This window comes from Cygnus atratus, chromosome 1 (genome assembly GCF_013377495.2).
Source record: "Cygnus atratus isolate AKBS03 ecotype Queensland, Australia chromosome 1, CAtr_DNAZoo_HiC_assembly, whole genome shotgun sequence".
Classification (NCBI taxonomy): Eukaryota; Metazoa; Chordata; class Aves; order Anseriformes; family Anatidae; genus Cygnus; species Cygnus atratus.
Window position 1 is genome coordinate 23,537,762 of NC_066362.1, and position 243,793 is coordinate 23,781,554.

The following is a 243,793-nucleotide window of genomic DNA, read 5'->3' on the forward strand; positions in this document are numbered from 1 at the left end:
CAGCTGCCATCGTACAGAGCTTCCAAGGACACTGCCTAATGGTAAATATTTTGTTCTAAAAAAAAAAAAGGGGGGGGGGCTTTAACTAGCTGAAATACAAAAAGTCTATATAATTACATTCACTTAAATGCATGGTTCCATCAAAAAATACCATGGAGCCCAGGCCAAATTCTGGTTTTGGTTATACCCAGGGAACTCTGCTGAAGACAACGTGGTGATGAGGATGAAAATTGGGCTTGCAGTTCTACATGGAAATATATGAGTGATACAAAATCCAAAGATCTTTGTATCTGGGATCCTTTGTATCTACTACCACAGACCTCATACACTCCTCCTTGTGAAATGATAACCTAGACTGAGGAAGAGCCATTGGGCAAATTTACAACTGACATAAACTGACAGAACCCTATGGACTCGGTAAGTCAGTCAACTCTGATAGCGTATATACATCTCAGACTGACCTGGGATTATTTCCAATTCACCCACAGCGTTTTTACTGTTTGTATAAACACCCTAGTTTCAGTCTGAAGCCACAGTTAACAACTTTCACTTTTCCTAAACTTTAATTCTAATCCCTCTTCTCTCACAGAAAAACGGGGAAGCTTTTTACCTTCATTTTTCTGTCATCTATTGCTATGGCATGCTGCAAAGTAAAAGATCAGTGGCAAATCTCTCCTGTAGTTTCTCAGCACAAGTCATTACAGAGTCATTACTCAAACACTATAGCTAACAATAAGTCTCTATTTAACTGAAGTCAGTCCCATTTCAGTGTCTGGATTTAAGGGGATCATTGTGGCCTTAAAATATCCACTGCAGGTCTGTTATGAGCTGGGTGAGTCTGAGCATCTGTTATGAGGCTGGAGTGAGTCAGACCATCGTAGTTCACACCAGCTGTGAAACTGGTCTTGGCAAACCAAATAAAGGGTTTTATATTGTTATGTTTTTTGAATGTATTTTATTTTTTTGAGGGCTTACCATGAAGAAATGTTTAGAGATAACAGAAGATTACAAAGAACATGAAACAGCATGGCAAATTGTAATCCATAGAGACATCACAGAAGCATACAATATCTTGAGTTGAAAGGAACCCCCAAGGATCATTGAGTCCAACTCCTGGCTCCACACAGGGTCACCTCAAAATCAGACCATGTGTCTGAGAGCACTGTCCAAATGCTTCTTGAACTCCAGCAGGGCTGGTGCTGTGACCGCTGCCCTGGGGAGCCTGTCCCAGTGCCCGACCACCCTCTGAGTGCAGAACCTTTCCCTAACACCCAGCCTGACCCTCCCCTGTCCCAGCTCCATGCCGTTCCCTCGGGTCCTGTCACTGTCCCCAGAGAGCAGAGCTCAGCGCCTGCCCCTCCGCTCCCCTCGTGAGGGAGCTGCAGGCCGCCATGAGGCCTCCCCTCAGTATATGTGAAGTATCCTCTTCACATAGCCCTGCTGACTTTAAGGAAATTGCTACAGAGTAGGATACTGTGTGATGGAAACAGTGACATCTTGCCACAACTAATCAATACAGTCACTATTCATGGTAAAAAAAAAAAAAAAAAAAAAAAAAAGGTCTTAGACCTACATATGTATTTCTCCTTTATTAATGCATACCATGCTCTGGAGCAGCACTCAGCTGAACCCACCATATGACAGCCTCAAAAGAAATTTCAGTATCTTTTCTAAGTCACAGAGAGATGTAGGGAATTTCTTGGTTTTGACACCAATTTAATGAGGGCATTCATTGTTTGTTACACAGAAAGGCTGTGTAGAAGGTAGACATGTTTTCGGTGAAATATACTTGTTCACACATGAGCATGGACCAGTGAATACCTAATAACAAATTAACATGCTACAACCTGACTGTGACAGGATGACATTTTGTATATGCTATATTATCCAATAATGAGGGACTCTTTAAACTACAGAGCCTCCAAAGGGGTCCCCTTCTAAATCTGAATGAAGGTTGCAAGCCAAAATGTTGTCAGTAAAGTCCTTCAATTTCTCCCTCTCCTGCATAAGGGAGACACATGCTAACAGTGGGATCAGTCAGCCTGCTTCTGTTTTCCAGCCACTGACCAGCTTTGTTGGGTCACTGAACAACAGCTGTACAAGAGCAGAGCTGCCAGACCCATGCTGCTAGCAGAGCAGAAAGCAGCCCCAAAGGGACCAGTGACACCAAGCAGTGAGGCAGAGGAAGTACGAGACTACCTGCTTCCCAAGGGCTCAGAGGAAAGGAGAAGTATTCTCCCTTTGTATTCCTTCACAGGAACGCTGCAAAGTGCCAGCACAAATCTCCAAGCTCAGGAGCCCCTAACCTAAACACATACATTCTGCTGGTTGACTGGCGCTTGTGGCAAAATGAACATTTGACCCAGTTACTGGTAATTGCAAAGATTTTCAGCCAAACTACCTTTGAACCTGATGGCACAAAACTACCACTGGAAATACTGATAACACTAGGAGTAACAAGACACAAATTAGGCCTCGAAGTACTGAAATACACATTTTTTAAAAGTATGCACTGATACATAACCATCTATGCTCTTTACATGCTCCATGCAGAAGCATTGGAATCAGTGAGTTGTGGTGGCTGTGGATCCAGGGACCATGCTGCTGCTCATGCAAAATGCCATTTGACTTCAACAAGATCTGCAGTGAATGGTTTGGGATCCCTCGTCTACATTAATATTTTTCCTCATCAACATATGCTAAATCATCCAGCCCTGGAATAAAGAGACTCTGGGTCCCTTTTTCAGCTTCTACGTGGATGAATCTTTATACAGGCTTAATCAACACTTTTACTCAGATTAATTTTCCACTGTAGCAGCAAAAGCTTTATCTGCTTAAAACATGAGTAAAGGAGCTGGTCAAAAAGGAGCTGCCTGAAAAATGTTTAATGTCTGGAGATATTGCAGAAGGCCTGGGACATGAACAAAACAGCATAAACCTATTTAATCAACAATGTCTCCTCCCTTTGTAATAAAAACTTGCTAAAAAAATGGAATTCCTAGTGGCACCGTTTCTTATTTCCTTGCACTGCCTCAGAAGAGTTTAGTATGCAGTATAAAGCAGAAGAAGCTGCATGGCTCCTAAGAGGAAGACATAAAGCTTTTGTTTTCTCGATCTACTCAACACAATGTGAGCCCAGTGCTCCTTTAGCCTTTGGTCAGGCAACTCACAAAATATTCCCGTCCATCCTTGGTAACACTGGCACATGAACCTCTGCCTCATGGCTTCTATATTCTCCAGGCTCGGTTTACCAGTCACCTGCAATCTTGGGCCTCTCCCTGAGTGACGGACTCGAATCTTAAAGTTAGTGGGTGGCAAATGGAGGTAAGCGGAAGAGTCGCTGTTTTTGCGGATACATCTTCCGTTCTTCTTGCACAGGACTTTGCTACAGAGTTTGGCTGCTGAGGTCACATTAATGACATAATGTCCCAAGGGTCCATCAATATATCGTTTCACAGTTGAACAGCTCTCCTATAGGAAGTAGAAGACCATGACACATTAATCAGTATCTAGCATTATGTCCAAATTTCATATAATTAAGAAGATACTCGTACAAAACTGTTCTTGGCTGCAGTAACTTCTTGAGATAAATATGTTGGATTTACATACTGGAGTAATTGATTGTTTTAAGTGAGATTACTTCCACAGGTAAGATTAGCAAAATATTGACCTTTACTGTTTTCGCTGCTTGGGTGCTTGGTAGCGACATACTGTGCTTGACTGGAGATGTATCGATATGACACTGATCTCTCTGATCTGAGACTAACTTGTTCCTTAAGTGGAGATTTCTGGCAACTGCTGACAAGGAGCAACGTGTGTGATTAATAGGTTTTAAAGCACATATTGAGTCACTGCTTTGGTCCTGTTTTCTCCAACTCCTTCAGCTTACTGGGAGCTACATCATTCTCAGAAATCAGCACAGAAGTTGCAGCTAGAAAGCTCTAGATGGTTTCCCTACACCTCTGCTGAAGTCAGTGGTGCTTTCCTAGAGACTTCAGGAGCAGGACAGCGAATTGCATGAAAAGCAGAGAGGGAACAGAACCAAAGCCCAGCCTGGGTTCAGGATGGAAGAGGAGGGGGATCTAGCCTGCCATGCCCCCTACAAAACCCCAGTGCAGTTTCCTGCTCCCTCCATCACTGCAGGAAGGATTTGTGAATGCCCGAGGAACCTGGGAGGGCTAAGTAAGCCATTTCCTTTCTAGCAGCTTTCTTTTCTATCTGTCATTTCAACACAAATTCCACTAGTGACCAGAGAAAACTCCCCCTCTAGACCCCATTCCTTCCCTGGGTCTGTACAAACTGCCATAGCTATGAAGAAGAACGCTGTAACAAGCTGTGTTTACATTTGTATGCTATTGCTTCAAAACATGTCTATTTTCTAATCTAGACTCACTATTGCATGCTGGCACAAATGGCCTGCTTGGATCAATGTGCTCTGAAGCAATGGGACCTCTCAGTCTAACTAAAACACAGAACTAATAAAACCTTAAAGTAATTCCGAGCCTTCAGCCTCAACTGTAGGCTGGTGACTATGATAATGATACATAGGTACTATGAAGGGTGTGGTGGCAGAGAAAAGGTATTGAAGTGATTTCGAAGTGCTAATAAACCAATAGGACCTACCTTTGAGCTGGCGTATTGCATACTGCCCCAGAGAACAACTCCAGCTGCTCCCAAAGCTGCACTTTCACCAATGGTGTTGACCAGATCAGTCTGCAAAAGAAGGCCAAAAAAAGTCAGAAAACAAGGACACAAACCTAAAACTAAAAATAATAATAATTTTAAAAAGCATTAGGATATGGGCATCATTTTTTTCCCCCAGAGGAGACAACGATCCTGTAGTATATTCTTCCCAATAAAACCACTGTTTGGGCAGGGTTTTATTCACAAGTGGGAATAGTAAATAAAAACGTCTTTAGAATGTATTCACAAAGGGTCCTCCAACCAAACTGGTGGCATATGAGTTGAATGATAGGTTTTATCTACCAGTCTTTGAATGATTACCATATGCAGACACCATTTAGGCAAGTGATGTTGAGTATGAGCATGTCATTGGACTGCTCCTACAGTGCTTCGTTGCAACTGATAGGCTTTAAGCAGGTGCCTAACTTGTGCTGCATTAGCCACACCAGTTACAGTGCTGCTGTTCAGACCAGCACGAATACTGCTATTCCAGGAAACACACTGTTGAAACACAAGCAGCTCCCTGTGCTTCTTTATGCCAAATGGGAAGAAAGCACACATTTAATGACTTAACCATGTCCACTTTTAGACCTGTACGAATATGCAGTCAAATCATCACAACTAGCAGTAATGCAGCTTTACCAGAACATAGACTGTGTGTAGCACAGGAGTCACTGGTGCCTTTCCAACAATATAGCAATGAACCATCCATGGATCTTGAAACCATTCCCTGAAACTGAATACTGTGTCAAGAGAAATGCGATTAAATCTTACAAAGTAGGGAGGAAGGTTCTTCTTACATCCCCGTATCTCTAGGCATGACCAATTACATTTAAAACCGTTTCTACCTACAGTAATTGATTACTGAGTAATTCCTGATCAGTGTTTGCAAGGACAGATCCTACAATCTTTCTTGTTTCTGTTAAAAAAAAAAAAAAAAGGAACAAATTCCTTTAAAAAGTTACTGATGGTCTTCAATACAGTCTTTTAATCTCTTCTTAAGAGAAAACAGTACAAGAAAACAGCCAAATTATCACAGTGTGGTCATGGGACCTTAGAAATACAAACTCACAGAGTGTAAGACCTGTGTTATTATTGCAAATTGCTACTAAATAATTTATTTCACTCTTTAAGTGGGCCTGTTGATCTACCAGAGCATAGCAAGGAGTTCCCATTCCTGAAACATGGATGGCCCAAGAGATATACAAGGAGGCATAAACAAATACACTGGAAAAAGGAGATTCTGCTGAAGAGTTCAAGACTATGACAGAGAGTTGTAGTGAGCAGTAGTTTTGAGCCTTAGCTGGAGGTCAGACAAAACAGTGCAGGAAAACCTGCAAAATTTGAAAGAGCAGAGCTTCCCTACTGCAGGGCTCAGAGTGATATAGCGTATAGTTGGTCTTGCCTGAAGATCATGTTGTTGCTGATCATGCAAACAATCTTTTAGAGAAAGGCAGTACTCTTAAAAGTATATAGTCTGGTGATACTTTTATAAAATTAAAGTAATGTGTGCTGCAGGTGTTATTTTCTAGTGGTTTTCTTCCTGCAGGAATTAATTTATCTGTTAAAAAAAAAAAAAAAAGTATGTGAATTAAAAGTCAAGATATCAAATGTGAAAAGAATGTGAAATATAGCCTGACCTCTTGGTAATGAGGGCTCCTAAGCTCTTATTATCTACAAAGCATTTTATAAAGACTACCCAGATACAAAGGCTGGACGTTAGCCAAACAATGGTTCAGTGATTTAGCACTAACGCATTAACAAATCAATGAAACATTTTCATTCATCCAAAATAAATAATCAATAGACAGTTAGCATTGCTGGATGGACTAAGATCTGAGCAAAACCCAAAATAGAGATTTTGTAAGTAATATGCTTTGGGATTTAGGTTGCTTGATTACAAGTCAGTAAATCCAGATTTGATTCTCTCATATTCCACACCTTTCTTTTGTTAATTGTCAAAATAGTTTATGTTTTTAAACACAAAAGTGTTTCAGCATTTTGTGTATGATTCATATGGATATAAAATAGCAAAATTCAAGAGCATGACCCTTGAAGTTCACCTCTGGATGTGTGAAGTCTATTGGCACAGGTAATTTCACAAATGAAGTTCCCAAAGCACCTAAGCTTCCACCTTTGTGCACACCTAGAATCACCACCTTGCCAATGCTGAGAAACTAAGCACTTTTCTCAGACTAAGGCCAAAATGTGACATTTGATTGGAAGGCACATTCCCCTAGGGATGCTTGAAGGATACTAACAACACCTGCACAGGTATTAGATGCTGTAAAAATCAGTAGGGATTTCATTCAAACAATCTCCTTCTTCCTTATACTTCCTCCCTCTTCTGGTATTCCTTAAAAGGCCAAGTGGTAGAAGTCCTCCACAGGAAGAAAGAGAATTAGAAAGGCATAACATGATTTTTTCTGTCTTGTTCATGCTTAAAAGGTACATTATCTCCAGGTACGTGAGGGTTATCTTCACTGTGAGGTTACAGACAACACTTAGAGGGGAGCATTTCTCTTTCATTCATTTCACTTTGCCATTTCACTTTGCACCAATTAAATAAAGGTTCAAAGGAGAGCAAGAGAAACAAGCGTGAATCTGACTACAGCTTATGATTAATTCAGTTTAATAATTACACAGCTTGCCCACAAGGAAGGAAGGAAGGTTTCTGACTGTCATTTCTAGGCATAGCTATGTCTTTCACTGAATGACTGATTCATGTTAAGTACCTCAAAAACCTTTAGCACAGAAGGGCTTTTCTCTGAATAATCTATGAGCACTAGATAGTATCATCTTTTCTCTTTCTTTCTTAAACACTTGTTCTTTTTGGTCTAGTGATTCCCTAACTCTTTCCTGGTGTCTGACAGAGACTGAGAAGGTCCTGGATTCAGTCTGAGCAGGCTGGGAAGAGACCTGAAGAGAGAGACGACAGCTTCGTGCTCTGACCACGAGCCAGCTGCACTGAGATGGCACCACCACCACCCTCCCCTGCCACAAAACTGATTAGAAAATAAGGCTCTCATCCCCCATCATTCCCCATTTGGATATTTGGGGGGGGAAAGGGGAGTCATAAATGACTCTCGTAACTGCTGAGAGTGGCAAATTAGAGGCACAGATAGGGAGGTGCCTCCCTGAAGCTCTGAGCAAGGCACACCAGCTCCAAGAGAGGCAGACACGTGTCCATCCTACAGCCATTCCGCTTTCAGGACTGAAGCTGGTGTTGTTCCTAGCACAATACAGCCTGACATTAGTGGGGCTCACTGGCATGGCTTTTCCATGTGAGTGTAAGGAGACAAATGAACTGGTAAGAAGGTTTTCTGGCCTCTGTTTCTAATCTTTCTAATCTTCTTTCTCATGAGGAATAAAACATGCAAGTTTAAAAATTTTTTGTCATCATTTTAAATATGACCATCATGGCATGTGTCTAGATGGGGAATCTTGTTTCACTCTTTGTATCAGTTCCTCATCCATCCACGGTAAAGGGCTGTCCTGAAGACACAACTTTACAGATCAGCTTCACTCAGGTATTTCTCCAAGTGATAAACAAGTCAACAAAGCCCCTTTCCTTCTGATAGCATAGTTCTGATGCTTGTTCTTGTTCAAGCTACTAAAGGCAGTGTGCAACAACCAAAGATCCTTAGGATTATGCTGGACTATCTCCTAGCAGAGAGCTGATTTGGCATAGAGGAGAAAACTCCAGATCCTATCAATGCTTCTTCATATTTTGGTCAGCCAACTCACCACGTTGCCCACTAAAAAAGTAGGAGGTGAGCTGTTTCACTTCGGGAGCCTGAGAGGAAGCTGGACTGTCAGTCCTTGTTACATGTTGAGAAAAGACAAAGAAGTAATCTTTCTTTTAAATTTTGAATGGTGTCAGTTTCAGACATGCTTTTTCTGTATTCAGGAACGGTATTGCAAACCTAGCATGGCAATGGCCTCTGTACACATGCACACCTTGGCATCAGAGACTATCATCAAGACTATCTGTAGGTGAATGAGAGAAATTGCTATCCATTTTTTCATCATTTGTTGGTTTATTTATAATTCTGCTTTATTCATGACTCCAGTCTTCTAGGCAGGAAGCACAGATGCTACTGTGCAACTCCTCTCTCCCACACCGTTAGTAGTGAATTGTCAAGACGAAATTTCTAAATGCCCTGCAGATGGCAAATTGCTTGTAGGCATTTCTAGCAAATACAGAAACCTTTCATAATGACTGGGATCCCAAATCACAATTTATAAATTGCTTCCAAGGAAAAAAGCAGGATGAGTTTCACAGATACCTTCTGCACAGCTCACCTGATTTCCAAGTACAGTCAAGGTGAAAGGCACAGCAGACACAGGCACAGCATCAGCTTCGGAACTGTGCCTTGTGTCTTTCTGAAGGTCTGCTAGACTTGTACCTCTTCCCTAGTGACTCTGACCCACAACCATTGTTCCTGTTTTCTCCCACTGTAATGTTTACTGTATTTATCGTACTGTGTACAGAAGGCATTACACGCAAAGCTTGAATGTGTCCCCCATTATTCCTTTTGGACCACAATGTCACTACTCTTGTCCAGCTTAGTGGGGCAGGGCAGTGGTTCTCCTGGCCCCTTCCCTGTCAGAGTTGAGGTCCCCATTAGCCTGCTATCCCCATTTCTCATCATACTACACTGGCTCCATTTCTTGTTGCACTCACACCCACTGTTGCTGGCACTCGGGGGTTTAATGCCTTGTTTATAGATTTGTGAGCTTCACTTTGGGGCATGTCATGGGTCAAATGAGAAACTCCAGTCCAGTCTAAAATCTAGAAAAAAAAAAACATTTAAAATATCTTAACATGGAGTGGAACGCAACCCAAAGATGTTTCTGAGTCTATGCATGGATCTTTCATGGCTGCTGGTTTATAAAGTGATCTTTAAATCACCTAATAAAAAATGTCTGTATGCAATTGAAGAAACAGAAACTGAGTTAAAGAGTATAACTTACGAGGAGCATCACAGTACCACTGTACTATTCAGAAAGCAGTTTAAGGTAAAACAGTAACTTTATATTTTGAACAAATTTTGAACTCGTGCATAATTGGTAACAGCATGTTCGTTTTCATAGCTTTCAGTAACATTTGTGGTATTTTTATATCTATCAAGAGACTGGTTTATTTTATAAAATGTATTATTACGGCCACCATTTGTAGATTATTCATTTATTTCATGGCCTGTTTTAAGCTCTTCAGTGAAGGCATTCTGGGTGAAATCCTGCCTGTACTGACCCCAGAGGCTTCTTGTCTTCAGTGGGATCTGGCTTTGCCTGTTTGTACATGATTTCCAAGACACCTAGGACCTGAAGTTTCCACACCACACAGAAAATAGCTGCAAAGAGCCACCTGTTGCTAAAAATGGGGCAGGCTGAATTCACAGTTGCTTGAATGTGCCATCTGCTTCCTAGGAGCACGCTGAAAGACTTCTCAGGCTGCTGAGGCTCCACCACCCCTGCCCAGCTCCCAGCTGCAGCCACACGCAGCTTGTGGCCTGCTGGTCTGACTGCTGCTTTTCCCCTTGCCCCTTCTTGTGGTGGTAGCTGTATATTTATTGCACTTTATCGCTGGTTGAAGGAACATTGCATGACTCAAAAACTCAGTTTCTTTCTTAGAAAGACTTCACAGCGTTAGCACTAAATGTTGGATCAAGAAGACATTTGAACATGTTGTACCTCTGAAAAGCGATATGGCCAGTGCTCATCATGCAGGAGTTAGGAACTTCAGGCCGGACCAGTTTACTTGACTGGTTTATTTCTGTACTGAATGAATTTCCACTTGGATAATGGAACAAAAAAGCCCCGAGGTTCCTTTCTTATGAAATTTTACCTTTCTATTATACTAATAAGTTTTAAACTTCACAAAAATTTGTCAAGTTCATTTCACAAGCTGTCCTGAAGAATTAAAATAACAGGATGAGTTACTTCCTTAAGGGAATGATTTCTTTGCACTTTCTTTCTAAATTACCCTAATTAAAAATACACAATGTTATCCTACAGAAATATACCAAAACACTGCAGGATTAACTATTGAATGGTGGAACGTTTTGTACGGTGACTACAGTGCTTTCTTATGGAGTGGTATATTTTCATTAAATATGAAAAACTTACATAAATGCTTATATATAAGGATAACTTTTAGAAAGTACCTTTTCTAAAAGGCTGTTTCTAATCTCTACATTTCTAAAAAAGTCTGTGTGCTTACCTCTGTTAAAACATGAAAAGTATAGGCATAAAATGGTCTAGAATAAACAAAAACGGGCAAAACATAGTCCTTTCTAGCAATTGAGGCAATACGTATTGCCTCCTTAACCCGATAGTGAACAAATTTTAGTGCGTTTGGACTTGACTTCAGTACATAATCCAGGTATACTGAAGGGTAGAGAGCAGTACTTTCCTTCCACAGCCACAGCAGGAGATCATTGCGGGAAGACTCAATGGCTGGGCATTTTCCTGTGTATGTTTGCGGATGCTCTTTGTAATCGTAATTGTAGCAGTCTGGGTAAAGATAGAAACCCCACAAACCGTTTGGCCTCATGTGTTCAGCCAGAAGGATGGTGTTGTTCATGAAACTTTTGCCAGCATTTTCAAATTCCTCTTTAGCTACTTTCCTAATTTTGTCCTCTGACCACTGAGGATGCTGTCGCCTTACCATCTCAAGAGATTTATTTCTGTAAATGCTTTTACTGCCCCAGTTCCTGTCCCACTGGGGTCTCCAGTTTTCCCAGTCAATGACTGCAAGGCCCTGAAATTTCTTCATGGGTATGCAATAGTCAATGTCAGACTTTGCTTTATTAAGGTGCTTGATAATACTTTCATTTTGAGGCACCCCTCCGTTCACAGGATCTCCATTATCTGAGTAGTATGGATAGTATCCCAAATGAGTGTGGTAGAAGATTGTGACATTTGATCCACTCAGAGTCTCGTTGGTGTTGGACGTAATGTCAAAAATGCTGAGATCCAGGTCCACCTTGTAGCGCAGCCTGCACTGCTCGGTGGGCGCGTTCCACACCACGATGAAGGGCTTGTGCAGGAGCAGGGGGGCCTGCGCCTGCTTCCGCAGCTGAGCACCAGCCACTGCAAGCAGTGCTGTGACTGCCAGCCATTTGATCCAAAGAACCATGGTGTGCTGTTTTCTGGGAAATTGTTATGGTGTGTCCCTGAATACAAAAATGAGAGAAGACATTTTACGTCAGTAGCCACCCTGGAGACAGATGGGATGTCTTTGGGTTTGATTTGCTTTTGTTAATGTTATACTTGGTGCAAACAGAGGAAAATGCAAAACTGTGTCTTGGAAAAATGAAGACTAATTTCAAGTGCTTTGAAAGACTTTTCGACAGACTTCACTTTCTGGAAGTGTGTGCTGATGTTTGGCTTTTCTTGCTTTCCTCTTCACCCAGACACTTAACACACTCAATTCATACCTTTCCTTAATACTTATATGCTACAAGAAATTAGTTAATAAGAGAATAACTTGCAACAGTATAGAAAAGATCATGTTGCTCATTTCAAATATCAGCTTCCAAGTAAGTTCTTCTACAGCCAGTCTGACTTTCTTAGAGCATCATCACAATGCAGCTGAGGCCTTCTTTATTATTTGTGTATGATATTGTCCACATTAAGGGTAATTTAAACAAAAGATAGGCACATCTACTTCACATGGATTAACCAAGAGATTTCAGAAATGCTGCAATTTTCAGCACATCTGAAAAACGGTATATTGTTACCTACCCCTGAATTAGCTTTCATTTTCTAAATGAATGGATGCCAGAACAATAATCAATCTGCAGTCTAGAAGGGTGAAGCTATTAATGACTTAAAGGCTTAAGCTAGTTATTATACTGAAAGTAAATTAAATATCAATATGTGAAAGAAAATAAATTATGTCAAGCAGATCTGAACTAGCCAGAAAAGCATGCTACAGCTTGGAAAAAAAATTTAAAAGGGGGAACCAGTGTGTAGAAGTGGGGGCTTATTAATATTAATTCTTCCTTTCAGGGTTTGTTGCTTCCTCTGGCTGTAAAGCACACTGGTTTAGGGATTACCAGTACTTTGAGAGCTGTCAGTGCTGCAGGGCTGCTGGTACCCAGGGCACCCACGTCCACACTTGGCACCCCATGGGGCAGATGTTCACGGGCTGCTCACAGCTGGCTGCTCCAGAATCTACCCCTGCTCCTGTCTCTTCCCCAAGAGGCACAGCCCAGCTCTGTGTTGGGTTTGTGATCCAGGTTCCTTTGCACAGTACATATTGTCTGATGTCCAAACACTTCATGGTTGGGTCCAGCTGATATATCAGCTTCAATCCAGAGATCATAAAAATGGTTTCTCCGTATGAACATTACTGAATCTATACTACAATGTGGTTCATCCTCTCAGTTATCATCTGTCATTCACCTGTTTATCCATTTTCTTCACATTAAATACAATCAAGATGCAATCACTGTCTACATTGCAGGTTCAATTCATGTAATAGCCTTGTGAGTTTGAAGTGACCTGAACCTGGATATTTCCATATTTTCATGTTCATTTTTAATGACTTCTTTCCTTGACTGTAAATTCAGACTCCCAGTTATCCCACGGTAATTAGCTTGGCTTCACCTGCCCCTACTATTTTCTCACTCAGTTATAATCAGTTAATCACTTAACTCCTGGATAATGAGCACTCTTCACACCTACCCATCCTTTAATAAACCATTAGGTTACAGCTGAGGAGTCTAGGTTTCTTACTTTCCAAACCACCACTTGAAATTTCCAAATTAACAAATGTACCACCCTAAATGCTAGATTTGGTTGTATTCTTTGGATATTGACTTTTAATCTGTAGTGGGACACCAAATCTACAGGAAGTCTGCAAGTACCCTATCCGAGTCTGCCAGCAGACTTATTAAAGAAAAAACTTTTTTCCATTTTCTGAAAAATTGTTGGCTCTCAGAAGAGATATAATACAGGATTTCTCTCCCTGTCATTTGTCCTTTCTTCGCAATTCTATCCTGCACATTTAATACTTCTTTTTCTATATACCACTCCTCTCCTGATATTCTGCCTTTCTCTTAGGTCTCTACTTTGTCCTTTTACCTCCTACAGAACAATCTGTCTCTCCTCTGTCCCTACCCTTGAGTTTTTCCATCCTTATTCCTAGAAGGGGTTTGAGTCCCTCTGCCCAGTGCTCAAGAGCACCTTCATAAGGGGTGGACAAAGGCAATTTGCATTAAGTGATAGCTCGAGGCAGCACACAAAGAGCAGGACTGCAACAAGCCACAACACAGTTCTCAGGAGCAAACCCTCATTAGCAAGCATGAGATTTATACTCCCTTTATTTTCTCACTCAGTCTCCAGCTGATGGCTTTGCAAGCCTAAATACAGATTCAGCACCCAAGTTTTAAAACTTTGCTCACAATCCTTTAGATCCTATTAATGATAACGTCCTTGAGTGAAATTGGCCATTGCTACAGGCCATCAAGCTGGTACGATATACAAGTGTACCTGTTGGAACAAACAAGTTCCAGCTGCTGGAAAGAACTCTTGCAACTGGTATCTTTTTCTCTGTTTTTTCTGCACAGTCCTACATAATCATCTAAATAATGTCACAGGCTAAAAACAAAACACACACAAAACAAAAACAACAACAACTAACAAACAAGCAATCAAACAGAAAAGATTCTCTCTGTTTTTGTACAAATTGTTGAATTCATCACAGTACTTCGCACTCCTTCTTTGATGCAGCAAACTGACATCAGTTTGGATGCGAACTGGATTGCTTTGAGAACAAGCCCATAATATGAACAAGGATTTGTTTTTTTGAGAAGTGATACCTCAGATGAGAGAGAAAGAACAACAAGAAAGAAAAAAAAATAGACCTTTAGTGAATTTCTGTGTAAGAAGAGATCCAGGAAAATACCACAGCTGCTTTATCCCACAGTCCAAATGCTGATTTTGTTCAGTCTTATGTTAAGTACATATAATTGGGTAATTTTGTCATATACTAATGACTAACACAGTACAGTTTTTGTCTAGATATGATACCCATAGGCATTACAACATTGTAGATAACAAAGCAGAACAGAGATAGGCCAGGAAATATATAATAGTGCAAGATAATTTCAAGTTACATTTTTAATTCTGTGCCAATTCATGTCACTGTCCTTGATAGCACTTTAAATCTCAGAACCACAGAATGGTTGAGATTGGAAAGGACCTTTGGAGGTTACCTGGTCCAGACCCCCCTGCTCAAGCAGGGTCACCTATAGCAGGTTGCCTAAGACCATGTCCAGAACACGCCAGGTGATAAAATGATAAAATGAATGTGTTTATCTCAGGATGTATCGAACAATTCTCAAGGGTCTGTTGCCTATATTGACCAAATCTTCACTGCAGTTGTGAAGGAGCCTGGACACCTTGCTCAAATGCAGACATGCAGGTGTCTGCATCTGCAAGCTGAATCCCATGATAAGGGCAGGTAGGGAAATCTGTGTAATCCTGTTGAAGCTGTTTAGAAGTCAGGGATCTGGTCAAGGACAGTCATTCATGCTCCCCCAGTGAATAATTAACACCTCCCAAGGTTACTATGAGTTCTTTATTTAGAGCTGTATGGAATTAGTTACACAGCTATCTCTGTTAGCCTAGAAAGAGAGGTGAAAAAAAAATGGAGATAATTCCTAAAAAATTGTCCTGTGAAAAAATTCCAATCCAGTTGCATTAATCTATGATTAATTCAAATATTATCAGAACATTGGAATTTAATTACAAGTGCTTACTTTTGCTTCTAAAAGTCATCTGAAATAAAGTGAAGCAAGTTTTCAAATAAAAAGGTAAGCCTTTAATTCCAGAAAAGAGGGGAAAATAAATTATTTGTTGTTTCATAAATGCAAGAAAGAACCTCTAAAGAAGAACAAAACATCTTTTATTATATTTTTTTCTGCTGATTTTTTGGACTATGACCTTTTCAGTCTCATGCAAGAGCACTAATTGGACTGCTTTAATCCCTGTTTTTAATGAGTGCAGACACTAGTGATTCCATCTTGAAGCTCATTATCAACTTTTTTTTTCAAATCATCCCATTTTTCTGATTTAATGACATATTGTCATGGTTAATTTAACTTCCCAAAGATGCACATAACTTTCTGATGCACTGTAGTATTTTCAGAGCAGATTCTGTTCCCAGTGTTTCTGCTCTATATTCTAAAAACAAAATGAATTCCTCATAAGTGAAAGAATTGAGGGTTTGATCACCAAGCCATTGAAGTTGATGAGATTTTGTATCACGGTCAGGACAGTCTGGATCATGCTCTCACTGTACAAAATAACATAGAGTTTTCTATTTGCTTCAGCTTCCTCTATACAGTTCAGGAAGAGGCAGGTTATAGTTGGTTTTCAATATATCCCTCATTAAGTGCGGTGAAATTTTCTGTGTCTTGACTAGAAAAAGAAAGTACGTTTCTGCATACTCTTTTCCACATTTTTGTAAAAAGAAACAAGAAAACATTTTATTTTCCCAAGCAAATGCTCTTAATTTAGCCCAATCCTTATTTCCACTGTGTTTATTGGCCAGAATTCCACTGTATTTCCATTTCCACACAGCTGATAACAGCCAAACTGGAAATCTTAATTGTACACTTTGTTTTCAAAAAAAAATCTTAAAAATAGTAAAAAACATAGACCTGCACCCTAAAGAAACCCATCTGCACAAGGTGAGTCCCAATACAGCCCAATGGCGGTGTCCAAGTGACAAGTTCTGCTTCTCTGACATTTTTTATTAATTATCCCAAGGTTCTTTGAACTATAACACACTATGTTACAGCTGGCACTTTAGATTATGATTCATATGTTGGTCATATGATAGCTAGCCAGCACAACTTTGTAGGAGTCGGCAAACACATCCTCTCACTTTATACTCCTCCATATGATGACTTTTCAAAAAATTATAATCCATACATTTAACTATAATACCATTCTGCTTTCATCTTCTACAGGTTTAAACTGGTCTTGAAGCCCAGTATTTTTGATAGCTTCTGGATGAACAGCTCATTTTTATGGACACATTCACTATTCATGTTTATTTTGCAGGAGCGGGACATTTGTAGTGTTTTGACTGCCTATGGAGTTGAATGTCAATGGACAAAAAAAAATGAGAATCTTTCTTCCATTAAATAAGCATTTAGTAAAGCTTCATAATCTTACTGTACACCTTCATTAACAGCTGATGTTCCAGAGATCTCCTTTCCTTATCATTCTTCACCTGTCAGGTGAGAAACTCTAATGGGAGATCTACATCAGTTGTTCTACTATTTCTGAAGAAACAAGTGTAACTTCTCCAGAGCTATAATGACAAAATATGACAAAAGAGGAAAGAGATTTTAAGCAGAAGTTGCAGTGAAGCAGAGAGAGTATGTAGATTTAGACCTAATTTCATCTACGATTTAAAGGTGGTTTAGTTGACATTTCAGTACTCAATAGTGCATGTGAGAGGGTGAAAGCAAGCTTGGTAAAATGCTGTAAATCTAGTTTAAGCCACAAAGTCTAACTCTTTTCTACTAAAGTTTCTGCTAAGTTGGAAAAAACACCTTTCTTTTATGATATAACTGTATATCTTTGATAAGTAATAAAACGCAATCTGCTTTTCCTATTCTGGATTTTAAATTATACTAGCCAGATACTGGTTAATGAGGAAATCTGAAATAACTGTTACTGTAAGAACCTCTGATTTTTTTCCTTTTTTTTTTTTTCCCCAAAATGTGTAGCAACACATTCCTCCTTGTCTTTCAAATACTAAGTGTAGCACTATACTTTCCTTCACTGTAGACACACACATACATTTTAACTAATATTTCTCATATCTGTGGGGAAACATTTTGCTTGAATTATTTATTTATTTATTTTTAATATAGCAGCACCTTAAAAAGGTAATTAAAGCAACTGGATTCTTTGTATTCCACTGAGGAATGTGCAAAATTGAGAGGTAAAAGAAATGTCCTTTTTTTGAACACAGGCTGATCACATTTGGAGTAGAAATTATTATTGTGGCTAAGAAATATGGACAATTCAACTGCATTTGAAAAAAAATTGCATTTAAATGTAGCTTTTGAATAACTTAAAAAATCAGTTATTGGGCATTAATACAGTATTCTCTGTGAGATATGATTTATATGCACAAAATGTCCCTTTACAAGATATCATGTATTTATCTATACAATTATTTCTGTCTCTTCTTAGGATGTAAGGGAGAGACCAAATCCGTCCATCCTATCCCTGTCTTACTCCCTCTCTACTGTTATTTCTTTGACTCAACATTGTCTCAAAAGTCTTTCTTTTCTTTGTTTTATGGCAAAATGGCTTGCACTGACAAGATGGTAAGGTGGACATAGACTGCATACCTATTGTGAATGGTATTATGGTCCAAAAGTGTAAAACTGCAGTGTTTAAATGTCATTTCTCTTAAATTTTCATTACCATAATTTTTTAGAGAAATTAAGTGTTGACTTCATCCTCACACCTACCAGTCTCTCGATTCACATCATCTTAATTCTTCAGCTTCTCTCAAGCAAGATTCAAAGTTGAAAAGTGAACAGAAGAAAAAGTAAAACTAAAATGCTTGCAGTCTTCCTCACAGAGCAATAAAAATACAGAAAGGGATGTATTACTGACTTTTTCCTTTGGAATTCATGTTAAAATCCACTTATAATAGGTGAACAGAGAGACTGGGCTGCAAGGTGTGAAGTAGCATCCCTTGATTTTTGTACAAAATATATGAAAAGAAATTCAGAGAACAAGGAGATGGAGATCCATGCCTACGCTTTCACTGTTATCACTGCTGACCTTTTGTAAACTGTGGATTATTCATCTTAAAGCAAATGGAAAACTGCAGAGGACTTTCTTGGGTGCATATCACAGTTTTACAGTTAATAACACTTGGGCCAAAGATCTGCTTAGGCATTTCCTGTTTAGTTTTATTGTTTCTGTTATGTGCAGCTCATGTCATGCCTTAAATAGAGAGAAAAGACTGTAAGGAAGCATAGGAATGAAGATAAAAGAGTCGGTATTGGAAAGATATTTTTTTCCTGGAACCCATCATCCTTCTGTTCTAACAAAAATAACCATTTTTTGTACTTCATGTGTCCTAGTCTACCTGTAATGTTTTTGTAGGACAGTTGTTAGAAGCCAGACATACATCTTCACTCACTCTTTTTCATATGCCAAGTCATTGCATTCATACCAACAAGTCTGAGGGCTACGTGGAGTGATAAACGATGGCAACATTTTACCTTAGCCTTCACTGTAGGACAGGTTTCATAGGAGTACAAATCACTCCTTAAACTACTTTCACATCACAATAAACCTCAGTAAAACCAGGAGACTCATAACTTTTCATTTCTGGTTGCAATGTTTGGTGTGTGAAATGACTGAGGTTTGGGTCGTGTTTACAAGCAAGAAAAACAGCATAAGTTAGCAAAGAGCAGAAAAGTCAGGTTTTCCCTGTTTTCTAGTGTCTGTGCCAAACCCTTGGTGAAGCCTGCCACAAGCTGCATTCGTTCCTTTAGGTTTTGCCATCAAATACACTCTTGTCTCTGAAGTTAAGGCTTGGGCTCTTGATCAAAGGAAGGTTTAGAGGCTAATTTCAGAAGGCAGAATTAGGCCTCTGAGTTGGAGAGCTGTAGCTCCAGGCCCCACTGCTGACAGCTGTGTCCCTCCAGATGATGAGGCCCTCAGGAGCAGAAGACCAAGGGGCCACAAGGACACTCTGTGGCTCCATCCCGCTTCTCATGTCTGAGTTTTCTCCTCAGGGCATGGACAGTCTCATCTTGACATGAAGCCAGGATGAAGACGAGTCACACACTCAGGCCCTGGATGCTAGGTAGCCTGGTGACTTGCAGATCTCAAGGATACTGAGGATGCCTGCATCTATGTGTTGTCACCAAAATCCCACTGGTAAAATGTCCAAATTTTCCTCTTCCCTGTGTGTAGAGCTTAGGCACCCTGAATACCTACTGATCCAGCACTCAGTGCTGCCACATCATCCCTCTGGAAACTCACAAATGACTTTCTGGTCATTTTTTTGTAGCCTGCATCATTATTTATTTATTTGTTTGTTTTTCAACACAGGGACTCCACATTGGTTCTCAAATTCTTAGCTTCCTGCTGGAAAGGAAAACATCCCATGTCACACTCATACAAATGTCCACATACAGAAACTTTTGTGATTTGCTAGCAAATGGTGGCAGTGGGAAAAATAAGATACAGGTCATGGTTCCCAGTCCTGTGTTTGAGTTAAAAAACTGTCATGTCATTTTAAATCACTGAGATTATGGATGACACTTTGAATACCAGGGAAAGATAAATTAATATGGTTCAAATTTCTCCATGCAGTAGAGGGAGATTAAATATATATGTGCCACAAACAACTTTTCAATTGCTTAAGGATTGAGCAAAATGAAGAAATATTTTTGAGTAGATGAAACTATATAAAATCTAGAGTATTTTACCATTTTACATGTCTAATACTTGAAGTTAGATGGTATGTAACATATGAGGCACCTATATGATTTAAGAAAAAGTTTAATGTATTGTCTTTGTTATTTTCAATTCCAGCTGCTTCTATTGCATTATAAACTGGACGCAAGCATATTTTAGAAAAAAGTATTCTCAGTGTTTAAAGTTGGCAACTTGTAAAAGTAGCATTAAAAGCGTAACCTTTTATATGCAATTTTAGGATTTTTTTTTCCTTCTCCATTAAAATATCTTGCAAATAAAAGGGAAAAATAAATTGTACTTTTTTTGCCTTCTTCAGAAGCCATATTGATTGTAAGAGCTGTTAAAGTCTTAATTCCCTGAAAAAATTAAGACTAATGTCCTCAGCAATGCTCAGTAGACTGTTCTGGCTGTGGCTTGTGATGGGTGAAAACAAAAGTGCATACGAACAGTATTCTGAACAAGAGTGCTTACTGGTTTATAGATTTTCCTTTTAATTTATTACTAAGCACTTTTAGCTGGAGATTATGGGCATTAATTGGCACTAACAGAATACACCCTACCTTCTGGAACATAATTTTAATGGCTTTTAAGACTGTATGAATGGGCAATATCATACAATAAATAATACATGAGTTTACATTCTTGTAAAGCATTTAAACTAGTTCAGCTTCTTTCACACCATCTGCTTAAATCAAACATTCATTTTTTGAAGAGTTTATTGTTATTAGAGTCACTAATAAAAGAGAAAATTAAGTCCAACTGATAACACAGAGAATTCCTACAATCAGGCCTTGTCTTAATCCTGAGAAAATGCTGTAAGCTAAATTAACTTTTGCTCTCTCAGAGATAAATTCTGCTTTCAGATGGTGTAATTCAAGAAAATTCAATTGAAATTAATTGAAGGGTATAAATCTGGAAATATTCCAGTTGAATTAATGGAATTTTAAGCATTTATAATCTTGTGCAAGGAAAAATGTGTTCTTCAGTCAGCTAAAAAAAACTAATATGTTGGCAAATGCTTAAAACATTTGTGTATTTCCACTGTAAATCTCTGATTGCAGTAAATAATTCCTATTCTTTGGATAACACAAAAGGAAACATTACACTTTGCCAAAGAGAAACTCAGGACAATTTGGAAAATATGTGTAAAGCGTTTGAACTGAAATTAAATTCAGACTTTATTTGCATGCCAATACCCAGCTTGTCCGGTGTCTCCATTTTCTCAAAATAAAAATAATAATTAAAAAAAAAAAAAAGAGTTGAAAATCTCTCTCTCTCTCTGCAAATACCTAGCACAACACCTTAAAGCAAACCATTAATGAACATAAGTCATTGTCAAGCAACTACCTGCATCCTCTTTTGGGCTACTTTTGAGATTATTTTAAAATACACTGCTTATAGGTGATGGAATGTCTAATGTAAATCTATGTGTCATCTTGAAACAATTACCTCTGATGTTTTGTTTCTAATGAAAAAAGTACTTTTTTAATTTTTCATATGGAATTAAATATGTGCCAACATACAATTAGTTGCTTTGTTGGTCTGTAGTGTTGTATGCAAAACATTAAATTGGTTAATTATTATTCTAAAATATATTTCAAGTCAAAGCATTACTCCTGTTTTTCAAATATGAATCTTACTCACAGACAGCTTTTCAAGTTCAGTTCTCTCATCTAAAGTAGCTGTTGTACATTCCAGAGTATAACTCACCAAATAGCTGTTTGACAGGAAAAAAATAATAAAAAATATATGGTCCAGAATTGGCGTGCTACAGAAAAAAACACAGAAAGACTTCCTAACTGGTAGACTATAAGCAGAAGAGAAAACTTTATCTTTACTGAGTATTAATTGAGTAAATAACATGGCACTTACCTCTGTAAAATCAGTGAACAGCAGAAAACTTTGGCAGAATGATTTACAACAGCTGATGTGTTTGTCCAGACAATTTGCTCTTCCTAATGAGTGGGCTTTTAACTAATGAGAAACTGAGGGGATCTGAAGGTATGCACAGATATTTATTTAAACACTCATCATGTTATTGTAAAATAGGTAAACGAATGCACAAAATATTTGGTCATCGGCTCTTGCTATAATAATTTTGTACAACCAACTTTTATGGCCCGATAGGGAAGGACCCAATTGCTGTTTGAGCAGAACGAAGTTGTGTTTTGGGAGCTGCACGCTCAGTAGTGACGAGCATTGACAGCAGAGACCGTGGGGCAGGGAAGAGCAGGGCCACTTGCAAAGCAGAGCCAACAAAACAGTTCAGGAAAAGCTGTTTCACAGAGATCATTTGGCCATAAACCAAATAAAGCTTATCCCAAGGTGTTCAGTCTTCAATATTCCCTGACCATGACAACTACAACTGAGGACCGCTGGCATGAATGCTGACCACAACAGGGCAGGAAAGAGCAGAACCCTTGCAGCACCCATGTGTGCTCCTGAAAGAGGCTTTTAAAATGCCCGGTCTGACACCAGCTCTAGGCACCTGACTGAGCAGTGGAAAGCCTATCAGATGTGTAGGGATTTACAGAGGGATACCCTACGTATGGAAGTATGATGGTCAAAGGCATTTATTTGTGTACTGTTACACTGCAGACAAGGAGCTCAGAAAGGTCCGCATCCCCATGTGGGAACTGTGAAGTGTAAAAGAAGGAAACTCTGCATTTCCTAATCTTGTCAAGCATGGCTCTTGCTATTTAAGTATTAAATGTGAAATAAATACAGGAAACCAGTACAGAGAACTATTGGAACAACTACAGACGATGTTGTTGTTGCCGCACTTGGCCCCGACTTTCCACAACTATTTGAATTCAATAGGAAACAAGTAGCTCCCTGAGCCCTGGAAATAATAAAGGCAAGTTTCCTATGGACCTGTGTCTCATCGCTGACTGAGCTCATAACTAAGCTTTCTCAAGGTCGAGGCATTTACTGATCTCTGCCGCGCTGGACCTCTGACTTGCAGGATGATCACAGCACACGCTGCAGACTTTCCCTGCAGATAGGCTGCTTTCTTGTCTTTTACTCAGCAGGTTGTTTCCATTGATGATGTGATAATGTGATGATCTCCGAGACCTGACTCCCTCCTACATGTTTGGCAGATATTTGCTGTTGGGGGAAGACATCCAGTTACTCAGACAGAGGCAGTCCATATCTACACACAGTGAGGGCTGTAGCAACCCTTCTGCAACAGGAGAGGCTGGAATACCCTGTAGGCACTGCCCATTGCCCAGCACCTCCAGTGGGTATGTCAGACGGTGCGTTTCACAGCTCTCCCACCTGTGCCATGCATGATGGTAGCCCTCCCAGGCCACCTGCACCCCCAGCAGGAGGTCATGAGCAGCTTCCTGGTATCAGACACAGCATATTCAAAACAAAATGCAATTTATTCGCCTAGAACAGAACATAGGACAGAGGGTAAAATCAAACAAATAGCATTATTATTATTATTATTATTATTATTATTATTATTATTATTTAGCCTGGCCTAACTACCCATCTTCCTTTTCAAGCAACTGTAAAGGTCTCTTCAGCCCAATTACCTCAGGCTGGAGGCTCAGGGCACAGACCAACCTGACACGTGCAAAATGCCTCTTTCTCAATGTGTTGGGTGGTGTCTGCTAACCCAGGTGCTCCCCACCTGCCCTATGCTACAAAGCCTTTGCAAGGGTTAGCAGCCTCAGCATTGCCAGCCCTGCAGCAACTCTGCCTTGTTACTCAACTAACAGATTTTTCATTTTCTTATCACGTACTCAGGTAGAGCAACACAAATCAAACTGACTCATAATTTACAACCAATTTATTTTGATGATCCTCTTTGCTCTATCAGTTCAAATAAATGATGTGAAGAATAACTCTCCAATTAAATGTTATGAAATATATCAGTATGTAAGCTTCAAATATTTACATGCTGTGCACACGTACTTGGTCTATATAGATATGTGCATAAAATCTTTGGTATAGATAAAAAATAGACCTGAACACACTTCAAATAGAGAGTCAAGGTGGAAAAAAACATCTCAGGTTAACCACTAAAAACTATGACATTTCTTTGATTACAGTGGAAAAGAACAACAAATTTCATATAAATGATTGGCAGCCTACCAAAGTACCACCCACTCTGGGGTTTTCCTCAGAAGCGCAATCAAAAGTGAATCCTGAAGGATAAACAGGAGATAAAGAGAATTCAAGAACTTGCCTCTTCAAGGCATTTGGGCTGTGCTCTGAACTTGCAAAGAGAAATCCCTCCTACCATGGGGGGAAAAAGACCGGCAAGGGTAAAAAATATGTGTTCAGGGTGATGAAAAAACTCCAAACAACCCAGAATAGAAGAACCAGATTTGATAACAAGTACTTTCTGTTTTACAGTACTACTTGATAGTAATATCAACACTTAACAAAAATCAGTGTAATAATACAATCTCCAGAGGTTTTTTTACTTCTGTTTTCCTTTACCTTTCTTTCTACCTGCACTTGTGTGGGCACTAAGAACTCAGTGCTTTCTTTGCTGTTGTTATTTTTACTTGGTATTACAGTTACATTTGATATTTGAGAAATGGAGACCACAAGGGTGCTGTAACAATGACTATGAGCCAGTAGCTATTGATTACTGCCATTTGACAATGGGAGATGTATGTGTGTATATATATATAATTCTGGCAGAGAATGATACTAGGATTTGCAGTCTAGCTCCTGCCAGCCTCTCTGTGCACCGTACAAAGCCTTTGCTAAATCTGAAAGCCTGGTGTAGCTTGAGACATTTTTTTGTGGAGAGCCCAGCTCCGTCTGGATCTCCCCAGACTCAGGTGCTGGGCATCTCAGTTGGGATCCATCACAAAGTCTGCTCCTTGCTCCTGCAGATGGACCTCAGCCCTGCCATGCTGTAGGAGAAACAGAACGTGTTCTCTGAGACAGAAGAGGTGGTGGTGGGCTGAATCAGGAGAGAGAAAACTGTAGGGACAGGCTGCTGGGGGAGTAATGCAGGGTGAGACTCGTGCTTTGCTTTTATTTGAATTACAAATGGAACTGAGATCTTTAATGGATGAAATCTGAGGAAATCTGTACTTTATGGAGAACAGTATTTGTTTAGAGCTGAATAGAAAGCTCAGCTGTTTCCAGCCTCTTATTAGGCATCTAAAAATAATGGTATTTTTATTTTAAATATCCTATATACATCCTACATATCCTATAAATATAATCTGGCTTCTTATGCATCAAGAAATAAATGCCTCAGGAAAACATGGGTTGTCACTTGAATAATGTAATCTATTTTCAAATACAGGACTTGGGTGGGTTGTGTTTTTTTTTTCTATTATTATTATTCCAGATAACTGACAAAATAATTAGAATGTATGCTTCAGAATTAATTAACTATGTAGTTATTGATACTGGTGTTTAAAGACTATAAGAAAAATATGAAGTCCTGTTGTATATTAAAAACCGGGTTCTACCCTATGTCACAAATGCCTTATGAACAGTAAATGTTTCTAAAACACTCACAGCTCATTAAACAACTGGACTAACATAGCAATTCTATGAAGAATACACATTTAATGTTTAAATTACTTTGAAGAGTTTCAGACAAAATTAAAATCAACATGGCCTGCAGAATAACTCCTCATGCTCCACAGCTAGGAAAAAGAAGGTTGAGAAGAGAGGTTGGAATAGTCCAGTATTAGACTGGACTTAATATTGATTTTTCCAATAAATTTTGTCAAGGTCATTAGACCTGTGGGTATGGACATCATTTCAAGCCTGTACATGTTCCTTGAGCTGAATTCCATTCCTAAGAGTTTATTTTATTTAAAGCTAATAGGAAGTAAGAGGGCTTTGTGTCCCTGTGGTCAGATTTCCAAGTCACATCATTGCCTAAAGTTGCAAACAGGCACTTACTGATGTTGTTAAAAGCAGTTGAATTGATTGAGCCTCATAGGACTGGAGGCTTGTATCTGCAAACTTGTTAAATACTTAATTCCTGGTTATTACTGATTTCAGTGCATTCAGACATCTAACTGTCTTAGAGCATAAGACTGATAACATTGAGGCAGTTTTGTTACTTTGGAAATATTATTAGATGGTTGTCTGCACTTGAAGCCCGTGTATAATTTTATAAATCTATCCCTTCAAGGGTCAGAGGGTTAAAGGGTTAGGTCCCTCTCTTGCATTTCTGAATATATTTCATCATAAATGCTGAACATTTGGTTTCATTGCTAGATAAACTGCAAATAAAGCACACTCTAAAATATCTAGATAACCATGGAACAGAATAAATTGTCTCTCCCAGCTTTCCATTTGCACAGGGACAAGCTTGCCTTGGGGTGCTTGTGCCTTCTGCTAGCTACCTTTCGGCCAACACTCATCTGTGACTTGTTTTGAGGGAACACCAACCTGTTGTGACAGGGCTTCCAAGAGGCACTGGTGACATTGAGGATGTTCAGATCGCCTCTGCCAGGGAAGAGCTGGGCTCCTGTTGCAGTGCCCACACTCAGCCCCCCACCCTGCGCCACATCCACTTCCCTCAAGCTGCAGGACCACATCCAGCCTGCTCTTTGACTCCTTGTGTCAGCTGTGAAAATCATGCTCAAGTCTCACCTGGACTGCCTGCTGATGCATTGCCAATGCGATCCATGGATGCCAAACCATATGAAAACTCTTCCAGGTAGGATTGTCTACAATAAAATATATAATAACCTGCTAAATAATAATATATATAATAAATATATATATTATATATATTATATATATAATAAAGTATATAATAACCTGTTTGTGAGTGGCAATTCTGCCACACAGGAAAGGGCAGCAAGTGCACACAGCCTTAGGGCAAAATAAAGCCCAGGCCTGTGAATATCAAGGCAATTACAAATCAGGCAACACCAATGCAAATTTTGGGCTGGTTATCTGATTTCATCAGGAGCAAGGTAAGAATTTAACAGTGTTACAAGGAAATTTTGCAACCAGGTTAGAGGTTCTGGCCAAGGAATACCAAATATTCCCTCTTAGCCAAACACAGAACATAAGAAAACACAGATAAAAAGCCGTTCAGTTTCCTTATGTTTTCTAAAGAACATAAAAATCGATTTAAGACAAAACTATTTATAGAAATGCCTCGGTATTTCTGTAAATATTTAGTTCTGTGGGTAGATGCAAAATGATGCACTTTACTAACATTCTCTGAACGTATCCGGTGGGTTGATTGGTCTTAGGTTTTAGGTATCCTTGCAAGAAGCTCCTGAGAATATGTCAAGCATACCAAGCCTCTGCATTTAGATAGCAGAGATCTTGCTCTGCTGATGGTTATGTTGACAATACCAAGAGAGAAAATATGTTCAAACCTTAATGCCTGCAAACATTTATAAGCTTATCATACTCAGAATATAATTTTGGAGGAGAACTTTAGTAACAGCTCTCACAAAATCCAATCTGCAGCTCCCCTGCTTTTAGTATAGCTATCAAATAGAGGCAAGTAAGGCTGGCTTGCTGAGCACATTTCTCTGAAGATAAGAGTCTCCAGGTCTGAGATACTTTACTCAAAGACTTTTCTCTATTTTTTTCCTGTGATAAAGCAATTATTTCAGCACTCCTTTGGAAAAAAAAAAATAAAATGTTGTGCCTCCACTTTTTTCTGAGCTTAGATGAGTTTTCATTGTCACACCAGAGGGAGTTGGTAATCTCATCACACAAGGGGAGAATAACTAACAGACCTCTTTCCTAGCTGAACAGGGTAATGAAGTTATATTTAAAGTGTAAGGAGGAAGAAATGGAATTTATTGTTCAGCTTCATGCAGGGAGGGTGCTGACTCACAGGCCTGCACGGCTGACAGTACTTTCAAACAACAGCAGGAGATAAATGAATAAGGCAAAAAAAATGTCAATGTATGTTTACTGAAGAGGAAGCTAAAGAACAGCCATGACTTCCCACATACTTCTGCAAGGCAACTCTCTCTGCAAGCCTGAAAGCAGAGGCTGTGTCCTGTGGATAAATTACATCTCCATCATTTCCTTACAATATGTGAAAACAAGGAGGATCGTAGAAAACTCATGAGATACCTACCTGTTCTACCTATGAGGTAGAATTGAGGAATTTCAGATTCTGGAAAAAGATTTTTCACTTCCACCATAAACACTTATTTTCTGGATGCTAAACAAAAATGAGGCAGCGATTGAGAAAATACGTTTTGTGGGAAATAAGTCTTTGCTTATCTAAAAGCTATCTTACTATATACAGAAATCACAGCCAGAAACTTCCTGTTCCCAAAAAGCCCTTCATGTGTGACACTCACTGTCTAAAGCTAGTGCTGTAAAACAGAATTTGGATAAGTGGGGAGGGTATGAACAAGCTACTGATGAAGCAAAGAGATTTGCTTTTTCTGAAATTATTCATCCTTCTTCTTTGCCAACACTCAGGTTCATGAAATTTTGTCCAGAAGTTGTTGATGTCACTGCCAGAACAGGAAAAATGTTTTTAGAACAGCTCCCAGAAGTCACCATTGCTGCACACCTTGATGACACCACACAAAAACACAGAGCAAACCAGCGATGTTCAGAGTTGGTGGTGCCCCAGGGCTGCTGCGTCTGCAGGGGATACAATGCTCTCAGCAGCCCTGGAAGTTGCCATCAGTCATGGTGGGACAGCCATCCCCAGCCTCTGACACAAGCCCTTGCTAATAACCATCCTCCTAATGTATGAACTTCCTTACAGCTTCCCTCCCTTCTTTGCATCATTTTTTTTTCATTCATTTCTGCCCACTGTCTGCGTAAGAACCCAGCCTAGCCAGGTGGAGTGTCTTAACCCTGCTACATTTAGCTTAGCACAGCAAGCTAAAAAATGGTCCCAAACAATCAGATCTGGTTCTAAAAAAAAGTTTTCCATGAATTGTAGAGAGGAAAATAAGAGCAAAAAGGTGAATGTTTTTCCTGGCCAGAAGAACACAGTCAGGATCATGTGCTCCAAAAGCTACCCAGATACAGAAGCTATATTTTCCTACTTTTGCTATTCCTTCCTCCTTCCCCTTCCTAGCAGAGTGCTTTGTTTTGCTTTACAAGGAAATATGACTCAATTTTAACTTTGAAACACAAAAGCCACTGTCTGAAATCAACACCTTTTTTTTTTTTTCACAGAAGATACATTAATTATGACTTTAAAGACTACCAAATGGGAGCGTTTTTCCTCTAAAAATGTATACGATCTAATAGAGGGGCAACAATTTAGGAATATAATGTACTGAGTTTTTCATAAGATTTAACTCAAATTGTATCCACTTCTTTAAAAAATATTACTCTTAATTCTGAAGCTTTTTTTTCCCTTTCTCCCTTCTCTCTATTCCTCTTCATTTTTTTGGCATTTAATAAAAATGAAATGTAATTTTGCTTCTTATATAACCAGTAAAAAAACAAGGGCCTTGCAACATAACTTCAAATTCAGATTTTGTGTGCAAATCAAGGAAGTAAAAAAGTCATTTTTCATGAGTGTTTGTGACTGATGTCTAAACTAATTTTCATTTTTCAAGCACAGGCTGCAAATGCATATGGGGAACTCTTATAAGAAACTTGATTACTTAAGCTTCTGAGAAACACAGTGGTTGACTTAGGCTGGGAGACATCCTCAGGCTTGCAGCTAACCTAAACAAATCAGGTATGGAGCTGTCACACCTCCATGAGTCACACAAAATCTCACACCTATGCAATTTGAAGCTATCCCTTCTGATAACCATAGGGATGATGATGTGCTTCAGTTGGCAAATAAGCTGTTTTCTCTGGTACTAGACATTACGATACCGATGACACTGTGTCACCTGGTCCAGAAGTTGGGACCTGGGAGAAGTTGGAAGCCAGGGAGTTGAGTGGGGAATTACACTGAGACAATGACTTGCTTCATGGTTTGGAGGCGTGTTCATGCACTGTCATCCAGCTACCTGTAGTAGGGTTTCTACATTTAAGAGTTCATTGGGCAATAAAAAGACTGAAACCATTTTAGTCATTCACACTGCTGTTCCTTACCATGTGATTAAAAGCATTTTTGGATTATAGAATCACAGAACCAGAGGATGGTTTGGATTGGAAGGGACCCTAAAGACCACCCAGTTCCAACCCCCTGCCATGGGCAGGGACACCTCCCACCAGACCAGGTTGCCCAAAGCCCCATCCAGCCTGGCCTTGAACACCTCCAGGGATGGATCATATACTTTCAAATAAAACTGTCAAGATTGTCTGAAAGATATAGCAACCCGTGATTTTCAACTTTCAGCAAGTCATTTTAATAAAAGGTTGATTTTTCTTCCTCTTGGTTTAAATGCAGATTGGGATTTCCTTGATAAAACACAAAAACTCTCCTCTACGCTTAATAAGAAACATATGCTTATCACGTGTTGGAGTGGGAGTGATGCACACAATCTACTTTTTGCAATGTTTTCCAATTAGACACTATTTTGGGGGTATTTAAACCCTAACTAAATGCAGGGAGCCTCTCCATGCTATTTTGCTCCCCTGCACTTCTTTGGGTGCCCCACAGAGGAAACAGCTACAAAATGAGTGACGGGGAAGCAGAGCGGAGGCAGGCAGGAGCCACTGCAGTGTGGATGGGAGGGTGTCCAGAGGCACCGGAGCGGGGCAAGCAAAGGATGGAGACACAAAGCTGCCAAGGGGCTGCCTCATTTGCCATCTCCTACCCCTTGGGTATTTGACTGGGAGATATTTTTACAGATGAGATCTTGTACAAAATCGTACATAGGTTTCTTAAGCTTTCAGGTTTTCAACTTTAATGACGTGAAAATAATAATAAGCAGCAGTCATCATCCCAAAAGATCTTCTGAAATGGCTATATATAAATGATATCGTGAGTGTTCTGTTTTTATGCATTTGGTTTAAAAGAAAAATGAGTTTTTTCTTTTCTTTTTAATTTCCAGCTTGACAAATCTGACAGCAACCTAAAGGAAAGCTGGTAGCTTTCCACCCAATTAATCATCCCCAGCAACGAAGGCTCTCAGATGTGTTCTCAGCCACACATTGGCAACCCCATTCTTTTCACATCGTGCTCTTGGATCTGTGCAGATTGTCCATCTTCGGTACATTTCCTTAGACATAACGCGTTCAAATTTGGTAAATTTTTATTTTTATGGTGCACCGAAAGGAACAAAAACCCACTCAGACCAAGCCCTGTGACTCTGAAGAACTAGCAGCAGGGACAATATGCACTAAAAGGTTATTGCTGTCACCCAGATTAGGAGACAGATCCCTGAATTCATGCAGGACGAAACTTATGCAGAGAGCCAGCGCAAGGACTATATTTCATTTACATCCCACTGAAACCCTATTTTAAAGACACTAGTAGGATTTCTGCACTTCTCATTCTTTTAATGGGGACTAATTTCATAAGTGTAATTTTTTAATAGTTTTCAAAGGAAAAATTCACTTTAAATTGAGGAAGTGGCACCATCTTGTGGGTCAAAACGAAAGTGTTTTTCTTTAGTAAAGTTAGTTCTGTTTTGTTTTTTTTTTTTACCTTTCTCTCTTTTTTTTTTTTTTAGTTCTCATAATCCTCCAGAGTAGCCTCTTGAGTCCAAAAAATAATGACTGTTTCAGAAGACAGTAGAGCAGAGCCCTGCTCCCTTATGCAACAAGTGCATCACATTTTGATAACTCACTGCTACACAGATTTCTGAGACACCAGCTAATATCTGTGAATGATTTTTTAAAATCCATTTTGAGGTCAGTCCCAGACTTCCCAGAAATAAAACTCAATAAATGTTTTTAAAAAGCTAAAATACATCTATCAATAAAATATATCTACATGTACATGGGCAATGTCTTACTCCCAGAAGTGACTCGAAATTGTTCAAGTCCACATAGAGAGGATTTTGGTTGGTTTTAACAACTGAGCACAGTGTCTAAACTCTGAGAACATCAAGACCTGGTGCACTATGTGGTCTTCTGTGGATTGGGACTGTGGTTAGAACCAATGCCTTCAGGGAAGAGCCTGACCCTTGTATTATGTCCACCTGGAAATGACCAGACAGACTCTGCAGTTGGGAATTACAGGTCAGACCTGAGGCAGGACAAGCCCAGTGTGGGTGCAGCTCCAGCCATGCTGCATTCTCATTTTTCTCAGTCCTTTCCTTCTCCTAAATACCTTCATTTCTTCTGGTTTTAAAGAACAGGTCAGACTTGTCAGCAACTTACTGTGGAGAAGAAAAAAAAAAAAAAAGAACAACAAAAAAAGAGAAGACCAAGAAGGTTGTTGATGATAGAGCATTACAAGCTATATGCTTGGGTTTAATACACAAATAGCTGTAGGGCTAAGAGTAAGATGTGTAGTGTTTGGGCTAATTTATTTAAAGTAATGCCCATAATTACAGTCAGTCACCTCAGTGGGGTTGACCTCTCACCAGTATAAGTGTTTATGCTTGAACTAGTCACCAAAGGTCCTTTTGAAGTCACTGGGGAGAAATAGTTGCTTTTAAAGTGCAGGTCAACACATGGTAAACCAAATATCTGAAATAGATCAGCTGACTCACACTCATAAAGTGCTTATTTCTCTTCTTTGGTTATAAAGAGAACATGATGTGATTAACATAGATGTAGATAGCTCCTGGAGCGATTTGCACGCAGTCAAATGAATCCCACCCCTTGTGCCTAATATAAGCGACATTATCAAGGTTTTTTGAGCCCTGTGGATGGTATTTAATTCAGCACTACAAATGACTTAATACAGCCTATTTTAAATATGGATTTCAAGAACAAGCTCTAAAGATCAAAACTGCATTAAGACCCATTGAAATAGGGCTGCACATGCTGCATCAAGAGGTTGGCATGATCCTTTGTGGTGAACCTATGAGAGAAACTATGTATTATAGCACTCTTTTGTCATTCAGAGGTGTTTGCAGGCCTTCTTGCCATTGGTAAGTACATGTACAAACTGTCATTAACAGTGTGCGAAGTAACAATAATTGCTCTTTTTAATCACTGAAATACAAGTTAACCTTAGGATGTTTGTTGTTAGCTGCAGCTATTTTCCCAAACTAAAGTGCCAGAATATGAGCTGGGCTGTAAAGCAAGACCTAGCACAACGGCATTCCAAAATCAGACACTCATGCAAAAAACGGCACTGTCCCTTGCAAGGACAGCTCAGAGACAATGTCCTCATTGTGGAACAGAAGGCTGAATTTTTCAGTTGGAAACAGCTCTTCTCTCTGACCCTGTCCCAGGAGTGGCCACTCCATGAAACACAGGCATAAAATGGGATGGCTGGATGGTTTTGCTGTCCAACAGGTCCCCTGCATCTGCAAGGTGTGGAGATCTGCTCTGGTGAGATGAAGAGGTGGAGCAGGCCTTGCCCACCCTTCCTGGTGTGACACAGGACAGCGGCTGAGAGCTTTCTGGTGCCCAAAACTCACATGGGAAAACTGACAGTGTCCTTGTGTTTCCAACTTCACCCCTCCAGGCCCATTCTTGGTGGTTAAACTGCTAGGGATGTCCGTGTATCCATCTGGCTTTATGCTGTGCCTCATCCTCAAGGAGATTAAGATCTCCATTTCAGAACTGCTGACTCAGGAGATATCTACAGGGATTCCAGATAGGATGCATCCTATTTAAGATCTTCTTCCCATAATCTTCTCTGGAGAGGTGTTATTCCGGTGCGCCGAATAGATGTACGTTGTAAAATTATGGCATCATAATAATATAAAGATATCTACCAAAAATATAAATACATAAAAAGTTGTGAAGGCAAATGCTTCCCCAAAATGTTACTTAGCAAGGCAGTAATTAGCTACCTGTAAATTTCTAGAGATTAAGCAAGATGGATTAAAAGTGCATACTGTAAAGCAGCCTAATTATTCACCCAATGTGGAAAGACACCAGTATCTTGTGAAAGAACGTCCATAGGAAAACTGAAAAGTTACAGAAACACAATATAGAGGTAATTTGGTTCAGACACACTGTCTAGAAGTTAAATGTCCAGGGTTTAAGGAAAGAAGACAATCCCTTCTCCAACACAAAGCTCTTGGCAAATTTAGGAGTTTGCCTAAGCTCTCTGGCTCTGCATTTGTAGGAAGCATTTGAATAGACCAAAATCATTATGGAAATACTGCCTTAGGTAAAGCAAGAATCTGCTTGACCCTTTGGCCAGTTCTTGAACTGAACCTCTTTTGATGTGAGAGACAGTTTGGCTCATTCAGGTGCACCCAGCTTTTCATCTCCTGCCATGTTTCTGGGTTGAAAGCAACACTGGGAGTGGAAGCTGCTCTTGTGGCACCCCAGGGAGCATTAGAAACACTGTAAGTAAATTTATTGTTGTGAAAAGGAAAAAGTCAAAGGATTTATCCAGATTTATCGTCATCAAGAATTATCAATCAAAAAAGACTTATTTAACATTCAGATAATAATATAAGAAACCACCAAAGCAAGAGAATTTGGAATTTCTCCATTCAAAAATCATATATTTTTAAATCTTGCTACTTCTAATCAGGACTTTATACTTTCATTGACTGCTGTTCAGTTCAATATGGACGGGGTCTTTTCAGTACTGTATCAAAAATGTTTTTGGTGAAACAGTTTAGGATTTTGAATCTTAAAACAGGCAGTGGCTGAAAATTGTGGTAAAGAGAATAAACATGCATTGGGCACCGACCCATAACAGCTGTTTGGGCATCCAAGAGCATTCCCACACCTTTCTTTAGTAAAAATAGCATTTGAAGATATCACTGCAGATAAGACTGCTTACTGGTGAACCGGTCAGGTTCTCAGTGCATTTCAATTTTCATAGCTCTACTAAATTCAACTTGCACCCACTATAGAGCTATTTAATTATTTGTAAATGTTTACCATAGGAAGAGTTTAACATTTACACGCCAGCTTCTTACAAAACTGTCAAACACATCAGCACTTTGAGAGCAGGAGGTTTTTTTCCATGTGATTTTGGATTCAACTTACCTGGGATGACGAGTAATGACTTCAAAAATCCGTGTGAGAAAGCAGAGCTATCCAAAGTTTTTAAGAAAAAGCTATACCTCCTTGGGACTCCTGTCTGTCCTCAGGCTCTTGGCAATAAGGCTGCATCCAGACGGAACAGCCCCATTAAAAGTTCTGCTATAGTCTTAGCTGGTGCAAAAGCTCCTGTATAATACGCATTTGAAAGGCCAAAGACAAATGATACTCTTCAAAACTGTTGAAGGCAAATGATGTAATGATTCTTCCCTGGTGAGAGTTTTGCTTTAATCACATGGCCAGGATGCATCCCTGTTGGAATATCAGTGCAGGACAAGAGAAACTAGCGATGATTTATATGTGCTAATACATAGAGATATATACACACACAAGTGCTCCCATCTATGCAATAATACATGGCAATTGTAATGAAACCAATTGTAAATGCGAATGCTGCTCGCCAGATTGTGCACTACCACGAGACACGATGTACTGACGTGTTACAGATTCATAAAGTGCCACTTTTACCAGGGAAGGGGGGGTTACCTCCCGGTGTGGAAGTACTGCCAATCTCTCTATTACGGCCGATTAATTTTATGGTCTACATGGGCTAACGGTCCATGATTCTGTTTCCAAATATTTTAAATCTCTGAGTGCTTGCTCAGAGGCATGTGTTGAAATACAATTCAATTTTGTAGATTGTTTACTGGGTTTTGTTTGTTTGTTGTTATAACTTTTGGCATAATTTTAGCTATTCGGTTTCATCCAGTGCACAAGGAGTACAGCAAAACACAAACTTTGAACTTTTGTTAGTGGCTGTGCCTCTGAGGGAGAAGGGAAAGTTAGACCAGCCGACAACCCACAGCAAGCGTTGCTCTAAACTAGCCAAGAGGGAATAACTTGTAGAAATGGAGACTGAACAAAATTATTGCTAATGTCAATATCAGTAAGTAATCAGATATCAGTAACTATTGACATTAGCAAATTCTGACAGCAGTATTTGCTAACAGCAGCAGGGCCACTGCTCATTTCTCTTTTTGCTCTCCTCTCCTGACAAGCGCCAATCCTAGCACCACAGGGTTTGTGTCCACACGTCCTGCTTGCCATCACCTTGAGATGCCCTTTCCCAGGAAGCTAACATAGTGTTGTATCTGAAGCAATCTAGAGGTTGTGATAGTGGAAGGGTGAAAACAAGAAAGGACTTGCACAGCATCTTGCGCACAACCAGCCCTGGGCAGAAGGGGTTACACCGTGAGGGGCGTTTGGTGCTCACACCTCTGTGTGCTTTGAGAGATGCACTGAGAATTGCCCACCACCGAGGAGGGCTTGGTCCAGTTACTTCACCACGAACCCAGCAGCATCGGCACAGGAGCGTGAACAAGCACTGGGATTCGTGAGTGCTGGGACATAACCAGAGCAGGAACCTCATGCAGCCCCAGACGGCTGGTGCCCTGTTCTCTGCTGTTCCACAAACCTGTCCAACATCTTCACATTTCCTTTTTTTCAGCATTCTTCCTTTGCATCATTACAACATCATCGGTGATCTCCCTTAGTTTTCTCCTGTCTACATGCCCAGCATCCTGAGTGGGTTGACTGGCCTTTATGCTTCCCAAACTATTGTTTCTAACATTGGAAAAATTAACTTCCCCTACATGTATCCTATTTTCCTGTGACAAGAGAGTTGTCTGCATTTCTTTAAATCATTTTAGTACATTTACCGTTTTCACTTATAAGTTAGCCAGAGATTATAAGGGTAAAGCCTGTGGCCAAACTCTGCAGTTACATGAGAGCGAATGCAGAATAAAGCTGAATTCAGCTACAGGAGATACAGCAAATTCTGAGGAATCCACAAAGTAAATTTAGAGGAAATGAGTTTTCTAACTTTTGTATGTTTATAATATACACCGAGAGGTACTGTGATAGTTATTTGCATTTTACTGATATGCTAGATTCAAATGAAGCTTGCAAGAAAAATATCCTGCTCTAATGGGATATTGAAAGAAAAAAAAAAACAACAACAACAACAATAACAACACCCACCATTTTTTAATTTACGTAGCTGTTGCTCTATTCCTGCGGGCAAACACCTCTTCAATAATTGCTGCTGACTGGTGGGTTCTGTACCATTAGATATCCCAACTTTCTGATGAGATGCTGGAGGTGTCCTAGCCTGGCAATTCCCAGCCTTATACCGTTTGCACAGCTACACAGATTCTCTACAAGCTGTCCTCTGAGATACTGCAGCTTACTGCCCCCGCATCCAGTAGAAGAAATTTATCCTTCAGCATTTATAGAAGCATATTGTTTAATAGGATTACGTTCAGGTTTCTATAAAGGCTGTCAATCCAACGCTTATGACTCAGAATGGAAACTTCCTCTCAGAGAGGCTTCATTTAACCACTGACTCGTAGGTGCAGAGTGTGAGCAGAACACTGTAAAGAGAAGCTATAAACTTTTTTTGTTTTAAGCTAACCAGGCTTCAATTCTGGCTGCAACACTTTTGATACTTTCTATGAAATGGGGTAGAGACTGCCTATTACTGGAAAGTGCTAAATAGAATGAAACAACTTTCTGACAGGACCTGTTAGACATATTTTATCATGTATTTTCTATTCAGAGCAATTTCACCACTGCAGACTAAACAAGACTTAAATCAAGATTTGACAGACTTGTTTAAAAGCTACTGCTCTCCACCAGACCCCAAATCATTTATTATTTTTATGCAATTTAAGACAGAGGATTCTGAATTCCTTCAGTAACAGTGACTGGTTTTACAGTACTTTTTAGATGCATGAAAAACAAATATGAACCGAAAACATAAAGTGAATTTCTGAATCATTGACTACTGTCCTTTGGTGTTAAAAGCAACACTTTATAGAATCCCTTTGATAAATATCTCAAGCTCCAGCTTAAAAAGAGTTTGATTTTTATTGTCCCCTCTTAATCTTGCTGGAGGAATGCTACAGACTATCCTCATGATTAGGAGTCTGTGAATTTCTGTCTAAATATGTTTATTAATAATTTCTAATCACTTTTCTTGAACCAATGTTACCCTTTTAAGAATTTATATTGTATCATGTATAACATGATGTATTTCTCATAAATTCTATTATGACCTGATATACCAGGGTGCAAGCATTGTGGATTGTTTAGAAATTACATGTAGCCCCAGAAATTATATGTCTTCAACAGAAATTATATATATTCAACAATCAGGAAGTACGCTATGTTTAAACAGCTATATCTTTTCTCAGGTCTTCTGTTTTTTGTTTTGCCATGATACCTCATCTTCTCTTCCCTGTTCTCCTAAGCATCTTTCTTCTGAAGTGGTTCCAATCCAAATTCACCTGCTTGCAAACAGGCAGACAGAATCATACACATTATTTCCAATTTAATTATTAATTCCATACACAATATTTCCAGGTGCATTAGGCCATTATAATGGTACTAACAGCTCCCTGGCTTTAGCAGGAATCTCTCTCCCTGAAGCCCCAGGACTTGCATTCAGCTTCCTAAGGCTACATTGCCATGGCAGCTCCCCACCACGCTCAGTTGTTCTCAGCTGAGACACTTAACCACAGCACTTTTTCCTACTGAATTTCATCTTGCTCCTGTGACTCATCCTCAAAGCCACCGTGTTCCTTCTGTCTGATGTTCTGATCCTCCTCATATTCAAAGACAATAAATAATGGATAAAGACAGCTCATGTTGCAAAATTAAGCAGGCTGCAGGTTATGGATTGCAGCACTTCTGAAGTAAAACACACATGATTATAGGGACTTTGGCAAACAGTCTGTATATTCAGGAACAATATTAAAAACTGGGCGGGTTATCCTGTCAAAAACAGTTTTCAGTGTAAATACGGATTGATTTTGTCTTCTCCTTTTAAAGTTTAGAGTTCACGCATTTATTCTAGTCAATCTGCTTTATACCATACCTTAGCCACACCGCTAACAAGGGATTAGTTCAGCGGAAAGGAAGTCTCCATATGACAGAGATCTGTGTAATGCTCTCTTTCAGTCTTGACCTTGGACACGGAGATAGCCAAAGAAAGAAATACGGACACAGTGCAGCAGCTGAATGCACCTACGTCTGCTTCGGACGTTTGAAGTGCGGTTCAGTTATACCTGGTTAGACATTTTGGGTGACAGAGCACCATAAAACCGACCCATCTGAGTTATGCTGCAGTTGTAACCATGAACCTAGAAAAGAAAATATATTTATTTCCTATGATCATATGCTGGCAATCGAGATGGCATTCACAAGCAGGAGAATGTAGTGACTAAAGGCTGTATCTTCTCACACTAAGGGTAAAATTTCTCATATTTTCTAGTTTTGAGACATTTTAGAAATGATCGCTGTAGCTAATAGAAATGAAAACACTTCCCTAACCAAAATAATTGTCATAATGTATCATTACAGGAATGATCCCATATTGCCTATAAATATTGAAATATCCTACCTCATCCTACTGCAATGCGATATTATTAAAAACCACATTGCCCCTTATTTCATCTGATTTCAACAAATGACTTTCTGCCACAGCTTAAAACGACTTAGCTGCTAGGGAGTTTAGTGAAAAATTAAACCCCTCTTAAGCAAACACCGTGCAGGCTACGCTTATGGAAAATTATTCTCACAGTAATCAGCTGTACATGCTGACAAACTTGTTCTTTCCTGGTTGCCTAGCTGTCTACCAACCTCCCCTGGCTCCACGCCATGACCTCTGTGAAAGAGCTGCTCCAGCAGTAGCAAGTATTTTCCCAGAAAGCCTTATTAACTGTGCTGTAGGTTTCGAGTCCTCAAACTGCTACCCATCTTATTGCAATTATTGTGAAAGTATTTTAAATGAAGATATTTGGTTTCATTTTTAAATAGATATGAGAAAATTCAAGGCCAAAAAAACCAACTGGACAAAGCTGGTCAGCACTGCATGTATGCAGTTACAGCAAACACTGAAAACAAAGTCTACAGTTATGAGTTCAAATAAATTCAGTTCTAGCCCTCTTAAAATGCACAAAAATATCCTATCAGCTGAAAAATAGTAGGTCTGAAGCTGAGATACATAATTTTTATCAAATTTGATGGCGGGCTGGAAGTACTCTGGTACCTTCAAAAAAAGTGGTACACACACATCCTCCAATATTGCAAACAAGTATAGAAAGAAAATGGATTAGAGAAACTCAAATAAATGTCTCTACTTCAGGTTGTAACCTACAGAGTCAATATTTATGCAATGATGATTAGTTTTAAGAGGCAGGATGCGGATGTGCTGCTCCAAGTTTAATGTCTCCTCCCTGGACAGGAGCTCCTGGGTTCTTGTACATATTTGCAAGGTACCGAGGCACCAAACCAGGGCAGGGCTTCAGGCACTACTGTGCTGCACATACGGCAGTATTTTGACTAAATACTACCTAAAAGAAAAACAACAACTAGATTCGTTCTCATAGAAGAAATCAGCAACTTCTTCTGGTTCTTTGCGGGGAGCGTGACTTTGTTGACAAGCATGAATAAAGTGGTAGATATCCACATGACGCACTGATACCATTTATTTGTGCCACCTTAACATACCATGGGAAGAGTCCTTAATTGAATGTAATAATAGGGTAGCCAGGAAAATACCAATTAGAATAACTTGGCTGTCTGTGCTAAATTCTAGATATTCCTAAGATCTTACAGAAATTTATCTTTACTTACTAGGATGGATTCAAAAATTAAGATTTATTTTTAGACTTGTCTCTGAGGTGAAACAACTAGACAGGCTGCAGATTGCCTTGTTGATGCATTATACACACAAGCAGTACTCATTTCCACATACAGTTTTGAAAAACAATCTGATGGTTTTCATCCGTCTTCTCACGAGCTTGCTATGTGTTCCATTTCATTTTGCTTATCTGTTTGTTAGGGTTCTGTATTTGTTAAGCATATTCTCTTTTTCCTATAAAAACAATATAGGTCACCACGCCAGTGGCTCTAGTTGGCCTGAAGCAGATATAAATAATCCTGAACACAAAAATCAGGCTGATCAAGATACGCACGTTCTCAATCTTGCTTTATGAGGTGGAGCAACAAGCCTTCAGGAATGCTGATGCATAAAGTCTGCCCCCCCCCCCCCTTTTTTTTTTAACTATCAACTAGCAAAACCACACAGAAGCAAGACAATTAAAGAAGCACTAACATGCCAGAGACAGTTTGAAGCAACAGTGAAGCCCTGGGTCTGAAAACATCTGCCAGATGAAGGCTGACCTTTGATGGGACGTGGCTCTTTGACCCTACGGGAGGGCAGCAGCAGAACAAGTGGCACGCCCCGGAGCTGCAGCAAGGATCTGGTCGAGTGAGTCCCAGCACAACCCCAACAGGAACCAAAGTGCAGTTCATGCCTATTCCTTAAGGCTGTTCAGTGCTGGACGGGGTGGGGGGGGGAGGGTGGGGGGGGGCAGGAGAGAAAGAGAGGAAGAGAGAAAGAAAAACTGCAGAGAAGTTATTAAGCCATCCACCAGGATCCAAGTTGCAATTGTTGCCGAGCTGCATTACGTATCTGACAGTTGCTCACTGGGAGTTGCTCATCTCCTGCTATTGGGAGCAGATGACTGATCTCAGGCTAGCTCTCAGAGTGCAGATCTGAACATCATCCTTAGCTCTGCCAGTAAAAAGGGTGGATTTCGCATGCACTTGCCTTGCACTACCCTCAGCTCAGTAAGGGTCAGGCTTCCTGGCCACAAGCATGCTGATCAGGGTGGGGGGCAGTGGCTGCAAACAAGAGCTGATGTTTCAAAGCCAGAGACTTCTGCTTGCTAAAGCAATGTGCTACAACAAAGTATGAGCAGATCACAGTAAAGAAAGAATGTTTTTCTTTTCTTTTTTTTTTTTTTTAGCCAGTGAAGTCCTTGAGCTTTATGGTGGCTGATTAATGGCTGGAGGGAGATTTCATTACACTGAATTTAAAAGCTGTCAGGAAACTTGGAGGAAGGAGTGAAAGTTCCTTTTAATACCTGCAGGTAAATCAAAATCAACTCATATACTCCGCTCATGTTTATTGCTGTGTGTAAAACTCAGGAATCACACTAAGGTATAAGCCAGGCAAGGAGAATAAAAAGAGTGTTTCAACAAACCCTGTGGTATACAATTTTGAAGATGAGCTATGATGATAGCTGGACTGGGGAAAGAAAACGTTTTCTTCTAATTTGCAGAGCAGCTACAGAATTGTTCCACTGTTACTGCAGACAATGATCAACATACTTGCATAATAAAGAAGTATTAAGAGGAGAGAGAAGATGCCTCACATTCCAGTTTGGTCTCTCTTCCACACAGTCCTGGAAAGGAGAGTAATACAGTCCAACGCTTCAGGCGTTTAAAGAATTGTAGAGGAGCCCGTGAAGAGAATCCTATAACTGATTTCAAAGTTAAAAACAAAACAAAACAAAAAAACACATCAGTATCTTATATCAATATATTCAAAATACAATTCTACATCCAAAGCAAAATCAATGTTATCCTCTGCTGAGCAAAACAGAAGGGCGCAAATTGCATTCCTTCATTCTCAAGTAAACAGTCTGAGGTTGAAAACAAGGGCTAGAGAAGATACAGCAAACAAAGACGAGTAACAGGCACTACAGGGAAAGAAAAAGTTCTAGCTGGCACCCAAGACAGCATTCGTGCAAGAAATGAAAGAACTTATTGTCCTACTGCATTGGTTCTCAGGCTTCAGTCTGCTCACTCTAGCAGCGAGGACGCTCTTCTGCCAGCCAGCCCACAAAGGGAGAGGATTCTTCCTACTGACACTACAGTTCCATATTCATAAGGAGTCAGCAGAGGCTTTACTAATTAATTGTCTACTTCGCAACATCTGTGGCTACTTCATGTCCTTCTGTGTCTGAAAATTATAGGATATAAATACAATATAGAGGAAAAAAAAAAAAAACACACAGATTCCAGATCCTCTTTATTCCAGGCTGTTATCCGCCTAAAACAGATCATACGAAATCTCTGTGAGAAAGGAAATACAGCAACTGAACCTGAACTGAGCTGTAACTTAACAGATGATTCAGTTACCTCCACAGAAGGCTGCGATTCCTAAACTTTTAAAAGTTCGGTGCACAGGGAGTAGAAGTGAATGAACTTGTGAGTAAAATAGTTAATATGCTATTTGTCATTGGTTCAGCAATGATTTATACCCAGTTCTCTTAAATGAGATCTATGAAGAGAAAAACGATGCGGTTTACTTAAAAAAAGAGAACTTGTATCTTCACAGCTCAAAAACCATTTTCAACCACAAAGAGAGTTCCTCTTTTTTGGTTACCGCAAGCGGTTTTGTAGTAAACGAACTGGTGTTTTCTACAGGCCCAACCAAAAAGGGTGTTGAGGGAAACGAGCCTTTCCTTTTTTTTGTCCGTTCTTCTGCTGCCCTGTTGACATACCCCTTCAGTGTGGTGACACTAATCATACATTCACAACTTTGATCTCCCCCAGCCATGCTTTTGTGGTTGCTGCAGCGATGTTTGCACTTGTACCATGCTGTTCCACTTGCCATTGATTATGAGATTGAAGAGGGAAGGTTGGAGATTTTTTCTGTTGAGATCTGCGTTCCCCTTTAAGCCTGCTTGTTCTTCAGTGTAATGAGCTGTTTCTTCACCTTATGGATAGGATAATAAGACAACAGTGCTGTATGACCTAAATTCAGTACTGGGACAAAAATCAAGATTTGAGAAACACAGTGCTGCTATTTAAAAAATAACAATAATAAAAAATCCTTGGAAAACTAACTTCTTGCATTGAGAAAATTCAGAACTTCAAAAAAACTTTGAAATATACTCTGATTCGTAGCTCTAGAAAAATCAACTTTAAGCAGAAAGTCTTGCTCAGCTTTTTACTTTATTTTCAATTGCAGAATGCTATTTCTGAAATTGGGTGAATATTTAAACTCTGAAACTCAAAGTGTGTAACTTCAGCCTAGTTATGGAATTCAATTTGCAGCTGGCAAAAAAAAATACTGAGAAAAATAGAGGTCCCCATTTAAAGATGAACTTCAGAGACACATAATTTCTGTCAAAGGTAAGTCTGACAAGGGTAATAAAATCTGTTTATTAAATACATATTTATAATATAACACTTTAAAATCATTACAGGTGCTTATACTGACATAAGAATGTCACTTTTGATGTACTCCAGTACCTCGGCTTTATGAGCTGGTATCCTAAATAAATAGAATAAATGCAAATGAATAGCAGCTTCCCACAGTTTATTGGCATCAGGAGTGGACAATGCAGCTCGAAGCTTCTTACTACAGTACTTACAGACATTCAGAGGAAAGCTTAGGATAAAAAATGACAGCAATTTTCCTAAGAGAGGTCAGAAAGAACAATGTGATTTCTTCAAAATATAGACAGGTAGTTCTGGTTGGTGGCTTTGCTTAGCAGAATTTTGCTCGAGGCTGGATGTTTTATGCAGGAATGGCAGCTCAGCTGAAATTACTGCAAATGTAAACACCAAAGGCAAAAATCTATTTTTCTTTGGTCCCTTGTACTCATCAGCAGATACTGATATTTCCATTTCACTTCAGGACTCACTGCTTTGCCATGATACAAAAACAGAAACAGCTTTTGCATTATTAATGAAACACAAGATCTGAAAATAGCCCTTTTTTCTTCCCTTTCCTGTCTACCCCTATTAAAAAAGCATACAAAATCCTAACAATAGAGCCTGAAGGTTAAAAGGCCCTTAAGAATAGCCACCAGCCAGCTGGTCTGAGAGGAACAGTGTGAAGCAAGAAGTATCACCCGGAACTGTTTGAATGGAAGGATCCATGCAGTAAGGAACAAACAGTAAAAGTTAACAGAAGTGAGTGGGGGAAAAAAAGCAGTGAACATAACAAATCAGAGAAGTGAGGAAAGTACCAGCATTTACCTGTGAAAGGTGTATCATATTTTTAGCTATTTACACTATGACCACCAGGACACGTACGAAATTTTCTTGAAACAGGCTCTGGCTGCAAAATAATTGTGAAAAAAAGGAAAGAAAGAAAAAAGAAGTGCCTTGTAAAGTGCTTCCATGTGTTTTATCTCTTTACATACATTTTCAACAAACTGAATGCTGCCAATATTCTTTAGCTAAAATATTTCCCCTTTCACTAAAATATAAACATACTTACACAAGAAAGGAATGAAAGCTGAAGTACCTATGACTGCTGAAAAATACTTTGAAAGAACTGTTTCCTACTGTTTGCTGTTCCTTTATAGCAAAGACCCAAGCCACTTCTGTGAGATCTGCACACTGAGGAGTCCTGTATGCGTGTATTTTAAATTCTTTTTATGCTGAAAGTTCAGGATTTTCCACTATGTTCTGTCTTCTGTATGTTTTCAGACACAGCTACAGGCTCTTTTAAGTACAGTGAAAAAGGCCTGTAAGCAGAGCAGAAGGGGTCGCCATCTGTTCCTGCCCAATCTTTTGGAAGATAGGAAAGAGAACTCAGCACAGCTTCATATAAGATTTGTGTTCATAGGTTTTCCTCCTGCGCTCCCCTAGCTCCTTTCCTCCTGTGCTTCATCGGTTCTTCCCTTTAATACAAAGTAAAACATCACGGGGAAATTGCTTTAGCATCTTCCAGATGGGCAATGAATTGATCAGAGGAGGTGAAGCTGACATATACGACACTTAAAAACACCGAGAAGACTAGGAAGGTGCTCACCTAGCCATCTCTTTTTCACCTTTGTCTTCACAAGTATTTCTTCTGTGCAGCTGGAAGTCAGACTGAGCAGATGGCAGCTGTGCCAAGGATCTCCAAGCTTCGAAAGGCCTTCGGCCTCCATCTCTGCTACTGTCATGTGGAGAGAAGCGGGGAGGATGAGAAATCCGCTGACAAAGTGTACTGACTGTATATAGGAGGTGTCCTCTGCAGCTGGCCCCTCAGAGAACTCAAAATACCTGCTACAATTTTTAGTTATTTCACCTCCAGCTGTAGAAGGCTGTGCCAGGCGGGGTACCGGCTCTGACACCCGCTGCTCCCTGCCTGGGCGACCGTGCCGAGGGAACTGCTTCTGCACCGCATAAACCGCCCACCCTACACAACGCAGAAGAACACCATCCGCTCGGTAATCTGCACGGTGAAATTATTCAAGGAAACGTTCTTCTTTCAAAGAGAAAAGGTCAAAAAAGGATTCTGGAGTTACTCATTGAATGGCTTTTGACTTAAAAACCTGACAGGAGCTCGGTGCCGGGCTCCAGCCGCGCTCTGCCTGCCCCCATCCCGGCACCGGCGGCGCTAAGCCCCGCTTATAAAAGCGCTGTGCCCGCTCCTTCCTCTTCTCCTCGTCCTTCTTCCTCCTCCTCCTCCTCCTCCTCCTCCTCCCGGCAGGTATTTAGGGGGAGGGCGCCGGGGAGAGGCCCTGGGCGAGGCGAGGCCGCGACGGGGCGGGAGCGGAAGGGAAAGGGAGGGAAGGAAGAAGGGAAAAGGCGGCGGCGCTCTCGCTCCGTCTCTCGCCGGCCTCCCCTCCGCCTGCCGTGGTCTCGCCCGCCCCCGCTGCCATGTTGGATCGTGCGGCCGCCGGAGCCGGGCCGAAGTTGGAAGTTTAGCCCGGCGCCCGGGGCGGGCGGCCATCGGCCGGGCTGCCCGCCGCCCTCCCTCCCTCCGTCCCCCCGGCCCCCAGCGGGAGGCTCCGCCATGCGGCTGCCGTGAGGCGGCGGCTGGACGAGGACGAGGAGGAGGAGGAGGAGGAGGAAGGGGCCGAGAGCGCCAGCGGTTGCAGGGCGGCGAGGGAGGGCAGCGCCGCCGGGCCGGCCCCGGCCATGAGCGGCGCCCCGCAGCAGCAGCCCCCGCAGCCGCGGCGGGTCACCAACGTGGGCTCCCTGCTGCTCACCCCGCAGGAGAACGACAGCCTCTTCGGCTTCCTCGGCAAGAAATGCGTGGTGAGTCCCGGCCCCGGCCCCGGAGGGGACCGGGGCGGGGGGGGGGGGTGTGCTGCGGCCGGCGGCTCCCCCCGCCCGGTGCCCACCGTGCCCGGGCGGTGCGGGTGGCCCCGGAGCTCGGGGGGGAACGGAGCGGGCCGGGGGGCTCGGCCGCTGCCCCCGGGAGAGAAGCGGGCAGAGCCGGCTGGGGAAGTTTGGCCGCCCCGCCAGGCCGGGAGGAGCCGCGGCAAGGCCCGGGTCGGTGCTAGGCCTGCCTCGGCTGGGCTGGGGGGGCCCCGGCGCGGCATCCTCCAGGGTCTGCTTGGGGGAGAGCACAGAGCTGCTCGGAGGGGCGGGCAGGACGCCGGTTAGAAGGACAAGCCGTGTAGCAAACGTGTTCCCGAGTATATCGGTAAGTTCTTCGTTTTCAGAGTACCTTCTTGTATGTTAACGTAAAGCTGTACCCATCTGTGTTTAAAAAAAGAAGCCACTTGATAGCTTCAAAAGTCAGCTTTTAAGTTCCTCATTTTCAGAATACCTCCTCGTATGTTTATTTTAAACTTATATTTATCCGTATTTAAAAAGAAAACACCCCTTCATAGCTTCAAAAGTCAGCTTTTAAGTTCTTCATCTTCAGAATATCTTCTCGTATGTTAGTGTAAAACTGCTCATCTGTATTTAACAAACAACAGCCACTTGACAGCTTCAAAAGTCAGTTTTTAAGTTCTTCATTTTCAAATACCTTCTTGTATACTTATGTAAATCTCCATTAATCTATTTTTTAACACAAAGCAACCACTTGATAGCTTCAAAAGTGAGTCGTCTTTTGAAAAAAATACAGTGCTTTGAGAAAAACAAACCACTGTATTTCTGAAAAAATTAAACAAAACCTGCCCCTCTTGTCCAAACGACCACTTGGAAGCCATTTCAAATGGGTACCTGGTGTCCTGTGATGCTTTGTGCCCAGCACGAGAGTGCTGCTGTCAGGCAACTCGCCTCTCGCTGCGGTGCCGTGGGGAATGTTTTATGGGCTTTAAGTTGTGGCTTGGAGCGGGGTATCGGTGCGACCGCAGTGCTTCCACATACCTCTGGACTTTGAAATGGTATTGTTGATCAGCCCGTCTCATGCAAGGGAAGCGTGAGATGTAGTGACCGAACAGGAAGTACGTGATATTTACGTTGGGGTGAGTTAAATTGAAGATGCTGTCACAGTAATTAGGTTAAAATTGGTCGGAAGGTGCGATCACAAAACATGTACAGAGGAGACATTTCGAAGTAATACGTTTATAAGAAATTTTTCATTGAAATATTTTCGGGCACGCATTTCACATGTTTAGCTTTTTGGGAAAAAAAATAAGTAAAACTTCTCCAAATTAAAAAATAGTGGATAAATTTGCGTGTTTAAATTTGTTTTCCTTCAATTCAGATTTTTCTTGTCAAATGAACACTTTGTTACGCTCGGCTGTAACACTCACCTACTCAAGTTCTCAACTTCTCTGCATAAATAACATGTAAGGCAGACTTTGGAGGTAAATATCTCTGTAGTATCTGGGTGATGTGATCTGTGGCAGGTTCATAGCTTTGTAGACATAACTCACTTCATGTTTTTTTGAAATCATACATTCTTGTGGTTCACGCTGAATTTTGGATGACTTTCCAGTTGAGGATTTCCCAATTGTGGCCCATTCCCTTCCCCTTTTCCCCCTGCCCTATATGGTCTCCAGGCTAAGCTTAGGCTTGTCTGACTGTAGTGGAGGGCCTCTGCCATATACTTGAGGGCTCAAGTCCAGAAGACCATCAGAGTTCTAGAGACACTAAATATGAGTTTTTAGGATGAGCCAAAAACGGTGGCAGTTTGGAAACTAATTCCTGAACAGATTAAACATCTCTGTCTCAGGGATGGCAGCCTCCATGAGGAGTGGAGCAGGCACCTGGGGATGGATGGTAACTACCTCAGCTGTCCGATTTGAGTCCAAAATGCTCATCAGAGCCTGATGGTGTGCCTGATACTATTGACCTTCTGGCTCAACTGTAACTCAGTGGCAGCATGCTGTGCTGGTGAATGCCCTTTTGCTGTAATATGCGTGATATTTGATCTCTTAATATCCACATTTGAATTATTCATTGGTGATACTTCAGGCAATAAACGATGCTTTTTAGGAAAGGAAAATCTTGCAAGTTTCACACGATGCTGCAGGCTGGCTTTCATACAAGTTGAGCTGACTGCTACAGGTGGCCTTTCTGCCAGGTTAGGGCATGGGTTTGCTGCTGGACGTGCTGTGTGCCTGCCATGTCAACATCGCTTCAGGTTAGGTTTTACCTAACCTTCTTTTTACGTGACTAGGGAAGCGAACGCAAAAGGAACTGATGAAATATTCAGCTACAAACCTAGGTACTCTTTTTGTAGTAATAACTTGTAGTGCTCTTGTGGAGGGCATAGTGCTGGTATCAGTCCTGAGGGTCTTGGTTAAGAAAGCGTCTGGCACCGCAGAGCTGATTTATTTCAGCAGTCTTTCTTGTGACTGTGCATTTGTTTACAAGGCAGCTACATTGAAATAACATAGAGGATTCCACTAGCCAATTTTTGTTCTATGGGAATTAAGTAGCTTAATATTGATCGAGTACTCGCAACCTCTGATCTTCAGCATTGACATATTTTCAATGGCATTTTAAGTCATTATGACTGATAAACACGGAAATTACCTGGGAGTGGTGGAAGTGGTGAAGAGCCATAATTCTGTTTGTGTTGCTGGGGCTGATATCATTTTATGGAGAGCTACTGATACTTTGGGGATCTCATTGCCTAGTAGACAATTGTACTGATTTTTGACTCCTGATTTTTTTTTTTTTTTTAACTTGCTGAGCTGTAAAATACTTGTCTGAATCTGTAAGCAATCAAAATGTCTTTGAAACCTGAATTTGTCAGGGGCAAAAAAACCAAGCCATTGGCTCATAGCTAAAGCTGCAGCTACAGCTAATTGAGTTAAAACTTGGATCCAGATGTAGAACTACTTACAGTGGGTATCCAGCACATAGCCCTTCAGGACTTGCCTGGTTGCACAGATATATGAAAAGCATTTAACTAGCTTTCATTCAGATTTGACACTTGTTACCTGTCAGGTATAAAACCTACCATCCGTAGAAGTCTTTCAATAACTAGTTTTTATTATAATGTAAAAATAAGTGTATTCAAACTTATCTTAATATGAGCGAGTAGATTACTTTTGTATATATTACTGAAATATTTTCATGGTTGTGCTGAACTTGGAAGTTTTTCCTTAAATCCCTGTATGTCATCCATTTCAATTTCATCATAAGGAACGAGTTTTTTTAAGGAAAAGATGCTAGGTGTCCAAGTAATCCATTCTAACAAAGATATTTTATTAATCTGCGTGACTTACAGTGGTCAATAATGTCAGTGATAAAGAATTAGTTTATTGCTGTAGAAATAGCTTTATACATGTAACAGACCTCAGGAAAGCAAACATGAGGAGTGTGTAACACTTGATAACATTAGAAGCAGGTAATGGAGTATGGATATTTTATACTGCTTAGAAGTGGGACTCTTCACTTGGTCAAGGGAGTAAGGCTTGTTTGTAAGATCACTCAGTAGTGATGTGGTAAACAGGAACTGGTAAAGAATGCAAGAAGAGAAGTGACACAGCAGTAAATTAAGAAAACTATTTTGGCTGCTTTTAAAATGCATGTGACCAGAATAAGGTTGTATGTCAGAGCCAAAGGAGAAGTTGCAGTAATAGTTGAGATAAAACAGAATAAAAACCTAAATGGGGGGGGGGGGGGTTAGTTCTTGATTGGTAAGAATTAAAGATTTTGTCCATCTTGTAAGATTACTTGTGCCTGGGAAAACAGCATGAACTAGGACTCGATGGCTGGCCACAGGCCTGAGAAATGGGCAGCCATGTGGCAGGGAGGTGTTAGGCCTCTGCCCCTTGGAGTTTGTGCTGCAGGCTGCACATCCACGAAGGTATCAGAAGAGCTGAGATTGTCACTTGAAAAGGAGTTATCCCTTGAAAAGATAGGAAGAACTTAGTCATCTGTTTAGACAGTGGCGGTGACTTCATCTTTCCTTATGTTCTTGAATGAGATGTGGGGGAGAAGACAAAGGGTGCTGTAGGGCACTGAGGAGCAAGGATATTGAGTTGTGCCTTGGTTTCTTTTCTGAATGTCTGTCTTGTTTTGTCAAAAGCCATATAACATCTTCAGATGCCTCAATAGTATCCAGTGGAGTTATTTCCCTAAACGACATGTCAGGAATAACCTTCCATTCTAGAGAGAATTCCACTGGTTTTCAACAGCTCCTCTGAACCAAATTTGTGCCTACAAATGGATTTTCACAGGAACAGGTCAGACCGGACCCTTCAGAGCAAGCCATCCTCCTCACACTGCCTCCATGTGCGTACAGCAGGGTTACTTACCGGAAGGTGTTTCTCGTTCTTACTTTCCTTACAGCGTGCTATTAATCTAAGGTAGTGAACTATGCAGCAAACAAATAATTTACTCATGGATGAGAAATGTTTTGAGACTACACATGAATACTCTACTAGGCATTGTGTCTCATTACTGAAACGCATTTGAGAGAAAGTCATAAAAAGGTGGGATTTAGTTCCAGATTAAGAGACAAATTCAGATGTTGGAGTTCCACTAATGTCAGTAGATAACTCCGGCTCTTATCTAAATCTCCTATTCAGTTTACCTTAAGATAAAAATTTACAAGTACAGGTTGAATTTGTATATCTGCTTGAGTGACCGTAGAGGCTGCATGTCTCCTGACTATGCTTGTCAGCTCATGTGTTACATGCCTAAACTTCGGTGTCTTGATGTGCAAGGTGAGTCCTACTACCCAGTTCAGTCACTGCGTGTCTTTGTGAGGAAGTGTTATGTGCTTCTAAGCGTAGAGGAGGTGATCTAGTAAGATCTGGCTGGAACAAGTGCCTCGGTCCATTAAGGCTTCAGAGCTCTCACAGTCTCTTCTGAGCTACTTCATAGACCTTTCCTCTGTTTTGCAGGTAGTTGAGTGCTGAAAGTCTCTGTGGTTAATGAGCCGGTTGCGAATCCCACTTGCGCTCCTGATAATGCGCTCTGGAATCTTGCAGTGCGCAGGCCCAACAGGATGAGAGCAATTTGTAGTCACAAGCTGCTGTGTTGCAGCTCGGCAGCTCTCCACAGCTAAGAACCAGGTGGAGGAATTCAGAAGAGCCCAAAGATGGAGCACAAGTTTTAGTGTAGGATGCAGGTGAACATTTGTAAGATGCCTTGACTACGGGGTTTCCACCGAGATGTCCAGATCCCACGTGTTTAGGAGAACACGTAAGGATGAGGTAGTTTCTTGTGAGAAGATGAAGACTGAGTTTGCTTTTTCATGCAAATACGTAAATGGAAAGACTCTGCTTTGGTGCTCCTTTGATGTAGAATTTGTGATTTCTCTGCTTTACCTGGTTGTAAATATTGATTTGAATCTTGTTGCTAGAATGTTTGCCCTGGGACTATTTCTTCTGGAGTTTTAAAGGGTCTGGTATAAGCCTGATCTGTAGTAAGCAGAGTGTAGAAGACCCCTTTTCTACCACCTGTTTTCAGAGTAGAAAAGGTAATTGTGGAGATTACTGAGAGTTCAGATCTCAAATCTCCTTTAGTGGAGTTCTGATATGTCTGTCCAAAGAAACGTCCCAGCCTTTTCTGTAGAGCTCCTTCTGGCCTTTATTGCTCTGTTCGTGGTGTCTCTAGTAGCACAGAAATTCAAAACTTGTTTACCACTGCAGTTGAGTAGTAGCAGCTGCAGGTACAGCAACAGCAGTGTTTCCTACCAACAGCTCCTATCTCTGCACTGGAACATACCAAAGAGTTGAAGTGGTCTGCATGTGATGAGTGATTGTTGTCAAGAAACTTTGTAGTAGCTCAGTTACCGACATGACAAAAGGCTTTTTTTGTTGTTATTTCTTTCCTTGACCTTCTATAGGCAGAGCTGTCTGCAGCGGAGATGGTTTCGGTGAGCTTTTCAGTGTCCTGTTAGGATGCTTGCTGTTCACTTAAAGCAGTGTGGTAAGATTTACGATGTCCTCTCTTCCACTGAACGCGTTTCGTAGGCTTGTCTCTTGAGCAATCTTTGTAGTACAGAAATAAAACTGAGTGTAGTGCAGAACACAAGGTTTCATGACCTAATACCTTGATACTAAAATACAGGAAGCAGTGAAACTGTGTCATGGGCACTAGGCAGAGTTGCTTTTCGATAGGTTAGGGTACAACTTCCTCAAGAACAGTTGACATCACATGTTACTTGGGCACAGAGGTATTATTTTAATTGCCAGCTTTTCCTTGTAACAGTAAATCATACAAAGTGGATTTAGCAGAATTTGGAGTGTATCTTCATGGGTGGTTTTAAACAACCCCCTCGCTCTACCAGGACGTGACTTGGTCAGATGCTGTAGATACAGTCTTGTTTCCCAATATATTTGCTTTAAATTCTGTGGCTTCCAGACGTGTTGTTTATGCCTGGATAACCACTAAAATGGGCAAAGTAGCTATGCAATTACATTCCTGGAGTTTTCCAGTTACACTCTAAAATTCTAGTGTGCTATGATCTTTGTGCGGCAGGAGCAGTGTGCTAGGAGGGCCAAACAGAAAGATGTAATGCAAACAGTTATGGGGACACTCCTGCAGAAAACTGCTCACTTGCTAAGTTCTTCAAATTCAGTAAGGTATTTTCAACTACCCTAGAGTTGGGGTTAGATAATTCTCCTGACACCTCTTCGTGTTTATGCAGTGCATGATGTTTTAGGCATCTCAAATTAGTGTTCTGAGGTTGAAAATAATATGGTTCTGGTAGAAATTCATTAAAGCATCTTACAGATTACTCAGTTCCTGTAGACTTGATGTTTTGAGGAAGAGCTCGTTGCTGGCAAGGGAACTGTTGCAGCAGAGCTCCCCAGTACGCTGGCAGATTGCATCTCACCTTTGTTAGGCACGTGCCTTCATGCATGCATCCACAGCTTGGTGAGGTCGTTTCCCTATAATGTTTAATCAGCTGCCCTTAAAATCCTTACTCTAGGCAGCTTTTTTTTCCTTTTAAGTTTTCTGAGGAACGGTGTTAATGGATTTTCCAGTGTGTCTAGCTTAAAGCTGAAAGATCACATTAAAGCTTGCAAGGTCGTAAGTGTTTCCATTTCTGGAAGATGATTTCGCACACAGTTTTCCCCGTCAGAACTTCACGTGTAATTCAGAATTTCCCACATTCATCTCATTTGCCTTCAAAGTGAATGTGTTACTTTGCCTTTATCTCCCCTTGTTAATTAGCCACTATGCAGCATAAGAGCAGTATAGTTAGGAATCTATTTGTGCTCTATAAGCATATTTTATATGCTGGGGTATTGCATCTGCAGCATGAGTAGCACCGACCTACCAAAAGAAAATGCAGTTTTCTCCTCTTTAAAGCTAAGAAAACTGTATTCTATTACTTGAACTCTTAGCTACGGAAAGATAACTGCTTGCTTCTGAGTTTGCAAACACTTCAAAAATGCATTTGCTTTTAGTATTGTTGATGATGGCTTCCCCAAAGTTAGCCAAGACACTTGGGAATACCTTACCAGAAAGGTTAAGATAGAATATGGGATTCCTGAATGACATCTCTGAGCGTTAAGTAGCGAAACATAATAGTTGTCTTGCTGTTCTGCAGGCTGTAAAGAAAGAATATTTGAATATTGGAATTTGGTGCTAAATAGTAAATGGTTTCTCCCTCCTTGAAGTGACAGCCAAAGATTTATTTATACATACGTGACATGTGGATAAGAAAAGAAATGAATAGCAGTTTCTGTGTTAATGTCTTTCTAAGCTAGGGGTGAAGACGAGTATAAAATGGTTTACCACTTAAACTGCTTCTGTTGTAAAATATACTATTAATTGCCTTCTTAAAAAGAATCCACTTTCTTTGTAGAAAATAGAACTCTGTTAAGATTTCGTACAGCAGATTACTGTGAAGTTGGTAATGATATTTTAGGAATCAATTTAGCTTCTATTGCTCTTCTAAGTCCCATTCAGCTGATGTAGTTCAAAGCCCTCTGCTATGACCTCTGTCTCCTGAATTTTGCATCTCGGTTTCTATCGGGCTTCTTCTATTCCCTCATTGCATCCCTTTCTTTAAAGGGTTTTCTGCCCTTCTTTACCAGCAAAATGATCTCTTCCCCTTATTTCCTCTCTTCCCTTTGTCCCTCAGCTGCCTCCAAAACCTCCCTTTCTCCCTCTAGCCCTTGCATCCGCGATGTGGAGGTAGAAAAGTCTCTCTTCCTCACTGTTCTTCCCTCTGCTCCCTTATCTCCCTGTTTCTTGGTTCCTCAACTTTGTTCTCGCTGATGAAGCTGGTGTCTCACCTGGCACATCGCCCTAACCATCCACACTTCACATTCTCTGAACTCATCAGAGCATCGCACGAGGAGAGGCAGTCCGTGCCAGCCAGCTGTTGGCCGCTGCTTTACGATGCGCTTCAGCCTGAGGTATGCCCGTCAGACATCTCTCCCCTATTTCACCTTCGCTGGCCCAAGGTCATTGCCAGCGTTGCTATAGAAAAGAGAACTTGTGGATGAGAGAGGGGGAGAAGCACAACCCAAGTGGGATATTCCTCAGGCTTCTCGTGCTGTCCCACCCTCCGCTGCGCTTTCTCCAGGGAGGACCAGACTCTCCAGTTTGGAAGCCGCTATATTAAGAAGCTGTATACGGGAAGATACAGCTTCAGCAACTCTACAGGCCGAGATTTGAAACCACAGAATTGCTTAGTAGTGCTTTGAGTGAACTGTAAGTTATTTCCTGCTCCCCTAGCCATGTGACGGCTCTCTCTGAGCACAGCTAAGATGTGGTCATTCTCTGTAAGGAGACATTTTTTTCTTACTCCATCTCAGTCAGCCAAAGCAAATAGAAACATCACTTGGCTGGTGACACTAAATATACACAAAGGCATCCAAATAGGCTCCTCTCTTTAAAACTGTACTTGATTTTTGTGGTTAACTGAAAAGAGAGGAAGAGAACTATGAACATCCTGTAGTGGTATGTGTTCTGTGCAATACCGCAGGCGAAAGCTTCCCCTTGCGTTTGCAAAGAAGGAAGCAGTAGTTTCTAATAAATAAAACGCAGGGCTGTTTTTTCTTTATCTGCCTTTAGCCTGTACCTAATGGTATCTCAGGTATGAAACTTGTTTTGTAACTGGGCGCGCAGGATTATTAGCGCTAGACTCTGTTGATACAGTTAACTGCCGGGTTACTGAAAAGTATAGGTTTGGCGCTTAATTTTACACAGCTTTTTATCAACCGGTATTTTTTAGCCTTATGTGTATTATAACTTTCACCTTTCTTAACCAGCAATGTTGGCCTCTGCGTTTTCCTGATAGTACTGCTCTCAGTTTATGTAGCTGGAACTTTTCGTTTGAATCTACGTAAGGTCTTAAAGTGTCATTGCAACAGAAAATGCTGATTGCTCTTAATCTCTGGATCTCAGTAGTGATTCAACAAACATTTATCTATTCTTGGAGGAAGTAAGTGTTCTGAGAGATCGGTTCTGTTTGGGTGCCAATATCTACCTGCTCGAGAGACTTAATACCTTTGTATCTCTGCATGGATCCTGCCCTCCTTGCCTCAGTTCAAGGTCATACAAGGTGCAACACACCTAGAGGTGTTTCAGTTCTGTTTGATAAGATGGATTGCGATGGATTTTAGTGCCAAATACTTCTCTAAAAATACGTCACTCTTGCATCATGGTTTTCATTTTGTCTTTTTATGTCATGTCGGAGGTATCTCAGTGCTACATTTCTTCATTGAGATTTTTCCTTTATGGTCTGTGGCAGCATCTCTGGCCTTTGCTGACTGTAAACAAGAAGTCTGGTCTCTTCCTCTGCCCTCTGTTTGTATTACTTAGCTGAGGGTTGCTTAGAGAGCAGGTAGGTGTTCCTGCTGCTGCTTCAGGCTTTGCCCTGTGTAACCAAGGGGTCTGGCCCTCACACTGACCATACCTTTCTGTCCCCAATAACCAGAATCGGTGTGTTCAGAAGACAAGATACCTACCCAGAGTGTGTAGAAGCCTTGTGCCGGCGGGACACATTCTGTCCTTTCCCTCACCTCTGGTACATCAGCTGTGCTACTTCTGCTGATGCTAACAAACCTAAGCAGGGCAGCAGCATGAGCTCAGGCACTGTCCTGTGGTTTTCCATGGTGTTAAACTTGCTGGCATGCTTCCTGGCATGGGTTTGGGTAATGCTAGCTAGTACTCACCTACTCACCCCAATTTAATGAGCATGGTTTTGGGACTAGAATGGTGTAAGCACAGTTCCTAATGGGTGGTATGGGCAGGGCCATCCTTACCCATTTGTGTTGTGTGGGAGGACAATGAGTTCCTCTGTGTAGATGCAAATTCTCCCATACCATTTGTCATCAGATCCAGAAAGTGGGCAGAGTCCTAGTTTGTGTAACCTGTAAAAAAAAAAATACCAGGAGACAAAAGTGACTGCAGTGGTGGGATTTGGTAGGCCCGAGTGAGCCATCTGTTCCAAAATTTCTATTCACGTGTGCATTGGAGAGCAAGGGGCAGCTCCGCTGTTGTTCTCATGCCTGTCCTCTTTGACATCAAGTCAGAGTCAAAGTCCTGCCAGCAGCAAAATTCAGTCTTGTCTCTCTGCTCTCTGAAACGGCTTTTGGAAACCTGAGAAAATTTGGGTGACTGGAAGTTTCCAGTAGGTGAAAGCGTGCCTTTGCATGTAGCAACCTACTGCAGCCGGCAGACTATCAGGTGCATCTGACATGCTGTGGACACAAGCTCGTAAGGCTCTTGATCCTCTTCTCTGATTTCGGGGGGGGGGGGGGAATAAGTATTTCTCCTTGTGGTAAGGAGATCAGGCTAACTTGGAGCCGTTCTACACACTAGGTGCAGCGGGGATGACCTCAAGGGCTGCTGCATTTCACTTACTGCACTTCTTGATTACAGAGCACAGGCCTATGAAGAAAACACATTCCCGGCCAAAGCTTTCTCTTCTGATGGGTAGCTTTTAAGTAATTCAAGAACAAAGTTCTGTGTGTCTTCAGAGACTCTGGAGATCTGTGCTGAGGTCTCTAAGTCTCCACCAGAGCTGCATTTCAGAGAGGTCCAGCAGTTTGCTGTCAGTTCAGACCCAACGTTTTCCCACTTGAGATCCAGAGATGGTGCTAGGGAGCGAGGTAGCATAACTAATGACAGTTTAATCATCGTGTGCTCTGTTTTGGTGTTCCAACTTAATCATTTGTTTCTGTCAGAGATGTGAAAGTGTGTCTTTTGCGTGCACTGGGTCTCATATTAGATAATGTCTACAGAGCTGAAGCATCTAAATGTTTGAAGCTTTACATTTTTTTTCTGTCCTGTGATCTCCTCTTCCTCCTCCCCACCTCCAAAACGCCTGCTTGTACAAGGCAGCACTGGCAGGACTGGCCCCCTGGTGATGCTTGGTGCGCTACCAGCAGCTCCGCCACAGCAGGCCATTCTTCCTTTCAGAGTGGAAGGGAGGTAATAATCCAGCGTGGATTTAGAAGCTGAGTGCTTTTAGCCTTAATGTCAGGGCGGAGACTTGCATGGCAGCTCTGGCTGCAGTAATTCTTCTAGAAATGAAGTGGCACAGTGCCAATACATGCACGTTGTTGTACCATGTTGGAAGCAACTTCTCCAAGGTCACCACGTGCGGACAATCGCTACGATGCACCTTGGAAATAGCAAAAGGCCTTATGTGGTTGGTGTGTGCTAAACAAACATCCCAGCTGTCAGCAAGGGTGCCTGCTCTGTGTCACTAAAGCTGTTTCTTATGCCAGATGCACTACGCGCTTTGTTGAAACGCAACATGGAGGCCTGTTACGGTCGCATAACCTGGTCCAAAAGTGAAGTAACTGGCATCACTTTGACTCTGGAGTTCCTCAGAGGACCATGATGTCCGCTGCAGACCTGAGGCTTGTATGTGGGGGCCAGCAGAGGTAGTGATCCACATTCCAGATCAGCTCACGGAAAGCTCTGAAGTTCTGCACCGTGCTGCATGTCTCACAGGGGGTGGCAGAGGCCTTCTTCTGAAGGATGCTCCTTTGAGTAACAAGTGTTCTGCAGGCCACATTCATTGGTAAAGCTGGCTGGCTTTTCAGTTTACTCTTTAAATCTGTCTTCTATAAATAGTCTGTGTGTCCAGGAGTGGAGTCTAGGCTAGCAAGAAGTGTTTGGTTTTTTTTCTCCCACTTGGTCAAGCTTTAGCTTGTGTCACTGATACAGCCCCATTGCCATCTTCCTGTAGGAAGATCACTGGTGTTTGCACCACAGTGTTGAAGCTTCTGGCAAATAACTTCCTGGGTCCTTTTTTAGGACCCGGTTATACAGACTTCAATCTGATGTTCATAATGCTGAATATCTAGCAATCGATTTTGCGTAGATCCCACTCCTGTAATTACTTCTTCCAGCAGGCTGGAAGAGATTCTATTTCTATACCCATATTAAGTGTTTTGGGTAGGGTGTCATTTTTCCTGAGCTCTGTCTTAATCGGATAATCAACTTGTTTTCTCTAAACTGTATACACCTGGGGCTGATATTATCTTTCATACAGTCAACAACAAGAGCACTCAGTTTCTGTGCTAATAGACTGAGGCTGTGCAAGTGCTCAGAGCAATGGGTGCAGTTAGCTGGACACGAGGAAAGGAATACTCATGCAAAAACTGGCAGCCCAGTGGCTGCTTTGGCAAAGGGGAGCTTCTTTCAGTCACTGGAGCTTAAGTTGCATAAGAGCGATTATGGAAGATTATCTCACTTGCAAATGTGTTACACTGCTGGAAAAATGCATCACTGTCATTAGTAATGTTTTTTTCTGTTTAATAGTTACAATTGCTATTAAATTAACACTTTTATTCTGTTAGCAAGTGTGTCATTGCACTACACTGTCTCTACGCCATCACAAAATCACCGTAACTTAGTGCACAAAAGGAGGTTTTTAGAAGAGTGACAAACATCTGACCTGACCGAAAAGCTGCTGCCAGCCCTTTCAGGCAGCAAGAAGCAGTGGCACTGAGCGTGTTCACCTCGCTGTCAGAAGTTCCAGACCGGGCAGAAAGGCCTCTGGAAAGTAGTTCAGGAACTGAGGTATGTAACACTTCCAGTCTGCTGCCTGGTTAGGTTCCTGATATTGGCTGATGGGACTGCCAATTCGATACGGACTGATTGTCTTCAGTATTTCATTTTCACTATTTCATTTCACATTTTCATCAAAAGCAAAGCTGTGTAAAGATCTTCATTAAAAATATTGTTTTGGTTCAGCAGGTTGTATTTCATTAATTCAGGCAACACTCACCAAAAGAGTAAAGGTCAGATTCAGTCCTGCTAACGATTCTTCTAAATGTTCTTCAAAACAAATATTTTCTATCCTAAGTGCTTTTAAAATATCTTAAACTATTGTATTCATCTTAATTACATTGATGGCTATAGATTCTAAGTTCTTGCATTATTTAGCCTAATATTGATTTTCTTTACCATACGCTTTGCTTATGGTAACACACACAAGATGTAGTGTTGAAGGTAGAGTAAAAACACTTTTGTGTTATCTGTAAATTCAGAGTGGTACGTGCTTCTAGCACCTTGCACAGCATGTTTGTTATTGCTGCTGAACAGTGTTCACAAGTTACCATTGTGAACGGGGACACAGCGATACTGAAGGGAGAAGTAACTTCAGCTTCTGTGGAGATGCTGTTCCGGCCCATTCAAACATAAATATTTAAGAATAAAAGATTAAGAACAGTACCGCTGCCTCCGTTCCTCAATTCTGCCTGTGGTTGCTCATTATAGCTGCTGTGTAAAGGTGTACTACCAGCGCTGTACTGAAGTGTCCTGTGATTAAACTGGGAACTGGTAGGTTTTCTTCATGGACAGTACTTACATACAGACACCGAAGTGCAGGAGAAATGCATCCTGCTGCCCTTTCTACAAAGCTTTTGCTGTATAAAGAAATGCTGCATCTCATTAATGGTAAATTAGCAGATTCTTTACAGTTTTTGCTGTTCTAGTTTTGCCTAGCAGAGCAGGCAGCCCTGTGATAAGTGAGTCTGGCACCCTAAGGAATTGCAGAGGAAGAATTGAGGCTTCTGGGAAGGAGCTTTCCCGTTCAGCCGTCCTCTGTGCATTTATTTTTGGGTAGTAGGCAGTAAGTTTAGAAAAGAAACTGTCGACTCCATTGTTAGCATGTTTTGACTTGCAACTGTTTTTGAAGTCCTGACTTGGCAGAGGACGCTTCTACCCATTTCTTCCCTTGTCCCTGAAAATTGAGTATCGCAAACCCAGTGGTTTGTCTTCAGTTTTTTTTTCAAGCAATAAACTGCACCCAGACGTTACCTTTATACTGTTCCTTTGGATGGTCCAAAGGGAGCATGTACCAAAAACACAAATGGCACAGGGGAGCCTTTTATATGGTAGAAATTTACCATTTATAGTACTTGATGTGAGAATTGTAACAAATCTTTGAGCTACAGAGCCTGTGCCATAGCAGATGGCTGAGGGTAAGCTCTTAATGCAGTTTCTAAGAGGCATAAATAGTAATACCAAAATCCAGCCTAAAATATCCCTAGTGTGTTTCATGTAGCTTTCTTTAGAGGAAAAACCTAGATATATGGAGAAAATAATTTTATCGAATGGCTGTATTGGAATTTGGCTGCAGTGCCTAATTTTCAAAACTGCTTCTGTCAGGTGAATGTCTGGTTCCCCTGGTATTGACATCAGATTTTTTTGTGTGTACTTGATCTCATGATTTTTCTCAGTCTTTTTCATAAGACTTCCGGGATTCTTGTTCTTCCTCCTGGAAGAGACCCCTAAAAATGCTGAGAAGGTGGGAAATGACTTGCTTTATTTAAAAAAAAAAAAATAATAATTCCTTTTACTGTCAAGTTTCGGGACACTTGCTTTGTGCTCTTTATTCTTCCATCTTAAAAAGAAAACGTTTAATATACTGAGTATAAAGTGTGATGACTTACAAAAGCATTAGTATGTGTTGTTATTCGCAAAGCTTAGAGCTGTGGTTTGTCTAAAATGGAAATAGGTGGCCTACATTCAGGCCAGGGTTTATGTAGAGTTGGCCATATAAGACCACTGTTCTGTGACACCGATTCCAAATTACTAAAATTTGTTTACAAATATTTAAGTTAATATTGCACTCCACGGTGTGTTAGCAAAGTCATTGCTTTGGACCTACAAAGAAGGAACGAGCAGTGACATTTGTAACTGTTAGCTGTAATAAATGTCAATTTAATCAAGGCTCATCCCTTGTGGTGAAAGAATATCTCTGTTCCCTTATCTTCATGGTTGTAGCGTGTCTGAGACTAAAACAGTCAACAGTAAACAGGCTGTGAAGTAGTAATTGATGTTCACGCATTGTGGAGAAAACTGAGGCAGTTCCACGCTGCTTGTGTTAGCCCTTGCTGTTAACAGATGAGGTAAGGTAGCCCTCGTCCTCCAGCCCCCAAACCCCAAGAAATGGATTCCTGCCTGTGGCAGCCTAATGCTGTTTTCTTCATCAGTAGTTCTTAAAGCACTGTACAGAGGTAGAGGTCACCATCTCCTCCGTGGCACAGATGAAGAAAACGAGGCACGGGGGGGAGATGAAGATGAGCATCATGCTACAGGCTGTTGGCAAGACCGCATTTAAAATAGCATTCTCCCAAACATTTAATGCTTTCGCTATTAGGTATGTCTTCTGCTCTCAAGGAGCTTTTAGCATTATATCCCCTGACTGAGCTTTGAATTTGGCCAGGTGTCATGTAGCCACTAAATCTTTGTGCTCTTTTTCTCCTAGTAGCACACCTACATTTGAGGACTTATAACTGGGAATAACTTTTTTCATAGCAGACTCAGTTATTGGCATAAAAAAATAATCTTATGTACAATTAAGAGTTTCCTTCTCTGACTTGAATTATAATGGTTCTCTTCAAACAGGGACTGCTGCAGGAGGAATTAAAACATGTTTCTGTGGCACAGGGAAAGTGGAAGGGGAGCTGCTTCTCTAAGTACCCTTATATAAGTGGATTGAGGCTGCTTTATGGGGCAGGCCTCCAGTTGTATACACAATAGCGAGACCAGTTGCTGGCTATTATTCAAAGAGGTTTTACTTCTAATAGCCTTTTCTCAAATTTGTTCATATTTTGAAGGGAGTTCTTTGTTTTGTGTTGGCATGAAGTTAATGTTTTCTTATAAAAGAGCCTTTCTTTTACAATAGTTTAAGCTGGTTTATTTCAGTGTTCTAGAAGTATTTGAAGTCAGAATTCCTTATGTTATGCCCTCGGTTCTAAAGATCATAGGAAAAGTTCACCTGAATCTTAGCTCTGTAAAGCAAATATATATTTTAAATCTGGAAATGAGACTAGAAGTAGTTGATAAATAACATTTTCAAAGGAGTCATTGATGAGTATTCCAGAGCTAGAATAAGTCAGAAATTCCTGAGGCTTATGCTTTGCATCCTTTCTTTAATCAATGTAACTGTTGGTGTGAAGACTTTCATTGTGGAAGACTTTCATTGTGGATGTGGTGATGCATATGCCACTGAGTGGGTCTCTAAAGAACTTCAGTGGATCAGTGGATCTAGCACTTTTTTTAAACTGCCTGTTTTCCTCTTATGAACAAGGGTCTGAATTCTGACTCACTTTCTGAAGGCATTCTCATCTTTTCAAAGTAGATGTGAAGATCTGTTTATAATAGTCTGCATTAAATACAGAACTAAGTGTGTAGCACCTGAAAAAATGTTACGTAGGAAATGAAGTAGCTGGTCAATGCTGGAGAAAGAGGACCTTGGTGCATGAAAGCAATGAGTAGATGGTAGAGGAGAAGAAAACATTGAGTCAGAAGAACAAGTTTCCCTTGTAGCCGAGTTAGCAGTGGTAAACGGCAAAACAGATTTGAGCTCCAATTGTATCCTATAAGTCGCTTGAAACTCTTGATTCTTGAACTGTATTTGTATGGCTTAAAACCAACCTGCGATTTCTGTGCAAGGCTATGAAATGTTGTTTTGGGAAGCACATAATGTCCAGATCTGTACAATGCTTTATTTGTGTGAGTATGATCCTAGTCTTTAAAGTCCTGGTTAATTTACAATGGCTCACAAGGTAGACTTAAACATTTAATCTAAAAATTCTCTTGAGCTTTGAAAAAGAACAATCCTATAAATGGCTTGTTTTTTTGGAGGAAAAATTGCAAGATCAAGTGTGTGTCTTCTGCAGTGAGACTTCTTGCTCCAGGGCAGTGGGGCAGCGAGAAACTTGTGTACAGTTGTGTGTACAGCACGCTTTTATTTGTTCTGAGAGTAACTGGATGCGTAACTTTAACAACAGAGCACAAATAACTGCTTTGTCACGTGTTTGCTGTTTTCTGGCCAGCCAAGATTTCAGCAGAGCTAAGGCGTGAGACACAGCTGAGTGAGGTAATAACACTGTGCAGGTAAGCAGGAAGCGTCCGTGTTTAGTTCGCTCACAGGCGGAAGCTCCAGGTTGAATGTTACCTCCCACGTTAGTTGCTAACCCGAGACGGGCCAGCTCGGGGTACTGTAATGCTGTAATCGCCAGCCTGCTCGGGGCTGTGGCTACGTGACTGCTCTGGAGAGCCGAGGTCTTGAGCCGAGGTTGTAGGCTTTAAGAATATCTTTGATGAATGCATTTTTTTTCCCTCTGTTAGATTAAGATCCTTGTTTGTCCAAAATAATAAAGAATGCCTGAAGTGGCTTTGTGCTGTTCCATAAAAACTTCTTCTCTTCCTTCTCCCTTCAAATAAGCAAAAAGCAGTGCCCTTTATGCTATGGCTTTATTTTTAATATGGTCCAAGTTTGCGTGTAGGTGGGGAAAAAAGATATTTGCTTCTATGCATAGTACACTTCTAAATCTGTAGGTGATCTTGGGAAATTAAGCAATGAAAAGAAAGCTTGAAGCTTAAAACTGAACATTGTTGGTGACTGCAATAAACAATTCCACAGGCAGTGGAACTGATGAGGCCTCCGTGTCTGGCAGCTGAGGAACTTTTCGATTTGCACCAAATAAAGCTTTTCTCGTGTGCCTGGGTATTTACAAAAGGCTGTAATGTCAATTCTGTCAAATAAGGTAAAATCTCTCTTCAGTTCTCTTGTCTGTGGAGCAATCGGTCTGTCTCCTGAAAATAATGTCCTGCAAATTGTATTTAAATTAGAAGATTGTTTCCAGCTGCTTAACTTGTTGAAATCTGCCAGCAAACTCCAGTTCTGTATTTCTTGCTTCTGTGGGAAATGGGTATACAACCATGTCTGTAGCATCTGAAGTTGACTTTTTTGCAATAAACAATTGTCTTCGGAGATAAGTTTATAAATAATTAAGTATAACTTTAATAGCTGTGAAAGTTGAAGTAATTGCCGTTTACCCAAATCGCAAATAAAGAAATATCCAAATAGCCAGTGAATGAACACTCAAGTGTAGGACTTGTCTCCTGAATCTCCACAGACAACCTGGTGCGAAGAAGTAAATTGTGAGGCTCTGAGTTGCATAACTTGGCTTACCAAATTTCAGGTGCGTAGTCAAGGTATGGAAGAGTCCTTGAAAGGTATTTTTATCTACAGAGAAGTCTCCGTGTGTGGACTATCAAGCCAAGGGCATCATACACTGTACAAGAGGCAGGAACCTTAAATAATGTGACCCACATCTCTTAAGGGAAAAAGACTAGAAAGGTGGTTGAACGCACGAACACATCTACTTTACCTATCCCATCGTGTTTCTCCTATCATCATTATGGAGTGGGGCCCCAATCCTTGTGTTCTTCAGATAAAGGTGTCAGCAGGAAGCAAAGCCGGTCTCCTTAGTGTTACTTGTCTCTTCTCTCTCCTGTGCCATTTCTTCCCATCTCCGTCCCTTCCCTTTCTAAAACTGCAAAAGGAGGTGGCGCTTACTTGCAACGTAAGCACACTTGTGCATATTTGAGACCTCTAAAATTTGATGAAGGCTTTGATATTTCTTTGTATTTCTTGCCATGATCCCTGAAGTGGACCTAAACCTTCGCAACAGGCACATGCTTAAGAGAGGTGGATCATGTACTGTCCAGGGCTGATAAACATTGCAGGCTCCTGAACTTAACCAAGCTCAAGTTTTCCAAGTTTCTGTGGAAGTGCTAGGAAATTTTTGTCTACTGTAGGAAATGCCTCTGCTACTTACAATGTAAAAATTGCATACTTGCGTGTCATTTAAGTGGCCTAATTAGTTTAGGGCTCATCTGAACAGAGACAGGCTCAGTTAGAAGCACATTTGGAGGAGACTGCAGCATGTGCCGTCTGTAGGATTGCTCAGTGCTGAGAACACTCACCCTGGAGGTGGGATATCAGCCCTTCCTAGCAGGATGGGAACGCACTGTTCCCACGTGGCAGGAGACAGCCTCAGCGCCAAGAAACAGCACCATTTCTCTTGAAACTGGACCACTGTGCAGAAGGGAAATGCAACTGCTGGGGCGTGGAGCTGCGATGTGCGTGCCACCACCAACGGCCTTCCCATGAGAAGGGGGAGGAGGTTCCAGCCTCTGGTCCACGCAGCAGCTTCTGTTGATGCTCTCTGTGTTAAGAGTGATGGGTTACAGCGCATAGGCTGCGTTGAGCACTGCAGAAGCGTTTTTGGAAGCTCTATCTACTTATGACAGCAGAGATAAGCTAATTGCTGAACAACATGAAGGCATTACCACTGTCTGACTCCAGTTTAGTTCACTTTGAATAACATGGGCTTATTAAGGTGTTGACACTTAAATGTGTAATTATTTAAACAGTAGGTTTTTGAGGTAACCTAAGACTTCAAGCAGTGCTTCTGCTCGATTGAGCAGTGTGATTTTTTTTCTTCTGCAAAATACTTGTGTTCTAGAGAAAGAAATGTCAGCCACCGAGTTCTGTCTAATTGGCTAATTTTCTGTCAACTAGTCTGATTTCTTACAGTTAGCTACCCAGTGTTCTTGCTGCTGCTGCTTTCCCTTTCATCACCCTTAGTGAGTTTCCATCTCCTTTTTCATGGCTTAAATAATGCTTGGCTAGTAGAGGTTTCCTCTGTACCAAAGCTTCCCATCCTTGCCGTGGTCAAGGTTAGAGTTACACCTCAGTAAGCGTTCTCCACAGCGAAGTGGTGCTTGACTTTAGCACACCTCTGTTCTGGAGCCCGGCCATCTGAGGCCGCCTGTGACTTCCTCCTGGTTTAATGACACTCAATGGCAACAGCCCTTTATTCTTGAACCCTTGTAGAAGCAAACTGCAAGCTGTCCTCCTGATCTTCTATCAAAGAAGAACCGAGTGGCATGGGAGCATCCAGCATCATCACCTGGTCAGGCTTCAGGGTGTCAGCTTAGGATAATGGGGATTGCAGCAGGTCTTACAATGCCTTCCTCCAGTACCTGCTCACCAGTAGTAGTATTGGTCAGGACAGCTTTTTCCAGATACCTACTTTAAGGAAATAAAAATAGAAGTATTGGTGTGTATCCTGGTAGGATGGGGATTGTATACAGCTAGGCAGTTCTGAATTGCAAAGTAGCATCATAGCATTTTTCATAGAAGCATTAAAGTAGCTAACTGTGTGCCCTGAGAGTTTCAAGCTGAAAGTCTTTTGACGGACTTCCTGAAGAAGCTACGGGCATTATATCAATATCAGCATGCTTCTTCAAGAAGTTGCTTTGCCTGGAAACAAACTGCAGCTAGTTGTAGTCTTGTATTGTAGGGCAAGGTTTTCCTTCAGTTTTCGTTGTAAGATTCTTCCCAGGGCTGGGAGGGGTAACTAGGAAAAAGAAATCTCCCATGTGGGATTTAATTGCCTCTGTATACACGGGTCTGCACCTTTCTTGGAAAAATCTGGAGTTTTAAAATTGGAAAGACTGAGAGTCACTGTCTTCAGAAGTATTGTCAACATGTAACACAACAATACCGAACCATTAGAAGAATACATTATACTTAGTTGTATTTTTACAAGCACTAAACTGGGAGTGATTAAGCACTGGAACAGGCTTCCCAGAGGTAATTTGGGGCCTTTAAACTTAACTGGTCAAGACCTTGAGCAACCTGACCTTGCTTAGCAATTGCTTAGCAATTACCCTTGCCGTGAGCCAGAGGATGGACTGGATGCCTTCGGGAGGTCACAGCCGACCCGAGGTATCTGAGGTTCTTTGATGGTGGCACTGCGAGCAGCTGGCAGCTGTACGTGGAGACCTGTATGCTGGCAAGGATTCTGCTGAGCTGTCCGGTGTGCCTCTTGCAGTCGGGCGTGCTGCTGTCTGTGCTGGCTTGCTTTACTGTTTTTGAGACACGCTGAGTTACTCTAAGTAATTAATTAGGTGTCTGCAGCAAGCGTTCATGCCAGAAGCTGATCAAAGTACTCGGGTACCTGCTGCCCAGCTGGAAGCTATCAGCACGGGTGTGAGCCACCCCACAAACGTGTGGTGACTCGTTGTGGCCACCTTTTGCAGGCAGAGGGTGTTTCATGAGCCCTGCGCTGATAGCGCATATCCTGCAGCCTGCGTGTCCAAGGATGAGACCAGCCCTGCCAGTGAGCTGATGACACTAGGCTTACTGCTTCACAGCTCATTAGTGTGAGGGGTGTGACGAGTCCCTGGAATCAGTGGCATGTCCTCCTGCAGGATGCTGGCTGTGGGAACGAGAAAAGGAAGCAAGCAGGTTGGTTTTCCTCTCGTACCCTGCTGGCTTCTTTCTTTTTCCCATGCACCTTTTCCAGATACAAAGGTATATAAAAAGGACAAAGACCTCAACAGAAGAGTTAAGCACAGCAGTAGGATCAACTTCAAAATCTTCGTACTGAAACCACAGCAATAACTTTTAAGTGTTAAGTAACACAGAATCTTACTGAAACTCAGAAAAACCACCCTAATTACTTGGAGGATTTAATGGCACTCCTGTTCAATTCTGCCTCTGAAGTCAGGGGCAGGACTTCTTGTGAAGAAATATTTGCATACATCTTTAAAGAAACGCTTCTAAATGTAACATTCGTTTCAAGAATGGTGTGAGAAACTGAGCAGTGTATATTAATTGGCTTCAAAAGACAAACTGAATGCAAATTCAGAAAAATAACATTGAACGTTTAAGTTACGGTATTTGTGTAAGTGTTCCCAAATGCTGCAGTTCTGCAATTAAAGTTGAAAAATGTCAGTTAGCATGGCTAAGATTGATAATGAATAGCAGTGGATGAAGTTTATGGTTCATAAGTTCATACATTTTTACAAGCTGTGTGTGTACATTTCCAAAGGTTGTGGATGATTAAATATTACTGTCAACTGTCTTCCAGAAGCTGAACAACATAAAGCATTGTAAAACATCATTCTTGTGTATGATGAAAACAAACAGAGGCTGAAGTAAAAGGAGATGGATTTTATTGTCCTTCTCCTGCCGAAATACATCTTGTATTTTTTACTGTGTTGTCCCTTAATTTTTTTTTAAAAAGTGGTGTAATAGTGGAATTCGTAATTAATGTACTAACATGTGAGAACCTCATTGTAGTCTGTCAACACTAGGAATTTGCACAATGCTAATTAGTAAGTTAAAATGTAACTGAACTCTAGGCTTGGTAAGTCTCAGAACAACACCTACTTTAACACCACCTACTTTAGATGCAGTGAAATTGTTCTCTAACTTGCAAATTGAGCTCTGTGCTTAGAGTATCCACGTGTAAATTAAACCTATTGTGATTACACAGAATGAGGACACTGTTTTTGCGTAATATTCTGTCTGCTCGTGGGGTAGGTGTTGATTCTAGGTTATATGCAGTCGTCATGGAGTTACGACAACTAGGGTTTGCCCGGATAATCCGGTTGGTGTTTTTGCTGCTAGATACAATAGGAAGCAATACATAGTGAACCAGTTCTTGATGCAGATCATTCTTCTGGACCTTGAATGTAAGGCGCATAAATTGCTGCCAAAGCCACCTTTTTCTTTGGGTAGCCCTACTGGGAGGATGCTGGTGGAGTTGGACTTGTTTCAGAGGGTTGAGAAGGCTTCTTGTATGGACAGTGGGGTTTGGTTGAATGCAATGTTGTCTTGGTTTCAACTGTAGAGTGGCACACCTGTGCTCCTTTTTGTTGTGGTGTCTACAAGGTTATCAGTTTAAAAAGGAGATGAAATGGCAGAAATGAGAGAGAAGGCTGTTAGAAGTTCTGAACAAAATATGGGCAGTTGTACCCCAAATCAAGTCTTTGCCTATTGCAGCATAAGGGAAAAGTAACACCTCTTACACCTGTGACGTCTGTCAGCAAACTGTTCTGGTGTGGTTAATTCAAGGTTCCCTTTTCATCACCTGATGAGTCCAGTTATGACTAAATTAGTTGTATTACCCTGTAGGTTATAGGGAGGGAAGTCTTGCTTTGCATTTAGTTGTAGAGCATCTGAGGAGATGACTGCAAAGCTCTTTGAGTCAGCTGTAACTTCTTCCTGGTGGATACCACAGTGGTGAGAAGTCGGTCTTACTACCTCTGAAGAAATGGTTGCGAAGAGGAACGTGTGAAAATTGCATCACAGGTCTTTGCCAAAGGTTATAAAGCTTCCCTAGGGAGTAGCTGTCAGTCCAACTAATTACTTTGCCTCTATTTTAACAAAACTAGAAGCTTTTTGATAAAACTCCGAGAAGCTCAAGTGATTCTTTCAGTCACTGTAAACCAATTGAAAAGCGTGACATGGGTGACAGTGATACTTAGCAGATACCAATAGATGTTGATGTGATGCACCAAGGTGTGCATTCTGGATAAGCCACCTGTTTAGGTAAGCAGTTAGTGTTGATGAAGGCGCAGCAATGCTTGTAGGGTGCCTGGGGAAACCTAGTATGGAGCCCATTGCTCGGACAATGTTTGAGATGTGATGAGGGTAATGAAAGCATAGATGCATTATTTTTATTTATTTCTGTATTTTTTGGTACAAGGATGGCTTAAAACTAGTATCATGTCTCTAAACAGTAGAGAAATTATGGGTAAAGAACTATGACAGAATATCTCTAAAAGCATGTGCAGCGTGGAGGGGCAACCAAGGAGCCATTCCTGCTGTCTCCTAGCATAAGAACTAGCAGGGATGGTGAACTGAAACTACCAGGTGGCACATTTTTAAATCAAAGGAGTTCTTGGCACAGTGTTTAAGTGAACAGTGAAATACGTTCCTGTACGCTGTTGTGGTGCTCAGAAATTCACATGGATTCAAGGAGAGATGAGATAAATTCGTGGAGGAAAAATACATGCCGTAAAACACACGTGTCGGCTTAGGAGGGCTTTGAGCTCCAGCCTGCCCATGCTGGGGGTCTGTTCCCATGGCAGAGAGGTGTCCTGCTGTGTTCCCTAGGCATCTGCCAATGTTACAGCAAGGATCCTGAGCTAGATAGCCTCTGGTTTGTGCAGTGACCGGCTTTTTAAGCTATATATCTTTGTGACTTGGCTACAAGATGAAAATTGGAGCCTTTGAAGAGTATTTATTCCCTCGTGGGACTTTTACAGTAGAACGCAAATTATGTATATACTAGAAAATATGTTCAGGTACATTTCCAGGCACGGAAGTAATCTGGTTTAGAATAATATTTTAATAAAATCTCTCCATTTGAAAACAGGACAACTTCACATTGCCAACTGGGAGCGATCCTTGTTCATGTGAATTCCCAAACCATGCCAAAGAATTTTAGGGGTTTGTTAGTTGGCATAGGTTAAAATCGTGCCAGAGACCATTTTTAACAATTAAGCAATATAGGCAGTTGCATTCCAATACCCGGGAGTGTTTCCAGGCCCTGTAATTTACAGCCTGAATATTGCATTTCTATTCAGTTTGAAGTAACGAACAGAAAAACGTAGTAGCACAGTAGGGCTTCTCTGTGTGACTGCCATAGTTACTGGTCCGCCTCTTACAGGCGAAGTCTTCTTGCTGATTTTAGAGCCAAGAACAAAATGTTCTATTAGGTTCTTAAGCAATTTAAATCTTGCACAAAAAAAGGGCATGGAATTGATGTGCGGTCATTTGAACTTGCCTGTATTACCACCTGGCAAATAGTCTAAAGTTGCTGTTTAGAATGAAGATCAGTAAGAGTTGCTTTGCAAAAATGTAAAATGTGTTAGTTTTACCTTAAAAGTAATCACTACTTTTCCTTTCTAGACGATGTCTTCAGCAGTTGTTCAAATATATGCAGCAGATCGCAATGCCATGTGGTCAAAGAAATGCTGTGGTGTAGCTTGCCTTGTAAAGGACAATCCGCAGAGGTCATATTTTATTAGAATATATGACATTAAGGTAAGTGTCTGTTCTTCTTCAGACTGACTTTGTTATATTTATTCTCCATTTTGAATTGAATCAGTTTAGGTGATTGTAGTTACACGCTTCACAGAAATTCTGAAGTAAATAGTCGTGCACTGAGCAGTTCAATGACAGTGCTTATTAATAGGCATGTGCAACTTTCTCAGGTGTTCTAAATTTAAATTATTTCAATATGTCAGCTCTTACAGATGAAATAAAGATGTGTGATTTTCTTGCAGCTCGCAGAAGCTGTCCTCCACTAATCAGATTAGTGAAACCAGTGAAAGCTAGCATAGTGTCAGTGATACGGATAGCTGTCAGAACTCCAGCAGGTGTTAGTACTTTGGCTGGTAGTAATAAAACAGATGCTGTGTTCTTTAGGGATGAAAACCAGAGTCTTCTTTTTTATGATCAGTGTGTTCATGCATGTGAAAACTGTAGGATAAACATTTTTTTTCCACAGTATATATATATATATATATTCATATCCATCCGATTCTAATATTTCACTCATGGCAGTGTGAACTAAGAGCTTATGTGTTCCAAGATGTTTTTACGACAAAAAAATGATACCTGGAAGTATAAGTCCTGACTTTCACTGAGACTTTGGAAAGCTTCCTGTTCCATCTATAGTTAGGAATAGCTCACTGTCTGTCAACATTAATTCCTTGAAGTCTCTCAGATTGATTCAGAAATGCTAGTGGGCATTTACATTTGTGATTTGGTACTTCATTATTAGGCTTAGAAACCTGTTCCTTGTGTGCTGAACAGTAATGCCATTTAAATATATAAAACTAATTAAACAGGTGAGATTTTTCTTCCCTTCAAGTTAAGTGTTTTCAGGTGAACCCTGAGCTGATAACATGCTGGTGTAAGCCTCCCTTATTGTTATTACTATTAACACTGTATTATTACTATCACTGCTGACTATTAGTGCTACCAACATAACTATTGTGGGATTATAGAAATTGAGGCATGTTTTTTAAAACATCCAGGAATCTGAACAGAAAGTAGAATGACGGAATTAGTCTGATTTCGTCTGGTTTCTCCACGTGTTCTAGTATACTTGGATTGAGCTCGTTCTTTGGGTGAATGACAGATGCTTAGCAATATGCAGCTTCAAACTCTTGTTTGGTTCTATTATGAAAGATGACCTGCAATTTGTCTTCAGGTGTTTCAAATCTTTTTTTTTTTTTTCAGGATGGGAAATTATTGTGGGAGCAGGAGCTGTACAATAACTTTGTATATAATAGTCCTAGAGGATATTTTCATACCTTTGCTGGAGATGTGAGTCTCAACATCTTTGAATACCTATTTTAGAATGTCTTTTAATAAAATGGTAACTTCTAATGTAACTGAGGTTTTCATTTCATTCTGTAAATTATTTATGAAAGTACAATATTGCTTGTTTTCTTTGAAGTTTTTTATGCTTATTTATTGAAATAACTTTGGCTTTCAACTAGAAAACTTAAGCCATGGAACAGAAACATAAAATGCACTTCTTTATTTTTGACTCCCATTAATAATGAAATTCTTTTGACTTACAGATGATGCTTGTGAAGTATCATCTATTTCTTAAAATAATTGTTTCCTCCCCCAACTTTGATTTCAGGCCCCAAGATTTTGCTCAAATTTGTTAGTATGAGCTCCAGATACTTGATTAATAGACAGACATTCCTAAGTTAGATTATGTTTCACTGAGATTTGTTTCCAAATTTACAGTGGTGGTCTTTTTTTTTTTTTTACTGATTATATCTTCAGAAGGTATAAGAACTTGTAAGACTTTGAAACATTCTCTTAGTCATGGGTGGGGGAATATTAATGTTTTTCAGACATGTCAAGTTGGTCTTAATTTTGCTAATGAAGAAGAAGCTAAACTATTCCGCAAAACAATAACAGATTTACTTGGACGACGGCAGAGAAAATCTGGTAAATATTTAAATTAATCTTAAATTCAGGCTTGTTTATGTTGTTCTGGGGGGAAGCAGGAAATTAATTATACGTCTGAAAGCAACTGGAGGCTTTGCTGCCATATTTATATTTAGAAGTCGTGTTATGAAGGTGCTTCATCTCTCTATTTTACAAAAATAATATTTTTTTTCTGAAATAACTTGGTGCTCCTTGCTATAAAGTCTCAGCTTGTAAGCTCCAAGATTGTGGTGTTTGAAAATATAGACCAGAAAGAAGCAAAAAGGGTAAGCTGTCAGTGGGAAAAAGGAGAAATCTTCCCGTAAGCTGTTTTCACATTTGATTAAACCCTATTTTAGCTCTGGGCTGTTTATAATGAATTTGTTTAAATTCAGCCCAAGTGGGTTGTAACAAAGATTTTACCATCTGGTATGTTCAGTAGTTCATGTGAATGAATTATTGGCATTGGTCCAGTGTTTAGTAGAGAAATATCTTCTATTCAAAACTAGTAATCTTGGCAGGGGCCGAGAACAGGAGACATAATGTGCCTATACTGTCCTTAGCAGCACAGGACGGTCTGAAGCACGGCATGCGTTTTGTCAGCTGCAGGATGCCTTAGGAACATGGTCAGTGTTTTAAAGGGAGCTCAGGCTTTCTCCAGATCTTGTCTTGGTCCTTTTCTCATAAACATCTCATTAACAACTTGCCTGTCTGACAGCCATATGACCATGGAGAGTAAGGTGATACAAAACGTAGGTTGGATACACATGGATGTGCTTAGGCTTGCTGTAAGCCGTAGTGTGGACTTGTGTCTAAGCTGTAAGATGCGTTTCTGTAGTCTGGCTTGGAATTGAATTGCACTAGCAATGCATGCAGCTAAGGCTGATGTAAAGGGCGGATGCCCTTGGAGTACCAGGGGCTTGCAAGTGTTCTCAGGAAGCTACAGGATCCATGTGTGTTTCATTCAGGGATGGTGGCTTAGGCACAGAGCATTTGTTCCAAAGCTTGGTTGGTTTCTTGAAGATGGTCTCTGCTTGAAACCAGAATATGTGCATTCTTGTGTGTCATTCTTCGTTATCGTGTGTCTAAAACACTGTGCTGCAGTGCACAGATGTGACTTGGAAGAAAGGAAATAAGTATCTGCATAGCTGGCCATAGCAAACTTTAGTTGAAAATAGTGGTTCAGTCAAGCCCCCTGTTCACAGGATGTTCAGCATAGTTTTTCTTGTTTAATCTTTGAGTAAATGTATTGGCTTGTGTGCTCAAATCCATGCTGTAGGATGAGCTTATTCCAGACATTTTGAAACGTCTTAAAAGACAAACAACTCTGCCCCAAAATGCTTACAATTTGAAGAAAACTTTAGTTAAAAAAGGAAAGCTAAAATACTCCACACTTGTTCTTACTAAGAGCTGGAAAACAAGAATTAAAAACAGTTATGAGATTTTTTTTTTTAGTCAAGCCACCAGGTGGAATTTCCTATTTGTCATTCATAGGGACTGTTTCTAATTATTCTCATATAACAACGGGCTTTGCATTTGTCAAAGGTAAAATGGATTTTCTGTTGGTACGTGTACATAGATTTTTATATAAATGCTTTATAAAAACATAATATGTGTAGGCTAAATTATGTTGTACACATAAGTTTATATATAATATTATATTAAAGCTTCATGTATTATTTATATTAGATAATAAATCGTGTGTGTATTCTAACACATCTTAACTTCTAAAGCTGCAGTAATGGTTTGGCTTTCTTAATACTTTTTCTGTTTAATGGGATCTTTACTCCCATGCTGTCCAAAATATATTTCATTTCCTAGCAGTGCCACCTGATGTGCTTTTACTGAAATGAGTACTCTCTGTGATCACTTGGCAGCCTGTTAGGCCATTCAGGGCTTGCTAGGAGACTTTACCAGGAGTCTTCTGGAAAGTTCAGGTTACAGGAAGGCAGCAAGAACAGCAGTTCTGGCTCAGAAAATTGTCTTGGTGCTGAGACTAGTATATGAAATATCATACAGCTGCAAGAAGAGGCAACAGTATTCTGCTCTTCCTCACTTGGCATGAAGTGTGTTCCAGTCAGTATACAGACAACTCCTGAGTAAGTGCATCTGGAGTTCAGCAGAGGTGAAAGTAGGGCTCCAAACAGAGAATGTATGAGAGTTTACAAATGTACAAAATATTCAGTAGAGAATAGAATGAGAGAGAGAGATTTTAATACCAGGCTGTTTTTTCATCTAGTTAAATTTTGATTTTAAAAAACTCATTAAATCCTTAACCATAGGTTAGAAAGAAATTACCATACTTAGTTAATTTCTCTGGTAGACTCACTTAAATAATCGCTCCATTTACTTCCTAAACGGATCCCAGATAGTTCCCCCAGTAAGCAGGGTGAACACAGCGTTTCTCCTCTGGGCCTGTCAGTATAGTCCATTCACATTTTGGGTATACTTGCATGTAGGTACCATTTGTTCTTATTTTTTTATCATCTTGCCTCAGAAATGTTAATGTGTGTGTTCCACGCTGTGAGAGAATTTAGCTTTATTTTTAACTGCCTTTCAGAAGTAGGAGGTTTCAGTTTTTGTCTGATTCTTTGGCACCTTGTAGCTCAGGGGTGGGAGCTCTTTTAGCCCTCTCTGAAGCTCTCTGCTTCCTCCACAAGCTTTTAGCTCCTGCTGCCCTTCCTAATGCACTTCATGCTGGGTATTGAATATGTACTAAATGGTACTGTTACTGCCTGGGAGGCAAGGGCATCTCTGCTGAGACTTGAATCCGATGCAAGCTGAGCACTTCAGAGATCTCTTTTCAGGAATGCATGCTGATGAGAACAGGGTTTCTCAGACACAGGCAGCTGGTGAAGTTGATCTTTTGGATCAGTAGGCTTCTCCATCTTCTGTCAGACCTCTGGTGAGGTCATCGGCACTTCAGAACAGGAGTTTTTGTTTCCTAGTCTGCAGTGGAAACCACAGAAAAACAGATCTAGTATCTTTTGGCCACAAATCATTATTCTTATCTAGACCCAGCAAAAATTGCGGGAAGTGTTTAAAGTGTCTTGCTTTGTTCTCCACTATTTTATCTCTTGACCTTTCTCCTAATGAAAATTTTAGTAGGTTGCCATGATTTGGCACAAGGCCACTTAACATTTCCTGTGAATGCCTACTGCTTTGCCCGCTTCCCCTCCTGTGCCAAATGGCTTGCCCTAAGTCCTGCACTTTCCTTTTCAGTTTCAGAGCTGATGCTTCCTAGGTAGGACTGCAGTTATACTCCAAAAGTTGAGCAGGTTCTTTTGGAGTCCAACATGAGTGGATTCTTAACCTAAATATTCCAGGAAGAGAAAACACAATATTTGGCCAAAAAGCCCCTTTTTTGTCCCCCAGCCTTTCACCTCTAAAACTAATTTTCTTTGAACTGAGAGACAAGTATCTTCTGAAGGCTTGCTCAGCAAAAGAAGATTCTCAAAGGGTTTTGGTCATCTTCTTTTGGAGGTTCTCTGTTCCCAGCTGAAGATCATCAGCATGTGAGGCTGACTTGTGTTGCTCACCTGTAATTTTAGATTTTGTTTTTTAAACATTGATAGGACAAGGTCAAGAATATCTCTGTAAGCACTGTCTCCCTTCCCCTTATGCTTGTGTCTGAAAAACACAACGGGTTAGCAGTTTTTCCAGGACTTGTTGAAGATGAAAATGTCTGTTTAAAAATTCTTCTTCAGCTCTTAGGAGGCCCTGTTACATTTCAGATACTCCAGTACATTCGTCTATATAGAGCCATGGTTTTTTGTGTGGTGAGATGATAGACCATGCTTGCATGTATGGTACTGCTAAATCAGAAGCCTTCTGAATATCTGTGTAGGTACACAAGTGGTGTAAGTTTAACTGGACTGTTTTTGTTCAAAACTGTGTTTTGAAGGAAGGCTGCAGGTTGGGTAAACGTTGAGGTGTATAGGAACAAATAGTAAGAGGGAAGTCTCCTTCAAAGGAGGATTAACCATTACAGGCTGAGATTAATGAGGTATGAAATGCTTACAACTACATTTTAAGCTGTCAAACCAAATTCTTCATGATCTGTGAAACAGTTTGGCTTTGTGAATAAAATATCATAAGGAGGTCTGAGTTCTGTTCGATGTTGTTCAGTTAGCTGCTGGGTAACAGGTGAAGTGTCTTGTGCTTCTGTGTCCCAGTTTCTTCACATAAAACCAAAAATAATTACAAAGTACATCTGGCTTTGTGGGAGAACATTACTGTATGAAAGTATTTCCAATTAAATTGAAGGAACAATCTCATTTAGGAAATCAGAAACCATAATACTTTGAAAATCTTGCTTTGATAGGTTGTACCAAAACAGCTGCTTTTTGAATGTTTCATCTTACTTTGTAGTCAAAATGTCTGAAATCGACTCACTAGCTATTTCTTTATGCTCCAAGTTGGCTTGCTTCAAATCAGTGCTAATTATCTAAAATGTGTTTTCATAATTCTATAGTGCTTAACTTCTTTCAACTGTTCAACAAGTAGGTTTTAAAAACGGGTTGTTAGGTCTCAGCTCAAGATCACTGAAAGTGCCACAAGAAAGTAAAGTTTAGAATGAATTTGCCCTGTGATACCTATGAATAAATAGTTCTTTTTCTTTTTCAACAGAAAAAAGAAGAGACCCACCAAATGGTAAGCTTTTTGCATGAACACTGCATTTTATTTTTTCCTACTGCTGTCACTTACGGTTTATGTATAGCTTTGTTTTGGACTTGTTCAGGATAGTCCTGTGGTAGCAAAAGCAGTAAACTCATATTCTGGAGGTTAGTATGTTTGTTTTGTTTCTGTTCTTTGGTATTTGTTTAGTTGTAGCTTGGAAGATTTGTGGCTGCTTAGCTGGCATTTGTAAAGGATGTTTTTGGAGAGGGGTATGTTTTCCTGTAAATAGGACAGAGGCCCTTCAGCTTAAGCTGTGAAGAAGGCTTTGTGTCTTTCATTTGCTGCTTGGTCTTCAGAATATACCTATAAAGGGTTGCTCTACAAAACATTGCTGAAATTCAAAGCTAATGTATTTGTCTAAAGGTGGGCATAATCGTAATTGATTTCATAAAATATGCATGACGTTTTAATTTGTTTATCTGACTAACCCTGTAACTTAGCCTTTTAGTAATGTGTCATACGTTTGTAAGAGTAAACTTCTTTTTCCCACAAGAGAATATTTGAATTTATTTGTCTTGGGAGTACATCTTACTGACATGAATATCTTTCTGGTTTTAAAATAAAAGATGGTTTGAAACTAAAAGAGGGGAGATTTAGAGTAGAGGTTAGGAGGAAAGTCTTTTCTCTGAGGGTGGTGAGGCACTGGAAAAGGTTGCCCAGAGAAGTTGTGGATGCCCCATCCCCGGAGGTGTTCAAGGCCAGGCTGGATGATGCCCTGGGCAACCTGATCTTGTGGATGGCATCCCTGCCCATGGCACGGGGGTTGGAACTGGGTGATCTGTAAGGTCTCTTCCAACCCAAGCTGTTCTATGATTTCTCAGAACATCATCATTAAATTCAAGGAAGAAGTCAAAACTATGTATCAGTTTTATCCAAAATTTTACCATTTATTCTTAGATCAAGTGAAAAATGCACATCAGTGAATATCAAGTTTGGAGTCTTTGATCTAATTATGACTCCACACAAGCTAAAAAGTGATTTCTCCGCTGGTATTTCTGTTGATGCCTGTTTTTCGCTTGAGCAGGAATATCACCATCTGATCGTCTAGGGGTCCCTGAACCCCTATTGTCTGAGGAGGTGGTCTTAAGTTTATTCTAACCAAGACATCCAAGTGTCGCAGTAGGTCACCAAAATACTTAGTCCTTAACTAATGCTGAATTATGGGAACCACAGATATCCTTTCTCCATGCAATACACTTCTCAAAAAATTAATACACCTCTTTCATAAACATTAATTTTGAGGAAGCTCAGGCAATCATCAGCTTAACCCAGGCATTTTTAGTATCCTTTCATTCAATGGTGACTAGGTTGCTTAGTTTTGAAACAATCATATTATTATCGGTCTGGTCTTATCTACTAGGTTTTCTGAGCTTTGGGAGCTCAGAATTAATTGTTGACCATCTTGAGCAACATTTGCTTTCCATCACCTAGAAGTTCATTCCTGGTAGCGATGTCTGCAGAGCAAAAAGAAAAGCGGTGATGACCACGCAGTGCCACCAACCAGACCTCAGGCAAAAAAAAAAAAAATTGAGAAAAATAGTGAAGTACTGAACTTGCATTAATTGATCCCATCCACTTAGCCTGAATATTCGGTGGAAAACACAGGCTGATGCTCAGTGTTTCAGGTTTATAATCACTAGCCAGAACTCTGGTTTTTAGTAAACTGTTCTGCTGGGACATCTGTGGCTCTTCCATGATCTGTATACATTCCTTTTCTGGTTCTTTGGAATGCTGTGATGCCTGCCTTCTCTGCTGACAGGTGTGGTCATGCTCGCTGTAGTCTCAGGTGAGACATGCTGAGGGCATAGGTTAGAGCCTCCGTTGGCTGTGACCTCCAGGCTGCAGCATTTGGAGTTCAGTCTAGAGCTGGTCTATACTATACATACCACCAGTGTGTAACAGGAGAGGAGTTACAAAAAAAAAAAACAAACAAACTGTTGTAGGGTCATCTGGCTTTTGTTATACTCCCCATATAAGTAAAATTGTCTTATTTTGGGGAAAAAAGGGAACACCTTTTTTGTATGTACTATGTATCAATACATAATTATCTTTAAATCTGAAAAACAAGAACAGGCACACTTCCATACTCAAAATCCATGCTTTGAAGTATTGTGGGGAATTTTGTTTTAGTGGTGCTTGATTGTCTGGATTTTCTACATGTGTTGAAATAAATGGGGAGTTGCACAGAAAAAGTGCTCTTACTTTTTGTATGACGTTTACAATGGTACAGATTTAAGGGTTTTTTTTTTTTTTTAGAATTGCAGGATTAAAATCAAATTGGCATTAAGAGTTATGTAAAATGTATTACCCTGTAATTTCCTGGGATTTGTGTTCTACTGGCTTGTTATAGCTAGGTCTTTGTGCAAATCGAGGAGTTACTGTGGTCGAATTCATCTCTTAGTGAAGTTCTGGATGAAATAAGGATTTGTCAGAATTAGGTTTTGAGGGAATCTTTAAGAACCATGTGACAGAATTGTTTCATCTGTTAACTAGAACAGTTTGCATTTATTGTAGAGCTGTCAGTAGTCAGGGACAGATGTCTACAGTGGCTCTAAAATACAGAGAATTTCATAGAATTTATATTTCAAGATGTTCTGTACTACATTTTCTGGACCCCCTTCTGAAGATGTCACAGATGCTGATACCAGTGGATGCCTATGGCCACTGTATTGTCAAGTGCTTCCTAACGATGAGCTGTATATGCCTCTCTCATCTTCACTTATTGAGCTGTCTGTACCTGATGGGGAAGGTGCTTGTGTTTTGATGGGAAAAATTTTACTGGATATAAATATGGCAGTTCTGGAAGAATACAGTTCTTTCCAAGGTACTTTTATCCCTCGTGGACATCTGAGGTGTAAACCTGATGGTAAGAATAACTTTCGTCGTGAAGAGTTTGCTGTGGTCTCTGGTGCGAATATTATTAGACTCAAGGAATTAGGCAATCAGTCCTTAATTTGAGCTCAGCTGAACAAAACTTTATTTTGCAAATGGCTGCTTCTTTATACTTGTTAAGACCAGTTACAGTCAGTTTAAGACTTTAGTCCTTGCAAATACGCCTTTTTGCATTTAAAGAGTTGAGACTCTTGAGAAGAATATCAGGAACTCACTATCAGTTCTCAGTGCAAAGGTACATATTTATTCTTGAATGTCAGTATAGCTTTTGAAACTACGAATATCACTGTAATATTGAGAAGGTATAATATTGGTGACTGAAGTGAGAATCAACTCCTACAGTATTTTTTCTTCTACAATCTAGTGAAACTGTAGTTTTCAATTCATCCTGAAGGTTGGTTTAACACCACATTGTTAAGTTCTGGGTTGATTAAATTCACCAACTGTTGAATATTATGTGAACTTCAAGTGCACTTTTAACAACACAAATTGCGCATAGTTCTACGTGGTCAGTCTGTGTTTTGTATTCTCAAAGGATAGCTGTCTAGGTCATAGCACCTCTAGATCAAAGCATTTCTTTGTAGTAGAAAAAACTTTAGAAATTCTTGGTCCTGCAGTTTACATTCAGTTTTAAAAACTTGTCCTCTAAGACTGTCACAGGAGTGTAGGAGTTGTCGTGTTTTTAGATGAGTTTTGCCTAGCCCTGTGTCTTGTTTCTGTTCATGTTTCTTGTTCTGGTCAGTACTAGATGCTTCCCACCGAAGTGTTATGCTGCAAACGTCAGATAATTTATCTTTCATTGTCTGCTTCTCCTTTTTAATTCAGAGCTTGGACTGTGAAAACAGCTCGTTGGCGCTTTCAGAATGCGTAGGATAATTCTGAATAATCAATATAAAAAAAAATATAAAAAATATCAGTTATCAAAAAATCAAAATAAGGTTCTGATTCACTTAACTTAGTCAACATTTTTATCGTACACCCAGTAAAGTTGGATGCGAGAATCTTATTTTAATTGCTAACCATTAAATAGTAACTCAGAGTATGCTTTTCAAACTACTTCTGGACAAACTGGTCTTAAGTAGACCTGCTTAATTTCAGTTTTGGAAGAATGAGATTGCTTATTCTTTTAGCAGGATTCTTTAAAACTACACATATACGTATGTGTGCAAATACACACATGAAAAATGCATGAATTGCCTCATAGTATTTAAATAGCATTATCACTTGCCTTATGTCAAGAGTTACTTGCCATCAAAACTAAAAAATCTGAGTGGAAAATATTCTAGGTATGTTTATTTGCTATAATATTACAAAGGTAACATAATACTAGAATGCTAAAATCGGCAGGAGTGTAATTCAGATACATTTTAAATAACAAGTTTAGTAATTCAGAGTTCTTTATAACAAAGAGCAAGGCTTGAGAACATAATTCACAGAGTGTTTACTTTGTTTCTAGTATTGCTTTTACTGTCACAAGCTCTGTTTTTCATCTGGGACTTGGATTGTTTTCCAAACCTGTCAAAAAGAAATAAGAACTCCTGAATAGCTCTATAAATGCTGTCATATCTTTGAAGACAACAATATTCCCACCTGATGCTTATTAAGCAAAGGTTCCCTCTCCTTTAAGATGCATTTATTGTACTGCCAAACGTAGTGGCATGCTGGGTGTTGCTGTTCATGGCACTCAATTTTAAGTCTCATCTAGGATGGTAGTTATACCGGTATTGTGTACAAGTGCATATATTAATGTCTCATTTCATGTATTCTATGCACATGAAAACCCTTTAATTTAGAATTAATTTCTTTGCCAATTTTGCGGAAACAGAATTCTAGCTTTTTTTTTTGCCGTTTCTCTGCTCTAGCAATGCCTCTTTTTCTTCAGTAAATAACTTATAATTATGCATCTGACATCCAGGACCCAGTCAGATGCATGTGGTACATAAAGCTGTGGCTACAGTACAAGCATTTTGCCACGTGCGCACGCACACACAAGAAGTTGTTGGTTAAATATTGTTTAAATACAGCTTTGTTGAAACATGTTATTAAAAGTTCTGTTCTTTTATCTTCACAGGCCCAAACCTACCAATGGCAACTGTTGATATCAAAAACCCAGAAATTACAACTAACAGATTTTATACTCCACAAGTCAACAATATTTCATATACCAAAGAAAAGAAGAAAGGAAAAACTAAAAAGAGAAGATTGACAAAGGCAGATATTGGAACACCATCTAACTTCCAGTAAGGACTGACTTTCTTTTAGTTTTGTCAATTACACATGGGTTTTAAATGTGTTACCATTGTGTGTAAACTGACCTACCATGAATGCTAGTTGGCATGTTGCTGGGTTTAAAAATTTAGATACAGGTGAGAGTTTACTGAATCTGTACGTAAAATGTAACCTGCTGTCCTAAAATAAATTAATTTAGCTGTATAAATATGCCTCGCTTAAGCTGTCAGCTCAGCGTAGACTCCTCTTAAATTCATCCTCAATGGTCAACTCTTAAACTCCGTTATTCTTACAGCTATACATGCTTAACTGTGCATTGTCAAACAGGTCCTGACTTGTCATAACAGCAGCAATGACATAGCCATATTATCTCTGACTTTGTAAACTTAATTATTCTGGTATGCGGGCTCGTACCCGTACCTTGTGATGAAAGTACAACATGCATGTATATACCTTTTAGGAACAGGTTGTTTTTTCGAGTATTTCTTAGATGTCTTTGTTCTTTTAGTTATCTGTAATTTTAAGCTTCACTTTGATGAAAGTTGCTTTTGGTCAGCTTACTGAATTAACTATTGTTTTTCCTGAATTATAATTTGGCAACTTAATTTTCTGCCTTTTAAAATCAGTGTACTTTATTTGCTAAAGTAACATTAAAGAGCTCTAGTTAGTTATGGGAAAGATCAGCTTCTGTGAAGTGTTGGAAAACCAGCATGAGATTTACATGCCAAATGAAAGTCTTGTTCTTTCAAACCATTATTTTGCATCGCTTCCACTGACATGCTTTTCCAGAATAAAATTCAGTAAAAGTAATGCCAGTATTACTAGTTACGATAATGTTGTTGCAGTGTTTTGAGTCTTCTGTACAGAGTGCACAGGGAACAAAAGGAGAGGTGGGTTAAAATGCATCCCTGTTCAGACTGTGCTTAGACAGGTCAGACCTCAAACATGTTTCTTCTGACATGAGTATTGGTGAAGGGACATCTATTAATGTCACTTAATACCAAACAATGAAGAAAAGGATGAAGAGAGACATAAGGAAACTTGTATACTGATTCGTAGCTGGTCACTGCTGTAGCTCTGCTGATGCAGACGTCAGTGTAGGTGGACAGTACTGCAAATAAAGATTTGCATTCGTATAACTTACCTCTGATCAATACTTGTGGAAGGGTGTGCAGTGGTGCAGATATAAACAAAATTTGTTGCACTTGTCTTTTCGGTTCTGATAATTGTGGGACGCTTTATGTGCATTCACAGAATATTAAAACAGTTCTAGAAAAGCTGAGAATAAGATAAAGTATTTAATGAAGTTCAGACAAAAGATGTATTCTAGGCTATGTCAAGATTTGTACATAGACTAGCTTTAAATGTAATTTCAAATTGTAAATGGTAAACCTTTGGAAAAGAAGCTTGAAAGTCTCTGTTGGTCCAATTAAGGTCTAGTTAAGTTTCCTGTAGAGTACAGCAGAGTATCATCTTACTATATAAAATAGTTGTAGTTGCTCTTTTTGTACAAACATATGGAAATTACTGTTTGGTGATGTTTAGCAAACATGCCATTAGGAAAAGCTGTATGCAGCTTGATCTGTGATACCGGTGAAGACCAACATTTGCTACTACTTATGCCAGAACAAAGTTGCAATCGGAAGTAGAATTATGGAATTGCTTCTGCTAGTCAGATGTTGACTTCTAGTGCTTTTAGGAAAAATAAAATAAAAATCAAACTACGCTTAATGTGACATTGCATATGCTCTTCTAAATAACATAAGAATTGCAGTTTTCCTAATAAATACACATTTTATTTTAAAAGACCTGTGAAAATATGTTAGTCAATGTATCCAAGTAACTTATTTCCCTCTGTTTGAGGGTTGAAAAATAAATGAGAAGTAATACTAACATTGATTATAAGATATATAATCTTTAATACCAATTAAGTGCAATAATCTCTGAATCACATACAATCTCTTGAAAGAGCACTGTGAAATTAATATAGGTATGCAGAGATGTATATGTAAAATTTTATTTGCTGTTAAATTTCTATTAACTTGCCAAAAACAGTTAATCCATTGTAACTAAATGTCTAATTTATGTGAAGCCAGCTTATCATCCAGAATAATACATTAATTGACAAATCATCCCATATTTTGCTAATAAAAAACGTTTAAATATTTAGGCAAAACAGAGGGCTTTCCTTTTTTCTGTAGCAGACCATTTACTTTCCTTCTTGCCCTTTGAACTAAGTAATCAACTAACTGCAGTTATAACAAGACCAAAAACTGAATGTGGGGCCTCCTCAATAAAAAAACCTAGTGCTTAGTGTTGGTACTAACAGTAGCTTCAGGTCTGCCTATGAAGACTAAACTCCACCCTTGATCTATGTGCAGTCCTTCCATCTCCATAAGTACGTACCACAGGGTGGCACGGAGCCTTAAGGTTTTGCCACAGGCTATATGTACCCTAACGGGGGAAACTACTTCGCCACTTGGTCTTTTTGATATGATAGAACATAGGAATAATTGGAGGTTTTGTTATTCCTTTCTCAAGTGGAGCACTGAGGAGTAAGAATTGCTTAGTGTCTTACTGGGCTGAAGGTAGAATCTGGTATTAATCCAGTTAGCTGGGTGTCCAGTTATTTTAGTTGACAAGGTCCCTTTTACGCTGATTAAATGGACTTTTCTGCTTTTTTAGACACATTGGACATGTTGGTTGGGATCCAAACACAGGTTTCGATGTAAGTAATTTAATGTTTTTCAAGATACCAGATGATTAAAGCTTTAGCGGCTTTTTAATGTAAATTTTGAAGATTGGAATCAAATAAGTTAACTGTACATCAGACTAGTTACAAATTGTGTGATCCTGTTATGGGATTCAAACAGACATTGGAGTAGAAGGGAATAAGAGGGATTTGGGATTGGGGGCAAAATATTTAAAACTTAAGTTGATATGCAAGGTACTTTACTTTCTTAAAACAGACCTTGCTGACTGAAAAGTCAACTCAGAGACATATAGTTGTTTTAGCTGTCCCACTAAACTGTATCATTTTTTTTCCCCATTACAAGTTATATTTTAAAAACTTCTATGTCAAGCTGCTTAAAACTAATGTATGTGACTTGCAGGTGAATAACTTGGACCCAGAACTGAAAAACCTGTTTGATTTGTGTGGAATTTCAGAGGCTCAACTAAAAGACAAAGAAACTTCAAAGGTCATATATGATTTCATTGAAAAAACAGGAGGTGTGGAAGCAGTTAAAAATGAACTGCGCAGACAAGGTAGGTGTCCTTTTATTTCCGCACAGAATTTTGAAAGGTGTTTTTTGTCTTAAGGATTGGAATAGAAACTGTTGGTGAGCAATTCTTGATATATCATCTTCTTAATCTGGATTTCATACCACCACAGATGCATTGAATTTCATGTTTCTGTACACCATACACCTTGTAAAAATGCCCACGCATGAGTACTTTCTCATTAAGGATAGGATTGGACCCATGTCAGTTAAATAATTGCCAGTAACACTTAGTCTAACTGCAAAGCTATGCATGTATTCCATACAGATTTTTCAGACTGCAAATGTTGCATATTTATTTATAATCTTGGTCTTATAAATAAATTAAAACCTTAGAAGCAATATTGCTGTTGTCAGATATGGTAGTAGTACATGGCTGACAGATGTGTGTGGTGTCTCTCTACCCTGCCAACACTGTAATGTGTGCCTTGAAAAAAGCTAGAGACCTGCAGATTTTATGTAAATATTATTTAAAACAAAGGAAAGCTTTTCTAGTTTAAAGGAAAAAGTACTAGTTTTGATGAGGAAGATCTGATTTAGGTTTCTGCTGCAAGATAATTCTCAAATAAGCTATTTCCTGCCTAACCTTTGAATGTGATCTCAGCTGATGTGTTAGATGCATTTGCTGCAGTATCGCAAGTCAATCTGAAAATTAGGCTGCCAATATGAAAGTTCTAAAAATTTACCTAGACCACTTCTCAGGAGAAACAAGAAATAAATTGTGTTGGAATTACAGCAGTTTGAAACTGGTGAATAAATTGTTTGAGAGGCTGAATAGATGTAAGTTCAGAGTACAATGACTTGTTACATTTATTCCTAGGTCCCCCACGTTGGAATGGTATGTATTTGAGCTGTCATCTGAGCGTATGCTGCTGTGTGATTTTCTTCCTAGACAAAAAAAACTTAGTTGACATCTGTTTGACTGCAATACTAAAAATTATAGTCAAATTTCGTAGATAAATTGAAAGCAAAATTTCAGTTGCTTTTTTCTCAGCAACAAGTCTGTCATTTTTTTATATAATCTTAACTCTGTTAAAATGTGTACAGAGTTGTTGATCTAAAACTGTTGATCTTTAAGTTAGACTAAGATTTGCCTTGGAGCCTGAAGACTGGCTTAAAATACTTTAAAAATGCCATTTTCCTGTTATGTGTCTATTAACTTCAAGTTGTGTCCACTTGCATGTATACAACTGAAAGAAAAGCTGCCTCGTCTTTAATGTGCATGATAATAATCTACCTCTATGCTTTTTGGTAGAGGTAGACACAAATATTAACAGTATTTCAGTGGTTTTGTCCACAGTTATGTGATTTGTAGGTTTTACTGCTGTTTGAAGTGTTTTTTTCTCAACTGAAACACATTTTCCTGTTTTATTGCAAGAATTTCTGTGCTTAAGTGTTCAGAGAGTTACAGACACTTTGTTTTGTTGTGATAGTTTTTTTTTTCCTGCCCTTTCCCTAGCTTTGGTACTGTTGGTTGTTTTTTAGTGACAATACCATCAACAGAAGGTTGTACAAATTTTTATGTTAATAGCTGTGTAGCACTTATAAAAAATAAATTATTTTCTTGTTTTGCTGCTTTTTTGTTTGGGGGGAAGGGAGAGAGGATGAGGTAATGGTTCTCCATCCTTGCTGCTCCTCCTTCTTTTCACTTCAGTCCAGATAAGTGTGTAAAAAAAGAAAAACAAACATCCAACTTCCTGAACTGTATTTCCACAGTTTGGAGGTGCCATATTGCTCTAGATGTGATGCAAATAAAAATCCTTCCCCCCAGGAAAACTTAAGCCTTGTGTTCAAAATCTACAGGCACCACAAACTCTGGAGTAGGATCACGTTGCATCTTTTCAGTAATGCAGGAAAACTCTAGTGCTTGCAGAGTAAGACTTGAAAATACTGGCCTCCAATGGCCAGGAAGGAAATAACACCCTTATCAACCAATAAGGGGAGGTACATTTTTTGTGGTTGTTCTTGATTTTCTTTTAATCAAGAATGTTGGCAGTATTTCTCCTGTAAATATATGAAGTTTGAGAGGAGATGAAGGGGTACGTCTCAGATGAGTAGGGAAAGAGGTACGGTGTCTCTCCTTCTGCCTCAAAATCGCTCTTCTAGGGCTTTCCAGCACAGACAGACTGTTTTCTCAGCTTGTAACAGGATAGAAGAGGTAAAGAAGCATCATCTTAAGGGTAATACCCTTTTTGTTATCAAAGCACATGAAATCAAATGTGAACTTTCTTAATAATCCGGGTGCTGTCATATAACTGAGTAGTGATGGGCAGCAGCCACACCACTTACATTACCACAAGCCATTAGGTGCTTGATGGCAGAGGAAATGAAACTGTGTTATTTAAAATGCCATTAGCAAAGCAAGTACGTTTCAAGGCCAAATCATATGGAAGTGATCCTGTGCTGAACAAACCCTGAAGGTGTTCTCTTCCTATAGTCCTTCCCATAAATGTTGTTGGAACAAATTTTCAGTAAATTCTGATCTACAGAATTTTTTCTACTGGGTGGGACAGAATTTTGTATATATGTTCACTCAGATTTTTCAAGCCTATCTCAGAGCAGCTGCTGTTGGCAAATAAAGATTGAGCAAAGGTATGTTTGCTAATGACTGCCACTTTTTTCAAGCTCAATTTGTCTGTATACCTAGAATAAGGTACAGAACTATAAGATCATCCTCATGTTTTTATGGCATAAAACAGGTTTTTATGACAGGTTTAGAAACACCATGATGAGTTCTTTCATTGCAACAAAGTAAAAGAAACATTCACATTGTTTAGAAGGACAGTATTCCTAAATGAGTATTAGATAATGTTTGTTTGTTTTGCTCTTAAAAATAGGCTTATTTGCCAACGCACAGAGGAAGTCAACTCTGCTACACTGAAGCAATAGTTGATGAAGAGAGATGAGGTTTTGCTTCTCTTTTGTGTTGTCTATGGAGGAAACTGCTTCATTAGATTGAAGCTTTTCCCTGGTCTGTCACTATTAACTTGAAATGCTGTTACCAACAATGCCACTTCACTGTTTGGCTTCGCAGTTGCTGCTAGGCTGTGTTTTAAGGAGGCAAAGGCATAGAGTTAAACACAGTGAGAGAGTATGTTCAGCATTGTATCCCACCTATTCCTAATTCTAATGCATTAGTATTTTTTGAAGCATCATCTTCCAGTAACAAAACAAACAAAAAGCACCTTGCCTTTACTCCCTAATCAAATAATAGATAGCCTATGAAGTGGAAATTCTGTATTTCATTTTAAGTGTGTTTTTAAAGCCTCTTTCACTTTTCTTCTGGCCTAGTTCAGCAAAATTTCAGTGTTTTGAATATTTTTCTGCATTTTGTCACGGGAAATTGAAATGCTGACTTAAGATACACTTGTATTATGAAGGACATTAACCACACTAAAATTAATGACCCAGCCAGTGTTGTGACTTCAGTCGTCTTACGTACTGCACTTGCTTCCTGCAGCGTTGCAGCTTTTACGAGAGTTTCCAAAATACATGACATATATAGGGGCTATATTCAGCTTACTTTGTATTCATGTAAGCATAGCTTATGTCCAGCTATCTTCAGCTTAATTCAGAGTTGGTAAAACTTGTACATGCACAGAGATCCTTGCAAAAGTCAATGCAGACCCTTTTTTTCTTCTTCTGCCAGACTCTGAAAGACTTGTGAGTATTGAATATCATGTAACTGTAAATTATTTTGCTGTTTCAGCTCCACCTCCACCACCGCCATGCAGAGGAGGACCCCCGCCACCTCCACCACCACCTCCCCATAGTTCAGGCCCCCCTCCTCCCCCTGCTAGGGGCCGAGGGGCGCCACCTCCACCTCCCTCAAGAGCTCCAACAGCAGCACCTCCACCCCCACCTCCATCTAGACCAGGTGCGGCAGTGCCCCCACCTCCTCCCAACAGGATGTATCCTCCTCCACCACCAGTGCATTCATCATCTGCGCCATCCGGCCCTCCTCCACCGCCGCCACCACCAAGTGGGTCGTCTGCTCCTCCGCCGCCGCCTCCTCCTCCACCTCCTCCCGGTCCTCCCCCGCCACCCGGCCTTCCTTCAGAGGTCGATCACCCGCTTCCAGTTCCTGCAGGAAACAAAGCAGCACTCTTAGATCAAATCAGAGAAGGAGCCCAGTTAAAGAAAGTAGAACAGAACAGTCGACCAGTGTCCTGCTCAGGAAGAGATGCGTTGTTAGACCAGATACGACAGGGTATACAGCTGAAATCTGTGAGTAAAACTTTCTCATCTAAGTCCTTTGGGAGTTGCAAATGGCTGCAGTACTCCAATATCAGTAGTAACTTGTGGCTTTGTTTTGGGCTCTATCATAATTCACTGAGTTTTCGAAATAATACTCTAAACAATACTATTGGAAAAATGCTCAGTATGTGTACTGGCTATGGATGAGTATTGATGAACGAAATTATTCTTGTTTCAAAATCATTTCTCGCTTTTCAGTCAAGCTTTAAGCATAAATCCTACAGTACTGATACCACAGTATCACAGCTGTAAAGAACTTTTGCAAGAACTACGATGAAAGATTGCTGATGTCATGAATGCTTCAGTAAAATCTTCTAAACAACTGCAGGGGATGAGTTCAGCAGTAATGGTACTTGAAGGCAAACACTAGAATTACTTAACTTTTTAAAAAGTTAATCTAACAAACTAAAGTTGTACTATATGACAAAAGAGAATAGTTCAGCTTTTTATAAGTAAAAGCTTAGCTTGGGCTAAAGAAACTGTAGTTTCTCTCTTCTTTCTGGCTGAACATAAACTCATCAATTTTACGTTTTTCTTCTAGAAATACATATGTTCTGTTTTTTTAATTGTACCATCATAACTTTTGTTGTATCATCATAACTTTTTTTTTCCAAGGTATCTGATGGCCAGGAGAGTGCACCACCTACACCTGCACCCACCTCAGGAATTGTGGGTGCATTAATGGAAGTTATGCAGAAAAGGAGCAAAGCCATTCATTCTTCAGGTAAGTCTGGAATTTTTCTGATTTCAAGGCATCAGATTTTCAAGTGTTAACATTTCTATTGACATAAAACGTTGGGGGAAAAAGCATGGCTTTCAGCATGTAGTCAAATACAGAATGCTCTAGGCAGATCTCTAGTGATGATTCAAGTGGGTGCTTTGTGCCACTTTGAATTACTGGTGTATAGTAGTTTGCAGTGATAATGAATTTAAAATTACTAATCAAGGTTAGTATCGTCTATAAAAAGTTTTTACAACTTATTTTGCCCATGAGAGATGTGATTAATTTTTTTCCTCATAATATTTTGAAAAGAAGGGTTTTAATACTATGTTTCTAGAAGCCAGGGCTCTTGCAGAGGCTCATGTGCTTAAAATTTAACTGTAGCTTCCAAGTGTGCTTTGGATGCCACCTGCTGGATGATAAACAGATAACTAGTGTTACTTGACAAGTCCCATACTAGTACTGAACTGCTTCTTCAGTCTTGAGTGCTTGGAAGAAGTAAGGATGGAAGATTTGCGTCTCTCCTTGTAATAACAGCTTAAAAAATAAAATAAATGCAGTGCAGTAGCCACAGTGCAGCTGTTGAATTACACCTCTTCTGCTTTGATAGATTATTTTTTTCCTTCCAGAGCTTACATTAGTATCAGACCTGCATTTGCAGTCTGCAGACCATTTGACCATTAAACGCAGTTTGATTTGTGTCCCTATGTGGTAATCTCCAGTTTTGGTGCTTTATGCAAATTAAACATCGGAAGTGTGCTAAATACACCATTTTCTGGAGGGGGGAGTGCTCTTGCCTAACAAATCAGTAGTTTATATGTATCGTAACTTAAAAATTGTAGCATGCTAAAATTAAAAACAGTGGAAGGCTGGATAAAGTTAACAACAAAATTGATGTTAAAGTTGATGTGCACTGTGCAGTTCAGAATATTCCAGTAACCACAACAGTCTTTAGCTCACAAAAATATTTATCTGTTTGTACAGTAAACCAAAATCCTGTTAGAGAATAAACATGGGGAAACAGTTCTTATGTTTTAGAAATTAATCCATCTTAAGTTTAAAATTCAATCTGGAACAAGCTAGCCTTTCTCACATCTCACATTCTCTAAAAAAAGAGTAATAGTAAGTATGACATGAGAATTTGATTATTTCTTTCAGCAGAAAACAAGATAAAAATTTCCTACCTGGGGAAGGGAATGAGAAAGGAAACGTAATTTTCAACCAGTATCAATCTAAACTGAACATCACGCCTAGCAATCTTAAAATATAATATTACCAGGTGCCTTGTCCTGACCTCCTTCAACTGATTGTTCTTTTTCAGAATGTTGTGGGCGAAATTGGTAGCACTTTTGTCATATTAGTTTGGTGCATGCAATGACTTGCTTTTCCTGTTTTTTAGATGAAGATGAGGATGAAGATGATGAAGAAGACTTTGAAGATGACGACGAATGGGATGATTGATCATATATTATATTATATATATATATTTTTTAAGGTGAATGATATACTAAACACTACTTTCTGTCTATGGATTCTGTAAAATTATCATGTAAATGTTCTACCAATTTGCTGTATATTTTTGTTGCCTTTTGCTTTTTTATTAATCTGTGCAATACCTCATTTAATCTGTAAAGGTTTGTCATAATCCTCTACAAAGCTACTCCCTGTTAATGTGTGCAAGTTTACACCTGGATGATCATGTACATGTGAATACTTTCCATTCCATCAATAAGGGAGTTTAAATGTAATATGTGAGACTGACGAAAACCTTAATGTAATTTAGTTGTAATGCAAGAAGGAAAACACTATTTTCATACCCTACTTTTTCTGTATCTAAATTTTCTTATTAAAACCTAGTATAGCACTATGTTCTTTAAGTGATGCAGCTCTTAGTTTATTTAGCCCCTTCATTTCAAATGCAGTGCTACATGAATGTTGAGGCTGGTTTATACTATTGCATGGTTTCAAATACATCACAACATTGCAGTTCAAATCTTAGCAGTATGCTTTACGTAAAACAAAATCACAACAGAAATGCACAGCTAGTTGTGAAGATTACCTTGCCCTAACTGTAGCAATACTGACTGCTATCAAACGGCAGTAGTAATTGAATACTATAATTAGGGAACTGTGTATCTGAGGTTAAACAGGGTGGCTTTACGTTGTAAGTGATAAAGGCATATTTGATGCAGACCAGTTCAGTCCTATTTTTTTCCAACTCTTGTCTTTCAGAATGAAGAAATGTAAATTACTGGGGGCTATACTGGAGACTGGCAATTGCTACAGTTTGATTTATTTTTTAAATCATTTTTATGTGGTTTTCAGGCTGAAGGGCTGCGTTTAATGCTTGCTTCAATAATGTTTAATTACTTTTTTTTAAATTTGTAGGGCATTGGTGTACTAATAAAGTAAACATAAGTGGGATTACTTTGCAGTCTTTGCGTTATGGTACATAACAAATGCTAAAGCACCAATCCTACATCCAAAAAGTTGGAAAGCCATTAACTCACAATGTACAGTTTGACTACATACTGAACTTTATGGCAATATTCTGTTTTCATACGTTGGCTTTAAGACCAAGGGTTGTGATGAAGATCAAGAACCCTATTCACAAGAGTACTATTTGAATAAGTGGACAGAAAATGGAATTCTCATTTCACAGCTCACACGTTTATATGTTGTACTTTATAGTGCAGTAAATCTTGGCATATCTGCCTATTACAAAATACTAATCTGTGCTGTGCAGGTATTTAATATCTGCAGCATAAATTACTGTACTTACTGTAATTTTCAGGTAGAAAATCTTTCTAAAAACACTGACACAGAATGTTTAGTTAAGTCAGTTATATTTGGAGCATAGTTAATGCATAGTGTCCTGGGCCATGGACTGTAGTCAAGGTATCAAACTCAATTTAAGTTATCGGAATTGTATCGACTGAAACCCAGCGATGACCTGATCTTGACAGGCTGGACCTGCATGATACGGCTTGGATTTCTAACCCAGTTATAACCTAGTCTTTAGCAAATTAATTTAGTTATGTGAGAAGAAAGGAAAGTTGCTGAAAAGTAGTGGGAGGGGTAAGGTTGTAGTTACATTTTTCAGAGGATGCTAACTTCCTTCCGAGAGTAATTTAAGCACATAACACTAGGAAAAACTATTTCCAAGTGATGTAATTTCCTTGCGGTAACTCTTACTGCACTCTGCTGCTGGAAACACTTCCTACGAGCTTTGCTGCTGTAACGGCTTGAGCATTGGATCAAGCGCAAGTGCAGCCAGGGGTAGCTAATGGCAGCGGAGTTAAGAACTCCTGTAGAAGGAAAATATTTGTATGGCTTTCATATAAGTTCTGGTACTGCTCCCTCTTTTTTATTGCATATAGGGCATTTTAAAATTAAGCAGATGAGGCCTAGAGGTTTTCCTAACATGCTACTTACTAGATATGTTTAGCTGTTATGTTCCCCGAGTTGGAGTTTCTGTAATATAGTTAATAATTAAGCATCACAGTTCATTAATCAAATTTCTGTTCCAGGTTTTGGGAGCTCTGAAGTTATGTTATTGAGTAAAACTTTAATTTGTAGATACTGGCCAAAGAAAGCTTCTGGTTTTTCATTTTCTTTTTTCTTCATGCAGAAAGTACACTCATATTCTGTGGTGTCCAGGTTAATATTTACTTTAAAATAGTGTATGTACATGATAAATTTGGGGCATAAGGACTGCAACGGCAGTTAAGTTAGTCATAACTGCATGCTTCAGCACTCCGCCACTTGCACTACGAGCAGAAGATAGCATTTCATGATACTGGTGCATTGTTGCTAAACATTGTAATGAAGGCCTCTCGTATATTCTGGTTAAATGAGTGTCCAGATAGCCTTAGCAATTAACAAACTAGCATGAGGCTTTTGTATTTCAACACTCTATGTGCATAGACAATATCAGCTAGCCACTTGTACGTATGAAATCCGTAAGAACTTCTCAATCATTCAGTTTTCCATTTATCAAACTGAAATTTTTAGTATGTGAATTTTTGAAATGTACAGTGAATAGGATGTTGCACTGGTGGCAATTCATCATGGAGCATAATAAAATTAATTTGACCCAACTAGTGTAAAACTGTGTGGTTTTTAAGTGCTAATTGTGGCGCAGCTTTTAAAATAGATGTACATCTTGCTTACACGCTTCAAAAGTCATTTTGGTTGCCTAGCCAAGTTCACAAAGCAGTAAATAGCGACTGTCAAATCACAGCAGTTTTGATGTCTGGAAAGTTGGATTGTGCTAGTGAATAAACACAATGAGTAAGAATGTGACACCCTGTGCTCCTGGCACATCTGACAGCTGCTCAGCAGCTTCTCTGGAAACAGCTACTGCTGCAGGCAAGTGCAATAATACGGCAACATTTCAAGGTCAAACAAACAAGGCTTCGCTAATCCAGAATGAATACTAACTAGTTAACTCTTCGCAATGAATGCTGCGACTTAGGAGGTTTTTACAGATGTAGGTCCTTGTCTTGTATGCTGCAGTGCTTGGGCTTAGGATGCTTCAGCCTGGTTTCCTCTAAAGCACACGAAGTCTGGCATTTTGAAATATTTATCTAGTGTGTGCTTTCTTCTGAAGCTTATTACTGCTCTGATGTGTAGGCTGTAAGTGGAAGACAAAGTTGAAATTGTTGCTTAGAGGGTATGCTGATTAAGTGTATAAAGTTTTCTCTGCTCCATGAACAGAAGCTTAAAAAATATGTTTGAAAAGAGCTTTTTTCTTTTTTTTATTTGTCAGTGGTTACTTTTCTAAGTAAGATGTATGTAAAGAGGAAAAAGGAGATGTTCTTTTGTTTATAAGACTTACTAATCCATTGCAACAGCCTCTATCTAATCATTAGAGGAATTCCTGGTCTAATTAAAGCTCCTGAAGCTCAAGTACAGTGATAAGCAGCTTTATTTATAGAAAAGTGTAAATGGGTTAGGGAAGCTTAGAAGATACTAAACCTCTCTCAAGGGCCAGAGCTATCCTCTAGCACAGCAGTAGGGATGCCTGTTGCTCTGTATTTGTTTGCTGCTTGAAGTTTTCTTCTGAGCAAAAAAGGGACAGGGCAATGTGAATTGGAACAGAAGCTGTGGAGGTTTAATGTGCAGGTTTGAGATGGGTTCTGAGTGACACCAGCCCAGCCCCATTCTCTAAGGTGGTGTTCAAAAGCGTGAGGATGTCTGCACAGTTACAGGGGAGACTTTATATCTACAAACTATTACAGTACATCTATTTTTTGCTTGAAGAAATAAAACATGAGTTTGAAATGACTGGTTTAAAAGGGTGAACGTGTTGAAGAGAGAAATAGAATCATTCCATTGCTATTGAAATATAAATAGGGTTTTTTTTTGGATAAATTTTATTTTGTGCTGGATTTTACAGTATTTGCAGAGCAACCTGCTCAGATGAGCCAGAATAGTGATATATCAGTTATTCGAGTTTTTATTCTAGTGGGGTTTTGGGTAATGCCTGCTGGAATTGCCCAGCTTTGAACAGCTTAATGTGTACTTGCAATGGAGAATCTTGATATTTTGCATTTATTGTGTTCTATCTGTTAGTACTGACAAACACAGTCTGTTTTGCTAGTGCTCTGAAAAGTTTTTAGGGTCTTTTTGGAGCAAACTTCTTAAGCCGTTATTTTGTTTGCGTTTTTCCCTCTCTGAATGTTAATTGTCTCTTCTGAGTTTTGTTATTCAAGCAGTATGAATTTTATACTTGCTACTTCAGGATTGGTGGTGTGTAAGGTTTTCTGAGAAAAAGCTTCAGAAGCTATAAAAAACAGAGGAAGTTCTAAAAAAGCAATAACCAATGTTATGTTTTTGTATGCCCCAGCTGGGGGGCACAATAGAATCTGGAGTTTAAAGCTTGAGAATAAGAAATACAATGCTTGTATCATATATCAGACACAAAGTATTTGCTTAAATGCCATCGGCAGGCACTCAGAATCAGCAGTTGGCTCTTCCAAATGTTGATGCCAAAAACCAGGCAACTACCAGAGCAGCTGAGCTGGATTTGGAGCCCTCTGTTGTGAGGTGGGGCTATCCTGGATGCTCAGGGTACACAGACTGCTCAGAAGCTTGTGTCTTTTTCTCAGCCCCCACCTCATTTTTACTGGATGCTACTATACAATTAACACCCTAATCCTTACCGAATAGATTACTGAAACTTACCTGCTGTTCCCAAGATGTGTAAGAATAAGAGTACTTCTGGAGAGCAAGCACACCACTCTTGTATCAGTTATGTTAAACAGTGGTCAGGCCCAGATTTGGTATTTTTAACTATGCTAATAGTGGATTATCTGGTACAAAAGCAAATAGCAAGGTCTTTGTACCATAATTGGTGTCCAGATCACATAAAAGAGAAAGTATAGACTGTGATACTGCTGTTGGGTATTCTTTTGAAATGGGCATGCTATTGATTAGTACCCAGCATCGCATCCAAGTCCTAGCTATGCAACATGTTGCCCTTTTCATATGTGAAATCAATATAATTCTGGGATGAAAAGTGTAGTAAATGGTGCTTGGACCTTTTTGTTTCTCCCCCATGCCTACATTTTGCCAAACAAATAATACGTTTTAGACATATTTCTAGATGACCTTTCTAACACTTGTGTCTGAAAGGCAGACATACTGTGGTTTAGAGAGGGAACTACTGATTTTCTTGGCAGGAGGTCTCCCTGCAGACTCCGTGTTCTTAGAAAAGTATTTGAATATAGCACATTACGTTGGTGATGTGTTCCTCAGCCAGATGACCTGTCACATGTGGGTTACTGCTTATGGAGAGAATAGTTCTTATGATTTTATTAATTATAATTTACCATAGTTCTTTATGAATTACCCCTATTCTAATGCAAGCTATCAGATAAAGCAGAATTCTTATCAGGCTAGGAAGAAAGGAAAGTTACAACAGAATTAAGGCCTCAGCAAGATGCTTGGGAAGCAGGCACATCCCTACTGGGATTAGTGGCTAAAACTGAGATAAATACATACCAAGAGTGTTCACAGATCTGAAAAAAAAAAAAAAAAAAAAAAAGTTGAGCAGAGCAAGACAAAGAAAAACATTGTATAAAATCATTCTGTAGTGTTTAAAATGATTTCTTTTGTGCTATAATGTTCTCTCTGCTGGCCTTGCAGAAGCTGGGATGGTTTTCTGGCTCTTGCTAGACAAATGACCTACCCAGATAATTTACGTATCTTTTCCTCACAGGTGTGCTGTCCTATCTCAGCCCTCACTACTCTCAGGCATTCTGGTCTTCACTACAAACGTCTTACTCCTGAACATCTTTCCAAACTTCACCTCAAAGATAGTAGTACACTTGCCTGAAAAATACTTTCAGCAGCCTCCACAGCATGCGGCTGCTGCTGTAATACATGAGCTGTTTCAAAGTGAACAGAAGTTGTGCTGTTGTGGACACCTCGTGGGTGAAAAATGGTCTTATCTACGTATTTATCTGAAGGATGCTCAGAGGTGTTCAATGATTAGTCAGGAGAGCTGTGTTGTTACTGTAATGGGCAGCACGAGAGATGGGTGGCTGGTAAAAGGGCAGCTGTAATCCAGGCTGCATTTTTCAGGGAGTCAACCCAACACAGATCTCCGCACAGAAAACAAAAAGAGCAAATATTGCTCGCTCTTTGCCTTTTTTTCTGGTAGGCTGGTTCATCACATATGCTGACTCTCTGGGCTGCGGAGCTCAGGAAGTCACAGGGACCATGGGCAGTGACTGGCCAGGGTGGTGATCACTTCTGTGCGAGGAGTCTGCCTCCTCAATCTGCCTGTCCAGTCTGGAGGTGATAACCTGGATCTCAGATCTGTTTAGAGCAGCATTCCTTGTACTTCACACCGCAGATGCTAGCTAACCAAGAAATCTTCAGTTACACTGCGGTGCAAGGTATTTCGTGAGACCTGTGTATTCTGCCAACTTGAATCACTGCACTGTTGCCTGCAGACAAGGGATCTGCCTCCTGACAGGCTGTAGCTGTGGCCTTCTGACTGGAATCACGTGCTGCGGTCATTGAATTTGTTAGTCAGGTTCCTTGTGTTTCCACTGTCAGAACAGCCTTTCTGCTAGACCTGAAATTGAGGAGAATGAGGTACAAGATGAGATCATCATAGACCTTCATAGTTCGTGACCATCCAATGCAACCAGACTCCTTTAAAACTCCCTTATGTCCTTCCCCAGACTGTTTTCAGCACTAAGCCTCCTGCCTTCAGCCCGCTCCTCACATGTCCTGTCTCTGCACAGACAGAAGCGCTTGGTCTAACCTCAAGCAGATCATCTCTTGGTGCTCTTTTGGAGGCAACTCCAAAGAGCAGTGCCCACCATGGAGGACTCGTCAAGGGACAGCAGAGCATACAGAAGCCCCTAAGGAGCATGCTATGGGCCCTGTCCCCGTGCAGCAGGCCCTACAGCTCAGATTCAGAAGCACCACAGCATAGTTTGGAGGAAGAATGATCCATGGTTTATGGTGTTGGTTATGAATTCGAGATTTGGCTGCATTGTCCCTCAGAAACAGATAATGTTTTACTGGGGAAGCAGGGTGGGATTCATCCCACAATAGGCACCCCCACTGGTCCCACTTGGTTACCCTTCAGACACTGATCACAATAACTAATCTCCACTGACCGTAGCGTGTAGACACCCACTGAGCAGGTGTGTATGCTTTAAACACTTAGATATAGGTGTCTTACCTGAAACCAAATCTCTCCTCAGCTTGCTCTGACTCAGTAACCCACCTGTATAATGGTGGTACCAGCAGAGCGAAGTTAATGCAGATAAATACGTATCGCAGAGTGGTTGAGGTTGGAAGGCACCATGGAGGTCGTCTGGTCCAGCCCCCTGCTCAAGCAGGGCAATTACAGACCAAGGTACTGCAATCCAAAAATGCTGGATTTAGTTATCTTGATTCCCAGATTGAAAATACTGGGTAAGTTTTTATTATTATTTCCATTAGGCCTGATTTTCAGAAGTGGCAGATCGGGTCATGCTCTGGTGTTGCCTTAAAGTGTGCTTTTGAATTTAATCTCTTGTGCGATCAGAATGCAGCATGCAGTTCCCCACGGGTTTAGTTTTAATAAACTACCTACAAAAGATGTGACCTGCAAACAGCATTTGGGACTGGGAGCTGCAGAGCAGCTGCTAACCCTGTGGTTTACAAGCAACATGTCCTCCCCGGGTTCAGCAGCACATCCTGTTGCGGCAGAAGGACCTCGCTCTGATGGACGGGGTCAGCAGCTTAACTGATCCTGAACACCGAGTGCTCCCTGGGGCAAGGCGCCCGCGTTCGTGATGACTGCAGGCAGCGTTTGTACGCCCCGCAGCAGCTCTTCCCCTATCATATGGCCGCAGAGCTCTGCCTGTGTAGTGCAGCAGACTTCACTGCTGATCGGCCACAAGCAGTCACATTTCTTCCTAAAGATGCAAAGAACATTAATTTTGCAGGTGTGAATTGTTATAAATTCACAGGAATCGGTCGCTATTCTGAATTCCTACACGTCTGCGAGATCAAGGGGTGCAGTAGTGCAATTGCCACACTTTTTGAAAGCTGAGGGGCCTCGGAAGATTTTAAGCATAGAAGGCATTCTGTTTATGGCCTGGATTTATTGCAGCTCTGCGTTTGCTGGCTCCTGGTGGTTTCGTCTTACTGCCTCATCTGCCTCTATCATCCTGGTTTGAAAGGGGCCATCCTGTTTTCATCAGGGTGCACATTAAAGCTCTGACTTTATTTGAGGAAAGGCAGCCAATAGCTTTGAAGTGTGTGATAATATTTTTGCTGCAGGGTGACAGTCACACTCTGGACGTCCCAGCCTCTCACACCATGAGGGGACATTAGGAGAAACTGTCACTGGATGCAGCTGAAATCAGATTGATTTATTTTTCTCTTTTAAATTTTGTTTTTACTACTTTTACTAAATTAAATACTACAGCCATGTGGTAACAACGTCAGTTCCCTATTTCAGCTGAAGGACGTGATCCATGCTTACTTCAAACTGTTGCACTTGCCGTATATTTAGAGATTCTAACTAATAATTTATTAATCTTTCTACATAATTTTCAGTGAACAGCTGCACTCTCAGCTCACAGACAGAGAGGTCTTCCAAGAAACACAAGGGCAAATGTAGCTCTTTGAATCTGACCTCCTGTTTTTATTACTATGAAGACAGTTGGGTTCTAATTTAATAGCATCTATATTGCAGTATTAAAGAAGGATAAAAGAAACAAAAACATTGTGTTTTGTTTTGCTAATTTGACCAAGACTGGCAAAATGTTCCTGCCCGAGGCAACTTCTGAAGGTCTTGCTCAGCAAAAACTCAGACACATAGTAACTCCAAAGTTTTTCATTCGGTTAAAGTATTGGTTATTCTGTGCACACGTATATGACAGCATCTTGTTCAGGTCCTCCAAGCATTTTTACAAGGTTCTGTAAAGGTCCAGTCGATAAAATGATACTGCTTAAGTTACAAATTGGATTTCACCAAGACTTTTACAGAAGTTTGTGATAGAGGTACACCTCCTGTCTATTGCTCCTTATTGCCAGCATTATATTTTATCCCATCATGAAATCTTTCCACCATGCCACATTTAGAAGTATTAAACTGGAGTGAAATCCTGGTATGGAATCAATCAGTTAAATTGTTGGCATGTCCTGGGAATAGTCAGGATGGGGGGTTTGCAGCAAGAAACAAAGTGGTATGGCACATTTGCTAGCAATAACCTCAGTCTCAGAGAAGAATATGTGTTTAATTGGTGTGATACTTCAGCCACTGGTGTGGAGAGGAAAGGAGATGCCAGACTGTGGAGAGTGAGAGTTATTATCTGCACTGAGCAGCTCTCGTGCGTCATAGCTACCTGCGGAGGCCATGTTGTATGAGGTTGTCTCTGTATTTCATCCCTGGTTCCTCTTAAACATATGCTGTTTTAGAGGAGAACATACCAGGTGTGCAAAATACAAAGTTACATTGGAGATAGGAGCATCTGAAGCAATCTGCACAGTATGATCAAAGCCCCAAAACATCTCTAGGGCACACGAGCTTTTGGCAGAATTCATAGACCAGAAACAAAGATTGGAATAGCAGGCTTGAGAAGGGATTTGTCAGGCTATCTGAGGCAGCGACCCATTCCACAGAAAGATATCAGTGTGTACAAGAATATATCAAGGGATCCACAAGTTCATATTACAGTTTTGGCAATTCTTGCAAACTGCAAAACATTTGGCCATCTGGCAGTAACTGGCAGTTCAGAGACTTAAGTTCGAGAAAGGACAGGCCCCTGTAGTACTGGAGAAGTCCTTTGAAACAAAATCAGGCTGATCAGTGCTCTCGGACACATGGTCTGATTTTTGGGTGGTCCTGTGTGGAGCCAGGACTTGGATTCGATGATCCTTGTGGGTCCCTTCCAACATGGGATATTCTATGAATCTGTAATTCGATGATTCTAATCCACTTGGAGAGAGGGTTAAGTATTTTATCAGCTCCGAAAGAGGCTGATTTGGAAACCAGATGTTTAAACATCCATCAAAATACAAAGAAATGAAGTCCTGGAGTATGTTTTAGGCAGTTCATGGCATGGGAGTCCCACCACAGAAACAGCAAGCAAGACCTGGATGGTCAGGCTGCTTCTCTCACTCTAATGAGAAATTCCACCCTTGATGAATTGGCCCTTTCCTGAGAAAACAGCCACCCGTGACTTCATTATCACTTTATCCCAGGCATCACTACTAGCATCAACACAATGGGACAATGCCTGAAAACTGATGGACAAGGTGAGAGTTGGGGAGAGAAAGCTTGGGTTACTCAGACGTGCAGATCTGGTAACAACTCCACATCCCCAAGTGCTCACCACCGCGTCTCCTCTTCTGCTGCTGCCTGAGTATGCTGTTGGGGAGTACATCTGAGGGGCTGCAGAGTGGCACGCTGCAGGGGGAATAGCTGGCTGCTTCACGGTTAAGCTGTGATTCATTAGCTGTGGTCTTGGTTAGATCACAGCTGGTTAACATGTGCAATGAGCTGTGGCTCTGTTAGATTTGAACGAATGAATGTCAAAGGGCCTTGTGTCTGAGAGCACTGCCCAAACGCTTCTTGAGGTCTGGCAGGCTCAGTGCTGTGACCACTGCCCTGGGGAGCCTGTCCCAGTGCCCGACCACCCTCTGGGTGCAGAACCTTTCCCTAACACCCAGCCTGACCCTCCCCTGTCCCAGCTCCATGCCGTTCCCTCGGGTCCTGTCGCTGTCCCCAGAGAGCAGAGCTCAGCGCCTGCCCCTCCGCTCCCCTCGTGAGGGAGCTGCAGGCCGCCATGAGGCCTCCCCTCAGCCTGCTCTGCTCTGGGCTGAACAAACCAAGGGACCTCAGCTGCTCCTCATATATCTTGCGCTCTAGACCCTTCACCATCTTTGTAGTCCTCCTTTGGAGACTCTTTCACACAAAACTATTGTTTTATGCCCTTCTTATACTGTGGTGTCCAGAACTACACACAGTGCTCACAGTGAGGCTGCACAGCACAGAGCAGAGCAGGACAATCCCTTCCCTCGCCCGGCTGGCAGTGCTGGGCCTGATGCACCCCAGGGCATGGTTGGCCCTCCTGGCTGCCAGGGCACACTGCTGGCTCATGGCCAACTTGCCTTCAACCAGAATCCCCAGATGCCTTTCTCTGGGACTGCTCTGCAGCCTCTTGTTCCCCAGTCTGTACTTATAGCCAGGGTTGCCCCATCCCAGGAGCAATGAAGCCATGCATTGCCACGCTGAATTATCCATTTTAAATGGTTCTATGTGTCCAGTGCAAATGGTACAATAAGTAATGTGTTTGACTTTCCAGACAAGAAGACTAAGCACTAAGGAAAACTTTCCAGTGATAAATATAATGGAGGATTGTTTAGGGATGGATTGTTTAGGGGCACTAGGATTTCCATCTACAGAGTGTTTTTAATGATTGAATTATGTTTGGTCTTTTCTTGGAGCAATGGCAGCTCTGGAAACACTTTCTAGAACTAACTTATGTGTTCTGCAGAGATACAGAGCTGACACAACTTGCTCAATGCCCTTGAGACACGCTGTGTCTGATAGCAGCGAGCCAGCAGAGAGGGATTAGAGCCCAGGATTGTCTGACACCCAGCTGTGAGCTCAGTTCTCCATGTGATCCATGGGATTCGTCTCAGTGGGAATTCGAGAGCAGGAGCCAGCGGCATGGCAGGGTGATGCAGGCTGCTCAGCTGTGCCGGGCTGTCAACATCCACAGTTCTGTTGTCACAAGGGTCACAAAGAGCCTAGGGTACGGGTCCAGAACAACTTAGGCCACGCTAAAGGCATGATGCCCAGGCACCATCCTCCCTCTGTTCCTGGCCAGAGGTTCTCCTCACCTCCCTGCACCAGCAGCACAGCACCAAGCCTGTAGAGAGAGATCTGTGGAAACAACTAGCAGAACAGTGTTTATTTCTGTTTGATTTTATTTATTTTTTTGTTTGTTTGTTTTGCCAGGTTAGTTTTGCGGTGGTTTAGCTCCCCTAATTCACAGCCAGGCAGGCAAACAGAGGGTAACAGGGACCACCACCGTGCTGATTCAGAACTGCAAAATTCTCCTGGGGCTGCTCTGCCTCATACTGCACCTAAAACCCAACAGTTAGGATGTTTGCAGTAACTGGAACTTAGACTATTTTTGATCACGGTAAAGAAACCGAAGTTGGGATTATGAATGATCAGACAGAAGATAAGCCTGTCATGAGATGCAGTCTACGTGAGATGAAGTCTACAGAGCCCACTGGGGACAAATGGGAGTTGACTGAAAGTCAAGTAACATTGCCCAGCGAGGCACCCAAGCCTGTGTGATAAACCCAGATGAAAGGCAGAAAAATTTGCACTGGCTGAGTGCAGCCAGTGCAGTCACACAGCTTTTGACCCAGGGTGGGTGTCTGTCTGACTGGCTCGCAATATGGGCAGCATTGGCTTGTATCTGCCTGCCCTGTACAGCCTAGACCAACCTGCTGTGGTAAGTAAAGATGAAAATGAAAAGCTGGAGGTTGGCGAAAGTGTTCAAGAGCATTTGAAACATGAGCACTGTTGCCTTCCTGCTTGTTTGTGAAACAGAGGAACACGTGTGTATCACAAACTTAAAGAGCAGTAAACTGAGACCTAGCAGAAGAAGTGACCTGACTTTGTGTACACATAAACACTTCCTTCAGGTGCCTGTGAAATTCACAGTTAGACGTGTAGCTCATTTACAGCCCTGAAGAACATACATGAGTATGTTAATGAACAAAATAAAGTGACAGCTCTAAATGTTTCTCAGAAAAAGTCCTGGAAAGAAAAAAACAAGAAATATTTAACACTTTACAGGTGGATTGACAGAATGCTCTCATGAGAATGGCATAATGGGTGTAGAAGGGAAGAATTTCTTGTCTATGGAATTGAAACTTCAGATATCTCCGGCACAATAAATGTAGTCTGATAAGTTCCTTCCTACGAGCCACAAGGAGGTTACTCTTCGTGAATCTTGTGAAATGATCTCCTAGGCCTCTCCTGGGAAACAGCCAGTGTATTCTCCTCGGGGTGGATAAGCAATTCTTTCTGCCCTCTCAGGTGCCTCTATATTTGCTTATTAGGTGGCTAAATCACAGAAATTGCATGTATTCTTTCTGATGGCATTCTCATACAGCTGCATCAACCTTGGGGTTCCTATCCTCATGGCTTGTGTCACCTTCATTTACAAAACTTACTGCACTTGGCCATGGGCTGTGCTTCTCTGACAGTTTAGAATTACACTGACACTAATCATATGCGCTCAGATATTCAGCCAAACAACTCCCACTAGCAATAATAATAATAATAATAATAATAATAATAAATTTTATACCTCCTGATATCTGAAGATTTTTGAGTGCATTTTAATTGGTGTGACCATGACCTTGAAGGACTGTGAGGCAAAACAGTATTGATATCTCCAGTTAAGCAATTTACCTGAGAGCACACAAATAGCAGAAGTCCATCCCAGGACATAACCCTCAGTCTTGGCTTTGAGATACATGTTCTGGCTGTTACCAAAATCCCACTGAGAAATTTTACTCTGACAATTTTTTTAAGATAAATAAGTTTACTTGTGTTAAAGTTCTGTAGAAAAACATTCACTTCTGCCATTAAAAAGGCTTTTTAAAATTCATATTGACTTTAAACTGAAAAAGTAAAATGTTACAGACAGAAATAAATACACCTGACAGGCAGGCTGTTGCCATGGTTTTTAAAAAGGGCAGAATTTTTCTGTTTCCATTTTTTTGTTTGGACTGATCCTTCCTTTCTGGTAGCAACAGACATGGAGGAGGCTGACAACTTCTTTGCCTTAGTCTTCAATGCCAGTCAGGCTTCCCACATCTTTACAGTCCCTGAACCTCTAGGCAGGGGCTGGGGGAGCAAAGACCCTCCCACTGTAAGCAAAGAGCACGTTCGAAAACACCTGATGAAACTGAACAGGTTCAAGTCTCTGCGGCCTGATGACATGCATCCCAGGGTCCTGAGGGACCTGGCTGATGGAGTTGCCAAGCCTCTCTCCATCATAATGGGACTGAGTGCACCCTCAGCAAGTTTGCAGATGACACCAAGCTGATTGGTGCCGTTGATACAACAGAAGGAAGGGATGCCATCCAAAGGGACCTGGAAGAGCTTGAGAAGTTGGTCCACATGAACCTAATGATGTTCAACAAGTCTAAGTGCAAGGTGCTGCACCTGAGTCAGGGCAATCCCAGAGATGAGCACAGACTGGGAGAAAAACTCATTGAGAGCAGCTCTGCTGAGAAGGACTTGGCAGTTCTGGTGGACAAAAAGCTCGACATGAGCCTGCAGTGCGCGCTTTTAGCCCAGAAGGGCAACTGCATCCTGGGCTGCACCAAAAGAGGGGTGGCCAGCAGGTCAAGGGAGGTGATTGTCCCCCTCTGCTCTGCCCTTGTGAGGCCTCACTTGGAGTGCTGCATCCAGGTCTGGGGCCCCACACACAAGGATGTGGAGCTGTTAGAGCCAATCCAGAGGAGGGCCACGAAGTTGGTCAGAAGGCTGGCTGGAGCAACTCTCCTATGAAGAAAGGCTGAGAGAGCTAGGGCTGTTCAGCCTGGAGAGAAGAAGGCTCTGGGGAGACCTCATTGTGGCCTTTCAGTACTTAAGTGGACTTAAAAGAAAGAAGGAGAACAAGTTTTTATTCGGGCAGATAGTGATAGGGCAAGGGGGAACGGTTCTAAACTAAAAGAGGGGAGATTTAGATTCGATGTTAGGAGGAAATTCTTCCGTCAGAGGATGGTGATGCACTAGAAAAGGTTGCCCAGAGAAGTTATGGATGCCCCATCCCTGGAACTGTTCAAGGCCAGGTTGGACAAGGCCCCGGGCAACCTGATCCATGGCAAGGGGGTTGGAACTAGGTAATCTTTCAGGTCCCTTCCAACCCAAGCCATTCTATGATTTTCACACAGAACAGTTACATCTGAGACTGGTGATGCACCAGCTGCTGCAGTTGGTTGGTAACGTTTGCTGGTTGGTGATGTTTGTCCTATTTTTCTACCACCTTTATGAAAATAAAGTAAGCCCCTTAACTTTTGTGCCCTAGCTGCAGTTTACTCCTTCTCCATCACATTTCAGTGCAAGGTTGCTTTCACCCTGGCTGTGCTGAACTTTTATGCCCATCAGCCTGTGTCCTCCTTTCAGGACATCCATGGCAAGCTGGGGCACAGTGTGGACATGGCAGAACCTGTCAGTCCATGCTGACAGCTCTGTTGCCACAGCTAACCATTACGGTAGATCACTGACATCATCCAAACTCATACCTTCAGCTCGCATGTGTGAGGTGATCACTCCCCTTGCTTGCAGCATTGCCAGCCTATAATCCTCTTCCTTTGTGGTTCTGGGTCTTGGCAGCTCGGGGAGACAGGACTGGGAAGTCCAAGTCCCACCCAAGATTGTGAGAGGTCCCCCTCAGACGCTGAAGGTCTTGTCTGGCTGGCAGCTACTGAACATGATTCCTCTGTACTTCCAAGAGCAAGACAATCATCTGATAAAATAAAATTACCAAAATATTGTAAAAATCACATCTGAGTTCAGAAATTTCATTTAGAATTGTCTAACATGAACACCATTAAGTAGGCTGATGTTTTGCACATCTGACATTGAGCTAGCAAATCAACAAAAGCTTTTGTTGTATCTTTAGATGAGTGCATCTAAAAGTGAATTCTGTCTTAAATGCAGGGTTTTGTAAAGGGAGATCGGTCAGACCAAGACAGTGTATGCACAGTGCTGGACTCACCAATATGTGAACCAAATTTTGCTCCCTCTTGTATTTGGTTCCTGATAGTATCAAGTGTAGGTGGTACTAAATCACCATCTAGCAAAAGATTTTGGCTTCTGGGTCATAATCTTTCTCTGAAGTTGCATCTGACTTGCATAGATTTCAAAATAAAGCATCTTAGTACAAACTGTAGGAGTTTTTTACAACTTCCAATACTGTCCTGGCTTGCAGACCTTGTGGAGTTATCACTTCTAACAGCATTAAAATAATAATGGCAGGGCCTTCTGTTACAAGCTTCAAGCTTCTGTTACTTAAAGTACCATACCATACTATCCTTTTCATAAGCCTCTTGCATTATTTTAACAGCAAACTGGTGCATTTGTCCATTTATTTATTTATTTATTTAACAAGAAAGATGTTTTAACAACCTTCATGTTCTGTTAGGAAATTTCTTCTAATTTCTGATCCAAACGTAGCCATGCACATTTTATGTCCATTGTTTTTCAACTGCTAACACCATCCTGTGGCTGAATAGCTCTTTCCCCTTTGCATTATTTATAGACATGAGCCGAAATCCTTTTGAGCCTTTGTTTGGCTAGACTGATCCCACCACCTGTTCTCATTTCTTCTTGTAGGATGGTCTCCTCAGCTTCCCAATTATCCTAGCCATTTTCTGCCCTGCTTCCAACTCAAAACAATTTGTCATGACTCTTAGTTACCAGAATTGTACACAACCTCCCAGATGATGTTTCACTTGGGCTTACACCCAGGAATAGTTCTTGGATCTACCTCTCCCATTACATCCACTGACTAGAGGTACCTTAAGGTAGTTAGGAGTCATTTGCTCATAAACCAAAGAAAAGTTTCTCTATGTTGGCTGCGGAGCTGCTCTACATTAATTATTACTTCCATATATCTGATGAACTTCTGAGGAAACCGTGCGAGTGGAGGAGTGGCGTCTTGAATACTCACAGCTTCTCTTCTATGCTGGGGTGGCTGGTGTGCAGGTGAGGAAGGGTCTTTGGCCATAACCTCCTACTCCCCTCCACCTTGCAGCCTCCCGGGCCCCAGAACATCCATCCTCCAACCAATTCTTGCTGGAACAGCACTGCATACGCTCCTCTGGCTTCCCATCTGCACGTAGCACAGGCTCAGCTTCCAGAAATGTAGGTGGCTTCACCTGGATGGAGCCTTGTTGGCCACCTGCCCTGTTGAGTGGGAAGGAGGCACCTCCATGGTGCCAGGGAGTTGGATGGAGCCTGTTGTCAGACCAGCACACTTATCTCTAGCTAAATCCCCAAGCTGCACAGGTCACCACCCAAAACTTTTAAGAAGGGGCTCAGCAGGAGGGAAGAAACTTTCGGAAGACATGGAAACAAAATCTCTTGAGCTTTTACAAGCTTATTTTCTTTTTATAAGCTCAAACGCTTCCCCAGGTGATTAGGCACAAACTAAAGGACAAGTACTGCAATTACAGGTAACAAATGAAGCTCTGATTTTTCTGGTGCTTTGGTAGGTCTGTTCTTTCACACAGGGTTTTACAGCATGGATGCTCACATGGAAACAGGTTACAGGGAAGGGCCACAGCATGAGGCTGCAGCTGAGGCAGTGACTCCTGGTTGGACTATCCAGAGCACGAGGCCTTGCGGGGCGGCACGGCTCCGACCACCACACAGTGCTGCCTGCCCCACATGCCCAGGGCAGCCCAGTTGCAGGTCAGCACTGCAACAGCACCCTTGTAGCACACAGCACAGAGCAGCTGTGGGGTGCCAGGAGGACCCTGTGTCCGTCTCAACCACCGCATGAAGCTGCTGTGATCTGCAGAGTCCCACTCCCCAGGCTGAATTTGGGGGAACACTTGCAGGAGAGATTTGGCTCAGTGCAAACAGGGGAGACAGGTTTTGCTTTTTTTCTTCGTCAGAAAGCTACAGTATTTCTGCTCTTCAGTGGGCTGGTCACTTCTGCAATTCATTATGAGACAAATAATGTTCTAAGGACATGTAGGCTGTTTCTAAAGACACTATAACCTGCTGTCCTGCCCTGCCTCTTTGCCTCTTCAGTGACAGCAAGTACTTGGTTATTCTCTGCAGCTCTCCTATTGCTGACCAATTCATTTTGGGAGGTTTTTGTGTGTGTGCATTCTCTGACTGGTCTTTGACAGCGAGTGGACAGCCGCTAGCTGCAGGGAATCCTTTCAGTTCAGTTGAGGAACATCCTGCATCCTGGGGCCTCCTTGTCAGCTCTGGTGAGGACATAGGAATGTGCAGGAGCTGGCCTAGGAGACATCCTCCGTACAGGCCAAACAAGAGGCTGCCAGGCCTTCAAAGGAGGTTATTTGCCTCCCTGTGACTCAAGGGAAGGGGATAGAGAGTGAAGTGAGCCCAGTAGCAGAATCTGGGCCCCAGGGGAGATACACAAGCGCAGGGGTGTTTGCACCCAGGGGAGCTGAAGCTTGGCAGGAGGACAACTTGGCAGCCCTCCACTCCTGGCTCGTGCTAAGCTGGGAGGTGGCACAGTACCTCCCAGAGCGGTTTCGTTTGCTTGTCATATGGTGCTCACTTGCCTACTTGAAAGGAAAACAAATGGCTTCTTGGAAGCTGCTCGTGCATCCGGGAGGAATGGGACACTGACCACGGCAGGACTGACGTGCGCCTAAGGAGGGAAGGGGCTGCCTTCTCCTTCAACAGGGCATCAAAATCTTAACAAGGTGTTTTCAGGGGCCCTGTCTCACAGCTCTGCAAATAGGAGACAGGCTTTGAAATGCCTCCAAGTCAAACTGCTGTGAAGTTTATGTAGGCAGAAGGTTTTAATTACCCAGATTAGAATTTGGCTAGGACACAGGACTGACACTTCGTGAAGGAGTATGCCACAGGAGCTTAAATAACCACAAGTGATTGGCGCTTCCATGACTTTACATTTTAGCAGAAACACTAATCTCCATCAGTGGAGTGGTGATGGAGAGACAGGACTGATGAGGAAGGTGTCAACAACTGCACGCTGCAGCGCAGGTTCAATCTTCATAAGGTCTGCAACCATTTGCCTTCCCTTTCTTGAATATATGAGCTATAAAGAAGTAACTCAAACAGCTGTTATTGACCTGAAAGTTGAATTCTACCTTCCTTTTTCTTCTTTTTTCTACCTTTTCTTCTTCTTCCACATTTTCTTTCCTCATCTGCCACTTGTCAGTATTCCTTTCTCCTGTACCATCTACCTTTTTGATACCAGTTTTCATCTCCTGTACAATTACTTCTCACTTCTTACTCTCCATCTTTCCTTAAAGCTTTTTTCTCTCCTTTTTCTTTTTTTTTAATTTTTTTTCTTTTTCTCATTTTCTCATCATCCTCCAAATCCTCTCCATTGTGCTTTCCTGGGATTCTGTCCCTAGCTTTCATTCTCCCTTCCAACTTCTTATCTGCTTCTGTCATTTGATTAAACTTCTTCTCATCCTTCACAAAGCTGTCTGGGGTTGTGGGCCTCCTCCTGAGCATGGCTGCATTCCAGTACTGCTTATATCCTCAAAAGATCCCAAGCTCCAGCTTCTATGTGGTCATGAGTAACTGACCACAGATTCATTTTTATGCTATGGGATTCTATGCTGTCATAAAGGTAGCTGAAGACTATCTGTATGTAGCATATTTCCTGTGATAACAGGTCTAGAAATACTCATGAATTGTTGTGAACCTGAGACAAGAGGAAAAACATTTGGAAGTGTTTCAGTTAGTTGTAAATTGCTTTTAGTTGGTTCTACTCAGTAACTACCAAAGCAAATAAATTAAAAATAGAAAATGTATCTTTACCATTTTCTTACCATAACAGTAACTTTCCTGGCAATTCACTAACACATCCCTTTTCTGTTATGCTTCACTGCCCTCAAGTAATTTGTTCCTCTTTCTGGGGAAATCTGGTGAATATTTCCTGATATAAGCTTACCTGTAGTTTTTCAGTACCACTGCAATGTTGGGTGACCATAAATACTTTTCTTTCGTGTGGTTTTATGTAAAAGAAATACTAATTCTGTTACTTATTGCTGAAATAAGTAAACTAATTAATAATAAGTTGTTTTTCAAAAAACCTTTACCTCTCCTTGACCTTCAACATCTTCACTACTGCTTGTTTTTCTTCTTGCTATTGCTGCCTTCACACTATCTGATGCACCGAGAACCATGACTAATCAGACAGAGCTAGACTGTCTAGTACTACACGAAGAAGAGCTGCTCATGCCATTGCCTGTGATGTGATACCTCCAGCTGCACATCTCCAAATCACGTTGGCTCTGCCTCCACCATATCATGTTGACGATTCACACTCAGCTCAACTGGTATCGTATGAAAGTCCTTTTCCACCTGAATGCAAGTCTGCTCTTCAAGTTTCTCTGTCTGACCTGGTCTCGGCACTAGGGTTAGTTCTGCCTAGATACAGTGGTTTGCACTTGTACAAAATGGATGTCAGTTGAATAATTCTGCTGCACCTTAAAATATCCGTTTTAATTTTAACGCCTAAGTCAACATGAACTGCAGCTCTGGCCATCACCCACTTTTCCCTTCTGTTAGATCAAGGTTTAGGACCTGGTATGCAATACCAGTGGCCTGACAGAGCCCACAGCTTTATTTGACTTGTATATAGCCTGACGAGCCATTTTCTTTTTCTCTGTTGGTATGGAACTGTACTAACACAGACTCAGGTACAATCCTCCAAACAAGCCTGATCCATGTAGCTGAGAAAGGTTTCATTTTCTCTCCTGGGAGATGTTCCTAATGTTCACACAAACATCTGGCAGGATTTCACTCACAAAAACCCAAGACTATGTTTCTGTTTAAAAGCTTCAAACTGCATTTATTGTAAATTCATGGAAAAAAATAATGAAGAAACCACAGGTTGGTAAACTATTACATCTCAGTGTGAAGAAGTTGTCTAGTGATTTGCAATCAGATATCGAAAAGAATATCTAAAGAAGCAGCAATTTTTCAATAGAAATCTTATTAAATAAAAAAGAGAATTATTTCCATATTTACAGATTATAAGGCAAATGTATCCTTAAAGCATTGTTTAGTAGTTAGTGGGTTTATTTCTTTGAAAGGAAAAGGGAAACGGTTCAAATCTAAGAGGGTACTTTGGAAGCAGCTTGCTACAGAGTCTATTTTACCACTGGTGAACAGCCCAACAGCCTCCCCTTGACCACTGCCGTGCTCTGCTTCTTCTGTCATCCAGGCTTTCACCGAAGGGCTTCTGGTACCTCCACCTACAAAACAGGGAGTGGGGGAATCTCAATACATTTGATGTACAGTCTAGATGTCAAAATTCCTTCCTGAGTTGTAGGCATTCTCCCAAGATCCCTCTGCTAATCACCACCTCCCGTAGCAACCCTGAACCTAGGAAAGTACCTCGCTTTCTGTCACAATCTCAGTTAAATAGAAGTCAGTGTGCTGAGAAAAGCCTAATCAGAGGAAAACCTCCTCCCAAGTATTTTATGTTCACATTTCTAAGAATGTTTTTATTAAATATCTATGTACTAAAATTAATTGAGCTCGTGCTATATCTGAGCCACGATCAGTTACTGAAATATGATCTCTTACTTACCCGCCTTAATTGTTTTATGCTGCTTGCTCGAATTGCTTCCATAAGGTTGTCATGGAGAGACCTCTGTGGGGTGGAGGGTCGGGTGGAGGGTTGGGAGCCTTCTTCTGATCTTCTGTCTGAGACCGATTTTAGAGAATCTTTAATTTCTTTCAATATGCTGTTCTCATGTTTTTTGCTTTTTTTGCCTTTTTTCTTTTTCTGTCCATTCTGTAAGGCTTTTCTTGAGCTTTCTTGCTGCTTGATGACTTCAGCTATGTTCCTGGTTGGTGCCTTCTTCTCTGGAATAACTGGGGGAGGCAGAGGGGGAGGAGGGGGAGGAGGGGGTGGGGGTGGAGGTGGGGGTGCAGGAGCTGGTGGCTGACTTTTTGCTGGCGGTGCTTTCTTAGGGAGCTTTGGAGAGGACCAAGGTGAGCTCTTGGGTGACGTATAAGGTGAGGAACGAGGAGTCCCCTTCTGCAAGACTTTGGTCTTTGGGCTGATGGCTCCATCACAACCAGACTCTTGCTGCCGTTGCTCCTGCATACGCTTTTGCCTTTGTTTATCCATATTTCTTGTCAGAATACTTGTCATGCTCATTCTTGGGCCAGCAAGGTCAAAGTGGTATCCGAGCTTGACCAGAGTGGTGTTCTCTTTCAACAGTTTAACTATGTCCATTTCCACCTGGCTGCCCATGATATGCCTTTGGTTGTGGAACCGTAACTCTGTTAGAACCTTGTTATGCTGCAAAGCTCTCATGATGGCCAGCACTCCTTTGCCTGTGATAAAATTTGACTCAATATTCAGACTAGTTATATGCTGATTTACCTTTAACATACCAGCAATTGCTATTGCGACATTGTCATCAGCGTGTGTGTTAGCCAAGCTGAATGACTTGACTACAGTGTTGTCCCTCAGGGCTTGAGAAAACTGTATAAGCATCTGTGAAGTGATGTTTTCAATGTTATTTAGATTCACTTCTGTGGTGTCTGGGTCATTGCTCCGAACTTTTTCCAAAGCATCCTCAATAACAGTTGGGTTTCCACAGGGGTGGATGGCACTGCTTTTAAAGCTCAGATTGTCGGTGTCTTTCCCATCGTGGCCATTGAGCAAATTTTCACTGTCCTTCGCACTGTTACTCTTCTTGTGTCTCGTATGGTCAGAACTCCTGCCATCCTCACAATTCACAGGTGTTTCACCAGCTGCAGCATTTTGCTTTTCATCATCCTCATCATCACTGTCATCTTCATCTTCCTCCTCCTCTTCTTCTTCCTCTTCATCATCCTCTTCAGTATATGCCTCCTCAGACACTTCACTGTTGCTTTCTGTGAAATATTCTTCTTGAATGTCTTCTGAATTGTCATCTTCTTGCTCTGATTCCTGAACAGGAATGCAGGTGTGGGTGTTAAACACGATTGCAGTAACGTAGCTACTGCCTCTTTGCACAAAAACAATTATCTTGAAACTATAGAATTTAATGCTGATAGCTAAAAATAAATCCCCAGAAACAAAGACAATTAAGGGAACAGAAAAACTGTTTCGGCACCTTACACCTTTTTATCATTATTTCTTTCATTTTCTTTAGAAGACAAATGCTTATTGTAAATTGGATTAGCTTCCCTGATGTCAAAGATTTCTACCAAGACAAAACTTAATACAAGATATCATAACATGGATAAACTTCATACTCTTTGTTTGTTGGCATGTCTACAAGGGGCTATTAAATGGATCTGTATGGGTCCCTGCCAGCAGAAACACAAGACTGCAGTTCCAGAATGGACATGATATGTGAGCAACAAGTTTCTTTACTTCGTAAAGATTAGACAGCTGCGTCAATGCTCAGTCTCCCTTGTATACATTAGCACATCCAAAAAGGCTAAAGAATGCCATGACTTAGAATACAAACAGTGTCTGCATATGTAAACAGGCACAGAGATGTGGAAGATAATATAGTATTATGGGAGTCCTGCAGAAAGGACTCTGGATGCACTAAAGGTGTTATACACACTTAGGAGCAATTTGTGAAGAAAAGATTATAACACATTCCCACAGGTAATAAGTAATCATATCATTAAACACCAAATCTCTTCATGTTTGCCAACAGCCGAGACTCTGCTCCTGAACAGTTGACACAGGCCAGCTGCCATACTGTAACGGGTTATAACTCATTGCCTATGCAACGAGTGTTTTTCTAAACCCCGAGGTTATTTCAGTCTGTTTGATGGGCACCAAAATAGCAGCTTTGGATCCACTTCTCAAAGTTCTGCCAGGTGTCCTTAGCAGTTCTGGTGGCAGTAGACAATTCTCCACGTGCAGGAGCAGCAAAAGGTCTGTACCCCTCGAAAACCTCACTCTCCATTTGGAGAGCTCCAGAAGCATGGCAGCATTGTGCAGGCCACGTACATTCACATTCATATTTTAGTCTTTGTAAAATACTAACTGTGTACTTTGTGGAGACACAGTGATTCGGTTCTCTGCTCCTGGAAAACAGAATTGTTACTAACTTGGCAGCTTATTTTTAGAAAACCTGTGTAGCTTTAGGTTTTCTTAAGTATCTGGTTCTAAAAACGCAGTGAAAGGTTAAAATAATAGTAATTACAGATTGCATGGTACCATTTCACAGTCTTGAGCAGTTTGCTGTGTTGGGACACATGCAAAGGAGACAGAATTTGCAGTGTTCACACAAGCCTGACTCTAATGAAACAGGTAATCGAACTGGTCCAGCCTTCCACTGCTGAGAGTTCAGCACATGCAGGGTTTGCAGGATCCAGCTCCATCACCCTGTGCATGGAGGGCTTGTAGGGTCCGGCCCCTGCTTCTCCTGCAGAGTCTGTGAAAGAAGTCCCTTAACACAGAAAGGCGCTGTGCTGCATATAGAAACAGGGATGTGTTTATGCCAGGTTTATTATGGGACTGAGATTTGTATCTGCAGCTTCTGCGCATGTATGCAGCTTTTAAAAGCTGAAAACATCGGTTATCCAGGAAAGCATCTTGATTGCTCTGCTTTTATCTACCCAAGCATATACCCTACAGCCTTCAACACAGCTGCATATGAGCAGAAGCTTGTGCCTTTGAATGGACTGCTAATATGTTTTGATGACTCTAGATTAATATAAATAAATAGACAAACTTGATTTTTCTCAGAGGCACTTCTGAGGGTAAAGGCGGAATTTATTTTCCCATCAAATACATCGTTAGATGTCATATCTCCATACATCGTTAGGTGTCATATCTCATAGCCATCTGAATGATAATTGTGCAGTGGAGTACTCTGCAGATCTATAGAGGCATGCCCTGGTATTGTGGCACCATTTCAGTACAGGACTGCTGCCGGCAGCCTGCAGGGCTTCATCTTACCTCATGGTAGCAACTTGATGAAAAGTTAGGCCGGAGATAGTCAACACAGCGAGATAAATACCTCTGGAGGGCATGGCATTCACCCTAAAAGGCTATCTACAGGATGTGTGCCTTCTGAAGAGGCTGATGTCTTGCCACTAACTATAGAAATAGCACAAATAACTATCTTAAATAAGGTGCCTAACTTTCAGACAGTTGAGTGCAAAGAGATTGTTTTCAAGAAACACAGAAAACATTTTCTTACTGCCTTCATTTGTGCCTTCGATATCAGCAAGTGAACACTTTCCTATTTATGGACACTTTTAGAAATTTTCTTCTCAGATCTAAAAGAACAAAGGCTTTTGCAAGCACTGTAATGTTGAGTTATTAACACCTTGTTAATACTATACAGGCATGGGAAACCATTATATGACACAGAATGAGCCCTGTTCAGAAGGTTTTTGGAACCAACCAGGTTTCAGGTTCCAGGCTCATCTGGAAAAAAAAAACATTAATCTTGCCATTCCGTTCCTTAGTACTTGACAAACAGGGAGTGAAATCCACGTCTGCAAGCTGATACTAATGGTCTGATGACAGCTAGCACTTGGTGTGCTTGCCTACAAAGACACTACAACACCATTCACTAGCAGGAGCAAACACTTAACTGCAAAGAAATCTTGACTATTATTATTGCAAGCTAATTTTATCCAAGTGATTTTTCTCTAAGACGATATTTTATCTGATGCAGAAATGGCCTAATTAGATTTTCTTGCAAATGAACTGAGCTCCTGACAAGGCTGTTACAAGTTCAGGTTTGCTTTTTTTATCTTTTTCGTATTTTTTTTTTTTTATTTAAACATAGGAGAACATGTCCTCATAAGGCAGAACTTGGTATGGAGCAGTGCTTAAAAATCAAAAAAATTACCCTCACACCTAGGTCCTTGCTTTGCTTTGAAACTACATGGAGCTGTTGTGAAAACAAAAGCTAATTTTTGAAAGAGCTCAGTCTCACAGATTGTTTCTGCAAGGGCTCGGGGGATGCCAATATGGTCATTAGCTCACACAGAGTGCTCATCAGATGTTAGGACTGAGTCCTAGTTGTGCTGTTCATTTGTAGTTCAGGAGCCAGCATTTGCTAGGACAATTTTTATTCTTGTGGACAAACTGACGGACAAGCACTACAGGTTGTTTTGGGGGAACAGAGGCAAGTGGTTTGACTGGTCACCCTGCTCCAGGCCACTTTTTGAATAACTTACAGCCACCCTCTGACAATCACTGCCAGCAGCTCCTGAGCCAAGGATCCTCAGCAGCACCAAAGCAAGAAAATCCTGCTGGCCACAACACGGCTTCCTTCCAGCAAGCACAAAGCCTCTGGGATGCTTATTCAACTTCTGACATGCTATGTATTCAAAATCCTTTTCCTGATGTGCTTTCTAGGAGTCAATAATGACTGGTTTGGTTTGGTTTGGTTTGGTTTTGGTTTTAAAAAGCAGCATATTAGCTTTTAAACAAAATCAAAAGTTAACCAAAAGTCCATATCACTACCTGGCAATAACTTTTAACCTGTCCCTTAAAACTGTATCCCTGCCCAGTTTTTAACCATCAGCAAGAGTTTTTGCAGGATTTTCTTCTGCTCTCAGCTAAGTTTGTAATGTACTTCCAGAGAGGGTGCAAGAACTCTCTGAGCCAACACACAGTGCTTTAGCAGGCACAAACATATCTCTGACAAGGTTCTTATAAATGTTACAAGAGACAGAAAGAAAATAAAAACAGTGAGTGAGATCAGCCAGGGAAGAAGCCCTAACATTTCTAGGAAGCAGCGAACACCTCAAGGTCTTACCTTGTCGCATGCACCCAGCCTCTCTTTTTCCAAGAGTTTTCTGGTCTCCCTCTCCCAGTAGGCCATCAGCGCTTCCCTGCTGAAAGTCCCTGTGGGTGTTTTCTCTGTCAGACTCTTTTGCCGTTGTCCTACGGGAAGGTTACGGTCGGGCTCGATGTCCTCCAGCTCCCGCTCCAGCTCCTTCAGCTCCTCTTCAGTGAGAGAAGCGAGGAGCTCGTCTTCGTCAATGTCCTCATATTTGCTAAGCTCTCTTCTGTAGCCAAAGGTAGACATGGTCCCGTTTGGTCAGGCTGGTACAAAACTGAAAGGATCAGGCATTCACGAGGGCTGGATCAGGCACGCCGTGTCTCGTTTGGTCAGCAACTGTTTCCCTGAGTAGCTGAGGCACCCTTTTAAGAGTGATCACCGGGGGCTTACGACAATGCACGAAGGGATGAAAGCATGCTCTGTTTTAAGCATCAGACGTCAGCTAGACATCTGAACAGAAAGAATGTCCCACCGCTGGTGTTTGCAGGTCCCTGGAAGAGGGGATTACTGACACAGTGACCATTGCCTTATTTAGAGCAGCCTGCTCGCGGGAGGGCACCCGCCGGCGGGGGGGCGGCGGGGAGAAAACCACGCTGGCCTCGCCTGTTAACAACAGGAGGAAAGAGCCGTGAAAATTCACATAAACCCGAGCTGCCACAGGGGCTGGGAACAGAACAGCCTCACCATCGCTCGCCAGAGTCCCGTTGCCTTTCATGGTTTTCTGGCAAAACCGCGCCATCGTCGCAGCAAGGCGGCTGCAGGAGGCTGCAGGCGGTGAAGAAGGGGAGAAGGTCGTGGTGCCTGCACCTCGCCTTCGACACATCACCCAGCCGGCTTATCTGCCGACTCTCCTTGCTCAGGAGTGATAGGGAAGGATCGACACGTCTCTTTGCAGCTGGTGCCAGTTGCTGCTCCGGTGGAGGACTGCAGGCTGCTGCTGGGGTCGGTGGCATCTCATGGAGGTGTAGGGGCACAGCACGGCGCGGGCTTCGTTAATGCCCACAGACCCTAGCAGATGTGGCCTCTAGTGGGCATTTTAGTTTATGGCCGTCACTCGCTGGAGCTGATGGATGTGCAGCTGGAGAGCACCCTCAAATTCATATATATATTCACATGTGTGTATATCTATGGGTATTTTTTCCTGTATAGATATACGATAATGTATTTACACAAACACATAAATATATGGGAACAATGTACATATAAATATATGTACGTTATCACATCTTCTAGTAAGTACTATATTACTCTGACATTGTTTTTAGAGAGATGTATCTTCCAATGTAAGGAACCACAGAATGAAAGCTTAAACTTCATGCTTTTTTTTTTTTTTTTCTCTTTGCTAACTATAAATGATGGTAAACAAGCAAGGCTTTCAGAAACATCCAGGCCAGCAATATCTGCAAACCGGTGCCCTGAGAAAGAGACAAAGAGAGGAAGAGAGAAAGACAGAGAAGTTGATTTTGGTACAAGGAAGTAGATAAATGATAAATGTTAACATTATAAAATGATAAGCCACGGTGGTTTTATTTTTAGTTGGTAAAGTCCGTATTTAATGAAAATGTAAGTGAAAAAAAATTGACCTATGTACTTGTCCAGTATTGCCTCTTTTTGATTAGCATGGATTGGGAACTAGAACTGACGTATGGTGTTTAGCCAAATTGTTTATAAAGTTTTATTATTGTATATATTGCTTTAATGGCAATAGAGAGAGGAGTGAGCATGCTTTTCATGAACAAAGTTGGTAAATAAATTAGATATTTCCTTTCATCATTTTTCTATGTGAATTTTGTGCAGCTTAGCTCACTCAAGTGGGATGAAAGCAAGTCTTGGCTTTCCTAACACAGGAAAACACTCATAAATCAGATTAAAGAATACTGCACATTTGTAATCAAATTAAATAAAAATTTGCAGGTCATTTGTATTCGCCAATCCTTTCATAAAATAAAAAAGCAAAAACAAGCTGCAAAAACATCAGACACAACGAAATTTGTAAGCCTCAGACTTTTCCTATGTTGAGAGTCCATAATACAATGTACCGACATACAACCACTTGACCTGTCTATTTACCGTTTTCTGTGTAGAATTCTAATTTTCAAAACTCAAAGAAACTTCAAAAAGTGACATGTGTTGCTTACTTTTCAAAGAATACTCTGAAGGATAATTTATTCCAGCCCTTCACAGCAACATGAACGCTATCTTCAATGCTACTCCTTGCAGAGGCATGATAATACATTGGTACAGTGGTGATGTTTATCATAAGATAAGAATCTCAGTGATGTCTGTTCTAGCCAAGAAATAACAGAATTTAAAGATGTTACAAAACATGGGTAAGCTTTTCTATTGCAAATGTCTTCCCAGAAGTGAGGGGAGATTGGCAGAGTTACATGAGGTTACAAGAGATTTGGGTCCTTTCTTAAACCTGTACATGTCACTCAGGGTAATTTAGGACCCATTCTTTATAAGGAAATGGACAAGTGTAAACACCCATGAACACTCTCTCAAACAACAGTAATAAAAGTAATAAATCTGGCCAGTTGTACACACAAAAATGGTGCTAAAACTGTAAAGCCAAGCACTCACAGATCAGAAAATGCTGGCATTATGTTTGTCCTTGCCTGCTGATGAACGCAGAAACTCAGTGCTTAATTCCATAATTCTGTGATATAAAATTATATGCTTCAGTTCTGGGCCCATGAGTCCCCAGGACCCATACTGCCACGCAGAGTGCAGGAGAGATCATGCATATTTAAACAGCCCCTCAACATTTTGTCTTACCCTTGTTCTTCAGTATATCAAGATTACTAATGACTTTGTCTGTCTAAGAACGCTTTCAGAAGAGGTGGCAGTGTTATCTCAATTGAAAGGAGAAATAAAGAGACTTTAAGATTGAAAGTACTCCCCAATGTGCAGTGCTTGTGGTGACATGTTTAGGATTTGCTTTTTGGGAGTATTTGGCATTATGCAATACTTCAGCTTGTCAGTGCTCAGCTCCTGTGGACATCAACCATTGCTGAAGCTGCCCACCACTACAGTTCAGACCACAGGTTGTCACTCAAATTATTTAATTATGATTAAATTGATTTGCCCATCTTCTCAGAGGAACTCTGCTACAAAAATAGGAGTGATTTTGTTTTCCTAATATTACCATTCCTGCGTGAGACTTTTTGTTCTCTTCCCCCAGTTCCATTTCTCAGACATTATAAACACTCAGGTTTCTGGGAAAAACAAAAACAAAAACAAACAAAAAAACAACCACGAAACAACAACCAACAAGCAAAAATAGCAGCCTGGGCATCCTGTTGTACATCCCACGCTACGTGCTCAGTCACACAACTGTGACTCCGATATAAACCCTTCAGGAAGAAATGTTGTGCTAGCGAGGTGTGAGGTGGTTGACGCGAGAGGTTTCACAGTGAACTTCCTCATATCGCAGGCAGCATGAGAGCAGAGCATGGGCTACGTGTAGTCCACGTGCACAGGTCTGTAATGGCTGTGTTGACTGCTATCTAGGATGAATCCTCCAAAGTACTCTGCCAGCTACCAGCACAAAACCCAAAAACATGCCCCTTGATACCCTGCTGAAATTCTGTATGCAGGAAATAGCTGGTTTTGTTTTCACTTCTAGGCCATGAAAACTATTCACTCATTCAAAAAAAAATATTGAAATATTTGCTTCCTTCAGGACGGGGGCTAACATGAGAGAAGATAGGAGCTGAGAGAGTCCATTTTATTGGAGCAGGTCTCACTTTGCCATTTCAAACATCTAGGGTGCAGGTTTCAGGCTCTGAGTGGGACTGAGCCCACTCAGACAGGACTTTCAATCTTTCCTAGGCCAGGTGACTTATTTCCGAGGTTTTAAAAGACAAGACACTGCTAAGTGCTCATGTCTTTTTTTTCTTTCCAAGCAACTAAATATTTCAAGCAGCAGCCGAGGAAATGTTCTGCTTCTCACAGATTTCCACGCCTTGTTGGCCCAGTTGTTGAAACAAAGTGAGCAACATCTGACAGGCAGTAGGCATCCCCGACCGGGGCAAAACCCACGGCTTAAACTTCACTTGCAGTCTGCTGAGCGCAGGGCAAACGACAGGAAAGCAAAGTGAGTGTTGTACAACCTTGTCCTCAGGCATGGGACACGGCCTGTCCCCAGGACGCTGGCTATTTCAGTCACAGCTCCTGGGGACAGCCTGTCAGACAGATGCGTTGGCTTGTATCAAAACGCCGGCCCACGCTGCAGGAACGGGTCCAATTGCCATAGAGCACGTTAAAAACAATGCCGCCACAGCATGTCTGGGCTTTCCCTCTCCCTCCCATTGGGCATTCTCACCCTTCCCCACCTCTTTTGCACCCCCATTCCTCACCCAGCACCTTCCCTGACCCATACCCCTCATGCAGGCCCCGATGCTCCAGCCCCAAGCTCCTCACTGCTGTGGCCTTCCATGCCTCCTTTCCCTGACCTCTCCTTCCTGCCCCTCATCCCACATCCCCTGTCCTCCTCCCGGTGCTCCTTGCTGCCTGCCATCCCCCTCCTGCCTCACACTTTTTTACCCATCCTCCTCATATATAAATTTCTGTATGCTACTTCTGCAGGCCCAGGTTGAACGCAGAGTCCAAAAGAGACAAAGGATCAGCACTCTGGCATCTAGGCAGGACGGGCAGGCAGACTGATGGGACAAGCTGTAGCTCTTTCTCCCAAGAGACCAGCATTACTTTTAAAAATTGTGCACACCGTACCGTTCTTGAAAAGGATGTGTCATCACCTGCATTTAACACTGGTATCAGCCCAGCAAATGGGATAAAGCGTGCACTGAAGGCATTTGAAGGAACAATTTTTCAGCTGCTTTTCTCTGTGCCAGGTGAATCTGTTGTCCAGTCCAACTCTGCTGGTGTTGCTGTAAACGGGGAGTCACAAGTGAGAAAATCTTTTCCCTTCATCCCTGCTAGGGAAACAAAAAGTGGGATGAGTTTAACGATGACCGTGAACCAAAACCAGTCTTTGCTTGGGAATCAGACTTGACATCCTAAACCAATGACAGATCTTTCCCGCTGACCCTCTGCAGCACACTCCAGGCCACCGGGAGGGCAGATTCCAGGTCCAGATTGTAGCTTAACAGCTCAGACCCACCACAAACAGCGATCAGCTTTCACTCAAAAACATGTGCGTGTGGACTGCCTTATTGCTCAGATTAGTTTTGAAAACAGCATTCCCACCAGCTGCTGGGAAAGTAACCAGAAGTCTGGAGAATGCTATAAACCACCAAGCCATGGGGCAAACGCTAATCTAATGCATTTTGATGGCGGGGGTGTTTGGGTTGCCTTGCTTATCAAGCAGACAGAAGAATCACAGAAAAATGTCATAGTAATGTCAAAGAAAAAGTCCTAGTAAAGAAACGAATGGGTTCTGGTGGTGCTGGTGATGGGAAGTGTGCAAGGATGCATCTTGGAAGAGGAGTCAGGAGGTGAGCCTTGCTGCAGGAAACCGCTGGGGGGAAAAAAGCAACGGTGCAAATAAAAACATTTCTGGACTAACAAATTCCTTTAGCATTTGATTAAAAGAAGTCAGAAAAAAAGAAGTCTTGCGTCAGTACAATAAGTCACGTTCCATAATAGCATCATGAGAGGAACCTGCTTATCTCTGACAGTGCAAACTATTGTGCTATTCTGTAAGTGCTTCTCCACATCCCTACTGACGGTCCATTTCCTCAGTGCCAGTTTCTGCCACACCAAAAACATAAAGTGCTTTATACACAATGGTTGTCCCTATGCTCTTGCTTTCACATAGCTGCTCGTATCCCTCAGGAAGAATCTCAATGTGCTTTACAAACATTGCCAACAGATTTACGAACTATATATAGAAATCATTTCACTCACTACTGATGTACAGACACTAGGGTGACCACAGCAGCTGTTTGGAATTACAGAGCAATATTGCTCAATGGTTTTGGGCAGGAAGTAGAGGCCGCTGTATGGCAGAGAAAGTAGCAGAGGTACTCCTGAATGCAGACAGGCATAAAGTGGTTTTTACAAGAGCAGTTTGAATGGGACGCTGTTTAGGCATCTGTAGTCAGCCTGTTCTTTCCCAAAAAGCATGATAAAATATATAACATCTGCCACTGTACGCATTACATTATTCATGGTGGTATTTGCAAATATACCGTAAGTTGTATGTCTAGGTCAGAGTAGGTAGCTATCAAATTGTAAGTAATTATAAAAAGTGCGTGCACTTAATCCTTTGTTGAACGCCTCAGACAGTTCTCCTGTGTAGCTTAGCCAAACATACAGTTTGCCTTTCAGATAAAAAAAATGCTGTTTCTTTATACCCAGGGAGCAATACAGGTACTAAGTTCTGTAACTAGCATTTCCTTGATTTTAAATCAAGGTATTTTAACAGTGTGTGTTTATTAAGATTTTTATTTTTTATAAAAAAAAAAAAAGATCCTAGCAGTATAAACAAATGATGTAAATCATAAGGAATGAAATACAAGCAGCAGTACTAAGTAAATAAAGACAATAAAGTAGAGAATTTATGTCTATTTTGAAATAGCCCATATTAATGATGATGGGAGTCTGGGCACTGTATCTACCATGCACAAATTATGCAGGCAAAAGTAAATAGTTTTCTGTTAGACTTGATCAAATGTAAAGATTTCTACTGCAAATGTGAATTTTGAAAATGAAATTAAATACTTTGTACATGTCACCAGAGCTATGGTACCATATCAGTCTTAAGACTACTAACAACGTTTTTACAGCTTTTCAGGAGAATCATGAAACACGGGTTCCTCAGGGAATACTTCTCCTGATCTCAGTACCTCTTTTGCTGGTGTGAGTGACACTTAAGGGAGCACTCCAGAGAGAAAATGTTTCCCACAGCAATATATACTTTTAAATATTTATACAGTCATTAGGTGCACTTACCCGTGTACTTCTTTCTGATTTATCCAGCATTTGCCTTGGTAAAGGATCAGAATGGATTTCTTTGAAGACTGTTCCGTGCATTTGGAGATAGACAGTGTGCGTTTGATTCAAGGTCATTGTCTGTAGGTACAGAAAAGGACTCCAAAGGATAGACACCTTGGACAGCAAGGTTCCAGTTTTAATTGCTGCAGCCTAAACAATTTCCAGTGGAAAGGTCAGGGAGAGAACAAGCCAGAATAGAGCCAGTCAGGCTGAAATTCAATTTGGCTGGAATAATATTTCCTGATACCAACTTCTTGAGCAGACATCTATCAGTGCCAAGGCTCACAGGGGAAAAAAAAAAGGAGGGGGAGGAAGGCTTTAAATGGACTGACTCAGCAGGCAGCCTAGTGCCCTTGCTGAGTACAACAGAGAGGCAAAGCTGGCTACACAGAAGACAACAGATGAGGGCAAGACATTGTTCACCAGGCACATATTAAGGGGGTTGATGCAAAAGCTAATGGAGATGAGACCTGTTGTACTACAGAGATAAGCGCTCATCAATCTATGTCACTGTTCTCCATGCAAACCATAGCTAAATAATTGGCTACTTTAGAAGCCTTTTTCTGCCCCAAATAAAGGTCAGAAAAATTCCTTTACCTACCCAAAGGTAGACACAAAAGAGCACTGCTTTGTGACTGTGTTTTTCCGTATAAGACTCACATACTATCAGGAATAATCAGAGAAAAGGCAGCTGAGGAATGAAAAACCAGAGGCAGAACACTGGCTTCTGCAGTAAAGCAGTAAAATTGTCTCCCACTTGATACCCAGAGCAAGGATCTGCCATGCCAGCTTCCCAGATTAGATGGTAGCCAGTGCATGGAAGTTTTATGGAAGGCATACGTGATATTATGGGCCCTAAAGGGTATAACTGGTCATATAACTCATGGCTGTGGTTTGGTCCTTCACCAAACTATGAAAACACAGCTACAGAGTTCATCTCACTGATGCTGCAAAGGCTGACATAACCACAGTTGAATTCCTGGCTCCTTGGAGAGCTCATCAGTCTGGCGCAGCTGTTTGTGTCAGATTTTATGAGAAATAGAGACCAAATGATATCGCTGCTTTCAAACATTGTCCCCAAACTGATCAGAGTCCCTACCCCAGAGCATGCCTGAATCAAAGCCAGGGCATTTAATTACTTCTAGCCAATGTCGCCCATGGGTAGACATGCCATGGAATTGGGTTGCAGTGGAACACCTAATAAGTCACACCCAAATAGCAGAGAAAATGAAAACCCAGCATTACAAGGGTTCAATCAGAGTCCAAATGGGGAAAAAATGAGTAAATTTTTTTCCTAGCCATTTATTCTTACAGCTGGGGCTGCTGCCTTCACTTCTTTTCACACATTTCCTGCTCTCACCAGCATATACTCAACTCCACAAAAGTAATAATCAATGATCTGGCTGCAAAACATGGGAGTCAAAAGATTTGTGTTCAGTTCCTAGTCTTGCCATAAGCATGACCCAGAGTAAATAGCTTCCTTTCTCTATCCAACCTCTCTATCACCTCATATTCCACTTAAAACAAAGTTTTGCCCCTCACTCCTCCACTCAGTTCACAGGTGCCTTGAAGGCATTCCACATGCTTTCTTATGGTGTTATATTTCCTTTAGTATTCAGGAGGAAAAAGTCTTCAATAAATAAACATCTTCAACATTGAGGGAAAGAAAAGCTTTAAAGCAGAATTAGGCCACCTTCTGCAACAGGCTCTCAAATAACAAAAATGGCCCAGAGGTATTGCTTGAAAGATAAGCGTGATAAACCTTTTAGACTTACCCAATGATCTTTTAAGGACTAGTCCATGATATTTTAAACATTTCAGGCAATACTTTGCCCTAGAGCTGAATGCTTTGATGCCAGAGGCACTGTAACTATTGCTTGAGGCGTGTATAGAGGCCTAAATATAAACCTTGGCCCATGAACTAAAATTACTAATGGAATTTGGCTCTAGCCACAGAAAGGGTTTAAAATCTCCTGTCTAAAGCCCTATTTGATCATGTTTCCTTTGCTTGTAGCAGTATAATGTATCAGTTATGTGACTACCCAGGTCCTTATGTTGTGGTCACTCTATTCACTGAAATGACCACTATTCAAGACTTATTAAGCCCATCTTTCTGCTTAGGAATTCCCACATAGAAATACCAGTTTATAGGTTATGCAGCATACATGCATTTAGACTGGTATATCCAGGATGCATTGGTCTGTGGAGCCTTGGCTGCAGACAGCCATGTTGGTTTCACCGAGCGCTCGGCCCTCAGGCCACACATGGGGTCAGCAGTCAGCTGGGACGTCCTACTGCCAGGGCCTGGTGTCGACAGCACATACCTGGAAATTTTGCACAAATGACCAAATTCTTCCCTTCCACCCTGGTCAAAATTTCTGACAAAACGACAGAGGACATGTCTTGGAAAACCAGATGAGTACTTGCCCTAGTGAGAGCAGAAGCAACAACTAAGCCTTCTGCTCAAACCCTCTCCGTGTCCCAGACCAGTAATTTCTGCTTGTTCCATTTGCTCCTGTAAATATATTGTGAGGAAGGACAGACCCACAAATAACTGACAGAGCTGCCTTTGGAAATGGAATTTACATTTCTGACTGAGGTGTTAATGAGTTATATATGGCAATCACATGCAGCAGAGACAAAGTTCTAAAGAACATGGGAAGAAAGCATATGGAGCAGGGCAGAAGGATGCTTCAGCTGTCCATGTCCGTGTCCGTGTCCATGTCCATGTCCGTGTGTGTGTGAAAGAGAGAGAGGGAGAACCAGTGTCTCTCTTGAATTGCATGTTTATCTATGCTCTGAATTAGGCACTATGTAACATTGACATCCACCAACTGAAATCTTCTCTGAGTTTAGGCAGGATAGCAAAGGGAGTAAGTGCAATCCACTTTTAATAGAATAATATAAAGAATATTTAATTGGGTGTGTTTTATTCTCAGCATGCACAGAAACGTACTGCCAAGTGCATCACAGCATAACTAAGGGTCTTGCTGAGTCTGGCTGAGAAATGATCTGAAAAAGCTCTGTAGGAACCATGATTAAAGTTATGACATTGCACCATTTCTCAGCTATGGGGATAGGCTACTTGATTTCCTGTTTTGTTTGTCCATCAAAATCTACCCACTCTTTTAAAAAGCCTGAAGTCCCTTGATCTTTGCCAAGCACTAAAACATGCTGTACTGGTATGCTGTACTGGCATGCTGTACTGGCAAGCAGATGTACCTAGGAACACTTGCTTTGCAAAAATAGCTAAAAAGAATCTTTGAAGTGTTTGGAGAATTTTATAATAGAAACATTATTTTTAAAATATAAAATGTGTTACACTTCATGCCAATTACATGACAAAGACTTGCATTTAGAGGTTTAATTTTTCTTGCCAGGTTAAATTAGATATTTATTCTCTTTTCTAGATAAACTTATGCCACAATATGAGAGCAGCAATTGTATTTATCATCATCATTGCAAAGTCCATCAGGAAAATTCTTTTGTCCTTTCTTCATCTGAATTCCCATTTAGAGTGTACTTTTCTACATAATTATTATAATGTTCTTATTCTGATTTTAAACTAGATTCAGATAGTAAAATGTTGTTAAAACATGAGCTTTAACACACCAGTTTTGAAGAAAAATTTGTTCCCATAAAAGGTCTATTTACAACAAATATCAGAATGTTGTGAGTGTGTATAAAACAACAAGCAGCTCTTCAGCTAGTTAAAAAAAAAAAAAAGAAAAGAAACGAGTCTAATTACAGATTGCGCACAGTTATTTTTAAAAACTACTCAAAATGTATCTCTTTTCCATACAGATCATATTCTTTATATAGGATATAGTTCTTGAGAACCGGTGGAAGTGGAAACTTCTTCATAGATGACAGTTTCTGGAGTCTCCTCAACCCCATAAGTTTACGTATTTTCAGGCGACACAGATGTTTCAATGGGCGAGGATTATCTAAAAATAATAGTGAGAGAAAAATAATGGAAAAATAATATCATTAACACTAACTGTAAGACAGTTCACAATCTCAAAACTTGCTGTAATAAAATTAACTAAATCTATTAGTTTGGGGCATTATTATTATCTTGCCACTTCTGAATAAAATACCATTCATTTTACTTCAAAATTGTGATGTTACACTCTGTTGATATTAAACAAACTTCTTTTAGATATCTGCCTAACACTGTATGTCTCCATTTTAGAAATATTCACACTGTGTTGTCTCCAAAACATCCATCTGAACACCTAGACATTATTTAACATAATCAATGGTACCTAATAAATGATCTCTCTTTTCTCTACATTCTCTGATGTTAAATCAAATTCTATTAAAAAAAATAAAGTAATAGTTAAATAAAATTAGCTCCTGCAAAGAGAACTTTTCATATATTTCCCAACAGACTTTTTTTTTTTTTTTTAAAGTTAAGGTCTTTGCTGCCACCAATGGTGGAAGGTCTAAGCCAGCTTGTAGAACTTCAAAAGTAAAAGTGTACATAGAACTATTATTCAACTACAGTATTAATAATGGCAAGTCTAGATGTATATCATGTAAAACAGGAATTGATGGTGACGTGATGTGCTATTGTGATGGTACACTCACTGTCATCACCTCTCACTTTGAACGTAATAGGATGTAAACCATGCTTTTATGATAATCCTTGAATGACTAACAGACTTGAGAGATCAAGGGAGCAAAAAGAAGGATGAAGTGTGAGCAATACTCCTCAATAAAAAATGTCGAGTCCCATAGCTGTGCAATGACTGGTGTTACAACGCTTAATAAGGAGTTTGAGAAGTACCTCAATGGTCCTGCTTAACTGAGGAGGCTTCCCACACAACAATGACATTCTTTATGAGACTAATTCTCACCAAGTGCATACTTGTCATAACCCAGTCCAATTAACTAACTTGTGACCAGTGACAGTAAGTAAAGATCTGTCTCAATCTGAGGAATGGATGACAGACACAACCTGGTTCTTAGCTAGTACACAGTTAGATTGCATATTTTGGACTAATAGGATCTGACATGGGGAATTAAAGTTTCCTATAACAAATCATAACATCATTAACTAGAACTTTGGTATTTACCCAATATTTGACGAATCTCTGGCCATTCCTTCTGTGTTTCTAGGACAAACTTAATTTTTGTGCACAGAGGGACATAATCCATGTAATCTATAAAAACACGAACAACTTTTCCCGCTAAGTGTTTCAACCAAGGAACAGCAATAAAGTCACAGAACTGAAAGGAAAAACACATCAAGCAACAACTTCAAAATCTGTGCAGAGGAATGCCAAAATAACACAATTAAAGCAATTACACAAGATAATTTAAACAAAGCATTAGGAATGACCTTTAACAGCCATAAACTGATGCCTATGTAAGTTACTTTAAAAGCCATTTGCTTCCATGCTTAACCTTTGTGATCCCTTAATTCCTCTGGACAGGCTCAAAGGCCAATAACCATTATAACATTGCTATAATTTCCAGCATTGTTTTGTTCAACTCTGATTTCTCTTTGGAAATGCATTTCCATTGGTTTGGACAGGAACAGAAATACCAATATCCTGCTTTGCAGCTTCTTAAAACTTCCTTCCTAAATCTTTAATATACAGGCACCAAACCAAAACCACTCTACATAGATAATTTTCTCTCAAAGTCAAAAAATGAAGAATGGCTGTTATATTTTTTAGTGTGTTTCAAAGAAGGATTTTGTGAGTATATTAAAGTTAATTCTGTACAATAATCTAGAATTTTTAAAGCTAGCTAATGGAAATGGGAAAGAGAAGAGAAGAAAGGTATGTATTTACTGGATTATCCTTTATTACAGAAGAAGTCCATCCTGGGAGAATCTCTTCCTCTGGAGTTGACCACACAAAAGAATTTCCAAAGATATCTTGATGCATACAGTCAAAACACATCTCCACATTATACCCATGATTCAGCAACAGCCTCAGCATCACTTCATCATTCAAGGCATACTGAATGGCACTGGGAAAATGCGTATCATTAACCAGCATAAAGTAGCAATTGACGTTTGCTCCATAAGATAGGAGTAGCCTTACTATTTCATGATTACCAGCTCTCACTGCCACAAGAAGACAGTTTAAAGGATCCTTGTTTGGATTTGCACCAGCTTTCAGTAATATTTCGGTGCAAAGAATGTCATTGTTTGAAACAGCAAAATAAAGTGCAGTTTTCCTTTCATCATCGTAACTATTTGAAATGTGCTCAGCCAAGAGAGTATTGACATCAAAACCACTTTCAATGAGGAGCTCTAGACACTGCGAATTCTGACCATCTGCAGCTGAGTGAACAGGGCTTAACCCACTTTTCTGGATTGCATTTTGGGATGTGACTGGAATGAGATACTTCAGGACCCTAAAAAACAGTGAAGAAAATTAGTAAGGCTTCATTCCCCTGCATGAAGAAAATCACAATCACCAAATTACACGCTAACTTACCACGTAGATTCTTTACACAAGAAGATCCTAACACAAAACACCTGTTTTGAGCAGTGTCAAATGGGACCTCATGTTTAAGTTATTTCAGTGCTTTTCACTTAGTTTTAAAGCAGTACACTTTGCATTTCGCTTTCTGTATTCTAAAATAATACTTAAAAGCTGATTCAAGTTGACAAAACATTGGCATTTCCGATATATAAATGATCTCTACATTTGTATGTTTAACATAGTGTTCTCCAAATATGACTTTGAGCCACACTGCATCTTAAAGAAAACATAAAGTCCAAACTTGTACTCACAGGTAATGCCCCTCATAAGCTGCTTTGTGTATGGGAAGCAGTCCTGCCTTATTAGGCACATTGCCACTTCCTCCATATTCCAAAAGAAGTGCTATGCAGTCTGGATTACCTCCTCCGGCTGCTTCAAACAGTATTGATGCACCATCATCTGCTAAGGCCTGGACATCTCCACCTTGAAGAAGGATAGACAGTTCAGAATTAAATAAAGATTAAAGATCATCATAATACCAAGCCCAGAGTACTTCCCTCCTCATTTTTAGATGTATTTAAATTAAAACATTATGAAAACAAGCAATGTGGAAAATTTAGACCTCAAAGGCAAAAAAAAATGTTGTACAGATACAAGTTCAGATGTTGGAAAATACTTACTTGAGTGGGATTTGCTTTGATCTTAAGTGTTATAACTGAGGATTTTCAAAATTTTAGTGTATTTCATAATATATTTAAATGCATTATTTAATACCAACATAATTATATTCACTATTGAAAGGAAGGAAGCAGAAGAAGAGAAGGGGAGGGAAGAACACAGAAGAAAAGAAGGAAAAGGACATGTATTGACATGTATGTACAATCAAGTCCCTCTTTGACTGAAACATATTGGTGTCAACTCTGTCACTCATTTCATGTGGATTATGGAAGTGTAGGAATACTCACAGATGCTTCCTTTCCTTCCAAGAAACCAAACCTTCTCATTCATCAGTACTCTTTCTCTCCTTTTCCATTATCACCCTAAAACCCCTCAGCAACTAGGCAAGACATATGCCAGTCCAGAGGTGTATTTCCTTTTTACCTGACTACATACCTTTATGAATAAGATGTTCCAGCACATCGCAGTGACCATATTCAGCAGCAACACCTAATGGTGTTACTCCATATCCATCCTTAATGTTCACATTTCCACCATTCTTCAGAAGAAGAGAAACAATATCTTTGCGTCCCTGTTTTGCAGCTTCATGCATTGCTGACCAACGTTTTATGCACGGCTGGTGGATACTACAGTTGTGTTTTATCAGAGTGGATGCCATTTCAAAAGAGCCCCTTTTTACAGCTTGAAGATATTAAAAAGGGAAGAAAATAATACAATTATATTTTCAGGTATGTTGACCTGAAATGTAAAGGTATCTAGTAAGTTTAGAGAAGCTTTTTATTCTGTACTGATATGAGGAAAATTAAAAAAATTCTAGTGCTAGAAATCTGGGTATCCAGTTCATATATTGGTAAATAAATGATGATGTGAGCTGCACAGGAAATCAAGGCAAACCATCACAATCTGTAAAATACATCAGTTTGGAATACGGAGGGCAAATGCAGCATCAGCTCAATTGCAAGAAAAAGCAATGATAAAAATAACATAATATTAGGCAATAGTCCTTACTTTTAAAGTTGGTGCAAGCATTACAATAAAAATAATAAAATCAATAATAAAATTAAGCATTACAATATCCCTCCAAAATCCCTCAAAATTATGATTTAGTCATCTGGTAACTCTAATCCTAACGTGTACTCAGTGGCTGTTGTTAGCCAAAGCACAATTGACATCTGCCATACTTTAAGACCATGTTCTGCCCTTTTGAGAATCCGAGTCTGAAATTTCCAGATAATTACACCTGCAAATTATTTACATATAAAATAATGATCCAGAGTTGGAGTCTAATTTCACTTCTGAACTATCCTTTAGAATAGCAGATCTCTCCACTGACAGGCAGGGCAGCTGAGAAAGATCAGCAGCACAGGGTTAGCAAATTTAACTTTTGTGAAAGTCTCATCATACAAGTAAGAAGGTTTTTAAGAGGCAATAGTCTTCATAATTATCCACAGATGTCTTGAAGTGGAGTATTACTGAACGTACCTGGAAGCAGAAATCATCCCACTAGATATTTTTTCAGCATTTACCTTTGTACTGAAGAGCCCTTCAATCCAGAGTTTTAGAATTAAAAGAAGAAACTAAATCATGTTCAGCTCTTAACATCATGTTAGGTGTTAAACACCTGATTCTCTATTTTACAGACAAAGATTAAAATGTATGATGCACAGTGATACCTACATGCACATTGTCAGCTCTAAGTGGCATAATATCATAAAAAGCACCCCATAAACCATACACAGCTTATAAACCGCATTTTCAGGAGTTTGTGTAGAGAAATATTCAGGAAAATAAACTGCTATTATAAGGGAAAAAAAAATTCTTCAGCCCTAGTTACATAGTTACTTGGCCCAGGATTTGTTAAAAGCAAAGGATGAAAATAGCTTAAAAGTTTTAGACATAATTATTGAATGAAAAGCAAGATATCCCAAAGGGATATCTTGGGAAAAGCAAGATATCCTAAAGGAAAACTCTATAAATGTTGCAGGGCCTTAAAATGTTAACATATAATTGCACCTGAGGAAAGTTAACAAAAATTACAAGAACGTAATATTTTAATACTGACAATTGTACAAAATTGTATAAATTGTAGTTTGTTATACAGAATAATGTTACTTTGTAATACACAGGAGAATTGTATTAATTTCACAGATTGATTCTCCTCAGAAGAATGGGGATGTTTTGACTTTCAACAGAAAGTAGAAGATAACAATAGCTAAACTACCTACATATAGTGAGGCTCATTTAAGTCTACCTATAGCATAAAATCTTCCAAAGAAATCACGTTTCTTTAGATGGAGGTATTAGTTAGAAATGCAGCTGAAGCTTATTTTCAGTGCAAGAGGGATGGGAAATGAAATGGGAGATTTTGAAATTGAACATACCTGTCTACTCCTGAGGAAATCATCCAATAAAAACAAAAATCTTCAGTAACATCCAGACCTCCATAAAAAGTACATACTAGTTAAAGTAACAGCTTATTCTTGTACCTGACTTGTACCTTAAGATGGTCAAATGGGACCAGCTTGCTAAAGGCCTTACAGCCCCTGAAGGTACAGAGAAGATGCCTCAAACAACAAAACAGGTCACATTCTTATGATTATCTGCATCTCAGAGGTCACCTGAAGCATAACTATTGCTGATCTCAGTGCTGGGTACATTTCCGTAAGTGCTGGGCATTTTGTTTCATCTAAAAAGATTACCAGCAGCTAGAACATATAAGTCAATAGGAGTAATGAAGTAAGTGAGAATTATTCACAGTGATGAGGATTCACAGAAGTGGGGTTAAATTCCCCTTGCTATGGTTAGATTTTGAGCCTGCAGAAATGGATGTGCCAATTTAGTTGAGCATGGGTTGCAATTCACTTTGCTTAAACACAGGGAAAGGAGGCAATTACCAATGAGAAGTGGAGTTTCTCCTTTGTCATTTTTTGTATTGGGCCAAACACCTTTCTCCAGCAATGCTTGTACGTTTTCCACAAAGCCAGCTTTTGCTGCCAAAGTTAGTGGTGTTTCTCCATCACAGGTTTTGTATTCCCACATTGCTTTATAAGATGCTAGACAAAAGTAAAACAAAATTACATTAATGGACAAATGTTGTTAACATGCACATATACGTTCACTTGTGCGCTGCAGGGCTTCTGAAGAAAGTATTAAAAAACACTCCAAGTTCTTTACTGGTGTAAATTGATGCAACAACTCCCAAAAGAAAATTTGCCTGATACTTAAACAACATACATAAGATGCTCCATGAAGGATTTCTTCATACTTTTTTTAGTAATCAATTTCAGCCTGTTTCTGTGCATGTCTGTTTTTTGTTTGGTGTTTCTCTGCTGCTTCCCCTATCTTGCAGAATATTTTTACCTTACTCACCATCTAAAATGATTTCAAGTATTTGTTGAATTGGCTGAGCTGCAGCCTCATGCAGTGGAAACCAGCCTCTTTCATCAGCTTCATCCAAAGCATATTTCTGTTTCACAAGGTCTTGGAGCCCAAATACTTGACCTTTAGAAATCCAGTGGATAAAATGAGATGTATTTGAAAAAAATAATATATGGAAAGCTCAGTTTTGCAAATAGACTGTTTTATATTAGGGTTTTTACCTTGCTTTATGGCTGCTACAATTTTCCTATTTTCCTCACTAGGTGGTACAAAACTATCCAAAAAAAAAAAAAGAAAGAAAAAAAAGCAGAGAATATAAAATATAAACAAATAGTAGATGCATGATATTATTCATTCAGTATTTTATATTAGGTTCTCATCTGAGCCAACTTTCCCTTGAAACATATCAACTACAGTCCTGATTAGCCTTGTGACCTCCTCAGTTACACCTGAACCACAGAGCTTCAGAGTAGCCCAAGTTCTCGAGGTAGGTGCAGTTCCTGCTGCAGGCTGACCTCCTGATGAGCCCCCAGAGCACATGCCTGGTGTCCCTTCCCCTCCTCTTCCCTCTCATCCCCTGGCATGGCAATTTCCAGAAGGAGCTGTGAAGTGCTCCGACAAAACTCCTAATTTGGAAAAGAATTCTGGTTGTGTTTGCCACACAGTACAGCAAGGAGCCCTTCAGATTCACGAGCTTTAGACAGCAAATGAGAACATGACGGCGTCAGAATGTCAATGTTCATAAATGGACAGTTTGATGATGTCGATGTCCCTGAAAAAGTATTGTTGATAGTTTTATCAGTATCATTGATCAGTACCAGCATTCACCTTCCATCTCATGGAGGTTTCTCCATGGAGGTTTCTCTATGAGATGGAAGGTGAATGCTGCTGTCTGCTAGTGCGTTGAGAGATTTTGGTGACACAAGCATCTTAAAAACTAGATTAGATTAAAAAAATATATAAAAATAGGAGCAGGCAAATAAGAGAATTCCCAGTGACTCCACCAAGAGCCCTCAGTGCCAACAGAGATTCCAGACTTACAATAGGAGCCCCTGATGAGAACCCAAACTCTCACGAGATCCCACAGGAAATTAAGAAATGCTAACAGGCCTCCAAGACTTATGGTTCTACAACTCACTTTCAATTTTAAGACCGACCAACCTACCAAATGTATTTATAGGATTATTGCTGAAGAACCACTCAACTAAGACAAACTTTCATTTCCTTTTTTGTATGCCCTTTTCATAAGAATGTAAATGGCCTAAAAAGCTACGGGAAATATTAGTTTAGCCAAGTGAATCTCATCTCCCTAAACCCTCTGCAATGCCAGAAGACAGCTCAGAGCAGAAGCCTGCTCTGGCTTACAGTGTTGCCTGCCCAGCACAGGGCCCTGCGTAACACCATGGAGATGATTTCCATCACCCCACATAGCTCAGCTGAAGCCTACATTTCATAACTAAAGGAATCATTCTTAACTATAACATCAATGTCACCTATGAACCCCTGCTGAATGTTCCTGCAGGGTTTTTGTTTTTCTGGTTTGGATTTTTCTTCCATACATACACACATAAGTGCACAGGGGAAGGCTGGAACACTGTTACAAGTACTGAGTAGATTACTAACAAATTCAAATTTATTCTTTAAAGTCTAACATTCTACAAATGGTTTATGAAAGAATACAAAAACAACAAAATCTACATTTCTATTTTGTTTACTCTTTTCAGTCAGTGCTTCTCAGAGAAAGATGCATAGTGGCCAAACTAAGAACTGTTTTAAGGATGGTATAAAGCACTAAAAATCAGTATTGCTAAACACTCTAAATATATGGCATAACCTCTCATGCATATATTGAATTTACAGTACCTGTCATTGTAACTGGAAGACACTGGTGGTTTGGCTGCATTCGATTCTTGAATGCTAAGCTGCATGGCATATTCAGTGAGCAGATCTTCAACCAAATCTTCGCTTTCATCCGCCATTTTTTATGGTTAGCTATTTGAAATTAAAATTTTTAATAATAAAATCAAGTGTTTCCATCAATTTATTTTAATTTAATGTTTTGGTAAGTTTATTCCTATTTTAAAATGACAGAAGACAACCCTGGAAGCACTGGACATTCCAATTAGACAAGCTCTTTTTACTGTTCACATGCTACATTTGTTGTCTACAAATACTGGACAATTTGTGAGCCATAAAATAGACTTTTCCTCTTTAGAAAGCTGCAGTCACCAAATCAGTGAATATATGATTTCCATACATGCATGAATAACAAACAGTAAGAAAATTTATCCCCTCAGAATGATTCCTAACCAAAAACAGGCATTTGCAAGGAATTCATGAGCAAAACATAAATATATACACATTTTTAAAATTCCAGAAACAAAAAAAAAAGAAAACAAACCATTTGAGAATCATTTACAGAGAGTGTTTGCAATTCCAAATGAAATATATGACCAGTTCTAAGGCTGATCACACACTCTACTCAGCAAAGTTATGAACTCGACTCTTTTGCATGGGGAGAGAATATTTTTTCCTGCCTCCCTCACCCAGGGTGGCACTAGCAGCATATAAAAGACCGATCTACCATGTCACTAAAGTTTAGGAGGTGACATATCATCCAGTTCTGAATTCAAATGAACTTTACTAGACAACTAAACAAGAGTTTTCAGCTGTAATCTGTATTCACCGGTCCTCTCCTGGAGCAGAATCGAGCATGGATGGGGGTGTTTTCTCAGTTAAAAAATAAGGGATTTTAAGAGAGGATACCAAGTGCAAAACCTATTTATATTAATATAATAATGTATAGGATTTGGGACTTGACAGACAGGTAGTCTTACAATAGAAAATTACAATGGTCTTATGTCATTAATTATCACTTTTAATGCCACCCATTAATATATTTACAAAACAAACAACAACAAAAAACGAACCAACTTCCAAATCTTGCTTTGATTTTACACTGCCAAGGCATGGGGGCTATAAAAGCAGACCAAGGACTTTGATTCTCTGCACTGGTTCTGCAGTCCTGAAGTTTAATGGACACAAGAATTCGGTACGTGAGCTAGGCTGACGTTCAAGTTGTGCCAGTTATTTTCAAGGTGTGAGAGTGGCTTAGTGGAACATGTCAGATCTTTTAACTATAGTTACCAGTTTAATTCAGTCTGCTTATATCATCAACAGTAACTGTGGCTTATGTTCAGCATGCCTTCTGCTAGTGATACCACATCAACCAAATGCCTTGCTAGTAAATTTTAACTATAACTGGAAGGAATGTTGCTCTTTACACCATCTTGCTGAAGGTTCCTGAAGCATAAAATGTGGCATTTATATATCATAAAACGTATGTAAGAACAGAAATGTAAGTTACTACTTGCATAACTGTAGCTACCCAACTTTTTACAGGCAGACTTAAGGTTTTGCTAGAGCTTCTCTGATTTGCATAGCTTAACACATTTGGCCTTTAATCAGACTGCAGACACCAGATGTTGAATATATATATATATATTAATTTTAAACTGCTATTCTCTGAGTTTATGCAATACTAGAACACTTGCCGTCAAATTGTTGTACAAATATTGCCCAGGGAAGTGCTGGAGTCCCCATCCCTGGAGGCATTTAAGAGGCATGTGGACATGGTGCTAAGGGATATGGTTTACTGATGGGAATCAGTAGGTCAGGTTGACTGTTGGACTTGATGGTCTTGAAGGTCTTTTCCAGCCTAAATGATTCGATAATATTAAATAATTACACTAAGCATATGTCGTATGTTTCACAGAGTAGTTACCGCAGGGCGTCCTAGTCATTTGGCAACCGTAGAGGGAACGTTATCGAAATTATTTGGAAGCCATTTTCTGCCAAATGATCTTCAAGAGGAAGTGCTAACCAGATTTCTTCTTAGAGAAATTTCTGCATTGATCCAGCAATTAGTAAGTGAATCAAAGTACCATAGTCAGCATCACAATTCCATCCACAAACACCTCATTACTTAGTATAAAGCTTGCAAAACAAAATCAAACCAGTATGGGCTTAGAGTCAGAATGACTAGGAAGTTGAATGTCTCTTGGATTCAGATTCCCAAGTAATAGAGATTCGCATCTCCTTCAGCATGTATTAGAAACTTGGCACAAGCTTTTAACTGCACGGATGGACAATTTGAAGTAAAGTGGAAGAAAAAACCTACTTCAGTCCCATCTCCTTTCAAGGAAAAAACTTTGTTCTTGATTGCCATCTGACTGCAAAAAAGCTTCCACAAATAATAATAAAAAAATATTCTATTTTTTGGCTTAGAAGAAGAGACCTTTCTTTTGTTTATAACAGTGCTTTTCCCAAAGGTTCTCCATTCCTTCTTTTTGTTTCTTTAATCGAGGCTTCATCATAACAGTCCGAAAGATTTTATATGCAAGCTAGACTGCTGACCACTTGGTCAGCACAACGCAGACCAACTGGTACCAAAGCCTTTCGCATGCTTCCTGATATTAAATCTACTGTACATGCATGTGTGTGCAGAAGCTGTGGAAGTCATGTGCTGGCATACTGAAGTTTAGGTAGACTTTTTAATGCAAAAAAAAAAGGGATTTCTGGAGTTGCTGAGAACTTTAACACCTTGTCAGGATGCAGGACAATACGATCTTATTTGTATTTATAAAAACTGGTAACAATGTTATGAAACTCTTATAATCAAACCAAACTTATGAAAGCCTATGGCATTTATTGCAGCAAAAACAAATTAGTAAGGTTTTTTTTTTCTTTATACTTTGCTTTGCTTTATGCATAAAGGAAGATACCCCATATCAACCTACCAAGGTGTAACACAAAGCATAGAAACTTCAAAAGGCTACAGAACACCAAGCAGCTGACCATATCTTTTCTAAATGCTGCCACAAGCTTCTTATTAATCAGAGCTTTTTTTTTTTTTTTTTTTTTTTTAATCACCAATAAGGCCACAAAGCTGAGCCCCTGTTCCTCATCTCTTGTTGGCAATGCACTTTGTTGACAGGCAGGGAATTCTGAGTCAAGGTTCTTTCATGAATGTTATCTTCTCATCTTCACAAGCACTTTCCTAATTTTGATGGCACGTTAAAGCTTTCATCATGTAACCCCTTACATGCTTACGTTGAAATCTGCTAATGTACACTGTTCTGAAGACTGACAAACCTGTTAGGCAGCAGGGTCTCTTTTGGACTAGTATTTTTTAAAGTATCTCAGTAAACTTACCTACAATCTCTTCTACCATCACCTGAAAGAAAAGTGCATTTTGGAATAAATTGGTACTTCACTGGGAGGTATTCCTAATGAGACTACAGAGTTAACTTAGGCAAGTTAATTTATTAAGGAGAAACGTGTATCATTCACAATTTCCTGTTGCCAGCACAGCAGCTTAAAGGCAAATGGAAGCTACCCTGCCTTTCTTCACACCTTTCCTCATGTTTTGAAAGCCTTCTATACCTGAGGACTCCATGCCATTGCTGAAATTTATGAAGCATCTTTTTTAGAAATCATGGTCACTGCATCAGATCCACACGGGTGGACCGTCATGCCCTGCAAGCCCTACTGAAGCTGCAGTCCTTAGGGGAATCCAGCCTCAATGCTTATTATTACATTACAGCCCATCCCATTATACCTGCCTTGGAGCCTGAACCAAAGCCAAATTATGTGAATGGAAAGATTCTTGAAGACTTACATAGGGTTTTGATTAGGCCCTCACATTGAAAGCTATCTGAAAAAAGGCTGTTTCGGTATATTATAGTATCGTTATGACAATGTTCACAAATGGTTTAATCTTGTGAGTTGATCAATTAATACTGTCCAACTTCACTGATTCCAAAATGGACTAAGAGCACAGAGCACCTTGCAGGATAGCCATTTAGCAAGAAAATCCTTTTATTTTCGGAAAAATATATGGCCTGTCTACCTCTACTTTATCTCCAAAAGATTAGTGGAAGAAACCAGTCATCACATAAACTTTTCTTTTTTTTCCTTTTTTTTTTCTTTTTTTTTTTTTTCTGGTCGTACAACTCCCATACCCATTTGGTCAGCTAAATCCTGCTTCGCTGTAGTCCCCAGAACTGATAATGCCACGGGCAACACGGAGCTCTGCTTGAACACAGACTTAACCAGAATGGTGTTAAGTAAGTAGTGTTTTAAAATCATTGTGTGTGCTGTTTTCAAACCATCTTATTCCACAATATATATATACATATATAAATATATCATAAAATCAAGTTATTGAGGTAGCAACAGACTGACGTGGTAGAGTAAGTAGAAGGTAAAAGGCTCACCACAGCACAAGTGCTGAACACATTGCTCGAGGTCTGTAAATGCTTTGAGAGCCTGATTTGCTATATCACTGCTGGTAATATGCAGTGCTAAGGTGACAAGGTCCGACAGAAGCGTGGGTGTTCCACCGGATCACAGTGCCATAAAACAGCACGGCTGGTACACTGAGCAGCAGCAGAAACGTCCCTCGTACGTGACGCAGCAGTGAAAAGGCTACAAAGCTCAGCAGCAAAATTTTCTTCCATTCGACTACAGAGGTTTTGCAGTTACCAGACCTCGGCCCTACATCTCTACAAATAACTGCAAATGCCTTCTAAGCAAGTTTTTTATATTTAATATTTTCCTTAAACAACATTGGAAGTAGTCTGATAGTTTTCTGCTATTTTTTTCCCATTTCTACCTGAAAAAAAAACAGAGATTACTTACTGTTGTTTCACCTGTAAGAAAGGAAAAAAAAAAAAAGTTTTGCTATCTTAAAGTCATTGTTTTTACTGAAAAAAAAATTGAACAACTTGCAGTTCATGGTTATTGAGTCTTTCCTTGGAAAGAAGTGTGTCAAGCATTTATCATTTTAGATGTGTGGGTATGAAGTTTATGTTAGGTGTGTTAATTTTATTCTCATTTCTTATCCTTAAAATAAACTAGACAATCCTAGCTTTGCTCTCTATTAATAGAAGACCCTTAGACATGCAAAGATGTTATTCATAGCAATAAAATAATTAATAGCAGTCTACATTTGGACTCAGTCTATTAAATATTACAGTTTTAAACTACTTCACTGTTAGTTTAATTGGCGAGCATAACATATATTCTCACCTTTTCAACCCATTATCTTGCCACTGTTACTCTGGGGCCTGCATTTTGAACAGCCAGGAATAGTGCCCTGCGAGCTGATGTGTCCTGTGATATTTCTAAAATTAAATACGCAGTTGCTAGATAAATTAAGGTCTGACCTTGTACAACTGTAACACAAGCAGACTCGACCCACAGGAAAGTATTACACATGACTTCTCTAAAATCTCATCAAATGTAACACGGGTTCTGGATGGTAATAATAAGATTATCTGTGCCCTCATTGGTTCAACAACTCTCATTAAGAAAATAAGGTAATTGCCAACTTAGTCTCAAGGACTACATTAACAAAATCTGGTAACATAACATAAATAGAAATCTCAGAAGGTTTAGCCTTTAACTACTTGTAGATTCTGTCTATAGATGGTGGTTATCACTATAAATACATAATCTAGATAGATCATGTATACATAATCTACATATAGTGACATATATCTATATCTATGCATCTATACTGATAATCACTATCTCTCAGGCTGATATGATGCAAAACTTTATAAATCCAGTAACTTGAAACTGGACAAAGAAAAATACACAGCACCACTGACAGTAGTGATATAAATGTAGAATAACCCATGAAGAACAGTGCTCAGCGAGTTAAATCATAGGAGGGTGGAAGAAGCTGGATTTTGTTTCTCTAGCTAGACAGTCATATCACTGATGCAACACCTCTGTCTTGCTTTTGTTTTAACCAAACTAGTTACTATCTTTACCAAAACAAATCAACAAAAAGGTAACACAACAAATTAAAACAATAAACTTCCAACATATGCTTGATTTAGCTGTTCTGATAAAATGAAATTTTACACTGTTAACTCTTGCTAGAATAAACTGTCAGAGCTCCATTGACCCACGATTCACTTGTGTTTATAAAACTACAAAACTATGTACTTAACTAAGGCACTACACACATCTTGTCTTTGGACACAAGATCAAGAAAATAACTTAATGATGATAAATAATATTAATTCCAACTCCTTTTGCTACTGCTACCTAGATAAGTGTTGGGAGCCTGCAAAAAACATTCAGTTCAACAGAAGCAAACATGAACAATGATGAGACCCTGATGTAGTGTTGGCGAAAAGCTGGTAAGAACAGAAATATATTTATATATTAAAAATATTTAAAATGCATACTTTTGTAAGATATATAAAGAACATAAACATTTTAATTGCTTACCTTTTGTTCTTTCATTTCTTTTATGTTACCACGACACTATCAGAACTAATACATATCCATATTATAAGCATGGTATTGTTTTCCTTTTCATTTTTAATACTGTTTTGCATTGCTGCATAAACATGTCTGATTCTGATCTTACATAGTTACAAGGTATGGTATATATCCACCAGTGAATTATGTTCCATTACATTTACCATGGAGGTAAAGGGCGAATAAATGAAATAAGACTCTTGTCCAGATATCAAATCATACAGTAATTTGCAAGACTTTACACTGAGATATTCATTGGTGAGACAAAAAAGGGAAGGGAAGCCACAGCTATAGCAAGGCCTTCTGAGTGTGCCTACGTGCTGCATATTAATGTGCAGGATAACATCCCTAACGGAGTCCCTCGGGCTAAACAGACAATAAACTATGAAATGTTGTGTTCCCCCACACCCACAGAAAACGTAGTTGTTTTATGGATTTATCCAATGGTACTTCGTAGGTATTTATGGCCTCAGAGTTGTAATGTTTTAAAATAAATGACGTACTGAAACTGAGTTTGGCAATGTAGCATACTGTATCACTTCCAGATTAATTTCATAAACTGATTTATCAACACACTAGTGAAAACTACTAGCTTTTACTTTCTGTTCTAGGATGTGGCAAGGACACTACATGCTTGGGTTGTTTAAACATGATAAGAACTTGTATTTGAATGAAGTCAACCGAGCTAACTCAGATAAAGAACACAGAACAATTTGTGCTGTAGTCAGTATGTAATCAGGAGTTAGATCATCTGGTTGGAGCCCCACAGCGACATGCAAAATACAGGGATGGTACCATAAAAAAAGGCTGATTTTTTTTTAATGTCTTTTTAAAAGACTTTTTAAAAATCCTTTTGATAGGAAAGAGAGAGATTACCAGTGCCTCAGAAAGGACACATTCAGACACCTCGGATATCTCTGATGCAATCTCTAAAATTACGTTCAAGAGTGCAAAAGTACAAACACCGTATTAGGATAGAAACCATGTTAATCACCTTGCTTTGGTAACGCAACTGAAATAGCTCTTGTCTCACTATAAGGCTGGATTTCAGCAAAAATTGTGATACTTTGAAGCTCGGTTTGATGGTTTTCATTACCAGTTCTAGAAAAGCGAAACTTAAACATGGGCCAAATGAATTCCAAAGAAAAATTTGTTCGGAGTAAATACAATACAAAGTCAGAATGAAAATATTATCACATCTTACTCACTGTGCAAAACTCACCCTTTAAACTAGCAGCTAGGCCGTAAACATAAGTCTTAGTACAATGGATCTTTAAATGAACATTATGTTTATGTCCACCAGTAATTGTAAATGTCTCTTCATTGCTAATTTCTCTCAGTCTATCGCCAGTCTCTTAATTAACAGCTTTGTTTTCTGCATTTTACTTCTTTTCTCACACACGTTAATTCTGTGATTGCCTGCTTGTCATAGTCTACTACAGTGAACCTTATTTTGGATTCTGCAGCTAATTAGTTACTTCTAATACCATTCCTAGACAAACCAATTGCATGGACAAAACTCCTGAGAGGTATGTGCTCACTTCTGCTTATGAAATGGAGCCCAGAACCGTTACCCAGCCTGGGGGCTGCTCGCAAGGCAGAGTTACCAACCTCAGGGAGACCATCTGATCACCCTATGCACACATACCACTTTAAGATTTTTTATTTTTTTTTTAATTCTGATTGTTTGGATGCTTATGCATTATCTCCAAACTGAACCTTATTCCCAGACGTAAAAACGTTTTGTTATACACTGTCAGTAATAAGTTAGCAAGATGTACTTTTTACATCTATGTTGTAGAAAAACACAATCGATGCCCAAGAAACTTCCACAAGCTTTTTATTTGGCAATTACAAGTGGACACGTTCCCTAATTATTAAACGTGCTTGTATTTAAAACGGGGAGCAGAGCCGGCGAACCCACACTGCCGAGCACAGCCGACCGGAGCCGGGGTGCCGGACCGAGCCCAGCGCATGCGCATCACCCCACCTCCCTCAGCACCCAGCCCCACTACACCCCAACTGCGCATGCGCGAGCACAGGCCCTGGGTCCTGGCACTACGCGGGCCCTCTGAGCGGCTTCCAGGCGGCTGCGGCGCATGCGCAGCCCGGCGCCCTTCGCCATGTCCTCTACGCGCCCGCCTCAGGCCGTCGGCGCCGCGCATGCGCCCGGCGGTGCCCGGCTGCGCCGCCATGTCGGGGGCGCTGAGGAAGGTGAGGGGGCGTTGAGGGGGTCCCGTCCCGTCCCCTGCTGCGGGGGGGCTGTCCCCGGGCCCTGCCCTGCCCTGCGGGGTCCCGGGGAGGGAGCGATGGGGTGAGGAGGGCTCTGAGGGGAGTGCGGGGCCGGGGTCTCCTCCCCGGAGGTGGCCGGCGGTGGGCCTGGTGTGGGGACGGGGACAGGACTCGGTCAGGGTTAGGGTCAGGGCCGGGGGCGGTGTGCGGGCCTGGGGGCGCTGCCCGAGCCCTGGGTGCGCGGAGGTGGGGTGGGGGGCACGGCACCGGCAGCTCAGTTTGGCGCTGTAGGTCTGTGGAAGGAAATGCGTCTGGTGGGAGAGAGAGGTTAGTGGCACAGGCGGGTCTGAGTCAGGTGTACAGGGAGACAGCGAAATAAATAGCTGCGTCAGTATAGTAAATGGTTTTATGTTCTCTGTGCAGACCACTGGGCTTGTAGGATTGGCTGTAGCTGAAAATCCTCATGAGGTATGTTGTGGCTTGGCTGTATTTAATGCAAACTGTCAGTGAGAGCAAAGCCTTTTTTGTTATGTACTCATATATATGTTCATTGTGTACCTTAAAGTAGTACCAACTTAATGGTGGATTACAAAAACCTTCTAATCCTGCAGGCTAATCTTATCCTATAGAGGCTAGCCTTTGGTGCAAAGCAGTATCAGGGCCTGTGATCATAGAATCGCTTAGCATGGGTCTAGTGGATTAGCCACTAGGCCAGGTTGGCCAAGGCCCCATCCAACCTGGCTTTGTACAGCTGTGTGAAAATCATAGAATGGCTTGGGTTGGAAGGGACCTTAAAGATAACCTAGTTCCAACCCCAATGCCATGGGCAGGGATGCCATCCACAAGATCAGGTTGCCCAGGGCCTTGGCCAACCTGGCCTTGAAGACCTCCAGGGATGGGGCATCCACAACTCTGGGCAACCCGTTCTAGTGCCTCACCACCCTCTGAGGGAAGAATCTCCTCCTAACACCTAATCACAATCTTCCCTCTTTTAGTTTATAACCATTCCCCCTTGCCCTGTCACCATCTGCCTGAATAAAAAGTTGGTCTTCTGTTTTGTAAGCCCCCTTTAAGTACTGAAAGGCCACAATGAGGTCTCCCCAGAGCCGCCTTCTTTTCTCCAGGCTGAACAGCCCCACCTCTCTCAGCCTTTCTTCACAGGAGAGCTGCTTCAGCCCTGTGATCATCTTTGTGGCCCTTCTCTGGACCCTTCTAACAGCCCCACATCCTTCTTATGCTGGAGGTCCCAGACCTGGATGCAGCGTTCCAAGTGGGGCCTCACAAGGGCAGAGCAGAGGGGGACAATCACCTCCCTTGTCCTGCTGGCCACTCCTGTTTTGTTGCAGCCCAGGATGCAGTTGCCCATCTGGGCAAGACACTGTTGAGATTGGAATACTTCAGTGGTTCTTGGAAGCTTGGTGCTTTCTTTTTACCTCCTCAGGGTCAGTAATGAAAGTGTGCCACATCTTGTTTTCTTGATCAGGAGGTATGAGCTTTGAAAGGACTTGAGTAATTCTTAAATCTCCTTGTGCTTTAAAACTTCCTGCTATGCAACAATTCTATTTCAAAAAATGCTTGCCACCAATATTTAGGAATAATGTCATAAAGAATCATTCTGACAAACAGTATTGTTATGTGCAAATGATTCTAGTTTAGTCTGCAACCTTGTCAGGCACCTTCTGGGTGGACTTATTAAATTCTGTTTCTTGCAGGGATTTAAGGTCCAAAGCAAATAAATCAATAATGCTTTAGATAAATTATAGATACTGCGCCAGTCCTCATGTCATTTTCTGTGTTCTCTTCTTTGTATCTATGTCTGCAGTATTCCACTTCTGTTGCGTGTTGTTCCTACAGTGCATCTGTTCCACTTAGGTTAGACAGTTACCCTGTCAACATAACAAAAGCTTAATTTCTTCATCATCCTAATGTGTCCTTTATTGCTGCATTTAAATCCAGAAGTAGAAGTTTCAGGTTTTAGTTGAGTCTGGATATGACTCAAAAATTTGCACCAGCATGAGGAAAGGTCCAAAAAAAAAAACCCAAAACAAACAAAAATTAAGTTATGCTGCGATAGGTTATGTGCTTCTTTATATCTTTCCCAGGTAATTTTTCAGAAGCTAATGGTTTAGTCATGAGCATATCTAATTTGTGAAAATAATGGTCATTAGAACTACGGCTTCTGTTGTTTCAGTTTTGCATCAAATATACTTTAAATTTCAGCTTGTTTTTTTTCAAGGAATTTGTTAGTGGTAACTGTTTGGTCCTGATAAATTCCAATCCCGTTCAAGACAGAATTCTGTGGTTCAGATTTGGTTCTTTTGTTAATCTTATTTCTAGATGGAATACTCTAACTACCTGCAGCACAAAAGAGTGCTAGCTAATAGGTTAAGTAGTTAGATAATTGGAGTTGCAGATTTTAACCATATCTTTTGACCACTTCAGCGCCTGCGAATACTGTACGCTAAAATCCTTGGTGTTCTGCAAAACATTCCCAAAGATGCAGCGTATAGGAAATACACTGAGCAGATTGTAAATCAGCGGCTTAATTTGGTGCAAACAGTAAGTACAGCGCTGTTTCATAAGTGTCACATGTGAAAACATTTTAGGATGAGAAAATGATTTTCAAAATGTCTGTTTTCCAGGAGTATAAATAATTTTGGGGTATCAATTCAGGAAAAAAAATCAAAGTCTTGAGGTCTTTTTTGTTATTGTCTGGAATGTTTTGATGGTACGTTAAAAATAATTAACTTATCTTACTGATATTGTCTGAAAATCAGAAGAAAAATAGTTGTTTTTTTTTTTTTTTTGAAGATTTTTTAAGTGGTAGCTTTCATGCATTTGCACAAAAAATGTCTTTCCTCTTACCAATATGTTATATTAGCACAACCTTTGCCTTTGACACTTTAAAATACGTTTTGGTACATTAAACTATGCAATACAGGTAACATGTGTAACTTGACTGTTGGAAGGCTGCATATAATTCTCTCAAAAACTAAGATCAAAAAAAAACTTTTGAAGGTACATGCTACAGCCCTTTGCTGTTAATTCTTCTTTGGATGTCATTAAATAGTATTACATTTTACTATTTATAATTGAGAGCTTGATGTTTTGTTTCCAATTAAAAAAAAAAATCACGTGCTTTTCTTAGATAATGTAAAATCACAGAAGCTAGCTAATTAGATGGTAGTTTTGAGGTATGCTAGAATATCTGTTCAAATCAGTTTAAATTAGTAATTTTGTGATGTATTTGTTCTTTCTACTTTTCAATAAAACTGAATATTTATATCTGAATACACAGGAAACTGATGTGCAGAAACTACAAGACAAACTGAATAGTGGTCAAATAGAAGAAGTCATTGTACAGGTAAACCACAAAAACTTAAAATTGGGTACAAGTTGGAACAGTAGTTTTGAATGTTCCTTTGGCTGAGTTTCTGTTCAGAACTTGACGCTTTTCTGTGTTTTTCTTTACTGTAAAACAAACAACAAAAAATAAATACATGGTATATGTATTTTTTAAAGAATCTGGAAATGAATTGTCATATAGTGGATGGGATGACCATCTTAAAAATGAACACAATTACTCATGTTCGCTGTATTATGCTTACATATATACCATGCACATTTAGATTGCTTCTTAAAGAGTCTGAATCACTGAAAAATACAGAAGACAGCTGAGTGATATGGGGGGATAATTCAAATAGACTGGGAAATACCAGGGATGAAGTTAGCATGAAGTAGTCATTGGGAATGACTAGGTGAACAGACTGAGAATCCCACAGGGGTACTCAATACATTTAAAAAAAAAAAAATAAAGTTACTCAGTTCCATTTAAAAAAAATGCACAGTTAAAATTTGAGGTAGTCCCTGACTGTGATAGGTAGTAATACATCACTGAGATGATGAATTGAAATAAAGGTAACTTAATATTCTATATAGATTTTTAAAGCTTCATAGAGTCATAGAAGGGTTTGGGTTGGAAGGGAACCTAAAGACTACGCAGTTCCAACCCACCTGCCATGGGCAAGGACACCTCCCACTAGACAGGTTGCCCAAAGCCCCATCGAGCCTGGCCTTGAACACTTCCAGGGATGGGGCATCCACAGCTTCTCTGGGTGACCTGTTTCAGTGCCGCACCCCTCTGAGTAAAGAATTTCTTCCTGATACCTAATCTAAATCTACCCTTTTTTAATTTACTTTGTTTATGGTCTTTCTCAATAGGCTGAAAATGAGCTTTCCCTGTCAAGAAAAATGTTACAGTGGAAACCATGGGAGCCTCTAGTTGAAGAACCGCCTTCTAACCAGTGGAGATGGCCAATATAATATTCAAATGGTGTAACTTCTTGAAATTCAAAAATGTTAAATGTTCTATTGTTACTGACAGTTAACCTTTAAATTAAAATTACTTCATAAAAATATGTTTTGTCTTAATGTCTGCTTGTATTTAGCAATCTGAAGACTTTCTAATTTATTGCAAAAATGGCTGTAAGAAAATTTTGGTGCTGTACAAACTTGTTTAATTTCCTTTCTGTTGTTGTTATCTGTATCTGTTGATATACAAATGCATGTTGACATACGAATATTATTTGGAATCAAAATCAAAGTTGTAGGAAAGTATGATCCTACCCTTCTCTTTCACTGCTGATTTTGTATTCTTGCCACTTTCTTAAAGCCAGTACCAGGGTCTTTATGGCCACAGGATTAGGAAACTGATGCCATACTAAAACTAGGCTTACCAAAAATAAATATTTTTTTAGTTTTCATCTGGATCACTGTCTTGAACTGGCTGACTTCACTGGCCACATGAACAGTAATTCTGGTTCAGGGAAGTGCTAGATGTCAGCCCTAAAGGTGACAGCAGGAACATGTTACTTGATTAGCAGGTAGGTTACCATACTTATCATAATATACATGGCAGAAACTTTAGTATCACTTTTTATTTTGTATGTACATAACTTGCTTTTATAAAGGTTTTGTGTATAAACGTGTACTTTATGGATTTATATGTATATTGATTCAGACCTGGAATATTACTATTAATAACTGGGAAAAAAAGATTTTTCTTGACACATCTGGCTAAGTTCTTCTTGCAAACGTTTAAATGGAGAGTGCATATCTGCAGCTTGAAAACTTGCCTAGGAATTTAAGCTTACAGGCCCTAATTAAAAATACCCAAATTAGATCTAAGAACACTGTGCAGGTTTGTCTTTATTCACATTTTTTCAGTACCATTTCAGTACCATTTACAAGCTTGATGCAAGTTCCGAGATAAGAGTACAGCTACCTATTTGACAAAAATCTGGAGCTTGTTAAAGTTTGACAGTTCTGCTGTCCTATATTAAATACTTTTTAATAGGTATCTTGTCTAGGACTATCAGTTTACCTGTGGCTTCATTATTAATGGTTAATTACATCTCTTATGTGATACTTCATACAATTAAGATGTTAGGGAGTAGGACATGTAGAAGAAAAGGCATTAGGTATAGCTTACATAAGCTACGTACTGCTTCTGTTGACTCTAGCAGTTATTTTTGCTGCATCATTAGTGTTGTTTTTTTCCCACAGGTTGTTACAATAATTACAGAATTTTTAATATTTTTCAAAATATTTTAATTTCTTGGCTTGTTTTAATAGCTTTTTCAGCCTTGGAGAAGTTAAAAGCTGGTTTCTTCTGAGATAAAACCACTAGGTGGCATTCCAGAAGAAGACTTTGCTGAAGCTTGCAAACAAAATTTCCACATGAGAAATACTAAAGATTGTAAACCTGAATGAGGGTGAACCATTTCAGATGAGAAATTAAGGCAAATAGTCTTACGTAATAAGTATTAAGCTAATGTGAGAAAAAGGGGGGGGGGGAGGGCAGGGGGGCAAAACACCACCACATTTGGGTTGGTAATGTGTGGGAGGGTAGCAAAATATTGCAATCTTTTCAGTTATTTCCTGAGGTAGTAGCTGAATTCTAATTCTAAAGCTGCATTGGCCATGTGATTTAGCTGTCCTATGAGTTCATTAATTACGTTTCCTACTTTATATTAGCAATGATTTTGCTGGTCTATAAACGTTTCTCTTGTGTTTCTCAAGATAATTTTCTATATCCAAAATACTGAATTAGTCTTCACAAATACTTTAATTTAGGAATCGATTAACTTGAGTCTTAAAAAAGTTCTACTGAGGCCAAAGTCTAGGAATCACAGCTAAGGAATCGCTTTTCAGCTTTTTATCAAATTCTCTGCATGTCTTACGATTTATTTCCATTACTTTTATCATTGGTTTTGTTCCACAATTTTAGAAAGCAGAAATGAATCCCATCCATGCTATATAAGTTTACTAAATTAATAGTTAGTGTTGTAGTATCAGCATTAAATAGCAGCTATTGAAAACAAAGGAAAGACAATAGTCTTTGTTTTGAGATTTATCAGTGTTGTGTAGTTCACTTCATCCTAGTTCAGGATACCTCTGCCAAGAAGAGAAACAAAGTAATTTTTACCATGCTATTAGCTTTGTAACTATATACCTGATATTTAAATCCTAGCAACAAACAGTACACACATATTTTACAGGCAAGAGAGAATCTATATTAGGAGTACTATGTTGCAAGTAATTTATTTTAAGATGAATATGCCAGCAAGGCATAGTTTGGAGACTGATTATAATGATTTTGCTTGATTTTTCTCTATTAACTATGTTGGAATATGTGATGAAGCAAAAGATTTTATCTGCTGTGCTATGGTAAGGTAAATCAGTGCAAACGTTAGAGTTAACAAAACACTTTAAGATCCTCTGATTAAAGTCATTATGTGTGACAATCACCATCTGCAAGACAGAACCTAAGGGAGATCCAGATTGTTAAACCGGTAAAACAACGTTTAGATTGCCTTCTGACAGCAGCACTGAGGTTTTTGTTTGTCTCAAGTGCTATCTGTGCTGCTTAGTCTATCTGGAGTGGCTGTTTTCTTAACAAGACAACTTTAATCTACGTAATTTTGATTGTTTGCATTCCATGGGAGGTGGATGAAATAAGCTTTTTTGTTTTCAAGGTATATGCTTTCCTAAAGAAGGAAAAATAGGAAAAATCATCTTCCACGGTGCAAGTGAGTTTGAATGTTTAATCGGTGTGGTTATATGACAGGGACAAACTTACTAGCTCTATAGAATTACTTCTGGTCCTCTTCTACCATGAGTTCAGGTTCAGTCCAGGTGTCAGAAAAAAAGATACCAGTAGTAAGGGGCAGTTTCTGCCCTTTTTATGGGAAGCAGGCCTGTGTTTGTAAGCTGAAGGATGTCTGTGAGACTTCGTAACATGAACGTGGCATACTGTTACATGGCGTGTGGATGTAATTTCATATATTTCAATATAAATATAATTTCATGTTTCAATACAACTTTTTTTTCAGGATCCTCCCAGAGTCTGGCGACACACAGCTGTGCCTCCCACCTCTAAAATAGCTGTGCGAGGTCGCTGTACTCTCGCCTTTCCTGCAGCGCGCTGAGACACCTGTGTGAGCTGTAGCAACAGGTCGTTTCTTCACAGCCCTCGAATCCCCTCACACGGGTCTTCCTTTCCCCTGCCTGCAGAGGAAATGCTCAGCACCCTCCCGCTCACCCTGTAACAAGCCAGGGCCGGTGGGAAGCCAGGGGTTTTACGGCGGGGGTGTCCCCGTCCCCTCACGGCTCTGCCGCCGCCATTTCCCCGGCGGTCCCTGGCCGCCCTTCAGGGCGCATGCCCGGGGCCGCGCTGCCATGGTAGCGGGGAGCGGCCGCATCGGGACGCCCTGACAGAGCCGGGGGGGAAAGGAGCAAAGCACCGGGGTGCCGGGGGGTACCGGGGGGTCTCAGCCGTGCCCCGAGCCGCCCTGGGCCGAGGAGAGCGAGGGGGAGGCGGGCGGTCAACGGCCCGACCCGCTGCCCCCTGGTGGTGCCCGCCCTGAGGGGCGCTGAGGGGAGGTGAGCCCCTGGGTGTGCGCGCTGAGGGAGGGCCTGGCCGCCGGCTGGTTTTGCTGTGAATTCCTCCCTGTGCACGTTTCACGTATGTATATATGTATCTAGATACATACACGCATATGCAAAGGGGCTGCTGACCGCTCGCTGGCAGCGTGCTGGAGCGTTATGTCTGCTAAAGACCTGTGAAGATGCTAAGTGTTTTGCAGTTGCAGGAAAATAAGACGTCAAGTTACTCTAACTAGGCTGTTTGGGAAAAGATCAGGAAAAGTTTTTCAGAGTAGTGTCCCTGTGGTTGACAGTACACATTTTTAAATAGATACTGTGGTTATTCTTGCTAAAAGGCTAAAAACTTGCATCCTTTAGGAAATGGAAGGTGCATCGGACCGCATACTTGAAGCTGCTAACGCAGAGACACCAGCTGCAGAGCGGCCACCCGCAGGAGCAGGAGAAGCTGGGGAGGCCAGGAATGCAGAGCCACAGGGTGAGCCTCTGCTGTCCGGAGGTGCCGGCACAGCACAGACAGATGAGCCGCCTGGAGAAGGGCTAGGTCATCACGAAGCGATGGAAAATGGTGAGCAAGGTGTGTGTGAGCCACATGGCCCATTCAGTGCATCACCCGAGAACACATCTCCTGTTACCATTACGAGTTACTCTACCTTACTTGAATTAAGAAATTCAGAAAGGGAAAAAGAAACATCTCAAAATGCAGTGCTGTCAGAGAATGTGACAAGTTCGACAGTGACAGGTAAAGAACTTGTAAAAATATTGGACATTAGTGCTTTAAGGAGATTTTTTTTTCTTCAACTTGATTATGCCATCTTGCACTCCCCACACCCTCCTTCTGTTCACATTTGCAGGTTTTTGGTTTTGAAGTGACTTTTAAAATTCTTATGTAAAATTTGATTGAAAAGGTGAGGAATGTATTATTTATCTCACATTGTGATAGCAATTTATAGACTAATATGACATTTTATAGGGCAATCTTTGCAGAAATGTATATGTTTATGTGTCTTGTACAGGTATTTTAAAAATAGCAGTGCATAATTCAAATATAACAAGAGTTCTAATAATTTAGTCTAGATCATAGCGGTCACCTTGCTATTTTACCTTTCTGAGGTTCTCCTGTAACTTACCTGTCACCCTTCTGCACTCCATGCCTTTCTCCTGCAGTCCCTGAAACGCTCCAGCGCTTCCTGCACTTACTTTGTGCTTCTCTCTTCTGTCCTGTGTGACTTCCCCTTTTCCATTCAGCACCCTGCATCCTTAGGTCTTCAGAGCTGAAGGTAGCGCATCCCATTCCACGTGTGAGCACAGTGAGTGACAATAAAGAGCAGCTGCCTGCCTGCCTCTTGGCTGGGTTGTGTTCAGATGCTCTTATTTCAAGTAGCTGGTCATCACTTCCTGGGAAGAGCACTGTACCAAAGCCAGATGGTGTATCTTATCTCTAAGCCAAAAAGAAGTAATTTCTGGAGCTTCAAGCTAAGTAAATCTGGTTCATATTGTAGTCTTTGAATCAAAACCACAAAGTCAAGTGTCATGTGGAAAACCACACAGATATGCTTAGATCAGGTCTAAGCTGGAGCGGGTTTCATTAAGATTTTCAATAAAGGTTCACTGTGTACATGGGTAACTGTTATAAAATTATTTACTTGAGAATAAAACATAAATTTACCTACTATAACTTTTTAAATTGGAATATGAATGACTTTTTATGTGGTAAAAGTATTACATCAGATCTCTCTTTAAATAGTATCTAATACTGCTTCAACTTTCTGTTGAAGCAAACTGTTCTCCAGCTTAAAAATCTGTGGTTATTCTGCCTTACAATGTTTCAAAACAATTGTCTAGGTGTAAACCTGAAAGAGGTATTTTATTTGGTTTGAGAAGCATATCAGAAATTAATTTTGTTTTTATTTCTTTAGGAAGCATAATTGAGGATAATAAAACTCTTATGTGGAGTATGGCTACATTTCATGAAACTATCCAGTCTGAGAAGTTGCATCTTGATCTGGGACATTTTCCTAGGAAAGCAGTTCAACAGGATTATTGCATGCCTGATGTCATCCCTGTCAGAGTACAAACAGGTAAATGGTGTTTTTAAATGTGTATCTATGTAGATAGATAAACAAACATTTTAAAATCTCAATCTGTTACTAAAAGAAACAATATTTCTGTCTTGGAACTTCTGTTTGAACAGATTCTGATACATTCCAAGATGTAGCTGTAAAAATTGAAAGACCTACTTTTCGTAAACCATTTCTGGGTGGATTTAAGAACAGAATAACTGGAGTGGAATTTCATAATGCAGGATCACAAACAATACCCAAAAAACGACCTGAAAAAGGAACTACATTATTTTGTAGGGAAACACAGGTAATAAATAGCTTTATAGTGTCTTTTTAGAATGTTTTTTTTTCTTATTTTTTCTAAACAATAGAATGTTGACACAATTATTTCAAATAGGAATGAGGACGCAAGTCAGCAGTAAGTATGCAGGTGAATGTATTTAATGGATTAATATCATTAGGCTTGTGTTTTTTTTATAAATGGCTAACTTTTTTTACTTGTTGTAGTGAGGAAACAATCTCTGTATTTTGTTACAATTTGACATGCATTTTTTCCTCAGACTGTGTTTCAAAAAAATAAACGTCAACAAACAGCAAATCCAACATCAACACAGATGACTAAGGTCGGCCTGTATGTGTCAAATGTGACTGACAAACTAATAACACCTGGAAAGTATCTCACAGCAGAAGAATACCATAAACGTCGACTTGAAGCTGTAAGTTCTCATCTGTTTGCAACTGTATCCGTGAAGTAAAGTAGTACAAAGGTTATTTGAATATTTAAAGAGTGTTCAAAGTGTAAATTCAACAGTGAGCTTCCAAATGTCAGCTTAATCTTCACATTTTGTAATCTTTCTGATACAGTGTAAGTGTGTGTCTACACATTTACAATATTAGTGTTTTCAGCAGCATTTGAGACCTTATGGTTTCTTAAATATTACACATTGTGAATGTACTGATTTCTATTTTAAGTTAAACTTCCATACATATTATTAGGGATTAAAATAGGCTTGTCCCTATGGCATTCTCATATCTTTAGAAGGAGTATAATGCCATGTACGGCCTCAAATAGCTGAAGTATTGGATTAGGATTTACACGACTTGCATTTGACCTTCTGGATTATGTGTTTTTGTGTGTATGTACGTATTTATATATTTATTTCTAAACAGACCTGACACATGCAGTGGGCTTGTGGGTTCTTTTTGGTTGACAGTCTTTTGGTGCACTGAGTTGCCTCAGGTAGGTGATTCTGACAACAGATTCTGTACAGTGATTGTGCAGAGGTGGCTGTTTAGGCATTCTAAGTTTCTTTATGCAAACCACCTCTTCAGTGACTGCACACCTAACTTAAGTATGACTTGTCGTTATGTTAGCCAGGACACTGCTTTGTAAATGCTCTAGTTCTTAATTTAGTTGCTTGAAATAGGCAGTTTGAGTCTAACTAAATGGATAAACAGTTGGTTTCTCCAAGTGTCTAAGTGGGATAATTGTATGGACATGTTTAGCCAGATGCGTTAAAATCTTCTGGTTAGAAGTTTTCTATAAGGAACTTACTATAAGTCTATAAGGAACTTACTTTCTATAAGGAACTTAGCATCAGCTGACACCCCTAAGATCTTGTAGAAATGGAACCCAAATAGCTATGCTGTTTGGTTTTAAATTGATGATTTTTTGGTATTGTATCACATGTAGGTAATAGTATTACAGAAATATTTCCGCCGTTGGCATGCTAGAAACCTAGTACAAAAATTGAAGGAAGAAAAGAGATTGAGGCTGGCATGGGAGGCACAAGAAGAGTTACGAAAGAAAAAAGAGAAAGAAGACAAAGTGAGAAGGGAGCATGAGCGAAGACTGAACCCTAAAACAAAAGAAGACTTTGAGCTGCTTTACCATGCTTTAAAATGTAAGTTTTTCTTAAAGGGATGCTCTTAAAGCAGCAAAAGAGTACAGTCTAAAACAAACTTCTCTGGTTTTGACAGGTTTCTTTCTTTTTTTTTTTGTAAGGAATTACATGACTTTTATATATTTCTAGAAGCTTTTTAGGAAATTATCAGCTTACAGAATGGTGCTAGTATTTGTGCTGTTTTGCAGGACTTTTTTGCCTGTTTGTTTTCGCCTTCATCTGTAATGATGTAAAATCAGCTAGAGGAACAACTTTTTATTTTTTTTTAAGAATCAGAAGTTTAAAGTAACTCTGATGCGTTTAAGTTGCTGAAAATAATGCCATCAGAAATCACAATTAAGATCCATCGTTTACCATTTAAAATAGATATTTTCATAAAGGGCTACATTTTGCCTAGAAATTTACAAGAGAAATGAAGTTTTTACTTTCATCCATGTCCTCTTCTCTCGCCATTTCTTTTCCTTTCTAATGTATTCCATGTTTCACAAAACTGCTGTCAAAAATTCAAAAATCTGTTAAGACTCCTATAGGGCATCTTGAAAGACTTCTCCTATCAGAGTGGATGATGTCTAATACAGACAATCATCTTTAAACTTTTCTGGCAAAATAAAGTGCAGATAATTGGCTTAAAATCTTACAGGAGGATAATGTTGTAAATATAACAGAAAATTAGCATATGCCCTTTTGGAAAAACAAAATCAATAGAAATGTACCAGCATATTAAAAAATAAAAAATAACAATAAAAATAAATAAATAAAAACCTGCAAGAGTTCTTTTAAAATGTCTCTTTTTAAGCAAGAAGCTTGCATTGTCACTTCTATCAACTCATATTTTATCTAAGCCTACAGTGCTTGCTTATGGTATAATTACTCTTTGGCAGTTTTTACCTTACTGTTCCTAATGCAGATCTGACCTAATGGATTACCTGATTCATTGCGAAGCTACCGGACCTACCTTAAACCATCCCAACTATTTTTCCTATTGTAAACTGAGTAAATAAATTTGGTGGCATGTGTTATTCATATAGCTTAGGCTCGTGATTCAAGAAGCCCCAGGTTACACACGTATCTTTTAATTCTGTCATACTTTGTGGCACTGAACAAATTGCTTTGTCTAAATGTGTAAATGATATAAATATTACTGTTGTGACAAATGTAAAAATTTATTACTGGTCTTAAGATTTAAAATTTTGGGGATTATATCTTCCTGGGATTTGTGCTTGCTTGGTTGGTTTTTTTCCTTCCCTCTTTCTCCTCAGAGAAGATTTGCTTTTTACTTCTGAAGAATTGGGCCCTTTTAAGATGTGTCTGACTTGATAATCAAAACCCAAGGTATTCAACTGATTATTTTTTCTCTCCATTTCTGGCAAGTGCTCCTGTTTAGTATCTGATTTTCTCCAGTATTTTCTTTAAAAAACTGCTTCCTAGTTAATGTGCTATCAACTGTGATACAATTCTTTGTGTGTGGAGAGGCTTATTTGGAATAGAAGCAACGAAGTTGAGATAAAGTTGTGATTAAGCACGGCTTTTCCTGATATTCTTAGATTTAAAACTTATGGTTGTATAAATGTCTCTTTTGCCTAATTTAATACAGTTGGATTCACATATAACAGAACTGCCAGTTTTGCGTGTTCAGGAATTTAAGATCTAGGCAACCTGAGAAGTATGTGCCACTTCAAAAGCTGTAGAGAAACAAACTAAACACTGGAATTTGAAATGTACGTTTAACATTTTGTTAAAAATAATTGGCTGGTATCAATCTGTTTGTTTGGGTTTTTTTTGTTTACTGTTGTTGGCTAGTTGCTTCTCTGGAGACTTGCAGTCATGCTCTTTGTTATAATAGAGCTTAGTGGTTCTAGGAAGTTGGTTTGTTTTTTTTCCTACCTGTATCTGAAACTACTTTTACATTCTTATAGTGTCAACAGTCTACACAAGCTAAATCATTGTGACAGTAATAGAATGAGGTTATTGTCCTCTAGAGATTGTGAAGGTTATTGCTGCTGATCACAGCACAGGGATAATATTACAGGGTCAGCCAGTAGAAGCAATTCATTTTGGTACAAAAACTTGCCTGCTGACTGTCTGGTGCAAATGAGATGTATCTAAATATTCTACGTGTCTGCGTATGGAGACATTTGTTATTTCTTTGAAAAGTATGAACAACTTCATTGGTTCTATAAAAACACTAGAATAAAAATTATAATGATCCAATCTCGATCTGTAAAACATAATCTAAGAAGAATGTCTTTAACTTGATTGTATGTATATGGTGAATCAGTAGGTGAGTGTGGATAACCGTTTCATAGCACCTTCATCTCTGCAAGTGCAAAATTGCTTATTGTATTTATTAACTCTACCTTTGAAGTTGCTGCCCCCTTCAGGCATATAAAGCTTCATGTAAATTAATTCTATGCTGTGCTTTTGTTTGCTGAAATGGCTTTATTTAAAAATATATCTTTGGGTAATCAGAATTTGTCAGACAGCTGTCACATTAATACCAAAGCTTGGAGGGCCTTAAGGAAATGGACTGAAATATTTTAAAATAGAAAACATAAGGTATTGTAGATAAGGAAGCCACGGGCAGAAAATAAACCTTCCTCCCTTCCCTCCTCCTGCCTTTAATCTTACCTGATACAGGATGTTATAGGCTTTTTCAGTAAGCGTGCATCACATTGTAGTTTTCCCTACCCCATGTTTTGCTTTTGCATAAATATTCTGAAATAATAACAAGATACTTTGAGATGCTATTCAGGATTATTGAACCTTGGGATATTACAAAGTTCCCCACAGAAATGTCAGGATGTATTTGAAATGGAACTGACCCTTCAGAAAAGCCAGGAATTGTTATGATGTATGCAAAGCAAAACAGCTTTCCATAAACATAATGATTTTACTGAGGGATTCCTGTAAGGGCATGTAGGCTGCATATCAGCGGTTATATTTGAGGAACGGGTACCACAAAATAAGCCATGATAGATGTGTCTGCACGTTTGTTATTAAGTATTTAGTTTATACTTCAAAGTGTAGCAGGTACCTGTGGTTTGGTGATTTGACCCCGTGAGTGAGAAGGCCAGGTGCTCATACAGTATGTACTGATTCACTGGCTGCTGTCTTTATTATCTAGTGGCTTGGTGTCCCTTCCTTCTATTTAAAGGCTTCAGTTTTGGAAGAGGAAATGGAGAGTGAAGGATTGTCTAATTATAAGTGCGTTTCCATCTGCCTTACGTGGCAAAAATGATACCACTCAATATTCACTGTTAAGACCTGAAGAGCTAAACATGATTGTCAGTCAGGTGTTATCTCGGGTTTGGATGACATCAATCTTCTTTAGTTTTTACTCATTTCTGCAGGGAGAAGCAGTGGTATTCTAAGCACTGAGTACCAGTGGTACCACAGTAAGATGCTGTTCTTAATCTGTTGGGAGGATCTTCATGGTATCTTGTCTTGCAAGTTTGATCAGCATTTGTTTAAAATGATCCTTGTGTTCGTATCATTCAAAGCTGTTTGAGACTCATTATTATTTGAGATGCAAAATCATGAAGAAATCATCGCATCCTGCATTTCCATAGAAACTAAATTATTCTTCTTTTTCATTTTTCTCTTAAATTGTCTTTGAGTTTGGAGTATGACTTGACAGTGTGGAATTGATGTACACTCACACACTCTTAGAACATCTGTATCATTTACATTAATTTCTGTGCCATTTTGTGTGTACTGAAAATATGGGTAACAATCAATATGGAAACTCTTTTTTTATTATTATTAAAAATAATAATGTCTTTAATAGGAAAGTAGGAATTTCACTGGAAAGCATCTAAAAAATACCTAAAATATTTATACCTGTAGCGTGGAGGCAGGAGGAGATTGAACGGATTAACGGAACTCTTACTGGAGCTGAAAGAAAGGCAGCACTTTGTGGACTTCTAGAACAAGAGGCACAACTGATTGCTTCCATTGGGAGACACAAGCTAAATGCAGATGAAGAGAATCAACAAAAAGCAGTACTGCACTTTCTGAGTAAGGTCAGTAAAGTAGTTTTAGGCTGAACATAAAGTTCCAAAGTACAGGAGCAGAAAAGGCATCTGTAAATTACTAGCCCAAAGTAACTTTTATAGCTTTGCCAGTTAATCATGTGAATCCTAATGTTCTCTACATCCATATTTTCTCGGTGTTCATGTCAGTGATACTCTTTTTCCAAGCTGAGAATTCCCTAGCTCTGTGACTGATTATTGAAGGATGAACAGTGCATCGTTAGGACTGTCACTTGAGATTTTTCATATACAAAAGTAGCTGCGTATATGTATAATACAGAAATCAGCACTGAGCAGATTAATTTTGTGTTGTGTAACCATCCTGCATAAAGGACATGATTCTAATGGCACTTTTAACATCATGCAAGGCTCAAATTCTAACGGAACTCAGAATGGCTAATTTAAGCCATTATAAATTATCCGGACATTGTATATTATTCTGTATTTTGTACTGTCAGAATCAGAATGTAAGAATTCACGCATGAAACTATGTTCTTTCTTAATCAGTTTCTGTATCTTTAAAAATCTGCCTATAAGCTTCTCTTTCAAAAATACCCAGTTTCACTAAAGAAAACTAATGACTAAATGATCTTCCCGCCGGTATGTTCTGTTCATTGCTCTCTATAGTGGAAAAAGTTTGCTATTGCATTTAAACTTAAATGCAAACTTTTAAGTATGCATTAAGTATTAGTAAAAATTAAATTTTACCCCACAGAATTAATTAGTTATTTTTTTCTTTTTTTCTTCCCTCAAAAATGTTATACTGCAGGAGCTAGATTTGTTGTTTATTTCCCCATTGAGCACAGGCTTCTGTTCCTAGGTAATCGTATGCCTGTCTTTAAAGGAAGTATTTATTTTGTGTTCCTGTACAGGATAGAAACCCAAGAGAGCTTTAACTGAATCTTATATCTTACTGAACTCAGTGATTAATTCATTGATTTTGGCTGAACTACAATTTTAACTTGAGATTTTATTTTTGTGTAATCATAGGGATGAAATTTAATGTGAGCGTTCTTCGGGCTCTCATCTATTTGAAAAACAAAAAAGAGAACTATTTCATATAAAGATGATTTAGAATGACATTGCATTCAATGGCTCTTTATTGTGAAGTACAAAAAATAAAGTTAAAACATTAAAAAAGAAAGTTAAAACAGCAATCTAACCCATCAGAAGATTTTTTTTTTCTGTCTGCTTTCAGGGAATGTGAAATAATTATTAAAAGAGATACTGCAACAGCAATAGTTTGGGAATATCAAAATTTTTTACACTATTTAGTGCTCAAAAGTGACAGTTTTGTCTAAAGGAAACTGTTCATTTTATTATTGATGCATGGGAACAGGTCCACAAAAATGATTTGATAAAGTCTATCATCTTTCTTCATTATGAACAAATTACTTGTCTGAAATACTGGGGGAACTGCTACCAGGTTTTTTGCCATGATGTGACTGAATTCTCTGTTAATGCTATCAAGAGTGCAAAAAAACAAGGAAATTAAATATTTAGGAATGGTACCAAAAACCATGAATTATTTCTATGTTAAATATTTGGTTCTACTATTTAACTTCTATTCCTTTATCATCCTCTCAGAAAAAGAAGCCTGGATCAGTCTACAGCAAATATATTTCTCTCTTAATTGTATCTCTATTTTTCCTTTCAGCACTGCTTTCCAATGTGCTACCCTGTATAGATTACTTCTGGTATATATTCTCAGGAGCCAGACAGTTTTCTTGCATTTAGGAATCAGAAGCAAAATGTTCTTCAGTACTAGAATTCCTAGTGATAGGTGATGGTTGGAGATTCATGAGAGACCTGAGAGACAAGAGATGTCTCTTTCCAAACAGTGGGCATACTTCAGGAGCACTTATTACTAATTTATTTATTCATATTTTACATTTATACATTTGCGTTTCAGTACAGAGGCTAATTTCTTTCTAATTTGACAAGGAAGTTAGCTTAATTTCTGCATCTTTTCATGATTTTGTTTGCTTCTTTGTTTTTGTTTTGTTTTAAGATCATTTTTTAACATTATTTCAGCTGTAGTGTTTGTTTGGTGTTGGACTAACCCATTGACATAGATAGCAGCCTAACACAGGAGATAAAGTAATAAACTCTGCATTTCTTAAAAAAAAAAAAAAAAAAAAAAAGGAAATGTCAAACTGAATGGATGGCTCATTATGATTGTAACAATGCAATTTAAACACATGCAATTTATTGTTGGAGTGGATTGTAGACACTTTATTCAGTTATTTCTTCAGCTTTGAACTGATGATGTTAATCCAGCCACTTGCCATTGAAGTTGTAATGACACCTTTCATGTATGAAGACTGCAAGCAGCTCTACTTTGCTGCGATAGCCAACATGATACAAAAGTTGCTTTTCATGGAAACTTTTGTTCCCTTCATTCCTAAATTAGGCATGTACCCTAATCTCGCCTGTGTACTTTTAGAACGGTTTCTCCTGGTCATGCGTGCGTAGCCACTTCTAGGTGGGTCTTTTTTGCACCAAGCTCATTCTTCTGCATTCAAATTTTGAAGAGCAAAATTGGATTTTTTTTAAAGGTGATCCTGTAATTATTAACTCTTGTTCTGTTCATACCTTTCAAGCTTTTTGCTATTTCTGCACACATCTGAATTTTATTTCTTTGCTTTGCTTACTTTTTTCTCTCTGTATCTGTGCTCTTGTGTTTCTCTCAGGTGCTTTTTTCTGGTTTCTTGTGCTGGCAGCAGAGTGCAGTTATAATAGTCTTGCTCTCTGAAGTAATACAGATAACAGCATTATTGTAAATTCCACAGCACTGCCAGCAGACTAAAAGGCACGAGAAAGCTGGGTAAAAAATCTGTAATTTTAGTTTTGTTACGTCAATACTTCATGAAAATAGTCCTGAAATCAGTGAGCCTGGGGTTCTTTCTGAAACACTTGAAATCTTGTTCATATTGATGAGACCTCTGTATTTATTTTTTGCAATAAAAAGCTGCATCACTCCTTGTGTTTTTTTGTTCTTTTTTTTTTTTGGCTTTATTTTATATAATATCCCTTTTTGATGAGGTAGTGAGGAAGTTACAGATAGGTTTTCTTGATTTGAATAATTTAAATGTGATCATAATATAGTTGATCTGTGTTACAGGTGGTCTGCAGTGTACAACCCTGAGACTGCTAGCTCATATCTGGATTGTGTAAACTTACCAAAGGAACCTAGCTTCAGTAACTGTGTCCTAGGCAAACTCTGCTCAATGACTCTCCCTAGCATAAGCAGAAGACCTTTCTGTCTTACAAAAAGTGATTTCATTGTAGAGGATCAAACGTATGTACTGCATTTAAGTACACTGTGGAAAACAGTGATTGTTGCCTATCTACCTTATGAAAAAGCTGCAACATGATGTTTCTTCTGAGTTCTTGTGATTCTAATTTTTTTGTTTGCCTTTTTTTTTTTTTCAGTATTTCTAGTGCTGTACAAAGTTAGTGTAACAAAGTCACGAAGTTATGTTAGAATGCTCCCTTCTCTCCGTGACAGAAAGCGGCTTCTTTCTGGTTTTGCAGAAGTTCAAAGATTTCATTAAGGAATGACGAGTTCTACTTTTCACTAATGTCTGTTTTGCTGTTGCATTTCTTAATCAGTTTTGGATCTGGATTGTGATCTCTGATTAACAATACTTTAATTATAGTTCCACCCCCACTGATAAGGTAATTAAACTTTATCCTGTATTAGGCCCTCTTTTCAATTACTTTGTCTTTCTTTTGGTTACCTAATTTTATAATTTATTTTAAGATGAAAGCCCTATTTTGATGTGGTATAGACTGCTCCTATCTGTTCTGTCTATCTAACATTCTTGCTATTTGTATGACCTCTCACCATCGCAAGCCATCATAATAATAATCACATAGATACTAGAATCATATTCACATAACTACTCAGGCATCCGAAGGCTTCATGAAGTGTTGCTCTAGTTAGCTTACACTGAGATCTCAAGGTGAAGTTCACAGGTGTTTGAGAATACTTAAGTTCCAAACGCAGTGAAAGTGAATAATTAACGCACACAATGAAATTAAAAATAACTGTCTCATTGTAAGATTAAGGAAGAAGAGTGGAGTTAGGCAACGATGGGGAGAGGGGTTCAAATGCCATCTTTCTGTTGGATTTAGATATCTACCTCCATGGTTAGTTAGCCCCACACTGTATCAGTGTGGTCAGCAAGCAGAGCCAGTCCTGCAGAAAGAGAACGCCAGGACTCTTCAAACTGAGTAGTGCAGCTGATCCCATGTAACTTCTCACTGTAGAAGTTCAAGATGTGCAAAGAGAATTGGAATAGTAGGCATATGGTCTGTGGTTAGGTTTGCAAACAAGGAGCTAGCTAAGTATGCAATAAGCTGTAAATTCATACTGTACCTTAGTCAGCTTTACCAGAGTCTATGCCTTCTATCTGCCCATACAGCTGGTGAAAATAGAACAGTTCCCTGGAGATGCTTTGCACCGCAGTAGCCTTCGAGGCCTTAAATTTGAGATCTTTACACAGTCAACAGTCCCATTGATCTTACTGATAGTTTAGAGGGATTTATGACTGCAAGATGAAACACAGAGCAAATGTATTCTAACACTACTGTCAGTAAATTCATTTTAAAGAAGTAGAGCGTATCCCTGTAGGAGAATATTATTTATTTTTAGTATACTCCAAGTCAAAATTTTCATGACCTGCAATTTTAAACAAAGTGTGCAATTGAATGCTCGCTCTGGTGGAAAAGATACCGTAGAAGTATCGACAATAGAATTAGCCTTTTGTGTTAGTCAAGCATTAAAGTCAAGTCTGTGTTTGCTCTGGTGAAACTTGATGTAACAATGCACTTGTTCAGCTGGTGATCAGTTTATAATAGCTCAGTTGTACAAATTGTTTTTGAAGTGTGCACAACCCAAGAGATGGAAAGCATATGATGGAAAAACCACTGAAATGGATACACCGTACACACTCCGTGCCAGGGAACTGCTTGAAATCTACCGCAGTGTTACCATGAATGACATCCCACAAGATGAGAGAATAGATGTGCTGTTAACACTCAGATGTACAGTGAAGGTATGTTTTATTTTTCTATTTATGTTTGGCTTGAAGCTACACTTTCCAAAGGTACAGTCATTTAATTATGTCAATACATACGCAATGCTTCTTCTGGCAAATAGGTGCCAGTGTGATCAGCTGGCAGCAAGAGAGAGTCTAATGTACCATGAGAGAATAATTTATATTCCAGATATACTCTAAATTCACGTTGCACTTTGTGATGTACGCATTTTTCTTCAAGTTGTGTTAGAATTTTAAGTTTTTGGTCTTTTTTTTGTGTGTGTATTAAAACAATATATATTATAAATTGTAATAAACACCAAATATTTATATTTTCATATTTTATATAAATATTTAATTATAATAAATATAGGACAAAGATTACCTTAATATTTGTAACAACTTGATGAAAACCATGACAGAAAGGTTACTTTTTTGTTTGTTTGTTTTTCTTTAAACAGATGTTCCTTTGGTTGAAAGATTCTCCATTTAGAACCTTATAATTTCTCTGTTGGTTTGGCTGCCACTTTTATGGCTGGCAAATACTGATTTTTTTTTTCTTTTACCTCTCACTCCCCATCCCCACTGCTACTGCCAGTATTCGTAGTGAAATAGAAGCTGGCTGCATTTCTTTTAAATCCTTTATTTTTTTATTTTTTTAAATTCAGCTTTAAGTCACTTTCAAGATGATAAGTTGATATCAAACTAGAATAGAATGTTGCTTCCTGGTCTTATGGAAACAAACTAGCATCTTCCTGATGCCTTTGGTAATAGCAGAATTTGATCTGAAGTCAATATGACACTGGGAGCATTGCTAATTTATGAACTTCTGCCCATCTGAATACAGTCGTCGTTGTGGTAATCAAAGTCTATAATTTCTGTAAACTAGCACTCATGTTTTAGGTGAAGAAACCCTGAACTTAGTCACCTGCTATCTATCTCTGGAGAATCTCTTCATAAGCATTTGATTGATTGAAATGACTAAATTACAAGGATGTTTATAAATCTCCCAGGCCTTTAGTGTGTGTGTTTTGTTTGGTTGGTTGGTTTTGGTTTCGTTTCTTTTTTTTTTTTTAATTAAAAAAACCCAAAACATCTACTATGTCTATATGTTACTCCTCCTGTCACATAACCAGAGCGTGCCAAAAGAAGCCAAAGCTTCTTAGGGACTTCCTGGGGCTTTTGGAGGCTGAAAACCGTGCCTGTGTTCTATGCCTCATCTCAGATGCTCAGTGTTTTTTAGTGCCTCCCGATTTGCAGTTCTTCATAGCTTCAGTATACATACAGGCTCCTTAAAGCAAAATCTCTAAGTATTCTCATTTTTTTTAGCTTTTTACGTTAGTGTTTTTAGAGGTTATTTTCCTAAGACACTACAGGTTCTCCTGTTTGTATTGTGAATGTAAGGAGGTGTGAATGATGAATGGCACAGTGTCCATAGTTTGCTTTCATATCTGTGTTAGAATTATTTTGTTTGTTATATTGTTGTGGTGGTTTTTTTTCCCTTTTTATTCTGTACTTCCCTTCAGGAACATGCATGTGAATTAACAAAAGAAATAGTGGAATTAATTGACAGAGAAGTTGATCTTATGTCAAGAGAGGTGAAAGAATGCAACTTAGAAGGACTGAGGAAAAGAATTTGTACATTATTTCTTCAGTATATTAAAATGCCCGAGTTTAACCCTGAAGTTGCAAAGATACTTAAGGTATTGTTCCAAATTTTGCAGTCTGACTTAATGGCCGTGAAACTAAATAGGATAGAAAATGGGAATGGAAAACCATGAATGCTTTTTTATTTTATTTCTTTTTGCTGTAGAATTGCTGGAGGAGCTCCTCAAGAAGTAAAAATACATACGAATTTTCATAAAAATCATCTTATATAGTCATATAGAAAGCATAGTTTTAACATGGTTTTAACAACCTGAGAAGTAGCAGGTAGTAAAGAGAGAGAACTCTAAATGGTCTTACAGATCTTACAAGGTAGTAACAGGAAATTGTAACAGCAACAACACCAACCAACAGAGAGATCTGAAAATGACATAATTGCAAAGCATTTTTTCTTCCACTGGAAGAAGGTGTAACGTCTCACAAGTCCAGGAAGGGGGAACGTTGCCATTGTCAAAGTGATGAGCTGCTGTTGTACAACCGATTGTTATTTAATGAAAAGCAGATCCAGCAAGGTGGAAGATACCTCTTTGAAGTTGTGTGATTGTTTTTTTTTTTTCATTTCTAACTACAGACTATAATAAAAATATCATTCATTATGGCTGTTTTAGGCAGAGACGTATTCTGCATATATCAGGAGGGGATTCCTCTTATAGTGTTTGATAGCGTCTCAGGGATAGGGACCTAGTAAACGATCATAGGTTTTAGAATTAACTAACAGTAATTTTTCACTAAGTTTATAGTCAGGGTTACCTAGATGGGTCATAGCAGACAGTGGGGATGGGAAATGCTTGTTTTTTGTAGCTTTTGGTTAACTGTATCTTGAGTTCAAGGTTGAACTGCACCTATTTTTGAACCTTGTAACCTTCTGTAGACCAAAAAAAATATGGCAGTTCATTAGCAGACAGTCAAAGTGACCACAGCCTCTTCAGCATTTCAAAGAAAGGCAGATGACCACGGTAGGTAGCTGGATTGTCAGATTGTTCAAGCTACCCAATTACAGACTTGGGTCTTCTGCACAGACTGCGTTATATTCCTTTCAGAACCACAAAGCAAGGTGAGGATGAAGAGGTTGTTAGCAAGTTTAGTTCACTGTCTTCCCCAGTATTGCTTTTGGACACGGAGTTTGGATGATTTTATATTTTTATGCCAAAGTATTAATATGCCTGCAAGTTCAAGGTTTTATCTTTGACGTGAAGAGCAGATTCCACATGAAAAATTAAATGCTGAAGAATTGGTTTCTGCTTTCTGTGTTATCAGCCATTCTGGAAAGATGACAGTCTGCTTACAGAAAAGCACTAGCAAGAGCACTGGAGCAGAAGGTCTTCATATAGCTTAAAAAACAACCTGACTGATTTGTATAACTGGTTTAAACAAGTACAGTAAGAAAATAGAATGGCTTTCGGTCTTCTGTTTAAAAGAAAAAAAAATCTATTGAGTATTTTAAAACAAAATAGTGGCTTTTAAATATTAGAATATTTGCATAAATATGTGTAAAATCTATTCATGGTAGAGTTAGGGTGACACACAAGTAATACAAAGACACGTTGTGATAAATTAACTTTTTTTTTTTAATCTTTTAGGTTCCACCAGATCCTCTAAAGCTTTATAAAAATGTTAACTTCTGTCGTAGCTGCGAAAATTACTTACCATCTACTGAATTTCCTGTTCCTGCTAATTCCCGCACCATTGGCAGATGTCACTTGTGTTGCAAGCTTGATAATGAGGCTCGGCGACGAGAATCATTTTTGAAGTACAGACTTATACTAGAAAATCTCAGAAAGTCTGAAGCTGGTTACCAGGATGATACTAAAATTGTTTTCTTAGTTCAGGTACTGTCTGAGAGATCATTGCTAATAATGGAAACTGGTGGCTTTGTCTCTAATTTTCCCTTTATTTTGTGGATGTAGTTGACAGGAAGAGAACTAGGCTAAAAGCTACAAAAACTTCTCCCTGTAATATGTGATGTTCGCTACCATTAAGAAAAAGCACTTAAGCTCTTGAAATGTAGCTGTGGTTACAAGCAATATATTAAAAGAAGGTAGAAGACTAGCTAGCAGGTCAAAGAATCAGATGATCCAGATTCTCTGGTACTGCTGTGGTGATACTGTTGCTTAAAGACACTGGCATCATCGGTAAAGGAACAGTGATGTTTTTGTGGCTGTAGTATTGCTGAAGACATAGTGTTAGTAAAACAACCTTAGCCCCTTTTTCTGAACTGTTGTAGTAATACAAGTGAATTGTTTTATGTTCTCAGAATGAAAAAAATAAAAAATAAGGTCTTTACATTCTGTTTTATGTCAGCAGAGCATCTGTATAGTTGGAATTTTTACTGCTTTGCATTCAGTGAGAGAGATTCACTAAATATTTAATTTTTCTAAATTATGTACTATCATATGTAATTATATGTAATCTTCTGCAGCATTTCTAAGCAGGTAATGTTTCTTAATGATCATTACAAAAACAACTCAGTTCAAAGAACTTTTTGCCTCTACCTTCGACAAATTCTGTCTCTTCTAGTTGTTACTACTTGTTTTGTCAACAAAAGAATCTGACATCCAATATCCACTGGGAAAGTTTTAAAGTAATTGCAAAATGCTATCTTTTGAAAATTGAACAGCCCAAATTTATTTGAACATTCTGGGATTTAGAAATAGGAATCTCTACATTCATCTCAACATTCATAGGACAGTTTTGAACTGTATTTTCAGGATGTCTAAAACAGCAACCAAGCAAACAAAAGCCAGACATCAATATGCCAAAAGGAAGATTGGATCTTTAATTATAATGCCTATGTTAAGGAGTATAATAGAAGAGTTTGTATTTAGTAGATGCTTGTTTGTCAATACTGGTTTCTACTTAAGCTGAACATTTTTTTTTCTTTTTTCTTTATTTGAATATGTAAGCATCCTCCAAACTCACTTGGATGTCTCACGTCACATCACTTACGAAATTTTTCCAGCAAACACTTTTGGCTGCATTAGAACAGCAGATGCCTGACCTTGCAGAATGCTGGTGGCTGTTAATGCACTGACATGACTGCTTTTTAACTGCTGACACTGAAAGCCCTCTCTTGCCATTGCAGTTTTACCACTACAGCATCTCTGGATACTCTGTGTCATTTTCATCCAAATTAACTTCTTCTCTTCAGAGCTGTAAATATCTAAACAGCAGAGATTTGTATCTTATGTTATTAATTTCCTTTTTTCTCTAACATTTCTTTAAATTATTACATTTTTCTGAGCTATTTCATTTTTTTTTTCTTCCCCTAACAACCATTATTTTCCCTCTACTCCAGTGTATCCAGAAAACAGCTCAAAGGCATCCAAAATGACTCTGGCACGACTAGAAGTCTTTTGCAACATCTACGACAACTTGATTTATTGTCCAGTGCAGTACCAAAACTGGATTGTCTATGGACAGATGCAAGACTTTTGTGATAAGATAGAAGATTTTTCTTCAGATGTCTTGCATACTGATTCTAACCCTGCTTGGGCTGATCGCTGCGTGCTGCTAAGGCAAAAAAAAAAGTAGTTGGTGTGTGTTATGGTAGCTCCGCTACATTCAGCTTACTGCAGCTAAAGACCTGCTTTGTGGTATCAAAATGAGCTAGTTCAGCAGCTGTGTCAAGTCCTGAGGCTGCCTTTAATTCTTTCAGAGGGTTTAACTATGCTGTGCTCCTTAGAATCAATGGCACATAGTATGGCTTTGATTTTCTTGATGGGCAAAATCCTAATGGGAGTGATCATTTGAACTAATGAATACTCCTAACTCCTTTATCAGTTCGTTGCCTACCCTCATTTCCAGTCTCAGCTGCTGAGTGCTCTCTGATACTTGCTCCCAACATGTCATGTGGCAGTGGTTGAAGGGCATTTCTGTTTCTTGGGAGAACAGAACAAGTTACTGGGATGGAGGGACAGAGTGTCTTATGAAATCAATGAACTGTAAATTTTCACAGCAAAACATGTCTACCTTACGAAAGTGCAGAAGTTGTCTCTTAAATCAAACTTTCCCCCATAACCAGACAAGTTTTAACACAGAACAAGCTTTTGCCTATTTTTCAGGGAAAAAAAAAATAATCCAGGAAAAAGAGATTGTAGATGTTTTGCATGGGACCTTACATACTTCAATATAGATTTTAATAAATTCTTTTAAGAAGTATAGCTTCACACATACACACACACACGCACAAATAGTAGTACTTGCTAATATGTCTGCTTACGGATTTCTGGCTTCTTAGAAGAAGGTATAGAAGTTATTCAAAATTTTGTGAAAAGGAGAAAATACTGAAAATAGAAGCAATTAGTGAAACCTAATAAAGGAGGCCCCGTAGGACCAGATTTATACCAGATGTAGGAGTAATCCTATGTTCCTGGAATTAGTAGGCACATATTTATTATCAGTGGAAGTTCTAAGCCAAGCTTTTATCTACATTTTCCCTAGAAAGGATTTAGATGGGCTCCTGAATTTTTGGAAGCAAGATAGATGAGAATACATGAGGCTGCATATCACTAAAGCACCGTGCTGGTATACTTGCATTCATCCTTTGTCAGGAATTTAATAAGTAACATGTAAATGTTTATTTTAACAAAATAAGTGAAGATTTCTCCTTAGAGGAATGAGCCTTTTCAGAAGGCTAGATAAATGGAGGAAAATCTGTTTAAAAGTCCGTTGTTTACAGGCTCCTGTAGATAAAAATCTTCTAATAATGTTTCTATGACTGATACAGAGAAGAATCTATGGAGGGCGACTGAAAACTTTGACAAAGTTCAGTGGTAACTGCTGTCCTAAATTCTTTTTTTTCATTTAAGATGCTGTTTTTACCAAGTTTTAGTAGTGATTTCAGATGGCTAGTAATAAATTAAACAAATTAAGATTAATGCAAAATAACCTGAAACATGGGTGAAAAGTATGTCTAAAGACCTTTCTGTACCAGAGAACCTTTACGAACAGACCTTCCATTATATTTTGTTAATGTTGTAGAGTAGCTACCTGATCAGATGTGACCTCATTTGGTAAAATGAGTAACAGAGTCACGAACACCATAAACTCTTACATGTCAACAGCAGAGTGAGGGGAAGAAAGCAGAGCAGGCAATTTAGGGTCTGTCACAGGTGAGAGTTTTTATTGGCCTAATTTCCTACATTTTCCACACCATATTATCCTGACTACATGTAAACTTGAAGTAATTTAGTAGTGTAATAACAGTAATAATTCAATAACGGTAATTCTGAACCCCTGAATGAAATGGTAAACATCTCAATAATAACAGAGATGGATTATTATTATTAACCAAAGAAGTCTGAGCAGGTTAAAGCATGCCATGTGAGAAAACAAAAACATGAGATTTAAGAAGTTCTTAAGAGCATTTAAGCAATCAGGATGTCAAAGGAAGATAGGAAATTGCCCTTGGCAGAAACAATCAAAGAAAGAATGTAGCATTTTAGAGATGACATAAAAATGTAGTTCATAATTGCCACACCATGCTAGAGGAAGATGTAGTGTATATCTAGACATTCTTTACCCAAGTGATTGTATGACATGTGCATAGAACAATATTTTATTCGAAGATTTACTTGGATTCTTACATGGTTACCATGTTTTTGTTGTAGAATGAAATAAGTTTCTTCTTTCTTACCTGTTTTCCATTTCAGCTGCAAGATCTACAGTACATGATTGAGAACATTTGGAGCTGTCAGTCCGCTCTTAGTGCCTGCAGTGACCTCTGTGATTTGGTGATGGTCAGATGGGATAAGCAGCAGGAGTGGTCTCCGTGGAACACAATTCTCCTCACTAAAGATGAGGCAGATGCACATCTTAAGCTGTGTAACCTTCAAGAGGTAAAATTTAATGGGCTTAATTTGTTTCCAATACTTCTCTTACATTTTAATAGAATCCTGTGTGTAGTGATGTTTGGCCAAAGTCCTTACACTCATGAATGTTTAAGTTGGCCCACTATATCTATTTAAATAATTATGTCTGTACTATTAAATAGACAAGGCAGTAGTCCAGAGGGCAGCTGGCAGAGTACAGCTCACATCCAATGTACCTAAACTGCCTTGCCCTAATTCTCCCACCTGAAATTCAAGAAGCTAAGTAGCCTCATCCATGCCGCTTACCGAGAATCATTCCACACCTGTGATGCTCCTTCATCTGTGCTCAGACATAGCCAGCCTGGATGTAAAATATGCTAAGCTCTAAATACTGTGACACCTGTGTACTTTTAGCCTAGTCTAGGCTTTAGCCTCATTTATTTCTGTCCTCATAAATTTATCATCAAATAACAGAATGACATGTATAACCTTTTGTCTAGAACTTAAGTATTTCTCATAATAAAATTTGTTTCAACTTTCTTACATAGTGCCACTTTCTTACGTTTAAGTGCCGCTGAAAATGTAGTCTTACAGTTTATAATTAAATAGTAGAAACGCAATGGCAGCTCTGAGTTGGGAAAGCTTCAGAATTGGTAAAGAAGTAATTGAAACTGTGGATTTTTACACCACTACCCCCAAATCCCATATCTAAACATAGTAGTCTGGTAAATAACTCACTCCACTGGACATCGTATAGTAGAGTATTCAGTTTTCTGTGGCACGAGAGAATCCTGGGGACTGTGTTTGTCCTGTCATTAGTAATGGATTATTAAGCCTCTCTCCTGTAGGTTTCTGATTTATATAAGTAGTGATCCAAGGTCATTTTTATATAGCATTCTTTTATTCAGGGTATTGTTAATTCAATTTCTAACACAGTATGTATGCATTACAAATGCAGCTTCTGTTGTTAGTCATTATGGAAGTCTTGAGAGAATCTGAGAACTAAATTCACAGAGGAAAAGAATTACCCAGTGAAAGTTTTGCTTTGGGAACAAAATGTGTTAGGGAATTCTAAAGATAAAGGGAATTCAGCTATCTATATTTTTGTCTGTGCATGCCTAACTTGTGTTTTCAAGCAGCCGTGTTTATACGAGCGTTACCTTTAAAAGTTAAAATCAGTTTCAAGCTGGAAATTCCTTTATCCACTGCTCTATCTCACTTTCAGTTAACAAGGCTGTTCAGGCAGTCTGAGTCGAACAATGCTTCTCTGCATCCATGAATCTATGTTACTGGCATTATAGCAGGCAGAGGTTCTGATTATGCACTTAGCTGCTTTAACTTCTTGAGTCTGGATGTCATCGTCAGAAATGCCATTAACTTGATTAGGTCCAGAGATTACACTCGTGTTTTTGATATGAATGATAAATTGTAGTCAAAATATTTCATTACTTTCATGTAACTGCAATAAAACCTTTTTCTGTTTGGATTTAAACTTTCTCTGTCATTGGATTCAGCCCAAGTACTGAAATTTAAACTACATTAGAGTACAGAGTGAATTTTTTCAGCTTTTTTATATTATTCAAGTACAGTGAAAAGCAGAAAGTAAACAAACTTCATCTGTGAAGACAAGTAAAAGTCTTGAATTTCATGCGCTTTTTATTAAACGTGTTCTAAGCTGGTATACGCTCTGTATATACCCTTGAAAAGAACCATTAATTTTCCTGTTCCAAATGGTTTCATTCGAAGTTGGAGAACAACAACTGTATGATTGGCAGAGGGCCGCAGAAGGTTCCTCTGCATCTCCAGCTTCAGAGGAGGTGGGAGATAGCTCAGAAAAGCAACAGATAAGATACGCAAGCCTACCTTAAAATTGTACATTATTTGCAGTTAACTCTTGCTACAAAAATGGAAATGGGCCAGCAAGGAATTGCCTTTCTTCATTGGTAATGGCCAAAGCTCTGTTTTAAAAAAATGTGTGAAATAAGAGAAAATGAGGCAAAGTTAAAATGCTGTAAGTTGAATCACTCGCATTCATTTAAAAAAAAAAAAAAAGCCCCTTAAGCACTTTCTTTAATAGTGATTCTTATTCATAATGATGACTACAGAGATAGCAGTTTTGTTTTTTTTTCCAGCTAAATATTATGCTTATTTACAGCATCATCTGAGATAGTACTAATCACTAGAAATTGTGAAAATATGTTATCACTGCTGACTCAAACACTGAAAAACGCTTTCTGCTGTGATTATTTGTAACTAATCACTCTGATTCTTAGTAAGCAAATTTCCTGTATTTATCACCTTGCAAATGCTGATATTTAGCCATTGTCATTTTTAATTTTTGAAAGATAAATACAACTTTTCTTACTTGAAAAGAAATAAATGAATGTTATCTTAGATGGCTAAAAAATGCCAGAAGTTTTCCTGTTTTTAAAAGGTAACATTTCACAAGGAGTGGTTAGTGATTTTCACTGTTGGACCATAAGGTAGCAGTATAGAACTACAAAATGTTTTATTTCATTCTCTAATGTATATGAATAAATTATATGGCTTAGTCCATTGAAGGGTCACTATTTATACTGTCTAAAATATAAAGCAATCTGTGGACTGATGAATATTTTCATTGTATTTAATGGCATTTGGATTTTCTTTCAGGCTTATGAAGCAGCATTTATTCACAGAATAAAACAAAAACATATCCGGGCGAAAAAGTACTTTGCTCAGATCCCAGCGATGACATCATTTTTGCCTAGGAGTGACAAGCAGGCTAATGCAAGTTAACTTTTAATAGCTACGCCTATTCCTACCGGTACAAAAACATAACTCATAGTGAAGTTAACTGAAGTTAAAGAAGTTACCTGAATTATTGATTAATACAATTTCCTTGATTTTGAAGATTTTTTTACCAATATCTTAATTGTATAACATCAAAATAAACTTCTGCCTGTAAAATAATTTGATCCTGATTATTCAATATAACTATATTTCATGGTTTATAACCTCATTATTTAAAAAGTAAAATATTGTTGATGAGCTATGTACATTTATGAGCTATGACTGCTTTGCTGTGCATGCCTGTGTTGTTTGGAATATTTGTTTCTGTGTAATATTGCTTTTGAGGAAATCTAGCTAACTCTGTTATCTTTCACTTAGAAAAGTAACATATTAATTTTATATAAATTATTTAATTTCATATTAATATATTAAATGTATTTTTCTGGCTTTAAGCATATAAGGCAGAGAACCCCTCAAGCTGTACATTGCTGTAGAACAAGAGAATTGATATGGCCTTCCAAATATAGCTGCTTTGACTTGGAAACATTGGTGTAAAAAAGTAACTTCACTTTTTATGGCTCATCTTGTTGGTCATAATGGAACTGCCAGCATACAATTATTGTATCCGAGATCATGAAATTATTGTGAATCAGGCTTAAAAATTGAAAATATACAATGCAGACTGTTCAGAACATTTATTTTTTGAGGAACTTCTGTTATTTAAAGTAGAAGTTAATTGCTTCCCTAAACTTACAGAGTTACGGTTATGTTTGATTATACTTACAGAGAAAAATATTTGATGGTGTGCATTCGATAAAGTCCTACAGAAAGTTGCTAACTTCTGTTGACTGCTTGAAACCTCTATTCTAGCCACATCTTTCACCAAGGGCAAAGCCCTTTGCTCTGACATACAAAACTGTCTAGTAAAAGCAGTAGCATTTAAAAATAGAGATAAGCATATATTTAGAACCAAACAGCTGGTAACTAGATTGATTCCTTCAGCGGAACATGAACTTGTAGGCTCGACTGACCGGGTGCATTCTAACATCAATGGAAGTCTTTCCACTGGTTTTGCCATTAAATTCAGATTCTGGATTTTAGTTCAGTATATGAACTAGTAGCACATGAGCATTCCCATTAATTTACGTACTTACCAGGGCTTGAGCCTTAAGATAAGCATGGCCGCTAAGACTGGGCCTCTGCCTGAGTGATAAAAGGATTTTTGAAGAAAATTGTGGGTTGAAGGGCAAGAGCAAAAGCATGAAACATATAGACAGTAGCCTACTTCTTTATAAATTTCTTTCTTTTTAAATGTCTGTTTAAAAATGTACTTTACAACCCCTGAAAGGTGGTTTCAGTAAACAGTAAGGAAATAATTTGAACAAATGTGGGAAGCCACAAGTCCTTTGACATCAATGCCATGTGGTGTTGGAGATTTTTGGAATTTACAGAATCATAAAATAATTCAGGTTTGAAGGGACCTCAGGAATCCAGCTCCTACTCCAAGCCCACGCAGGTATGAGGTCAGACTGAATTGCTTAGGGCTTTATCCATACACATCTCGGCAACCTTCGGGGATGGAGAATGCATAACCTCTACCAGTAATTTGTTCCAGAGCCTGACTTTCCTCACCTGAAAAAAAGTTTGTCCTCATATCCACTTGAAAGCTGCTTTATTTCACTTGAGTCTCATCTCTCATCCTCTTACTACGCATGCCTGACTTAATCTTGATAATCTCTTCATAAATGTTGGAAAGCTGCTATCAGGATTTCCCCAAGCCTTCTTTCCTTCAGGCTGAACAAGCCTAGCCTGTCCTCACACATCAAGTGCTTCTGCCTCCTGAGCTTCTTGGTGGAATGCTGTTGAACTTGCTTCCATTTATCAAAGCTTTTCTTGATTTGGGGAACTTGAAACTGGATGCAGAATTATGGATTTATGCTTGAAGAGTTCTAGATTCTGCGTTGAGCTGAGCATTCACAAACAAGCTGTTTGGCCTGCTAGAGAATTGCTCACCCACAGAATTTTTTTGGTTTATGCCAAAGTCCACTTGACTATTGTCTGGTACATGGCTGTCTGTGATTTTGAACTCTCAAGGGAAGAAAACAAACAGCTACCTGTATATAAAGTGAGACCTCATGTCTTCCTTCAAACCAGTGTCCAAAAATGGCTTCTGATAGCATAGAAATTGAGTGTTTCAGAGAATATGACATATTGAAAGAGAATTGTGGAAAAAAGAAAAAAAAAAGCATTTGGCCAAGTATAGACCACATAATTCAAAACTAGGGGGACTTTTTTTTTTTTTTAGTGTAACATGATTGAAATTACCATACATTATTTCCTATTAGTTTTCTTCAGTTGGTACTTTGATCATCTTACACATGATTTCTACATTGTTACTGAATTTAAAAACAAAGAATGATTTTTACTGTTATATAACATTTAGAAATGTGTTTTTCCTTGAAAAGGAAATAATTTAAAAGTTTTCTTTAGCAGTTGCTGTGTTGCTTCACCTGTTTATGTAGGTTACAAATAATATTTTTCCATGATGTAAATTTCTGCTTTTATGCATAGAAAGATGTAGAGGAAGAGGAACACAAAGCAACCACTCTTTCCACCTCCTTGACCCCAAAAGATGTCAAAATTAACAAAGCATTAATTCCTTTCTTGTATCATAATGTGATTGTAAACAGTGATAGAAACAGGATTATAGATTACATATGTGAGGGTAGCAAAGTAGTTGCTAATCAATATTTGGCATATGGAAAATACTTTTTTGCTAGGAAGCAATATTAATGATAACATATATATGTATATATATATTTATATATATAAAGCTGTCATCCAAATCTTGGCTTTCTTTTTTTTAGAACCTAAATTTGAATATGTCTATTATCTGAGCTAGAGGAAAAGATTTTTTAAGATGCTGCTGTAGTACCATGTTAGCTCCCAAAACTATGGCTGAAGAATCATATTTGCAAAGAAAATGGCTGGCACTTATTTTTGTCACTGGTCTATAGATAATTCTTTTAGCTTATCTTGCACCATAAATTGTCCTTGTTACAAGAGTGGTCCCTTTTAGCCTGATTTACAGTCCTAAATTTACCTTCATCCCACACAAATCTGGCATTCACACTTCTTTTTGTAGAATTATGAAGTTGAGAGGATTATTTTTTTTCTTAAAAAAAAAAAAGATTCACAAGCAAAAGAAATTAAGCCTACATCATTTTGTTCTTTTCTCCCCATTATTTTTTGAGTTCCGTATTTCAGCTTTGACAGGATGAGAAATATGTGGGATATGTGATATGAATACAATTGTAAAAGAAAGCATGTATAAATCCAGAGAAATGGGTAGGAGTAAGAAGCAAGCACAAGGTATGTCAATACTATAGCCTCTCATAATAAAATCATCTTAGTTAGGCGGAGATACGTAGTGGTGGAGGTGTTCCTTCATTGCAGATTCATAGTGATTTCACAGTTGTCTGGGTTCCAGGATTTTGAACTTGTTCTGGATTTTAAAGTCTCCATGTACAAGCAGTTCTAAGCCTGGACTTAACCTATGAGTTTTCAAGGAGAAGCCTCTGTGGAAAATGCATGAGTAAACTGGGTGTGCTTTTGTGTACACTGAAAGGCATCAATCTATATTACTGTTTAGGTTCCTGCTCACAGATGAAAGAACTTCTGCGATCCCATCTCATCTCATTTTAATTAATTCAGAGAAAGGAATCTTTTGAAAAACCTCCCTTTGCAGTAGCTAACTTTCTTTCGTATGGTTTGGCAAGAAACCTTTATTTTTAGAAGTGAAGAAAAAAGAGAGAAAGGAGCAAATATATGCAGATGCATTCGCGAGCCAAATTTTCTGGGGGAGGCAAATTAAAATCCCAGTCAATGGGTTCTTCTCATTCCCTTTTTTAGAGCTTTCTTCACTTCAGTCATTCCCAACCTGTGGGTTGCGGAGAAATATTAAAAAGGAAAATTCGGTTTGTTTTCAGTTAAAAGTTTGATCCTAAGTAATACAGTGATCCGAGAGAAAACAATCTGCTTTTGTTTCAAAAAGTTTTAAGGTGGTTTCTGTAAGGCAGAATATGGAGAGTACATCTACCAACTGTGCTTCACTTCCCTTGTGTGTGATTTGGTTCGAGTGTGCAAATCCCGCCTGAAAGACCCAACTCAAACAAAGGGTTGGTCAGTTTTTCAAGATGTTACCAGTCAGAAAGAGACAGGGACAATATTCCTGTATTTTATAATTCTCCCCCTTGTTTTAGCTTCTTTTGTTTTCATTAGTCTACATCAACCATTTCAGAAACAAGAAGCCAGGAATCTCTTACGTGACTTAGGCTCTTCATTCATGGTGTCAGCAGTTGAGTGTGGACTTGCAAAAGATGTTCACATGGCAGCAGTGGAATTTTTTAAATGGCGTAAATGCTTTAGCCCTGTGGAAACACATTAGTCACCCATTAAAAAAAAAAAAAAAAAAAAGAGGATGGAATCTTCACTTGCTAATGAATCATTTGCCCTTGTGGTGATATTCCTATCAGGGTACAGTCAATTATTTGTCTGTGTATCTGTGGGCCTTGATTTCCACACATTCAGGTCAGACCACTGAGGGCTTATTCAGATATGAAAGTCCTGGCAGCACCAGTCATATTTATCAACTGTGTTAGTAATGGAGGAGACCCCCTAGAACCTGCTCTTTGTTGAAAGAATAGGAAGATATGCTGCTTTATTGCTCTGTTTCACAAAGCAAGGATCTCTGCATTGCGCAGGCTGGAGAATAAAAGGAGCCAGTCACAGAAAGCTTGGGCTTAGTGGAATAAAAGGAAGTGTAGAAGCAGTAACACGCTATTTCTTGAGACTGCCAACTGCAATGCAAATCCAGCTGTTCTGCAAAATTGAAAATTTGCTGCAAATTCTGCGATTCCCTTAGTATTCTGTGGGCAACCACATTGTGCGCTCTTGCTTTATGTAATGCTGACATTCAATTCTTCGTTTCTTATATGAAGAATGACTGTAAGAAGCAGACAGGAGGAATTGCAGTCCATTGGCTTTGTGGGCAGGAGATGCACACAAAAGCTGTCTGTACCATTCCAGACAGGTGAAAAACCAGGTATCTCACATTCTGGAAGACACCATGGAAAGGCCGAACAATTCCAGAATTACAAAATATTTTGCTTTTGTTGACTGAATTGTTCCAACTCATCCTGAATTCTCTCTAGGGTGTTCCAGTTCTACTCCTGTCCTTTGTGGTCTGGTCTGGTCTTACCTGTCTGTTCCCTTAAACAGACAAACAGTGGCCTATGAAAAGGGAGATGAAGGATTTATGAAATATCCATGAGGAGGGGAAGTGCAATAAAAGGGTTAACTTCGGTGTTATGCAAAGGTAACATGGAGAAGAAAAGGAGCATGTGGGGGATTGGCTTTATTATTTTCCTCGAGAATATTGTTTTTGTATCTGGAATCTGATTTGAGATTGAAATGATGAACAAATTGTCCCATATTAGTCAACAGTGCTGGCACAATATACTGTGAATTAAGGCAAATGGACTTCATGAGTCAAGCTGTGTGTGCTCTGATTCAGACGTGCATGCCTTCTGACTTCTGTTTATATCTGCCTTACAATTTGCATTGTGCTTCCTTATTTTTCCCTTGTCACAACTTGTTTTAGCATAGCTAACAATTTCTTTTGTGTAATGTCCTTAATATCTCCTTCTGGTTGTGAAGAGGCATCCATGCCCTGTGCTCAACATGTGCTAAATGACTGCTGCTGCCTGATGTAGTCAGATGACACAGAAACAACTCAGCGCTTGCCAGGGATGAAAAGGGATTGCAGAGAAATTTGCTTCCCAGCGTGAAGAATCACTCTATGACTATTTTGATCTTGCATAAGACTTGTGAAATACTGAAGTCAGGTTCTGAAGTGGCTATAATTTGCTCCCGACTTTTGAAATTTTTGATTTTGGGGAGAGCATTGCTCCTTGCAAACGATAGCTGAACAATTCCATGTCTCAGTGGATGCACTCCAAGGGTACCGTTTTCTCACTCTCTTCCTTCTCGCTGGAATCCGCAATGGGTAGATTTACTGCAGACTTCAAACCTGTCAACACCCAAATGTGTGACACCAGTTCTCAACACATGTGAAAGAGCTAAGCTGAGGGACACGATAATATATAGCAGGGGAAGGAGACAGAAGTTCTGCAAAATACATTTTGCTCAGCATGTAAAAGTTTTCAATGTACTTCGTTTTGAAGCCGAGCAATGCTGTTATCAGCCTGCAGTTATCAAGGAGCTGGGACAGTATGTCAGGAGCTGGACTCTGTGAGTCTCCCCCGTGTTGGTGTTACCACTAACAGGCTCTTCATCCAAACTGTAAAGATTTGAGCTCAAAAGCTGAACAACTGCACGATGCCTGCTTAACTTTAGAGCACTTGCCTAAGCACAAGATCGCAGAAACTTTGCATGGGAGCAGCTGGAGCTGCCTGCACGAAGCAGGCTGCTGCTCTATTCTGACCTGCTGAAACAGCACAAGGGAGAACAGGGAGAAGAGAGGAGCTGCGCATGCCTCCACGGGACAGGGACAGGGACAGGGACAGGCAGCAAACACTCGTCTGTGACCCCCAGAGCTCTTCAGAGACCCTCGGAGAGCCTCACCCCGGGCTGGGAAGCACGCACAGCTGGGCAGAGCCAATGTAAATAGTTTGGGGGAAAGTAATGAATATGCGTAGTGATTCTGAAACAAATACATGAATATGCAACAAGTGATACTGGTGTACCCTACCGGCGTGCATGGCTGGCGGCACGACCCCCATGCACCCGGCTCCGTGACAGAAAGTGCCCGCTGGTCAGCGTTACGCTGACGTGAAGGGGCTTTCCCCCGGGGCTCAGTGCCACCGGAGTGTCAGAGGAATCCGTCCCCGCTTACACAGCGGAGAGTTTTACGAGACGGAGGCTTATTAAAACCCTTTACGAGCCCCAGCCCCGAGCCGAGGAAGCCAGCGTTTTGCCAAAAAGCACCCTGCGGTTGCCGAGCGGCCTCGCGGAGCCGCTGTCAGGCCGGGGCAGCCCGGCGGAGCAGGAAGTGCAGCGGGCCTGGGTGCGCGCCCAGCCTGCCGCAGTTCCGCCTGGGCTGCGCCGGAGGCATGGCACGGCTCTACCCGGCTGCCCCCCTGCTGCTGCTGGGCACCCTCCTGGGGACGGGGGCCCCCCTGATGCCCGGCTCCCCGCTGCCGCCGGGCCCCATCCTGCTGCTGGGCTCCCTGCTGCTGCCCGGCCGGACGGCGCTGGCAGGGGACCACGTACCCGCGCTGCTCTGGTCATCTGCGAGGTAGGAGAGCTACAGCAGGCAGCGGCACCCACCCTGCTGCTCCCATCGGGTGTCGAAGTGTATTTCCTATCTAGCCGGGCCTGGCGAGCGGTAAATTTGCCTTACCGGGCGGTAAATTTGTGCCATAAGTAAACTTGCCGGTGGGCGAACAAGCTAACAGGTGAAGCTACACGTTTTTGTTTTAGTTCTGGTGTGCTGCGCTGAGCGGTGGTGGTTCCTCACGTCTGAAGAAGGTGGGTTTTATGCACCCAGAGGCAACCTTGAAGTCCTGTGTCAGAGCTTTCGTGACTTAAAGGCACGCCATAAGCCAGCCTCCCAAAAAGGAGCTGACCAAAAACTGCGTGGCCAAGTTTAATCCTTGCAGCTCCTAACTCCCAGATGCTGATTTTTCAATTCTGAGTTCCTTTTATTTTTTATTTATTTATTTCATTTTTTTTAATAACATTTAATAATATTTTACTAACATTCGCTTTGTGTATAGGCATCAGTTGTTAGAAATAATAGCTAAACTGCAGACCATCTAGTGGAGAGTTCATCTCCTGCCCTCTGCAAGAGCGTATGTATTACACCTAGTTCAACAGGATGCCTCATCTCAGCTGGGTATTAATCAATTTCTCTAATACGAACCATCAGTAACACCAGCTGAATGTGTCATTCTCCAGCCAGGTGTCTCCAGGAAAAGCTCTCTTGTCCCGTGGCTGGCCTTGAGTTGAAGCTGTCTGCTCCGGGAGGGGGCAGGAGGGACGCGAGAGGGAACAGGAGGGACACGGTGGTGGGGGCTGCTGGCGGGCACGGCCATGCGGGGCATGTTGTGCTGCTTTGACCATCAGCAACCATCACATCAGGATTCATGGGACTCACTGCCTTTGTACCTCCATCGCTCTCTTAATTCCCAGAGTGCTGCTTGCAATTTTACCCTTCTGTAAAGGAAGAAGGGAATCCAACCAGTGGTTTCTTGGAGATAATTATCCTTTCAGCTGGTTGTGCTGAATTTGCTTTACCTTTCATGAGACTTGGAGCCATTCAATGTGTTTGAGGCATGGTGAACTATCTAGCTATCACCAGGAAGACAGACTAAGCGCTGCTCTTGGTTATGCCAGTGGAAATCTCCTGTCTTTAGGCAAGATTATTAAGCTTTAAGTCTGAGAGCTAACTCCTTTTGTGTCGTTGTTTTTGTTTGTTTGCTTTTTATTTTTTTAGTTGCTTCTTAATGCAATAATTTTAAGACAGCAATAGAAGGATTCAGAAATTTTATGGTCGTCAGGAGTTACACTATTCTTCAGGAGATCCTTTTCTGTGTACAGTGTCATATAGACAAGCATGATGCTTTTTTTTTTTTCATGTCATGCTTTAATGTTGAGATCCGTGGATAAATTGCATTTGAAAACATACACGCAGGAGGTGTTTATTGTGTTTGTTTCATATGTATCCTGGGCATTGTATTCTTTTCTCTGCAGTAATTAATAACAACTTTGACATATGTCTTCCTGTCTGTTAAGCATTTCCAGAAACGGAGCCTCTGGCTCCTGGGCAGCCACAGCATACAGGAGTCTGAAAATGTTACCATTTCGATAAAGTTTGATTAGGTAACTTTGACACCCCTCCACCTATCCCTTGCATCTCCCTCGCCCCCAAAAGATATAAACAGATATCTCAATATCAAGGTTTTTTGTATTCTAACTACTTAATCTGTTCACTTTTATAACACAGGTGTGAGAATAAGTGCTAAACTTCTATATTTAAAAGCAAAGTGAATGTTGGAGAGAGTTGTTAGGATAAAAGTGATCTCAAGAGTCTAAGAAAAGATCAGTGCTTCCTTTGTCCTAGATCCTAGTTTATATAAATATTACACATGTTGTCAATATAAGCAAAGTCTTATCGGTTAATCCAGGGTGGTCATAAAACAAACTTTCCACCAAGATGCAATTAGCAACTCACCCTAGTGCAGATTGTTCAGGCCTGAACAAATCTAGAGCAAGAAAATCAGGATGGTGGACTGATTAAACTAGTTTCGTGTTTCCATGAATACAAGAAGTGTTCCTCCTATTGTGACCTCTGCGTTTTCAAAAGGGGAAGTTTTTATGAGGGACAAATTAGTTCTTGTGTCTTGTGAAAGCCTGTGAAGCTAGTGGAAAGGAGATTTGTGTTATTTTATAAAATAAAGAGGAACAGGAACTTTTGTTTGCATAACTCTATTCTGTGCTTTACATCTTGGTACTTTGCAGTGATGTAAGGTTTTCAGTGCGTGGTCTGCAGGCTTATGAAATCAGGGAACTATTATTAAGAATTTTAAGAAGGGTAACTAAAGAAGTACAGTAATTATCAAAGGATTGCTGCTCACTTTGTGGAAACATGTCTCACCAATTTAAAACTTTGGCTTCACTCACTGACCAACAGGAGTTGAGATTCACCCATCTATTCCATCACCCTGTCCTGGGTTAACTATCAGGACACAATACTGAATTGCTGAGTTCTAATAAATTGTGCTGCTCTTTAGAATTAGTCAGTGTTTGTAAAGCAGTATCTCAGAAGAACTGTATTAGAAGTTGAAAAACTCTTCTTTTATGCGTTATTGTATTGTAATCATGCTATTCAAGATAATGTTAGATATAGAGGAAACCTGAAACTGAGAGACATGCACAGTGTGCAAAGCATAAAGGAAGTGGGTATAAACAGGGACGTTTACAAATCAAATACCTCTTCCCTCTAGAAGAAAAAATGCAGATCTGTACTTTGAGAAAAAGGAGTGTTTTTTCACCAAACAACAATCTTTCTTTATTGCACTCAGAAGAAAAATGAAGTGGGAATAAGACAGTAGGTCACAGTGTCCTGCTTTTCACAAAGGAATACTAACATATCAGTAGACATTCTCCAAAGTGACTTCGCCCTGGAAAAAAACAGCCTTTATCTTAAATCAGACATTAAGCTAATCCTGTTAATATTGTTACTTTCCGAACCAAGAGAGACAGAGAAGTTCCTCTAGCATGTGATTCAGACCGGAAACATGATTTAGCCATTTCGGAAAAATATTCAAAAGAAATTTCTTTCTCTCTACAAATTAGAGAGGGAGCCTGAGGAAATAAATTCATTAAAATTGGCTTTTGTGATTGCCCTTCGTGTGTCTGTTTTAGGATGACTTTTGCTTGTAGTTATTGAGAATTTATTACTACTTTTTATTTATGCTACACTTATTTTGGGATATTAAACCTTTTTTGGAAAATCCAGATTTTAAGTGGTTTTGAGGTCTTTAATGCCAAATAGGACATTTGTGGTGTTTCCTAAAGCTGCAAGGACTTTACTGAAAAATCTCCTGCAAGGAGGTGTAGCATAAAAAGGATACAGTGAAAACAGAAAATTATTTTAGCCATAAGTTTACTGGACTTGTATGGAGATACTCTGTGCTAGTATGCTTGAGGAGCTTTTTGAATTAATTTTTTTCCCTATAGTCACCAGTTTTCATTCTACTGGTGCTACTAGAAATGGTGACATGAGCTTTTTATGTAGAAGTGATATTTAAAGACCATTTCCAAAAGCTTGCTTACTCCTTCTGTGCAGGGGATAATTTTTTTTTATGTGGTAATCATGCGGCAACTGAAAGAGACAACTGACAAGAATAACTTGTAGGCAAGAGTTCAGAAGCCAGCTACAAAGCAAGTACGTACACTCACAGGTTAGAACAATGAAGTCCTATTATCTTACCATCTGTCCTCTTGAAGGTCCAGGTACAAGCAATCTTGAAATCTTTGCTCCCATCAAAAATAACTGCTCAAGTCTTCCTTCTGCCTAGGAAGAACACAGATCAGAGAATGTATCCCAGCTTTGCAATAATCTGTATGCTTCAACTTCCTGTCTGCCAGAGCAGTTAAGGGCAAGAAAGAATAAGAAAAAAAAATCCACCCCAAGCTTAGCTATCCTTCCTTTCTTTACTGCATTTTTGGCTGTTGGAGGAAAAAGAGAGCAGCTGAGCTTCAAGCTTCCTAATTTCTAGGCAGAAGGAAAGCACAAACGTTAGCAGAGATCCTCATTGTCGGGAGCCCCTGCGGCTGAGGGCGACGATTCTGCCATGGGGACGCCAAGCCTGCTTGGCATGCAGATGACTTCACATGGCTGTGCGTCTTTGGACATCAAATTTCATGTGTGCAGTCAATCGTAGTAATCGATACAAGTGTTGGCCTGCTGCCTGTTTCATCCTGTGCAGTCCCTTACTGACCCATTGCTGCCTGCTCGAGGTGAGGAGTTCAGAGGAATGGATGGGTTCATTACGTTCAGTAATGCACACCCTTGGCTTATCCACCATGCAGACACATATCCCCATTCCCCTCTGCAGTTCATTTAAACCAGCTAGTAAAACATACTGACATTTCCCATCTGAACCACAGTGAGAATTTCTGTTGCACCCAGGTCACTGGCCTATTAAGTGAAGCGTTGCACACTGCCATTCATGGTACTTGGCAAACTATCTAAGAGAAGTAAAACGCGTATAATATGGGGAATAGGAGTACTAGGCAAACACTGCATTATAACAGAATTATTAACTAGCTGATGGAGATTTATTTTTCTAGTGATGATGCTGGAGTTATTGAAGTTGACTGCTCGAAAGCAAAAAGGTCTCACAAAAGGTGCTTTTTCAGGTTAGATAGCTAGCAAGAGCTGCTTCGAGGAACAAGGAATAACTCGAGCAAGAGTGCTTTGAAACAGGATCATCACATTTCTGAGTTTTTTGAGTTCATGACAAAAACCTTTGCCATTGTACTGCTACAAATAAAATAGTTTTGTTTCATGTGCTCTGTTACTTTTTATTCTTAATTGCAAGTCCAAAGAGTTCTCAAAATCTTCATTTTTTTTCTAAAACTAGGCATGAAAGTGGTATTACCAATTATCTGATCTGCAAAAATAAATATAGCAAGATATTCGCTATTATTTCACTTCATACAAACCATTCTTTGACATCTCTTAATTAAATCTATCTTCTTTTCCTTTAATATCATTGGTACTTTGGTGTACCCATGCAATCCATGAAGTCAGTATGAAAGTTAGTGAATTCAGAACGCCTTATCTTGAAGTTTATATTTAAATCCTTGAAATCGTGAGGCCACCTTTTCTGAAAAGTTGAGGTATGTCTGTTTGAATCTCTAAGCTGATGGTCTTCAGAAATACTAATTAATGTGGATTGTCAAACACAAATGAACAAAGAAGTGAAGGTGCCGAGGAAAACTAAGAAAACATCAAATGATAATTTCTGTCAAATCAGAAAAAATAATTCCTTCTTGCACAGCAAGGTTTACCTCTAAAGCTTGGAAAGAAACAGCCAAAAGACTTAGAAGAATGTAATTTTAACACCTGCAGCACCTTGTCCTGAATGAGTCCCCCACATTTTCTATTTGCTCTAGTACACTCCCAAATCGTCAAATCTGAAGGGAACTAGGTATCTACTGCTGAACGATTGCACTGTTTTTCTCTTCTTTGGGTGCAGTTAGAGGCTTTTGATTCACTCTCTGCAGTCTTCATTGGAATTACTGGTGAGTCTTGAAGTGAAATATGGGTTTCACCTGTCAGAAACAGTACCGACCCCCGTCTATGCATCCATTGCCCCTGTTCTGCCTCCACCTCAAGAGACTGCAAAGATTGTTTTAAGTCATAAAAACTTGCTGGGGAAAGGTCATTTCTGAGTAGCTTTTGGGTTACATTTTTTTTTTTTAAAGTTCGATTTGTTTCATCTGATTTAATCTATTCAATATATTGAGAGCTATACTAAAGCATATGTAAGTGCATATATATATGTATCAAAAGCCTGTGTGATTTTGAAAAATACTTTCCATTCATTTTTGTTCTGTCTGGGACAAGGAAAGACACTTGGAAACAAATACCAGGTTGCTATAGAATGTATGGACAAGACGTATGAGGAGCAGCTGAGGTCCCTGGGTTTGTTCAGCCCAGAGCAGAGCAGGCTGAGGGGAGGCCTCATGGCGGCCTGCAGCTCCCTCACGAGGGGAGCGGAGGGGCAGGCGCTGAGCTCTGCTCTCTGGGGACAGCGACAGGACCCGAGGGAACGGCATGGAGCTGGGACAGGGGAGGGTCAGGCTGGGTGTTAGGGAAAGGTTCTGCACCCAGAGGGTGGTCGGGCACTGGGACAGGCTCCCCAGGGCAGTGGTCACAGCACTGAGCTGCTGGAGTTCAAGAAGTGTTCGGACAGCGCTCTCAGACACAGGTGGTCCTGTGTGGAGCCAGGAGTTGGACTCGATGATCTTCATGGGACCCTTCCAGCTCAGGCTATTCTGTGATTCTACGATCTCAACTTCACCGAATTGCAACCATATAATGACAGATGCTAAAGCACACAGCAATTCTCCATATTGTGTTCTTTGTAGAACCAGTCAGAGGGGCTGAGTACCTGGTTTCTCAGGCCTTAGCAACCAACGGATCTTTGTGGAAAAGAGGAGCTTAAGCTTCAAGCTCTGGGTTTTATACAGTATGGCAATACTGTCTTAGTCAAGTCACCCAGGACCAAAATTTTCGTAATAAATTTCATCCCTGTAAACATGTTGCATACTGTTAAAATCCCAGTCAGGTATTGAATGAATAATGCCAACAGTTTTACCCAGAACTATTCTTAATTGTAACAAAACTAAATGGCCAAGTTATTTCTCTGTCCAATCCTCATAAGGACAAGTTAGCAAACGAGTCATAAGCTTTTCTTGGCGTCTTTTGCCATTCTGTTCAGAAGAGCTTCTGCTCCTGGATAGGCAATTTTCTGAGCTGCTTCTGCAGAACGGTTACTTCAACATGAAAGCTGTAGGAGAGAATGTATTTTTTACAAAAATGTTGAAAAGCCACTTTAACTTAACAGAAGGTTTATGAAAAAATGTTGATTTATGACAACTTGTGGTCTAGCCTGACTTGTATTGCTCTCTAGCCACCAAGTGCCTGATGGCATTGGAAATTATTTCAGGAACTGGAATTACCTTTGGGAATTCTCCCTGGAGGTTTTCAGTATATTCTTCATTCTATTTAGTAGCCAATTTTTGGAAAGATGCAGCTGTGGTGCTGTACACAAACAAGAAAAGCTAGTAATAGTAGAGAGAGTTACCTGGACCGGACCAATTCCATTCCTGCTGTAACTAACACAATACAGACAGAACGTGGAGAATTTCTTTTCCTCTTATATGGAATGAAAGTAAATTTAACAGTAAACCTGAACTTAATCCAGTGTTGATGATATTTTTAACTGCTTCTGTACATTTGGAGAAAGAAGTGGTGTCATCATCAGCAGCAATTTTAATGTTAAAAAAATGATTTTCTTTGCAGATCCCAGTGGAATCCAGAGCCTGCTTTGCATGAAGGACACATTGTCTCAGCACAGGAGCTGGCTGTACTCTTGCAACCTGTTTTTAGCCCCCGTCCCAGAAATCTTGTTTTGTTCCTTCAAGAGACCGTATGTAACATTAATTTCTTTTCTCTTACCAATACAAAGTGCAAGTGTGGACATGGCTCCTTCTCACCAATCTGCTCTCTTTGTTTTTCAGCTTAGCATAGATGATTTCACATACTACAGTGAATCCTATGGTAACAAGAATCCATTTCAAAATGTTCAGGCAAGCATTTCTCTCTTTTTATTTCTTTATATGTGTTGTGTTTTTTTTTTTAATCAAAATGATGTAAGAAATATGCAAACAGACAATAACTGGCAAAATTTAATTGAACTGCAGCAGTTTGCCAATTTAAATTATTTATTGAGATTATTTCAGTTTAGGTATATCAGTTAAACAACTCAGTTTGCAGAAGTGTGTTATGTGGCTATTTTATTTCAGATCAGTTTTTCAGAATTCTCTTAACTGGCAAAATTGTTCCTAAGCATGCAATTTTGCAATTTTGTATTATGAAAAAACTATACATACATGCATTAAAAACTCTAAGACTGACTCCCCAAAGTAGTGTTTGGACGTCGTAGGAAGAAAAGAAGTAAGGAATCAATTATTTACTCCAGATTTTCAGAACTGAACACTCATTTTATTTTCATATGAGGTAAAGCTGTCTTGACCCATTCAGAGAGCTGATTTTGTCATGTTTGAATATTGTGAATATATGCCTAGATACTGGATTGCTTTAATCTTCATGCTACTTCAGTAATCTGAAAATAAACTCCAGGCATAGAATCGGAGTCCTCCTGAAATGGTCACGAACTTTATCTTCTGTTCTCACTGAAGAGATTCACAGATTTTGTGCTCAGCATCTCTGGTTATACTTACATGACAATTTATTGAACTGTAATTAGAGAAGGAAAATGTTCACACGTGGAAGTCATTAAGTCATTCCTGTGGGCAGTGCAGGATGAACAGAGCTATTAGTAACACAACTGATATCAGAGTACATGAGGAAGTGTTAATTCCTAAGCACTACACAGCAAGCTGTATGTATAATTAAATACATAAATATTTACATATTACCTGTCTCTACATCTTTCTTGTCTAAAAACCTCACATCTTCCTTGTATTCCTAATGCTAACCTTTATGTCTTTGCCATATGAGAACATTTCAACACTGATGCAGGAACAAAAACAACTATTCAGAGTGTGTACATGGCTTTTTGGAGGAATGAATGGCAGTAATATTCATCTGTAGTGTAAGGATCAGTGGCTGCATTCTCAGGCAGATGTACTGGTACTTCTCTGGTATGCCTTACCCTCCGTGGGTTTAAAATCTGTGCAAGGTTGTGTCTGGAGCAGATTGTGTTCCTGCTTATGGGACTGCAAAGCTGGTTTGATTTTAAAATTCATAAGCTGTTTGGAACATATGTATTACTGCTGCAAGCTCCTAATGGTGCTGTGGTCTTATTTATGTAGGCCCTGGATGTTTAAGCGGAAGGATAATAAAAGTATTTTAAACTCTTCTTTTGCCTTGTAGTTGGGACCCCGTCAGCACTGTAGAGTTTATATCCAAAGCTGAGTCTAGGGACTAATGGTTTTAGAAATTGGGTGGTATATTGAGTGGATTTGGGACATATGGACGGATAGTAAGGAAAAAACAAAGGATCACATTTACATCAATCTTTGGTCTGTATCTGACAGAGCAGAATTTTGAACCCTGGTTTTCAACAAGCTGAACAAATGTCAGTAACAGTTTGCTTGCTTTCAGACCTTGCCTCTGTTTCCTTGCTGTCTTGGAGCAGAGAAACTTTTTCTGATTACAGTGTCTTCAAAACTGGAGTTTATTTCATCAAATTGGTAACCTTAACTCCAGCACCTCCTATATCTGTTGTGTTGGACTTGGCAATCTTTTCTAGTGTAGTTTTGTGGAGGACGAGGTGCTCTAACTTAGAAAAAAGAAAACGATATGTATAAGTTAAAAATTTCTTTTTCACGTACATGCCCATATGCAGAATTCTGACGATGTGTGTGTGCATCATCACCTAGCTTTTAGGGCCAGAAGGGATCTTCATAATCATCCAGCTCCATCCTGAGTGCAACAAAGGCTACAAAAATTTTCTCAGTTGCTATCACATCAGTTGTATTCCACTTGACTTACTTTGGGAAAGAAATCTCTTCTTAATCATGCTATGAAAGACACAGGACAATGAGAAGGTCAGGTCTGAATTTTCTCACTGCGGAAATTAGGATCTTTCATGTTGCATAACCACAAAGTATTATGCCTTCACAATCTATATTATACAAGTGATTCATTAAGCCATTATAACCGTTCCATACCACTCATGTATCCTCCTTTGAACTTTGGCAATGCAAATCTATTCACAAACTTAAACCAGAGATCTCATTTGGAGGGTGTATGTGCATGTAGCAGCATGTGTACTACAAGAAGAAAGTGTTATTTGTAAAAGAGTTGTAGGCTTGTAAACCACAGAGACATTTGCAGATATTAGATTTGTTCAGCTACATTAGCAGCTGTTCTGAGCTTTTGGGATCAGTGGTTTTGTATGCAATAAAAGAATTCTGTTTCCAGTTAATGCAGGAAGGAATCTTATATGTAGATCATTTATCTTAAACATTCAAAGAACTTCTTAATTAAATAATAAAATACAAAGATTAGTATTTGGGGAACTTTTTTTTGTCAAGTAGTCACCTATCCTATGAACTATTTTTCTTTAATATTAGCTTTGGCTTTCCCCAAACACTGCTCAGCTCCTTAGAACTGCCATGTATGGTAGCACACGACAATTAGTTGCCAGCTGTGCTGCTGCATAATTATTATTGTAAGTCACTGCCATTTGTGGTTCTGTATCTCCACTGTAACATCACTCAGTGGTCATTTTCCTAGACTGAGGAGCACTGTTTAGTCACGTGCAGCATAGAGGTCCTGCTATAATTTTGATTGTTTTTGTTGCCCTTCTCTGTACCTCTTTGAATTTTATTGTTTTTTTTGTTTTGTTTTTGATAAGGGACCACACAGAATTGCATACAAATCAAGATACAATTGCATCATAATTTCTTCAGTGACAGAACGTTTTCTTCTGTTTTGTTCCATAGTCTTTTCCAAAAAAGACTAATATGAAAATAAAAGACTAATACTTTTTTTTTTTCAGTTTTGACCATCATCAGACACTGAACTGATATTAAGGTTTCATTCGTGAAGGGTGACACTCAGTTCCAAGTCTGTTATTGTGTACATAAAATTAGTGTTGTTCTTTTCTCACTCCGTGCTCTTCTAAAATCAATTTACAATAAATCTTGTCTTGTTGCTGAAGGGGCTTTCCCAAAATTTGCACCTACTGTTGTCCCTTGCCTTCATTACTTCAAATAAGTTAGTGTAATCAGAAAATTTCATTAGCTCAATATCTATGCCTTTTTGCCAGATATTTTATGATTATACTGGACAGAACAGACCCTAATGCAGAGGGTCCACCTTTCTCTGCTTTGGTAACAGGTGTTTTTTTTAGCCCTTGCTTGCTACCTTTTTACCTACTCATTCTCCATGTGAAGACCTCATAGTATTGGGAAGACCACACAAAAGCAGCTTAATTTCTTTAGGAGTCTTTGCTACAAGATTCTGCTGAGTGCCTTTTATGAATCCAAGTACACTGTAACAGCTGGAGCTCCCTGGTATACATGCCTATTGACTCCTTCAGAGATTTCCAGCAGAATTGTGACACACAACTCCTTTTTGCAAAAGCTGTGTCAGCCTTTTCTCAGTATAATCCTGCCATATTGTTGTAGTCAGTATTTTATTCTTTAAAATGGTTTCTCCCATTCTTAGACTTCAGGTTTGCTTGTCTGTAGTTCCCCAGATCTCTCTGTAACCCTTGAAAAACCTGGTGTCATGTCTGCCACCAAACAACACAGTGGTACGGAGGTTTCTTCAACAATGCTTTTTGTAGCTGAAATGCATTTTATTAGCTAAAGTACATCAAATCAATTTTCATTAAAATCATAACATGTAGCTTTATGCGTTCATCTGGTAATCACAGATACAACTGAAGTCTGTATGATAATAGTAACTGCAAAGCTAAAACGCAACAATAATGTTCTTTGCAACTATCCGTGTCTGTAGAAACAGATGTGCCTCCAAGTCAGTTTAAATAGACTTTTTTTTATATAGATGAACCATTGACCAGTGCTGTAGAAAATAAATACAATACTTCAATATTTTGAACAGCACACTCACAAGTAAAAGATCTCTTTTACATGGAAGAGCCTGCCCACTTCAGGTGTAGGTTCTCAGATGTTTCCAGAGAAGGAGCCTTTTCTTCAACAGATATTTTTATTATAAGACTGTTTGTCAGTTATGCTGCCAAACATAAACTAGTTCAGAACAATGAGTGTGCCTAAATGATCTTTTATAGGTGGGCACATGAGCCTTTAATAAAGATTTTAATGATACATCTTTAATGGTAGACCTAGATTTACTCCATTCCAGCTTCAAATTGCTTAGGTGTAATAGCAATGCAGTTAACGCAGTACTGAAACCAAAGCTAGGCAAGTTAGTCCAAGCACACCTTTACCATAATTCAGGTACTTAGCTTCAGGATGGCTGGACACGTAGGCAGTGTCATCTCACGCCTACCTTCAAAAATGCCTGAACAGCAGCGATATATGTAATAAAATCATGGAGCTGCTCACAATATTTCACTCAGGAGAGGTGCCTCGGAACACTAAAGAAAGCAAATTAATCAGAGTAATTTGGCATTAGATTAAAAATTCTCCTGTCAATTTATGTTTTCAGTCCATCAGGTCAATAGGAGGATTTTTTTTTTCTTTTCCCTTTCCCATTCTCAGCTACTGTGTGTTTATACCTCTTTGCTTAGTCCTTTAGCAGAATGCAGAGTCAGGTGTTTCTCAGTACTCCTCTTCATTCTGTGCCCTCTTTTGGAGGTCTGTTGTTTTGAAAACACGTCGTAGTTGAAATGCTAGAATGCCTAAAGCAACATATGGGTATTTTAAGAACAAGTGTGCCGCGGCCAAATGTCAAGAGGCACAATCGAGAGGCATGGGACCAAAATGTCTGTCTGATGCTAATGAGTAGATATCCAGCTGTGTGTGCCCTTCGAATGGACAGTTGAATACCAGTGGCTGGAAGCTGAGACAGATGGCAATGCAGGATTGGTTAGGAGCAGAGGGACAATTCAAACATTCCTCAGTAATGATGCGTTTTATCTTTTATTCTACAATAAATGAGTGATCTACTTAATACATATCCTTGCAAGAACTGGCTGCTGCTATTCTGTCTGCAGCTAGGGGGCGAGGGATTAAAGTATCAAAAATAAACTGAAATAATTGACTACTGCTCAGGATTGTAGCTCTATATTAGTATATGCAAAAGAAACTAAAAGGGAATGTATCATCCTTCACTTCCAGGAGGTGCTAAACACCCTACTCAAAGACCAGATCAGTATTTTCTGCTCTATTTTAATTTCTGCAGTTATTTTTCTATCAGTCTGGCAAATCAGACAATACTGCATAATCCTCCCATATGAGCATCTATAGAAATGGGAAAATAACTAACCTTTGTCTAGGAAGGAAAACATGTGAGCATTTAGAAAGAACCAGGGGAGGTCAGAAAAGTGGTAGGCAGCCAGAGAGCAGACAAAAAGAAAAAAGAGTAGGAGGAGAAAAGTGTTAGCAACACAACACTTGCATCAGTTAGAGGGAGAGAGAGAGTCTGTGACAACTTGAATATCTGAATGTTGGATCAAGTGACAGACTTGATCTGGAGTTAAATGTAGAAAATGCAGAAGTAAAGTTAACAGGTTTTAAACTAGGACTCAGTGAAAATATATCTTCAAATCTTCACATTAAATTTTGGGTTATCTTAATTTTGATCATTCTCAAGCCTACATCTTGCATTTTCTTTCCCTGAATATTCCAAGTGAATTTTATCATTCAGAAGAATCTTTGGAAAAATGTTTTTCAGCTTTGCAGGCTTCAAATTTATAGAACAAGAATGTTTAAAATACATTTCACTCAAGTATTTTCACCAGAAACTCAGCTACGGGAAGTATAAGTAAAATCATATATACACTCCCTGATGCTTGATTATCTGAACTAGCTCAGCTTGAGCCTTATAATTTGTATTTTGTATTTTGAATAGAAAGAAAGATAGCACACGACATGAAGTTTGTGTGTGTGTCTCCACGCCAAGAATAGAATTAGAATAGTTCAACTGAGAGGGATCTTCAAAGATCATCTAGTCCTACTGCCTGACCTCTTCAGGGCTAACAAAAAGGACATTATCCAAATATCTCTCCAACACTGAGAGGCATGGAGCATCACCCACCTCACTGGAAAGCCTGTTCCAGTGTTTTGCCACCCTCACAATAAAGAAATTTTTCATAATGTCCAGTCTGAGCCTCCCCTGGTGCAGCTTTGTGCCATTCCCACACATTCTGTCATCAATTACAAGGGATCAGAGACTGGCACCTCCCTGTGCTTCCCCTCCTCATGAAGCTGTACAGAGCAATGAGGTCGCCTCTCAGCCTCCTTTTCTCCAAACTAGACAACCCAAGTGTCCTCAGCCTCCCCTCACAGGACATGCCTTCCAGCCCTTTTTCCAGCTTTGTTGCCCTCCTCTGGATGCTCTCAAGTAAGTTAACATCCTTTTATATTGTGGAGCCCAGAACTGCATGCGATATTCAAGGTGAGGCTGCACCAACACTAAATACAGTGGGACCACCTGGCAATGTTCTGTTTAACGCATCCCAAAATGTGGTTTGCCCTCTGTGCTGCCAGGGCACACTGCTGGCTCATGCTGAGCCTCCTGTTCACCAGCACCCCCAGATCCCTTTTTGCTGAGCTGCTCTCCATCCACTCATCTCCCAGTTTTTCCCTGTGTCCAGCGTTACTCTGTCCCAGGTGCAGAACCCGGCATCTTCCTTTGTTGAACTTCATGCTGTTGCTGATTGTCCAGTGCTCCAGTCTCTCGAGATCCTTCTGCAAGGCCTCTCGTCCTTAGGGAGCCTACATCACCTCCCACTTCAGTATCATCAGCAAAGTTGCTGATGCATTCTACTCCTGCATCCAGATCATTGATGACCATGTTGAACAGGACTGGCCCTAAAACTGAGCCCTGGGGAACACCTGGTGGTGACCAGCTGCCAGCCAGATGCAACCCCATTCAGTACAGCCCTGTGGGCTTTGCCGTTCAGCCAGTTCATCAGCCAGAAGAGCATGTACTTGCTCATCTCGCAGCTGGACAATTTGTCCAGAAGAATACCATGAGAGACAGTGTTCAAAGACCTTACTAAAATCCAAAAAGATTACATCTGCTGCCTTCATGTACCAGGCGGGCGGCCTTATTATAGAAGGAGATGAGATTACTAAGACAGGACTTTCCCTCTGTGAACCCCTGTTGACTATGCCTGATAATAGCTGTGTTCTTTAGGTGCCTTTCAGTATCCCCCGGAACAATCTTCTCCATAACTTTTCCAGGGACTGAGGTTAGACTAACGGGTCTGTAGTGTCCCTCATGCTCTTTCTGTAGGTGGGTATAATGTTGGCTAGCTTCCAGTCATCAGGGACCTCCCCAGACTCCCATGGCCTCTGGTAAATTTACCTCTGGTAAAAGAGGGGTCCAGCTATAACATCCACTGATTCTTTCAGCACTGAGGTGAATCCTGTCAGGCCCCATGAATTTACAAACGTTCAGCTGATACAGATGTTCCCTTACAATTTCAGTGACCACAGATTGAAAGTCACTGCTCTTCCAGGCATGGTCCTCCAACTCTGAGAGCTGGGCAGCCTAAGATCAGTCATTGCTGTTAAATAGTGAAGCAAAAAAGGAATTAAATGCCTCCACCTTTTCCTCGTTACTTGTTATCCTCTTGTTATCCACTCCAAGTATCAGCCCAATGTTTTCCTTTGACTTCATCTTGCTGTTGATGTATTTGAAAAAAACATTTTGTTTTCTGACCCCACAGAGGCCAGTGTCAACTCAAGTTGGGGTTTGGTTTCTCCTGTTTATTTCCCTGCAGATGTGAAATGTAGCTCTGTACTCTCCTTGTGAACTGAGACCTTGCTTCCAAAGGTCTTATATTTTTTTCTTCTGCTCTAGTTCCAGGTGGGTTCCCTGTTCAGCTAAGCCAGTATTTTGCCTCACTTGCTTGACTTGTGGCATAAGGGGTTTGCATGCTCCTGGACTTTTAAAAGGTGTTTTTTTGAAAAGTGAACAGCTGTCATGGACCCCTAAACCCTTTAGAGCAGATTCCTGGGGGACAGTGATAACTAGCTCCCTGAGAAGCTTAAAGTTTGCTCTAAAGTTTGTCCATGGTGGCAGCTCTTCTGCAGAACCTAAAAATGCAGATTTATTTAAAAAATAATAGTTAAAATTAGACACTTATCTGTACTCTGTGCTATACAACTAAGACGTATACAAAGGAAGGGAATTTGTTATGCAAAGTATGTCTCTGTACTAAATACAGCTGCTGAAACTCAATGTGTCTGACATTGATCCTTTCCACCTACGAGGCCATTTAGGTCCCATCTGATGGTCATCTGATGAGCTTTCATATCATATCATGAGCCATCCGTATCCTGCCTCAGCTTTTCCCCCCATACTCTCCAATACATTCTCCACCTGCTCCTTTCTCAGCTTGAGAACTTCTGTGTCAGCTGCCTCTTCTCTTCCAACACACACATAGAAAGGACAGTAAGAATTTGACATCACTGAGCGTCTTAAGCTTGCCCCAAAAAGGTGCATGAATAAGAGCAACACAGGTGCCACTTCACTGCCCCTTTCCAGGATCAGCCTGCAGTCAGCACCAGGCTGCTGAGATCTTGATTAGTGTTTACCACGGTGGTTCCTCACCTTGTGTATTAAATTCAGAATGTAGAAAAAAAATGGTTTGTGTTTAATTATTAACCATGTAAATAAACTGTCCATAAATTTGTTACAGGAAATTCTTCAGTCTTCTCCTTCATCTCTAGTTTTGCCTGCTGTTGACACCAAGGCTACCAGGCATCTTTTGAGCTTTCTCCAGGAGTCGGGAGATTGGAATTTAACAAACATGACAAATCTCGACATCTCTCACCTGGAAGCGAATACATCTAAACCAAACTTACTTGTGGTTCAGCTACAACCGCTTATCAGGTAGGAGCTTGTTGCAAAAGTATCTGACCAAAAGTATGCAACATTTTTACGTCTTTTTTGAAAATATCTGATGTATTCAGGAAATTTAAAAATCAAAAGGGGAGGTTACAGGGTTAGCAAAGTTATTTTTCTTTCAAATTTGAATCCAGTGTTTTTTAATGTCCTCTGATGAGCTTACCAGGTATAATAGCTGAATTATGTTGAAAAAGTCAGTCAGGCGTTCCTGTTTTGTCTGCCTCATTATATGAGAACAAAAGGACAACTAATAAAAATAAATGGCAACACACTTTAAGCGGAAAAGCTGAATTATTTCATGCAACACATGATTAACCTGCAGAATTAATTGCTAGAAGGCATTCCAGGGGTCAAAGAACTGGCAGGAAAAATAAACAAATAAACATACAAACAACCTAGAAGTTAGAATGAATAATGAGACTGGTTTTCATCACTCTAGAAGGAATAGGAGGGCTATAACTCATCGTGTTTCCAGACCTATGACAACTGTCGCATAATGGAGGCAGAGGCTATTCCTTCAGGTGGATGCTAGTGCCTGGTTGTAACTTGTAGAGCTTTTACATCGCTGTGTGAAAGAGCACTCCTGGATACAGGGTATGGGTTACAGACCTGATCTAGATGGACAGCTATTTCATATCATTTCAGCAGAAAGCTGTGAAGTCATACTGAGTATAACAATGTCAATGTACCTCAAGGAAATAAAAGGCACGAATATAGTGAGCTCGTCTGCTCAGCTTCTTTTGCTCTTCATCTTCCTCGACTGTTACTTCAGCATTCATACATGTCAGTATATGGTACATGCATGTTCCTATGTGCAATTAAAAATTACACCAATAAATGACACCCAATATAAAGAGCTCATGTACAAATTTCAGATGAGCAAACACCACCAAATGCAAGGAAAACTGAGGAAAGAATGGTCGAAATAGCATCAGTAGTCTGGCTTTTCTGCAGCTAAGGAAGGTTGAGGTTTTTGAGGAATCAGCTGAAGATGTCATCCTTGTATAAACTGCTTTGCAGAAGGATCCTGAGGAGGAGATGAGAAGGTGATGGAGGAACTTTGTAGTCTGATGCTGAAAGTGACATCTGGATTAGTCAGTTCTTGTGTACTTTTCTGGTTCACATTGTTGTCTACAAGAGATTTTTAATTATCTTTCTCACATGTTCTTTGTAGTGGCTTAAGTGAGATTTCCACCGTGGAAGCAATGGCTGAAAATGGTAAGCAATATGACCAAGATGTAACTAACATTTCACCATTTAAGTCTGTGTTCTTGCTTAAGCAGATTGTGTTCTGTTTTTCCAGTTTTTGCTGTAACACTAATATGACTATTTAAAGTTCCCCCCCCCCCCCATGCACAGTACTTATAAGTAGCCAATTATTATAGTGTACTGGGTGAGTGATTCAAAACCCACTGAAATGGCTACAGCTCTGTGACCTGAAACATAGTGATGATTCACCTCTGCCTCAGGCATGGGCCTTTGCTCATGCTCTGGGATCCTCCCAGTGCAGAGTGTGAGCCCTGCATCGTCAGCTTGGACTCCTCTGGCAGCCCAAAGGGCTTGTCTCACAGCGGAGGCCCTCTGATGGAGCGAGCAGGGAATGCTTTCCCAATCTTTGTGAAACAATACCGTTGCCCTTCACAGCCTTTGATTATAGAGTCTTTCATTGGTTCTGCAGGTATTAAATACTGCTTGTTAAAGATGAATCTCTTCATACAACTCCATATTAAAACTTTTCTTGTATAGTATCTGGCTGAAAAAAAGAGGTACCACAGACTAAACAGGCAGTGAGAAGCATCTGGTTTTTTGCAGGCATATTACTCTAAATTAGAAATTAGGTTACGAAGCCTGCTAATGACTGCAGTGGTAGTTTCAGGGACATACACTGCAATGTCCATAGTGCCTATGACAATTTCTACCCAGAGCAGGGGGTGGGAAATCAGAAGCAGATCTGAAAATCAGGGGAAGTACCTTTGTACTGAAATCAGTGGTGCAATCTTTTCTCTTTGTTCTTGCACAACTCCAAAGTTATTGTCTTTTAGACTCAAGCAGCTGGACTTCCATCTCTGAATTGCAGAGAAGTTAGAATCATAGAGTGGCTTGTATTGGAAGGGGTTGTCAAAGCTCGTCTAATTCCAAGCCCCCTGCCATGGGCAGGGACACCTCCCACCACACCAGGTTGCTCAAAGTCCCATCCAGCCTGGCCTTGAACACTTCTAGGGATGGGGCATCCACAACTTCTCTGGGCAACCTGTTCCAGTGCCTCACCATCCTCAGAATGAATAATTTCGTCCTAATATCAGTACCCACTTCTGGTTTAAAACCATTACCATCGTTCAGTTCTCCCTTTTTGTCCTCAGAACATATTAGATAGGAAAAGGTTTGGCTTAATGTTGGCTTTGGCTAAGCTTTGCCCTCCTTAAAGAACATTTTTTTCATCAGCTGCACAAACTCAAGAACAGGCTTCCCAAACCTTGTCTCAGCCTGCTTTTGTTTTGGAACAGCAAAGTTAATGCTCCCGTCCCATCCACCTTTGGGATGACGGAGGAATAAGCTACTACCAGCTTTGTGGTTAGTGTCAACTAGCTGTTATCAGGAAAAGGTGTGTGCACAGGGAAGATGTGCCACTTCCTATGGCCAAGTGCAAAATCTGCACTCAGTGTTCTGAGTCGCAGCTGTGCGCTGGAGAAGTGGTAATGTGGGCTGCATCCTCCCCTTCTGGTTCATCTGCCAAAGCAGCCACTCAACGTGTTGCAGAATAAAACCTGGAAATATCATCAGCAGGAAGTTTTAATTCAAATGAAAGTTACTGAGCCACAGTTCCTTAAAATTATCCCACTGAAAGTCTGTGCAGCGGATGGGGCAGACTCAGAAGAGGGTCATCGCAAAGGTATCAGGCAAGGGTCCCAAACGTCCTTCCAAATCTTGTGGTCTGGGTTCCAGCTGGTGTAGGTGGCTAAATACCGGTTCGAGCATAACCACAGCCATTTGCTAAGCATTGCTGTCAGGACACCCTTCAAGGTCATAACTGCTTGCAAGGCCATGAGTTATTGGTGTTTGTTGTGGAGTGACTGCTGATAGATTCTACTTGGATAAGCAACCAAAAATACTATGTGTCACCTACCTGTAAGGCAACAAGAGAATTGCTAACCCATAAATACTGCTTTTTTGTTTGGTTGTTGATGGGTTTTTTTAATAGTATCAACAGTCAGCCCAAAGTAAACCAGGACAGACCTGTATTATGCTGCCTAGAAGTTCACAAAGCCTCTTATGTTTGTCACAGCAACTTCTTTCCTTTCCACTGTAGAGGGTTTTAAAATCTGATGTAATAAAATGTCAGAGAAATCTCTCCTGCTGTTTTACTCACTGCAGACAGGAATTTCTGTCAGACAGAACAAATGGGCTTGGATTCTGCCCAAGGGAAATGTGCTGTTCTGAACTCTCTAGAAGCTGGAGTAAGCCAGAGTTTTACCACATTATTAAAATGACATTCATTAGAAAATCCAAACTGGAATTCAGAATCCAAACCTGCTCAAGGTTCCAGGGATTCAGACTTATTTCCAGTCTCTCCCTCCCTGCATGATACAGATAGGCAGATATGGAGTAATTTCTATTAAATAGTTTCTACAAAGATTAATTTTTACAATTTTTTTATTGTAACAGCATTTTTAGGTAATAAGTCCTCCCTGTCTTAGCCTTGATTCAACTAAAGTGTACTTTTCTTCTTGCTTTTAGCTCTGTTTTCTTTATGCTTTTCAGTATTTCTTCTTTATTTCCTTTGCATGAAATAGTGTTTGAGAGTATTACTCAGTTTTTGCCAGTTTTCCTAATTTTTTTTCTACTCAAGAGAAGTTTGCATTTTGTCATATCAGTCTTAGCTGCTGGATGCAGCATACCTCAAAATCAATGACAAACCTGCCTACAACTCCATCTAAGATGAGATTCTTTAATGTTTTTGCGTGTATTTGTCTTTCTGCTCTGATTCTCAATGCATTCCTTTTTCTGCTCTTTCTCTTCTCTCCCATTTTTCTTCTTCTCATCTTGCTCCATTCTGTTCTTTCTCTTTTATTCGTAGTTTATACCTTTAGTTTCATTTTACCTTTCTCCTTCCAGAACATTTCTTCTTAGTTTCTCTCTTCTATCCCTTCCATCCATGTGTAAAAGCACACAAAGAAATTAAGGTGGATTAGAAATTAATAATAGCACTTATCCTGCAGTCCCTGGTGAAATTCAAGGAATATGTCTTCAGTGAGACAGAAAAGCTTAATCCTTCCACTAGGGCATAGCATGCAATTATGCTAACTGAAAAAGGTTATCCTGGACAAACTGTTTTACATTCATAGTTCTACGTAGTGTTTCTTTGATTCACACTAACTAAAAAACCTGCAATAAGACCACTCTAAAATCCCTCTAACAGTATTACCATCAGGAGATGCCTCTTGTTCCACTGCAGAAAGAGCCGGGGATAATTAAAGTTCCTATGTAGGCAAGGAATTTAGGTGCTTTAAAATAGTGTAGACAAACCTGTGCCCTTTTCCTTGGAGAATTTGCAAATACTCCATTAGCAAGGTGGAATGTTTGGCTGGTTTCCTGGTCACAGGAAAACAAAGATCTATATCAATTTCATTGTCATAAGGATGTTCACAGCAGCTTCTCCAAATGAAGAAATTACCTCTAGAATCTTCCCAAAGGCAAAAGTTATAGATTTTACTGGTAACTATAGTTACATGTAGCTCCGTACTGAAGTGAAATGTAAATAATGTGTTATTTCAGAAGGCAATCAGTTGTTTTAATGGACGAAAAAAAAAACACACCAAACCAAACACAATCTATGCATTTTTCTATGTAGTATTTTTCCTTCTGAAAATTTTATCTGAGGCTGCTGAGAATTTCTGGTGCATTGCACTCTGTGCATGTAGAATACAAATCTACATTATGTAATTCCTTTAACCCCCCACAATCAGTATAATTAAGTAGTACATAGGCACTTGCTTTTCTGACCAAATCTGTTTCTTATAGTAGAAGCTTTTAATAATATTTTCTTAGAAGTAAACTTTACATAGCTATGATTCTTGACTGATTCAACTGAAATCAGTTTGGTTAAAACCCTACAGAAAAAAAAAACAACGATACTTTCATTTTCACAAAAGCTAAGCATTTTCCTCAGCCAGGAGACCATAATTGCTGTAAATAAAAATGATTTAAAAGGGTAATAACGTAAGTTCCACTACCAATACATTAAAATAAAATACAAAATATCATGTAAAGTATAACCTTGAAATCTGAGAAGGGTGTTGTCCAGGCTATTTAATAGCCATTACATGGTTGAGGAGTGGAAAGGCACTGAAACAGTAAATGTCAGTCTGCTGGCTTATTTCCCTCACAGTCCTAATGACAACCCTAATACCAGCTCTTGATTCACTGCTATTATGCTCCTCATTGTAAGCAGATGTTAATATTTTTGTATACAGACTGAAAACATTTATCAATTGTAGGTATTTGTCACAACTACCTGTAGTTTCAGAGCTAGAAGAGAATCTTCTGCACAGAGTTCTGTGGACCGCACTGAAAGGCCCTCTCTTCCTTACTTGATTTTACTTCTGTTTTCAGAAATATGCCAGTATATTTCTACCTCGCCCTCCACTGTAGTCAACAGCAAATTTTTCTGTATCCCATTGAGGGTACAGAATCAGGCTTTAAATCCACTGAAGCAAAAAAGGAATATCACTGCAAATATTATGCATATCATGCCCCCATGTAAGGACTACCGCTCTTCTGAGTGTTGTTTCTCACTGATCAGTTGTTCTGTGTGCTTTGTCATTCACAGACTGGTAGTAGTTCAGCTTTATTTATTTATTTGTTAACTGGTCACTTGACTGACAGGATACACATCCTGTTCTCATCTCTTGATTTATTCTGCTCTTGCTTTTAATTTCTCAAAGTTATCACCTTTCAGGTATTGTTTCTATTGTATTCACTTGTCAGCTTCAAGACCACCCATTTTATCCAAACTGTTGTAATGTATTGGTTTTGGATCACCTTACTGAAATTGAGCATTTTTCAAGACATTGAAGATGTCTTATCCCATTTGTACCTATTGACATACAAATGGTAGCAGCACCTAGGTTGCATAAATAACTAAATGAATCTAGCTCATTACTTTGCCACCTACTGTAGGATTTTAGCTTTCTCAGCTTACAGGGTTTGCTAAATTATGCATGTTTCTATTTATAGACAAAATAATTGGAAGACTGACCATGGATCTGGAGGAACGAGGGATTCATTTTTCAGCAATTTATACTGCAGTGAGACCTTCAAGGGTGAGTAATCTTCAGTGCCTAGAACTGTTGAATTTTTGGCATCTTAACAACTTAATGTTTACAGAGGAATGCTGTAGATGATTTTCAAGATTACACACACAAGCAATCTGTATTATATGAGGTTTTGACCAGAAATGATTGCATGAATTTTCATATGCAATAGCTATATCACATAACTGCTAAAGCCTTACTAATCTAGGAGACCATAAATTTGCTATGCCTTTAGTTGCCTTTAGGACTTATTATTATTTTTAATGACTGTAGTGTTAAATATTTTTTCATTTAACAGTTTTATAGTAAGTTCTACATGGAACGTTATTAGGCTTTTCTCATGTCAGTAAAGATGGAGTGTAGTTAATTAACTGAAGGCTACTAATTTATTCCTTTTTAAATTAACTGGTTTCATTCCCTTTAGTCAATATTCAGTATTTACAACTGGAACACAAAGTTTACACTCTTGCTGATAGTCAGAACATCATTTATAGATCATCATATCATGTTAGCAGTAAGTAGCAGTGCAGAATATTTATTTATGCAGAGTTATCTGTTTTGTATGATATACTGCTTGTCATCAAGCAATATTTGCATTTTAATGTGATTAAATGGAAGACAGTCGTGACTAGAAAAACAGAATGCAATTCCCACTAAAGAAGAGGGGCATAGGAGGGATGTGCTGTATCCTAAAAAGTACCTACTTTGAAAGAAACTTACCTGATCCAGTGGATAACACGTCTGAGCTCCTAATATGATACTTAGTTTAATTTGAAATTTTAATTCAAACTCGGGATAATGTCAATTGAGAATACAGATGTTATAATTTCCTTGTTTTGGCAACAGGAAAGTCGTTACTGAGATTGTCTAGATCTCATGCGAGCCCTGCAAGCAGGATCTTGAGAAGTCAGTGAATTTTCAGGAGGGAACACTAACAACAATTCACAGTTGTTATTAGCACAGGAACAACAGTTGGAAAACCTGCTTTAAGTGGGCATGGAGTGAAATCTGTTTAGCTTATCCAAAAGAAGAGTAAGAATCAACTTGATTGACCTTTATAAATGTTCTTTAAACCAAAATTGGACGGGTTCCTCAAAGGTGTCGTGAGTGCAATTAGAAATAGTCTGGACTTTCGCAAGCAAGATCTTGAATCTCTGTCTGTCCAAAAAGATGCTCAGAATGGTCCCTTCATATCCCAAGCGAAAGGCTAGTTCGGCTGAAGAAAAAGGAGAACTTTCTTCAACAATCTGCCCTGTAAACTTAACTTCCAGAGAATGGGTTTTCAAGACCAGGGTTAGAGTACACAATCAGAGCAGCATGCGGCAGCTCACATTGACATTCGTTGTGATGTGTGTTTCTTGTGGCAAAGGAGAGGACATGAGTCCAGCACTTTTGATCTTTTTTTTTTTTATACTGTTTTTTTTGATGAAGATCCAAAATAAAAATTATTTCGTTATTGTGGCTCTTTACTGAAATCAAAGGGACACGGGCATTTGTAGCTTCAAATTGCATTTCGAACAATTGGAATGAAAAATATTTTTAATTAATGAAAGAATTGGTATCAAGAGAAGGAATTTTTAGTGCAATTTTAACAGTTTGTTGAATTTCAAATCTATGCATATTTCAACAGGCTTTCTAAATTAAAGTGACTTAGTCTGAGCAACTGATGTACTTTTAAATAATTAAAGCAATGTATTTTAAGATGTTCTGCATTTTAAAAAGTAAGCAATTTAAACTTTTCTTAATTGTATAAATTCAATGCATATTCATATAAAACCATTTGAAGTTTTTTTTTTCTACAATTACTTGAAGTTATTGCAGTGCATTCAAGGTTATCAGCTTCTGTACAGGGCTAGGAAAAGCAAAATGGAAAGTGCCTTTGAGGGTTCATCTGTCTATGCATTTGCATGTAACCTCTTCTTAAGCATATATTGCATATCTTTGGTGTGCTTGAACTACAGAAGATGTGAGCTGTTTTATAGCCATAAGTTAGAGGACTGATTCCCTCTGCTTAAGCTACAAATACGATATTCTATGATCTTGGAGTTACCAGGTCACTCCGCAGTGGTAACCAAGAAGACCACTCTATATGGGAAGTAAAAAGCTTTGATCATGTGGGAAAAGATTTTACATTACTCAGTACATTTGAAAATCAATACCAATCATTCCCTATGAAAGATTTGCATTTGCTAAGTGGGCTTTTTCCCGCTGATGAAGGAAATGAACTTTAAATATGACACTCAAAAAGAAAAAAAAAAAGACAGCTCCTTTGATCAAGTAAATTAATTTTATGAAGTGATGCTCCCAAACACTGGGACTCTGATACTTCTCTCCCTATAGCTCTGCCTCCTTGCTCTTAGGCAGTTAATGGAGTTAATGGCTTCATAGCATCTTGTTGCATTCATTCATTCTTCCATCACCTCAAGCAAGGAAAATAAATGTGAGAAATACATATATTAGAAAAGATTTCAGGCAGGTATTGGCTTTGCAGAAAGTGATTTAATGAGACAGAAAGCAAAACTCTCCTGTGACTGAGTCCCTTTTCTGATTTGACGAGGAAGGGCTGTTCAGTTTAGTCAGTGCAGCCACAGATCTCTTTGGGCTATCATCCTTATCAGTTGATAACCCTAGTGCACTATGGACATTTATTCAGGCTGGTTCCTGTGCTATTCCAGTTTCAAAATTTGAAGCTGGGAGATACAGTTAAGCCTCTGAAACAGCATCTGTTTGAAACATGGAATGGCTTCACTAACCAGATGATGATTCCTCTGGATATCCCACTGTGTCGTAATGGAGCTTTCTTCCCCCAGCAAGGCACCTGCCACATCTCCTGACTCTTGTTCCAAAATGCTTTGCCTTAAAGATGTGGCTGAGTTGGGCTGGCACTGACAGAGTGGTTTGTATACCTAATTCTGGGCAACTGTAATGTAAATATCTGTATCTGAAATCATCAACCAGGGCTCTCTTTACAATCAAAGGACTGAAACGGGCTTTTTAGGGTATGTTTTTTCTGAATTTTTTGTAGGTGACTGGTGCAGGATAAGAAGAAACTTACCCTTTATCTCTGACAAGCATAAAGGCACCACATGCTTAGGCTACAACTCAACATACGCATTTAGTCAGACAACTCTCACTCAATATTTCTCATCTTGTTTTCCATTAAAAAACATAAACTTGTCCTAAGCCTTGAGGATACCTTTCTTCTCCTTGAAACTCATTTGTTAGCTTATTTTTCTTTGGGAGAATCAACCCCCTCTACAGTCCTTATTCCTCTCTTGTATCTGCAAGTCATTTTCTATTATCACTGCTAGCTAGTTTTTTTGGCTTGTGATTGTAATGCATGATGTTGCTTGCGCTGTTGTAATTGAAAAGGTTAAAAGACTGCAGTGATTAAAAGATAGGTATGCCTCAAATCATAAATCTCATCATGTTTCCCATTCTTCAGGTCCTCATGCCGTCCGTGTCAGTTTTTTAAAAGTTTGCTTCTGAAACTTCTGCAAGACAGCTTCATAGTTTTCTGTTTAGATTGAATGCAGCAGAGACACATATTGCCAAGTGGAGATTTATGGCTACCTCCCAGCTGATACTCATTTTGCTGACACCACTTTTTACAGATGCATTGTGAAGTGCTGTTTAAACCTTCTCTGCTGCCCCCACATTTTCAGAGAGTTTCATCTGCCGTGGGCTTTTGACTGCTTCACTCTACAAGCTGTCTGCTCTAGGTAGCATCTAAGTTTCTTGAGTCTTTGATCCCACTCAGAGCCAAGCAATCTGAGTTACAAGATCTTTATTCAGCCATAAGTAACATGGGCATCCACAGCACAAGTGACTAACTCTTAAAAAAGTGTCTCTTGAAGGTGTAAGATCCTCAGATGATACAGAAGCATGCCTTAGCTTAAAAGAGTTAGGAAATGTTTCATCTTCTTTGGCTAGTGCTTGTTGCTGCATTTTCTTTGTATTTGTATTCTTTGCATTTTCAAACTAATGCATTTTGCAGTGCTGCATCTTCCCTTGGCATCCAGCTCCTCTCTTTTTTGTTCACCACTCTGAGGAGACTAAACTCTGCAAGAACCACCCCACTGACTTCACAGCTTCTGATTAATGGAATGCTTTTAACTATTAAGTATAATCAAACATCATAATATGATCTTTCCCATGAACTGAATGTTAGAAAAATGCTTACAATGCCATTTGCTGGTGTTGGGGTTGTAGGAGGGATGCCCTCATGCATCCTTGAATATGGGAATTCCCTTAATCATTTACTTTTGTATTTTTTACATTTGAAGGAGCAATTATAATTTGACAGTGTAAAAGAGCATCAGGGCCTCCAACTTAAAAGGAGAAGCCACAGAAATTCTTCATCATTTAGTCTTCTCCCTCACTTTAGAATTTCATTATCATGAAAAATAAACTTTAACTCGTAGATGAAGAATATGCACTTAATTATTTCCCAGCTAACTCAGTATTTTCTACTTAGATGAGGTGTAGTCTTTTTAAATAATTACAGAAGAACTGCTTAAGGCTGGTTGAAGCCAGTTACGTGTTGCTCTAGAGGAAAAAAAATGAACAAAACATGTAGCCAAATTAGCGTGGAAATTGAATACTAGGGATGTGAGAAATGCTAGCTAGCAATTCTGTATGAATCAGTTCATGTGTTAGTGGGGAATTCAGGGAAATAACTGCAAGCTAGTGTTTTACCTTTAACCCTAGACTTTGCACTACTATTTTGTAGACATGGGTGTTAAGATTCACTTAATTTAAACATTTTTTGCAAGTTTACCTTATAATTTGTTTGTTTATATATATATACGTATATCAACTTCATTGGGAAATGAGGGTAAGCACAGAACTAATTTTTTTTTATCTGATCAGAACAATCTTTTTTATTTTCAGTTGCCAACTTCTTAGGCTATAATGGGTTCCATATAAACCATATTAGAAAGTTGTAAGGTGTTTAAAGCTAAGGACTGAGAAAAACTGGGATGGGGGAGGGATGGTGGAGAAGGGCACATGTGAGAATGGTATGTTCTAAGAAATCTGTCTTAGGAAAAAAGGAAAAGAGAGAGAAGGGGAAAATACAGATATAAAAACTTCAGAGAAAACTCCTAGAAATACATTAAAGTATAGCTAAAGGTCATAAAAAATATCAGATCAAAATTAAGGTATAAGACTAAAATATGATAGAATAAAGGGAATACATAACTGTAAGCAAGCATATTGATATGGCATATTGACAGGTATGTTAAAAATTTCTGACAGGAAAAAGCCAAGGTAAAGATTTTATTAGAATGACAGATCAGTAAAAGACTGCTGCTGTATCTTAAAGAAGTTTGGATTCAAGCAGAGAAAAGTATTTTATTCCCATAGACTCTTGGAAGACTGAGGCTGTACAGAGCATCCAAGTGGTATGACTGTGAGCTAAAGATTGAAAACTAAAACTGAAACAGACCATATATCTGTGACACGGTGAATTCATGGAATCACAGAATGGTCTGGGTTGGAAGGGGCCCTTAAAGATCATCCAGTCCAACCCCCCTGCCATGGGCACTAAATCAGGCCGTCCAAGGTCCCATCCAACCTGTCCCCTAACACTTCCAGGGATGGGGCATCCACCACCTCTCTGGGCAACCTGTTGGGCTGCTTCTTGGACCTCTCTGCTTTGGATCAGGTGAAACTTACTGGTGATAAAGGCAAATGGAACCTGAACTGAGAGCAACTGAATGTGCTCAGTATGGAGAACGTCCTGTTCGCCCTCTTAGCTCCACTAATTATGTTGACTGACTCTGTTCATACAAAGAATGCAAACAGTTTACAGACAACATACTGAAAGCTAAAACTAAATGCCTAAAAGTGTTTTTGAAAGACGACTTCTCTCCCCCTACTTCTTCCATGCATGCAAATGTCCCAGAGTGTCTTGTGACAGTGTGAAAACAGAGTGAAGGAGGTGAAGCTATTAGAAGTAATTCAACCATGCTTAAAAAGTGAAAGTCTTGTGTGCGTACAGAAAATGTAAAGGAATATAAATTCCTGCAAGCTAAGTGCAAAATTGTAAGGCAAACATTTTGAAGAATAATGTGTGAAAGACATTAAAACATAAAAATACAGTAGATGGGAATTCTTTCAGAGATCATTGGATCTAATCAAAATGAGGAAATCAGAAAAGTAAGTGACAACACAAAGCCAAATGAACCTATGTGTTGATAGTCTCTGTGGTGGAACGTAGAGAACTTCTCACTTCAGAGACGTTTCTAGTAATCATCTGGCCTCAAAAACCTTTGCTGTTATTGAGCTGGTAGTAGAACAGATTTCAGAATAAACCAATAAAATGAATATTATCATATCACCAAAGTAAGATAATTTTCACCTAAATTCTAAATAAAACAAGAAACTGCCAAACTAATTATCTTAATTGTCATGATTTCAAATGTAAAATTATACATTATAATTTATGTAATTTATATATGTACATACATAAATTATAAATTAGTTTGGCCTTAATCCCAGAGGAGCAGGAGGTAGCAAGTATGACATGGAGTTTCAAAAGAGGTTCCATATATCTGGGAAATACAACCAGCAAACCTATCTTCTGTACTGGCCAAACTGGTTGAAAGTATAGGAGTAAATAAGTGAATATATGAGGAAAATACATTATGGATTCGGTGTTCTTTGAGAGGTGTAAAACACATAGGTAAAGTGATCCTGTTGCTACAGTAAAAAGGGTAAAAAGTGGGGTTATTTGGGGGCAGAAATAAAAATTCTGAAGGTAGGAAACATGGATAAAAATAAAGGATCAGTGTTTATGCTGGAGAGTGGAATTACATATGGATGCATGTTGAGACCTGTGCTGTTCCAAAAAATATGGAAAGGGGGCCGAAATCTGAAGACACTGGAGTTTGTCGATGTACTGACAAGTTAGAGAAACAACTCACAACACTGTGTTACTGGGTGATAAAATGACAGATGAAATCCAGTGTAATGGAAAGTAACACAGATAAGGAAAACCTTAAATATGCATATTGCACCATGGTGAGAGGCTGCTATTTCTCAAAAGAGAGATTTTGGTGTGACTGTGGGCAGATCTCCTGGAACATCACAGCACTCAGCAGCAGGATGAATAGCAAGCAGAAAGTTAGGAGTTATTTGGAAAGGAAAAGGGCAAAGCAGCAAGCATCAGTTATTTCACTACGTAAGTCCTTGGTGAGTGCAAGTCTGTGAGTGACATAATGTGTGCAATTTTGGCCATCCCATCTCTAAAGGGGTACCTTACAACTACAGTACAAGACGTAAATATCTAGGAAAAGCAATAGTTCAAGGGGGAAATAATAAAAACATCAACAACATGGATAAGCTTAACATGAAGTAATTATTAACTATCCCTTGGCCACTGTTGATGATTATCACCACTTACAGACCACAACGCAGGAATTAAGGAGCACCAAATTCCTTAAAAGAAGCAAAATATACTGTTTTTCACCTTACGCATCTTTGGATGACAAAAATACATTGATTTCAGTGATTTGGTAAACTAGTGGAAGAAATATAGGAAGGAAGGATGGATGGAAGAGCCCATGTTCATTGGAATGCAATCATCAGCTCTGAAAGTCTCTATCCCAAAGATGACAGGAATCAAGGAGGGTATCCTGGGACAATTATTGTTTTTATTTACCCTTTTCTTATTCATATCAGCCAGTTACAATCAGTAGCACTGGAAGTGAGCTAGGTGGACCTTTGGTCTCACAGTGTGTAGCTGGTCTCGTTTCTTTGCTTGGTGGTGGAAGGTAGATATTGACATAGCATTTCTCCAGAACAGGAATGTAAGAGGTAATACGTAACTTATTTAACTAAAGGCCATAAGCCATAAGAAGCAGCCAACAGACTAAAAAAAGCTCAGCTAAAGGAAGCTTACAGACTTTCCTCCTCGTGCTTGCCTGTCGGGTTGTTGTGGAATTGCCACATGAAAATGTGGCACATAAATCATTGTTCTGTTGGCAACTGGGAAATCTATAATAAAAAACAACTGTGTCAGCTGGAAATCAAGTAGGTGTCTAGCTCTGTGCAGTTTTCCTTACTTCACTGTAGTGAAACAGGTTGGGTTTTCAAGATCCCTGTCAGTAAGGATCTGCAGGTTTATTCTGGGAACTCTGAATCCCTTCCCCATTCATTGCTACCACTGGTCAAAGGGAACTGTATCTTCTGGTCAAAAAGAAATGTATTTCCCACACCTTCTCCAGACACCAAGACCCACAGGCATGATCTTCTTCAGAGGCAAACATGCATTCTCATTTTGAGGAAGTCAGGGGTTAGAAATGGGAAACCAATCCCATCCGCTCGGAGAGTCACAACGCACATCTCCTCCCAGTGTGTTCCTCGGGCTGAAGTGCAAAGAGCTCAGTGCTGTCTGACAGGAAAGTTTGTGCATGTCAGAACAGCCTCGCCCAAAACATCGACCTGCATTTCTTCTTGTATTCCTCCCCACTGCAGGAAGTTAAATAAATAAAGCTGGGAAAAGATCCATCTGGTTCAGCCATTGGGCTACCTCATGTACTGGCAAAAGCATTGATATTCTGCACCATTTCATTTCTAGTGCAGCCTCTGTTTGTACTAGAGAGATATTAAAGGAACAAAGACACACTATACCAGCACATGACATAAAAATTTGCCAATAATCAGTAAAATGCATATCCCTGATCCCGGAAACTGTTTGTGATCTAGTGGTTAGAGGCAGTATAACAAACTCTTAAGTTTTAGTGCATCCACAGTTAAAACTAATTAGAAGAAACATCAATTGTTTTTTTTCTTGTTTCAAATGGCATATCATATTCTATCTCTTCTTTCATTTTAGAAAATAATTCATTCACTTTATATAGTGCAACAGGATGTCTCAATTTCAAAAATTCAGTGTTTTTTGCTAGGAAGACATTTTGTGGAGCAGTTCTAGATCTACTATACCTGTGCATGTAATGGTTGTGCTTTTTTATTTTCTAACTCTTACTGTGTCTGAGATCCACTGAAGTATTAGACCCTATCCAAAGCCATCAGCTAATGACTTTCTGCCATTTGAAGCAGGAAAGAGGGACCGTCATTATTCATACATAACCATTGTGCATATGCAGCCATTAATTCATAGATACAGCATACATGCCTCTAAAATTAGAATAGCCAATGATTTTTTTTGTGTGTAATTTTCAAGCATTTTTATTACTTTAACGGAAATATATCCTTGCTTTAGTGATGGGTAGTTCTATTGAAATGTTCTTTCTAAAAGTTACTTTTATTAAATAATACTGGCTTTTCCATAAAAAGAAATCAACCTGGAATTGTATGCAAGCCTCTATTCACAAAGATTGCACATTAGAGCTTTAGCAGACCAAGCTAAGAATTAGGCTAGGGTGGTCATAAAATGTTGACAGGCTGTTACAGAAGTGTTTGTGTATTGAAGTACAGATCTCTTTTTCTTTCTGAGGACCATACTACCTATCCCTTGTAGTTGACAGCTTTAGATTCAAGAGGATTTCAGTCAACTAATACAAGGTATCTTTCTTTTAACCATTCTGGCTTAGAAAGTTGTCAGAAAACCAACTGATTTCAAAAACTTGTGGAGCTAGTATCTTTTGGGGGCATAGCCCTCTAGATTCAGTAACCTAGAGCCGTGCAAAGCTGTGCAGCCACCTGAGGTGGCACCAGCCAAACTGCAGCAGGACCAGAGGCAGCGCTGGGAGGGCTGTGGCTCACCAGGCAGGCCCCCAGACTGTTGGCCTCAATAATGTGCTGGGATGCTGTAAAAGTAGAGGCAGATTTGGCCAGTGTGGCTTCTGGGATACAGCCTAGTATCACAGCACCGTACTGGTTCATGCAGGCTAACCAGCTCACTCCAACCTAGCACGGGAATCTCTATTTTGGGGCTTTTGTATAACACAGGTCCTTTGTGTCACTGACAGATATGCCCCCAATTAAAAAAAAAATAAAAAAAGAGAGAAAAAAAAAAAGAAAAGCCAAGAAACCCATCCTCTTCCTACCAAAATGCCACTGGCATCTTACTTAATTTGTTAATGGAAGCATTACTGTAAAACCCATACATAAAGTGGTGCCTGACATCAAATTTAATATTACATAGCATATTTTGTTCTTGTTCTGTCCTTGTCATTTTACGAAAGCCTCAATGTTTACAATTGTAATGCCACATTGCAGCTGTTCTTCTCTGATGGGATTTCTGTTTTAACCCAAATGATTGAGTGACTTTACAGACGGATATTTAATGATTCATGAACAGCATCATCCTATGTTTTAGTGCACTACAGTATGTAAGATGAACCCTCAGTATTCTAACAGCTAGATATCTCTGCCTCTGGGGCTTTCAGCCAAAACACTGACAAAATCCTGGAACAGTGTGAGTAGGGTTTCTTGCCTTATTTTCAGCAGAACTATTGTAAGGGGAATGCTAGATCCTACTTTGCCTGCTTTCCTGTTGAAAATTCCTTCCTTCTCCCCAGTATATGCTTTCCTTATGACCCTAATGATCTTCCTTTGTGCTGCTCCACAATTTTTCTCACAGAGTGAACTGCCAACAGGAGCAATTGATTGTAGTTGAACCAAATCCCCAGCCAGGCTTGCTGTTGCCAAGCATCTGGTCACTGAATGCAACCCCACTAAAGAGCTGGAAGGAAGTTGGTCTTTGTTTTCAAATACACCTCACCTTACAAAGTTCAGCTTTCCAGAGTTTTGCAAGGTAACATGACAAGGGTCAATAACTGCCCCAGAGGTGGCAGTCACACCCAGCTGCTGGCAGACTTTGCATGTTTTGCTCTCTCTTTTTTTTTTTTTTTCCTGTTGGGCTGGAAACTGTCAGGAGATGAAAGAGATTATGAAGTTGAGATTAATAACAGGGGGCTGAGTTGTGTTCCCTGGAAGGGTTAACTAAGCTGTGGTGGAAATACAGCTATTCCGAGAGAAACCCAGAAGGGTTTATTAAAGTTTATCAAGAAAAAAGAAAGTGTGGTAATCTTCTTCCAAAGTGCATGGATGTTAGTTTTAAGATAAGTTTTGTCTAGACTTCATGATGTGGTTTTCATTTATATATATACCTTCTAGCTTACATACACTACTGTCAGAAAAACTAAGTGGATTACTGAGTGTAAGAAAGCAGAGTAGAATGTAAGCACTTTTTTATTGATTTTCCATTTTAAAAAATGCTTGTTTCATCTTCCCTGTCCAAAAGATCCAGTTTGCTAGAATTATTGGCCTTTGCCTTTTGATTCATCAAAACTAGAAAGATGGTGCCAGACTCCCCTCACAAGTGCCTTTAGTGCAAGTTCTGACTTCCCTGTTTTCTCCAAAAGTGTTGTGACACACAGATGGAGATGCTGACAGCAAGGAATGTCATTGTCACATTGAGCACAGTATTTTTATAGAGTGAATCTGACCATCTGAAAAACAGACCAGTATTTAGACTATCATTTATTAGAGACAGACCCAAGGAATTGTAAGAACAATATGTAACTTTTTAAAACTAAAAATTAATTTCATTGAATTATCAATAAAAACTGTAATTGTAACATAAAATACTGTCATACTGTCCATATCTTTTTCTTCAATTTAAGAAAAGCAGGGTGGTGATAGGCTTCCCGGTATTGCAGATTAGTCCTCCAAAGTGCTACAGGATCAAAATACTAAGTGGAGGAAGGGAAACATTTGTGGACGTTCAGGTTTTTAATTCCCCCATCACTATTCTACATTTGGGAAAATGTAGAGTATTGTTTGAAAATATGTTTGATATGTTTGAAAAACATATATGTTTTACATAAACATATATGTTTTATATAAAAAACAAATATATATATAAAATAAATATAAATATAAATATAAATATAAATATAAATATAAATAAATAAATAAAGTATATATATATTTATATATTTATATAAATAAATAAATGAAATATAAATATAAATATAATGTATTTATATAAAAAACAAGTATGTTTGATATGTTTGAAAAAACAATGTTGGCAGCTCTCCCAGCACTATGAGTAATACATTTTGCCCCTGTCTGCATTTTTAAATGATGTAACCCACCAGACCCCTATCTAGCCTCAGTCCAATCTTCAATACGTCTGTTTCTTCTTATTGCAGCAGAGGCACCTCATCCTTTTTCACATCTCCCATGGCAACTTGGATTCTACATACAGACATAAGAAAGTGGGGAAAACAGTCAGCTGGAGTGGGTATTCCCCTCAGCAGTCTAAAAATGATGTAAAATCTGTAGCATCTTTTATCCTTATGGCAGCCTTGCCTGAAACGGGCCCAAAATCTAACGTTAAAGCTGGGGAGTTTGGCATCAGGGAATTTTCCTTGAATGATAAATCTGGTAGATTCTTTGCAGAATTAATTCTGTATTACAATACAAACTCTTAGTACATTTTTTTCCTCTTTTGTATTCTAGATTAAATTGAATTTAATTGATTCAAATGAATTTTAACAATTTGGTAGATGACGAAGACATTGTTTTAATTGGAATAATTTGGGGTAGTTGTCCTAAGTGAAATTTAAGGTGGTGAATTTAAGTGTAGCAGCTCCTTCCACTGCTACATATTCTGTTTTATACATATTATGTTTTACTTTCTAAAATCAAGACCTTTTTCTAGGCCAGTTGCTGCTCTTCCTTCAGTTAGCTGAAAAAGTTTGGTATAAAAATCAGTTAAAACTTGGAGCAAGAAAATAACAGGAAATATCAAGGTTTTCTTCAGAAAAATGGGACTAGTCTGGCATTTGTAGATGTGCTTGTACATGGTATACATGCAAAAATTCCCCGTCTCATTTCAAGGCCTTTCAAATGGAATGATAATCTGAAGTGCTGCATCTGAGGTTTTGTGCATTTGAGGCTGGTCACAAGTGGTGTCCCCCAGGGCTCGGTACTGGGGCCGGTCCTCTTTAATATCTTTATCGATGATCTGGATGAGGGCGTCCAGTGCACCCTCAGTAAGTTTGCAGATGACACCAAGTTAGGTGCGTGTGTCGATCTGCTCGAGGGCAGGAAGGCTCTGCAGGAGGATCTGGATAGGCTGGAGCGATGGGCTGAGGTCAACTGTATGAAGTTCAACAAGGCCAAGTGCCGGGTCCTGCACCTGGGGCGCAACAACCCCAAGCAGAGCTACAGGCTGGGAGATGAGTGGTTGGAAAGCTGCCTGGCCGAGAAGGACCTGGGAGTATTGGTTGATAGTCGGCTGAATATGAGCCAGCAGTGTGCTCAGGTGGCCAAGAAGGCCAACAGCATCCTGGCCTGTATAAGAAGCAGTGTGGCCAGCAGGTCTAGGGAAGTGATTGTCCCCCTGTACTCGGCTCTGGTGAGGCCGCACCTCGAGTACTGTGTTCAGTTTTGGGCCCCTCGCTACAAGAAGGACATGGACGTGCTCGAGCGAGTCCAGAGAAGGGCGACCAAGCTGGTGAGGGGTCTGGAGAACAAGTCTTACGAGGAGCGGCTGAGGGAGCTGGGCTTGTTCAGCCTGGAGAAGAGGAGGCTCAGGGGCGACCTTATCGCTCTCTACAGTTACCTTAAAGGAGGCTGTAGCGAGGTGGGGGTTGGTCTGTTCTCCCACGTGCCTGGTGACAGGACGAGGGGGAATGGGCGAAAGTTACGACAGGGGAGTTTTAGGTTGGATGTTAGGAAGTACTTCTTTACCGAAAGGGTTATTAAGCATTGGAACAGGCTGCCCAGGGAGGTGGTGGAGTCACCATCCCTGGAGGTCTTTAAAAGACGTTTAGATGTAGAGCTTAGCGATATGGTTTAGTGGAGTACTTAGTGTTAGGTCGGAGGTTGGACTCGATGATCTTGAGGTCTCTTCCAACCTAGAAATCTGTGTCTGTGTCTGTGTCTGTGTCTATCTCAGCACCTTTCCCTGCTCTGGGTTCTGGCATGTGCATGACCCATGCTCGCTCACTCACCTCTGCACCATATGCAATTGCACAGGAATAGCCACGTTCTCAGTAAACAGAAGTCAAGAGATCTTATACAACTCCGGGGCTGCAAAAGAACAGGCCTATGAAGAAACACATCTAGCCATAAACATGTGGACTGCCAGTGCAGATTGTGTTTACACAGGCCACTAACCTGACTGGTTCTGCTGCAGTTCTGTTGTCCCCTCTAACTGAAGTTCTCCAAATGCTTGGTCATGACTTGGGTACTCTCCACAGGTCATAACAGTACTGTCAGTACAAACAGTACAGGACCTAAAGAGGTCCTTATCTTTTAGAGCCAGGCTTATATTTGCACTTTAACACTCATGTCCCAGCCTCACTTTTGTGAAGAATCCTGGGCGATGAGATGCAGGATGCCAGGTCGCAGTCCTTGAGCTGTTTGGGTTGCTGATAGAAGCATGCATGGCTGGGGAAGGAGCCATCAGATGATAATGTGAACCAGTAAGCTTGGTCACATATTCTTCGGGGCACTAAAGTGATAGTAATTGTTAATAAATGGTTGCTACTGACATAACATACCTCATTTCTATGCAGTCCTTTTTCCCCCTGCTCTATCAGAATGTTAATGAAAATGTGAAAAAGAGGCCAAGAGCTCCATTGGGCAAAAGGATGTGCCACTGAAATTTATTCCAATATCTTGATTAGGCTTACAGTTGCTTTACAAAGGTACAAAATAACATACAATTCACTTCATTGTGCTAGCGTGTGGTGATCTAATGAATCCCTACCAACTACTGAAGTGGAAATGAAAAGGAGAAAGTACAATCTAAGAAGCAGGCCATTTTCTAGAAGTTTCATTTCCTTTTTTTTCTTTTTTTCTTTTTTTTTTTTTTGTGAGGATCCCATTCCATTTTCAGCAATGCAAATTAATCTTGCTTTGAAAACATGATTCCTGCTGTGCACCTTGAAGCATCACCACGTTAAGCTCCTTCTTTTGGTCCTATTGTAAATGCCCTCAGATATGCAGCTCTGTGCTCTCCATCTGGATCTGCCTGAAGATGCATGCAGTCAGCTGGGATAAAAATGAGATAAATGTGTAAGACAATTGTCTGCTTCTGAATATATTTCTACTGTACCAAATACTGTGCTTCCATGGACTAACCTTCTTTAAAGTTCATTTGGATCTTCGTACTTTCTGTAATTTTTTTCTGTATGTGTATGTGTGCATACATATGTGTGAGAGCACTACATGTATCTTGTTCCATGCTTCTGGCAGGTATCATCATAGTTGAGTTATACATAGTTTTGAATTAGATAATATTTCTTTTAAAACATGTTTCTCTCACTGTTTGTAACTTAGAACAACTTTTCTGTCTCGTGTTTCACTGAAGAGAAGCATGTTACATACTTGCTTCCTTCTTCTGTGTGCACTGGTGATTCTGGTCAGTTTGACATTTTTAGTTTAGAAAAAGTGTTGACAGGAAACGTGCCTGAGTAAAAAATGTAAGGCCTTGGATCTCACAATCCAAACAGTTTACTCCGGCTTATACATAAACATATTGAAGTTGATTTTTCTTAACCAACTTTCTAAATTTTCATGAATCTACCCAATGCACATTTTTACATGCTTTGTTTCCCTTGAAAACTCTATTTTAGTTTTACCTCATGCTGTTTGCATTGAAGTGATTTGGTGTGGAAGGAAGGAACAGTTTAGAAATTTAATTCTGGTTCTGATAACACCTGCAAGTGCAATTACTTGGGATCTGTGCAGTTTTAAGATATGTAAGCTTTACTGTGTTATGGAAGTTATAAAATATCAGGTGATTTAAGTATGAACAGAAATTTCAAATTTGAAAAACTACCTTGAAGTTGTGATAACCTACCACCTTAAAATGAGATAGTTAAATGAGTAAGAAAGGTTCATTCAAATGAGCTTCTGGTAATTCCTGATAAGCTAGCCATCTACACTGGAAATGTTCAGGAGATTCTGAGTATAACCAGGTCACCCTACAAACATCCCTTGTGGAAAACACAGTTTAAACATCCTCTGGGTTCAGCTGCAGCAGGGCAGAAATTTTATCTCTGTCAGTTTTAGTTATTAAGCAATGAAAGTCAAAATTATTTGCAGGTAGGTAAGATACATTGCAACTTAGCATGAAAGACTGTAGTTACTCCATCGAAGCCTGCATTTGAATTTGAACTTGCTCAAAAATTTTTGCTACCCTGATATAGGGTGGGATTTTTTTTTTTTAGTATTACGTCTAATTTCATATCTGTGTAGATGATGGATAGACATGTACCTTTGGGTTCACATTTTGTGTTGGTAAGTTAATTCAAACAACAGGAATCAGGAAGAGCAGTAAATAAAACGTGTAGTTCATTTAGTAGGAAATTGCATCTCAATAAGATGGGGCTTCTAGCTCTTGAAATCTAGGAATCTAGACTTGAACATTGTGATGAAAAAGCCTTCCTCATCATGCGTGCTACTCAAGTTGTTGTGAGGTGTAGATCTCCAGATGATTTAGGACAGGATCATACAGAATCACAGAATGGCTGAGGTTGAAAGGGATCTCTGAAGGCGATCTGGTCCAACCCCCTTGCTCAAGCAGGCCATCCTAGTGCAGGTTGAACAGGACCATGTCCAGATGGCTTTTGAAGATCTCCAAGAAGGGAGACTCCACAGCCTCTCTGGGCAACCTGTGCCAGTGCTCTGTCACCCACATAGTAGAAAAGTGCTTCATGACATTCAGACGGAAACTCTTGTGTTTCAGTTTGTGCCCATTGCCACTTGTCCTGGCACTGAGCACTGCTGAAAGGAGCTTGGCTCCATCCTCTTTGCACCCTCCCTTCAGGTATCTCTATACATTGATAAGATCCCTGTGAGCCTTCTCTTCTCTGGACTGAACAATCCAAGTTGTCGCGGCCTTTCTTCACAGGAGAGTTACTCTAGTCCCTTCATCTCTCACCAGTAGCTCCATGTCTCTCTTGTACTGAGGAGCCCAGAACCAGACACGGTACTTCAGTATGACCTTCCAGTGCTGACTGAGGAGAGGAGAAGGATCACCTCCCTGGACCTGCTGGTAATACTTTGCCAAATGCAGCCCAGGATAACATTGGCCTTCTTTGTGGCAAGGGCACATTGCTCACTAGTGTTCAGCTTGGTGTCCACCAGGACCCCCCAGGTCCTTTTCTGCCAAGTTGCTGTCCAGCTGGGCAGTCCCCATCATGTTGGCATGTGGGGTTGTTCCTTGTCAGGTGCAGGACTTTGCACTTCACCTTGATGAGCTTTGTGAGGATCTCGTCAGCCCATTTCTCCAGCCTGTCAAGTTTCTTCTGGATGGCAGCACAGCCCTCTGGTGTATCAGAGGATGAATCCAGGGTGCGTCCAGTCTGCTCAAGGAAAGAAAGGGAGACAGCCTGAGGCTTAAATGGAACACAAGACTGGCTAAATGTAGCACCAAAAGTGAGGTGATATTCTAAGATAGCCAGGGATGGTGGTGTGTGAGGGAGTAGAATGGGACAACACAACAAAAAAAAAAAAGGAAATTATAAAAACGTTGAAAAGTTCAAACTCTCAAAAGCAGAGATAACTGGTAACTGTTTACTTGATGTTCTAGATTTTGACAGGTCAAAGTACTGTTATGCTACAGGTCTGTATCAATGGATCAATGAAATAGGTTTAATCAAATACATTTTTTCTGCTTGCTATGCTTCTGATTTTTCTAAACTTGACACTGAAAAGAACATATTTGCAGTGATTCTGAATTCCAGTGGTTGCTTTTTAAATTGATGACCTTTAGCATTAAGATACAAACAGCTGTTACCTGCACCCCAGATTTTTGGTACAGTATCTTTCAGCAAAGCTGATGTATTGACAGAGCTGGGGCTGGTAGTAGTGGTGGTGTTGCTGTCTGTGGTGAGGCTGAGATCTTTTATCAGTCTGAAAATCTACAGGAAAACTGACCTCTTTTTGCAGGAAGGAAAGGGAAATGGAAATTTCAGAAGAAGGAATTGAAATGTACTGATATTTGGCTGAGACGTGAATGCTGAGTGACTTCTGCTATGCCACAGCCAAAGCCCAGCAAGCAGCATTATCTGTCATCATGCTGGGACCAGTACCGCTGCACTCAGCACACAGCAGCCTTCTAGCATCATTTTTAACAGGATGCTTTGCAAGAAAGCATTGTAAAGATCCCTGTTAAAGCAAATTGAGAAAATGCAAATATACAGTCAGTTTGGTATCCTGTCAAAAGCTTTACTGATGGCAGGTTATGGGTAGATGCAGTTCATGCTACCAAAGGAAAATCTAGTTCAGCTAGCAGGTATTTGTCTTTGGGGTGCTCTCATAGTAGCACCTGTCACACGGTTGTGTCACATCAATTATCTGGTCCTTTCTGCACTTATATGGAACTTTCTGAGTTTTGCTTTGTTTTGCTATTAATGGAAATGGAGATTTTATGTAGTTTTCTGATTTCAACACCTGGTTTAATTGTATTATGACAAAATTTGGAAAAATGACCGTTTGCCATCTAGGCATGATATACAGAGACCACACCACAGGTCATGGTACTGGTTTGGAGGAAAGGACTAGACTAAGATACAACCTAAAAAAAGAAAGAGTGTAACCTTCTTCCTCTGTACTCCCTCCACTCCCTAAAAGTACAGAATGATCTCTTCGTTCCTCTAGCTGTTACAAGAGCAACAGCTCCACAGAGATGCAGTCATAGACCCATATTGTTAGAAATGAAAAGGAGCAATGAGCACAATCAGGACACTTCTCTTATTCTTACTGATGTGCACAGCTAAACATAACCATTGAAAAGTCAAGAAGTACAAGACTTAAAAAAAAAACATAACCATCTGCTGAACTTATATCCAAAAATTCCACTTTGGAACTAGTACAAAGTGTAGCCTGTTTCTATGGTTCATAACCATTCGTAATTTCAGCCAATGAAAATTGTGTTTTCCCAGTATTTTTTTTTTAATATGTGTTTGCAAGCTTTGAATTTATATTTGTTTGTAATTTCAAATATATGAAATGGCCCCATATCTTTTTTCTTGTCTCTAGCCATTCTGTTTTGGACCAGCCAACAAAAAAACAAAAAACAACAACAAAAAAAACAGCAATGACAGCAAAACAAATGAATAATTTTGGATCTAAGGTCTGTTTGCTTTGAAAAAGATCAGCATGTTGGTGTATCAAAATATTGCCAGATCAGCTGTGTTTCTCCTTTCCAAGAGAGATGATTCTGAATGAGGAGGGTTGCAAACCAGATGAAAAAGAAGAATTTTGTCCAGGCTACTTCTACTGCAGGTTCAGTTAGTAACCATGGTGTTCAGTTGTGAGCTAAGCCAATGTAAATTGCACTTTTTTTTTTTCCTTGTACCTTGTTTAATAGGGTCTTGTGATCACTGCATACCTGAGATCTAAAATGTCGTTGATAAATCCAGACAAACAAGACAGTGACTCTCAGTATGTATGGTTCAGATTAGGTAAAGGTGAAGGGGTCACTAAGCAACAGAATAAAATATGCTTTAATGATTGAGAGCACTGCCACTATGGGTTGTTTCTAAAGAATTGATTTACAAGAATTCAAAGTAAATACAATCAATTTCTCAATGTAGTATCTTGTCATTTTTAGCTTAGCATGGAATATATGGTATGGGGAAAAAGATTTTAATTCAGTAAGCTCATGTTTGTGCAGCAAAGAAGATAAGCCTTATTCTGAAATATGGAGGCAGGGATGTGGTGGGGGAGCTCTCAGCTTCAAACTGAAGGTCAGGGGCAAGCAGCGATTGCTGTCTTTGGTTCTGCAGTGGGTCCCAGGCTGGGGTATTTCAGATATCCTCCCTCCAGCCTCAGGGGTAAATTATCTTGAATCGCTGTGAGGTAATGCTTTCCGGTTTTGAATGTGCTAAATTACACCAGCCACAGGTACCTGATAGAAACAGACCTTCAGGCTGAAGGGATGAGTAGACTGGCTGGTAAGTGGTTGGAGAACATTTCTCCAGAGAGGTGATACCGCCAGGCTCCCGTCTGGTGTAGCTGTCCTGCCTGCCTGTAGCTGTGCAGGTGAGGACCTGCTGGGCTGCACAATCCTTGACTTTCTCTATTTTCAGTCACAAAAATGACTGAAACAAAGCCCGCTTTTAGAAAGGTGACTGGCAAGCTGTGTTGCCTCTCTTCTTCAGCATGAGTAAATTTGTTAAAACAGGTTTAGTCAGAGGAAACTAATGGATTTCTTAGTCCCTGACACCCCTTCTTTACAGGTAAACGCTCTTCTGGTTTATATGCCTTTTCAGAGACCAAAGGGAATCTTTATGTGAGAGCCTCACAACAAAGTACTGGCAGCAGAGCAATAGAAATAAAGCTGCAGTCTCATGACGATATTCTAATAGCTTTCTTTTTATTTTAAGGTACTTTAAACTAATCCCCAAAGTCAGCCCAATCACAGCCTCTGATGTAGCATTGTTTTCAGCTATTAGCAGGTGGTTTTTAAAGCCCTCTTTAGATGATATGCAGGGCCCACATAGTGAAGTCAATTGTTAGACAGGATATAATTTAGACTTCAGCTCTTCCTCTCAGTTTGAAATAAAATGATTACATTTCAGGAGAGCCTAAGGGAAGATTAAAAGTTTTATATCAAAAGTTGAATATTTTCTTTTGTTGTACACTCTTCTTTTAAAGGAAGTGGTATTCATTTAAAATAATGCATGTTCTGATGTATTTGAAAAGGCACTACTGTGAATTAAAAAGGAATTCATAAAGTATGCATGTATGGGAGAGGAAGATTGCAATCTTTGTTTGAATGTTTAGTCAAAGGTTTTTACTCAACCCATTCTGCTTTGTTCACAGAGCGAGATAGCTATCTGCAAAGATGCACTGTAAGTAACAGATGGCCCATAGTGTTTAGAGGGCAGCAGTTAATGTGACAAAATCTTTTGGGGCTCCTCTCCACAGACAGGTTATAAAGTGGTATTATAGCTTCTCTTCCAGACTGGAAGAAAAGTCCTTGCCTGTCTTTAAACCTGTTAAAATGGTTCCAGGCAATAGTTCCACATAATTACGGTTCTGGTAACTCCTGTTATGCCTCTCATTTCTTGTATCCCAAAGTTATCCAAGGGCAGAGGGCACTTGTAGAATACCAAGTTGTGAGTGTTAAAAACAGATGGAACAGCACAGATACAAACAGAGTAGGAAGTAAAGAGTGAGACATGAACAACAGGATAAAGTTTTTGTCCAGTAAGATCATGTAGGTTTTACCATTTACATCAGTGGAAATTTTTTTTAGCAAAGCTGCCCTGGGAATAGGGGCGAGTGGCACTGCTGGCACTTTCCTTATATAGAAAGGCACTTTTTATAAAGAATGCCTTCTACCTATTAAAAGAATTCGTGAAAGCAAATGTATTTGCAGTGAAGTCTCATATGAGTTCCCCATCTCAGCCAAGTGAGCATAGATCTTCCCAAAGCCATCAGAAGAGCCTAAATATAACACTGCTATTTTTAAGTAGCCTTCTTTCATGCTTGTTAAAATCAACAGTGTGAAAACTGTTATCGTTACTAAGGAGTGTGGCCACTGAGCTGGCAAGCTGACGTTTTCTTGTGATTTTATCACAGGAAAGAGGTGAACTTATTTCAGTTTATTCTTCTGTAATCTATACGTATATTTCTTTTATTTGTTAACAGCAATGCATACTACTATCTTAAGGCAGCATTAACACAGTTTTATATTAATTTACCTCATGTCAATGGTGCTTGTTTTCATCTGTGGACACCTGACCATGGGAACCAAGGTTAATACCACCCAATTAACCTCCATACTGCTAATTAAAAAGACAGACAATTATACATATTGAGGTCAACTACAGATTTAAGAAGGATGGGGGCTTGTGGGACAGAATGGTAAAGGTCTGTGTTCAGTTGACATCATCTCTTCCAAAGGTGATGAATTGTTAATGTGCTGTTGTTCCAGATTTCCAGAAGAACTGAAACGATGTGGAATTTAAGACGACAGTTAATGGCCACTGAGGAAGAAGACAGCTTACCATATCCTCCTGTGAATGTGACCATTGGAAATAATACTTGCATCCTTTTCTATGCTGGTGATTTCAGCCTCAAAGCCAACAATTCAGTTTTTATAGATTTGACAAATGCAACATTTGTAATCCCGAATGTGGACATTTCTTCCTCTAAGTGCTCAGACATCAACACAACGTGAGTAGAACAAGAAATTTCACATTTCACATATATGTGGTTCTGAAAGCTAATCAAATGAAACAATGAGAAGTTAATAATGGAGAAATCTTTCTTCTTCCAAAGCACCCAAAATAAAAAATATTGCATTTAATATTCTTGGATGAACATTGAGTCAAGATCACAAAGATTGTTCAGATGCAGCCTCTATTTTTACTATATTTTTTTCCTTGTACATTACTTAGTTCCTTGTTTGTTTATATTTGGTCCAAACAGGTTTCTCTGTGCCTGATCTTACAGTCACAGAGATCTCTGCTGGCATTAATGAGATGATCGTTTCATTGTAAAATTCCCTTGAAGTGGAATATTGCCAGTTGGTAGGTGGTACTTCAGTTGGAAGTACATTAATGAAACATGATCTCTGTTTTCCTTTATTTTGAAACACCTGTTCTTGGGTAAAAAAAAAAAAAAAAGACTATAGAAATATTTTGTCGTATTTTTCTGTGTACTTTTTGTACTGTGAACCTTTGCTACATGACTTCTGTAATTGCCTATTGATTCAGAATATTCCCCCTGATTGAAATGTCACAATGATCTAATTAAAGCTGACTACTCTAACATTAAAAATCTTTTTCTTACTCTCAGACTGTCATTAAAATACACAAAGCCTGTGAATGGGATCAACAGCCTAGAGATAAGGTAACTTATGATTTATTCTTAAATAAATCTTTGTGATGTATAAAGCCCATTTGTAAACTAGGAAAAAGAAAAAAGAGGAGGAGTTAGGTGAAAATGTTTTTAAAATCATTATTTTGTTTCTTTGTGGAGGAGTTATCATAGAGTAGAACAATTATAGTATTTATATAGAGAAGAATAACAGTCTTTATAGAGAGAATACATTAGCATGCTCAGGTAAAGTTCTGAAAAAGTAGTGCAGGCAAACAACCATACTGTAAGATTGTGTCATATGAAGCATCTTGTTTTGCTAATAGGATCAGAACTTGTCTGATTTCCTATTTCCTATTTCCTATATTCCATCCTATTTCCTTGTCTCAGGGAAATTGAACTATAATTTGTAAATAATTCTAGTAGCTGAAGTCTACTTGCATTGCCAGGGTCATGTTTAGTGTTGATGAGGATTACGAGTGTACTCTGTTGGAGTTAGCACGTGGCTAATGAGGGTTGCATAAACTGATAATTTTTCTGCTCTGTGGATGGTGATAAGACCAGGCTTCTTCTACCATAAGAACAGGGAAGAGAAAATATGGAAAAGGAAGACCTGGTATGTAGACTCAAAGGGAAAACTTGTTGCTGTTGCTCTCACTATTGTACTTTAGAGATGAGGATAAAAATTAACTGCTGTTCCTGCTGCTGAGGAAAGAACTGAGGTTTTTGGACCAGTAACTGTATGGCAGTCCTCACAGCAGTAGCAGCTGCTTTCTTAAGCTCTGGCAAAGATAACATGGCCTGCTCTTTTCATTTCGGTACCTCAGTTAATTGCTTAGTTACAGGGGAAGGATTTGGACCAGGTAGCTTGCATTGAACTGAATTTGCATATAACAAGGACCTGTCTTGAAGAGAGCCAGTTAAGTGTTTGGAGTTGTGTTTAGAGTGAACAGAGACACTTGTAGTTACGATCAGAGGCCATGATAGGTAGTAAAACAATGAATATGCCTTGCTATTTAATGCCTTACCACTATCCTGCCCCTCCAAAAAGCATCTAGAGCTTCATGTGTGTAGACACAAAAAATGCCTAAACTGATAATTTTTTATGTGTGAAAAGTGCTTAGCAATAAAAACTGGGGTAGAGGAAGAAAGGGGTGTCGGGTTTTTGGCTTTCAGGGTGGCCATTGCTCAGATATTTGATGATCACTGGTGATTGCTTTTGCTGATCAAGTGATTGCTTTTGCATCACCTTTTTTCCTCTTTCTTTCACTTATTAAACTGTCTTCAACTCAAACCACAAGTTTCCTTGCTTTTGCTCTTCCTATTCTCTCCCCTGTCCCAATGGGAGCAGGGAGTGAGCAAGTGGGTGTATGGGTGCTAGGCTGCTGGCCAGCATCAACCCACAACACCTCAGAAGACTTCGTAAAGAAAACTTTCTGCTAAAGAGACGCCTGGTCATTTGTGTTATTTGGGCTTATCTCTTGCTTTAAGAGACAATCATGTCATTTTAGGTCTCTATTTGCTACCGTAATATGATATTGCATGGGGTATGTAATACATACTCAACAGAACCAGAGCAATCCATTGATCTTTTTGATCACATTGATCACATTATTTACTTTGCTTATCCCACCGTGTCTGTTCTCAAGAACTTCTAAAACCCACAGAGATACATTACAACCTCTGGTTGCTCCCCTTCTGGTTCACTTCAATTACATTTCTTGTTCAAGATGACTTCTTAGTAAGAGCACATTCTGCCTCTGTGAAAAGGACACAAGGAGGGCAAAGAGGTGGGAAGGAACAGAGGATAGAGCCATGACTGCATTTTTTTTCCCTGTAAAGGCCATCTACTTAGGTATAGGGGAACATTCCCTGAAGAAATAAAGTGATGCCAGACAGGAGCACGTTCAAATAGCTCAATTTGTTCCTCAGTAAAATAAACTCTAACCTCAGCAGCATGAGCTAGATACACAACTTGCCCTTAAACACCACGAGTCTACCACATTATGCCGAGCAGCTAGGCATATCCCATCTCCTACAAGCAACTGCAATAGCTGCCTCATCGTATGCAAACAGCTGCGTTTCCCTTTCCCTCCCTCCAGCAAGAGCAGTGGTCAACCTCTTGCACTTGCCATAGAGGGGTGAGCTGCTGGGGAGCGGTACTAGAGGGTTTCTGGCTGTGCGAGTTTTAGAAAAGTGAACTAATGCTGCAGCAGGGGTAGGAGCAGCAGGCAGTAGCTTTTGCTGGAAGAAAAAAAGCATCTCAGCTTTCTCAGCAGCTGATGACCTCCAGCTGTTCATGCATCTGTTTGTCATCTTCTCTGGGGCACGGTGCCAAACTGGATAGAAGTGCACAGCGGTAGCTGGACAGGACTTCCTTACTCTTTTTCCCACTTAAGCTTCTAAGTACTTGACTGTTGTTGTGTAGCATATACAGAATGGAATAGATCCAAGAACTGTGTTGTAAAGTCTTTTACCTAACAGTTGTGCTTCTTTTACAGTCTTTGGGACAGTAGTAATTCCAGAAAACTTCCTTTTCAGAAAGATATCTCCTTGTAATGAATAGCTGCATGAGATGGTAACAGGTGGTGGCATTTAGAGTTCATATGGTTATCTGGCACAAAGGGAGGCTGGCACTTGACCAAGAATAGTTTGTGCCACAATACTTACAAGTATGTAATGGCTGTGTATAAATTTACTTCCTGTATTGCCTCTAATAGTCAATATGAGCACATCATTTCCTGTAAAAGGCAAGAACTTTCAGTTCTACAAATAAAGTCTTCGTTATCTCTCCTCCCCTTGTCATTCATTTGCTTTGTCATGTTCTTTCTATTTACAATCTATTCACCTAGGAAAATATTTATTAACTTAAATGAAAAAAAAAGTATTGATTTTTGTTACTTGAATGTCTTTTTTGTAATGTAATGCATTACAGTTTTATCAGTTTTCAGTTAAGGGTGTCCTTGTTGGAGACAATTTACTATCAGTTGTTTGGAAAAATGCTAAGGACAAAAGCCTGGATTGGTAAACTAACCTTGTGCAACTAGTTCCCTAATTAAAATCTTAATTCTCATAAATTTGCAAGTAACAAAGTTTAAGCTTTAGTCTTTCTGCAATGCGAAGAGACAGTGTTCTCGCAAATGCCACTTTAGACTGTACTTATATACATAGCCTTATAAAACTTGTTTGTTCATACGGTAAGTTTCCAGGGAATTTCCTTGTCTTCTTATCTTCTTAGCAAAGGTACAGAACACACCCAACATCTGTGATTGGCACAAACATTTAAGTAAATTTCTGTGTATTTATAACTGTCCTTCTCTTTACGTTGAAAAAGTGCAGCTAGTGCCTATAGCTGAAAATTCTGTTCAGTTTGTGCTATATATCAGGAAAAGATTCCCTTCTTCTAGTGATTACTGTCTATGACAATATAGATTTTAATTTTCTAACATTATAATTTTAACAATAGAAAATCATTCCATAAATATGTATGAATGTATACTAGATGCAAATCAAAGGATATTTTCTTTTTTTCACTGATGTTTGCAGATGAATGTAGTGTGGAAAGAGATGTTTAAATTTAAGACATAAAGGAATGCCATAAGACAAAACATCTTTTTCTCACCTGAATGACACTTTGAGTTCTAGGATTTCTTCTGAGGATTTTGAAACTTTTCAGGATTATGGATTTATATGAATCAAAAGCCACAGATTATTATTTTTTTTAAGGAAAAAAAAAGTTCAATTAATGTAGTGATTTTGGTCTTTATTTCTAAGGAACATTATTTGTGTTTAGTTTACGCTCTATGTTGTGTGGATGATATGCTACTGAAAGTAATTGATTTAAACAAGCAATAGAGAATATTTTCTTCTCCATGTGTGTATCATATGGAACATACAATATTCTGTATTGTGCCACATTTATAGATTAACTATTTTTCAAACCTATAATAATTGAATCCAAATATTACCCAAAATTTTAAGATCCACAAATAGCAATACCCATTGTGGATAGACATATTGGAATATTTCATTTTGTAGCAAGTGTCACTTATTCCTAAAAAGATTCTTCTTCTAAATGCTTTGAGGTTATCAATAAGCAGAAAAAATCTTCAGCGAACAATAGATCAATGAGTACATAAACCAAATAGGACTAAAGTATTAAGCAACATACAATAAAGATAAAAGTTTATCATTTCCTTAAGGGATAACATGATTACCTAAAAGCAACTGGGTAAAAATGGTAAAGATGAAGACATAGTCCTGATATGTATAAACAAAGATGTACTTCTGGATGTTCTCAATTATTTCTAACTCAAAACATTTGGAAGATGTTCATACTGCAGTGGTAGTAACTTACATTTAAATTCCATAATTATAAATTACTGTAAACTGACTGTTGTAAAATGGGAAAATATTCACTTGTGGCTAACCTGCTACAAATTAGGAAGCTAGAGCTAACAACCCCTGCCCCTCATCTAGTGAAAGAAAAATCTGTCCTCCACTGTAAATTCAGACATTTGCAAAGGCAGATTGCTATTTAGGCATCTGAGCCAAGGAAGAATTGCAATGATAAATCAAAATGGTTATCAGGCCTGTACCTATCATAAAAGCAATCTTAAAAAAAAAATCCCATAAATTGTTTATTGAGAGCCACTGCAGGCCTGTTGACAGTCTCTCAAGTTCAGCTCCACTGATTATAAACTGTTGGTAACTGATGAAATACTGCATTGGTAGAGACCCTTGAAGAATGAAATCACTTTTGCTTGCTCCTTGCCTGCCACAGCTTGTGAGATGAAACTCCAAGAAGGAGTAGAAACATTCACAAAGGCTCTTCACTTATGAACAATCCTAATGACATGGGAGGCCAAGATACCAACTGTGATGTATGCAGCTACTGATTATGGACCTTTATTTGCAAGCAGTGCTTTATCAAATGAAGGTTAATTTTTTCTTTCTGTCATTTGGACTGTTTTTTTTTTCTCTGTTGTCTTTCTAGGTTTATAATGACCAACAAGTTCTATGGAGGCTCAGCTAGAAATTGGTCCACTTTGGATTCAGTTGAGATTGTACAAGATGAAGAAAAAATTGCTAGGTTTAATGTTTCTGTCATCTCTGCTCCTGCAGAGTATTCATTTCATTGTCAGCTGGTGGGAACAAGCAGTCTCTATCCTGCAAGGCTGATTCCATCCAACAATGAAGCAAGAAACTGGGATGTTTTCATTTCCAGGTTCCAAGTGAGTACACATTGCCATTTCAGAGGTAATTCCAAGAACTATTACTTGCTATTGTAGGTGCTGAACGACACACATTCATAATGCCCTTACTTTCAATTCAGCCTGAGGAAAAAAAGTAAAAGAAAAGCTGTTCCCCATAGGTGAGCTATTTAATAAAGGGGTAAAAGAGATGGCAGTTGCTGAACAATAAGAACATGGAAGCACAGCTGTGAAAAACAAAAAAATTCTCAAGTTGTCTGCAGAGAAGAAAAGCCAATAAAACCAAATGTGCTTAATCAGGCAAAGAATGACTAAATCTCCATGCCTGTTTAATGAATTGGGCTGCTATTGGAAACATGGGCCTCTTAAGTGGGTGGCTTTATGCTGCTTACTTTGTTTTTATTTGATTTCTTTGCACTTTATTTACCTAGGAAAGTACAGCTTAGTGTGGTTACAGCTTTCAATGACATAGACTGTCTGAACTCCTACAGACAGAAACAAAGCCCAGTACAATTAGATTTAATAGAAGGTTTGCCATGAGCTTCAATCAGAAGCAATATTAGGTCCTGCATGGCCCAGAAGGAAAGCAGTTTGCTTCTTTTTCTTCTTTTTTTTTTACTGTTTTTTTTTTTTTTTAATGAGATATAGATTTTCTGTATATTTAGTGCAGTAGTGCAGTGTACATATGTGAGGTGTAGACAATTGCGTCTTTATTATTTTGGGCACAGATCTTTACTTAGGACAAGCACATCAACATTTATATTTTGAAACAATATTACATTACGGGATCTGTTTGATTAAAGAGAGCATGAAAATGATAGGAATAATTCCAAAGTGGACTCTTTATTTGTTAGAGATGCACTAATCTCATGATAACTGGATACAAATGCTAATATAGTCATATTTATGATTTCGGTAGCACACAATCTCAATGATCTGAATCCATATTTGATATTTCCACTTAAACATTGGCAGTCTTGAAGGAACAGCATTGGTGGTGAGATTTAATTTCTCCCTACTACCCATAGCTACTTCCATTGCAGATTCAGATTCTAAAAGATGGAATGCAAAAATGAAGAATTGAAATAACAGCAAATTTAATATTTTTTTTTCATTATTCAGTCACATAAAAATGCTAGACCTAAGTATCTCTGGCAGCCTTCCTTCCAAATCATTAGCTTCTATCTTCCCCTTTGCAGAAATCCACAGATTCTAAGTCCCACGGTTTTTCAGAAGCAATATAGCAGTACATACCGATATTGTGAAGTTTCCTTCTGATGGTATTGTTTATGGAAAGGCTTGAAAATACCTGAGTCTGTGCAACTGAACTTTGCTTAGTCAAATCTTTGAAGCTAAGCTATGAAAATACACGGGCTGAGAAAATACAAAAGGTCCACTTACAACAACCTACCTTTCCCTAGAATTCCTATGTACCTTGATACTGTTGTCATCTCAAAGCCTAGGGAGAAGTCTTGGTCTATCTTTAGCAGCCATCCTTCCACTAGTGTCTTGATTAAAAGTAGAAGTAGTAGGTTGCCCACCTTCCTTACTGATTTGGACCATTAGCTCCTTCCACTGTTCAGACAACAGAACTTTCCTTTGGGGTAACGCCTTTTTCTCTGATCAAGTCCTAAGTATGAAAAACAGCCTGCAAAGGCTTGTTCAGATCATTTCCATTGCACGAGACTCAGTAAAACCAGAAAGTCTCCATTTTGGGCCACTTTCTAAGTAAATTCTATCTGAACTAGATCATACCTTTCCAACTGTCTTCCACTTATATGTAATAAAGTCTAAATGATCTCAGTGTTGGTCTTTGACCAAGAATGAGGTTAGGTAATTCCCAAGCTATGTTGCAAGATGAAAAAAAAAAGCACATGGGATGTGCTTAGTGATTGCAGCCAGCACGAGAGCTGGTTGCTGACACTGGGAAACATGATTTTCATGTCAGTGTTATGCAATGAATCAGAGACCGGGATCCAGTGCCAATCTAGCTCGTACAATTGCAGTTTACGACCTTGGGTCATCAAAACAGTATCACTGTATTAGAAGGTCACGGCACCCACACAGTGAAGCCTTGCATAGCCTGTTCCAGGACCATGTTGAAATGAGCAGCCATTTGCTTTAGTTTTGGAGCTAGCTTGGTCACTACCATGTAAGAACCTCTGTAGGATGATATCTAGACAAAGCCATTACACAGTGTCACCACTCTTAGGTGTAAAGGGTACCAATGCAGTATTTTTTTGTCACAGGAATGGTAATTCTACATGATCCTTTTGAGGATCTCAAAAGTTTTTGAGTTTTCTATGAAATTAAAGAGGAGGCTGCCATCAAGCACAGTTTTTCTTTAGTATGCATCATACTGATTTAGAAGCCACTTTGCTTTTAACAAAAACTACCAAAACTTTAAAGCTAATAATTTTAGAATTCTTTGTGGCTAAAGTATTCCTACCTTCAAAAATTAGATGTGCATTGTACTCTTAAGAGCAATGAAAACAACAGATTTACTTGAAGGCTTTGTCAAAGGTCAAATGATGAGGAAACAATTCAAACAAAATCATTTTAAAAAGGAACAGTAAATGTAGACTAGTACAACCAAGACAAATGATGCTGGTTCAAACCCTGTATCCTGTATCCTGTATTTTGCATTCACAAAAATTAGAGAAGCACATTAAAGTATTTTTAACTTTTTCATAAGTAGTAGTCACATTTTTACCTCCCAGCTGGGATGTAACACCCCCACAGAAATGATTAAGCTTCAGAAAAACAATAAAAGAATCCTGCATATACTTCATCTCCTTCCTAAAAGTAGGCATTGCATTTTAAGAATGTACAGTTAAAGCTTTCACCCTCAGAGGTTCAATAAGCATAATCCTTCTTCAAAAACAAACAAACAAAACAATCACCAATAAGTTCAACATAATACAATTCAGTATTTCTGTTTCTAAATCAGAAGTTATAAAGCTTTGCTAAAGCAAGTACAGCTATTAAGTGCTTCAGAGATTTCCCGTAAGTGTGGTAACAAGAGTGCATTGTTTTTCAGGATTTTAGTCCTTACTTATCTTAAATTACATAAATCATCACCTGTTTTCTGTTTTTATTGTAAATATGTCTTTCAGACTATATTTCATGACAAAGCAGTGGCTTAACAAGAAAAGGCTTTGGTAATCACTGTATTCTTGAAAACTGTGCAAACAGTTATCCAGCCCAACGGCTTACTTTCAGTAATCCTGCTTTAATCAGAACTCTGACTGCCTGTAGTGAAAGCATTCAAGATTTGCAAGTTAGCTACCATGATCTGACTTGGAAAGATTCTTCGAGAGGCCCGGAAAATCTTTTAGTGCTAAAATTATCTTCGCCTCCACAGTGCCTAAATGGGCCTTGCTTCTGCATATGATAATAGCTTTATTAATCAGCATTCTGTAAGGTATAGTCGTTGCTTTTACCACATGTAATGTACACCTTAACTTTAGCTGCCTGAGCCACAAATGGCCTCAAGCCCAGACATCTCACTGATGTAGCATTGTATGCAAGCCACAGACTAATTTCTTTATTATGTGCAGCAACACCTTCCCTAGGAAGTACAAACTCAGTTATTGCCACAAAGCTTTCACATTAGTTTATTTGAAAGCATAGAGTAATCATGGAACACAGAAAAGTAAAAATCCACAATCTTCTTTTCCTTCATTTTCTTCCACCTGTCAGTTTCCCTTACTTTCAAAGGAATTGGTGCTTATGTCATTATGTCCTTGTGTGTAGAGGGAGGATTGTCTTCCCTTTCTTCATAGTTTCCTAATCCTTTGACTGGTTTTAGCAAAAATTTTAGAATGGTATCAGTCTCAAAGGCATTCAGTTTATTGATTATTTTTGCAAAATGGATGGCTAAGCAGAGAATGGATCCTCGAATCGGTTGATTTTTTCAGGAAAATTATACGGCATGAGCACAACCAGTAGCAGACTGAGAAACCAATCAGAGATGAAATACTGCAAGATTCCCTAACCACAAGAAAAACTTAGGTTGCATATGTGAATACACAACACAGAATCCACACCTCAATGAAGTAAGCTGCCTCCCCTCTTTTGCATCTCTGATGTCTAAGAAGGTGGGGAAAAAAACCTTCCCAACAGTTTTCTTCTTGAATTTTTACTAAAACTCAGCTTAAAAAGTCATCTATCATTAGATGCATTTTAAAGTAGGCTTTAGAAGTTCTGCTTGTCAAGGAGCTATTACCTAAAAACAACAGGGTATTTCAACACATCTCCTTTTATTTGGGGAGCTTTAGTTCACATGCCTTTGAGTGCTTTGAGTGTCCCGATTCTAAAGTGGTCATCAAGCTATACTGATCACATATCTTGTTTGGAAATCTACTTTTAAAAGTAACACACATTTCTGAAGTGGGAACACAACCTCCCTCTTGCCAAATATAAATCTTCCACATCTTAAATTTTCTGGGTGGAAAGGGGACCTGAAAAATTGTTAGCAAAGGATTTAGTTCTCACTCTTTTTAAATGGGCTGTGAGTGTGTTTTTTGTAATGCCCACATAACATCCTGGAAGTTGGGTCTGTGCTCTATATTTAATTGCACTCATCTACCTTTCTTCATTCTCAGCTTCAAGGATTCAACGTGGAAAACAACCAGTTCTCTTACGCCAGTGACTGTACAGGTTTCTTCTCTCCTGGAATCTGGATGGGCTTGGTGACATCTACAATTTTATTGTGGATCCTGGCCTATGGAGTCCACATGATCATGCAGCTCACAGCAAACAGCAGATTTGATGATCCCAAAGGTCCAGCTCTGTCAGTTCCACAGACAGAATAGCCATGGATTGATTTAGTGCTGCTTCAGATTCTCCTGGGCTGATATTTATGATTTTTATAACCCTTCTACTTTACAGTATATGTATCCTAAAAAGATATCATCGCAGAATGGGATAATTAAACTACATATTAAAAAGTACCCTTATGTTTGGCAATAGAAATAATTCTGCTTGTTATTACCGTGATTTTTTATTAACTGTGTTAAGGTCTGACGTGAGGTTGTCAAGGTTATTACTCTCTCTGGCTATTAGAAAGACCAGTACAAACTGCCTTCAGATTATATATTTTTGGCAAAGAAAGATTATCACAACAGAGAAAAACGGGAAGGATTTATAAATAACTTATTCAATAAGAAATTAAACTTATTATCATACTAAGTATGATTAAATGTGCAATGCAGAGAATATCTTAACAGAGATAAGGTAATTTTCTTAGCATTCTTCTTTTTTTCTGGGTATATTTGGAGTAGTTTTGAAGTTTGTACAGAAAAGGAGAAAAAAAGCTACAAAGTCACTAGAAGCACTGTGCTAAGGTACTGTTTAAGTCTGAGCATGTTTATGGTCATCTCACTGATTCCAGAAGTCTGAAAACACTCAGTTTGATGAATTCTTTTGCAAATAATAAAGATACTAGAGCCTCTCACTGGGAAATCTGACTATGGAGTGAATTGCTAAATGTTATAAGAAACTAAGTGGTAAAATGATGAAAGAAAGGTAAAATATATTTTTATTCTTTTGTTTGTAATGTTTTGTTAAAATTGCACATGTTCTATTAGTAGTTAAAGAACAAAAAGAGCATTTTGACAAGGTTACATTTGTCACAAGAAAAATTCTAACTTTTTTGGTCTTAATCCATGTCATAGGACAATGATAAAGAGGAAAGAAGGTTAGAATCAATTATTTAACTAAACCAATAATAGTTTCTACCCATCGTTCCTGGATGCCACATTTTTGGTATGAAGTCAAAGAGGTAAATGAAATACTATGTGAAGCTACTCCTTCTGTATCATTCAACCCTGACCTGGAAAACAGAAAGGATGCTGGCATGTAACTACAAGAGCGACTCCACTGGTACAGTATTTTTCCCAGATGTTTTTCAAAACCTTGAAGAATGCTGGCATTTGATCTATACAAAAATGCAGTGTTAGAAAGGCACTTTTCTCCACAAAAATTAGTTGCCAGGAAGAGACAACTGGACATACTTTATTAGTTCCCTCTTTAAAGCAGGTCACACAAATGAGGCCTCATTGAAAATTTACATAATAGTCATGTAACTGGTAGCTACAAGAGATGAAGGACATTACAAGGGGCTTGGTTTGTAGAAGACAGCTTC

General features: G+C 39.6%; 7 protein-coding genes and 1 long non-coding RNA gene across 13 annotated transcripts; 4 read left to right on the top strand and 4 right to left on the bottom strand.

The window, feature by feature from the left end:
- Positions 1 to 3,042: 3,042 nt before the first annotated feature.
- On the bottom strand, positions 3,043 to 11,827 carry LOC118254276 (hyaluronidase-1-like). Its single transcript, XM_035559387.1, has 3 exons — positions 10,910 to 11,827; positions 4,624 to 4,713; positions 3,043 to 3,471 (listed from the first exon to the last, which is right to left on the bottom strand). The coding sequence occupies exons 1-3, from the start codon at positions 11,825 to 11,827 to the stop codon at positions 3,043 to 3,045; spliced, it is 1,437 nt and encodes a 478-aa protein (XP_035415280.1).
- A 30,284-nt stretch (positions 11,828 to 42,111) lies between these two features.
- On the bottom strand, positions 42,112 to 46,386 carry LOC118254265 (uncharacterized). The gene is made up of 3 exons (XR_004780632.2): positions 45,239 to 46,386; positions 44,995 to 45,076; positions 42,112 to 43,723 (listed from the first exon to the last, which is right to left on the bottom strand). It is a non-coding gene; the product is annotated as an uncharacterized LOC118254265 (long non-coding RNA).
- A 129-nt stretch (positions 46,387 to 46,515) lies between these two features.
- Positions 46,516 to 96,311, top strand: WASL (WASP like actin nucleation promoting factor). Its single transcript, XM_035559376.2, has 11 exons — positions 46,516 to 46,992; positions 72,095 to 72,229; positions 73,433 to 73,519; positions 74,065 to 74,161; positions 78,770 to 78,793; positions 83,784 to 83,952; positions 86,627 to 86,669; positions 87,055 to 87,208; positions 90,932 to 91,449; positions 92,095 to 92,203; positions 93,600 to 96,311. Exons 1-11 carry the CDS (start codon positions 46,873 to 46,875, stop codon positions 93,659 to 93,661), a joined length of 1,518 nt encoding a protein of 505 aa, XP_035415269.1. The 5' UTR covers positions 46,516 to 46,872; the 3' UTR covers positions 93,662 to 96,311.
- An 18,365-nt stretch (positions 96,312 to 114,676) lies between these two features.
- LMOD2 (leiomodin 2) lies at positions 114,677 to 120,466 on the bottom strand. The gene is made up of 3 exons (XM_035559394.1): positions 120,194 to 120,466; positions 115,042 to 116,388; positions 114,677 to 114,703 (listed from the first exon to the last, which is right to left on the bottom strand). The coding sequence occupies exons 1-3, from the start codon at positions 120,464 to 120,466 to the stop codon at positions 114,677 to 114,679; spliced, it is 1,647 nt and encodes a 548-aa protein (XP_035415287.1).
- A 10,488-nt stretch (positions 120,467 to 130,954) lies between these two features.
- ASB15 (ankyrin repeat and SOCS box containing 15) lies at positions 130,955 to 139,661 on the bottom strand. The gene is made up of 9 exons (XM_035559382.1): positions 139,546 to 139,661; positions 137,904 to 137,956; positions 137,674 to 137,805; positions 137,199 to 137,357; positions 134,740 to 134,985; positions 133,938 to 134,109; positions 132,985 to 133,555; positions 132,262 to 132,415; positions 130,955 to 131,127 (listed from the first exon to the last, which is right to left on the bottom strand). Exons 1-9 carry the CDS (start codon positions 139,659 to 139,661, stop codon positions 130,955 to 130,957), a joined length of 1,776 nt encoding a protein of 591 aa, XP_035415275.1.
- An 8,462-nt stretch (positions 139,662 to 148,123) lies between these two features.
- Positions 148,124 to 152,672, top strand: NDUFA5 (NADH:ubiquinone oxidoreductase subunit A5). The gene is made up of 5 exons (XM_035559409.2): positions 148,124 to 148,236; positions 148,678 to 148,722; positions 150,697 to 150,813; positions 151,553 to 151,618; positions 152,476 to 152,672. The coding sequence occupies exons 1-5, from the start codon at positions 148,186 to 148,188 to the stop codon at positions 152,575 to 152,577; spliced, it is 381 nt and encodes a 126-aa protein (XP_035415302.1). The 5' UTR covers positions 148,124 to 148,185; the 3' UTR covers positions 152,578 to 152,672.
- Positions 152,673 to 155,312: 2,640 nt separating this feature from the next.
- IQUB (IQ motif and ubiquitin domain containing) lies at positions 155,313 to 180,300 on the top strand. Of its 6 annotated transcripts, XM_035559412.2 has the most exons (13): positions 155,313 to 155,345; positions 155,649 to 155,770; positions 156,559 to 156,940; positions 158,118 to 158,279; positions 158,393 to 158,568; positions 158,822 to 158,977; positions 159,955 to 160,165; positions 164,012 to 164,187; positions 169,089 to 169,259; positions 170,768 to 170,944; positions 172,487 to 172,735; positions 176,558 to 176,743; positions 179,369 to 180,294. In XM_035559412.2, exons 3-13 carry the CDS (start codon positions 156,562 to 156,564, stop codon positions 179,492 to 179,494), a joined length of 2,169 nt encoding a protein of 722 aa, XP_035415305.1. In that variant the 5' UTR covers positions 155,313 to 155,345; positions 155,649 to 155,770; positions 156,559 to 156,561; the 3' UTR covers positions 179,495 to 180,294. The 6 variants fall into 6 exon arrangements, with proteins under 6 accessions (XP_035415305.1, XP_035415307.1, XP_035415306.1 ...); XM_035559414.2 differs by lacking the exons at positions 155,313 to 155,345; positions 155,649 to 155,770 and adding an exon at positions 155,998 to 156,198 and having other exon boundaries at positions 156,559 to 156,766; positions 179,369 to 180,300; XM_035559413.2 differs by lacking the exons at positions 155,313 to 155,345; positions 155,649 to 155,770 and adding an exon at positions 155,998 to 156,198 and having other exon boundaries at positions 156,559 to 156,775; positions 179,369 to 180,299.
- Positions 180,301 to 185,437: 5,137 nt separating this feature from the next.
- Positions 185,438 to 243,111, top strand: ATP6AP1 (ATPase H+ transporting accessory protein 1). The gene is made up of 10 exons (XM_035559359.1): positions 185,438 to 186,806; positions 194,112 to 194,238; positions 194,330 to 194,398; positions 203,143 to 203,336; positions 204,526 to 204,569; positions 209,586 to 209,671; positions 231,546 to 231,787; positions 232,412 to 232,465; positions 237,429 to 237,666; positions 242,253 to 243,111. Exons 1-10 carry the CDS (start codon positions 186,622 to 186,624, stop codon positions 242,460 to 242,462), a joined length of 1,449 nt encoding a protein of 482 aa, XP_035415252.1. The 5' UTR covers positions 185,438 to 186,621; the 3' UTR covers positions 242,463 to 243,111.
- The last annotated feature ends 682 nt before the right edge of the window (positions 243,112 to 243,793 follow it).

Coding starts and splice junctions, on each gene's coding strand:
- ATP6AP1 (XM_035559359.1), top strand. CDS start 186,622: ATGGCACGGCTCTACCCGGCTGCCCCCCTGCTGCTGCTGGGCACCCTC. Junction 186,807..194,111: donor CTGCTCTGGTCATCTGCGAG/GTAGGAGAGCTA, acceptor TTTTCTTTGCAG/ATCCCAGTGGAATCCAGAGC. Junction 231,788..232,411: donor TGCTCAGACATCAACACAAC/GTGAGTAGAACA, acceptor TCTTACTCTCAG/ACTGTCATTAAAATACACAA.
- IQUB (XM_035559412.2), top strand. CDS start 156,562: ATGGAAGGTGCATCGGACCGCATACTTGAAGCTGCTAACGCAGAGACA. Junction 164,188..169,088: donor TACTGCACTTTCTGAGTAAG/GTCAGTAAAGTA, acceptor TTGTTTTTGAAG/TGTGCACAACCCAAGAGATG. Junction 176,744..179,368: donor AGCTGTGTAACCTTCAAGAG/GTAAAATTTAAT, acceptor ATTTTCTTTCAG/GCTTATGAAGCAGCATTTAT.
- NDUFA5 (XM_035559409.2), top strand. CDS start 148,186: ATGCGCCCGGCGGTGCCCGGCTGCGCCGCCATGTCGGGGGCGCTGAGG. Junction 148,723..150,696: donor TAGCTGAAAATCCTCATGAG/GTATGTTGTGGC, acceptor TGACCACTTCAG/CGCCTGCGAATACTGTACGC. Junction 151,619..152,475: donor TAGAAGAAGTCATTGTACAG/GTAAACCACAAA, acceptor CTTTCTCAATAG/GCTGAAAATGAGCTTTCCCT.
- LOC118254276 (XM_035559387.1), bottom strand. CDS start 11,827: ATGGTTCTTTGGATCAAATGGCTGGCAGTCACAGCACTGCTTGCAGTG. Junction 4,714..10,909: donor CTTTTCATGTTTTAACAGAG/GTAAGCACACAG, acceptor CTTCTTTTGCAG/ACTGATCTGGTCAACACCAT. Junction 3,472..4,623: donor TGCAATACGCCAGCTCAAAG/GTAGGTCCTATT, acceptor TACTTCCTATAG/GAGAGCTGTTCAACTGTGAA.
- ASB15 (XM_035559382.1), bottom strand. CDS start 139,661: ATGGCGGATGAAAGCGAAGATTTGGTTGAAGATCTGCTCACTGAATAT. Junction 137,806..137,903: donor TGTAGCAGCCATAAAGCAAG/GTAAAAACCCTA, acceptor GGATTTCTAAAG/GTCAAGTATTTGGGCTCCAA. Junction 131,128..132,261: donor AGAGATTCGTCAAATATTGG/GTAAATACCAAA, acceptor TATTATTTTTAG/ATAATCCTCGCCCATTGAAA.
- WASL (XM_035559376.2), top strand. CDS start 46,873: ATGAGCGGCGCCCCGCAGCAGCAGCCCCCGCAGCCGCGGCGGGTCACC. Junction 74,162..78,769: donor ACGACGGCAGAGAAAATCTG/GTAAATATTTAA, acceptor CTTTTTCAACAG/AAAAAAGAAGAGACCCACCA. Junction 86,670..87,054: donor ATCCAAACACAGGTTTCGAT/GTAAGTAATTTA, acceptor TGTGACTTGCAG/GTGAATAACTTGGACCCAGA.
- LMOD2 (XM_035559394.1), bottom strand. CDS start 120,466: ATGTCTACCTTTGGCTACAGAAGAGAGCTTAGCAAATATGAGGACATT. Junction 116,389..120,193: donor GGCTGGGTGCATGCGACAAG/GTAAGACCTTGA, acceptor CAGGAATCAGAG/CAAGAAGATGACAATTCAGA. Junction 114,704..115,041: donor GCATAAAACAATTAAGGCGG/GTAAGTAAGAGA, acceptor CCTGTTTTGTAG/GTGGAGGTACCAGAAGCCCT.